At 46.4% G+C, this 285,598-nt stretch overlaps 1 protein-coding gene across 1 annotated transcript; it reads right to left on the bottom strand.

Moving 5' to 3' along the window:
* Positions 1 to 20,843: 20,843 nt before the first annotated feature.
* On the bottom strand, positions 20,844 to 147,793 carry MDGA1 (MAM domain containing glycosylphosphatidylinositol anchor 1). Its single transcript, XM_088524267.1, has 17 exons — positions 147,667 to 147,793; positions 109,170 to 109,309; positions 107,147 to 107,321; positions 102,636 to 102,832; positions 99,999 to 100,131; positions 94,388 to 94,657; positions 93,676 to 94,005; positions 90,190 to 90,483; positions 67,177 to 67,446; positions 63,572 to 63,723; positions 47,007 to 47,184; positions 45,952 to 45,975; positions 40,680 to 40,832; positions 39,259 to 39,393; positions 23,580 to 23,710; positions 22,263 to 22,371; positions 20,844 to 21,393 (listed from the first exon to the last, which is right to left on the bottom strand). Exons 1-17 carry the CDS (start codon positions 147,791 to 147,793, stop codon positions 21,302 to 21,304), a joined length of 2,910 nt encoding a protein of 969 aa, XP_088380393.1. The 3' UTR covers positions 20,844 to 21,301.
* Positions 147,794 to 285,598: the final 137,805 nt, after the last annotated feature.

Genomic DNA, 285,598 nt, shown 5'->3' on the forward strand with positions numbered 1-285,598 from the left:
AGTTGCTGTGAATATGCAAAATGCCCTACCAGACAAGATGAATGTCCCTTTAGGCCCTTAGCTCAGCCCTGACAGTGCCTGATATCTGATGTTTTGGAGAAGACAATGAAAACAAGCTCCACAACACACCTGGGCAATGGTGTGATAGGATCTCCAGAAGGACTGTTCCTGCAAGACCCCATTTGCTGATCAGCCTACACATGGAAATCAGAAGTCAGAGCTCCTGTCCTTTTGCTCTGGATGATGTTACAACCAGGACTTTCACTCACATAACACCCCAACCTGTCTCCTTCCCAGTTACAATACTGGGTGTAGCACACCCAGTTACGATATTCTGGGTGTGCTGCAAGATCCCCAACCCTTCTGGCAAGGATAGACCCATGAGTTATGGCTCTAATCCCTGCACTCTGAAGACAAGTGCAGCCCAAGCTGGGCAAGGCAGAACCCTCTCCAGCCACGTCTTGCTGTCGTGAATCAAGGGCTCTTGCACCACTTGTCATACATTTTCCATCACACGCTCCCTGCAGCTCTCAGTGTTCAGCTGTTCCTTTTCAAATGGCTTGCTCGAGGAAAGACACTGGCCTACTGGTTTGCTCTGAAGATAGATACCCTTCAACAATCCTTCAGCAGGTCAACGGCCAGATCAGCGTTTCACCATTCTCCCTCTGTGGGGAGCCATTTCTGGAAGATGTGTTAGCGGGAGTGTGAAGAACAGATCAGACTATGCCAGTGCTACAGGTAGCAGGACGAACAGTGCTACAGGGCCCAACTAGAGAGTCTACACCCAGCACTGGCAGGTGATTAAGACACTGAGTCTGCTGCCTCTGTTCTGCATTCAACAGGACTGATGGATAGATAAAATAAGGTAAGGTTCAGGAAGGATCCCAGGAGCAGAACAAAAACGCCTGGGAATGACCATCAGTTGCTGACTAAGCAGCGTCCAGTGTTACCCTGAGATCTTGACAGTCCTGAAGATACCAGAGTGTTATTTGTGGAGTTATTGTGCATAGTCTTCTATAGGAAAAGCCTGCCCTGTCTTCTCATTCTCCCAAAGGCAGAAGGAAAACAAACAAGGGAAAAATGAAAAGGAGTAAAAGAACTTTCAAAGGTTATTTTTGGTTTTAAATGGCAATCGCTCTGGGCTCCCTGCGCAGGATGCTTAGCAGGATGATTTCTCAGTGGCTTATGTATACCAAAACAGAGGTAGAGAAACTCTTGATCTGATGGATTTTCTGAGCAAATTCCCTATGGATCTGATGAGATGTGAGCCTGGCACTACCCTGAGGAAGACCGTCCTTCCACTCAGTGCTGTGTAGGAAGTGGCAGCGTAAACCTCTGGGATGTCCTGGCTCGTGGCTAGTTTAGTTGCTCTGATGGAGAATGAGGAACACACAAAGGGCTGCTGGGTTTTGCACAAGGTCCTCCCTCCCCCTGCCCCCTGACCATGCACACATACACACACCTGTGCATAAATGCCCAGTGTTTTCACAGAACTCCTTCTGTGACTTTACCATCATGGAAAATGCCTTAAAGAATTCTCCTTCTCATGCAGGACTAACCTCTTGGCCTGTGGTGTGAACCTACTGGCTTTCAGGAAAGTCAACAGGGACACTCAAAATCTATCATTCAGCCTCTGCCTCTTTTACAGTTTTAGGTTCATGCTGCCTATTTTTTTAAGGCTCTGAATTATTTGCTGCTGGGATACCAGGCTCATGCTCCAACAGCCACTTCAGTACCATCATGTGGGGCAGTGCTCATGCAAGAAAGTGCCCAGAGCGATGCCTTGGCAAGGTCCTGGCTCTCTGTCACTTGTTGCTGCCCTCCCCCTGGGCAGCCAGTGGTTGTGATGGCTTGGCACTTTCAGATGGTTAACATGGAGTCTGGCAGCCTGCAGAAATTTTGAGGGGGTGTCCTTTTTTTCCTTCACAACAGTTTCTTTAATAGATATTGTTTTCTTTTAGTAGCAATCACTCTTTCAAAGCTACTTCCAAAGCAACAAACATCCAGCATTACATAAGGTTTTACCAGGTCAGAAAAGCCAACAAATGAGGCAAAATCTGAACTAACACTCATACCCTGACATGGAACAGTACAATCATGGTCTTTTGAAATACATTGGTCTTTACTATCCCCACTCCAAGAGAAAAACTTATAGTTAATCCAGATCAAAAATTCTGGAGTTGCTTCTCAGGTGGTGAAAGCTGCCTTCCAATATGCTCTTTCCTTCACACACACTGTAAACTCCCCAGCATGGCAGTGTGGAGCTGGAGCAATCCTGCTGTCCATGTCATGCGGATCTGTGGCTAAAGGCTTACACCAGGCACCTTTACATTGCTACTCTCCAAAGCTTGCTGTGGGACGAGAGAGGGAGGGGAGTAAAGGTTATTCCTACGCAAAGAACTGGAAGCCAAACTTGTGTCCCATGAAGCTGGGATTAGGTGGTCTATTAGCTTTGTGGAGGCAGACTGCACAACACTGGATTTAGAGCTCTGAGACCTTGAAACTCATGGAAATGCGTGTGGGAGAGATGGAGAAGGGTGGGATGTGCCTCTGGCAATGCAACTGTGTAGATATCTGTTTAGCTGGATAAACTGAGTAGGATTGTCTCATTCTCACAGAACAAGTGTCTGTGTCATAAAAACTTGTCCTTGCTGTTGGTGACATACGTGCTGAGACGGAGGGCTGAATGGTGGGTTCTCAGCTCCCCACTTGCTCCCTGTACTGAGCTGTACAACCCCTCTTATCTCTTCTGTGCATAAACAAGGGGACTCATTCTCCAGAGGCTCTTAGTCTAGATTCTTTCATTAAGAATAAATTGAGTTTAAAAATACTGTAGGAGGAATTTTTTTAAGTGCTTTTTTTATTGGAATGCATTTATGTAAAGCTCTGACTGGAATAACCAGCATGTAGTGCAACATATTTCAGATAGATAGAAATAATGCCCTAAATATACCAGCCTAATTAGATGTATTTCTCTACAAAACCACAATTCTAATGTTCCTGTCTCACTATAATTAAAGAAGCATTTACCACGCACTGGAACTTTTAATTAGGTCTAACATCTAATAAACTTGGAGTAAACTAACAAATATTTTCTCTGCCAGTGGGTAGTTTTTAATCAGTGTTTGGAGGGGTGGGGGTTAAAAATTTAGACAGCAGACAGCAACACACACCTGAAGTTGAAGAGACATTTGAGAATAATTTGGTAACTGTTATGCTCCCCTTAGTAAGACCACATATAGGGAACCACTTTCTACTTCCCAGCCCTTTTCCCCTTTGGTGGTTTCCTTCTCCAGTGGGGAAATGCTTTGCCGGCTGTATTTCCACAAGGCTCACTGGGTCACGGAGCATGCTTAGGTGCCAAGTTTCTCCTTTCTCTTGCAGTAGCTCTTCTGAAGCTAGACCTCTTCCCTGGACTCCTGCTACAGTCAGTGTAGCAAAAGGTGATTTATTCTCTCTGAAATAAGCACTTAAGATAGATGAGAGAAATCTCCACCAAAGGTGCCTCTCTTTTCCATTAAGGCAGAGCACCATGATGACCATCCCAGATCAGATGTCTAAATTATAGATGGCCAAAATGAGGTGAGAGGTCTCTCCCCACCCTGCATCCTAGTAAAACTCTGCTAGCAAGAAATTAAGATCTGACTGTGTTTGCTGAGATGTCCCTACACACAAGGGCAGAACAGGGCCCACAGGAGAGCTATCAGGAAGGAGAATACATCTCATGGAGACGATGGGACTGCAGGAACCCGTTTGGGAGGGGGTCATGCTGTCTGGCCAGAGAACTGATGTACTCTCCTCAGGAAGGAGAGCTGGGATGTGGATCCTGAGCAGAATGGAGCAGCCACAGCTACTCTAACACTCTGCCAGTCCGTGTGGGATAGGAAAATGGACATGCCTCTTGGTGATGAGGGTCAGACTGCAAGTAGAAAAGCTGGTGGTCTGAGTTAGGCTATTTGATAAATCTGCATTGAACTCCTTATGGCAATAAGGCAACGAGGAGGAGATATCACAGTGGCCATATGCATGTACAGCAGAACAGCAAAAATTCACAAAAATTCATCTGCTCCCCTGGATTGTAGGGACATTATACCAGAGTAGCAAAGCATAATCCATACAGTGTGTGTCTATTTGCAGCACCTTCTCCAAGCATCTTAGCCTGCTTCCAGGAACCAGTCACACTGTTTTCACACAGTGTCCTGCCTTTTATTCCTCCTTGGCTGGCAGCCATTTGAAGTTAATGGTCCAGTTGATGGTCTTCTATTACAGCTCTAAAGTAACTCTATTTCTGTGCTAATAGGTCCTGATAGACATCCCTATCCCTGACACCTTTATGTGCCTTGCCTGCTGTCTTGGGAAAGAAATCTACCTCTTCATAGCCAGTGGGGTAGCAGGACAAAAGAGGTATAGCTAGCAGGTACCTGAATTTTTGGAACAGAAGGACATAGATATTGTGTGAAGTTTTCTGCATCCAGGGAATTACTTTAACGTAGCTTGAAGTGTCAACAAGTGGCTACTTTAAAATTAGTTGAGTGGGATCCTAAAAGTACCGATCTCTAACCTACATGGGAGGCCAAAAACACTATCTCTGGTTAGACACCTGCTTTGTGAAAACTGATATTTGTGCAGAAGATTCCCATGCTGATTGCCACAGTGCTTTCTGAAGTCTCAGAAGTGAGAAATGTGTCACACTGGAATGACTAGTGTGGAGAACAACTGGACCTGACTACCCCCATTTGACATCACATATCCACACTGGCTCTCATGATAGCAAGTCAAAGACTAAAGGGCGATGGTGGCAGTCAAAACAGATGTGGGTCTCAGTGCACACTGTATTCTATAGCACATGCAATAAATACAAGGTATACAGATTTCACTGAAAAGCTAAACACCCCAGTAGGGAACCCAGGAGATTAACCTTTACTAACTTTTCTAAGAAACTAACCTAGGGATTCACCTAAGCAGTATTAAACTAGCTGGCATCATGCAAATGGACATTTAGCCATGCTGCTGGAAACTTGTTTCCGGATGGACAGCAGAGGTTTAAATGCCTTCAGAGGGCAAGCACACAGACCATAAGCAGACAGGATACCCTTAAGCTGCATTCCTAAGGTCTTTGGGGAAGTCTTTGCCAGTGTCAGAAATGCCTCTTTCTTGTCTTCCTGCCATCTCCACCAACATGACTGTTTCCCTCCTTGCTGCCTTTTACAGACCTGATGGAGTACAGACACCCAGACCATGCACACTGAGCTCCTAAAGGTGTTGGTCTGCTGCAGACCAGCACTCTCAAGCTCATCTCAGAGGACAGAAGGTGGCTGACAGAAGGGGTTGGGAGCTATTGCTATGGCATTCGTAGAACATCTTGCTATGAATCAATATCTCCCCATAATGATCTCATTTGCTCGTGTTTTATATTAGATAACAAGGTTGAACATTTGACCCTCACCCTCATCCCTCATCCATTTACATTTCCTCCTTGCCTTGGCAGAGGAAGGGAGGCCCTCTCCCATTAATTAGTAGCCCTTGGAGCAGTGAGATCTCACCCTGAAATCTCACAGCTGCCCTGCTCTCATGTCTGGACATCTTTATCACAAGCTGGGAGGTCAAGCCAGTCTGCCTCCATGATGCCAGCTCCACAGGGATAGGGTGCTGGCTATCTGTCCCAGCCTGACTGCAGTGCCAAGATTGGAGGAGGAGGGGAATGAGCTCACCCTGTGTACACAGTGACATTTCCATGGGGCTGGACTCATTCATCATGATTAGGAGAGCTGTTTATGATTAGGAGGGTTTAGGAGAGCTGTTAACTGTTTCGAGCTGGTGGGCTGCCTGCCTTGCTGCAGCTAGAGCTTGGTCCCCCGGCAGCTCCCGCTGAGGGCTGTGCGTGGGGCTGGTCTGGGGGAATGCCCAGCTCCCCACATGATGTGGAGAGGATGGCGACCCTCTGACAGCTGATATCCAGTTCTCTGCCCTACCCACTTGATTTTTGTAGTACACATTCTCTTTGGCCCCCTTGACCAGCACTGGTGAGTGGTCTTTCCCTTTGTATCATCTCCGTATGAGTGACAGACTCCCTCCAACACACTTCCTGCCTGCATGGGTACCCACTGCGTTGCAGACTGACATGCTGCCACCTTTTCTCCAGGCTGGATCCATCACCTTCTCTACTGTGACTGGGGCTTTTTGATACCTGATGTTAGCAAATTAGGTGTGCTCATATATCTAGGTGACCACCTGGCTTTTATGTCAATGATCCTTGCTTCTTTCAGCTTAAATCACATGTAGCCTTACCGCTCTCGGTGCTGCTTCCTCAGGAGCTGACCTTTATGGCAATACCTATTATCAGGTATTACAAGCAAAGCAAATGCTTGTAGTCAGACAGCTCATTAGCTCCTGCTCCTCTGGGGATGCCCCAGCGCCTTTCCTCTGCTCCCTCTCTCTGCCCTGCGACCAACAAAGGCTGGTAACCACCACCACCACTCCGCACTATGCACACACACAAAACACCTTTGACAGCACTAGGTAAGGAACTATTAGAGAGTAATTAGTCTGCAGAAAGGAGGGCATAGGGGAAACCAGCTGCATGGCAGAAGCTTGGTGTGTAGTGGGCAGCGAGGACTGTAGCTTGAATCAGAGATGGGGAACGGTCTTGTGCCTCTCCCTTGCTGTTAATTAGTCTAAGGAGCCAGGAGACCTTAGAGCACTATTCAGAAAACCACAGCCAGACTCTCTGGAGATTAACTGGGGCCTTTCACCTCCTTCTTGCTGCTTTTCAGCAATTTGATCCAGAGTGCAAGCAGAAGAGGAGGCACTTAGTTTGCACTTAGTTTGCCAGATGCTGAGAGTCAGCAGGACTTTAGCAGGGCCCCAGAGTCCAAGAGGTAACAGGGAAAGAAAGCTGGGAAAAAATACCTCAGTGTGCTTTTTATTTTTTTCCTGGGAACAGACCCTTGTGTGCCAAGACAGTCCCTGCAAAGGCACTTGACATGGGGCTCCCTTCCTGACCCACCTCCCCACTCTGATACCCACCTACTCTTGCATCCTTCTGTGTTCTCAGGTCCTGAGAATAACTCTCGCTCATTCATTTCTTCCATCTGGCCCCAAAGTCCTGAAACCTGCTGCCTTTCCCCTCTGCCATGGCTCTACATTTGCCTATGGGGAGAGCTGGAACAGATTGGGACCACAAGTGGGAATATATCCCCCAGTGTACCCAAAGCTGGGGGCATCAGACAAAACTCCTCCCTGAGAGGAACAGCAGGTCTGGATCCCCAAAGCTGCTGCCTCCCGCTTCCTTCCATGATCCAAATGACAATGCACCTGCCCACCCCATAAGGAGGCTCTGTGCACGACCATAAAAGATTCCTGCCTTATTTCCTCTGGTGGGAACATGTGTGGGGAAGGATTGGTCCATGCAGAGGAGGAGCTGGTGCTTTGCCAGCGCATTGCAGGGAAGTCCGTGCACATGTCCATGCAGGGAAGAAGCAGCTTCCAGCAGCTGCTGCTGGAGGAGCACCGTGGTGACTTCCCTCCACATCCCATCAAAAGAAAAGGCCTGTCTAGGGATCTCCACCACAAACAGGTGGCTCCTTCCAAGGGAAGAAGCAAGGGAGAGGGTTGTTCTCAAAAGATGTTTTGGACATCACCTGAATGTGCAACACGACAAGCATGAATGGCAGCTGTTTATGAGCCCCCAGTGGCAGCTGTGTTCAGGCTCAGTTATTAAGATCATAAATCATGGAGACAGTCACGGGGAAGGCTGACAAGGCAGGCATGCGCAGCCAGTAATGCTGGCGGCAGCCATCAGAGGCACACGGCTTCATCGTGCTGCATGTTATTTTAAGAATTTTTCATTTTTATGCCTTTGCTGTCAGCGTTCTCAGAAAAGGGACTGAACGATTTCAGGCTGCCCAATTTCTTGAAGACCTGGGCATGAATTCCAAGGTGCTCTCAGTTGAGTGAGGGCTGGGGAGCGGAGGTGAGGCGCAGGGTGCAGGGCATGAGCTAGAGGCAGGGACGGGTCTGGAGCTGATGCGCTGGAATGGGAGAGGAAAGACCATGTAATGTGTAGAGAACCAGCAGGATTGGGGAAGGCGTTGTTTTTCCCTGTCAAAAGCAGGGGGCAGTTTTTGATGAAAGGAGAAATCAGTCTGCAATGCCGTCAGCCATGGGAGAAGGAGCTGTTTAAAGTGTTTGGGAGTGAGGCTGTGTAAAGGTCAGATGCACGTGAGGTGCAGTCCTTTCCCTTGGGCAAGCCACACAGTCACTGCTGGCCTCCGTGTTGCTGTGACTGGTCCCTGGTCCAAACGCGGCAGTTTGTAGCCAGCTCTGGTACCTCTCTGCTACACTGTAGATGTGGTGGTTGGATGCAGGATATGACAAGCAAATCCTTGCACACTCGTGGCTATCAGAGGCTCCTGCATCTCCTTACAAGTCTTCAGCCTTTTCTGGTCAGATACCAGCAACTCTGTGAAATCTCCCCTATGGCCTGGTAGAGGAGGGGAATTCACTCTGCCATTGCCTCAAAGTGTGTGAAGGACAATTCTCCAGCTGAACGTGCGAGAGCTCAGGACCTGGGACCTGATACCTGGGAGAGGAAAGCAGGAACACTTCCTTACCTTAGCGTCTCCGTTGGTGCTCTCACTTGTTTAGTGAGAGAAGAGCTGGTTAATCACTTTGGAGAGCCTGGGAAATAACACCATTTCCAGCAGGGCATATGTCACGCTATGCAAATCCCATAATACTTGGGCACCTGCGCTAATGATGTCAGCGAGTGGGACTGCTGGAAAAGGCTGGACTTGGCGTCTGAAGGCAGCCTACAACTCACCCACAAAGGAGGAGGGGAACCTGGGCTGGCTCTCCAAGTCCCCCCAGATCCCCTTGGCTCCAGCCATACTATCTGAGGGCTTTGATCAAGCCCATACATCCCAGCTCTTCTTGGCTGCTGGAGATAAATCATTTCATGACCAGAGCTGAGGGAAGTGGCTTTTGTATTGAATGCTCTGCTGGCCACATTGACTGTGATGTTCTGCCTGGGTAAGCTGTAAGTTTTCATAGGTGTCTTCTCACCCCAGATGCAATGTCTGTCTGTCTCATGACTGTAAATCTGTCCGAATGGAGGCCCCAGTGATTTCCCTCCACAGTCCACCTCATTTCATAGGCAGATGAAGCCGAGTACAGCCAGGGCTGGAATGTCATGACAGATATAATCCTAGGACCACAGACAAAGCACATGGTCAGACCCTGCGAGAAGTGCTATGGATGAAAGGGGCTGACACTGGGGAAACAGAAGGGAGCTATGGGGGCTGCATGTTCCTCTCCCATTGGAGAGGAAGTGCTGGTAGTCCCATCACTTGGCACAGAGAGACGCGGAAGAACTGAAGCCCATGAGGTTTCCTTCAGGCCAGAAAGCTGTGGAGCTGTCCCAAACTGGTGGTTAGGTGCAGTTCTCAGCATGGCTGTGTCCTCCTATCTGTTTGTGGCTTGCTCTGTCCCACTGCAATGTCTGCCTGAAGGCGTTTCATAGGGGTTTGTCATGGCTGCACTGGGGGCACCTTCATGCTGGCCAGCACAGTTAGGCCTTCATGTAGGCTCCCTCCCAGGCCCACCACCACGCCAGCAAGCCATGGCCTAACATAAATTTTAATGGCAGCCATGTGAGAAAGAGCAGCCTGGCTCCCCAGGAAATGTCAGCGCGTGCCCAAGCTGCGCGGCTTTCCTCGCTGACTCGATATGGCATTGCCCTGTGGAGGTTATAAATACACCCCAGCTCCAGCTAAATGATGAGGCCTAATCCATCCCTGTCGCCACAAGGAGCTGTGGGAATGGGGATGTGCTGGATGGAGGCTCTGGCTGTTGACACCTGCACCAGCGCGTGCAGCCCTCAGCCTGTCCTGCCACCCCTCTGCTGAGAGGTACCTGGGAGCTGGAGCTCCTGTCTCTCATCAAGGCGATGTACAGACATTAGCTAATTAATCTCTGCTCCTTGCTCTGTGGAGGTGGGGGGTTAACCTTCTCCATGCCCTATTTGAGGGACATGGGTGAGCGGTGGCTTCTTATGCCCTTGTGTGCAGTGAAGAAGTAGCAGAACTGCCCAGAAAACCCAGGCATCCTGTTTCTGTCTCCCTGGTGAGACGAAGCCAGGGACTCCCAAGGAGAGGGAAAGGAACGAAGGGATGCAGAGCACTCACCTGCCCCGGCTGGGGACAGCAGTGATGCTCTTGGAGATGATTTTCCCCTCCTACACAAACAGAGGCTCCCTGATCCGTCAGGAAAGAAGAGGTGTCAATCCCCAAAAGAGAGGAGGCGAGCCGCATCCATGCCCTCCACAGGGTCAGGCTTCCCTTGCTCTTCACACACTCCAACGCCTCCCTGGGCTGCCATGTGTCCATCCTGACATCTTGCCTGTGACCTGAGGCATCCTTGGTGGCTGGTCACTCTTGGGCTTGTCCCTGGGACTAACTGCAGGAAAGGAGAGTGAGTCACGGAGGGGCCCAAGAGACATGAAGGCAGGTGACAGGAGCTGACCCTGTTGGGTCAGGCTGCACCATCTACCTCTTCCAGTCAAGATTCCTCGGGTTGGCAAAGAGGGCTGAGATGCAGCTGTGCGAGGCTGAAGGAGCCAAGGTGGCTGGTCTCATGCAAGGTTGGACAGTTGTGGTGGTGGGGCATGGAGAGAGGAGGACCCTCACCTCGTGGATGATAGATTAGATGGGAACAAAAGGCCAGGAGTAGCTCTGCAGCTAGTGTTGGGACAGGGCTGTTACTGATAGAAAATCACTAGGGGAGGGAGTTAGGGAAGAGTCAGCGTCCTCATGTGAGTGTACAAACAGAGGATGCAAAGAGGCCATGAAATAGAAAAGCATAACTGTGTGGAGAGAGGGACCTAGAGGGAGGTGGCCCTTCCATCAAGGGGTCCCCAAGCATCTATTATGACCCAACGTGTCTTCCCTTTCCCCTGCATGCTGGGCTGATCGGAAGGGCTTTCCCAGACAGCCACAGAACCCTGCTCTGCTCTGGGGCTCACGTGGGCTGGCAGGATGTTACCAGAGCCCAGCTCCCCTTGGTGATAGTGGGCAGTAGCTACAGTCCATATCTCTAAATCTTTTCTGCTTTCTGGGTCACTGCATTCTGCTTAATAATCCTGGCTCTGTTGTGCAAGCCATAAATCTTCCTCCCCAGGCAGTATCATTTATTTTTTTCCTTTAGTCTTGTTAAATAAACAGGGTCAGAATGTTTAAAATCTCAACTGTTGGGTGTTTATTTGCAGTTTTGACTCATAAAAATTGCTTTCTTCCTCTCTGGGAAAGTGCCACAGACTCATGGCTGTTTGGGGGATTTGGAGGGAGAGAAGGATGGGGAGAGAGGAATCCCAAGGACCTGCTGAAATGACCTGCCGCTCACACAGCTCTCACACATAGGCTTTGGGGATTTGGAGGGAGAGAAGGATGGGGAGAGAGGAATCCCAAGGACCTGCTGAAATGACCTGCCGCTCACACAGCTCTCACACATAGGCATAATCCCACGTGTTGCCTACATGCACACAGCTTTGCCCTCTGAATTTTGACACAGCTACTGCCACCTCATACACACCTGAACCCAATTTGGCACAGTCCACAGCTGAGTCTGTGGTCTCCATCTCCTCCCCAGCTCCTCAGGTCCATCCCCAGATAGCTGGCAGGGAATCACCATGCAGTTCCTATCCTTCCTCTTGCCAAGCAGGGCTGGTCACCAAAACCTGGTATCCCAGCTCTCCACCTTCTCCCAGTGCCAGGATCAGCTTCCCAGGCGCATTGTTCCCTGACTCTGCTCCTCATCCCGTCCCACGAGGTGCACCTGGTTCCCCATGCAGGAGGAGCAGCCCCCTCTCCCCCGCCGAGTCAATGAGCTCTGCAGTTGGCATTAACACCACACCAGGAAACAGCCCCCACCACAGCCTGGGTGCCAGGACCGCCCTGCACAGGAACATGGTCTTTCCAAAAAGCCATATGTGAAAACACAAGTAGAAAACACGGTGCTCATTCCGTAACAGTGGGATTTGCCCCAGAGTAACTGGGCCTGTGCTGAAGACCTCAGGGTGGAGAGGAGTGCTGAGTAGAGAGGCTCCGGTTTCACGCTGAGGTCCCACAGCTGCTTGCTTCTTCGGCACCTACTAGTTTTGGAGCTGCTGTCCAGCCTCCTTTCCTCACAGGAGAGGCCAGGAGCAGGAGCCAGCAGGCCTGGGGTGGAAAGAAGAGATCTGGAACAGACAGAGTATCAGAGGAGGGCCGGGCCAGGCTCTATGCTGCCATCCCACAACTTTCGCACAGCTGCCCCAATGCTAAGTGTCCCAAACCTACCAGCACCATGTCCCATGACCAGCTGCCACGGAGCAAAACCGAGAAGCTGTCCCCAGGGACCTAACCAGGCCTCTTGGAGACACCCAAGGGTCAAACATGCACCTCAGCGTTCGGCAGTGCTACCAGCTCTCCCCTGCCCCTCACTGTAAGCACAAATAGTGAACTGCATCCAGGCTTCCCGGTTGCCATCCCAGCTAGCTCAGACAGACACACAGACACATGCTCTCAAGTACTGCAGCTTTATTTGAATGAAACAATCCACACCGAGAGTCTATAGGTTACGTGGCGGGTGCATCAGGGTCAGGGGGCGGATGACAAAACGTTTATAAAACATCTCACCCTGTTTCAAAGGTCCAGGTCAGTCCCTTTGTGTTTGTGCTTTTAACGCTGTGGACAGCTTGGTGTGGTGGTGCTGAGAGGGCCCTAGCTCCGCTCGATGACAGTGCTGGCACCCCATGAGAGGCAGAGCAGGGCAGGACGAGACACGGTGACAATGAGGGAAGTGGGTGGAGGAAGGGGCTCTGTCCCAGGACCACCACCCAGAATACTGATGGGAAAAGAAACAAGAGACATAAGAGGACCCCCCCATCCTCCTTATTATCCCCAAATACACAGAATCTGTGTTAGCTTACTTTTAGGGGGTGTTTATTGACGCTTCTGTCAGGTCAACATATTCTATCTACTGGCCTTGGCAACCTGGAAGCATAAGGGTGGCGTGGTCTCGCTGGGTCTGGATCCCACTGAAGTGGCTCACCATTGGGCCTGAGCTGGTGCTTCCTGCCACTCACAAAGCTGAGGACAGGATTTTGGTGTGATCCCCTTCTACGGGATCCAGCAACCAAGTCTTCTGCTAATCTCTCCAAATTGGAAATGAAATGCCTGGAAAGGATGAGTTCAAGGCAGGGGATGGAGTGAGGAAGAGTGTGGGAAACTGCCTGAAGCTCAACTCTTGCCAAGGATGGAAGATGCCACAGCTGCTGCCCATATGAGAGTTGCATGTTGCATGAAAATCCCTCCACTGGTGGCAGTTGCATGTCGGATGACATTCCCCTTCATATTGCAACACAGGCAGGATGGTTCTGGCAGGAAGAAGACCCAAGTGAAACCATGCTGGTATAAAATTTTCCATCCCATCTAGAGGCTAGAGATTGTCTCTATGCTGACAGAAAAAGCTGTGACCCAAACCACACACACACAGACACACACACACACACACACAAAGTCTCATATATCTGTAGTATCCACAACTTTTTGAATATGGCCTTAGAGATGAATGCATGCTGTTGAGTTCTCTATGGTGAGATGGTAAATCCAGAAGGTCTCAAGAACTGGGAATAGGTGCCAAGCTACTCTACTTGCAAGCACTGACACTAGGTCACTTTACCCAGAGTTCACGCCAGCAGTAACACCAGTGCGCTGGGAAGCTGGGGGGTGGGAAGCTGAGGAGGACAAACATCCAAGCTCAAGGAGAACAAGAGGTCACCTCCAGCAAACTGAGAGTCTTCTTGTCCCGGCATAGCACATACTCAGGGATCCTAGAAAATAACCAAATAAATGCCCAGGAAAGCGCCTGTGCTCCCCAGTGTGCGAACACTTTCACCCACTGGCACCTGCATTTCCCCAGGGAACTCTCCAGTGCTCGGACCTCCCTCACTGCTTCACCTCCATGCGATGCATGCTGCCATACTCGCAGCAGCAGACTTCAAATATTGTTCCTACTCAGTGATTGCAGCATTTTGAAGACAGAAAGAAATATATTTTCTCCTCTCACCACAATGCAGGCACTGTCTGAGCCTCATCCCTGGTGACCAAGCTGCTGTGGCCTCTTCCCACTGTCACTCTGTATTTATCGATACCAGTAACTGATTCCCGAGGACAAGGCCCAGTCAGACAAGACATACTCATATTATGGCATCTTGGAGGCTGCTCAGCACTTTGCCTGAGGTACTCAGCACAGGATCAGGCACTTGAAGGGAACATCTGCAGTCAGATCCCGGGATGGCTGAGGGATAGACTGGACCAGCAGGAGACTTGCAATGAGCTGGAGTGTGGACACTAGGAAAAAGGAAGGGTGGGAGCTGCTCAGTGATGCTGCTGCCTCCAAGTGGGGCTTTTATGTCCTGCCCCGCTGCATTGCTGGCAGCTGCTGGGCACCCACACCTCAATTTCCAGTCCCAAATCCTTTACATGCTGCTAATCTCAACCCCCTGACCTTGCCAGTGCTGAGTCACCCAGTACGAGCAGTCACCAGGACAAGCTGAGGCTGCCAGCTGTGAGGCTGAGGGCAAGGAGCTGCATGGCCCAGGAGGATGGTAGGAGCATGTTCCAGGTCCTACCAGCGCCTGGCGTTGCTGGCTGTCCGGGGCACACCGCAGTTATGCAAACTCTGCATGCCAGCGAGTAAACCTCCATTACAGCAGCTGGGCTTTACGCAGCTGAAAGCCACACCGCTGCCTAAATAACAGGCCAGAGCACGGCTCCTTGAGCCAAAGACGATGTCTTTGCTATTAGCAGCAGCAGCAGGCCGGCCTCTCACTTGGCTCAGTGCTTCAGCCAAGGACCTGGCCATTGTAACAGAGCCAGCAAAGCAAAGAGCTTTGAGTGTCTACAGTGCTGTGGGTACCGGCACTGTGTGAGAGCTGCCCAGCTGCCCCTACATCATGCTGTGTTGGCACCACCCTGGGGTAAAAAAAATCCCACTGTAAGTTGGCTCTCCTGAGCACGGGCAGAGCGGGCAGGGTGGCCTGTGGGCACCGCGTGGCTCCACGTGCTAAGAACAGAGGAACCTGCTATTTGCGGGGCAGCTGGTTAAGCCCAGGCTTGTCCAACCAGTTTGCACACACGTGCGCTGAGGAACCAGGGTTGGATGGGCACAAGTTATTGCTATGGGGCCCATCTGGGAAATCCAGTCTGAGGGTTTTGCTTTAGTATCCATTGCCTAGCAAGTGAGAACTTGCAGGCTAGAGCCCATAACAGCATTTAAAACCCACCACCAGTGAAACACAGCATACACCCTTGCCTTTTCAAGAATAAAAGCAGCCTGTTTTATTCCTTCCTTCCAAGTGCCCATGGGCACCTCTTTTGCCACCAAGGAACCCAAACCACTGCACCAGGCTGTAACCTGCATTAGGTCCCCGAGGGAGCAACATGCACCCTGAAATCCTCCTCTTTTCCAGCCCTACCGCTGCTGTTCAGGCAGCCCCAACAGCCCGTTCAGCTACGCCGGGGCTGCCAGCGGCAAGAAGAGCAGTGACCCAGACCACATCTCAGCGAGGCAGAGCAAGTGCCAGAGTAGCTGCGAGTGGGACCAAGCCCTGCAGTCCGCAGAGCCAGCCAGCTGGCCCAACAGCATGGGCACACAGCCCGGCTGGCCAGCCGGCTGCCTCCCAGCCCTTGAGGAAGGTGCTCGAGGGCAAAGCAGTGGAGCAGCCTGGCTGCACCCAGGCGCAGAGACCGGCCACGCTCACCCACCGGGAGCTGTGAAACAGTTTCTCATTTAGCAGGATTAAAGGGCCATTGAGTAGGGCTGACGGCCCTGTTACACCCAACCTGGGGCTATATCCAAGGCACATTCAAACAAAAAGGAGTGGGATGGTCTGTCTCACCATGACTGTGAGGTGCTCCTTGCAAACTGCATCTCCTGCCTCCCTCGAAAGGCCATGTGGGTGACAGTGGCCTAGAGCTGCCCCACAATGCTCCCTGGGCTGCGTATGGCCTCCAGAGCACATCTGGCTGTCTCTGGTTTGCTGTGAGCACACCAAGCTCTGTGCAGCCATAAGATGATCCTAGATCCCCCCCATAGCTGGCTAGGTGGTGGCAGTCGGTGATCCCAACAACGTGTGCCACAGCTGGACTGGCCATCTCCAAAGAGGGAGCTGGAAAGCACACGTACACCATAGCTGTCATTTGGGATGCTGAGGGTACCAGGGCTATTCTGCTCCCAGCAGGAAACCACCAGACGCTAGTTATTACCACAGAGTGTAAGTTCGGTCCTGTTAAAATGCAATTTCCAAAGCTTTACAGGACTTGTTTCTCTGCAAATGCCTCGTGTCTGCATTAAGTGCCTTCCCAGGCTAAGCGGGATGAACAGTTAGGAGCAGGGCCACAGTGCAATATAAAAGGAGGCGACATCTGGCTGCCCCAGCAGCCTATCCAAGTCTCCGGTGCCCTGGGCTTGGTAGCTACATGGTGGGAGGCACCCACGCTGGGGCAGCCTGGAAAGAACAAGCTCCCCAGGGCAGCGTGGTGGGAACAGAGAGAGGCCCCAAGGCTGCTTCCTGCTAACGCCGGCAGCGTCAGAGAGGGCCTGGTTTGCACTGGGCAGTGCGAAGGACCCGCGGTTATTCTCACAGATAAAACTCCCTGCCTCAACATTGCTGAGCATTTTAGGGGGCAGCAGGATTTGCTTTCCCTGGGGGCAATGTCTCCAGTCTCATGCTGGAGACAAGCAGCGATTATGCGAGGGACACTTCTCCCAGCAGCAGCAGTTCCTTCTCCCCAGGGACCACCCCTCTCACTAAGAGGTAAAGGACATCACCCCAAAACAGGACTGGGACCCCGCACCGGCTCCACCTCTGGCACTAATGCATCTTCGTGTCATTCTGGAGTAGGGCTCCCACAGGACTTCGTATACTAAGAAATTAAATTTCAGTACTTCGAACAGCAGCAGGGAGTAAAACACAATTTGTATGATGATTACTGCAGACACACATACACTCATTAATTATTTTTGCAAGACCATCCTGAAATCTACCACCTTAAACACCTGGAAAAAAGCTCTGATTTTCCCTGATTGCTGCCAGAAGAAAACCAATCCCAGCGGACGAGCTCCAGGTCACTTCCCCCGCAGCTGGCATCGGGCAGCATGCTGCGTGGTTGTGCAGAGGCGCATCTGCCCACACGCCAATCCCAACAGTTCCGAGTTGGGGAGGTTTTGAACCCTGTGCACACTAAGCAACGCACTGGAGTTTTTCATCCAGGTGAAACATCTTTTTACTCCCGTTTCCCTGGGGCAAGTGACACTCGGGCACTCCAGGTTACTTAACTTCACACCAAGTGAAACATATTAGCCCTGTTGCTTTCCAGGAGCTGATCTACATGGAAAAATAATGACTTATTACTATTACCAGCCAGGACATGCTTTTTAGAGCAAGGCGTGGGAATGTTCTTATTTTTAAAAGCCTTGGAATCAATGCCTGCTGGTGAGCTGTTACTGGGACTTTCACTGAACTGTGGAAAACTATAATAGAAAGTACTCTTTCAGAATTCAGTGAGCAACTGCAGAAAGAGGTTTCAAATGGAAGTTTCTTTGTCAACCCCACTTGTAACCACAGAGCAGCATTCACTACTAATATCTACAACTTGTACCCAGGAGCCTGTGCACACACATATTTTCTGTTTTATGTCCTGAAAAAGAAAGAAATTGAGTATATATCGGCTTACACCCACACAGCATTCTTCCTAATGTATTTCTACAACTACCAAGCAGAGGTCTCCTTGTAAATAAAAGCAGTCTCTTAAATTTATATTGCACTTTTCTTCTGCAGGGACTTTCATACTATGTACAGGAACACTCTCCACCATCATGGAAATGCAGCCACTTCTGGAGTGGAACATAGCGACTACTTAATAGGCACAGAGCAACATAAACCACCAGGAAAGATAACGTAGTACACCCAGTGGGGACTGCAACAGATATTTAAGAAGACAATCTGTAATTATGTCTAAGGACTGTAATTTAGCCAGAACACTGTAAAACTGAGAAGGGATCTTTAATTGCAAGGGATAAGGAGCATGGCTTTTTATCTCACCTGGGATGCATTACGTCTTCAAGGAGAACTGCCCCTCAGCAAGGGGCTGGGTTAGTAAAGCACTAAAGCTGCTTCTCCTGGAGAGGAGGGACGCTGCCCCCTCCACCGCAGCACACGCCGGCCGCCCTCCGCCCAGAGCTCCTTGTCCTTGTCCTTGCTGCTGAGTGCCCCCTTCCTCTGCTACGCGCTCCCTGCGCACCTCTGCCAGAGAAGGCAGTTCCTGCCCTACTTTCTCAGCACTTCTGACACGCTGAGGCACTCGGCTTCACGACCCGCCCCAGAACATCCCATCAGCTGCTCTCAAGCCAGAGGTAACAGGGCAGAGGTCTGAGCGAGGCCATCCCTGAGGTTTACGCCCCGACCGTGCAGCAGCGCACGTGAGCCCTGCGGCAGCGGGGGGCTTCCCCGCTAGGCCGGAGCGATCCGCTTGCTCTGGAGCCTGCGCCAGGCAGACTGCTGGGCTGTGTGCTCATAGCCTACAAGGTGGCATGGGTACCTGGGCTAACTCTTACAGGCAGGAAAACGCTCCTTTCTCCACCTTCTGTTCAATGAAAGCTCCCCCAGCATCAGCAAAATAACATGTATGTTGTGCAGCTGACAGATCGGGAGCCATCATGAACACTCACGGACCCCTGGAAAGGACCGTCTCTCTCTGGAAGCTGCCTCTTACTAGAAGGAGGATGACTCCATGCCTCCACCAAACCCCAAGGAAAGGAAAAACACCAGACTGAAAGAACTCAGCTGAAAGAGCAGCAGGGATGCTGGCTGCCTGTGAAAATAGCAATGGAGAGCAAGAATCACTCTGGGTGACCACTACATCCCACAGCATTGCCACAAGAGACAGCCCCAGGTCTCCTGCTCAAATATTCCATGTGATTGAGGTCTGGGCTCTGGAGAGAGGAATGGAAACGGAAAAGATGGACAGGACACATTCCTGATTCTTGGAAGTGCAGAAAATCAGCAAAACAATAGGAGCAAGGGGGACCCTTATTATCCCCTTTCATATCTTGCAAGACATTGTATGAGGGAGCTCCCCTTGTCCCTTGGAGCTCGTATGATTTCTTCTCTCTGATGTTGGCCTGGGAGTCTTAGTGCAGATGAACTCCCCTCCAGCAGCTGCAGAGAACTGGTTTGCAGGACTTTAGACTGAATCTTTTGGGATTAAATGAAAGCTTTCCCCTTCCATCAGTGGAGGAAAGGAGGCATTAACTATTTCAGGAAGTCGAGCAATACAAGAGGCAGTTAATACATTCAGGTGATTTTAGTCAAATGTTATTGTCTCAGTATATTCATCAGAAGTGGGGAAGGAATCACAGACACTGGGGGCTTCTTTAAGGACCTCTGCAATGCCCCTGCTGTGGAGTTCACATGGACTGTCCCTTAGAGGGAAAAGTCCTGCTTAACTGAACTTCCCAAACATGGGCTAGTAAACCCCAATCCACAGTAACTCTGCCCTGTGCAGGGAGGCAAGATATACCTGGAGCAGCTTCCAGTTGCAACAAGGCTATTACGGCTTGGACTTGGCCAGTGGAGGTTCATCTGGAGCAGCAAGTGACTCCACTAGACCAAGCCACAAGAATGGAGTGGAAAAACCTGGCTGCAACAGGTTGGGAGCAGGGACACATCAGATTTACCCTTTCATGATGCCAGGAGGAAGAAGATGAAATTCCAGTCACTGTGTCTGTTCCCCTTTCTTTACTGATCAAAAAAGTCCATAGTTCAAAGTAAATCTCTCTTTTGGGTCAAGCTTCCTGCCTTCATCCATCCTTGGGCATTTCTCTGCCTGCTCCACCTTCTGGCTTCTCTGCCCATTACTTTAATGATGAAAGTCGAGGAGCTGCAACACTGTCCACACTGACAAAATTCAGCAACCTCTCCCCTGAGCAAAAATTATGTTGCCACATTTCATTCTCTCTGAAGTTAATGGACTGCACGTGCTAAAAAGGCCTCAGGATGTGAGATGGCAATTTCAGAGCTGTCCGGTCTGGCTGTGGGAAGAGGACCTGCTGTTTGTGGTGCAGAAGGCTGAAATGTGTGACTTGAAGTGGGAGAAGTTAAGCAATTGAATTTTAAAAATATATAAATAAACAGTTAATGAAGGAGAGGCTCAGACGTGATCTGGGACTCAGGGATGAGGCGATCACAACATTCACAGAAGGAGGCCAGTGTGCAGTGGCTCCCCCCACTTCCTGTGCCACCCCACTCCACCCCATCCCACTGCATCACTCAGCCCCACAGAGAGACCTCCCTGCTTGCAGCTCAGCTCAGCTCTGTCTCCACAGGCTTTCGGCCCAGCAGGAGCTGCTGAGAGGGAAGGAGGCCTTCAGCAGCCAGTGCTGCAGCTGGGTTCAGCTGAGACTTCTCCACCTCTCAGCATGGTCCACACGACGGGTCCATTCCTCATCTGTCTTCTTTGGGCTAGAGGGTGGGAAGCACAGAGAGGTGGAGAAAGGAAGGCAGCGCCGGCCTAAGGAAATCACACACAGAGCACTTAACCACAGAGAGCCTGGAAGAGGTGGATGTGCAGAAGCACATGCGATGCGAGGCGAGACGCTCCAGCCAGCAGCGCGTGGGGTGGCCGCAGCCCTGCGCTGAGGCTGGCGGCGGGTTAATCCCGTGGGAGCGCTGGGATTGCCAAAGAAGGGGAGCACTGCGGCATACGTCCACCAGGCAGTGGACTCTGCAGTAAAGAGGGTAACTGTTCCAGTAGAAAGTTGTGCTTTAATATATTTTTGTTTGTTTAAAACAAGTCCCCACTTCCCTGAGGAAGCCCTGTCCAACGTTCCCAAGGAAACATGGGGGTGTTTATTCCTCCTTCATTTGCTCTTTACATTTCTTCATTCCTATTTTTGTCTTTCATTCCTTCTTTTCTGTGCGTCTCCTTCCTTCCTTCCTTCTGCTCTTTCTTTCTGTCGCTCTCTCACAGACACATGCTTTTTTGTTTTCATCTTTATTTTTTAACTTTGTTTTAGTCATTGACTTTCTCAAGGCGTCCTCCAGCTCTGAACCAGATCCCTTTCCATGACCATACCCATCAGTCTTTGGTAACATATGGACACTTTGGTGTGCCAGTGAGGAGGGGAGGAAGAGGAGCAGAGGTGGCTGAGTAGGAAAGGAGCAGGAATGTCTCGGTCCGAAGAGAGGAGCGCTTGCTTGCCATCATCTGAGCAGCACATAAAGGAAGAAAGTCAATGGACCACAAAGACAAAGCCTGTGCAGGACTGGGGCTCCACTTCCTGGAAGAGCAACCGCTACCAGCCAAAAAGAGAGAGAAAGAGAGGCAATTACTGAAGAGATACATCCAGATGTATCAAACAAGTCAATGCACGTTAGTGCCATCTCCTCCCCTCCCACCCTAAACCATGAAACACGTTACAGATGTAATGAAAGATCTTTCTACCCTTACCTGGGCTTTTTGAAGGCTTTCCCAATTTATTATTTTCCAGTTCAGGAAAAAAAGAGTTAAATCATAGTTACATCTGCAAACCAACCTCTCTTCTTCCCTAGAAGACTGAAGTTGAATAAAAAATAAAAAATCTTTTGGTATTTTGGCTAGAAGAGGCCTTAAAGCTTACTTGGAACTTTAAAAAATTAGGAAATTCTCACTATTTTGAGGTTTTGTTCCCCTCCCTTGGAGGGAAATGGGAGGAAACTTAGCTCTCTGGCTCCGGGTGCCAAGACACAGAATTTTGTTGCTGGAGAAGGACTGACTTAATGCTGCAGAAACACCCATAAAGCCTGAAGATCTCTCTCTTTCCAAACCTCTTGTGTCTAGGGTTTCTGGGAAGCAAGATATTTCAGAAGCCTTTGGCTACCTGCGATGTATGTCGGGGATGAGACCCCGGCCCTAAGATATTAATGCAGACTTCAGCCAGCTAACATTTGGCAGCACGGTCCCTAAAGGATCTGGTTATTTCTCTGAGAATTTGCTAACTTGCGACTACAAAGCACAACTTCAAGGGCCAGGCAGCCCCTCTGCTGACTGAGATAGTCTCAGACCACGTTGCAGGGTCCCATGCATTCGCGAAGGTGGTTCGAAATCAGCTCAACATCCCTGGCACACACATTAATCCGTGCACTGACGCTGACTCTCTCGTCTCTGAGGTAAGCGCACTCTCACCCTTGTTTGGGCCAATGGGCTTCCTCGGACAGTCCCCTTTTTTCAGAGTGACGTCATCGATGGCAATATCCCCCTCATAGCTCGTGCCACGGACGCCTTCGAAGATGATCTGCAAGCAGAGTGACAGGGTACAGAGTGAGGCTGAGGCTGCAGAGGAACCTCTCTGTTTGGAAGAACATCCTTACTGCGGGGCCCTGCAGGGATGAGTAGGGACAGGCCAGCTGTCATCAGGACCCAACAGCCCTCGAGGGAAAGTCCATCTTTCTTGAAGCCTTAGCCATTTCTCAGGAGGGTTCAAGCACTAGTAGCTGATTTTTACGGCAGTTCCTATTCCCTTCTTCCCTCTTTTCTCCCAGGGGCAATGCCTCCTCTCAGAGATTCCAAATCTCTTTCCTCAAAGAAAGCTAATGCTGCTCATGGCTGTCCCACTATGGTGTTCCCCCACCAAACAACACTCCTCATCGCTTCAAAGGCTCCTTCTGCCCATTGCTTTCCACCAGGAAGCCAAGGGGCTTGGTGCAAGCTGGAAAGCAACTTACATCCTCAGCCCGTGGGTTGAAAGGAAGGGGGGCCAGAGCCTTAACCTCTTCCTGAGATCCTCACAAGGCTTCAGTATTGGAGGTGGCTATCAGGCTTATTTCCTGTAGGCGCCCTACTCCTAGGCTGATTGCTGGGTCAACTCCTGGTCTCGCAAGTTCTCACAAGTTGCCGTGCAACAACCAACTAACATGTTGGGCACCAACATCAGGAACAAAACCTCCAGTAAAAAAGCACCACACTTCCCTGGTAGTCTTAAATTACTGTATGAGCAGCAGATAGAGGCTGCCCAGTTCATATTCACAAGCAGACCTACAGTTGTAAGCCAGAGAGACAGCGAGGGTGGGCTGATCACACACACATCTCCAGCATTCAGCGTCACCTAACGCCAAAAGGCTGGCATGGCAGGGCCAGCACCCTTCAGCTGCTCAGGAGAAAGAGACCTGCTGCACAGACCTGGTGCTTCGAAGAAGCTCTACAGGAAGCATTTTGCAGATCAACAATAACAAGAAAATTTATAGTACCAAACCACCGCTTGTGGACCAAAGAGTTGGATGGTTTCAGAGACAAGTGGATTTCATTTTCATGCTTCCAGTAAGTTCCTGATGGTGAATTTTCCAGGCAAGCACTCCCTGGTGACTGGGAAGGAGAGCTCCTACATGCCCTTCCTGTGCCTGATCAGCCCCTGCGCTACGGATGCAGACCTGTACTGGCAAAACTCTTTAAGGCACATGTACAGAGCAGGTGACAGTGGCCTCCTCGGCTGTGGACCTCACTTACCTGGAAGGGCCCTGGAGGGTTGATGGGAACATGTGCTTGTTGCCACATGTTCCCCCGGTTCCCACTGAGTGACCAGACCTGCGTGTCGATGGTCCTCTTGTTCCGCACGCGAACCAAGAGATTTAAGGAGCCTGTAAGACAGAAACCGGGTGCTGGCATCATAGGGCAGGCAGGTACAGCCAGAATATCTCTGGGGTGCAGCCTCCCACCACCACCATCACATTCACATGCCCCAGTGAGACCAAGGGCAGCCTGCAAGGCCCCAGGGCTGCAGTATCTTCTGCAAGGAGCCAGCTTTCTCCTGGGCTGACACAAATGTGGGTGTTGAAATGTCTCATCCACCTGGGTTATCCAAGTGAGGATATAGACCTAGATGAAGACAGAGCAGATGGGATGATGAGGAAGTGGTCTGTAGCATAGCTGGTGCAGCCCAGTACAAGAAGCAGATGACAAAAATGCTGCCTGCGAGGCACCTCTGAAGGTGCCCAATATAAGCTACTCTTTGGAGCTGTCTCCAGCTTTAGACCAGAGTAGAATGGCTTTACCTAGCTGTTCTGAAATCCTCTCAGGACATCAGCTTCCTCTTTGCCAGAGTACACCCAGCTCCCTCAACCTCTCTTCCCCAGGATTTCACCCAGGCATTAGGTACCATCCTGATAACCCTCCGCTGGAGCCTCACCCGCTTCACCACATCCCTCTTCAGCTGGGGAGCCCAGGACTCGGATTCCCCACCCCCAGTTCACCGCAAGCACGTGATGTATAATCTGTAGCCTAACGCCTTCTTTCTGTCCCTGGCCCTGGTCAGTAGCTACAGAAATACGACCTGTGTCCTCAGTAGCAGCTTGAGCTGGATGCAGACCTTGGAGCGAGCAGCAGTTCTTTGCTAGTGTTGGGCAACAGACCCTATACCGCACTGCCTTTCCCTCTTAGTTTTCAGAGTGACCCAACCATTCTGTGAATTAGCCACTGCATTCAAGTTTTTTCAATTAAAAGAATACCAAAAAGGCTTTGAATGCCATTAGAACAAAAAACAAACAAACAAAAAAGCCAACGAATCTCAAATTTTCATTTTTCAGTTTGAAAAAAAGCGTTGCCACACCCCGACTAACCTCAACTACAAATGAAACTACCTCAATTTGTCTTCCAACAGAATATCTTTTCAGCAACTGACTTTTCCTTCTGAAGCGCTTTTTTTTTCTTTTTTCCTACCATAACTCTAGTCACACTATTACTCATCAGTGTTTCTGATCTCTGAACACAGAAGAAGTACTATAGAGAACAGAGAGGCAATAATAATCCTTACTTATTTGCCCATGGCCAGACTGTGCTTTGGATACCACATTCCAGCCAGGGTCTGCCCTTCTGAGAGCTAGAAGATGTGGGAAGAGACTGAACAGTCCTTTCTTATGTAACTTCCTATATGATATCTTGAAATTCTTCCTTCTTGACATACCAGCCTTAAGGTCATCGTATTAAAGATATGGACCTGGAGGTACTTCTGTTGAGTAGCTGTCTATCAGAAAAGTGAGAGATAAATCATACAGAGTTCAGAGGTGTATAATAAAGATGATGTAATGTTTAGGATTTATAATAAAAGGTTAAAGGAATGAAATATAATATAATTTAGTGACCTGAAGGAAAAAAAGGGGCGGGGGGGCGGCATGGTTATTTCCTGGAAACATTTTCAAAAGCATTAGCACTGAGGTAAGAAGTCAGTTAGGCTATCTCAGAAAACTAGATGAAGGTCTGACTGAGGAGGGAGAGAGTAAGACTGTGAGTCCAAAAGGGAAGAAGTGTTTCCCTGATTTGTCTGAACTCCCTTTGGGATGCACTCAGACTGGGGAAAGAGACAACAGAGTTTACTGCTTTCCCATAAACCAATTCTGAATATGAGAAAAGAGGAAAATATCTTTCTGCCTGGAAACAGTTTTGTCAAATGCCCTTTCCCAGAGGTGCCCATCTTCCCACCTTGGATGCACAACATAACCCAAGATGAGGAGCAAAACAGTTTGCTTTTCTCTCTTGAGGTTGGCAGCCACTGCTTGACTCCAGAGCTGGTGAAGTGAAGGGTTGAAAGTGAATGAAGAATTAACACAAAGCTGCCAGCAAGCAATGATTAAAAGAAATAATCTGCTCCTCCAACCTCATTCAGGGACTGCAGTTAGGACTGTACACGCGCCTGGCTGAACAGACAGCACTTTGACAAATCAGGCAGCAAATGAACTTTGGTGCCCTAGGTAAAAAGGGAAGGCAAAATACAAAGGGACACAGAGAAGCATCTGGAATGCAAATCAGTGTCCTCTAAGCACTGTCTGTGAATGCCTGGCCTCAACCCAAACCATGCCTGAGCATTTCCTGGCTGACACCTTAGTGTCCTTACACCTTTTGGTCCCCAAATCCTCTAATAAAGCTATACTGCGTATAAACAGATGTTCTTCAGATTGTTTCCAATTATCAGAAAAGTAATCTCATCTCCCCGCAGCGTGCAATGCTTCACCATTACTGTCTACATATGGAAAACTGAAGACCATGGCAGCTGTGAAATGTGCTCCTGACAGACTTACAAACCAGTCAGAGCTGCAAAGGGAGGATAGATTTACTGCTCATAGCAGCAACCTGTAAATCCTGCTAACAGACATAGCCTTCCTGAGAATGGGTAAACACCACGAACCCCCCTTTTACCAGCAATGCTCTGTCACCAAGAATGTGCTTCTTGGAGACTCCAAGTCCTTGAACTAAACAGACCTTTGACATAACTGAACTGCACTCACGTAAGCATTAAAGACTGTGTAGGTCTTCTAGTTTATTCTCTTCTTCCATGTGTTAGCCTGTCACACTATGCCTATCCAGTTCAAGGGCATGTGTCCTGTGATGGAGGTTTGGAAATGAACCTTCAGATCTGAGCTCCTGACACAGTCCCATTATATGGCAATCCAATGCTAAAGAAAATCCTGAGTCACCTCTCTAATTGCTCAGAGCTGCTTAATCTCCACCTTTCAGCCTGGACCTGAAAGCCAGCTGTGTGATGAAAAAAGTGCTGCACGGCTTCATGTTTTCCAAGGGAAAACCTTGGGTTAAGCCTACAGCCCTAAAATCAAACCTTGTTCCAGATTCCCAGTTAGAGTCATCAAAATCCATATGTACAGGGTGGAGGAAGTCTCTGGCTCAACTGGAAAGAGCCACCTACACAGATACTAGTAGTGTGAGGACTGCGAGGACGTGAGCTGGTGCTCACAACTCCTGACTTTTGATTAACCCCCTCTGCAACCTGGTGACATCTTTCTCATGCATCATTAACTATCCTCACACCCTGTGTAGCTTTCAGCACAACACATGAGTTCAGACCAAAACAGACACCTGAGGCTTGTAACATCCCAGAGGTACCTCCCTCCTAAAGACTATATATCCAAACGCCACTTTGCAGGAAGCGGCCAATGCACGTGCCACTGATGTGTGGGGAATAAGGACTTCATTCCTTACTGTGACAGTGAATTGCCATATGATCCCGAGAAAATTGCCTTTACTTTCTGCACTTTACTCACCTCTTCTGCTGACATGATATGATGACGATGATGATCAAGATTATAACATTCATTAACTTGGAGGGGAACTCAGAAAGTACCAAACATTCTATGAGTGGTCTGAGATCTCAGAAAGTAGATGCTAGAGAGTGGGAGTGCCTCAACTCTTCTGCCTTTCCATTGGTGACAAACTAGAGAAAAAACAAAAGGGGATGTGCTCTCCAGGTGTCATACCTTCATCAGGGAGATGCAAAAGATCCATCTGGGTTGTTCTTGGGTGACAGCTGCCAGAGCCAACCCTTTAGCTTGGTTTTGTGGTGCAATCATGCCCAGCTTCCTATATCAGAATCCACATCCAGATGGCCTTTTTTGTTATCTCCTGTAGTCATTCCTCCCTTCACCATCTCCTCCATCAGATATTTCTAGGGTCTCCTAAGGGTACCCAGTAATGATGCACATACAAAGACAAGCCATCTATCTAGTGCTAAATCTCTCCAGCTGAACAGAGATAGAAGAACACAATGAAATCCCAGGACAGCAGAAAGCCTGTTGGTATCTCTCCACAAACAAGGCAGTCTCAACATTTGCCTTGTAATCTGTATTATTACTTCTTCCCCATCAAAAGGCAGAATAAAGGCTAGTGTGAGTGATGAGGAATCAATGCAGTGAGCAGGAGCTATGCCTTCTGCTGCCTCTCTTTAAGACCAAAGCTGGCATTTCAGGAGAGCGGCACTCACACAAAAGAGCACCAGCTGGGCTGCAAAATACAGTAACCCAAGGGATGCCTTTAAATGTTACCTTCTTACAGCACAAAAAGGTCTTCCCTCAGTTTCCACGGGACAGGGACTTGACAGTCATACTGCAAATTCACACTGAACCACAGAGTCAATTCAGAAGCGCTGGCACAGCCAGTGCCAGGAGGGAGGCAGGGTCTATAGGGCCAGGACGTGAGCACGGTTCACGTGGGATGGCAGAGAAAGCAGAGGTTTCTGTGAGAGTTTTCTGCAGTGCAGCTGGGAGGCTGCATGCTGGTCCGAGGTATGCGAAGTCTGACACACCACTCGGTGAACACAGTGTGCATGGAGGGAAGGCTAGGAAGCTAGGAAGGGAGGGGAGGCCTCAGGCTGGGCAATCTCATGAGATCAGCTATCCACAAGAAGTTTTGCCTGCAGCCACAGTTCAGGCTTTGCACACAGCTGAAACCAGACAGGCAGGGATATTCCCCTGAAGCCTCCATGGAAATTCCTACAGTATTTCAACTGTAGACAAAATAAATCGAAAAGAAAAGAAAAAGATTCAGTGCAGGAGATGTCCAGTGGATTGAAAAAGCCGCACACTGTGAAGACAACTCAGACCTTACAGAGTGTGGCAGAGACACTTGTAAACCGAATGTGGGGCCTAAAACCAGGCAAGGGAGAAAAGAACCCTTACCTTTCTAACAAGGACTTTGAGCATTTCCTCAAGTGTGGTTTCTTGCAACTGATCATAAAGCAAAAACCCAAAGCTTACGGCAGGCAAATCCCAGGAGCAAACTAAAGTTCCCGGAAGGAAGCTATTACTGTTTTTAATCCCCAGAACATATACAGGACTCTCTTTCTCTCTCTCTCCTTTAAATGGATATTAATGAAAAGCAATCAGCGTCAGACTGGTGTTTTCAGTTACGGTGTGATAGAAAGTTAATGCTCTGAGAGCTAGGAAAAGGAAGGGAAAAAAGAACAGTAGCATGAATACAGGCAATGCCCAGACCCTTTCCTGTATCCATTTCCTCTGTGGTTTCAAAGCAAGAAGGTTCAGAGATCTCATACAAACCAAGGAAACCAAGTCTCTGCCAAGGTTTGAAAAGCTCAGCTACCCCAGGTCTACCTGGGAGACACCACCTTCAGATTTATGGAGGTGCTGAGCATGGTCAGGGCTGCGTCACAGCCCGGCTCATTGTCTCTTCTAGTTTAATTACGGTGGGGGGACTACAGTGAAAGGGATCAACGGAATTTGTGCTTCCATTTCCCTGCTGTAGTGAGGGTTTCCTATGGATAAAAACATCAATGTGTTAAGTTTTAATTGGCAATATTTCTCCTACAGCAAACCGGAAAAACTGCTTGCTTACATCTGGCTATAGGGAATTTTCTTGGATTTTGTAGCAGATTTAAAAAAAAAAATCAAAGAAACAAACACATTTCAACCTTGACCTCCTAAACCATTATCAAATGAGGATAAGCTTGAAGCAATATCCCCTGACACAGCAAAGCCAACTGCACAGGTTGATCTCTGATCCATCACTATCCACCCTGCTCAGCGTGCATGTGAATGTTGGGATGGAGGGAATGGAATGGACCAGCACAGAAGCAACAACACAACACTCTTACAAGGCAAGGTGGGCATGTGGTAGACAACCTGAGGGGGATATATGCACAGGGGAGGGTACCTGGAGACTGCAGGTATTAATTCAGTTGTATGGCCATTAAGTGCCTCTTGTGATGAAGAATGTGAGTGCTAATGGGAGGCAAACCAGAGCCATAGCCCCTTCTCTCCAATGTATCCACACCTGCCTGTGTGCATGCAGAGCAGATGGTGATGTGGTAAGAACACACTTGCAATGCAGCTATGCTTGAGCTCCTTTGCTCATTTGATCCATGAACTAATTAGAGAAAGTGTTGGCATTGAAAGATGAATGATGAGATACATCCATCTTTGATGCTGTTTCTACAGAACAAAATCCTGCTACCCTTTTTTCATGCATAATTCCCTCAGAGGTTGTTCGCAATCAGTAACAGGTTTCCTTGTGCACGGGCAAGAGTTTTAAGGAGCTAAAAAAGGGAAAATAAAATATCTACACTCTGTAACACTAAACTGATGTTATGTCAGAAAAGCAAAGGCCCATCTAATATACAGCCAGAACACAGCAAAGGGAGGATATGAAGCCTGGTGCTCCAGGTTTGTGGAGCAAGGACAAAGATTGTGATGCCTTAGGAATTTCTCCAACTTCACTTCAAATTCATTATGCTATCTTGTTTAATCATATCCCTTTCCCATACTAATCTTTCTACAGGAGAATGGGGGACAATATGTATAGAATGTCCTTCCCTACAGGCCAGATGAGGCATCTGAGTCCCAGCTCCAATCCCAGCTGTGTTCTCACAAGCCCTAACAGCTCTGCTCCTGTGCGCCAGCTCATCCTGCTGCTGTGATGCATGATGCCTGCCCACATTAAACACACAAGTCTTCACAGAGATTCATAGCAGATCTAAGGAGCTGGCCTGCAACACCAGTGGCATCAGTCTGAGGGCAAGTTCCTTTTGCCTATCCACCACTGAGTCTGTGGCCTCTGCATTCACTCTGGATGGTGGTTTCCCTGTCCTCAGCCCCTCCATCCTTCTCAGGCCATCTGCAAGCAGAGGGAGGCAAGGAGGGAGGCTGCTGCATGCCACTCTCTCTCCTGGCCACTTGCTTATTTACAGCAGAGGAGCATCCTGAGCTGAGCGAACCTTCATATTCTGGCATTGCAGCAGGGCAGGTCTGGTGGCGAGAGTGTGTACCCACCAGTGGGGACAAGACGGTGCTCCAGCACGGGACAGGGACCCCACGGAGGGGTTCAGCCTGCCTCGCTACAGCTGCTTCCACAGGGGCATACACAGCACCTCATCAGAGGACACTGCTGGGCACAGAGAAGCTCCCGTTTGCTCCGTGTCCTTGGGAATGTGGAAATTCATGCTAATACTTGAGCTCCTTGAACATCCCCTCAACAAGCAGCAGGTATATTTTTTTCCTCTGTCCACACAAACCATCTCTCTACAAAAAGGGATTCTTTTTCATGGGATTGCTCATTCTTTAAGAAATACCATCAGCCTAGAAAGGCAGCATTCCCTTTCCTGGAAACCTCTATCCTCCACAGGCAGGAGGAAACTCCTGGGGAATTATTTAGTAAAAATCCTCAGTATAAAAAAACACACAGGATGAAGCCTATCTAGTGTCATAGAACTGGGAAAGCATACGCCCTGCATAGAACTGGGAAAGCATACAACCTGGTTGAAATGCAGCTATTCCTAGGAAAGGACTGGAGAAGACCTATCATCTTTTGGGAGCTCTCCAAACTGGCCTGTAACAACACAATATGTAAAGGTGGAGCAGGCAGAAACCAGCCCCTTCCCAGACAGCAGTGTTGCCTTCCTTGCTGAGTTCTAATAAATAAACTAAACAGCTGGATCAGATCCTTGTTTTTGTTTGTTTACAGTAAACTCCTCTTCAGTGAAATTCTGCTGGGAAAGAAGACACACTAAAGGTATTAAGTGATCAGGGAAGATTAGCTGTGGTAGCGAAATAAAACATTTGATTTCAACACAGTAAAGGGAAGGGATGATGAAGGATAAGTTCAGAACTAGGAGCTCAGCAGGACCACAGCAGTGGGTGGATTCAGCGCTGCCGCTGACTCAAACCCAGCCAGTGCAAAGGGAGCCCATTGACACAGCGTGGAGTAAAGCTGCTGCTGCTGCGGTTCCCAGCACACGGGCTGCCCCACACCAGCAGGAATTCACCACAGAGGCATTCAGTCCCTCAGAATAAGGTGGGCAGGCACCTAGGGCGGCAAAGCAGCCCTAGCCCTACACGTCTTTGGCCTTGATCTTGGCCTTAATATCCAGAAGTGCTGATAATGCTTTAGTGAGGAGAGGCTGGCCAAAGGGAAAATGGGAGCATGAGGAAGGTAGCAAGAAGACCATGCACAGGTAACTTTTCCCATCAGTTCTGCAGAGTCAATAAGCAAAGCGAAGCATGGCTTCTGTGAGGTCTGCCTGCAACTTACTCACTCTCTGTTTCATGACATGCCCAGGTACCTCCAGGCAAATGCTCTCTCTTCTCCCAGCTTTGATAACTGACCCTTTCATCTTTGCCACCAGAGGCAGCTGGGTAACTTTGTTCAACTCATGTTCCCAGACTGAAAGCACACGCTGCATTCATCTCCCTCTTGGCCCAGCTGAAACCAAAGTCTGCTTCATAGACACTGTCAGGTTTAAGAGAGCGCAACCACCAGGCAGGAGGAAGTCTGCCTGATTCCCATCTGTGCACGGTCTTTGCAAAGACTTCAGTCAGCCTCCTCTTGCCCCCAAAATACAAGTGGGTTTTGGGGGACAGGTGTCATAACAAAAGCCCTGCAGAAGTTGATGTATATATGATGAGGAAGCATTTGCACATCTCTCTTCAAACTCTATTGATAACGTATTTCCTTGTTGTCACCCAGTCTGTGGGGTCTCAGTCCATGAAGCCAAGTACTGCAGGCTTTGGAGCAGATGTGCTGTTTTAGTGCAATGGCCAAGTAGGTGAGACAGTAGGAATGAGCAGCCGAGATCACAAATTCTTCCTCCTGAACTGACGAAACTGCTCCAAATCTGCCTCCTCCTCTGCATGACTCAAAGGAGTCTATGAGATATCAGTGTTCCAGGTCTGGAAAGCATGGAGGCCAGGAGCCTCTTGGTTCACTTCAGGAAGGCTGTTAAAGCACGTTCTGTTCCCAGCTTTGAGGCACAAGGGATCATAGAAAGAGACTCCATTCCCATTTCATGTCTGGTTGCACTTTCCCCAAGCAACCTCCTGGTGACATGCCTTGCCAGTGAGACTTGCAGCCCGGATCTGCAAACTCCAGCACTTCAGATGTTGGGTTGCCTTTCAGACCTCTGGAGATATCTGTTTGGGACATGCATTCACTCCTAGAAGCCCTGGTGATGACTAATTCTTGCTGAGCATTTGAAGATTTTCTGGGAAGTGTTTTAATATATGTTACCTGGGGCTGTTGCATAAGCAGTGCAAAACAGTGCTGCCCCCTTTCTACACAGTTAGAACATCTGGGGGTCGGTCTCCAGAAGTGCACCTGGAACACTTCACACTAGTCTCCACTAATACGTTTACAGCACTGGGCACTTGTGAAACAGTTAATGTTCCATGGAGAGAAGAGAATAGTCACCTGGGAGTACTAGGATATGCACTTAGAGCTGCCATTTCCTCTTAAGTGTTTGTAAAGTTTTGCATCTAGCAATTCCAAGGTCTGAATAATTGATGGAGCACCTGACGTCCCAGGAGGCGACCAGGTTGCAATATATCATTACAGCTACTCAACCCTACACCCTACGCAATCCTACACAAACCCAACACAATTCTGCTGCTGTGAGCCAAGTCTGGATAGGAAGATTCTTGGCTAACTGCACAGAGGAAAGGGAGACTCACAGCAGCTTCACACAAGATGACTGACATGGTGACTCACAGCAGGTGAGCAAGACCACAGATGATCCTCAGGCATTCAGGGCATCTGTGAATGAATCTGTCAGCAACCTGTACCCATTGACATCCTTCCCAAGAAATTCTAAAAGTAATTAATAGAGCATCCACATCAATATAGACATCACAGAATAAACATAACATGCAGCCAACCTACAGTTGAATCTCTCTCTCTCTCTCTCTGTTCTCCATGATTTTTTTTTTTTGCCTTTATATGCCACACTCTGAGTTGGGGACAATTCAGACCCATGTCTGCAAACTGTGAAAAGCTGTTGCTGACTAAACATCCAGACAGACTGTAGATGCATACTGGGCTCTACTAAGTGTAACTGGAAGGAGTTCTCTGCCCTGTGTTATCTGGAAAGTTTGATTATATGATCTATTGGCCCCTTATGGTCTTAAAAATCCATAGATCTCTGGCTCTAATCCAAAGCCCACTAAAGAAAAATGATGACTTCAATAACCATCAATTCAGAGCTGCTGTAATCAAACCTACAGAGCCTGAATAACATTGTACAAATATGTAGTTATCTTGTCAGGTATTTGTAGTCCTGCTAAAGACCATGGTATTTGAGTAACTTATAACAAAGTTATAACAAAACAAACAAACAAATCGCAATCTGAGGGGTCCATACCAATACAGCTTGCTGAGGACAAAATATTCAACAATCTGAATTTATCAGTGGACAAATCCATAAAGCCAAGAACCTATCTGAACAACTGGGAAAAGAAGGGGTTAAGAAAGGCTGATTTTTTCTTCATTACAAATTGTTCACTTAGCTCTAACTGCAACATGTTTTCAAGAGTCTATAGGGAAGTGAATCACTCTCATTAGGAGAATCAGCCTTCCCTCTATCAGTCCAATGATGTCATCTCTAAAGAACAGCTGCACTGGAGACAACGGCATGGACTTCAGAATCTACATATTTAGACATCAGGAAAACTTTATACCTCTGGTAAAATGCAACTGACTCCAGGGAAGGGACTGACATCTGTATAACCACATGCATGGTGCCACATTTTTAAGCCAACAGAATGCATTTGTCCTTGAGGTTTGGGTGGGATTGAGGGAGCTAAGGTGTTGAATTTTACAAAAATAATCCCTTCGAGATTCAGATCATTTTTATATTGCCATAGCTGGTACATCTGTATGACCTGACAGCTCTTGGTAGCCTCACTTGTTATAAACAAGAGACAGACACATGACAAGCTCCTCCTCTAATCATCTATTGCGACCTCTCAGACACACCTTTCTGCCAGTTGCATTATTTAAGCTGAAGAAATAAAGCAGCAGTTCAGCTCGTTAGGTCATCCAGCTCTGTATTTCCTAGTCAGCAGGATGGGGTCAGTGGTGACATCAGTGTAAGCAGACTGCTTATGACCCAATTCCCTCCACTGAACATCTTGCTGTTATTTTGAACTTGCGGAAGCTGCGGAAATGGTCTGATCAGGACTCAATTCTAGTGACTCACACCTAAAATCCCTCTTACTCAATCCCCAGCACTGCCTCTCACAGTAGTTTTCTATTTCCTTGGAAGGTACCCATCTTGTTTATACATAGGTCAGACCCTACTTAGATATCATGATCAGATAAGATTTCTGTCAGCACTGAGCTGAAACAACAGCACCTTTAATTCTCCAGGAGCTTCACAGAACCTAGAATTCTATCAGAAAATTGGTTTGTTTCCTGACTTCGGGACGAAGTGGCTGAAGGAAGTCTGCAGCTCTGCCAGAGCTGAAAGCAAGCATGAAGTATAAATCTGTAAGCCAAGAACAAGGTCTTCAGCCATTGCATCCAACCACAGCCCCGCTCTTGAGCTCCAGGGCCTGCCAGTATCACTACAGGGAGCAGATGAACATTCCCAGCTTGGGAGATAACCCAGGGCTAGGAGGACTCTTTTTCTTCTCAACCCTGTCTGAGGTCATACTTCACTCTGAGCATGGGTATAGACTTGCCAAGACAGTGACTAGCTCTAATAAAAATACAGCAAAAGTAGTTTGGAAAGGGACTACCAGTGAGCATCTTAATCAGAAGGAAGCTAACAAAAAAGTCCTGTTTGGATGTATCCTATACCACTCTTTGGTTGTAGGTACTCCCATGAGTGAGTAAGCTCTTTTATCCAAGTGTTTTTCCCGTGAGCATGGTTAATGGCTCACAAGACAGGGAGCAATTGAGTTAGTGATCACTGAACCATGGAGACCACAATGGCAACATAAAAAAACATATTAAGAAGTTCATAGTGTCTGAAATTTCCTGCTCCCTCTCAGCAACCTTCCTCCTGGGGACCAACACTGAAAGCAGCTCTTTCCGCAGGGTGTGTGTGTGCATCCTGCAACGGGCTGGAGGCTGTTGGGATCACAACCTGACTGCCACTGAAGTAAGAGACATGACAGAGAGACGTCAGGGAACAGTGATGGGAGCAGTCCATCAGGGACACACCAGCAAGCTGTCTATTCAAATCATGTCCCTCCCAGGCAGCCTGCAGGAAGCGAGGAAGAGGAGGAGTGTGACGGCTGAAGCAGAGACTCTCAGGGTGTTCCCTAGACTCACCAGGGCAACTTGACAAAGAGGCTTTCCGGATTTGGCGATGGGTGACTGCCTGCTATGGCAAACCTTCCCTCCTGAAGGAGAAAAATGAAAAACAAGCAACTCCTCATTTGATATATCTGTGTCTGCCCCAGGCACCCTGGCTTTACATGTTTGGTGGAAAGTAAATTTCTTCCCTTTCCTTCACACTGATTTTTATGTTTAGGTTGGCAGGACCATAGGGCAATGTGAATGCTCACTCCAGAAGGGGCTGGAGAACAGAAAAATCAATGACCAAATAACTCCAGAAGAATGGGAATTGCCTCTGGGGAGCTCCCCTTTACCCTGCTTTCTCATCGGCTGAGAGATATTCAACATCACCATGCTCTGTTAGTCGCTGAATATTTTATGCCATGGCTACAAATGCTCCATTTGTATTCTGTTTCTCTCTTTCGTCATATCTATTATAAACGAGCAGTGTCTGGGAACTCTCCTAGGGAAGATTTGCCTGGATGGCTATGGATATTTTATAGTCAAATTGTGAGAGTAAACCAGCTTTCAAGTTCTGTAGAGAGAGGAAGAAAGGTAATAAAAGGGTTATTAAAAAAATAAATAAATGTCAGGTTTTTATAGGGCTTCTTTTCATAGTGACAGAGAGTTAGATGGCTCCATGATGGAGATAGAGCTGCTACAAAAGGCTTGGGCTAAGAGACATCCTATCGCTGGCTCTGCCTGCCAACAGGAGCTATGTGATAGAGATTCACTATACTCTGGCAAGTCTGGCTTGGTTGGCATCTGGCTTGGTCACACTAGGCTGACACGAGGTGAGCCAGGAGCTAGGACTGTGTCTGCAGGCAGCATGAACAGATGGCTATGTGGGAACCAATGCAAACAGGGCCAGGGGTTTTAGCCATCTTTGCTCCGCATTGTCACGTATGGGAGATAGCATGGAGGCCTGTATCCAATGGGGACTCTCTCCTCTCCCCAAAATGGGAGCTGAGAAACTTGCTTTGCCCTCAGCCAAGCTACCAGTTCTTTTGTGAACCTCTGCCAGGAATTCAGCCACCAAAGACATCAAGCTAGGCAGTATCCAAGCAGGCTGAAGCTTTCTGGCTGAATTCCACAACCTTCACACAAGCAAAACAGGCCAGAGAGTCAGGAACATGCACAGGAAATGCAGACTGATCCATTAGATCTGTTATTGGAAAGGAGCGTGCCCCAAATGCAGATTGGTTTGTGGAGATGTAGGAATGAAGAGAGCTCTGCTGGAGAGCTGTCAAAGGCAGAAATCCTCCAGGATTAGTAAGTAGCATAGTGGGAATTATGAAAACCAGGCAATTTTAGGATTAACAAACCATAGTTTCTTTTTCTTGAAAGGTCTCAGCTTCACCCCAGTGTTCTAATATATCAAAGGGAAGCCTGAACAATTAGAGATTATCATGACTGGCCCGGTAAGAAACTCCAGAGAAGAGAGCAAATACAAGGGACTGAATTTCAATTTGTGTGGATCTATTATGGGCTCATGGACGAAGCCACATTTTCAACAGGCCAAACTTTTTCTCATTTGTTTCTCTCTCATCCTCTAATTCTGTCTCATCAGTCTAATTTTAAAATAATTTATTTGCTCTCAGCTGAGCAACATCCACCCTGGGAAATAATCACACAACATAACATTAAACCATCTATCCACTTCACACAAATTTCGCAGCCCCTTTGTGCAACAAGAGGGGAAACAGGGAGCAAGCAGGGGACCACAAATCAACTGGAAGAAACCAACAGATATGAAAGGTGCTTGAAGCTGTTGAATGGAAAATGGTACTTAGTGGCTTTCCTAGATCTTTGGAGTCACTGTATCTTTTGCACTTGGTAATTTGTGGGTGGAACAAATGAATAAGAGTTAAAATGCTAAGAGCCAAATATCAGTACTCAATTTATTCCCGAGCATCAAGTCTCTGAACAAACCATCACGAGAGCTATCAAACAAAACTCTCTCCCTAAATTGAGCAAAAGCTGAGAAGGTTGTTTTACTTTCCCAGTGAAATATGCTATGTCTAAAGGAAACAGAACAGAGGCCTCCTCCACTTCATCATCTTTCCTTATCAATCTATTGTATCCCTTCCCTCCATTGGTCTGTGCCACTCTACATTGCAATGATAAAGAATGAAATCCCTTGTAGAGATGTTAGGAGAAGACATGCAGGCAGCAGAGCTCACTGACTACAGTGGAAAACTGCAGAGAACAAGGGAATATGTCAGGCAGCCTCAAATGCTGGACTCTGTCAGTTAAGCAAGTCCAAGAGGCCCAGAAAACCTGGTATGAACTGGGACTGACAAGGATCTTCCTAAACAACCTGCAACCACCAGCATGAAGACAGCTCTGGGCAGCTCACCTGCAGAGGAAATGCAGGTGTGCAGAAACACCACTGACCTAGCTGGACTCCAAATGTAGAAGGCAAATGTGAGTCCTCAATGCAAAGAGAGAGATGAAGACTTGCTCAATGAACCAAAGTCTGACCCTTTCCTCCCTGCAAGCTCACATGGTTTCAGACTGGCCCTCACTAAGACAAGAGAACACCAGATTTGGAGCTTAACCCCTCTGCTTGGCCACATGTGCACAAGGTTGTGATGACTAGCATCCAGAGCCTGATTTGTCCCAATGACATCAACAGTGCCAAGGTGGAGAGCTGTTAATTAACCCTCTTTTTGAAGGGCAGAGGCATTTCTTCCTGGGCCCTGATTTTTCAGTCAGGCTGCAGTCCAGCAGGTGATTAATAACCCAGCGTGCTTTGGGAACAGTGCATCTATTATTCAAATTAATGAAATTATAATCAAGAGGTGACGAATTAGCAACTGCTCCTTGACTGGCTATGGAAACTCATTAGTGTGCCAGGCACTTCTGCAGTGCTCACAGCATGTGTAGGCCAGCTGCTAGAGAGGAGCCAGGCAGAGCAGACAGCTCCCTCAGTCCAGCTCTGCCCTGGCCCGTGCACCCTGCCCACCACAAAACTGTTGCAGTCACCACAGCACGCTCTGGTCCCACAAACCCTCTGCCCCACATCCTCTCTGATGGACATTCCTCTCAGCTCTGCTATGCTGAAATATCCTCTGCTATGTAGATCAAGGTGGCTATAGGCAGGAGTGAGAGAAATACGAGCATATACATGTACGGTGCTCTTCTTGTTGAGGGTGGGAAGGCTTGTGCTAGAGGAAGCGCAATGTAGAGAGAAAGGGGTTGGTGACTGCAAGGCACAGGCCTGAGAACAGGCTGTCACAGCACCCAGTCCTGACACTGCTGGGACACTGCTGGCATGGAGCATTTCAAGGGATGAGCATTTCAAGACAGCACGGCCCCTTCCCCAGAGGGTACTCACCAATGTGCTTCCCATACATGTGGTAGTAGAAGGAAACACAGTAGTACTTTGCAGTAATGTTGTAAAGGGGGCTGATCAGCCGGGCTTTGTCTCCTGTCACCCGGGGCCGAGACGCCTCGATGAACATGTAATAACCTACAGAACGACAGGGAGAGGTGGAGAAAGGCAGCACACATGCAGTCCCCTTCCTTGATATTGATGGGATGTCAGCTGGTGGGAAACAACATCTCCTCTAAGAGATGTGGCCTTGTTCTTCTCACCAGTTCTGTATGGGAGCATGATCCTGGCCAGAAGCACTCACAGAATCTCCTTAGGTGCCTCACCTGCCTCTGAAGTATTTAGGAGAGAGCAGGAGAAATGGCTGTCAGCAGCTGCACTGTAAGCGCATGCAGCAAGTGAGTCCTGAACATGAGTGCACACATCTGCCTGGCTGCAAAATGAACCTTTTTCCTGCAGCATGAGGAGCCTCAGAGCTGATTGTTCTGTGCAAGAAGGAAGCCAGAATGTGAAAGGAACTAGAAGGAGGATAGTGAAGCCAATCCTGTTTCTAATTCATCTCCCTCAAGCAGAGGGAGAAAGGGTCCAGTATATCTGACCTAAACAATACTGTTTTCTAAAGAAAACAACACCAAAGTAGTTGTTAGCAACCCAGGGAGAAACAGATTAGCTATTTAATTTGTTCACACTGCTTTGCTTGACCAGACTGGTGTACTGAACACTAATAAGAAAAGAGATTTCTTTAGCTGGCCATTGGATGTTTTCCATTTGTTTAGAGTCCAGAGATTTGTGCCTGCACGCACATTTACTTTCCTCCTTGGATAAAGAGGAAAATAACACCCAGAAAGACTGAAGCATGTACTCCATGCCCAGCCACTGTGAGGAATAGGCAGCACCAACCCTGAGGAAGCCAGGATCCAAGTCCCTTCTAGTCATGGGTGGGTCACTCTCACTGTCACCCAAGTGATAGTGCTTGCTCTTTCATGCTGCTCTGATTTGGTACCAGATCTTGGTACTGAGATCTGGTTGTCCTGCTGAGCCCTTCTTTGAGCAAACAGCTGCACAAACCTGCAGGGCCATTTCTAGGTGCTAGAGATGTTTTCCTACTTGCTTATCCTTTTGTGACTCGAAACAAGCATCAAATGGCATGAGGGCTTTAGACAATTAGCTGGTAACTAATGCTTCTTGTTCCACTAAACAAAGTTGTGGGTATTTTAATTGTGTTTAATGCCAATCAGTAGCATACACTGCCTCTTCCCCGCACCTTTGGCGAGGAGCGGTAAGCCTACGGATCAGCACTCCCCAGCTCCAGAGGCACAGGACTCCTGCCAAATCTCTGGCAACACAAGTTGTGACTTGTATCTCGCCTCCATAAAGACACAGCAAGCCCAGCTGAGCCAAAAGAAACTCAGAAGTCTGCCTACCCTCTGGCGTACCACTGATGTCTGTGGGGGGCCCTGTGTTGACAGTTCGCTTGGGGTTCTGGGTCAGGGCATTCTGGCGGGTCCAGTCAAAGTTGTCCATCTTGTCTTGCATGAAGCCACATATCTTCTCGTCCTCAAAGCGGCAGGTGTTATCTGCAGGGTAGGAAAACAGGCTGGTTAACTGCTGGTCTTGGACCTGCTCCTCAAGATGACCTTGTTGCTTGGGGAGGACATGGAAGAGGGACAGGGCAGAGACCACACGCAGCACTGCTACATCATCACTGTGGCTGTGAGCCAAACCAGGGCAGCCTCTGACCTCAGGAAGATGCTGAAAGGGAATACATCCATGTAGCATGATTATGGAAGGGTTAATTGGGTACAGGGATGCGATGGTTTGCTACTGGAACCAAGCAGAAAGACAGATTCTAGTGGAAGGTCTAAGAGAGCAGGTGTCTAGGGGATCATTTACCTGTTTAGGGGAGGGTAAAATGAGAAAGAGCAACAACATCTTGCCAAAGCAGGAAGAAAGGCGGCAATTTCACCCCATGGGCGGGCAAAGGCCTTCACTGACACTGGTTGTGCACCATGCTGCAGGCAAGGGGCTGCCCATGCATCCAGGCGACTTGTTTTGCTCTAAGATCAGTGGGAAACGGTGGCTTCTGCCAGCAGAGTACAGCCAGAAGGAGCTCGACTGGGCTGGCCACTTAGCTGCTGATTAACCCTGGCTAAGTGCTACCCATTCAATCCGCTCATTTCTAATTAGCATCCTAATCCAAATTAGCCACTGCTCTGCAGTGCGGAGCATAGGGGGATGCAGCATCTGGAGCTGAAGGAGGAGAGGGAAGCGTGGAGTGGACAGGGAAGGATCTGAGGCAGAACAACCACAAGGACTGGGGGCTCCTTTCCTCCCCAGCACAAAGAGATGGAACGAGAAACAAGTGAGAATGGAACTTTTAGGGGTCGTTTCCTGGTCCTCATGACTGAGACGAGGGAGTGAACGGCTGGTATCCAATACCCACTGGTGCTCACATGAGAGGATGGAAGCCACAAGCTTTCTGATCTAACACTGTAGGCTTGTCACTGCTGGACCAAAGACAAACATGTGCCTGGCTCCAGGTCACAGGATGCAGTCCTGTGCCACCTGCTCTAGGTGACCCTGCGTGTGCATGGGGGTTGGACTAGATGACCTATAGAGTCCCTTCCAACGTTAAGCATTCTATGATTCTATGTTGCTTGCAGTTAGAAGAGGGTTTCCTCTGCCATGACACATTTGTAACAAGTCTCATGTCCACAGGATGAGGCCGTTTAGAAAACTGGACTGGAGAGCTCAGATGACTATAGGAAAGAGGCTGCTTGCACTGCTATACACAAGACATGGAGTGCCATGTGTGTGAAATACAGACCTATAGCTCTTTTAATGCCTAAACAGAGCCTTAACGTCCTTCCCTCTCATGCAGGGGCAGTCATGCTAAAAAGCTGCCAGGCCAGAGCATAAAATGGAGATGGAACCAGCACCTCTTGATACCCTACATGATTAGGCTTTGCATGCAACACCATTTGCTGTGCAGGAGGTAATTACTACAATGTGCTGCCCCTTAGTTTGGGATCACAAGGCACTCTGCAACAATTAATGAGCAAGTCTTTTTAGCCTCTCTGAGATAGCCCTGCCTCTCTGTCTCTATGTCTGCATTACCCAGAGGGAAAGAGATGCACAGAAGTACAGAGAGGCATGTTAAGGTCACAGCAGCTAGTGTCAAAGCGAGAAACAGAACCCAGGTATTCTGACTCCTGGTCCTTTGGTTTAAAGGAAACTACAGGAAGGAGGAAGCTCTGACTTTTATCCAAGCTGGAAGTGGAGGCAGAGCAGAATAACTCAGTTATGTTCAATATGGTGGGACACATAAGCAGACCATCATCTCTGGATGGTTATAAGCAAGGCTCACTGGGAGAAACCTGGCAGATTCAACTGGAAATAAAACTTTTTAATGACCTGCTGTGTCTCAGAGGCCACAACAGCAACCGAACTGTTGACCTTTGCTGCATGAAGCAAACCCTCTTTCAAACTTGCACCATCTGCCAGGGATCCTGGCTCAGCACAGCGGAGCAAAGGAACTTTCCTATTTAAAAATTAAATAACGGGTTTAAATATTGAACACAGAAGTTGTTCTCTAGATTGTTAGAGGCGAGGTGGAACTGGCAGGGGAGCTGGTTCCTCAAAAGCTAGAGTTAGTTTGCCTTCACCAAACAGATTTCCTTGGCAGGCTTTGCAGTGGCGGCAGCTCAAAGTGCGGAGCTGTTTGCTCCTGGTTACAGATAGCTCCATGCATTCCCATGGGAGAGACCCTCTGCCATGGCTATTAGCATTTCTTGTTGCTTCACCTTTTTGAGGAACAAAATGGAGGCTTTCATTTCATGTCCTTAGGGGGAAGCCATCCCTGGCCCTGAAATTCTGGCTGCCAAATGAATGCATGCAAAAAAAAAATAATAAACCAATTTTAGTTGCAGACTATGGATGAATGGCAGATGAAAGACTGAATAAAACTGCCTTCATCATTTAGTTGTGGTCTGATGGCTGAAACACTAGCTAGAAGCACTAGGGACCATGCTCCAAGTGTCAGGTCTGCTACAGACCTGCTGTGTGACCCATGGCCTGTCCTGTTCTCTCTGGGGCTCGGTCTCCCCATCTATAAGACGAAGACAAGAAAACAGGATTCTGAACTCCAGGTACTTTAGGATTTAAGCAGCATATGACAGCATTTCCAATGGTAGGTTTCTAAACATTTATGACCAGTAAAGGAAAAAATACAACAATACCATAGTTGCTGGGGTCATATAATCCCCATACTGTAAAGGGGAAATTAAAGCAGATACCTTAACTTCCCCATTGGGGAAGTTAATATGGGGACTATATGATGTAGACAAGATTTGCCATCACGGTACAAAGAATTGATGGCAATTATCTGTTCTAACCTCTGCTTTACACGTGCTTGCAAAGAACGGGCAGCTTTAAGGAATCCAGCTCTAAACTCTGGGTTCACATCTCTTCCCTACATAGTTGTATTGGAGCAACAAGTTCAGATTCAGCTGTACTATGAGGTATTATCAGAGACAGGACACACTGTGGACCATGAGCCATGAGGTTAACTTATAACAACCAGCATCTGGTATTGATCACCTCCCACTTCACTTGTCCATGATTCCAAAATGTTTAGCACTACACACGGCAAGACTGAAAAAAAAATATATATATATTCCTGCTCGGAAGAGCAAGACATGCCAGCCAGGAAATTAACAGCAATTACATGTGTTTTTTTGTGCCCTCATCACCAGAACCAGGGAAATCAAATGACCCTCTGCCAGTGAGCTGGAACACAGTGTGGGGCAGCACTGCAGGTTTTGGGTTAAAGTGAAGGTTATATCCAAAGAAGCTGCAGGGCAGATATAAGAGGGGCAGAATAGATTCTCCTGCACTGGAATTTATTTATGGCACTGAAATGACCATAGTTATTTTAACAGATTTTTCAGATAAGTTGCTTCCCTAAAACCAGACTGATTTTTAGGATTTACTGACAGTCATACTGCTCATTTGTAAGTGTTTGAAATTTCCAGTGTCTTTTGCTCCCTCTCTCTGCTTTTAGTTTGCATTCGCCTTATAAGCTCAGCACCTGGCTCTGTAACCGTGCCACATGCATGCCTGCCCCAATGTCATTAACATCTTATTAGTCTAGGAGAGAAAATGCATGAAGAAATAATTGTATTAAGTGACTCTCAGAGTTTGTAAATTAATCACCACTGTGCATGCCCTTGGATCTGGTTGCCAGAGGCATTAATCATCTAATCTTTGCCTTTCACTCAAGAGCTCTCAATGCTTGCTCCCAGAACTTGGCTGGGCAGCCTAGCATGAGGATGCCTTTGTAATTCTGTCCCAACACTTTCCCCTGGGGATGGGGGAAAGGCAGGAAGCCAGGACGTAACAGGTAAGAGCAGGGATTTCCATGCTACTGGGTTGAAAGGCTGGGAACTGAGCTGGGCCAAGAGACAGAGCTGAGAGTCTTGGGCCTCATATTCCACTGTTCAGTGGATCTGAAAGGAAGTGGCATCCCTTTAAAGGAAATGTGGTGGCTGCAACTCTAAGGCAATCGATCAGTCAATGTAAAGGTGCGAACTCAGACTGGATGATTCATGTCAAGAAGCCCTAAGCATTGGGCCTACTGTATAGAAACACAAGCGTGGCTGGGTTCTCCCTTGTCATAGGCAAAATTCGTCTAGTCATTTTGGTCTCACTCAAACTGTCAGAACAACCCTGGCTTAGCAGTCTGTTTGCAAAGACCCTAAGGAGATCAACGCAGTTAGGATCCAATCACCCTGGCATTACCACCTTTTTTTTTTTTTTTTTTTTTTGGTGGTGTAAAAGTAGGTGGCAAAAGGCCAGATTGTGCAACTTTGTTCCATGAACTGAGATGCTCCCCTTCTCCACCAAGTACCAAGGGACAGATCTTGAAATCGGGCCCCAGCAATATATTCAGTGATTCTCAGCAAGTCTTCTACAGAGAATGTTTAGAGAAGACAGAGAGATGGGAAAAAGTGAGGAAAAGGAAAGAGAATTACAGCCCCCAAGACCCTCTGACTCTGTAAGAGGAGAGGATGCTCTCAGACAGCATATAGGACATCGAACTCTCCTCAAAGTGCGAGTTTCTCATGGCATCTTACAAAGATAATCCCATACCCTGATTCCTAGCTGCTATTGCCCAATCCTGGCTTTTCCTTCTCTCTGCTATCCTGTATTTGCAATTTAGTACTTGCCTACACATACACAGAGTTCTCTCTGAAAGACTGAATGCCATTTCAGCTCCTTTTAATTTGACTCAGAAGCCAGAAACAGCGAGAAAGAATCAGCTAGGAACCAGTCTGCTCTCTGTGGTCTACTAGCAAGCTGTCTGCTCATCTCTGCCCAAGAGCTTTGTCTGGGCTCATGTCCAACAACCAAAGCAAAGGGACTTCGTTTCATCCCCTTGAGATCATTCCACCACTACTTACAAGACACTAGCAAACCTCTCTTTTGCTGATGTATGGGCACCATCATGTTTTTGTTAAAGACCTTTCTGAGATGTTGTGTTCTCTGTTCTAACTCAATGGGTACTCTGGATGCTCAGAAAAGATGGCTTTGCATCAAAATGTCAGCCTGCTTTGGCAGGAATTATTGGAAGATAACTAACATAGAAGGTTACTAATATGCATTAGAGGGAAAAAAAAATAAGATATTGTTGCTTACCTGTTGGGTTGGGGTAGTTGATTGCTGGAAAAGGAAATAGAAAAACAACAAGTCAGAACAGCTACTACTCCTTCAAATCACAAACAAAATCTGAAAATAAAACAAATACATCGAGAAAGGTCATAGATGCACCAATCTCCTAGCAGTATCCCTAAGAAAGAGCTGTGCATAAAGGCTCAATGTCTGTCTTGGTAATGGAACAAGATGTCGACTCTGATCAAAAAGAGACACATCTTAAGAAGAAAACCCCATGCAAGGGATGATGCCTAAACTGCACCAGGAGACCCTCCTGGCATCCTAAGCAGGTTCTTTCTGAAGTATCCATTGAGAATTACTACTTGGTATCTATAAAGGAAATAAAAGCAATTTGAAACCCTGTGGATGTCCGGGGGAACTAGTATCCCTAAGGACATGGTATCACACCACAGGACAAGAGGGTTGCATGAAATCATGCAAACCTAGTGGGAGAGGTCTGTCTGCTAAATGCCTGAGTGGAGTAAGGAAACAATAAGGTTGTGGTAACAGGGAGAGTCAAGAGTTGCTGGAATGCTAGGAAAGGAAGCACATTCAGTGTATTTTAAATGGGACAATCTGGGATCCAGGGTATTAGAGCTACAGGTATCTAAGTATTAAGGAAAGGAACTGTGTGTTCAGCTCTGGAAAGAGTCGAAACCCCCTGAAATCCTGTTCAATTTGGGGGCAGGTGACTTGTATTTAGTGCTCATTAGCTGTACCTTAACAGCCCAAGGTGGCATGGGAGACATCAGCATCACCTGAAAGGCGATTTGGGGGTTTCAGCAGACAATCTGAGCCAGACTGAAGCATGAGTTGGAGACTGATCCTCAGAAGTCAGTGTCTAGGGCTCTGCATTGATGGCAACAGCCAAAATTTGTCCAGAGGTGATAGTACCTGATCATAAAAACAATGGAGGACAGAGGGAATCCACCCAATAGTCACAGGAGACAACCTCTAACCACACCCATGTGCCTAGGCCTGACCCACGACAGGAGGCTGGGGCCTGCTCTCGTAGCCAGGACCGAGGAGGAGACACCTACGTTCCATGTACCGGATGATGCGGGCAGCCATATCTCCAGCCCCAAAGCTGGTAATGGGTGTCAAGCGAACTTCATAGCTTTGAGGAACTTTCAGGTTGGGTAAGATGTGCTCCAGCAACAGCCCCTTCTCCATTTTCTGCACAGGAATAAAGGTTTGGATGGTGCTCCTCTGAGCCAGCTGCAAGGAGAAAGAACCCACAGTGTTAAGGGAATCCTCAGACTGGCAACCTGAGAGGTCCTACCTACTATCTAACATCCTGTTTCTCCCTTATACTGATTCCTGACTGCTATTCCTTCTTCTGCCTGCCTCCAGCCCTAGCATACATGACCTCAAGTTCAAACTGAGAAGCAGAGGCTGCCACTGGAGAGTTTCCAATGCCAGAGACCTGTTCACTTCCAACATGCTCTGAACTTGTCTCTTCCCTTGAGTTCATCTCCACATGTTGGATAGTGTTCCCTAGTGAAGAAGCAGGACAGGACAAGATCCTGCTGTGTTACCATGTCTGGGACAGGGACTAGCCCCTGGAGACTCTTGGCTGCATGGGGTTCTCACAGTGAACAAAAAATCTGATTCTGTCTTAAACAGATCAGGGCTCAAGCTGCTCGAAGAGCAGCTTTCTGTACCCTCTTCTTTCCTAAGCAAAAGGAGTCAGAAGGCTGGGAACGGCTCCTGTAGCTTACTCCATCTCTGGGATTCCTCCACATGGGAGGAATCCCAGAGGGCAGGACCACAGCAGTATCTCCAGGAACCAAGCATGAACTTGGCACCAGGCTGTTGTCAGGATCCCTTCATAGCAACAACACCCCATCTGCACATACACAAGCTGGGTGCTGATCCAGCTGGCACCCCCTACCACTCAGTCCTTCCATCTGTCATCCTGTCATGAGGATGATCTGCCAAGCAAAAGCAGACTCGGCTCGCAATGGCAGCAACTTCACCTGTGCTCATGAGCAACAGACCAACAACAACCTGGGAGAAGAAGACAGGGTCAGAGGCCAGAAATAGGGGACTGGAGTGGTAGGATATGCAGCACAGGGTACTTTGGGTAGTGGAGCCTGACTAGGGAGCTGGCAAAAGCTTCTCCTTGCAGGCTGTCTCAGTGCCTGGGCACTGGGAAGAGAGCCAGCAAACAGGAGGTCAGGAGCCACCCATTTTCCTCATCTAGCCATAACCTTTAGAAGAAAAACAAAATGGGAAATCAGACAGAAGCCTGAGAGTGAGATTCAGTCAGTGCAAATTCCACCTCAGCTGTGAGTCATGTGGAATAAGGCCCCTGGGAGCAGCGTGAAATCTCTTATTCTCCCATATCATCCAACTGAGGAACACCTAGAAACCACCTTGCAGTCTGGAGTACAAAGCTTCAGAGGTCCCAGTCAGGTCTATGTTCACAGGCACACATTTAACCTAACACGTTTAACACGTTTAAACAGGAGGGTTTAACCAATAAACATCTGATTCTCACTGGGAAATGGACAAAGCACACCAGACACTTGGAATTTTGCTCCTGTTGAAGCACAGGAGAAAGGTTTTGCAAGGCTGAAGAGACAGAGAGAGAGAGAGAGAGAACAAGCTGGACCCAAGTCCAGCTCTAGCCCTGTAAGGATATAAACTGCATCCATGGTCACTTGGGGAAAATGCATGAGGAGAAGCAAGAAAGAAATCTTGGACTCTCCACTTCCCTTAGTACTTCCCTTCTTCTCAGGCTGCTTCTCACAGTAAGCTTAACTCTTATGTGCAAAACAAAATTCCTCCTCTTTGTAAGATCATCTGCTCCACATCCGAAGAAACTCATCCATCAGGCCATCAAGACACATCTTCATTCCTGCTGAGAAGGAACTGCAAAACATTTGTATAGGTCTGCTGTATAGAGAATGTCATCAACTTCATTTTACCGGCCTTAATAGAGACTACAGCCCTATGCCTGAGTCCGCATCAGCTCCCACCATGCAGATCATAGCTGTGCTCAAAGAACCTGTCAGCTAAATCAGTCTTACTGAGAGTCCAGTTACATGAACACAGGTGGCACCAGCCTGTCTGCTACCAGCAGCGATTCACAAACCTCCGTCCATCAAAAATGATGCCTTCATCTCCTGGGATAGCTGGTGAGTCTTTCTCTTTTGCAAAATTCTTTAGGACCAATTCTTTCCTTGGTTTGTATGCTGTCCATGTTCAAGTGGTAATCAGTTGACCCTGTGGCTACCAGTGAGACTGCCTTGCTCACATCCCTATCACAGCCTGTACAGTCCTGATATTCTGACAAAATTGGTCTGGGATGTTTTTGGAAGGACCGACCATTTTTGGCAAAGAGTGGAAGATGCCTCACCATGCTGTCAGGGTTCTTTGGAGAACATCTGGTCCAAACCTTTGCTTATCAGGATGAACCAAAGCACCAAACAGAACTTGACCATGTACAATTGGATTTTGAATATCTCCAAGGATGGAATTCCTTTTTTAACCCTCTGCTTCAATCCTGCTGCTGACTTCATTCTCCTGCTCAGTGTGCACTCTTCTCCCATACTACTCTAATGTCTTCTTTTGTCCACCTCACTGCAGCCTCCTTCCTCCTTCTGATCATACTGGCCTAGTGCTCCAGCTTAATATTGCTGTCAGGTAGTTAATAAAGCAGAGATGGGAGTGGAGGCTGGTGAAATGCTGGCCACGTTATTAGAGATGCTGAAGCCTTACTGGAGCATCTCATGCAGCACCCAGCACTGTGCTCATTCATCACCAGACCCAGGAGGCTGCCAGCAGGACCTGAGCAAGAGGACAGTGCACAGCCTCATTTCTGCCTTTGCCTCAGTCTTCTTTAAATAATGAGAGGGAGAGAGGGAATAGGAAGAGGGAAAACACAGCAGCAGCAGTAGCAAAAAAAAACACTCTGTTCCTATCAGCTGGTTGCAAATATCACAGAGGATGAAGAGGTGGGAGCATGCTTGTAGAATGGGTTTGCCAGAAAAGCCTCACAAAAGGCAAAAGCAGCTCCACAGGGCATGTATGCATTCACACGCACAGTATGCGGCCCTCCTGCTTCCCCTGGCCAATTATAAGCACCAAGGAGCATCAGCAGGTAGGTGAGGGCACGCACATGGACTCAAATATTTACAGCAGTCATCAAGCCATCAAGCTTCCAAACTAGGTCTCCTAATTCTTCACCATTACATTCTATTGGTAGGTCTTGTCTACCCAGCCTCCCTGTCCCATCATCTCTGGTGTCTCTTGGGCCATCGAGAGTGCTTCTCCCAGCATGGCCAGCATAGCAGATTCCTGGTTCAGGGACACACTGAGAACCTTCAAGAGAAAAGCAGGATGCCAAAACACTTCTGTCCCTCTGCTGCCTCCAAGGTCCAAGGTATAATACCACAATAGCTAGGATTTCTGTCTACACATTTTGTCAAAGGTTTAATACTCAGAGAAGGAAAGAAGAACACTGTTTTCAGACAGAATTATATTTAAGACAGGCATATACCAGCTAACTTATGTAATAAAGACAAAGTATACTAACAGTGCTTCTGTCAGTGGCTAATGTGGTTAATGATAAACCTGTCTGTGCAGGGACCTGGCATGACTTGGTCTTACAACCAGCTGCACATTTACCAGCCACATGCTTCTGTGAGGGACGAAGTGAAATCAGAAAGAAAAACTGTTTCAGCACTCAGTCCTGGATACTTGTAATGATCATCAGTGAGTACAATGAGCATTAAAATTGGGCAGAATCCCCCTCCAGAATATGATCCCCATAAATCTGATCAGAGCAATCAAATCATTTGATAAGCATCCCGCTTCCCAGTACTGTTACCCATTACTGCCATTCTCTCTCCTTATTCGTCCCACTTCTTCAGCAGGTTCTCAGCTCAGGGCATAAGCACTAGTTCTTCTCTCTGAATTCTTTCTACATTCAGTCACTCTCTCCCCTCCCCTCCTTTTTATTTAATCTCATTCAGATTCCCCAGCTGCTTCTTCATACAGCACAAACAAACAGGGGGCCGGCTGCCTGCACACAGATGCCGTCCGTGATCATCAGCTAACTGCCTGTGCAGGGCACCGGGAAAACTCCCATCCCCAGTCACACAGCCCTCTGAGCAGCAGCAGCAGCAATGAGAGGAGCTAGACACGTAACAGCAGCTGGTGTGACACCGCGATCTGGCACACGGATGCTCTGCTCTTCTTCTCCGTAGAGCTCCAAAGGGGAACTTGCTAGACAAATGTAGGTGAGGTTGTTAAGCTGAGTTCTCCTCTACATCTCTCTTCTCAGATTTGTGTCAGACAGCCTTTGTACTTGCTCTGCTGCAGTGATTCAGCCGCTGCTGAAGTTGCTAGTTGCCTTGGACAAGAGATATGCAGAGGGACTGGAGCTGCGAGGAGCTTGGCAGGGTTAGAGGCCTCTTAAAAAGATCTGAAAGGAGAACTGGTCAATAACAGGGACAAAATATTCACCAACATCCGTGTAGCTATAAGGATACATTTTTCAAACAATTAAGGAGCTCTCTGTAACTCAGAGCTCCGGCAGCAGTAGTTGCGAGAGCGTCTGTCTCTCTCACATGCCCAGGAACACATACAGTGCCAGCCTGGTGGCCCCTTTCTCATCAGGGATAGATAGGCCCTGGTTTGGATGCTCCAAGGGCTAAGGAAGGGCGACCATGGCAGAAGGACACTTTTCCTCTGTCAGGCAACACTAAACAGGATGAGGAGGATCTTCTCACGTTTACCACTTCCCAGCCTGCTTGCCAGGAAGCTTGGACACATTACATTGGCTCTGACATGGCTAAATATCCAAGGTTCAGATCTCCCAGGAGTAAGTGTGGTACCCCTTTCTCCTTCACATGAATGGATGTTGGGCTGGGAAACAGAGCAGAGCTGTCCCCACGCAGCATTTACACCTCCGGTTCTCCTGGTTGCAGGCCCCCAGTGCCAGGATTGTGCTGTTAACACTGCAAGCAGTTTTTGCTAAGGCTTCTTCCACCAGGGTATTTAACCTTCCAGTGGCCCGTGGTGGAGAATGACTTAAAGCAGCTCAGAGACAGCGGGAAGCTGAGACAGGGAATTTTGGGGACCTCTCCTGAAAGTGACATTTCAAAATTTTCCACATTGATGGGAAAAAACAACAACAAAACAAAACAAAACAAAAAACAACATATAAATATGAGCCTTCTCTCCTACTTCACCCCATGCTCTCTCTGACACACAGTAGCGACAACTGAGATTCTGGCTCTGGATGTCACCTTTGTAGCACAGGACAGAGTAGGAGAAGAGGGCTTGTCCATTACAATGCATTTGGACATTAAAGTTTTGATTCTCACTCTCTGTATTTTGACAGTGATAAACATTCTCCCCCCAGCAGCCACCTCCTGCCCTCCAGGATTTTAGGAAAGAGAAAAGCACGGCCAACTTCAGGGACAGAGTAGGGGAAGGCTCACAGGGTCCACACCCCTATCACCATAGGTGCTATCTTGGTGCATCTGTTTCATGAACATATCACAACCCATGTGAATATCCCCTCCAGTCTGGCCTGCTTCTCTCACTGGGTAGCTGTTCCAGAACATGGCTGCCCTAATGTTCTTATTTCCAGCCTGAAATTATTCACACGCAGCTTGTACCCATTTGATCTTGTGCCAGTATTGTCCTTTAGCTTAAATGGTTCCTTTCCCTCCCTGCTGCTTGACCTCCTGATGCTTTTACAGACAGCAATCACTCCCGCCCCAGCTTTTGCTTTGCCAGGCTAAACAAAGTAAGGACTTTGCATCCTTTCTAATAACATAGGCTCTTGCTTCCCTGGATCACTTCTACAATCCTTTTCTGCATGATCCCATTTGCCGGAGCTGGTATCCCAGCCCTGGATGTAAGATGCACTAGCACGTCTCCACTTCCCCTGGAAATACCTCAGGCTTCACTTAGGAGTGCATTCACCCTTTTTCATGCCTGCATCCCACCAGCAGCTCACAGTCACCCTGGCGTCAATCCATTCCTCCACCTCAACCTCTGCTGACTGATGAGCTCCCAGCCTGAAGCAGAATCCTCTCCTACTGCTCTTCACATGCACGACCTTGCATTTGTATTGCAGAATTTCATCCTACTTAAAACATTCAAGTAGTTTCCAGTCCTCTAGATCTTTCTGTTTGATATTGTGATCCTCCACTACAGTGGCATTGCCTCCAAGCCTGGCGTCAGATTCCAGCAGCACGCTCCTAGAAGGGGATTCTGATTTGACTGACTGGTAGCGGCCGCAGTGAAATGCCTTCCCCCAGGTAGCTTTGTTCAGAGTTGCCCCACTGCCCAGCTGCCAACTGGAAAAGCCATCTGGGTTAAGTTCTGGGTAGAGGAGAAATTTGGTCTGGGTATGAAGACAATAGCTGTGATGTTTCTCTAAAACCTCTCTTCAAAACCTCCTTTGCCTGTCGGATTGGATTAAAACACGTTCCTGCTTAGTTCCTCCTCACTGCCTTGAATGAAAATGATGTCAAGCATTAATAGCATCAATTATAGGGTGGAGTAAGTTTCAACATGCTTTTATTTCCTTTTCCTTGCTTGATGACCAGCACTCATTAGGGGTTTCTAGAGCAAATAATCACACTTGCAAACATAAAATTGGCATTTGCCAGACAAGCACACCAGTGAACTGAAATTCATGCCTCAATTATTCATCCGCCAAGTGCACAGGTTCCAATCCCAGGGTTAAACAAGCATGAGTGACTGAAGCAAGTTCATTAGTCAGCCTAAATGAGGAGTCCTCAAAGGTACGAAATGTCCTTAGGAGAAGGCTCCCATTTCGAATTGAGATCTCCCCAGCTTCAAAGGAAGAAGCAATTATGACCTTCAGTAGGTACAGAGGATACTAAGCACAGAGCTGGAGTCATCTAAACCAGGAGACAGTCTCTCTCTGCCTTTGTGTCACACACACAGTCAGCTGCCCATCCTCATTAGAAGCTGAGAGCAGCAGTTTACTGCTTCCCAGAGACACCAAATTGGTGCTGTCATGAATTACTGTAAGTGCTTGTTCCACACTCCTCAATAATGTCTTTCATTAGGTGCTGATCAGGAAGCAATATGTATGTTATTACAATATGCTCCCTGGTCAAAGAAGAACAGACCTGATATTCACTCTATGAGGAAGATAGTCATGTAAAAGCCTTAGCCAAGGTGCAGTATGGCTGGTGAGTTCTTGAGCCATAGGCTGAGCAGAGCATCACAACGTCCTGGGGAAGGAGAGCTCAGAGTTGGAAAAGAACTGAACTTGGAGATGTGTGGAAAGGGAGGGAGCACCGTGTGTTCCCAGTGCACTCAAGGAATCTGCTTGAGCTGCTGTCACTGTAACTGGTACCTGGACTAAACAGGTAACATGCATATTCATCCATGCTTTTTATCTCTCTCCTAATGTCTGCCAGCCATATCTTCGATCCTGAAAGCACAAGGAGTCTTTCTGTTCAGTTTGGGAGCTCTGCACTGCTGCTACAAGATCCCAGTTGTGCCTGGTTACACTGCAGAGTGTGAATGGACTTCCTTGTTTCCATCAGTCATAAGCTGGGCAAGGGACAAGGTGCCTCAGGTTGCTCCACAGCCACTACCTGTCTAAAGCAATGTCTCTCATCTTTTTAGGGGCTCATATCTGAAAAATGGGACTGCTCGATGCCTTGTAGGATCCAACTCTACGTTCCTCCAAATTTCAAAGCATGGACTCCTCTTCCATTCATTTTCTCTGACTGGACCCAGCTAGCCCTATCCAGACCCACTTGGGTGTCCACATACCAAATTGTGAGCACTTCTAGTTCCAAGAAGCAGCCAGCTGACTCTGCATAGCCCATATTTGCCCAATTTTGGTTAGGTTGAGCTCTGAGCCATTTTACCTATAAGATTCAGCTCTGCAGAGAAAGACCTGGGTGTCACGGTGGACAAGGTGACCATGAGGCAGCAGTGTGCCCTTGCGGCCCAGAAGGCCAATGGGATCCTGGGGTGCGTTAAGAAGAGCGTCTCCAGCAGGTCGAGGGAGGTGATCCTGCCCCTCTACTCAGCCCTAGTGAGGCCACATCTGGAGTATTGTGTCCAGTTCTGGGCTCCACAGTACAAGAGGGATGGGGAGCTGCTGGAGAGAGTCCAGCGCAGGGCCACAAGGATGATCAGGGGCCTGGAACATCTGCCCTATGAGGAGAGGCTGAGGGAGCTGGGCCTGTTCAGCCTGGAGAAGAGAAGGCTGAGAGGGGACCTGATCAGTGTCTATAAGTACCTCAAGGGAGGCAGTGAGGAGGATGGTGCGGGCCTCTCTTCACTGGTGGCCAGCGACAGAACTAGAGGTAATGGCCACAAACTGAAGCACCAAAAGTTCCACAGGAACTTAAGGAAAAATTTTTTAACAGTGAGGGTGACAGAGCACTGGAACAGGCTGCCCAGAGAGGTTGTGGAGTCTCCTTCTCTGGAGATCTTCAAAACCCGCTTGGACGCAGTCCTGTGCCACGTGCTTTAGGTGACCCTGCGTGTGCAGGGGGGTTGGACTAGATGACCTCTAGAGGTCCCTTCCAACCTTAAGCATTCTATGATTCTATGATTCTATACTTAGGCCTTGTCAAGCAAGACCTGCTGAGCCACCAGAAAATGTCATCTCCCAGGGCCATTTTCTCAGGCTCCTTGCAGAAATGGGCAGAGCTCTCCATTAGGGCACCTTCATACTTAAAAGCAACCATTAATAAAGGCAGAATTACTGCTTACTAGAGCAAGAATGGCTTTTCTGTGGGATTCCCTGAACTTCTCCACTTGGTACACACAATGGAGATACATGGGCAAGCACAATCCCAGATAATAATGGGCAACTTCTAGGCTCTTGTAAGACAGTACTTGTCCTATCTCTAGTACAGGAGGGACAGACAGCACAGAATACAGAATGAGAGCCACACAATCCTTCATGTTATTCGATGCTGCCTGCACTCACAGCAGGACTGCAGAAGTTTCATTTCCTTATGAAATATGGTCAAAACATGTCCTCAGTGCCTGCTCCTGGCCTGTTTGTCACTATCTACAAGAGAGACTGCATCTTCACTACCTACAAGAGAAACTGCATCTGTCTCCCAAACCCTTCCCTCCTATCTCTAACATATTTTAGGAAGGAAGAGATATTGGCAGAAAAAAAAAGAAACAAAAGAAAGGTAAAAAAATAAAGGGAGCAGGAAAGGAGGAAAAGGTGCACAAAGAAACAACTGCAAGGAGTGGGAGGAATGTGGATTAACACTACAAACAACAGATGAACAGAATAAATGGGAGGAAGCTGCATCATAGCCTTCTGACAGGGACTCTTGGAAAGACTCAATAACTAACATGTGCCCTTTAAGCCAGCAAAGCAGTATGGATAAGAGATGCAGAAAAAAAGACACTCAGTTTTATCTTTGGTACCTAACTAGCATTTTCATCTTGAGCCCAGCTTTGTAAAACACAAGCCAGCAGCCTGCTAGATAGGAACAGACACAATGGTGTGAAAACAACATCTCAAGCCTGCCAAGACTGATATGAAGAGTATATTGGATGGGGAATGTGATTATCTCTTCTCTCACACTCTCCTTACCTTGAGCGAGCACTGAACAGTGGTGCTAGGAGCTAGAGATGAGATTCACTACAAGATGTGTTTTAAGAACACGTGAGCCTTCCTAGTAAAAATATGTGCACTGTCTTCCCCAGACTCTGTAACTCTTCCAAACAGAGCTAAGAGTTGGAAAACTGTTCATAATTATTGCCTTGCACTAGAAAGTTAAATGATATGCTGTTCTCTTGCACAGTCGAGTGCCTGAATTACATGAGTGCTAAGATGAAATCTCAGCTGACAAACATCTTCTGAATGGCAAACTGGGTCGTAAAACTCACATTAACCCTGTTCTGGGCAGGATACTTTGCTTACTTCAGATAAGCATGGAAGAAAAATGGTAGCATGAGACTGAGACATAACTAACCTGCTACCAGTCATATTGCCCATTTTCCCAATTAGCTGATTGCAAATGATCTGTGGACCAAAGATAACCAGCTGAGGAAAGCCATGTATCACACTGAGGAGCAACTTGTGAATGCAAAAAGAATTAGTCAGAGTAATTCATTTGTTAGGGATCGTTTGCTAAGCTCTTGAGGGAAGGAGGAAGTTTCAATAGCAGACCTGAAAAACATTATGCAGACCTACATGGGAAACCTCATGCCATGGTTCCCTTCCAAGCCCTGGGCTGCCAACAACTGGACTCACCTGGCCAAACTGTGCTAGTCAGAGCTGTACCTAGCACCTCAGTACGAGTCCTGTGCCTCCCTGGCCAGCCTTGCAGGAAGAAGCACTCTGAGGCTCTGGCCAAGAGGGCTAGGAACAACCTGGCCTGGGAGATACCTCCATCTGCCGTGAACAGCAGCCGGGCTGGAAACTCACTCCCGTTGCATTGAGGGGAAGCTCTGCATTTGCTAATTTAGGCTGTAAAGAATACACAAATGAAGCACAGAAAAAGCTCCTTGTTCCCTCCCGCACCAAATAGCTGGCCGGTCTGAAGTCCAGCACATGTTGCAAGAACCACATCTACCAGCTGATACCGTAGGCACATCCCCCACAACAGATTGCAAGGGAGGAAAAGAGACATGGCTCCACACAGTTAGTTGCCATGACTGACACTGCGCTCCATTTTCAGGCAGCAGAGCCCACAGCAGAGGCAGGAACCTGCCCTCCCCACAGAGGCCCACACAGGAGTCTCATCAAGCTTCAGGCTCCTCTCTCAAGCACTACTGATCAGCCAGTTCCCCGTGCACCAGTCCCACCACGCACCCCAAACCTCTCTGCTCATAGCCTCGAAAGGCAGCACACCTCCTCGTCTGCATTGCCATGACTGTTTGAACCGCCCGCCCCACACAGCTCCTGCTGATGCCCTGGCTTCTTTTTGCACATCCTTTCCCACTTCCTCGGGGCTGGGTTCTGCGCAGCATCGGCTACTCCACTAGCATAACAGAAAGTGATTGACTTAAGAGCACGAATGTCATCTGCCTCTTCTCACTACCTGAACAAAAGTTAAAATAAAATAAAATCATCAGTCAGGAATAGAGGAGAGTTAGAGCTGAAAAACCTTCTTTTGAAGTTGCACTTTCCCACTACAGAGGACAGCTCTGCAGGAAGACATGATTGCGTTGATCTAACATTGTCCCATTACAACAGCAGCCTGTGATCGCACATTGAAGAGGCAGCCAAGGAAGGAAAACAGGACTACAGAAGCAGTGGTTCCAGCAGAAACCACTTACAAGCCATCCTACAGTGGAAGGTCTGCTCTGATATTTGGTTTTGGGCAAACACAGTGAGGCCAAGTCACTGCAGTCCCTGTGCCCAACGCCAGTGACCAACACTGCGAAGGCTGAGCCATTTCTCACACCCCACAGGTCTTTTGATCTGCACAGCATCCTAAGTGCAGCCAGGACCACCAGTGCAGGCAGCTGGGACCACTGTCCCCTTCCTGAAAATCCTGCGGTCGCAGGGGAGCACAGGAGGGGACCCGCCAGGAGCTCGGCAAGGCGCCTCAGTGTGTGGACACAGGCCTCTCCCTCAGCACAGCCCGGCCTTGAGTGGTTACCTTGGTGATAGCTGCGTTTCCCAGAGCAAAATCCCTGGGAACCAGCAAAGCGTTAGCCCATTTGTTAGCAAAACAGGTTCAGTCACCCCAGCCGTCTTAGGTGAGCTCTTGTCCTTCCGTAGCCCTGAGGCAAACCCCTGGAGGCACCGGCTGCACGTTTCCCAAACACTCTTGCCTGGAGCCATGACCGTGCCTGAGAAGGAGAAAGATTCCATTCGCCTCCCAGGGCATGGGGCTGGGCTGCAGCAAGGAACACCACCCACATGAACACGTATTCATAACCGCTCCTGACCCAGGACCCAGTAAATAAGCAGCTTTACAGTTTCCAAAGGCAGAGAGAGCATTTTAGGCAAGCAATACTAGTATGTTCCTGCCCCGGTTTTACTCTCCTTGCCAGGCGCTGGCTGCTGGAGAAGGAAGGAGACAACCCTTTGATGTGGCCCTGCACAGATGCCCTTGCCACTCATGACTATGCAGCCGGGTGGATGCTTTCGCTCTGGTGGCTTGTACCACCCCGGCTGCACAAACTAGGCAGATAATTTTATCACAGCTATTAAATTAAATTTTTAATTGTGTAAGCACCAGAAGATGTACTCATATTCGTGAAGCTGGGTTCCTCATGAGTCACAGGCCGTGCACACGGGTTCATCAAACTAAGGCTGTGCATGAATGCAGCAGTCACAGTGGTGCAAGTTAGAAGTGTTCTGCACTAAATATATAAAAGAATAGGGCCTGGTGCACTTTTTACTTTCAAGGAGTACCAGCCCTGCTTCAGTGAGGCAGCAGGTACATGGAGAGGAAGAGCAAGAGAAGAGACATCCCTGCCCTGTCCGTCAGCCCTCATAGGGGCTTTTGGTTTTGGGGGCTAAGGAAACCAAAGACATAAAGCAGTTGACAGTCACTGATGAAAGGGGCTCAGAGGACAGCAAAAGAGCAATTCAGAGGCAGAAATGAAGAGATATAGTTTTGCAGCCCATAGGCCTCAGCATAAAAACTCTCCCACTGACTTGCAATGGCCATCACCTTTCTGCTCTAATCACAGTCATTAAATTCCCGCTAATGCCCCGTCCTACATATGCCCAAACAGCTCTGTTTTCTGTCACCTCCCGACGCGGTGAGCCTGGCTCCCCATCGCCACGACCCTCGTTAATGCTGCTCTGGCTGCCTGATGAGGCAAGCGGCAGCCGGCCCTAGAGCCCAGATGAGTTTTGTAGTCAGCAGGAGATGTTTATCCAACACGAAAGGGACGAAAGTACAAACAGAGAGAGTCTTGCTCCGCTTACAATTACTCCAGCATCATATGGGGCCAGTCTCATTAAAGAGAGTCTCCCTGACAGGAATTAATCTGAAGTGACAATCCAGCGAGCTAATTTAACAAATGGGTCCAGTGCTTGGCCCAGTGCGAATTACATGGGGTCCGTCTGCCAGCAAAACCTGAGCCTTTTCCAAGGACGTGAAGGGTAGGAATGTGTTAAGCTGGCTCTGTTTTGGCCTGAGTCTGTGTATCAGAAGGTATGGAGGAAATGGCAGCCTCGGGTCTCCTTGAGGGGCACAATGAAGATTAAACTTTCCTTCTGCACCAATACCTTCTTCTTTTTTCTCCCTCAGCCTCAGGTCACGGATGGGTTCCAGCTCATTAAGTGCACAGTAATTCTGCCACTATCCCCTGTAACTGTAACCACCAGCCCAGCTCAGATCTTTCCTCCAGGATGCAACCTGCTTGCAATATTAGATGGCTTTTCATTTCTCTCTAATGTTACAGCAGAGCTCTGGGAGGGGAAAAAAATACACAGATAGAAACAAGCAACTTAAAAGTCTTTTTTATTTTTTAAGCAAATATCTGGTTTGGGGAGGCTGCTTTGAATCCCTGAGCAGAGAAAAAGGGTTTCAGTTGGCGTGCAGAGTTTCAGTGCCTTTCTGTGCTGGAAGAACACAGGGAAGAAAATACCCCAAGGCCTCTCAGTCTGCCCACAATCAGACCACCACAGGCTGCAAACTCATTAGATTCACTTGCTAAGGTGAAGCATTAAGGTGGTCAGCATTTGGACCAGTTGGCTTGGAGGAAGAAAAAGAAAGAAAAAAAACCTTTCAGACCATCAGAACAGACTTCTGTGGGGATCCTGCAGTTCCTCCCCACCGAATTGCTATTCGGTACAACGCCACTGCCTAGCCCACCTCATTGAGGCTCTCCAGGAAATCCAGCCTATTTGCTGAAACACAAAGCAGAGGCTTTACAGAAGGCTTGCTCCATGCTGCTATTGTATGCGCTCTGCCTGAGTCAGTGGCTCCAAGCTGTCAGACTGCTTGGTTTTAATCTAAGGTTAATTCTTCCGCTCCTGCAACAGGCATGTCTGTGGTGCCAGCCAGCCTGCGCAGCACTGCTGGGAACCATCAGCTTCTTTGGAAATGCACGTGCCTTGCTAGTAAACCCCCTGCATTTCTTGGGAACCCCAAATCTCCCAGACTGGTCGCAATCCCCCCAGGAATGCCCAAACAGTCCTCTAAAGCCATTGAACAGGAAGAGAGAGAAGAGCCACAGCACCAACCAATTAATAAGCAGCACTTTTACCCTCATCCAGACTCACTTTCAGCAGCTGCAGCAAAGAAATTTAATTTGAGGGTTCCCAGGTGCCTTGCAAAGCATCTCACTACTTAAGGACCTTCACGTTACATATGCCAAGAGCTCTTCATGCAAACTGAGGAGAGTGAAACGAAACCCAGCAAAGCATTTCACAATCAGCGGGGGTCCCAGCTGGCTATCCATTCGACTCCATCTTGGCAACAGCCTCAGTGGTGAGGCTGGGCAGAGGGTGGTGGCCTGAGCGGCTAGCTAGGCTTTCATCAGCTTGGTGCTGGCAATAGAGTAGTTGTGAAATGCCCTGTGTAAGGCCCGTTTTATCTGAGGAGATTATCCCACTTTGATCCTTAGGAGGATTTTTGTGCCAACGCAGTTAGTACCTTGTAGCCAATGTATCCAGTGAGGGGGCTTCACAAACAGTGACAGTTCATCCAGTCAGATAAACCCTTCTTAAGGGTTCTCCAGACAGCAACACTTCCAAGTTTTTGAGCTTTTTCACACTTATATTCAGTCATGTCACTATGTCCCGCACTCCAATGCCGGAGCATCGGGCCACAAAGCTCAGCCCAGGCACTCTAGCATGGAGGGGATGGCATGACAAAACAGGAAAGCCTGTAGGGCAGGGAAGAGGGTGGTGGAGCAGGGAAAACATGAAAAGTCTGGAGCTCTCCCGTGGCTGTTTGGAGCACAACTGAGACATTTCAGGGAAAGAGGCAGGGCAGCAGAACAGAGGGAAAGGGACAGCTCTGGGAATGAGCAGGCTGGAGACAAGAAGGGGATGTGATCTGCTGTGGTCAATTAGGAAGGACGAGAAAAGGGCTCTGTGAAACCCCAGTACGTCACTTGGAGGCAGAGATCTCCCCACAAGACAACACTGGCTTTGTAGGAGGAGAACCAGGAGGCAATACTGTGTAAGCCTTTCCCAGCTTGCTCCCTACCTGTGCTTGACTTCAGTGGGAAACAAGTCTCCTCTGCTGCTACTTCTCTCTGCCATCCCTTACTCAGACTCACCCACCACCACGACACTCAAACTTTGGGTTTTTTTTTTTTTTTTTTTGGAGACCCTGCCTGTATGTGAGACAGCAGGGCCACAGTACAGCATTTCTCCAAAACAAGCCACCCAATAATCAATATTATGCAGCAACGCCAAAAAAGAAACATCAATAACAGTATCTGATGGGTGTGAACAAAATCAGAAGGTTAAACTCTCAGCCTTCTCTAGGTCACAACTTAAAGCAAAAATGTGATTTTTCCTTCTCTTAAACCCTTTCACTAGGAGCTCAATGAGAAACAGATAGAAAATTACTTCTAAGCACTGTGCAAAAGGAAAAAAACACAGTATCACTAGAGAAGGATAAAAATCACAAATTAGTTTGTTGACTTGCAGTGCTGATAACAGCAAAACTCAGCTAACAGGGAAGTGGTATTGTGACAAACTGCCTTCATTATTAGAGGCTCCCCTGTGTCCTGAATTATTATTAAGCACTGACAACGTGCTCCGCGCTGTACAAGTTACAAACAAAGACTATCCCACCCCAGAGAGCTCACAATCAAACAGAGACATAAAATTGAAGCCTACTGTGCAGACCTAGAGCACAGAGACAGGCTTGGATCTTTTTTAATTATTTTGTTTTCTATCTACAGTAAACAAGCTTTTCCTTGCAAAATGCATGTGCTTCCAAGCGATCATTGAGCAGCAGGATCCACTAATTTTAATTTTCCCTATTTTTATAAAATGCTGGGAGAATGTAGGCACTTTGCTGAGCCTGGATAAAATTATCCTGTGAGGTTAATGTGTTCTTTAAAAATATCAAACATTTTCTCCTAACCTTCTCCAGCAAGAAATGCCTTCAGATTTCCATCAGTTCCTACCCCCCACATCTCACTCTAGTATAATCTCTCTTCAGAGTCAGAAAACCCTAAAATCCACTTCTCTTTCCATGTAGAATTTATACAATCCCTCTAGCTTCATTAGTGTGATGGCACAAAAGCCCTTCTGCAATAGAAAATAGCCAATGACTTTTTCCTGTAGTTTCTGCCTGAGAGCTTTTCAGCTTATTCCCTTTATTTCATGAGTGAGGAGGCTGGCATTCTACTTGCTTGAGTCTTTGGCCTAGAAAATCTCTAACATGTACTAAAGACAGTAGGGTTGTAAACCCCATTCAGAACACAGAGTATGAAGAGTCCAGTTCAAGGCAGCAGGGCTTTGAAAGCTCTTGATCGTTCTCAACATCAGGCTAAAAAATGGACACTGAGCTGCATAATCAGCCTGTCTCTCCCACTCAGTAGGGAAGGTGCAAGGTCACTGGGACTTGGCTATTTCAGTAACTTCAACTCTTTACTAGCAAGCAGACGCGGATATAACAACTTGCTGAGAGCTCCTCTTCCCAAAGACATGCACTGAATCTGCAGAAGAGCTGGACCTTACCTGCCTGACTTCCAGACGGTACTTGAGGATAGGATCCACTGCATCAGGCTCCTTCTGAGTCCACTGCAAGATGTAGGAGTAATTCTTGGATTGCTTCTGGCTCAAGGTAGGATTAGGAGTGTCATAGTAAAATTCTGGGCTGTAAGCTTTTGCTGGAGAGAAAAAAAAAAAAAAAAAAGAGAGAGGAGAGTAAAAGGGTGGGCTGGAAGAAGGACATCAACTACAAGAATATGTGGTGAAAGTAGTACAGCTCTGCTCCCCTAACTCATCAGTTCACTTTTTGATGTTACAGGCAGTTATTACACTAGTTGGTGTTGCACTGGGCACTACACTGGCATGCTAAAACTGTTCACACCATCGTTTTCTGAGAACCACTACTGCTTTCACAGGCCAACCTACTGGGAGAGTAATAACACTGCAGTGCCAGTGGGGCATGACCAACACCAGAAAAGGTGAAAACAGCTTCAGTTCTCCATCTGGAGCCAGCTCTAATCTTTCCTCTCTCAGCTTTGTAGTTTAGATTAAGGTAACAGCTTTAAAATGACATATTTTTTTCCTTTTTCATCTGCCATTTTACAGAGTCTCCAGCTAAGAATCCCTGAAGAAAGATCATTTGGCCAGTAGGTCATAGGAAAAATGTTATTTAGAATGCAGGGACTGTGGCATTAAAAAGAAGACCTTGCTCCTTCAGCATCTCCCCTGCCTAGGCACACAGTGCTCCAGCTTCTCTGCAACACGGCAGCTATCCAGAAAAGGAGATGCTGACCTAGGCCACGGTGGAAACAAGAGTGGCTTTTGCATGGGTGAAGATGTCTTTTCTCAGCCAGGGTCTCCCCTTGAAAACAGAGGGCAGCAGCAGGAAGGGAAGCACAAAGGAGACGATGTGCTAGAGACAAACAGGATGGCTGAGCGGGCTTTCCCATGCTTTCCCCAGCAGCTGCGGAGCCAAACCCTGGGCAAACAGGGCTCAGAGGCTACTGCTGTACGCCCTGCAGACACAGTGCATGCCCTTGGCCCAAGGTGAGTGTCCCTAGGAGCTGAAAGGGGGTGCTGACAGCTTGGCAGCCTACAAACCCCAGCCCACTTTGTTAGAGGTGCTAAAGCAGCCCTGGAAACACTGTCACAGCTGGCACAGGATACAGCCTGGAAGGGCAGCAGGCATGCTTGGACCATGGCTTGTCATGCTAGAAAAAGAACAAGTTCAGGTCTGTACTCAGAAGCGCTACAGGCTGAAGTAGTCTTCCTTCCCATTATGTGTGAAAATTGTCCCCAAACGCCTCTACGTCCAAGCAGATGAACTTTGGGCAGGTGTTGCGCAAAACTCCTCAGAGCAAGACAGAAGTGACTCAAGGTCTCACCCATAAATGTCTCTGACCTGTTTGAAATTACTTTCTTTTCTCCCTGTGCACTTTGGTTTCTGGCAGGTCCTGAGCAAGGCAAGAACAGAGCCACAACCAAAACTCTCCCTGCTGAGTTCAGGTCCTGTTAGGACCTGCACAGACCAGAAACATGTCTGGACAAGGAGGGCTGCTGGAGAGCGCAATGGACATAATGACTAACACTCCGATCAGTCCTCTGCACACACTGCTACCTTTCCACTTGAATCATGGGCCCTGCCACTCTATATGGCTATAATTAGGCTTGAAAGGATTCAATGTTTATTTTTTATGAACTCAGATGGATAATATTGATGTTTATTTCCAAGTCCTTTTTTTCTTATTATTTTTATCGACTTAAATTTTTGCACAAGCGAGAAGTTCAGAACCACCTCAGAGACTAATTGCTGCTTATTCAACTTGTATTGACTGTGGAAGTCAAGGTTCTTAATGGATTCAGAAATAAAAACAGAACTGATGATGAGCACCATCTTGTATAATATTAATTACTTATTAATTGAGATAGAAATGGAAGCTTAAAAAAAAGCCCTTCTGTCAGAAATGCAGCACATATACTTTTGGAACTTCCTTTCCGGAAAGTTTTACTGTTGATGGAAACCTTTTCTCTTGCTTTCAACTGATGGGAAAAGTTCAAGGCGATGCAGTCAATCTTTCAGGGCTTGCTTGTAGCTTGTGGGAGGACATGTGGTGACTGGTAAGGGTGACCCTGACAACCTGCTCAAGGAATGCAGGCTGGATGTCTCACCATCCTTCCAAAGTAACATAAGAAGCCCCATCTGTAGAAGAAATTAATCCCACTCTGGGCAGGTTTATGTACTCTGCTACCTGTATATCTGAACACCTCGCAGTCACTAACGAACCGCTGCCTCCCCTGTTAAATAGGAAGGTTTATGGTCCGGTTTCATAGAAAAGAAACAGATATAAAAAGGGACTAAGCTTTTCCTGCGCTCACACAAGAAGGCACAGCAGACTAGAGAATTAAAACTCCAGCAAGTGCAGAAGTCTAACTGGATTATTTCTCAAGTTGCTGCACAGGCTAAAAGGTCTAATTTTTTTGGTAGCTGTCTAGGACAAAGGCAGAGATATTTGAAGGTAAAAAGCCAACATCCAATACCAATACTTTCAAAGTACAGAAGAGAGGCAGCAAAACACATGCTCCTTGTGTTTCTGATGAATGCTTTGAGCATTGCTTTCTGTTGCACAAATCTTACCTCATGGGGCACAAGGCTCTTGTGATAGCATCAGACATTTACTGCATGGCACATCAGATAGCATTAGACATTTGTCTTCAGTTCCAGCAAGAAAGGCAGATCCTAGGAGCGCTCCGAAGCTTGCTAGGAACAAAGTTTGATGTGGTGGCTCACACTGGGGTATCTTTTGCCATTATTTAGCTAGTGATATCAGAGTTGCAAGAACATAAAGACAGAGCAGAGAAGGCCAAAGCTTTGAAGCAAAAGCAACTACCAGACAAATACTAAGAGATTTAAAGGTGTGACAGCAAAATTTTGAGAATGGACCAAAATGGCTTCCCCATTCCCAAAACCACCTCAGAGTTACAGCACACAATAAACCACAGGGTCAGAGCAGAGGAAGTACTGGTACATGACCTTTTCTGACCTCTGGAAAGACATGCTTCAAAACCTGGTCTCTTTGCATACTACCCGTTCTTATTTGCTCAGCCCTATCTTGAAATGTATAAATTGGCCCTGGACTGAAAACCCAGTATTTTGGCTGAACTAACTTCTTATCAAGGCAATTTCTTCTGAGAGACTGTCTAGAAATTGGTGCCCAAATCAATTGTGGGGTCATGGGAAAAGCAGATTTAATGACCAGCTGAAGTGACTAGGTCAGGTGTGTGGTTCTAAGATGCTATAACTCTGCCATTCCTTCTAGTATTTGCTGAAGAGGAGCCTGGATGTGATGCTTGCTAGATCCACAGAAAACTCAGCAGCAGAACCAGTGAATATTAGTGTCCATCCTCATCTCATTTTTCTCCTAACAGATACCATGATATATGTGGGAACATCTCCATGCCTCTGCCTAACATACCCCAGGACCCCCCAAAGCCTTTAAGGTCACTGTGAGGAAGCCACCAGCAAACAGAACAAGCAGCAACACACACTGGATACGCACATCCCAATCCATCCTGCACATCCTAGGTGTAACTACCTTTCCTTATCTCCCACCAGTGTGTGCCCTGCGACTTACCAGACACTTGGAAGAGGCAGGTGGAGACTCCCACATCATTGGAAATGCTGCACTCGTAGCTACCGCTGGTCTCGCGGCTCACACTGTCCACCTTCAGCTCCGAGTAGTCCTGCTGCTCTGCGAGGGGCTGGGCCAGAAGGGTCCCGTTGAAGTGCCACACGGAGGTGGCCACCTTCATGGGGCTCCCCTTGAGCATGGTGCAGCGCAGGGTGACGCTGCGTCCCATGCCCTGGCGCACGTCCTGGAACGCCGGCTCCACCACGGGCGGGACTGGGGACCCAACAAGAGCAAGAGACACGGATGCCATCAGCAAACGGCCTCTCGGCCAGCACGCTGGTGCCTCTGAGGAGAGAGGCACCTATTATGTATATGTAAATTCTTAATTAAAACATTTAGCATGAGGATAAGCAGAAGCTCTCTTTCTAAAATGAGAAAGACTGCCTGAACACAAACCAGCTGCCATCCTGAGTGGGAAGGGAAGAGATGGAAGAGTTTTTCAGCAGTTCCATTGCGACCCACCTTCCCTGGGTGAGCATCTGCTCTCCTATAGACAACTTCTGTGCACTACAGATCTATAGAGCACCTACTTCCTCCAAAGGTCCACAGAGCTGCTCCACAGCACAGCCCAACCTGAGAACCTACAACAGGCAGCATCTGCTGTGCCACAGACGCAGCTGCGCCAAGAAATGTAGGTCACGCTGCTGTGAGTGCTGCCATGCCTTGGGGGCTCTGGTACACTAGTTTCTGCTCTCCATAGCTTGACCCAAGCAGAGTCCACTTAGAGACTTCTTCATCTTTACCTTAGCCACCCTCATCTTGCATAGTGTCCTCTCTCCTGCAGAGGCAGCCAAACCCATGGGTTTATAGCATACAAGCAGCCTCTCCCCTCAGCAGCCCCTAATGACAGTGACTGATTGTTTTCCAGGTATCCATTCTCAAATCTCAACCTCTAGGTCCTTTATTGCACTTAAATGGATTAAAACCGGCCCTTGTCTGAGCTCACACTGGCGTGATGAGTGGCATGGCCAGCTCATTACAGATGACTTTGCTAGCAATTTTGTCTCAGCAGGTGCTCCAAGCGCTGACTTGCCCTTAGCTTGCATGTCTCCCACCTCACAGTGAGAATAATGTGAGTTGTTTGATTAGACCTAGTGACATAAATGTGCCATCTCCATTCCTAGCTGCTATCCCATTTCTTAGGTCACATCTGCTCCTTAATTGAAGCCGGTAGGGCCTCACAGTCTAATCAAGCCCAGCTGGTGAGGTGTGTTGGGGAGGGGGAGGGAAGAGAGAGAGAACAAAAAAAAAAGAGAAAAAAAATGGAAAGCTTCAAAAATGACACAGCTACTCCAAAAGTACTCCAAGCAATTCACCTCATGCAAGGGGGAGAGAGGTAGGGAAGCAGCTTTGCTCACTCCATGGAGGAGCATCCTTGCATGGAGCTGGAAGAGAGGAAGATGAAAGAGCTGAAAGAGGATGAAGCGCTTTGTCTCCCCAGCAAGGACATACTGTGTCTCTCTCTGGGGAAAGGTCTGAGGACAGAAAAAGATGACAGAAGAAAGGGGCTGAGCCCATCCAGTTGCTTCTTTAGGACACAGAAATAGTGAGGGAACCAAGGATGCTGAAAATATTTCATCTTTTTCAGATGGGGAATGGGATTTACTTGCTTTGCACAGGGACAAGCTATGGGCTTATGTTATCGCCTTGTGACGGGAATGTCTGACAGTACCTATGCAGTAAAAATTGATTACATTTTTATTCTGGTACTAGAAAATGCCCAACAAGCCTTAAACCTACACATGGTTGTGGAGTTCCTGGGTTTTCTGGAGTTCTGGAGAGGGAAACAGGTCATCCCATCACTGCAGAGGATGCAGCACTATGGCAAGGGGCAGCTGCTGCTGAAGGCTGCCAGTGGATGGACAGGGCAGCAGCAATACAGAGCCAAACCTCACTTCTGCCCTCTCATGCCTTTATATATGTATGTATGTATAAAGACTCACCGACAGTGCGGGGATTCAGACTGCAAATCCTAACAGATAACTGCACAGCCTTTAATCCCCAGCTTAAACACAAAAGCAAGCTTGTTGGAATGAGCCAGTCGTGTGGCTCCGCAGAACTGGGAACAGAACAAGGTAAAGTCCGGGATGGGGACTGCTGTGAAGAGCAACGCGCTGCCCCCCTCACCCCTTTTTTAGCAGGTACTCAGCCTCCTTCTAAGTCCCCCACGATTTCCAGCACACCCAGCGAGGTGCCCCGTTAAACAGCCGCCACGTTCCAGGCAGCAGGATGCCACGCTCCAAGACGGAGGAAAAATCCTGTGCACAGGCAGGGCTCCGGCACCCCCTGCCCAAGAACGCCGCATACACGTGCAGCCCACGGCCCTTTCCCTCAGCGCACAGGCTCGCTGCAGCAGAGCTAGCGTGGCACTACAGGCCAGGAAAAGGACAAGAAGGGTGACACGTCCCTGCTTCAGGAGTCAGGCTCCTCCCGCAACATCTACGAGTCCAACAGAGTTGGACAGAGGAGTGTCAAGTGCCAAGGGGTGCTGGTGTCTGCCCCGATAACCTCTCCTCCTCTTGGTTTTGCTGGCGGTGCCTAGGACTGAAAGGCACTGTACTAACAGGTGAGTGAGAAATACTCTGGCTACGGGCTATGGCCAAGCTTGCAAATATTTCAGTCTGTTTTTGCTTTAGCCTTAGGGAAGGGAGGAATGTTCTTCCTCACAAGAGCCAAAGCACTTGCTGGAGAGACCACAGGCTCCTCAGTGCGTTACCTTGTAGTCCTGCTCCGGCACAGCTCAGAGGGGGTATTCAGTGATCTCTGCAATGCTGTCTGGTCTCTGAAGATTCCTGTCAAATTTAAAAGCCTCCAGAAGGTATCCACCAGTGTCAGGGATGCTTCCTTCACCAAGGATGAACTCAGAACATCCCAGCATGGCAGAAATACACTGTGAAAAGTTTTCCTTTTGTGGGGTAAAATCAAAGAGAGCTTCCCCCCACCCTTTTTTTTTTTTTTTTTTTTCTTTTTAGAGGTTGAATATATCTGACTTATCACGCTTACTGCAACTCTTACCCATTCCTGGGTAGTTGATTTCTCCATTTCTCCTTTGGATCCAGGGAGAAGAATGATGATGGTGCCATGAGGGTCCTGCTGCTAGTAAGGGTGAAAGGCAAAAATAAAAAGGCAATGATTGCCCTGCTGCCAAGCGCATCAAAGCACTGTCCAGAGCAGAGTTGCTACAGGTGTTTTGAATCCTGGAGCCAACAAAATACCTGGGCCTCACACTCTGCCCTCGCAAGAAGGCCCCTGGTCACCCTACCGTGTTTTCCCTGCCCCGGTCCTCTGTGCTCAGTGGGGAGCTGTCAGAGCTGCACCCTTGAGTTCACAGCAAGAAGAAAACTGCACAGTTTAAGCTCCAGGAGAGATCATAGCTCCTCATCCGAGCTAAAAGCTCCTTTATTAGCACAAGGATAGGAAATCACAGCTGAGCAATTCTATTTCCCTCCAGTGGCACCCACAATCCACATTCCAAGGACCAGGCACATCAGGCACCAGCCGCAGCAGGAGTCCCTGTGGAAACAAATATCCAACTACTATTCACAAACCCAGCCTCCACTGCTTGTTTCTGAGAGATGATATATTCAAGTAGTTAGAAGAGGGGCATGGAGAAAGGCTGGCTCAACGCATCTCAGCTACAACCCAGAATCACTTTCTTTCATCTATGCCTTCTGCCTCTGCACTTCAGCCTCCTCACGTACGAAGAGATAAAACATTTATATTTGCTAAGTGCTTGAAAAACAAGTTGCAACTATTATTATTTCTATTAAAATGTACTCAAACTAATTTGTTTTCTGCTAGAGAAGTGTGCAGAGAAACTAGAGAAGCACGGCTGGGAGCACAGAAGGCTTAGCTCTGTGGTAGTTGACTACTTTTTCAAAGAAGAGTGAATGAAATATATGCATTACCAGATTTTCTGCTTTCCTCTCCTCTGAACTTTCGAAGCCAATTAGCTCAGCCAGTCTTTTCTTGCTTTAATAAAGAGAGTTTTGCTTAAGAACTTCCTCTTTTGCATGACAAGCTCCAGTGATTAATATGTGAGACTCCAGCTCACTTCAAGGTGCTTTGGAAAGAGTCTATCCTGGATGCGAATTTCCAGATCTTTTTCCTCACAGAGATGCCTTCTCAAAAAAACAATAACAAAAAAAAGTCCCACACATGCTCAAACTCCACCAAGACTCACTACCCAATTAGTTCATGCTAACAAGACACTACAAGGGCAAGTATTCCCCTGCGGTGTAAAGCCACCTCATTCCCATGTCTCATGTACCTTCAAGGTCCTGGCTTCAAAACAGTATGCCTCCCAAATTGAAAAATATAAGTAGGAGGAGATGGTACGTGTACAGCAGACGCATATACATTTTTATGTGAAATACATGCTGATTATCCTCCTCCCCTCACCCACACATCACCTAATTAGGTAAGTTAAGCACAAGAGAAAAAAGAGGGTGAGAAGGGGCATGCTCATTTCAGGGCTGATGTCTTCAACTACTGCCCTGCCAAAGGCATAACCCAAACCCAGATTTTACCACAGACCTGTAGAAAAATGCTGCCTCTGATTGATTTGCTAGTCACAGTCCAGCAAAGCAGGACAACAGCTGGGATAGATGTGGGATTCTCTTACTGACCTACATTACCCACAAGAGGAAGGTCCTTCCACCCCCAGTGGTGCCAGACCACCACCACTCATCTCAGTTCTGCCACTGGCTTTTAGAAGACGACAAGATGTAGTCTCATACACACACATCCATTTTAACATATTTCTGTTTAACATATTAGACCAGCAGTGCCATGCCACTCCCACCAGCACATAAATAGTTTAGATCTAAACATTCACTAACCGTCAGCCAGTGATCTTCTTTCCCCAAAAGCAACCCATATGCATTAACTTTTGGCAGAGAACCAGTTATCTTACTGCTCAATAATTCATAGGAGAGCTACTTAACTGGGTAGTTCTGGGAATAAAGCAACTCAATGTCAGTGCAAACTGAGGAAAAAGGAGAAAAAAAGTCAAATTAAATTCTTCTCCCCACATGGAGAGTGCACATCTTTCCTCTTACTCCAGGGATACCACTACTTTTTCATACCATCCTATTCTACTTCCATGCTGCAGCTTAAGCCTACTGCAAGTCTTTCCATATCTGGTGTGCTGTGTTCCTACTGATCAACCCTGTCACACCCCAGCAGCACCCAGCGTTAATACTAGGAAAAACTTGCCCCTATTTTCCTTTTCCTACCATTTGCCTCCAGAGGGCAAATGGCAGGAATCTCCATTTGGCATTGCTTTCCTCCATCCACTGCCTGTAGAGGGAAGCTAACATGATCCTAGGCCCCACACCTCTGCTAGTGGGATAAATTCAGGCTAAAGAGCTGAATTGTGGAGCTGCTGGAGAGAGTCCAGCGCAGGGCTACGAGGATGATCAGGGGCCTGGAACATCTGCCCTATGAGGAGAGGCTGAGGGAGCTGGGCCTGTTCAGCCTGGAGAAGAGAAGGCTGAGAGGAGACCTGAGCAGTGTCTATAAGTACCTCAAGGGAGGCAGTGAGGAGGATGGTGCTGGCCTCTTTTCACTGGTGGCCACTGACAGAACTAGAGGAAATGGCCAGAAACTAAAGCATCAAAAGTTCCACAGGAACTTAAGGAAAAATTTTTTAACAGTGAGGGTGACAGAGCACTGGAACAGGTTGCCCAGAGAGGTTGTGGAGTCTCCTTCTCTGGAGATCTTCAAAACCCACTTGGATGCAGTCCTGTGCCACGTGCTCTAGGTGACCCTGCGTGTGCAGGGGGGTTGGACTAGATGACCTCTAGAGGTCCCTTCCAACCTTAAGCATTCTATGATTCTAAAGTAAATGTCTGTGGGACACCTGAACAAATGTGACCAGCACCGCTCCTCCCTATGGACCTCTACCTTCAGCACCTTCTTTAACAAGGTCGTCAGTAAGCTCAGACAGAAAACACATATGAAATAGGCAGCATGTCCTACTGTTGGAAAGAAGCCACCTCCTGCATTCAAGCTGCTTCCTGCCACAGTGGAGCTACGCTGGAAAGAAAACACCAGCCAGTAGCACGTTCCCCACAGCAAATCTACTGATAAATCTTTGGACCCCAGACAGCATCCAATTAGTGCCACTGCTATGGCTCACATCCAGGATATGCAGTTGCCTGCAAGGAATCAGTCGAGTTTCCCCTCATCTCCCCTGGAGGATCTCACCCATACTCCAGAATAGCTACCAAGTAGAGGTAACTGCTAATTCAAAGATGCAATCTGATAGCAGCAGGCTTCTATTCCATCACCAGACCAAACAATTCAATTGCCTCCGTATGTCTGGATCTTTTTAATAATAGAACTGAAAGCTAAGAGCAGGGAGGCTGCAGGATAAAGTACCTCTTAGAGTAAAAATCCCATCAAAAGTGAGAGTCCCTGCTTTTTGAAATGCAATGATTGTCAGAGCCACAGGTGGTCAGAGCCTTCTGCTCACAGCTGGCTACAGCATTTCCTCACCTTCTGTTTGCTGTTTCAAAGCTAAATTGGGAGCACTAGATGATCCCTCCACAGCTGCTTTCAAAACAGATGTGGAAAGCAAGAGGCAGCATAGCCAGAGGCAGAAATGTTGATTAAAAATCAGACCTCTTTTAATGCAAAGATGGAGTTGGAGCTCTAAGTGGGAGATCCAAGCCAGAAAGAGCCTGGGAGGTGAAGGAGCACAGTCTGAGGCCACTGGGGTAACCAGAAGTTAATCAGCACTCTTGGTATATTTGACCTCTTTGCCTATACTATCAATCAAAAACTTCATACAGAGTAAAGCTAGTCTGGGAAGAGTCAATGCAATGGTTCTCCACTTATCTACAGAGTGGAAGGACGACAAGTTTCCCAAGCAAACCTGCCTCTTCCCAGACTCTCCTTTGGGCCTCATAGAGATTTTGGACCAATGAGGAGATTTTAGCACTATCAGTGAGGTTCTCCCAGAAAAAAAGTCAATAGATGGGGTGTTTTCCAGAAGTCTTCCTGCAGGAAGACTGAGCAATTTCTCATCAAATATTAGCCAACTCCCACATGCTCCTTAGATGGAAAGAATTCACCATAGATGAACATGCTGTTTGCCACCACTTCTCTATCTGCTACTTCAGATTTCTGCTACCAACCATTTAATACCCTGCTCTGTTAACTGTCATCGTTACCCCATTTTTCGATCCTTCATCCTTGATTGATGTTGATTCATCTGAGGAAGACGACAACAATGAAGATGTAACCAGAGAGGGGCTGAAATAAATGCTCACGCTGAAAGATTTATGTCAGACATTCAGTCTCATAGATGAAACAGCTGAGGTCAACAGATATCAAAGCAATTTTTCCCATAAGAATTAATGTAACAAGGGGGCTGATGCATTCAGGAACTTAAGAAACGTGCATAATTTAAACACACAGAATCAGTAGATTGGGCACAGAGAATGGAGAGCCAGAAATATATTTAAGCATAAGCATTTTTGCCTCTCTTTCTGAATGGTTACCTTTTCATCACTGTCATCATCATCTTCGGATGACTCAAGATAGATCAAATCAATCACGGGCTAAGGATGGAAAAGGGGGTTACATTCAGGTGGTCAGTCCAACAGATGAAATGACTGAGGTCTTTCAGAATGGTGACCTGCTCCAAAATGTCACCTGCCAAATAGCCACCATCTCTTTCATCTGACAGTTCTGGCCTCTCTCTCCATCCTTCTCACTATTGTCAGTGTGTGAATTCAAGTCCCTGCATGCAACTGCTCCTCAATTAGTTAGTTATTACGGAAAAAATTGCTTTCCTGTCATTTCAACCACCTGTCATTTCGACCACCATTGACTTTTCATGAACACATCTTCAGCACCTACAGCTACGTACAACTGTATCAGATCAGAAGAGAACCATTTTCCTACACCTTACTCCCCAAATTGCTGATCATCTAGATCCTTAGAGAGACAATTTTCTGAATCTACCAATGGCCTGAAAGATTCTAGGCCTCAATGAGGTTTCAGCCATAAACAGATTAAGAGAAACTAGTTGTAAGCCATTTAAGTCATTTAAGAGAATTTCTCAGTTGTTTCCAATAATAAAGCCTCATAGCTTTCACATACTCTGATGGATATACTTAAACTCACGCCTTTAACAGCAACATACAGCCTACTATGAAGAGTTTACATGACATTTACACTGTCAGACTATTGCACAAAGAATACAAAACTAGATGCAATTAGTTAATACAGAAGTTCTTTACTTATCCACATAATAGGAAGAGCTTCCCATACAAACCTGTCTCTTTCAAACAGTGCCAAAAAGCACTGGCAAGATCTGGAGCAATACCCAGGAAAGCTGCCTGCCAGCTTCCAGGTCAGAGCAGTGCTCTCCATTCTCCCGACTCTCAGCAAGAAGAGGTGTCACTGATGAGAATACTATCTCCTCCAATAAAAACCCAGTGTGTCACTGCTCTATTGCTGCTCAAATACCATGTTTTCCACAGTATAGCACACCAACCTCACCGCTGAAGCACACACACAGCTCTTGTCTTTGACTGCATGAGGAAGAACACTGTCACTTCTGTCAGCTATAGGTGCTGTGGGGCTCCCAGACATTCCTCTCCAGGGTTTAGCAACCATTCTGCAGCACAGGGCACAGGAAAGAGGCCAAAAACAAAACTGGCAGATACTCAAGGACAGCAGCTTGTTCCCTCAGCCTCCCCATCTGGCCATCATTTTGTCCCATCTCCTCTGGACTTGGCCCAGGAGGGAGAAATTTATTAACAAGCCTGCTCACTGGATAAATCTGCCCTGACATTTGATTTTCCAAGCTGCTTCCATGGCTCAAATCAAACTGTGCAGGCAACAAAGGAACCACTTTGGGGAACACAGTCCACTCAAGGCAGGCACATGCCTATCTCAGACATCATCTTTTTCATGCTGAATGAAGACGACTTAGTTTACAGTCAAGGCAATCTGCAGGACAACTGGGAGCAGTACATGCTGCCTTTCTTCTCTTGATGCCCTCAAGTCAGAATGGATTTGGGTCCATTATGGTCCACAGATATATGGCTGAAACCAGTTCTATAAAGTTTCCATCATTCTTATTCTTACCTCTTCTGGAACACAAAACATAAGGTCTTTACCTCCACCGATCTCATCCATTGCATCAAGCTCTGGAACTGGAGGAAGACCTGAGCCAGTCAATAGTGGTTTTCAGCCTGAGGGTTTGCTGAGATAAACACTAATGTGACATCTTGCTTCTTCGTGCCTCTCTGTGATACACAAGAACACATCTCACAGTAAAAAAGACATCCCAAATACCCCCAAGTAAAGAGGACTTTTAAAACAAATGTTAACAATGTTTACTGACCCATCCTGCAGTGGCGGGGATACAAATCTCTACAGCTCTGGAAATGACCCACCCCGACTCAAATCTGGAAATATCTGTGACCTAATTCCAGAGCTAAATCTGTGTCTAAAGTCACAGCAGAAAGGAAGAGAGGCATATCTACAGTCTGCTTGTGAGACTCTAGCTGGCATGGTATACCCTGAGCTGAACCTGTCATCGCAAGAATGGTAGAAAGACAGATTAACAACAGATCAGAAAATCTCAAAAATACTGTAGGAAGTAGTAAAAGACTAGTAAAACTGCAATAAGCTAGGTCTTGCAAAGTGGGCAGCCTCCTGAAAACACCAAATAAGATGCAATTATTCATTATCTTCTATACTTTTGTCTTTTATGGGCATATACATATGAACAAAGGGAATCAGTGTAAGCGGAGGAGACCACAGGCCAAATAACAAGCAAACTTTATATTCTTCATGGATTTCAGAAAAAAATCTTATGGAGGATGGATATGAGATGGAACTTGACAAAATTAAAAAAAAGAATGGTGATTAGTATAGTTTTATGGGTCGTTGGCAAACAAACTGCCTTCAGGAAGGCAACAGATAGTTGCTTATCTTGTTAGAAAATCTCAGCCATTGGAAAGATCCTGGCTTGCTTCCACATGCCAGACTAACTGAAGATGTAATACTATTCAAGCAGAGCCCAAGTTAAACAGACTTAAAAGGCGAGATCAAAAATAAATTTGAAACGTGTGCGTATGTCACTGAGATCTTACCAGCAAGATGATCTTTCCAAGGCAGACCTCTCTAGTGAGATCCCACATGAGACTCTTAATATTATTTGACATCTTCATCAAGGTCAAAGACCCAGCCAGCAAGCCGGCATAGTTAAGGCATGCTAATTTCATAGTCCCCAGTTTAGGCTGTATAGGCAGTATCACTCATAACTACCTTTGGTACCTCAATGGCTTTACATCCATTTGTAGTTGGGATGTCTGGGTATAGCCTTTGGCAGGACTCTGAGATGCAGCTTATGCTTTGTTTCCTTCCCTCCTGTTAAAAAAGGCATTTTTTAACATTCAGTAACTGAGATCTACCATCCTTAATGCCTTTGTTAAGATATTAATTTTTACAGAGGACACCCAAAATATGCAACGCTAAATAACAATCTGAATAGATACATCACAAAGGACAACCTAGATTGCTTGATGGAACGGATTTATGGTGTCAGCATTCAATTTACCTCAGGTAATTCAAGGACCTGGAAGGAAAACCAGCAAGGAAAGACAGTAAAGAACAGTAAGGAAAGATTGCCTCATACTTGTCAGAAAAGAGATAATGACTCCAAGAAGCCCCAAGATGTCCAAATTCTTGATGATTAAATAAAGGATAACTAATATACATCTCATAATAAGTGTTTACCTCTGTATCATCAATGAAATCTTTTTTGAAAAATCTGTTCAATTCAGGTAGCCACACTGTCAGAATGATGCTGAAAAAAAAACTCAAAAGAGGACTAGAAAAATGATTGAAGGCTTTGAAAACATGCCTTGCAATAAGCAGTTATAGAGACTCCATCTAGACTGTATAATGAAGAAAGGCTCAAAGATTACTTGTTCCTGGTATTTCAGGCTACATAAGGAAGAGACTTCAGACAACAACTAGCTCTTAAAGACTAAAGTATAAACAGAGCTTGTAGCTGGAAACTGCAACGAGACTTAGATTAAGTGAAGACAACCGAACCACGAGAGTGAAAAACAAAACAAAAACAACAACGACCACCACACTAGGACAGCTTACTGAGGGACACGGCGAGTTCTGGCATTTCACTCTATGAGTGGATGCTGCATCAAAATGCACGAATCATCCAAATGTAGCTCCTCAGAGATAAATTTACCTTTTCCTCAGCTGTAAATAGGGAACGAGACTATGCCTGGCACATAACTGATTTTCTTACCCAAACAGATAGCACAAAATGTTATCAAAGAGAGTCAAAGAGCTTTGGTTTTCTCTCAATGATTGGGAAGCTAGAATTCCACCCCATGTTTGAGTCACAGGAGTATTTTCTGAGGAAAGTGAGGATTTGGAACACGTAAGGTTCTCCAAACGTATCTGCAAATAAAATCCCATCTTTCCTCCTCCTTTTAAAAATGGCAGGTTTATTTGCATCTTTTCATTTACATGTGCAAGCTGGTTCCTTAGAAAGCTCATGGAAAACTTGCCCATTTTCACAGATAAACTTGAACTTTTGCATGTGCAAACAGCTGCAAGGCAAATATACAGGGAGCCTCATTACAGGCAGCCCCAGGGGAACCAGGAGCAAAAAGAAAAGAAGTTCCCACCATCTTCTCACCTCTTCAGACTCTTTGTGCTCTTTCTAGCAAATCACCATCCTTGCAGCGCAGCTCCCTTTACCTTGTATCCTAAAGCCAGAATCCTGCATTTTACAGCATAGCAAGGTATCAGCTAAAGGGACTGTATTACACATATGCTGTGAAGTGCTAAGAAAACCCCAGCAGGGCTGGCACTATTAAGCATTAAATTGTAGCTACTGCCTTCTAGCTCATGATTAGGACAGTAAAATATCTCTTTGCAATCAGCACTTGGTAAGACAACTCTCTGCTCTGTGCAAATGTCATTTTTATTTATTATTCTCTTGACTTCGGTCTCAGCCATTACCTGGAACCCCTGTTAGTTTTGGCACTGCAACCACTTCCTCTCACCAAACGTGTGGCTAAGTTGGGTCCAGAGCTGCAGCCCAATTGCCATGTGTGAGAGTTACAGTACTTACTTAATCAGATGTGAGAGCAGGCAACCACAGACCAAGAGCCTATAAAGGGTTGCTGAGAACAACCTGCAATTGCCCTTCTTTCTTTAACCAGTGGGGAATTACTCCAGATTCTTCTTACATACAAGCATGGAGTAATTTCCAGTCTCTTCTACACTCCATTCTTCCCCAGCAGCCCAGCAAAAAATAAACCTGGCTCAGAAGTCAGCTTCCAGTCAATGGTAATGAAAAATCTCCACGGTTCCCCACAATCACACTTGACCCTAGAAAAAATGACTCCAAAATCATATGAAAAAGCAATGGGTCTGTGTACAAATAGGAAATTTAGCCATGGCTGTCGATTCCTGGGACCAGTTAAGATTTTGCAGGTTTCTCACCAGGCATAGAAAAGCTGTTGGTTTATTTTCCTCAGTCCTGCAGACCAATTAAATTCAAATCAGAAGCAAAAGCTGAGATAAGGTTGGAGTATGTGCGCACACACATTTCTTTGTGTTTCTAATAGAGACTTTCCATTCCTTCTTCCTAAAAGAGGAATAGAAATCAGAGGTCATGCAAAGTAAAAATAGGACGAGAGGCATATGTTGGAAATGTGATCTCTGTATATGCAGAAAATATTGTCTCCTTGCTCTGAAGGAAAAGCAATTTCTTCTTCAGAGACTGCCTCAGTGGACAAGCACAAACCAGTATCTTCCTACAGAGTTCCAAAAAGCTCCTGTGCTGTGCCAAAAAAAAAAAAAAAAAAAAAAAAAAAAAGAGTTCTCAGCCTTCCAGCACAGGTTCCTGACATGGAGTCAGCAGCAAGAAGACTAGCTAGGCTGCAGAAGCAGCCTGAGGACCACTGGAATTTAATTCACATGCAAAAGATTTCCCTAGGGGACTGAAAGTAATTGGTGCTGTTTCAGAGCTCCAGGTCAGGATGGTCACAGCTAATTGAATTACAGAAATCCCCTCGGGATGCTCAGCTTCCTATTAGGGCTTCCGTTCACACTGGGAGCGTCTCAGGGGCTCTTTCCCTGCATAATCCCCTTCCTCAGGGGCAGCATTGCTATTCTGCTCACTGCTCTTAGGCACCCCCAGGAGTCCTCCAGCGGGGCTGAAGGAAACGCTTTGCTCCCGTGCCGGGAGGCGGGAAGCGGGTGAGGGATGGCATGGGAGCTCTGCTCCGGCTTGCTCTCGCAGACCTTGCGTGCCACAGTTCACAGGCTGAACGCTACAGCAGAAAAGCAGAACCACGGGCATAATGTCACAGCTCCACACATCTTCTGTCAGCATAAACGCCCAGGCAGGAACAGAGCCCCAGCTCCCCCCACACGCCCTGAGTGAGGGCTGCTGTCTTGGGCTCCCCCATGAGCAGGGGCAACTCTCCCTCCTCCCTGCACCTGAGGCTTTTCTGCAGAGATTGAGAGCTATAAGAAAACTACTTTTGCCCCCCACCTCCATCTCCTCCTAGGTCCCCCAGTGAGTCCTGGACTATGGCATCTCTCTCCCCTTAACAGCACACTCAGCATGCTGCTTTACCAGTCCCCAAGAAGAATTTCATGGGGACAGGGCTTTCCCTCCATCCTATGATCCCAGACCTAAACAAGAGAGCTGAGAGCAGCCTTTTAATTCCCATTATCCACCACCTCCCTCACCTCGTATCTTCTGATGCCAGTGATATATCTCAGCTGTCACTATAGCACAGGCCGTCCCAAATCTGCCTTGCTCAGGTGCCAGCTGCAGCTTTATTTGCTCAACCATATAAACAAACTTTCCTGTCCCAGCTTCCCATATCCCCAATCTAGGATCCCAAACTCAAGGCCTTTCTCTTTCAAACAGATTTATTTCGCCCAACCTATACCAGCAGCTACCATCTCTTCCTCTCCCTGCAAACTTGGACCCCAGCCCAGATACCTATGGGGGCAGTGCAGCCCAAGAGAGAAAGCTTGGAAACTGCTACTGTGCAAAGCAAGGGGGTAAGTGCCTGGCAGAAACATGCCAGCATTTAGAGAGGAACCTAAGTTAGACCTCCCTGCAAACAGAAGCAGAACCTGAACAAGCTCTCCCTCCAGCCACACTGCTTTGATGTAGATGTTACTACCAGTTATACCCGTACTACAGTTGACAGATCTTTTATCCAGGTGGTTTCGCCTATAGCCCGAACCCAGACAATAACCATAGGCCTCAAAAAAACAGTGGCTGCTTCAGATTTGAGGAAGTACAGGGGAGGATTGACAGTCCTCAGGCCACAGTGCACCCCTGTGGTTTAAGGACAGGTATACATTTGAACCAGACCTGGACATTCACTTCTTTGGAGGAGGCCCAACACAAAATGTTTGAGAAGATTCTGGAGTTGTTTTATCTTCACAAGTTAACATATAGAGGTAGGTCCTGACAGGAGAATAGCTGCCTGGGCAGCAAGATCTTAAAATGAGTGTCTGAATTAGAAGAGTACTAGGTGTGGTGTTCAGCCCCGAGGGGGCCACAGAGGCTGAGTAATTGTCCAAAGAGAGAGGATGACCAAGACCGTCTGTCATCCACGGTGCTCACAGGGCTCCTCCCTCTCCCTTCCTGTCAAGATGCACAGCTTCTTTTCATAACGTTAAGGTGCTCTTCCTGGAGAGTCTGCCAAAAAAAAGAGGATCCAGGCAGCTTTGTACCTGGAAAGTGTATTTGTTTCTCTCAGCAATAGACAAGAAATAGACTAACCAATTTAAACCAGCTCTCTTTTGGAAACAAATTAATGTCTCTAGACTAGGCACTCTCACTCAGGTGGTCTTTACAGCCACAGAGGCATTTACAGACAAGCAACGAGACGCACAAAGGCCGAGGAGCAGCTCAGGCGGGCGGCTACCAGACACAGCCGACCTCGGTCCTGTCTCTGAAGAGGGTTCCTCAGCGCCACCCTCCTGAGGCGCACACCTGGGTACCCAGCGCAGAGCTCAGCGAGAAGAGGCAGTGCCAGGCCTCCCAGCACTGTGTGTCTCACCTGGGCAGTGCCAGGCCCCCCAGCACTGTGTGTCTCACCCGGGCAGCGCCACACACCAAACGCGCCAGCTCTGCCCCATCAGCTCCCAGTCTCTGCTGCTCCAGAGAATTCACTCTGCCATCTGGAACCGTTTTTTTTCTGTCTCAAGTCTCGTATATCTCTTGGCCGCCACAGCACACAGACATGCTCTGTCAAACCAATTTTCATCAAAGAGGTAAACCGGAAAAGCTCTCAGGGCATAAGGGAGACTTCCCAGGAACATCCCAGTGAGCAGCAGCATGTGGGAACATTCCCAATGCAGCGGCAAGCATAGGGAAGAGACCAGGGCCCAGTGGAGAAAGGGAAAAAAAATCATCCAACCTCTTTACACTAAGACTTCTTTACTCCAAAGCTGTGCACACCAAATGCTACAAAAAAGCCGCATGGGGAATCCTGGTGCTTTAATTGCAAGCATAGAGACTGCAAATATGGTCACGAAGAGAGATGCTTCCACTGAGCAAAGGACCAAAGCTCCTTAAAGCATCAGCTAACTGCCCCTCAGAGCCAGGAGGCTAGCAGCAGAGTAGGGCCAAAAGGTCCTAAACAAACAGGAGTCATCCTCATTTCAGCTACATTTGATAGGACCTCATCTCAAGAGTCAATCTGAATAGCAGCGTAAGCGCTGTCATGTTCTCTCTGCCAGCCAAACCCCAGCACCAATAGAAAGTAATTGTAAAAACAAATCCAAGGCTAACTAAGCCCTTGTGGTTGTTACTGTGCTCTGAACCATGGCCATTTGGGTTTACAGCCATGATGGGGTAAACCTGATTACTGCTTCAGCCTGTCCTTCGAGTGACAGCTCTAATTAGCTGTTAGCACCAGGCGCTAGGAGATGGCATGAGCAATCCTACCACTGCACAGCTGAGGACAGGGCTGTATGCACAAACACAGACACTAAGCAACATAATCCTAGATGCATTACTATTTAAATGAAAGCATGCTGACAAACAGGAGTGAAACTGTGCTCTTAAAAAGGCCCTTTTTTGTGTGTTTTGGTAGAAACACATAGAAAGATACTTTTAGCGTGATCAGAGAGACAAATTAGGGAATAAACAGGGGGAATATTTGTCAAAATGGGACAAGATTGCAAGTTCAGGCTTTGTCTATTCAGGCCGATGGCTTAAGGTCATGAAAATGGCTGCATTTTTTTCCAGTAACAAAACTTTCCTGCTTGGTAAAAAATGAACTTGAAGATAGCGTGGTTTCCCCTGGCTTTAAATACAGACCTACCCTCTCAGAAATTTCACTGATCCTTAAGCCTTTGATGTTTTAAATTCAACCAGAGGATCACAAAGCTCTGGAGGCTATGAAAGACTGGGGAACAAGAACAAGAATGACCAGTAGTATGTTAAATGGAGATCCTGGAGCGTGAATGGAAGGTCAGGAAAGCTCCAGCCCCTGCAAGGGTAAAGAAGTTGCCTTCTGCCTCTAAGGCAGCTTCTGAAACGCAGATGTCAGCCTGGAATGGGGCATCAGGATGGGCTTTCCTGACAAAAATAATAATTCAAAAAAAAATGAAACAGACACTATTAATAATTACACTCACAAATGAAACCAGCCAGGTTTAAAATTCTTAGCAGATGGCTCCATACTCCAGCTCACATGGTCAAATCTAGCAAGTGGAAGAAACCAGCTAGGCCAGAGACACGGGTCAGCTAGCGCTGGCCACATATCGTCTCATTTCTCCTAGATCTTCACATAAGCAGCAACAAGGACTGCAGGGAGAACCCCAGAGCCAAAAGTCCTGCTCACTCTGAAAAATGATCTCCATGCCAGGGGAATGTCTCAAGAGCGCTTTTAATGGAGCAGTTAATATCCAAGCTTATGTTTCAGAGGGGGGAGGGCACCAGCCAAAGCACTGACATTGAGCGATGGCTTCAACAGCTGATCGAAACAGTGTTTAATGCATTCCCATTTCCAGTTGTGTAGCTCCAACGATGCTTCTTACTTATTTACAGTATCACTCCCCCCACTCCTGCCCTTCTGTTTGCTACACAGATAGCAGGGAAAATTGATGCTGACTATCACCGGTCTGACATACAGCACTGCCAATGGGTTCAGCAGGATTTTAGAGAGGAATGAGTCAACGGCGTGTGACCAGGAATAACATTTGCCAGCCTGTAAGCTTGGATAGCAATACGTATCTGTGTGCACCAGAACACTTCTTCAAGTGACAAGGACAACAGATCTCGCAGTGATTATTCTGGCTGCCTTCCAGGTGGGGGTAGAGTCAAACCTGATGGTCATTGGCCTAAGGCAATGCCCGTGTCTAGGACTAAGCAATGTCTCCTGAAATCCTATTAATTACAGTAATTGTCCCAGTGAAGAGAATGTCAAACTACTTTCCTACTTACACCAAATATTCAATATACTTTGCGGATAAAATACAATAATCCACCAGCTGCTCCATGTGTCAAAACTCTACCTAAGAGCGATAGGATGAACTCTTTGGAGATCAATCCCAGATTACTCGTGGGCTATTATTTTGGATTCAGACAGGGTCAAATTTGCACAGCAGGTTATTCCAGGAAAGAAAGCATTCAGATTAACATGGATCCATTTTCTGGTTTTCCCTGCTGCTAAGATCTCACTTGCAGCATGACCCAACAGGAAGAAAGAGGATCAACTTTCAATTCAGACTGCTGAAAACAAAGTCAACTCTAAATGTCTCTTCCTCTCCTTCTGGGCACTTATATATTGTCCTGCCAAGGACAAGAATGGCATCTGCAATATTCCAATAATCAGAACTTGGTGAACTAGTTGCATCTCTCAATAGATTAGACAGGACTGCTGTGCCGTAAGACTATCACTTTTCCTTATACATGGGGCTTTGGCATCCAGCCGAGAGGGACAAGCTATTCGGGTAATCAATAGTCTCCAAAGGTATAAAGTCCTCATCTGCAACACCAGCACATTCCTCCTCCTCATTAGGGAGGAATTCTGACTTCAGATAACAGTGGAGGCAAGGAGCCACAGAGAGGGCAGTCCCCAGTGTTCTGGTTAGAGGCGAGCATTTCCCACTGGCAGAGCAATGCAGGCAGTAAGAGCAGACGGGGCAGTAGGAGGGCTCAGGGCTGAGGGGCTGCAGACCCTCTTCTGCAGCCATAACCACAGTGGACTGTGGCCGCTCAAGACTCCACTTCCCTGGTTAGCTTAGCCTGGTTAGTGTGAAGGCTGCCACTGCCAATACACTGTTGAACTGCTTTTCACTCACATCTCCATTTCCATTTCAGTCTTTTTCCCTGCTTAAGGGGGGGAAAAAAAAAGGAGTCAAGGCAAAACTGCCCAGCACAGTCAGCTGCTCCAGTCTCACCTGGCCCCTCTCCTGCCTACAAAGTCAGCGAGTGGGCATGAGATCCCACAAGCCATGGGATGGTGGGTAGTGAGTATGAAGCTCAACCCCTTTACTCCTGCTCATCTTTTCAGCTTGGCTGTCCTCTACAAGTCTGCAGGGGACAACCAGCTGCTGCAAGGCCCATCAAATGGAAAGACAACCTGAAGGGATAGATATGCCCCACAAAATTCCTGTCTTCATCACATCCCATTCATGTACAACACTCTACATCCTGGGATCTGATGCCATGGGTATGGGTACATTCCTCCATCTTCTGACAACAGCCAAGCTGCCCAGCCTCTTCCTGCCCCCTATACTGAGGCCAGGTCCACTGCTGGAGGGAAAAATGAAATTAAGCATTTCCTTCAGAGAAGCATGGCAGATGGAGGTCTGGATGCACTGCAAGTCACTGAGGCACCAGAACAAAAAATTGAGAGACTACAGGAGATGGAGACTTCCACTGCTGCCCATGACTTCCACTGCTGCCCATGACTGAGTCCCCATAATGCCACCAACCCACAGGCAGCACAGTATGGAGAATTGTGGCCCCAGTTCTATGCCTCGGTAATTGAGAAGGGAGTCCATCAAGCAAGGTCTTCTTGACCTGAAACAGCAAGTAGTGAAGGGCACAAGAAAGGATAAATGGATCAGTAAGGACATACTTGAGTAGATGCATCAAGGATGGGGTGGGATGAGGAAGCAAGATAGAGGTGGACTATAGCAGAGCTGTCTGGTACTTATGAAATGGTGTTCAGGCTTGACAAAGTGTCAGGGCTGACACAAATATCATCCAAGCAGGATAACGCACTTGGGTTGCTATTTACACCACACTGTTACATGAGCCTCTAACAAAGCAAATGTCACATCACCATGATAAAACAGTGGTCTCAAGGGCTGATTCTTGCAAAGCCTGGACTTTAGAGTCACTTCTATTATCTGTAAACCATGGAATAGCTATTTTGGCCAGACTTCTAGCACACAGGGCTGAAATATTTTTGCAATTAATTGTCATGTCCGTGCTAGATTTGCATCTAGGTATCATCATTTCCACTGATGCACAGGCATGCAAGCTTTCTCTTTTTTGCCTTTCACACATGCTAGTTAAAATGCCATTCTGTGTTCCAAAATCTAGAGGACTACGCATTTTCAAGCCCACAATATGTTTTACAGCTCTACATTGATTTCATCTGCACAGGGTGACCCAGCCTGATTTTAAACCCACATCTGCAGAGGATTCATTTTTCTGCTGGGGTTTTCTTGAGAGAATACCTAGCTCTGAAAAAAGCCTGGACAATAGCATTAGCAATAAGATTGATATTATTAATAAAAATACTCTGCTCTTCTATGACTACTTTTATTTAAAGATTTCAAACTGCTATCTTTATTACTTCTCACAAATCCTCCAAAAGACAGGTCAGTTTTATTCCTGTCTTAAAGAAACAGGAAAAGACAAGAAATTGTCACTCCAATTGGTAACTAGATTCCCAGAAGCTCTGACAAGCTCAGTCTCTGGCTCTAGCTAGTATATAACATTTCTTCATCCTGATCATAGAGCTATGAGGCTGCAAGAACTTTTATGAACTTATTAATCTTCCAAAGCTCTCCAGTTCGGATTGAGAAGTCCAGGGAACAGAGGATCCAGCCTATCACAAAGCCTATGATAGACAATTACACCTTGTAAGATAAGAGCAGCTTTTTCTACTCTTAAAAACAATAAAAATAAAAATAAAAATACCAAACATTTCTTTTTGACAACTGACCTGTTCTTTTTGTCTTCTTATTCTCCCCTTTCCCATACTGCAGTGCAGTTGGCAAAGCCTATTTCTGGGATGGTTTTTTACGATACAGAACTATATGCATGAGGGTGAGGGGAGAAAAAGAAAAGAGAAACACAGAAACAGGTTCTGACATCTAATCAGATCTGCCGTATTGATTTTGCAACTAGCTTTGGAGCAAATCAGAGAAACCACCACTTTACCAGCCCGGCTTCGCTCTTCCCTTGCGCGAGCCGGTTCGAAAGGCGCTCGCAGGGACACGGACGGCAAGGCCCGGCCGCCTGCACGCGCGTGGCCACGGGCACCCGCAGCCTGTGCGCACACACACACAGACACACACACCACCCGTGTGGGCACTCGGATGGAGGGGAAGCACGGGCTGGGAGGAGGTGGGCGAAGCACTTATCACAGAGGCTGCAGGAGCCTCACGATTCCCATTTCTGACAAGATTAGAATTCCAGAGCAAGCGACCGAACTAATGAGCTGCCCCAGCTGGAGAGCAGTGTTTCAATTAACCACAGCAGGCCCCTGCCAGGGCACCCACCCCCTTCCAACCGCATGAAGAAGATGGAAAGGCGTAAACAGGGAGTATATTTTTCTCTTTTTTCCTTTGAGGCGGTAGGGTCTACAAAGGAGATGGGGGCGATGCTTGCTGTATTTACTTGCTTTGCAGTTTGCTTTTCATGCTGAGGGAAGTAGCAAATTGGCAGTCCCAAAACCAAAGCTACCTGCTCAGGCACAGAACAGACTGTGCCCCTGTAAGCTCCTTCCACAGTTTCTAGGCAGGAGGAGGCAGCTCAGTCTGCTGGAAGCTCAGTACATAACCCAGAGCCAACTAAGGAACTTACTGAGAAGGGAAGAGGGTAGTTTGGGTGGGCTACCACATGGACTACCATTACTTAGGTTACTACTATTACTTGGGTAAAATCACCACGAAGCATTCTTATTAGCCAGAGGGAGAACTGTCAGAAGAGCGTGCTGAATGGCTCTTTAAACTGTACTGAAGTCAATTGTATCTCTGCCTTCCCAGGGGTCACAGTCAAGGGGTCAGCCCTACAACAGCTCCTGGCTCCTACCTACCATCTCTCTTGCATGAGGAGTGGGTACTCTCCCTCCTGGTCAAGAGGGTGGGCTGTGATTTCCCTCCAGACCATCTAATAAACCCACATCAATCACAGGCTCAGCAGGTCCATTCTCTCTCCAAGGGCAGTGGCAGTCTGTAGGGACCACACAGCTTCCGCCATACACCAACAATGAACGGGGGACCTGGCAGGTCAGATGGGGCAAAAATTTGCTGTGGAGTAAAGAGCCATCTCACATGAGTTCCTGCAGTGAGCAACAGTGTCCTTCTTTCCTGTGTGCCAGTGGGCACTTTTATACTTGTCCCAGCCTAAGCTTCCAGACACGCTTAAACCAAGAGCTGCAACTCCAACCTATCTAGGGGAAACTTCTCCACACACACTTACCTAGCTTAAAATCTACATAAATTGCCCTGTCTGCATCCTGTAATTCCTTACATGCTCTTAAACGGACAAACAGATTGTTTCAAAGGGGTCTCTTTGAATATTCAAAGTTCCTGCAGGGTTTGGTTCGTCTCTGTTAGTTACTGCTGTGCTCCCAACAGCTCACATCTGTCACCGGTGTGTGTCTGGTTGGCTTCAGACAGGTTATCAGCTGAGGTTTCACTTCACTTCTCCCAGGGTGATCGGCCTAGGAGGAGGGTGGCAGCTGTGCCTAATGAGCACTGCTGTGCTGGGCTGTGCATGGAGGCTCTTCACTCACAGCCTTGAGACAGCACATCCGGGTGCAAATTAACCCGCTCCCTACCATTCCCATGTCTGCCGGGGTCCCGGGAAGATTCCACAGGAATCCTGCAATCATGCCCTCCCGATGCGATGGGCTCTGCATGAAAGGATGCTCCTCTCCTGTCAAAACACCTCAACAGCCAGCAGCTGAGTGGATGCACTTCTGTGGAGGGAGGGAGGAACTGCTACAGGGAAAGGATTGAGACAGTCACGCAGCGCAGACATCCTTCCCTCCACCTTCCCCTTTATGTGCAGGTATCACCTGCAAGTGGGGCTGGCAGCACCACTCATTACTGAAATTACCCAGCACACCACATGCTATGAATCAGTTTTCTGTTAATTGCAGCTTTACTGCATGGAAACCATTTGGGATTATGTATTCCTGCTAGGGTCTGCTTAGTGCTGATTTTGTTGTGATTGTGGTTACCCCTCACAGGGGAATATTCAGGCAAAATGGTTCAGGCACATACAAAAATGACAGCTGGGAGAACAAAGTTGCACAAGGGGTGATGGGGTGGAAACGGTCTAATTAACACCCATTTGACGCAATCTGATACAAAATGCTTAACTTTACAGTCATACTAACACGTCCTGAATGTATTTTGTATGTAGGCAATGCACACGAACACCTGGCACAGCTGTTGTACAGAGAACTAACTACCCAGAGGGGAAAGGAGAGCAGTGTGTATGAACACACACAACACCCTCCTCCCTGCCACTCATCACACGCTGACCCTTAGGCCACTTAAATATATGCTGTTCAGTGGGCACCCCAAATGAAAGCGATGTCTCTGCTAACCCTGGTAAGAAAGGACAACCTGTCCAAAAGCAGCAATGAGCACGTGAACGCCTAGCCCACAGGCTTTGCGCACACGAGCGCTCCAGCACCACTCGGTAATACTCACACTGCACGTTGAGCTGCACCAACGCTTCCCGGGGCCTGATGTTAAAGCCGTTGTACCTGGCTGTCTGACACTTATAGGTGCCGCTCATTTCTCGGTTCACGCTCTCCAGGCGCAGCTTCCCGTCGTACGTCTCCACCGTCATCGTCCCTGAAGGCATGGGTGTTTCCTTGTCTACCCGCGACCACAGGATGGGTGGCTTGGGCTTCCCTCGAACGTCGCACTGCAGCTCGGCCCTGGAGCCCTCCCGGACAGTGATGGTGGACTGGCCTTTGGGGACACTGATGGTTGGCGGCACTAAAGTGAAGATAAGAAGGGACTGCTTTTACTCCTGGTTTCCAGCCAGCGAGGAACACTGAGAGATGCTTGTATCCAAGCCACCCTGCAAGTCCTAAACTCCCAAAGCTCTCTACTCAAAGTGGTACAGGCAGGACCAATGCCATCTTTACAGGGACACGTGTCCTATAAGTAATGCACAGATTTGAAGCTGTAAAGCACCAAAGGAGACCCCTGCCAATGCCAACAACAAGGGCCAGCTGTACTGGGACATTCCTCAGCTCCGACTTCATCAGATGCAAAATGCTGTTAAACAGCAGGGCTAGCACTAATGAACCCCAAGGCAAAAGCCTCTTTGATCCATTTTTTTTTTTTTTGCATTTCTGGCCAGTGAATTTCCCTGAATGGAACTTCAAACTTTTCTGGCCAGGAAAGAAAATTCACATCTGCCAAAGCACTAATTACCTCACATGCATTAGTGTGGAGCCAAGGCCCATAGGGTTAACACTTTGTACATCTGATCTCCAGCCTTGTCAGACATCCAGGACCCCTTTCCTCTCCCAAGCCGCAGCAAGGAGCCAGTTCTTTTAAAATGCCTGCTTACTTTTACGTGTAGATTTACAGCACATTGGTTTTCTCTGACTCACTCAAGGGAGAGATAGGTCCCAACAAAGACTACTCCTGTGTATCCCTTCCAGGCTTGGCTGAGAACAACTCAAACAGCAGAACTGCTGCCTGGCTGGGGCCAGAGAGCTAAAGTCACAGGCCCTTTATTCATTGACAAACAAAAGTGATCAAAGAAGCCCAAAGAAATCTAAAGGGCTGCAACTAAAAGGAGCAGAGATTTCAGGGGGAACTGATTTGTTGTTCATGCCCTCAGTTTCACCAAGAACCCAGGAAATGGATGTTCATGTTGAAACTCATGTAATATTGACATAGTATTTGTATTAGGCTTCAGTAAACACAGCCGTAATCTTTTTGTGGAAAGCTCCTGTCTCAAGTGTTTTAGCTGGTGATAATGGCACTTGGATTGATGATTCCAAAATTGCCAAATACTTGACTTCCTTTTAAAACAAAGTTCAGAACTACAGAAGCAGTAACAGTCTGATCTGACCAATATTAACTCAATTCAGCTCCAGCAACAGAGAAAATAATTGTACACGTTAGAGCCCACAACTGTTTTAATAGCAAATTTAGGATGGCTCAAGTCCAACCTCCCTCAGTAGTGACTCCCCTGTGAAATTGAGAGGCCACATATTCAATCTGCAGGTCTGCCATGGACTAGGAAGTTTTATCATAACCTGTTCCACATGATGCGAAGGGACAACAGTGCTCTCACTGCCTGGCATTGCGAGTGGCTGCTCACCTGGCGAGAGGCAATTTTCTTCATGGGAAAGTTGCAAACTGCATTCAAACACCTTTCTTAATTAAAGCCATCTCCTCCAAGCTGCTCAGCGGAGGGATCCACCTTGGTGAGCTCAGACCTCATAGCTGTGTGGAAGCAGGGCTGCTTCGATCCTGCTTCGATTTGGCCCCTGGGGAAAACCCAGTGAGTTTTCACATGGCACCCCCACACCAGAGGCTCCTTGCTCCCCAGGGGGATAAGGAGGCTGCATGGACCTTTTCTGCTGATCAAGCTGCATGTGGGGCCGCTCTGATGGGAGCGGCAGCTTTTATTCCCCAGGAGGTCTGCTGGCCCATGCTGATGAAGAGGAGCTTCAAAATGCCTCACACTGCCCTCCAGCCCTTCCTCGGCAGGGACATCCTCACAGGGCTCACCCTTGACTGGCAGGGCCAGATGAGGGGCAACCCTGACGGTAGCGTCCCCTTGGTGCCTCTGCCAACAGACTGCCCAGCCTGGCGGTGGAGACATCCAGGATCTCCAGTCCTGCCACCTCCCACCCTTGCAGTCTTATAGACAACTGCACTCTGCCATCTAGTGATCTCGGGCAGAAAGGATTGCTCCTGGCCACAGCAGCCACGCGACGACTGGGAGCCCCATGTTTCTGCTGACCACCAGGTACCAGGGTTGGGCTCCCATCCTGGTTCCCAGCAGGTCAGTGGGGCAGTCTTCATTGGCACAGACACGGCCCCACCTGCCACGGCTGTTAGCAGGAAGGGGACACTGGCCACCAGCATTTCACAGGTCTATGGCATGGTCAGGGCTTGGTCTTGGGGTTTGCTAACAAGTGCTCACAGCAGACCTTTGAATGGGACTGACCCAAGCACTTCTGCCAAGAGCCACAGCATTCCCAACACAACAAAAGCCAGTCCCGATGCTTTATCTAAGCAAGTAAATAAGGTCCAGAGACCATTAGAGATTAAGTTGAAAAATTCTGTGACAGTTCAGGACAGACTCTTGAGGCAGCTAGGTTCCCTCAGGAGCTCTAAAATTATTAGCTCAAGGCCACTCTATCATCCCCTTGAGGTCCAAGGAAGGCTGCAAGATGAGAAGGAAATAACAGAGAGCAAAGCTGGATCCCCTGCTTCACCAGAAGCTCAGAGGCAGGCCTGAGACCAGGTATTACAGTCATTAGAGGTGACCGACACACCTGAGACTGAGTCCTGTTCTCACCAAGCCACAGGAAGAGGGAGCAGTGGATATTGATCTTGATTTTAAGGAGGGGAGGCATTTCTAGTGTTTGGACTCCTGCAGAGAAAACCCAACACAGATTACAATTGCTCCACAAAATGTGAAGGCTCTTCACAATCTGTTGCAACAGGTGACACCATTCTCCCAGACACAGCTCTGAGAAAGGGACATTCCTCATAAGCAAAGCCAAAGTGAGTGAAGAGCAGCATCTTTTATCTTATAGACTCCCCTCAACCAAAGAGGTTTGGGAAATCTGGTGAAATTCCACTCCTTCTTTCTTCTTTGGCAATATATCCTCATTTGGTGGCTTCTTCAAACAATCATACCCTAAAGCTGTCTCTGTGGCTCTGGCTAGATTGTGCTTTAGACTTTTCACTGGGAGAAAGCACAAAGGAACATCTTGTCGAGGAACAGCACATCTGGAAGAGGAGCTGTAACTACTACCCATCTCCAGCCACAGCCCAATGCTTGCATGAGGATATAGTAGTTTTCCCCACTGTGGTCCAAGAGGTTTGTGTAAGGTCCCTCAAAAGAACAGAGGGACTGGGTAGAGGACAGATAGCAACATCAACCATGACACTTGCTCCCCAAGACCCTCAGCCACCACCAAGAGAGCTCACCTGTCTCTGAGGAGATGTTCACCTCCACACTGAGGTCTGGGATGGGTGCTCCCTGGAAGGTAGCCACGCACAGGTAGGTGCCATAGTCACTGAACCTCAGGTCAATTATTTCCAGGCTGCAGGTCACAGGTGGGAGCTCGGGGTCGTTCCTGGTGATAAGCAACCGGTCTGAGAACCTGGCTGGTTTCCCGTTCTTATACCAGGAGTAGACAACCTTCTCCTGGGGGACAGCATCCACGTGACATGAGAGCTTCAAGTCTTGCCCTAACTGGATACTCTCGCTCTCTTTAATCACATCAGGGGTGATTTGGAACGTGGCATTCTTCATGGCTGGGAGGAACACAAGTGCAAAACCAGTTAGGAACAGCAAAATGTCCTGCAAGGGACAGGACACCAGCCCTTTGTTCCTCAGGAAGGCGCATCTGCACAAAATCTGTCCCAAGATCTCGTCCCACTGTGATTTCACAACAGATCCCTAAAGCCTTACATCAGTCAGGCTGGGATCATTCTCCTAGAACAGTGCTATGGCCCCAGTAGCCCTGGAGCAGTTGCAGGTCTGAGAGCAAAGGAACTTGCACAACATCTTCTCCAGAACAATGATCTCTGCTAAATATCACATTCACCCTAGGCTGTACAAGAACAATCAGAAGAAATGCAAATGTAGCCTCTCCATTCCAGAAATCCATCCACTGAAAAAAAGAGAGCAACTTACATCGCACCAGAAGGTTCACTGTCTTCTTTGCTGGGTTCCCCACATTGTTGATAGCAGTGCAGTTGTAGTAGCCCGAGTCCTCCACGCGGATCTTCCAGATGCTGAGGTTGCCTCCTCGCACAAGGCTGTTGGGAGGCATCGGGCTAGGTGAGTGAGACCAAACGACTTCTGGCTGCGGGTCACCACCTACCAGAGAGCACTGCATGGTGATGTTGTCACCAGGATTGACCACCAGTGTCTCATTGACTGACAGCTTCAAAGCAGGTGGGGCTGGAAGAGAACAAAGAGGGACGATTTGAAGTGTGAGGAAGACCCACTCACCTGCCCATGCAAAGCTTCATACTTTCTAGGATTTGTTCTTAAAGAAATCTGATTTGAGCAGGAAGAACCGGAGGGATCCATGAATTCATTACACATACAAAGTGACTGTGAACCTAAAACATCATCATTACTATGGTTTTGAGTCAGAGCACACTGCTCTGTTATGGTTAGGAAACAGCAAAGGCAGAACCTCACACAGAGCCAGAATGGAGATGATACCCGAAATATTCCATGATTAGTGGCAGTAAGGTAGAAGGGTATGGAGGGCAACAGCGGCTCAGCATTACTTTCCTGTAGTGCACCCCAGCCCACTCCTCTGCAGATACCACAGTGCCTTCTGCTCATTCTGTATTTAACATTCCTGGCTCTAAGCAGGGCCTCCAGAAGCAGGACTGAAGTAAAAGGTCAACTGGTTGCTGCTACTGGAGCACCTGTATTCCCCTCCTATAATGCTGTTGCATGAATCAAAAGCCAGTCTGCCTGTACCTTGGGCAGGAACATCACACTGGACTGAGCCCTCGGGAAGGGAAAAAATATATATATATCAAGAGATTCATTGTGACCAAGCACAGGAAGCTGCAGCCATGCACTGAGCTTAGCATTTGGGTCCTGATCTAAAGCCTGTTGGGAAGTCTCTGGAATTTCAGTGTACAGCAGACAATTGCCATCCTCCCAAGAGAGGTGAGGGCAAGCACTGGCTCCTCCTGCCTGACCATCTGGCACTGTGGGGATGTACCCCTGCTAGTAGAAGCCAACCTGGCAGAGCGGTATTCCTAATTGGATGCCCAGATTGAAAAATCACATCCGATTTGCACGCAGCTCTCAAACTCATGTTCGTCTTTCATCTGTACATAGACAGACCAGGTACCTCACAGGACTAATTTACCCAATGCTACTTCCAATAGCTCTAGGATTTCAGACACCAACGGGGTCAGAGAATGACAAGGCAGAACAGCAGCACAGTATATAGGCACATTTAAACCTAGAGAAAAGAGCCCTGAGCCTCAGGGAGTCACGGTGAAGAGGAATGGGCCTCCTTCAGCTGGAGAGGAGAAAGAGAAGCAAAGAGGGTCTATTTCGCCCCAGTGGAAAGAAAAGTCTCAGAGGAGCCTGGTCAATGTCAGCATCCACTCAGACTCAGAATCAGACCGCTCTTCTCATCCAAAAAAGGCGTCATCCAAAAAAGCAGCTTTGAGGAAGGTCTTTCATTCAAAAAGGGATTCAGATAATCGAACATGATGCTCTGCTCCATCTCTCATATCTGAACATGAGAGGCAGTGTCATCTGAAGGCCCTCTAAGTTCAGAAATTGACCTGGAAGAACAGAACTTGTCTGCCCCACAACACACCACGAACAGGAGCTCAGCACCCACTCATTAGCACTCACTTCTACAGCCATCACATACACTTTTCTGTAGAACTGGGGACCCTCTTTTATGATACTGCTTCAATGATTGGGATTGATTCAAAGTATCTGAACAACCTCTCCTTCTTTGAATACCTTAGTTCCTGGGTTTACTTTATTTTATTTCTGCATGCTTCTCACTGTATTTCTTCCCCGCCAGGCTCTTCCAGAACTCACCCCAAAAGCTTCCCTTTGTGTTCTCCATTTCACTTCCTGAAAAGCTCTTTAAAGCCACTGGCTCCATCCAGCCAGAGCTGAGAAAGTAACAGTCCTCCGCACAAAGGTGGGGAAGTGTGTTTCAAGTAACAGCCATAATAATGCAAAATCAGACATTCTTCCATATTCATGAAGCCTGATTTAACAGCATCATTATTTCTGCCTTTCCTCTGCTCGAACCCTGTGTTAATGAGCTGTGCTGGGCTTCTGTTGGATCTCTGATTTACAGTCCCTATAAACAAGTTGAGTAGTGCCGACTACTGCTATGCTGGCATCCTGCTTTGGCAAACCAAACCAAGTGTCCTCCTGCTCATCATGGCACACGTCCTACTCGTGCCAGATGTGGCCAGCTGTGCCAAAGGAAGAAGGCAACACTCTTCTGACAGTTGTACTGGCCATTTTGAGGACTGTGGTTGGAGCCCTTAAATTTTGAAGGGCCACAGCCTTTACTCAGCACCTTTGACAAGCCTCATGGCTGGAGTTTTGAAACAGTGTCCAAGAGCTGGCGCACAGTAAGCAGTCACAGAAGGATTTGTATGTCCCCCTTGAGCTCTGAGTGATTTCCCATGACTCAGTGAAACACAGCGGCTCCTCCTGCTATAAGTGGGCAGGATGTCTTCCTGCTGTTAAAAAGCTGTCACGTGGGTCCCACTGATACTGAGGAGCTGCTCCTGCCATCTAATGCTGAACTGTTCTCAGCTAAGAGCATAGGCAAGGTAGTAGATGCAGTGTCTTGCCTGAGAATCTTCCCCCATCCCCGTCAGAGCTAGAGAAGGACTGAGATCAGTCTACATCCAGATGGAAGACATCACATTTAGAGAGCATGAGTCAGGTCCTGGTTAATATGTAGGGCTCTTGCAATGTTTGAGCTGAACATATCTGACCAGCACTCATCCTTCTGAGCAGTGACATGTTCTAGATTAGGCAACATGAAGTGACATGCCAGGGCCAGCATTGCCTCAGGGCAGGCTGGGCATGTGTTGAGGGACAGGGAACCAGCAAAGCAAGCTCCTATAGTGTGCCACACACAGTGTGCCACAACCAGAGCCCTGGCATGGTCTCCTATTCCCACTCCTGTCAGTGGATAGAGGTTAACAGTACACAGACATTGTTATGCAGGAGATTAATCTCATTTGTTTGTAACCCGTGGCAAATCCTTTTGTTCTTGTCGAAGAAACCTGCTGGCGGAGACTGCCGAGCAGCAAGGGGACCATTAAAAACAAAGAGTCACTTTCAATTCCCTTTGAAGTCCAATTTGCTGCAGTAAAACTGCAGAAGAATTAACCAGCCAAGCTGCTTAACTTCACAGAAATCAAGGGAGTGGAAAACATCAGCCAAACCCCATGAGAGCAAGCAATGGTAACCCAGCTCTGAGGTCGGTGCTGGTCTTGCCACACAGTACCTGCTGCTCTGGAGCCACGGAACAGCAGCAGAGCAGAAGAGAAGGTAAAACCTCCTTCACTTTAAGGCTGCACATCGGGAACCGACTCCCAGCTGCACAGACCAACCTGCCGACGCAGAGCAGGGGAGCACACTGGGCCAAAGCAAAGACCATGGCTAAGGAACAGCAAACAAACTGGGAAGAAAAGATTCCCTTGGCCCAACCTGACCAGATCCATCAGTTCCCCTCAAGGTCTAGAATAGTTGAGGGGCATAAATATTTAAAAGATTGATTTCCATGCACCTCAGGGCCCTTTGGACCTTCCTTAGTGGCAAAAGTAAAGACATCATGAGTGAAGCTGCTCAGAATTCTGGACACGGCCACAGTTAAGGAAGTTGCTAAGGCACAAGGCATAAGAGGGAAAGAGAAGACCTATGTGAAAGGAGGAGAGAATTAAACATTTTTCCTTAAATATTTTCTCATCTACCCACAATGCTAGCTACAGGGTAAGCCTCATAACACAAGCATATTTAACACGAAATGCTATTTAACACAAACCATCCTTACAGCCAACTTCATATTCACCAACAGCTTTGAATAAAATCAGCTATGAACACGAACATTTTTCATAGTTGCTTTGAGCTTGTGGTATTAAGTTGTACTGTAAGTGTGTGTAAATATGCATTTAAACCTTAAAATAAAAAAGGCACCAAATGCATGTGGACCAAGTTCAGAACTTATTAGGTACCAAAGAAGCTGCCGTAAATTCAGTTATATACTCTGATCTCACTTCAGCCTCAAAATACATTTTCCCAGTTTGCTCAGTGAAGGGGTTAGACTGAAATGAAGGATAGTTTCCCTGTGTTTGGGCTAGTAGGGACAGAATGGCCAGAAAAAAATATATTGATTTTCTAATTCTTCAGACAGGAAAACACAGCTGTGTGAGATTCCTTTCTTCTTCAACAGTACAAGGTAAGTTTTTAAAGGGAATATTCCAGCATTCCCTACAGTCTCATTTGGAGATAAACTCAAGCAGCAATAGAAGTTACTTAAGAAATGTTCACAGAGATCTTACTACAAGGAGAATAGTTTTTGTAGAGTCTCCTTCTCTGGAGATCTTCAAAACCCGCTTGGACGCAGTCCTGTGCCACGTGCTCTAGGTGACCCTGCGTGTGCAGGGGGGTTGGACTAGATGACCTCTAGAGGTCCCTTCCAACCTTAAGCATTCTATGATTCTATGACTAACTATAGCTAACTTTTTCTTAAACTCGTTATTTTTTTCTTTCTACATGAAGAGATGCAACCACTGCCAGGTGCCCTGGGCTCAGTCAGATCAATCAACATAACTTATACAGTATTAACAATATCCCATCAACAGTTTGCGACATCAAAAGTGTTCTGTTTCTACTGCACAAAGATGACACCAGGGATACAAACTGCTTTGTGTTACATTAGAGAGGTGAATAATTCAAACAACTACATTGCTTCTCTTTCTGATCATGGAATACCCCAGAGCCAGAAGCAATTTTCTGACATTTATTCATTACTTGAAAATATTCAACATATTTGAGAGATTGTTTTTCTGTTTTGCTTTTTTTTTTTTTTAATGGACAGGTTGCAATCAGGTCCTTGCAAGTATTTGGTATGTGATATTCGATTATCAACTGGTCATGGCAGGTCAAGCAAGAGGCACCACATAGATTTTGTTCAAGACTAGAGGCACACTAGCGCACTGCCAGGACGAATATCAGTATGTAGCTGTAAAAATCTTTATTTTTCTTTTATTGGGAAGATGCTGGAGATATTTGTTTTCCAAAAACATTGGCACCAGCAGAACCAGTTAACTGGGAAGTTCCAGAGTGCAGTCTTGCAAACCAGGCCAGAGTCCCTCATAAATGAAACATTTGTAAGAATTTCAGCAGCATCTGCTCTGCTCTACACTGTATCAAATCTATTTTTAAAGTCACTTAAAATGATAAATAAATAAAAGTGTCTGGATTAAAATCTATGTAGTACCTCAACACCTACTTGTGGTCTGCTTTAATGATCTCCTGACAGACCTGGCCGGGACACCAGCTATAAACAGTGTTAACAGAAATTGAAGTACCCCTGGCCAAAAATATTCTCAATTAAGCGTTTTTTTTTTCTTAACAACATATGTAAGCATGAGGTGATCCGTTAATTGCTGTAGCCCTAGACAGGGTGCAATATTACCTTGTTGAAGAGGTAATAACTGTTTGGCAGGCAAAGCATCAGAGGGCTGTGAGGCTCCTTCATGGTTGCTCTTACCTGTAGTGTTAGTGAGCTTGAAGGTGATCGACTTGTCAGGGATGCTGCAGACGTTACGTACGGACACCTGACACGTGTAGCTGGCATAATCCTGAGGCCGCAAGTTCTTCAACTTCAGGACTTTTGTTTCACCCTGGGAGTTGAGAAAGAAGGAAGCACACAGGGGTGTAAAAGGCACAGCTCTCCACTGCAAGTTCATCTTGCAGAAGTTGAAAACCTTCAAAGTCCAAGACTAGAGCCTGATCTCACACCAGGATAACAGCAGGAGCCCAAATTAAATCAGTGGGATCACAACATGGCAAACCCAGAGCAGATTCAGGTATTAATGTTGGTCAAAATATTCAACCATTACACTGTAAAAATTTACATTAGAGACAAAAAAAACAATTCAGAGAAATATTCAAAGAAACCTTCAAACCTTTCCAATCTAATTTCTCCAGATTTTAATATGATTCATGTTAGCAAAAATCCAGAGTGACTGCACTGACTTTGACAGACTTTTCTCATACTATGGGTAACAAAAATAAAACAAAACAACAACAAAATCGCACTCTGGCAGTCTATTAGTTACTGCTATATCGTAGAAACAGAACAAAGCTGTTAATTTAACAATAAATGTGTTCTGCAAGTTTATATTTATGGGATATGGAAAGTTCTGAGATGCTTCCTGGGGTTTGCACCCCCTGCAACTCATATGTCTTCTCTGACAGCTCGTTGCTATTCTTCTGCCTGTGCTCATCTAAATTTCTTTTAGAGAAACCATTCCATAAAAGTCTGACAACATGAGAAGGTGTCAGCTTGACAAATCCGCTTGAGACAACCTCAAGGGACAGAACAAGAAGCTCATGCTAATATTCAGAGAACAATGATCCGAACTGGGTAAATTAAAAAGACAAATACTTAGCAGACCAGTATCCCTATGAAAGTCTCATCCCCTGAGACTGGTTGCTATGCCACAAAAATGATGGCATTTATAATGTGCCACGTCAACTAGTGATTTGTACAGGGTCGTATGTATGCAGTTTATTGATTAGCAAATGTTTGGCAAACATGCATAAGCCTATATTGTAAATCACTTTTTAAAAGCCCATACAGCAAAGTTGTCATCTCCTTTCCAATTCTACTCTCCCAACAGTGCTGTGTAAGTGTAGTTTTGTTAACTGCAACTCTTCTCAACCCAAACTCACAGGTTTGCACTGGGATTAGAGAACCACCAGGGCATTCCTCCATGAGCACGGCAGTCCTACCACCCTCTTTCAGAGATGAGAATGACCCATCGTGGCACGAATGTTGCCTGACAGGAACCTCAGGACACTGGGTCATTTATATGTTAATGCTCCACCACAATGTATTTCTGCCAGATGCCTCATTTAGCTGATGACAATATCTCAAGTCCTAAAACAACCCCCCATTAAGCAATATCTCCTGGTAACCTGAGCTTAATGAAAGCTGGAAGAGTGCACAGTGGCTTCCTTGAAGGCAAGGAACATCCTGGTCAGATGCTACCCAGCACCCTACTAGATAAAGCCGTCCTCAGGGCCAAATAGCAGCGCTGGCCTACAGCACTCCTGCAATTCTGCTGCTAACCTGCAGCTCTCTCTCCTCTCTCCTCACCCTCCCGAATCTTTCCATCTGACTGCGCATTTCCATGACTTACGGCGTTGGCGTATTTCAATAAAATATGAACATGACTACATTAACTGAAAGGTTGCCCAGGGCATCACTCAGAAATCAAACTCAGCCAGACTGTGCTCATGGCCAGCTTTGGGAGTATGGAGAGGTGCGTGGGATGAAACGGGTGTCCCCAGGAGCTGCCTTTTCAGCCCTCCTTTCAGGGTCACCATTGCCTCATGTGATCTAAAGGTCTTGCTGAAAGCCCTAGGACTGTTTAGCAGCTGAAGGGCACTCAAAGCTGCAGCAGAGCCCAGGATAACGTGGCCAAAATGCCTCAGCAAAAACAAACAAAAACCCAAAAGCCCTCTCCCCCAATTCTCCCACTCCATTGGCAGACCTGCTACTGTGAAGGCACAGGCATTCACAGCGGCAACATGGCTATGCAGGAACAAACCCAGCCACAGGCAAGCAGGAAAAGCAGAAAGGACTTGGAATAACATCTTATCACAGGGAGATGCTAAGGAAAGGACTCATGTAACTAGGCTGTTTACACTACTTGTGGCCATTAGGAAGAGCTCTTCATTATTCGCCTCTTGAAATCCACAATAATTCCTACCATTTGCTCATATTGCTAAACAGGAAGCTCTTATCCCTATTTATGGAGCTTGGTGCTCAGTTAAGAAAAATGTTAGTGCTGGGAGACAGAGGAGACCCAGTCCAGACAGAGGAAACCCAGTCCCAGGTATAGCTTGGTGAATAGTCTCTGTCATCCAACCAGCTCCAAGTAAACTGCTTTGAGGGAGGGCGGCTGGCAAGGCAGGGACTTCCTGGCTGCCACATTTTTTCCTGCAGCTCTGTGTTTTGGAGATCCGCATACTCTAAGTACGCACTGCTAGCCCTCTGCAGCCAGCATTCCTTGCAGTGACTACCATGCCAACCCAGCCAGGGAGAGACACACAACCCCAAACAGAGGACCTGCATCGCTGAGGTGCTCAACACAAGCTATAGGGAGGCTTTTTTCACCTGTGTGTAGAGGGGTTCATAGATGTCCACTCCATTGTCCTGACTGTGGGAAAGTGTCTCAGCTCCCCGTTTCCAGATGAAGCGTGCAGGTGGGTTAGAGTTGACAGTACAGCGGAGGAAGACAGTCTTCTCCTGATAGAAACTGCCACGGACGTCACTGATGGTCTGGTGAACGGTGAGAACAGGTTCATCTAGATCTGGAGGGAAGGTAAGGAGGTTCGCAGCAACTGTTAGTGAAGACGATCAACACGCAGGACCTGTGGAGCAGATGGCACTCCAGGGACTATGGGGAGAGGTAAAGCTCCCACACATCTGGCAATGACAACTGCTGAATTAAGAGTTGTCTGAGGCCAGATAACACAAATGTTATCTAAAGGGAACGGACAGAAGAAGCCAGAATTCTCCCGCTCACCACACAACATTCAGGGAATAGAAAGCACCGGGCCCTTCCAGAAATCATGGGTCTAAGCCTATAGCTTTGAGATGCCCCCACAAAAGACATGACAAACCTTCAAGTCAAGGGATGGGGTGTAGAAATCAGGACAAGATCAAGGAGCTGAAGTGCAGTCATTTCCTATACAGGAACAAGTCTGGTGGGGTGTCTGCCATGGGAACATGAGATGCAAAATATGGTGATATCTGGGCCCAGCTTCTCTCTTTTTCCCTATTAAAATGGCCTCTGGGTACTTCTTCCTTTTCATGGTCTGCACTGATTCTGCCGCTTTTTACCAGTTTCTGCACATACTGTGTTCCCATCACTCACCCCTAAAGTGACAAGATTCTTTTCTTTTTTCTCCCTTCACAAAAACAAACCAAAAAAAAAACACCCCACTCTTCTCAAAACCTCCCTTATCATCAGGGATATTATTATCACATACAGCTACCATGACCTGCTCAACAGTTATCTCTTTGCAAGCACACAAGGCAATAGCCCTGCAGAGAGTATGCTTCCTACATGCAGCCAGCAGCCCGAGTCCAAGGTACACCACTCCTGAAGGACTGTTTTTCTATTGAAATAGGGTCCTTCTCTTTGCACCATATAAGCGAGTTTGAAAGTCGTAAAAACATGAGGAAAACCTCAGAAGCCTTTCTCCTCCCAGAATCACCCTGGGATTGACTGGGATTAAACATAAAGATCCCATTTGACAAGACTAGGCAAAATAGCTCCTTAAAACGGCAATCTGTCCCCAGGCCCTAAAGCACATCTTGCAAGGTGCCTGTTGAGATTAGTGGAGCAATTCTATTTATCAGCCTTGCAATCCCATCTTCAATTGCAAGGAAAACATGAAGAACACACATCCAATCTGCCCTCATGTTGCCAGCATTGTCCTCTGCATGTGATGAAAGAGAGAACATGCACTCATCATCTCTCACTGTCTTACGACACTTAATTTTCAAGATATTGAAAACATGAGTATTTTTGTTTTGTTTTAAGAGATTTTCAAGTTTGGAAGCTGGTTCGCAGGAAAAAAAAAGGGGGAAGTAGAAGGGTAAGGATGAGTTTCTGTTAACATATCATCCAAATAATGTCGCACGTTCCCTGCTGAATCACAGGCATGGACTGGTGGATTTACATATTTTAACAAGTTGTATGCTTGGAAGACAGGACTTGTAATGGGACCTGAGAATTGTTGTCTTGACCACACCACAAATCAGCGATATGAGTAGAGCTGTTAGCTGAACACCGACAAGGCAGAGAAAAAAAAAAAAAAGGACTGAAGAAAAAATTTTGTGGGTGGAGAAATGGAGAAAAAAGACCCCCCTCCACATAGTGCTGTCTCCATTCAGCCCTAAGATGATTGAATTTTAAATCAAACTCTCTTGGACCAGGACCTTGTACACAGCCTCTCCTCTTCCCCACTTTCTTCTTGCTGCATCTTTATTTGCTCATCCTTACACAGGCTACTGCAGCTACCATCTCTCTGAGTCCCCATTTCTCAGCAGGATGCAAAGTGAAACATATCCCCTGCCCTGCAAAGAAGAGGCCTGTCATCCAGGAGACCCCTCTGCACCATCTCCCTCCCATCCATTCCCCATAAGGGAAACAATATCTTCCTTCTGTTGCTAAACCTTTCCTCCATCAAATCTTTCAGTCTTTTTTAATACCAGCCTAAGCCTAACTCTCCCGAGAAAAGCTAAAATAAGACCTAGGATGATATACATGTCCTTGATGTAGAAGGAATGGCACTGATGCCAGTGAGCTGCACAAATGATAAATTTGGCCCAAGGCTGCTCATGGAGACAATCACATGGGATGTTTCATGTGCAGTATAGGCTTGTTAACATCCATTCTTTCTTTCCCGTTACTTTCCTCCCTCTCACATGGAGATACTACAAACAGCAACTGCCTCTGTGTCAGTGTCTAACCAGTGCTTACAAACCTCACTTGATGCACACTAGGAGCAAGGGAGTAACTTGCTACATGGGTTAGTGCTTCCAGTTTAATATCCTCTTTGCACCAAATGGTGCTCTCCACATAATCCTGCTGCCTAATACTGAAAATATGAGTGAGCACTAGCACTGGTTGACAAGAACACCAAGGTTCACAGGAGAGTGATTACTTACCTCTAACTATGAATCTGGGTGCAGGGGAAGAAGGGATTTGTGTTCAAATTCTGGTTCATTCTGCTGAAGGTTGCCTGGGTGAGCGTTCAACAAAAACTGTGGCTTTTCCTATATGTTCCCTTGTACCTACAGCAAACGCTAGCAGAAAACAGACTCTCCTCCCCAAAAACCAAATGAGCAGAACAGAGGTGTATTACCAAGTCCATCTGCAGAGTAGATGTTAGTATGAGAAAGCCCTTGGCCACCCCATAGTTCTACAGATCAGAGCTGCACAAGGACCATGGGATGCTACATCGCTCTAGCTCCAGTCCAGTCAGTCCCTTGAAGGAATTGCCCACAACAGATAGGGAGAGATTGAGGTCACGGTCCTGTTCCTACAGACACAGGCCTTGGCAAAGTGTCATACTGAGGAGTAAGTAAAGTAAGTTCCCTTTGCAGCAAAGAGCAATCAAATGCTTTCACCAACAGCCAGGAGGAGGAATGGGTAGAAAATCCAGGTAAATCTAGGTGAGTGTCAGGACTCCTCAGAACAAGCCTACTCAATGTCCATGAAGAAATATTCATCCTATCTAATTTTGCATGAGCTTCAGTTGAAGCAATTCGGTATTTTTGGATGTTAGGATTGCATTCATACTAGACTACCTCCAACACAGGGGAGGAAAAGAGATGGGCACAGTACAAAGAGCAGCAGGCAAAGCTCACTTAAAACAGGAGTCTCCCCAACCTGCATAATACAACTGTGCATCATGAGCCTACCAAAGCCAGAGGATGTTCAAGTCTATGGGGCACTTTGGGAGGTTCTAAATTGAAGGCAGAAGTTTTCCTGAAGGTGCTATCTCACATCCCTGGGCTAGACAGTGGGCCCAGGAGGAACCCTGGCAGGTTCCTTTGCCAGCTTGCAGCCAGCAAAACTCTGCTCAGACTCCAGACACCTACCTCAACTGTGAAATCTGGAGGTTGATCTGCTGAAGGAAGCACAGAGCACCTCAGTACAAGACAGTCTTGCTAGAAGGATTTTGAGGAACAGGGCAGGTAGGGGTGAGAGTTCCCGTTTCTTTATAATATTTTGCCTTTTTTATTATCAACCTCTTGATGACAAAGCCCTTGCAGTACAGTGAGCAGGTGCATTAGTGCTGCCAGGGTTGTACGAAATGGCAGTAACTGATAGCCACAATGAGCATCTTGGTAATCTTCCTCATGTTTCCTCAAAAGTGGCCTAGACATTAGACCTTTGATTCTTTCTATATGAAGGGTAGTGGACAAGCTTATTTTTCCTCCCTTTTACCCAAAACAGCCCAAGAATAAGCATTAATCTAGCATGAGAGGCTTTCAAAACATGGGATTCATGACAAGACGAAGATCCACCAAGGGCACCCCCGGAACACAAGAGAGAGGCAGCACAAACAGCGAAAGAAACATTGGGTCACTACTGAATAAAAAGGTCCTCAGAGTTTCTCCTCTTTCATGTTTATTTATTCACAACTCGGCATCCTCAGGTGCATCCCAGAATCTTTTACTCTAATTACACTATCCTGCAGAGGTGACATTACTGGGAGCAGGACACTGGTTTCAGGAGCGCTCCCAGGCATTCAAAGTGCTGCTGCTGCTTTCGAAGAGAAGAAAAAGCCAGTTTCAAACTGGCTGATAAAGAAAGCAGAAGCCATCTACAACACTATGCACCAGACAAGTGGTAGGAAACCCTCTAGCAGTGACAGGGGTTATGGTATATAGGTAAGCATGGTTTACAAGGACAGCCAAAGTCATCTTTCTTTTTCGACAGACCTAACCTCCTGGGGAGATAGACCCTGAAGATATCTCACTGGTGCCTGTGCTCCTGACTTGGGTTTGCATGGTGCTAGGGCAATGCAGCTCCCTGCCAGCCCTGCAGCAGGACAGGACACGCAGTAGAACTGTGGGAAGGTCTGGGTTGCCACTTAACGACTTACACTGCACATCTACTCGAATGGACTTGATGGCAGGGACCCCAACCCCATTTTCTGCTTTACAGTAATAGCGGCCCCCCTGCAGCCTTTGGATCTTCTCAATCCGAAGGGTCTCGTTAAGCACCGATGTCTCTTGGAATTTGTCCGAGGCACTGCCGGCGGTTTTGGTCCACCTCACCTGCAGGAAGAGAATGGGAGATTTGATGCAAGCTATCAGTGGCACAAATCAGAGATCGCAGGTGACAGCAGCACTCCCTTTTCTCCTTCTCCCTTCCCCAGAACTCCCAGCGAACAAATGGACCCTATAGTCCATTACTGCCAGAGCTTACCCAAGTTCAACTGCTGATCTCCATGTGTCTCAATACCCCAGCTGTCACTTCTCACCCATCACCAATACCCAACTCTTCACAGCCATTATAATCCCTGATTCAACCAGACACACACTGTGTATTTACTACTTCTGTCCTGGTGCTGGAAAACCAGCAGTTTAGTTTAATACCACCACCTGCACAGCTCAGCAGTTTCAGTATTAAGCCTTGGTATCCCGTATGGTCCATAAGCCACGAATCTACAACAGATACCAGCTGAGAGCTGCAGAACTTTTACTGCACTTCATGTAGCCTCTCCAAGTAAGAGGTGCGACTGCAGTTGCTATTACTCTTACCTCTTCCCTCAAGGAACCCCTTTGTATATTATTTTTATAAGTCATCCTCTTGAAGTGCACAAACTTTTACTTTTTTTTTCTTTTTTTTTCTTTTTTTTTTCTTTAAAGATATAGAAAAAGAAAAAAAAAAACTTTCAGACTGTTTTGCATTTTTTTGTCCTTATGTCACATGTTTTAGTCTTTAGATCCTGGCTTGTGGGGCCAGAGTCAGAGTATTTCAAGGTGAATGGTGGCAAGAGGACAATATGAAGACTTGTAATGAAGACCCCAAGTCTTCTTGTATGAAGACCCCAAGTCTTTCAGACTCTCCTGCTCACAAGGGCACACCAGTTAGCTCTTTAATCTTTTCTATTTCAACTTCACTTAAGTATTTTGGCCACATTTTCAAGCTTTAATGACTGGCCAATAGACGGGAGAAGAAAAGATTAAAAGAAGGTTAGAATAAAAGTTTAGATGGAGAAGAAATCTGTCCATGAAGACGGGCAGCAGAGATAGGACACATGCTATGTTTTAGGCAAAGTGGCTCCAGCCTCCACGGTCACATGTGGTTCCACACTGTGGTCTCCCCATGCATGTCTGGGCAATGACAAACCACAGCATCACTCACTAGCTTGTTGTCTACATCAGGCTCTGCTCCAGCAAAAGCAGGAGCTCTGTTGCTTCTGGCTCGAATCCCCATGACTTGCCCACACCCTCAGCATGCTCAGGAAGGACCAGCCTTGCTGTCTTTCCTGCTCGCGCCAGCCAGCCACTGCTCACCACTGTAACAGGCCCGAGCTGATCATCCTGACTAGCCTGGCTCAGATCATTTCCCTTTTACTGCTTCTAGGATATGTTTTGATGGATAGTCTGTTCCCAGTTCTGCTGACTGGGTTTCTCTCCCTCTCCTTTGTCACCTCTTCTCAGCCAAGTAGCTTCTCACAAGCAAGTCCATGGAGGGGGTGATTGGCACGCACAGATGGATGACTTCTCACCACAAATGTCTCTGCCTAGTTGGGTTGGGGAAGGGGGCCAAGAAGGCACATGTATTGTGGCTGGCTCCCTTGTGTGTGTTCTGGCACATCCAACCTTACAGTATGTGCTAGTCGCTGCTCCTATCGCACACTATCCCAGAGCAGGCAGACACACGTTCTGATCCAGCATCTCTACAGACGTACCCACACCAGCACTGAACCAGGTTGCTTAAATATCTGAAGAGAGGAGAGGTGGCTGCAGATGTGAGACTGTGCAACCTGCGGGGGTGCCTGGGGAAGGGCTAGAGCAGGGAGCCTCGCTCAGCTCCATACATCTCCAATGAGCTCTAACTCTGACCACAGAGTAGACATATGGGGAGCGCGGTGAGCGGTGAGACTAAAAGCTTACCTGTGGCCGGGGATGTCCTGTGATCAGACACTGCAGGACCAGCGTGTCCCCCTCCCGAATTGTGTAAACACGTTCGCTGATGTTGTCCTCCTTCACCACGCACGCCTGCCCGGCGTGGATGATTTGGGCCTGAGCAGGAGCTGCGCAAAGGAAAGGGGAGGTAAAGAGGGAAATGAGCAGCAACCGCAGCCTGTTGCCCACTGACTGAGGTGGCTGCTCTCCCAGGGGGGTGTAAAAGCAGCCTCCTGAGGCACAGCGGGGAAAAACAGCACTGCCAGGCACGAGACACAAAAAGGTGCCACAGGATGGAAACTGGAGCGATTCTCCCCATCTGCTGAGCAGTTGGTATCAACTGCTGTTTTAAAACCTTTAGTCCTATTGGGATTAGCAACTCTAGGGACTGATGAAGAGAATATGGAGCTTGAACGGGAGATCATCCTGTAAGGAACCAAAGACCCCCCTGCTCTCTCGTCCCTTCCAGGAAGAGAATGTAAGCAAGTGCTTGAAGCAGAAACTTCATAAAAATCACACAGCTACGCTGTGCCTGTCTAAGCAAATCTGATGACTGTGATTTACATAGTGGGGGGCCAGGATAACTACTGAGCAGTGTCAGAAAGGGCCTTGAAGCTTTGCATGGCTCTTAGCATGCTTCCCTAGAACAGACACTGCACACTCAGCAGGAAACACAAGTCTTCCCCAAATACAAAGCAATGTGTCTCAATCCTGACCCGTTGGGAAGAGCCCCTGAGGCAGCAGGGGAACTGTATCCTCCAGGGCTCTTTGCTCCTGATCGGGCTCTAAGCAGAGTGCAGGTATTGCCAATTTAGCCAGAAAAATGAGCAGAGATCAGCAAAATGGAAAATATATGAAAAGGAAGTCCCCAGAGCAAAGCTGAAAAGCTTCCTGCCCCAAAACACCAGCTAGGCCCCACTGCAGCCCTGCCCACAACAGGGAAAGACAATCTCTCGGAGAACAGGCTCTTATAAACAGAAAAAAAAAAGCCTCAGCTCTAGAGACCAGCATGGCCAGCCCTGGCTCCTTACTGCACAGGCATTTGTGCGGTCACCAGAGCAGCTGTGACATATCGAAGGTGATGGGGCCGCCCAGTGGGACACCTGTGCTTGTTCAAGGGGAAAACTCTGGTCACACTTCAAGGACCAGAGAAACCCACAAACACATCCAAGAACTGGTACCTTGGCGAGAGCCCCCGGAGGTAAACTTCCCCATTTTGCTACAATGCTTCCAGGTGATGCCAGTGTCACAGATCTAGTTCCCATTAGTGAAATATGACGCAACCCAAACAAGCCACAGAGGAGAGGATCAAAGCACAGCACCTGAGCAAGCCTTCTGAACCAAGCACAGGTTTTATGCCACCTGCTAAAGCTGAACCAAGCACCCATTTTTCCCCCCGAGTGCTCTAAGCACAGTCACCCGGGAAATAGAAGTGCTCAGATTCACACTGGTGTAAGATGTGTGAATGGATGGAGCAGCGCAGGAGATGGGCCCTCGAGGTGAGGCCATAGGAAACGGTGTCGCTCCGAGGCACCGATGCAGAGCGGCCGCAGGGCAAGGCAGCAACCTGCTCTCACTGCCCGGGCTCCCTCTTTCCACACCCCTCCTGTCCTTCCAGCTTGGTAGAGCCTCCCCGGCAAAAGCCACCGTGGGCATTTTAGCACCCAAGTGGCTGACTGACAGAAACAGCGTGGTTATGGGAGCAACGTGATCGCACAGACACAAGGGACATCCTCGGCCGCTCCTGCCTTCGCCGGCTGAGGGGCTTCTAGGAACACGCCTGCCTCGCTTGATCACCACCAAATACTGAGGCCAACAGCCAAAGCTCCTCCAAGACGGCCGAGCAGATGAGAGACCGTCCCCTTGTTGAACGCACAAGAAGAAAGCAGCAAATTGAAACCTATATATGTGCATGCATATGTGGGCGCATGTGTAAATATATTTGCACGTATCTGTAGGAGTGTGTGTATATAATATACCGTATGTTTATACATTTTAACTGAAGTGAAACGGTAACTTATCAGGAGAAACCCACACGAAAGCTCTTCAAACAAGCTGGGCAGAGGGACAAGTCATATGCCCATATAACCTTTGCCAACATCCCTTGGACCCAGACGACAGGCCCTCATCGTGCTGTCTCTACTCTCCCTTTGCAAACAGGCCTTTGCTGCAAAAGCTAATTTCCAGCTACCCCATGGAGAATCAAGATTTTTATCTGCTGTTCTTGCTCCTGTTTAAATATTTCCCTAAGTTGTTCTGCTACCCAGCACAATCTCTCTAGCCTAAAGTCTTCCAATCTGCTTCCTTTTTTCACTGTGGCCATCCCACACCCATACGTTCACCTATCTCTTTCCTGTCACTTGCCTAAAGGTACTTCTATATAGGTGAGCATAAAAATCACTATTAAGGGAGATGAAGGTTTTCTGCTACAATTCCAGTGCCAAAAATATTTCTTTATCATTATATCCTCCCCGGGTTTGGTAGAAGCACGTTTCAAACTAACCCTTGTTTTGCAGTATGAACTATTATAAGTAACTATTCAATAGCAAAATCTGTGTCATAATTTTGTATTATATCACTGCACCTTCCCATAACTTGCTTTTGTTACCTTGAGTAGGACCCTCAGCTATATTCAAAGCAGACATGACTGTAAATGAATTCCCACTCCTCATCAAGCTCATCTCTCTTGCAATCACAGCAGTGGGCCTCCAGCAAGAACAAGACTCTTTCTGTCTGTGCCTTAAACCTATGTGTCTCAAAATGGAGCTCAGGACACCTGTAGTTGTCTTGGAGAAAAGAAAATGCTTAGGTAGACGGAATAGGAGTCTGAGGAAACTCTGCCTTTGGTTACAACTTGACAGGAGTGAGGCGGGATGGGCTAAGCAGAGGACCAACCTGTCTCCTTAGGGATCATGCTAAGACAAAGTGTGACCACAAGGCAAGACAAGACAAAACTCCCTCCAGGAGGTCTTAGCTCCTAGGTCAGCCTGCAAAAGCATACAGAGAGACTGGGAAAGTCACCTCATTGTAAGTTACAGATGGGCAGGGAGATCATGAGAATTGACTGCACTTGACACATGCTGAACAAAAAGAATACTTTACTGCCTGACATTATCCCAGGTCTCCTGGAAGATTTCCACACACAGATAGATTGTGTGTTACCAGCACAACAGAATGGCAGGACTACGCTTGTCAGGGCAAACAGAGTTTCACAGAAGTCCCTTAGGAATGGCAAAGAAAGGTTGGAGCACGAGGCCAAGCAGCTGAAATGGGAGCAGCAATCCTAGCTGTTCTCAACAGTGCTCCACTGAGAAAGAGCCTTGCACGGATAAATCCAGCCCTGCTAAGTTTTGCTGAACCAAGACCCCTCTCAGACCGACCCTTGGGTCAGTAAAAACACATAAATCCCCTCCACCCCCCAGAAGACGCATGATGACCTCTGGGAAGAAAAGCATTAGGTCTCCTCAGCAAGCTTGCAGCACCCTTGTCTCTACACCAAGACTGCCAACTATGTTGTTACATAATATATTTACACATTAAAACAGAAGAAAATTGGAAAGGATAAAATAACTATTCCCAGAGCAATGTATTGTACAATGTTATTATTGTCGTAATCTGGAAAGTTTATGAGACTCCTCTACTTGGAGGTTGCTAATATCATCAAAATGCAGAAAAGGAGAAACCATCTTCTAGAATGGATTGGCAACATCTGTATTTGGTTTACAGTCTACTCAATTCATTTTTTGAGCCTGAGATCCCATCTCTACCACGGTAATGATGAGAACTCCCTTACAGAGATGTTTACAAGACAAATAAGAGAATGACAGACATCAAAAAACTCCAGAAATCCAGTGTGGAGCAGGTTACTCACACCTACACAAACAATAACCTGCTACTGCCCCCTGCACACACCGCACCAGAGCCTGGGCTACCCTCGGGCTCTGGGTTCCAGAGCACCAATGGGGCCAACCTGTAAGAGGCAATTCAGACCAAGGCACAAGTCACCTGCCCGATGGACATCTCCTGCTCTCTTCACCTTTGCAGGTCAAGAAGTTCAGCAGACAACAGCCCCATGACCTAATAGCCTTGCTAAGCAAGCACGCTCTGCTCAAGTGGTCGCAAGGGTTTTGCCTCTCTGCTCTCTTCCTTGGACTCAAAATCAACTCATTCCCTAAGTCACTGTCAGTACTGCTTGTTCCGTTTCCTTCCCCTTTTTCTATTTTAAGCCACTTTGGTACAGCAGTGACTTTTCAACAAAGTGGCCTGAGCGCATAGATCTTGAGAACCACACACTTTGAAACTCAGCTGTTGTTTTATTGCTGGACCATTTAACACAGGAAATGAGAGAACAACACAGACTCTTCACTCCTTCAAAAGGAAAAAAAATGTCAATTTGCTAATGATCTGTCAACTAGATTAGCCACAAAGGTGCCTAAACTCCAGTCAAGGGATAACTACAGGCTTCTTTTCATATCAAAAGGGGAAAAAATGCATGAGGCAGCAGCTGCAGCTTCTGAATCACTGAAAGTGAGAAGGGCAGACAGCCGTTTCAAACATGGTTCTCGGCTAGCAGGACGCGCAGAGAATGCTCCAGACTTGGCTAAGGACCAAATGAGGACACTGCCCATGTCTCACCCATGTGCTAAAACCATGTCTGGAATCAGAGGAAGGCAGAGAGAGACTCAGGCATTGAGTGGATTAAAAACAACAGACATTGAGGATAAAGAGGGGCAAATCAGGGTAGAATAACTCAGACTGCAAAGGACTAGGAGGAGCTCCAGGAAGAGCCAGCTCATGCCAGCTAACAGAGTCCAAACCTTAAGGTTTTGCCTAAGTGCTTAAATGAAAACTGGGGTCGGGCAAATGTTTGGAAGAGTGGAAGAGCTGCCCAAGCAGAGGGCTTTTCTATACAGAGGTCCAACAGGAGCATTACATGTTCAGTGCAGCTGCCTGAGGGTAGAGCAGAGGCACAGGGGAAGCAGAGCCCTTTGCGCTTTGACCAGCCTCGGCTCTCCTGCAGACCTCCCTGTTTGCGTGGCCAAACCAGCTCCACCCTTGCCAGAAGATCTCATGTCGAGGCTGAGCTTCGTGCAGACCACAAAGCCCATCTGAGAAACTGGGTAAATATTCAAGGCACTTAACCTGTGCTAAATTCTCATCTGTCACGGCTCTGCTGCTCCCAGGGCCTATCTAGCTCATTCAAAGCCAGCTTAGGGATGTGTGGGCAATCACACTCTGATGGCAGGGCAAACATTTCCTCCACACGGGAGGAACATTCGACAAATGGCCATGTTTACCTGCTGCTATACCCAGCCTCTGTGCAAAGTGAAAGGCTATTTCAATCATGAAATCAAGGGAGGTGGTGATTGCTGTGTGAATGAGAGGGCGAGAAGAGCAGCAGGAAAGATAAAATACCGAATGCTGAAAATCTCCATTTTGTTCTTGACATAGTTGGGAAGAACTGGAAGCACAAATGTTGCCTTTAATTCACGGAACTGGAAATCTAATTTTGCTACTGAAAACTGGCAGGCGGCAGGGAGAGCGCACTTCTCGCTGTTCAAAGCTCTGAGCACAGTGGCAGCCAGGCCCAAAGGCACCCCAGGTCAGGAGCAAGCAAAGCTGCCTCCTCACAGGTGAAAGCAGAGCCGCGACGCGAGGTCACAGCTCAGGCTCCAGCTGCGTCATGGGGACAGGCAACCACAGCACAGACCCGAGCAGAGCCACTCACTGACAGCCCAAGGCCCAGGGTGTCATGACAAGGTGGGCACCGTTTGGTGGGCGCTTACCTGCTCCCTGCAAGGGCAGGCTGGCAGATGGGGGGGTGCTGCTCACTCTGTAGCACCTCTGCAGCATCGTTGTGCTCATCGTGTTTGCCTCCCCCTCACCAACCACTGATACTTTTACCCCCAAGCAGCACTATCAGGAGGGGAAATGTGCTCCCACACACTGCCAGCTGGGAAAGCCAGAGAAGCAAAATGGCACATCCACAGCCAGACTGCAGGGCTGAAGCACAGCCAGGGATCCATCCCTCACCTCCTAATTGTGGTCTAGTGCCTTAAAATGCAAAGCCCATCCACCAGCCCCCAAGGCTGCCTGGTACAGCACTAAATTCACGCTCACAAGGAGTGGATGAAGGAAAATTGTTGTGCAGGTCAGAAGGATTTATTAAAGGAAAACTGATATCCGCTGGATTTTCTCCCATCTTGTTTTTCTCCAGCACAGGCAACCCAAGCCCAAAGACTAATGGCAGCAAACAAAATGGCTTACAGAGCAAAAAGTCAATATGACAGCTCAACTCCACCACAAAGGAAGAGCGAGCACAGCAAGGAAATACCTGCAACGAGCCAGCAAAGCTGAGGCAACTGGGGCTGTGCAACACCTGCGGAAATCCAGCCAAACAGTGTTTCATCTGACAGCATCCTTTACCTCCCCGCAACGGCTTTGGTGCGAAGAACCCTTAAAAGTTGCCGGCTCTTTCCCTCTCGGGTACCAATAATTACTAACCGCAACCTGACAGCCAAGTGAGCGATTCTCTCCGGTTCCGATAAGAGGAGCTGACATCTCCCTAACCCCCGCCGCCTCCATTGTTTCATTCTCTTTGTTTATTGATCCTTTTATGCACATAATGCAAATTGACATTTAATAATTCAGCCAAGTTAATGGTGCTTAAATAGTAAAAAGCTTTTCTCTTTTAATTAGCTGTAGCAAAATATGCAACAAAGGAGTGCTAGATAGATGCCATTTGAAACATCCTTGTGTAAGTTCTTTGGCATTTTTCTAAGCAGGGGAAGGAAGAGTTCGAGGGAAATTTTGTACAAAACTCCCACTCCTGCTAGGAAGGTAACTAACCGACGGAAGCATTTCCAAGGGCTTTGATGCAGAGAGCGTATTTATCTGTGTCAGTTCTTTGCTTTCTCTCCCTTCTGCTAATAAAGACAGAGGGGAAGCAAAGGAAGGACAGAGGAAAAAAAAAAATCTTTACTTGCAGGAAGCACCACCAATGGCAGCCAGCACCCAGGGTTTACACCACTCAGATGGGGATGTAGAGAGATTCTCATTGCAGGACGTACAACCAGGTATAAATAGGGTTAAGAGAGACAAGTACATGTAACTAACCTAAGAGCTACAAAAGACAAGAATCTCCCTATTTTTCCCTGGGGCAAGAATAACTAACCCAGAAAATACAGTTAAGCTTACATGGAAAAAAAGAATTGCAGACATATCAGGGTAAGAGAACACGGACTTACTCCTCACTATGCTGCAGGTAGAAGAGGACAGGGAACATGCATGACAGCCTTGAAGAGCCCAGTACCATCCAATCTGGAGCTACGAGAGGTAATATGTTTTAGTTGTAATATTGCTGCCGTATGGCATCACGGCCACGGAGAGCTGTCATTTTGGAGGTGTTTTAACTGTGCATATCTCCGATATTAATTAGTTCTCATGGTAACTCCTGCATGTGTTTGAATTTAGGATGATGATCAGCCTGACCCCAAGTAGAACTATGTAGTCAAAATAATTAGATATAGTAACTGTTAATAACTTAGTTTAATTACAACCTATTTTCTTCAAATTTCTCCTGGACATAAGACTTCAATGAATTTTAATTACATGCCATCTTTGAAGAGCCTGTGTCATTAAGTTAATTCCAGACAAAGGAAAAAAAAAGACTGACAGATGCTAAATTCCTTACTGAGGATGCTTGGAAAAAAAAAATCTTAATTCAAGCCAAATAATGGATTGACTTGTAAATTCTCTGCAAATTTGCTCTTTGAGTGAAGAGCAAAGGCTGTAGTTCTGTGGAGGGAAGCTGCATTTTCGCATACAACAGAGATCAAATCCCAAGTGCAAAGTTAAGCTCATCGTTAAGAGCAGAGCTGCCACTTGCACCTCCACAGAACAGCAAGTCACTGCAAAGCTGCCAGGCAGGATTTCCTGGCAATGGGTGTCCCCACATGCAATGGGCATGCAGGGACGCCAGGATCATGGATGGAGGCAGAGCGCAGGTCTCTCTGTCCGGCCAGAAGTGACCAGTGTGTTTATCACTCACCCCTGTTCACCTCTGGCACACGCAGGACGGGGCAGTGGTGCATGTGTCAGGCCATTTTATTTTTATGACTGATTTTAAGCATGTGGCTTGGGGAGAAAGTCCTGATGTGAAAACTCCCACTTTACCCGCCTCTGCTCCCCTGCTAGTGCAGGGTCTTTTACAGCCCCTCACAGCTGGTCCTGAAATGGTAAGAAAGGTTTTGGACCACTCTGTTACAAAGAGCCCTCTTAAAAGAGGCAGCTACTAGTCTCAGGAATATTCCCCAGCCCTTACAAAAGGAAAGTTTTTCTGGCATTGCTATGTCAGCAGGAAGCTGCTGGAGTTCACCCTGACAAACATTTGCATCAACAGAAACAATTTATCTACCTACAGAGGAGAAAAAAAAAAAAGGGGGTGGGTGAGAGGAAAAAAAGAAAATAAACTAGTAGAGTTTTGCAGGAAAGGGAAAAAAAAAAAAAAAACACCACATTTCACACCTGAAAAATGGACAGGGGAACTTTGGAGCAAAAGTAGCACAAAGAAAGGTTATAAATTTGTTACTCAGCATCACTGCAGAGTTGAAAGATCATCTGAAACATCAGGGAATTGTAGAGAAAATTGGGGAAGTACTAATGCATATGAGACAGTGTTTAAAACAGTTTCTCAGCTGGCGGCCTGCCCAGGGGACAGGGACAGAGATTAGTTCTCTGCCTGGGATCATGCACTTGCGCAGCCGTTGTTGTTGAGATGTCTGCACAACAGGGAATTCCGGATTAATGTGGCCACATTAAAGTAGCCAGGGTCTGCCTGACAGGTTTGCAAAGGAAGTAAGATGATCTTTGACACTGAGGAAATGAAGCCCTGAGAGACCGAAACGCTGACAGGCACTAGCCTTCAAGAGGAGCTTGTCTGAAGAGACAAGCTCTTTAAAGACTTTTGTTCGCAGACTCTCTTCTGCAAGTGAAAAGGCTTTGGCCTACTTTGGCAAGGCCAAGGGCAGGCTAAGACCTCAGCATATTTTAAAATCACTTATCCTCAGGTTCATTTGATGTTCGCTTGATTTTACTAAGAAATATGGTTTTATTTAAAACACTTCTGGGCCTTTGGCTGCTTGTGGAAGGATACAGAGAGCAGCCCACCCTGCTAGAGAACAAGGCAGTCCACTTGGTCTCTGAAGGAAGACAGAAGGAAAGTCAATTCCCAAGAGAACAAAATCCTGAACCAGACTGTTTTAAATCCTAAGACAACCCAGCCTGCTTCAGAACAACCTCAGATAGAAATTAACACAAAATTAGAGAGCTGACTTCCCACTGAAAAGAATTACTGGAAAAAGGGAAAGAGGCACAGGCTACCAAAGCACATGCTTACTCAAACCTCCAGTGTGTTAAATCAAACTCCATCCCCTAGAGAGCAAGTCTCTTGAGCAACAGGTTGTCCATCAGAAATACTCCAGCATGATTTGGAAAACACAATAATTTTCTTACCTTCTAAAGTTGTGTTTTACCTCCTGAAAAGCTAGTTTAGCACAGAGTTTCAGCATTCTCCGATTATGCCATAACCACTACCCCCTAAGAACAGATCCATCACAGCAACTTTCCCTGCGCACAGGGACCTGGGCTGTAGTTACTGAAAGGGACATACTGCACCTCCCAGGCCAACCTCCCTCTCACAGCAAGCAGTCACACTGTATTCTTGCTTTCGTTACTAATGATTTCATCCTGCTGCTTCAGCCCTGGCCACCTCCACCCACAGGGGAAAGGCTGCACATGTGCTCATGCCCATGAGGATCATCGGTCCCTGGAAGCCCACCTGGCTGAGAAGGATCACGGAACTATTTCCTGATGTTTGTCCCCAAAACCATCAGCTTGACTTGTCGAGATGGGCAGCGCGTTTACCCTGGGGTATTCCAGAGCCCCGTGTGCCAAAAGCTCGCTGCTGTTGTAAACTGCATGGCTGGAACAACCACAAATCAGCTGAAGCTGGGAAAACACATTTGCTACTCTTCATGTGGAGAGGTGTGAGCCGGCCTGGACATGCCTGTGAAATCGAGTGGGAAGAAAACGCTCCCGTCTTCTTCCAACAACAGGTAGGCCAAGGGCTGCTCCTCCTCCCCAGGCAAACGAGCGTGAGCACTGCTGAGCACCCAGCAAGAGGCCGCTGAATCACGTATCGCAGCCACGAAGCTTTCCAGCTTCTGTCCTGATTTCATTGCATCCCCAAACAACCAGGCTGTTGGTTCACCACGTGTCAGCCATGCTTTTCGTGTTCTTGCCTGCCAATGACTGGGGCAGGGAGCTAACTGAAGTATCAGGAAAACTAGTTGTTAAACATATATGGAATCCATTTGCAGTAGCAGCTATATTCCCAACCACCAGTCACTGTCTAGCACTGGTAACACAGAGATCTAAATTTGCAAACCACAAAGTTACTTTGCCCAACCATCCCAACGCCACTAGAGAGACACGGGATTTTAACTGAATCTTAATTCTGTTAGATGAGCCTTCCATTCTTCAGTTCGTGGCACTCACCCTCTACATCTCTCATATTTCATTGCTCAACTATGATGAAAAGGAAAAGGGCAGCTTGGGAGACAGACTCAGAATCCGAGAATAACCTTCAATGAGTGTGAGTCAGTAATTGACTCGGATTTGTGATCCTAGGCCAACCTTTTCTCCTCTTGGTGCACCGTTGTCTCCCCATGTGCCATTTGAATAATCACACTACCTTGCTGCATGAGTTATTTTAAAGCTTATAGTTTACACAGCATTTTGAAGATGTAAAGCACGGTGATATAATTATTATTGTGGTTATTACCTTCCTCACAGGGGGGTTATGAAGCTTCATAATTAATATTCGCAAAACAATCTTCCATCAATGGATAAAATGTGTTGGAGAAGTGCAAAGGATTAATATCCTTGGTAATCTGATGTGGGCTTTACTGCTCTGTGCAACACTTAATAAAAATAATTAAAAACAAATCTAAGATGCTTCTGCTAGGAAGGATGAGGAGGTGGATGTGGGACACAGCCTGCTCTCCTTTAATTAAGCCTGATATCATCAGTCTGCAAGATAGCGCCAAATATTTTCTTGCTCTGGGCAATAAATGTGCATTAACCTTAAAGTTGATATTGGGTAACTAGAACTCTTTGGTTCCCCAGACACACTCACACTGCAATTAAGAACAGCAAACAAGGCAGCAGCAACCTAAAATCCCCATTAAACAGCAACCATTGCCCATCCACTTGGGAGCAATTGGGCACAGGACCCTGTTCCAGTGAGGACAGCACCAGAGAAAAGCTAGAAATGCACCCACTGGGCTCCGCTCCCATATTCCCAAGTCCCTGGTCTCCAGTCTCTAGCCTGGAGGAGTAAAGAAATCTCACTCGTTTGGCAGCACAGGCTGCAAGCTCCCCAGAGCATGGGCAGCTTAGCAGCCACACACAGCAACAGGCTGCACAGCTCGGGGGCTCCGCAAAACGAGCAGCAGCAGCTTTGCAAGGCTCATCAGTACAAGAACGATGGAGACCACTGCACACCAGACCACCTCTTGGTTTGCTTGTGCTCCCGTATCTCCAAAGCATCCACTCATGCTTCTTCTCTTTCCATAAACTCTTCAAGTTTCCTTGTTCTATGTTGATGTAGGCGCAACAGGCTTCCAGCCCAGGCAGGATCACTTAGCTGCTGCCATCAAGCAACTAAAAAGCTATAAAGCTAATGGCAAAGACCGAGTGGTTTGAAAATTCAGAACTAGTTATTTTCTTTCCATCTCTGCCCCAGATTACATGCTGCCTTGAGGACTGAGATAAGGCATCTCATCTCCAAGGGCTGGAATTCAGACATCACCCAGGCCAACAGCCACCAAGCCCATGGCTCTCTAAGAGCCATTCAGGGCCACAGCCTATGCAAAGCAAGCTGAAGAACGTGGTATCCATCACAACAGGATGACTAGTGCTTTGCTTAAGGATAGACTGAATGGAGAGAGGGAGCTGAATGAGCAGTGCTCGTGTTTTCAGGTAAGCTGAAGGATAAAGAGTGAAAGCAGAGTTAAGAGCGGGGCTGCAAGGACAGAGTGCAATCAGAAAGCATCTGCAACAAGAAGCCCCCAGACAGCAATGTACACCCGCCCAAGCCAGGCCAGCTTCCCACTACTGTAGAATTGGTTGTACTGCAAAGGCAGCCGCTTCCATGTGCAACAGAGATGCAGAAGCCTCTGGAAAGTCTCGTGGAGAACAGTTCTCAGCAGAGAAGAACTATTAGCAATTGCTTTAGCTACTTGCATACCAGCTTTCTGCCCTGCACGGGAGACGCTGAGAGACCAAGTACCCCCTCAATATTTCCCATATGTGCATTGAACAAAACAGCACTCTAGATGCCCAAACCATTCAGATTTTTTCATAACTCTTGAAAAGGCTATGTTCTGATTTTCTGCATTTGTTCACATTGCTTCTCTTAGCACCAATACTTTCTGGCCCCCACCAAAAAGACAAAAAATGATACAAGTATTATTCTGCACATGTGTGTACAGATATGCACACACTTTGCATGAGTAAAGGGACAAACTGCAACAGTCAGAGGAGCTACAGAAGCGGTTTGAGTAACCACACGCATTACAGAATCCCACAGTCCTGCCAGGGATGACAAGTCTTCCTCCTAGCCTGATCCACAGCAACAGGGCTGAGGAAGCAGCTCCGCAGCTACTTTGATCTTCACATCAGGGAGCTTTCCCTGACACTCAGCCCAAATTGTCCCCTGCAGGCACAGAGTTTATGAAATAATATAAAACAGCACCCAAAAGCATCTGTCTTGTATTTTTTTTTTTTTCAAAATGACCTGAAATCCTAAGGAGATCTGAACTTACAGCAGGTATTACAATACCAGGCATGATTATCAAGAGTCTTGATTGGGCTTCATATGTGACCAGAGCAGGCAAGAGACTTGTCCTCTCAGCACAGGTGTCTGAGTAACAGTGGGAAGCACAAGAAAGGCAACAGACATTGAAGGAGTCGACATGAGTTTGAAGGGTAAGCAGCTAAACAACTACCTTTCCTACACGTAAAAGGCCCACATACTACTCATTTTTTCAGTCCCAAGAAACCACTTGCCTCTGGACTGCCTCCTTCAAGAATCAAAGGGAATATAGAGCCCATGGGGCTTCAGTCTTCATCCGTTTTCTTCTTTCTGCCCAGTGTATATGATCAACCCAAATGCCCCCTCTTCTTTCGTAGTCTTACGGGGTGGAGGGGGGAAGTTAGGGTGTTTTTTCTCTTGAAGATGCTCTGCTACTCTTTGCTACACAAGACTGATAAAGCTAAGAGATTGGCATCACCAGCTGCTCCGCAGAGAAGCGCAGCACAGAAAACTGGATGCATATATGCAGTGTGGAGCCATTAGGAAGACCTGTCTCAAACACCTCCACCTCCCCATATTGCAGCTGATAATTCCCTGTGTCATGTTTGCCACACTCCACTTCCACAGTCTTTATCTTGTCTCTTTTGCAGCCTGTTATTCCAACTGGCATTTGCACCACTGAAATACAAGCAGCGGCCCTTCCCCATCTGCACTCCTGTAGAGCATGAAAATCATCTAAGGCAGCTGGCACATGTTGCGGAACAAGGAAGAATTCAGCACCTTCTGCAACTTGCCTTTAGCAGAGTAGAGATGTCAGGCACCCTGGCTGTGAGAAATTACCTTATCTCACATTTCTAGAGCATTTGTCATACCAAAAGCATGTTAAAAGTACACAGGCTGGGGGAGAGGAGCGACTTCTATCAGCAGTAAAATGCAGCTTCCTCTGATGTGGAACACAGCTAGTTAACAGGGCACAGGAACATTACCTAATTCCTTAGGCTAGAAGGGGAAAAAGCAGTCTAAACCCACTCAATGTTTCCGAGGGAATTAGGGAAGCAGGATATAATTATCCAAGTTAGAATTTGGCTAGAACTCCTCGGGGGGCAAGGGTGGGAAACCACACACACTCACACAGAGCTTCTGGTCTTTAATGACCACAAATAGCAAGCAACTGAGTTTGCCATCCCCTTCCCGAGTGGCACAGGCCAGCATCTGCTCTCACTCACACTCACATGGCTCTTGCAGCAGCAGTCCTCAAGTAGAGGAAGGTGTATTGAATTTACACCAAGGTAACTGCCAACCACACTGCATCACAACGCTGAAGAAATGGTCATAAGGTAGAGCGGTATCTCACTAACACCACTCAAAGTGACCTCAGATTTGAGAATTTGCAGATTTTCAGTCCATGAATTTCACAATTTTTAGGAAATCCTCTAGTAAAGCCTATTTCAATAAAATAAATGCTAACATCCAACTACGAACAGACAACTGGTTTTCAGAATATTCTGTTTCTGTCAGCTTGGTCATCCAGCTGCTGTCCTGCACCTCTCCCAAAGGACTAGCTGCACAAATCACTCTTGCCTCCTTCTCAGCTCCACTCTAGATGCTGGCTAGACCCTTACATGGCCAAAACACCCAAACTGAGAAGAGACCAGGAGAACATGGCTTACTGAGGCAGTAAAAGCATTTCATGTCATTAGCCCTGGCATCCATTACTTTGATGTATATTCTGACATATATTATATAACATATATACTTCCCTGGTATATCACAAGCTGTGAGAAGCAGCCAAGCCAAGTCTGATTTGTTTTTAATGTCAGCCAGATCCCCAGCTCAAGTCTAAAGGATTATTAGGTGTCTGCAGCTCACAAAGTTGCTGCTCTAGCTATGGGGTAGCTTGTGACTAAAACTTTGCCCATAAAAAGTTGCCAACAATACCAGACTGGGCCCTTTACATCTTCCTCTTCGCTAGCACCTGTGAACAAGTAAAGACAAGGCTGGACCTACAGCACTTCCCTGTGTGACCAATTTGGAAGAGCTGAGGCACTTCTGTGACTCTCGCTGTCCTTCTGCTCCAGCCTTACCGCCAGAGAGGAAAACTCAAGTCTGACACTCAGGGCTGAGGCTTGGTAGTCACTGCCTTAAGATGTGACAGGCCAAATTGCACAGAGGAACCCAGAGAGCAAAGACTGCTCCTCCTGTTCTCCAGGGAGCATGAGGTTGCCCCACAGCAGCCACCATCAACCCTAACTGATGGCTTTGGCATGCATGAAGCAATCAGTAAAGCCATAGCCCCTGTCCTCCCTGCTGTTCCTCACCAAGTGCCCATCTCACCTGCCCTGACAGCCAGCCTTGCCTCACTGTAGCAGAGCAAGGACAGAACTAAGGACTCTGGACAGCACTGGGAATGATCTGATCCCACCGAAATTACTGCCTGTGCTTTGCTTCAGCAAGGTGCATCCTCACAGATAAGCTAGTGCAGGTGCTTACACTCACGGAAGGAGGGAGATATATTAAAGGTGACACCCACTGTTTAGTTCTGTGCTGGATGTGTGCTTGAGGGAGCCCTTTCTGAGACACAACGGGTGGGCAGAGAGGCCAACAGCATCTCTGCTATTTAATACCAGGCACATGGCTTTGACAACATTGCTGCCCTCTGCTGAAGTGGAAGATGGAGCAGTGAGACTGAAGCCAGCTTAGTGGGGCTGGCAAGATCTGACAGGAGGAATTCATTTAGGTATTTACAGTACTTAAAGTAATCCAGCAAACAAGACCCCCAAGCATACACAAAAAAAAGTCACGGCCTAAAACACTTAATAGCATGCACAGAAACCCGAATTATTGCAGATAGGCTCTGCTCTCCAACTTTTGTCACACTTCAGTTCCTGATGGTAAAGCAAAGCAGCAAGAAACACGGACATCTCTAGTTTACTCTTTCTGATCACAAATACTTGGAAACGGTATCGCACTGACCTTGGAGAAACGTCCAGAGGAAACCCACGATGGGTTTTCTGTCTCTAATACATATGGATCCAATTCCACCTTCCATTGCAAAATTGTAACTTTCACTGCAGTCGATGGGAATTACACCTATTTAATAGATGGCAGAATTGATTTTGTGATCTCATGTGTCTGGTCCTGCAAGATTTCCAGCCCACATAACTTTAGATAAAGATCTGGCAGACCCCAAGATAATGAAGTCTTTGAGATCCCACAAACACTCCCTTGTAGGGCAAACTGCAGAGGTGGTCAGAGCACTGCACCATCACCAGCTTTCGCTAAATTACATTGGGCCAGAAATATTGCAAATTCGGACATTTCTAGCCATGCTAGAGCCCAATGTCACAAGGACTGCTACCTAAGGGATATTTTTAATGCCAGCATTATTGCTCCTGGGCAAATGAGAAGGGAATGATGTGTACACAGGGCTACAATTCAAGCCTGAGTCTCACATCAGGCTTTTTGACTTTATTCTTGCTTGTCACAGTGGAAATGCAGGGATGTGTTTAAGGAGATCCTGTTACTAGAGAAAGAGTGAGAAACACAGCAGGAGCAGCTGTCACTCGCGGAGACACAGCTTTGAAACTTAGTCAGTGTCACGCTGAGGCCTGTGAAGTGCCTGACAGGAGCAACAAAAGGTCACATATCTATCTCACTAGAAAGTCTTGGCACCTTCATCTTAGCACCTCTGGGACATGGCAACACTCCAGCCTTCCCTCTGCTCTGCTCTTCTTCGTGCCCTGTTAACTGTGTTTTTGAGCACGAGTCAGGGGAAGGAGGACAACATTAGAGTCAGCAGGAGCCCGGCAGGAGGAAAGCTCACTGGAAAGGGCAGGACAAAGATCTGAGACACAAGGATGAACATCTACGCCCTTTCTCCCCAGACTCGACATCTTTGCTGCAGCCTCGGAAACCTCACATGTTTGGAAGGGCACGCGAGATGCCACCTCCCCTCCCAAGCAGCGGGGAGGAGAAGCGGGAGCGCCGCTGAGGAGATGGCGCAAGCCTCACCTCAGTGCCATCCCACAGCAAGGCCTGCTGCGAGCACGGGGCCGCCTTGCGCTCCTACAGATGAATTAAGAGCATTTGAGCAAGATCTCAGCATGTAATCCCCATTCTCCTCACAGGATGCAGCTTCTGCTCTCCCTCAGGAACACTCAGTGAACGTTGCTGCATTCAATTCAGCATCCCTTCTCCATTAGCAGTAACTCAATAGCAGAGGGCCCTACGGACCGGCGTGATGCACTGTTCTTGTTGCGCAGAGATTACATTGTTTAGTGGGCACACAGGCCACAAGCTGCATAATTTTGTTGGCTCCTAGCCATGACCATGGTGGCTCAATAGGACTGGGCGCAGAGGCAGCTCCCAAGGAGCAAGCTCTGCTGAGAGCCTGTTGCTCAGCTCCAGAGTGACAGGAGGGAGTGCAGAAAGAGGAGCTGTGACACCCCAAGAAACCCTGCTCCATACCCAGAGAAAGGCAGTCAGCAGGGAAATGGGAAACACAGATACATTATCTCTGTGCCACAGTGGGAAAAGCTGTGTTGGACACCTAACCATAAATCAAATGGCTGAGGTAAGCACTTGGACTGGGGATATGTGTTTCCCTGCTTCTCAGTTGAGCCTTATACAGGCCTTTCATCCACAAAGAGACTGTTCAGAAAAGGAGAGATGCTCATGCTGTCCTGCCAGGGTGGTCAGTAGCTGGGCAGATACAGGAACTAGCCACAGAGAGATTAAGGAACATGCCCAGGGTCCACAGGCAGCTGGGGTTTCAGCCCAGCAGTAAACTCCTCCCATTTCCCATAGCTGCAGCAGTCTCCAGCAATGCACAACAGTCTCCTTGGTGCTCATATGTGCAATTTACAGCCCAACAGCCAAGTTGCATGTCTATCGTGGGTACACATGGGGACACATGGGACACAAAGGGAATCACAGTACAGAAGACATCATCATCCTGAATGCCTTTTTCCATATAGTATCCAGGACATGTTAGCAGAGGCTGCCTGGTGTCTCCACTCTGCTCACACCAGCAGTAAAGGCTCATTGTAGTGGCTCGTGAGCCTAGAAAAGCAGACAGAATGCCCAGCAAAAGAGGTGCTAGAAAATGGATGCCTTTACTCTGCTTGTGAACAACCCAGTTCACTGAGAGGACAACAGACAGAAGTAACAAGCAAGCGGTAAAAGATGGAGACAGAAAGCCTTCTTTGTGCAACTAAAACAGATTATCTTAGTTGCCTCCTTGGCAGCCTTGTAGAATTTAGGCTGTAAAGCAGTGTCTTGAGACAGAAGCCAGCACTTCTGGAGCAGCACCAGTACCTGTCTGAAGTGCATGCACAACGTGCAAAAATTTGCAAAGGTGTAGAATCCTGCTCCTCTGCACAGCAAGCTGCACGCATGCCCTTGCCAGCCACCAGCTCAGCTGCAGCCCTTTCACTTCCAAACCAGCTGGACACAAGGAGAACATCGTCCTCCTGAAGCCTGCAGTGGGCCTTTCCCTTCCATCCGAACTGCGCAGGCCATGCTCTCACTGGGAAGGGCTGCAAGTTTGCATCGTGTGAAACAACCAGGCAAGGGAAGGGAGGAGACACAGCGAAGGGGCAGGACAGACACTGCTCAGCAGAGCAAATCCTCACTGCCAGTCTTGCATCTGGCATGGCCACAAAAACTAGCTGGGAAGGTTGTGCCCCCTGCAACTGCCAGCACTGCCCTCCCTCTATCCCAGTGATGGAGACTGCACAAGCCTAGAATTCATGACAGGAGAGGAACAAAGCCTCCCACTTCACTCCTTCAGCAACAGGTTTCTGGATACTAAGGGCAGTACCCACAGTATACAAGAGGAAATGACAAACTCCCACTTGTCACTTGAGCCAGAAGCCTTAAAGTGGAGGCTGATTCTCACGTGTTACCATTTAGCAGCCTCCCTTCACATGGTCCCTCCTTCCTTGTAAAACAAAGTACTCATGGGCTGTTTCACAGCCTGTCTCACCTGAATCAGTCTGCTCACTACAGAAACACATCCATGTGGGGGCAGAGCAGTTTAATGGTGCAGCAGCAGCCTGCACCAAACAACACTGGAGTAGAGTAGCAAACGTGGAAATATTACATATAAGCTCATACCAAACATTACATTATTTATGTAGCCATTAAAAAAAAAAGAAAAGAAAAAGGAACAATAAGTCCACAGTGCTTTTTTTTTTTTTTCCAGAAAACCCCAGGTAGCCAGCCACACCAGAGCAACTTCACGCTAAACATTCCCACCAGCACAACAAGCAAGATGGCGCTTCGCCATCCAGCCTGACCCAGCACTGCCCAAACGCTAGGAGATGCCCCCGCGCCCCATGCAGCTGAGGGCAGTCAGGGGCAACTCACAGTCCCCAGGCAGTGCCATCCTGTTTCGGGAAGACACCTGAACTTAGCTGCAAATAGCTTGTCCAGAGCACTGTGACAAGAAACGTCAGGTTCAGCTGCCTGGAAACACCACGCACAGCTTTTTCTTCCCCCCGTGCTCTCCTGCTGGGCCCGAGTGAGCCAGGAAAAGAAAGGGAGTTGTTTTGATGATGAAGGGTAGAAAAAATTGTTTGCAGTGAAGTAAGGTTACAGTAGAGGAAGAAACATCAGGCAGCAGCAGACCGGCCTGGGGCAAAAGGACTCTCTTGCTCCCCGAGGGAAAGGTCTTTTGTTCATAAAAAGAAAAGTGGCCAGAGAAGACAGGAAGGGACCCAGTATGAGAAGTTTCAGCCTAATGCATGAGAATTGTCTTGGCTTTCCTTGGATTACATTTCTCAAGCATCTTAACCCCGTTTCCAGGTCAGCTCTAGAACTGAATCTCATCTCTTCCACACAGGTGCAGACCCAGAGAACAAACGTGGACCCAAGAACTTCAGCTCTTTGCAATACACAGTGGCCAGTCAGCATTGGAAGGCCCTTGTTTGCCTGGGCTAGGGCTGTTCTGCCACTGTCTCTGCCCATACCTCCCTGGGAGAAGACAAGAATTTCCTGCCATTTACCCTTTCCTGGCTTGTGGAAAACAAGGATTTTTGCCACAACCAAAACAGATGACTGCAGTACAAACATCCCCGTGCTGACTCCAATTCATTCCTGCCCTGGACAGGGATTTGAGGCCCCAGGCCCAAACTGCACCCTGCTGTTACCATCATGGAGCACTGCCCAGGCCAGCAGAGCGAGCTGCCATCTTCTGGTTAGGAAGCGCCACCCCAAAGAGAGAGGAGATGCAGTCCCAGGCCACGCACACAGGCCTGCAAAGCGGAGACTGGGCACTGGGAGAGTGTCCGAGTCGCCGAGCGCCTCCGCTCCCAAGTCACTGTGAGCCTCGGCGGCGCGAGCAGGAACAGGCGGCACGCGGTGCTGAAGGGAACACCACGACGCAGGTCTGCGCAGACCCTGCATGGAAGCAGGTGCTGTTTTCTGCAGTCCTCAGCCAGGCAGAAGCCTGGTGCGATCTCTGGCAGAAATTGAGTGAATCAGTCTCACACTACAGCAGGGACACCGAGAGGGTACTGTTCCAGGGCCAGGCACAGGCACTATCACACATCCCACAGACACCGGGCTTCTCTAAATGTGTCATGCATTTTCCTGGTAGCCTTTTCCAAGACACTCTCCACAATATACTCCACAAAACTTAAAACAGCAGTTGCAGGAAACAGCTTACCTCCGATAGCCTGAGAATACTCTGCATCCCTTCCTACCCTTCCTTCCTGGGGGCCATCCACGACCCCTGACATCATCCCGCTACAGCTAGTTCCAGGTAGAGCAGCCCCGGCAGACTTCCTGCTAGCTGCTGCCCCAGCAATCTCCTGTCAAGGAGATATTAAGGCCAGACACAACTTCCCCCAGGGGATCAAGCCCACTGCTTGCTACCAGCTCAGCTCCATCTCCTCAGCACAACAGCTTGCTCTCTTGCTGCAGGACCCAATACTGCAGAAGGCAGCCAAAATGTTAAAGACAAAACAGAAAGAATTCTGTTCTTTTTTATGGCCAGTCTAATAAAATCACAGAGAATCACAGAATCACAGAATAGTTAAGGTTGGAAGGGACCTCTAGAGATCATCTAGTCCAACCTCCCTGCTCCAGCAGGGACACCTAGAGCACGTGACACAGGGTGGCATCCAGGCAGGTTTTGAAGATCTCCAGAGCAGGAGACTCCAGAGCAGGCAGACACTGGAATGAAAGGGCAATACATTTGCACCAGAGAGAAGGACCCACAATTTGACATCTTTCTCTGCTTCCTAAGGCATTCCTCTTTCCGCTAAAGCCCTGGAAATTCATCACGCTTAGGGCAGGAATGATTGCACCAATTAGCCAGCACGAAAGGCTTAAACTCCTGCTCCTGATGGGAGCCAATCAATGGTGCATATCAAGCAAGTGGCACCTTGGATTTTAATTGCCCCCCTCTAGCATGCTTTGCTGTGAAGCGCGGCACAGCACTCGCTCTGCCTGCTGTCCACAGGCAACACTATAAGCTGGAGGAACGAGGCTCTCCTTCCTCAGCACAAGGCTGGGAAGAAGCAGGGGACAGCTCCGCAGCAGCAGCCTGCACCAGCCGGCAGGGAGCCTGCACCTTAACGAGCCTCCTGCTACCTATAAAGCGGCAACAGCACAACCCACAGCCCTGACACCGTCAAATACCCTGCTAAATACTACAAAACACCACCGCCTCCTGCACACTCCCCTTACGCCGCCTACTTCGGGGACCTCCACTTGACTGCTTTAAAAACCTCATAAACTTTCACATTCTGTCTCAAAGCTGGAGTTACAGCTCTCCCAGGGATTCAGGCCAGTTCCCTGAAAGTTACGGCCAAGTCAGGAATAAATTTGTGGTTTAAAATTGAACAGACCTAAGATTTAAGATGCTTATTTATTTCTGCCATTCTATCTCCTCCCTCCCGCTGCGTAAGTGTTTCTACGACCACCACTAAATTAAAGCAAGTATAACAAGGCTGAGAAGAACACCAGTCAATTGTAAAGGCTGAAAATGGCATTAGAAGAATCAAGCCGTTACTCCCCTAACCTCACCATTTACTGTAATACAGTATATATTGCTGCCCTCTTTACACAGAGGGTTTTTCCACATTCAGGTAGCATACTTGGGCAAGTAATGGAAAACGTGCAGCTGGAGCAGGCTAAGTGGTATCACTAGTTAATATGGAAGCCCTATGTCTTCCTGAGGAGCAGGACCTTGGTCAGCTGTAATTTTAGAGGCCCCTACTAGTCCTTATGTATTCCAGGTGGATGTGCAAGATAACACTTGCTTATTTTGGCCTTCTCAGAGAGAAAGCACAAGCACCTATGTGCAAACAAGGACTTTCCAAGCTACCTCTCACCACCCCAACCACAGCTTTACAACTGCCTAATTTCCAAAGCATATGGGACCAAACCTAGAGGTCTCGAAAGCAGTATGGGGACCAGCAGGAAGCAGTTGGTATTAGGCCCGCTGGTAACTCCCCAACATGCATTGGAAACCCAAATGTGACCAACCTTGTCACTATTTCTGCTATCACTGAGGATCTTAGTAAGCACAAGAACAACTGCAAGGCTGGCTAAGACAGTTTCCTCATCCAGACTACTCTGACAGCAAGAATTCAACAGGCAGTCAACTGGAAGAAGAAAGAAGGGGAGCTCTACATCCCTACGACATCCCCTGTACACCTCCAAATAGAAGCCAGGATCTGAAGCTTGTCGTTATCAGGTGACTTCTGGTATCCAAGACCCAGCAGCTCCCGCACTGGGACACTCAGCTCGAAGGCAGCGCCACACTCGGCCTCGCCAGGGGAGGCGGTCAGGGTCGAAGAGCTTGTGAGCCCAGCCAGCCTCCTTCAAAGGAAGCTTCTTCCTCAGCTGGAACCGCTGCTGCACAGAAGACAGACGGGCAGCAGGCAGAGGCTGCCTTTGGCACTGCCCTCTATCCCAGCTCTTTAAAGAGTTGCAGGGAGGGAAGTGATTCAACTCGCTCCTTGCAGAACTTGCCCTTCAGGGCAGGCAGATTTAAGTGGCTTAAGTTGCAGGAAAAAAAAAATTCAAAAGACAGCTCCAGACTCCAGTACTGCTTCCAGGCTGGTACTTTATATCTCAGCACTAAAATTCAGTGAGATATAGGGGAGCCCGTGTGGGCACCCATGCACGTGCCCTAATGGCACAACAACAGCTCTTTAGGCGGGGTGGCCCTGCTCTCCTCGGGCCAGCTTTGACACAATGCTGCTGTGTTTCCTCCCCAGCAAAGGGCTCTCACACTCGCCTTGCACACAAGCCTTCCACGGGGCCAGATGCAGGGTGCCCAGCTCCAAGACAAGGCTTTTTTTTTTTTCAGCCAATTACTTGACTCCCACTTGACAAGCACCACCGTGCAAACATCCACAAAGGCCCTCCCCGCACACTGTGCAAATTGGAATACAAATCAGAGGAAAAAGCTTTCTTCTGTTTGAACAAATTGCTATAGATTCACCCCGTCTCAGGTCAGAGCCCCCGATGGGAAATATTTTCACTGGCTGACTGCTAATAGACTCTGGAGCAGCCACTGGATCAATACCTGAATAAGAAAATTAGCCAAAGCACACAATCTGATTTTGCCTCGTTTTGAATTACAGCAGGTTTGCGTTTATTTCACTCCCTCTTCCCTCCTCCTCTCTCTAGCACACTTCTCCATCCTTACTCCCTGGTTACCTATCTATCAAATCTGTAGTCAGGTTTGTGGGAATATAATAAAGTACGTGGAGAAAGACATAACACCCTTTGAAAAATGTTTATATGCATTAATATTTCCTAGTGAAACTGCAGTGCTGCCACTCCCTTGGAAGGGTCAGTTCAGAAACAGTAGTGAGATTTTCACACGGACACATGCATACATGTACACACACACAGCTTACAAAGAAAGAACAAAACAAAAAACAACAACAAAAAAAATAAAACCACAAAACAAGCCAAAAGTCATACGCAAGTACCTGCATAGCAGGAGTGAGGACAGGCTGAACGCTCCCCCTGAGAAAACTCAAGGGGTCACAATGAGAAGGTTTCTATGCTGTGAATAAGAGTGGCAGCCCCTCTAGTCACACTGATAGCAATGGAGATGTGCAACTACATTTGGGCTAGATTTCAGATACAGAGTGCAAGACACAAACCAGAAGTCATCCATCCTTTAAAAGACTTCACCAGTAAAGAAACAAGCAAAGTTGATGACTTACGGAGTACTTCCGTGATGTTTTTTTGGAAAATGAACACAGGGACCTTCCCATTTTCCCACCCCCTTCTTGCTAGTTACGGCCATATGCCATTTTAGTCTAGAACTGACCCTATAAGAGGAGCAGAGAGAAAAAGCACAGAGACATGAAGCACGTTTAAAGGAAAAAAAAAAATGCTACCAAACCAACTGTTCAGATAGGGCATGTTGCCCAGAGGATATTTAGTGGGAGTAAATATCCTCTCTCTACTTCCTATCCCAGCATCCCACTCTGACACCTACACTTGTGTTGAATAAAGAGAGAAAGACTCAGTCTTCATCCTCCTTCTCCAATAATACTTCATGCTGTGAAGCAAAACCACCAACTGGGTGCATATGGAGAACTCAAAATGCAAAGAAAGCCCAGAGCATCTAACGTGAGCCTAAGTCCCCCTGGTACATTAGCACACTGCAAGTGGCTGAAAGCTAAGCAGTCTAAGCAGGACCTAACGTTGCCTTTACAAAGCCTCCCTGAGAAAGCATATATCCTTCTTCTGACAAGACGTGGCCCTGTAACTCAGGTGCACATTGTGGAGCATCTACTGCACACTCCTTGACTTCTAGTCAAGCAAACTGCACCCAGCTATCCCAAGAGAGAACCTGCAAAATACATGTGTGTGTGTGCACATACATGTGCATGCACAGGATTTTACTCCCTGTAGTATGTTATCAATGGGTTTACTCTCAGGTGCACCATCTCTGATTTTTTTTTAATCTTTATGTCATGCTCATATAAAAATACTAAGTAAAGCCATTACGAGAGATTATGCAGCATATAATGGAAGAGACATGGACTTATCTTCAATTTCTCCACTTGTCTTTGCTGCAGGCCAAGACAGCAGTGTGCTAATTACAGTAGTGTTAACCACAGAACTTTAAAGAGGAAGAGGATAAGCCATAAAGCAATCATTTCTTAAACACCTCATAGCCAGAACCATCTCGCTGGAGCAAACAAGGAAGGACATCCCTTCAGAAGGCAAGAACTGAGATCCTAGACCACATTCAGTGAAGGTCCAGCAAGATGGTCTGCATTTTAACGCTCGTTACTCGTGACTTCCTTGAGAATAGCAAAACACTGACCCAACAGCAATACACATTATGAACAGGCTTGAGCAATAGGAGGGGATTCTTGCTCCCTCTGTCAGGGGAAGTTGGGCGTCTGGAAGCTGCTCTGTCCTGGAACATGCAGAAGTCGAGTCTGGGCTGTGTTTAAGCACATGGACTACTTGCCAGTTGACATAATCTGGCTGGTTCCCAAAATAGGAAAGGTAGCACTCCAGGAGACCTCAAGAACTACTCAGGAATGAACATACCTATAGCCAGTGATTCTTCTAGAGGGTGACATGAAGATGGAGAAATAATTTGGAAATAGTTCTCCCCAAGAAAGGGGATAAAAGAAGAAAGGCAGCAGAGAGATCAAGAATGCCTGTGACTGATTCTTCAATATTCTCTGGTTCCCCCTGGGTAGAGCTGATGAATATGTACTGTAACCATAGCCTTGGCTAACTAGAGCTTGCTGCAAGCATGGCTTTATCAGAACAGGTATGTGCAGTATCAAATTGCCCAGGAAACGCAAGAGGTTTAAGGATATAACAGGACAAGTACATACTACATCGCACCTACGAAAGACCAGGACATTCTGCACCAGCCTTCCACTACCCAGCACAAGCACCCATCTACTTGAAGCACATTTCTTTCATTTATTCAGACAGGAGTTGGGAGCAACAATATTGCACGGGAAGGCAGCACAGCCACCTAGGCCAACAGCGTTTCCGTGACCATAGTGCCCACCAACATCAGGGAACCCGTGGAAGGGCTGAGAGGCAGATTCAAGACGCACATTAAGGGTAAGTGTGCTCAAGAGAATATGAATGGAATAGGAAGAAAGGCCAGTTCCTCAACCACTATTTTGAGGCAGTTATGGATATTGTGCACAAAATTCTGTGTGTGAATCTACACACCTGTTTGGCTAAAGGCAGAGGGTGAGAACAGCAAGATGTCAATAAACAGAAAGGAAAGCAAAGTGAGGGAGCAGTGGAAATCTAAAAAGCTACTGAAAAGGAAAACACACAACAGCTTTAAATAAGTTCACTCTCTGAAGCATGTGCTAAAAATGAAGTGGTTAAACCATTTACTGCAGTCCAGCAGAGCAAACTCTGCTGGAGTTTGCTTCACAAAGAGCCAGCCCTAGAGTATCGAAGCCAGCACAGCTAGCCATAAAACCAGGAGGTGGAAAATTGTTGCCCAAGGCATTACCTGAGGGAACATCCCTTGCTGTCTAGCGAAGCTCCCCACTCGCTTCCATGTGCTGCCAATCTGTAACTAACCCATTAGAAGTCAATCATTAAGAATAAAAGCAAAAAGATCAAATTATGAGTATTAACTAAGCTTGCTGGGCCACCCTTCCTTCAGCAGGAGCTGAAGATACTCCACAGTTCTCCAAAACTGCTCAAAAGCTTTGTGGAAGGGGCTCACGTAAATACCCTTCACCAGCACCACTCCTGCTACTTTTATTCCAAGAGCAAAACAGGCTTCCATCTGCTGCTTGCTTTGGAGCTGCACTCAGTGCAGAGGGATCACTGGCATAGTAATAACTGAGGCCACTTGACTTTGCTCATCTCCAAAGCTGAGTGAGATCACGGACATTTGTTCTACTTATATCCCTTGCTTCTAGCTCTGTCATTTAAAACCACCAGTAAACTTGGGAAAGAAACATAGAAATCTTTTTCTCTTGCCTGTGCCATCTAAGTGCACTGTAATAAAGCAGTGAAAAGGAAAAATTCCCGCTACCCCAGTACAGCAATCCTGCAAGAAAGTGGGGGCTGGAAAATACAACTCCTGCCCACTACCTCCAATTCACCTCTGGAAAAGGATACATAAGGACTATCAGGTACCAGAAAAAACAGCTGAAGACTTTTTTTTGCGTGCAGCACGATGGATCATAGAGCTGAGAAGAACAGTTTTGTAATACATTCAGGGCTTAAGCTTCTAAAACATTGCTACTCAGTTTGCCTCAAGAGGGGACTTTTCTCTAGCTAATTAAAGGTGGTCAGGAAGAAAAAAGGAAAAAAAAAAAGGTCTATCTGAAAGTCTTGGCTCAAAAATTAATAGAGACTGGAAAAACAAATGCAGATGATAAATATTAAAGAAAAAAAAAATACATATTTCTTTGGAGTCTTAAAAAAACACAACACACCATACCATAGCCAGGATAGTCACACCCAGTAGTTCCTCTAATTTCCCCCTCCCCTCCAAATTCTGCTTTCCCAGAGGATCTGACAAATCGCTGGGATCCCTCCTGGCCAAACAGCATGGGAGGCTGGAGCCAGAGCCCGAGCGGCAGTTTTGCCGTGGATTCGCAGGCTTCATGCCGCGAGCTGCATCGCTTCCTTCGGGGATAACGAGAAAAATGTTATTGTCTATATCAGCAAGGCGGGCAGATGTGACAACACACACGCAAGAAATAAGACCGTATCAACAAAAATCCAATCAGCCAAATGCACCTTGAAAACTAATTACAGTGACTTTAATTGATTCAGGAGGAAAAAAAAAAAAAAAAAAAAGGAAAAGGGAGACAAGGAAAACCAGAAGAGTTAGTACAAGCAAGTCCCTTAATTACAAGCTATCATCACATAGCTACACTGTTCAGAGATTTGGGCTCCAGGCTCAGGCTGCTTCCCAGCAGACAACGTCAGATGGTCCACGAGGAGCTTTTCAGATCCTTTAAAAGTCTATATGAACGTCTATGCAACAGCAGCACTGCGCGCTCCTGATTCCTGCGACCGGGAGGCAAAGACCAGCCCCTTTCCTGTGACCCCGGAGTTACAGCCATCGTCCCGCGGGATTTCTGTAATCCTGTTTGGGCAAGACTTTGCCCGTCAGGCTCGGCTGTTTTCACTTGCTCGTCCAATCCCTCATTTTCAACAGCAACAATGTCATGGGTATTACCATGAGGCCAATGAAAGAGAGAAATATTCTCACTCCAAGAATTTACACAGCATCAACATCATCAGTTTATTCTCTCCCTTCCTCCACGCCCCCCTCCTTTTTTTTTTTTTTTTAAATCTAGCAATAGCTAAACATATTTCTTTCATTTCCCTACCTCTCCAAGTGTGTCGCAGATCTAGGTACTTTTTAGCACCCTCCCTTGTTTCCTTCTTCTGCAAAGCTTTTATTTTGGCATAACAAACAAACAAACCCTTCATACTTCTCCATTATCCTTACTTATTTTTCTACATTTGTTTTGAGACAACCAAATGCAATTCTTAAACTAAAACCTGTTTATTATTTATGAGCCCTGCTGGAGTTTTCTTGCGTACTGTTCTTTAATGCTGCCCTATGCAATAAAGTTTGCGATCCCACCTTGCAGGACGTTCTCCTCATTTCTCTTTACCACTCTTTTCAGTGTCTGTACAAAATGCCCTGCTGGCCCCTCCAAAGCTGAGTGATAAACAGCTCATCTAGTGTGTTTTACTGAATACCTCTTATCTAAAATGGTATCTTTAAGCAAGCCATATGCTGCAAACACACTTTGAAATGTCTCCATAACAATCAGAGAAGCAGAAGTGTTTGCCAAGCAGCACACACACCACTGCTGGCCACTTGGACCAACCATCGGCCACAAGGAGATGCACGTGCTTGTGTCGAGCGGCAATAAACAGCCTGTCATCTCTGCCAAGGCTCTGCAACTGCCACAGAGCGGTCCCTAGCTTCAGTAACTGCCCTTGACTTTGGGCAATTTCTCCTTTTACATCATGTTTCAAGTGTGATTACCAAACATGAACGCGTAGCAAACTGCTCCTTTCAATTTGTTGTGGTGATACTCATGCATTTCACTCGGCATCCCAACATGGAAGATTTATGATATTAATCACGCACATCATAGTAAGCAATCATTCTACACTATCAATTTCATTTTTCTACAGGAATAAGGATGAAAATCCTCATCCAATGCATCATTTGGCCAACCAGACAGCAAACTGTTATTGTGCCATTTTAATGAAAGCAGGAGCTTAGTTTCTATGGGTGACATCTTCAGACACAGCTACATGGTTCAGGAGCCTCACTATTCCATTTTGAGAAAACAATTTAGAAACTTAATCACAGTTAAACGCAGAGTTTGTCTACGCAGGGAGTTATTCAAGAATAGCTTTTCCATTAAAAAATATCAAAATTAAAGACTATTTCACTTTCAGAGCCTGATGTCTAGAGGCTTATTTTTATTTTTCCACAACGCCGAGCTGCATTTAGCCAACTTGGATTCCCACACTGCTAGCTCCTTTAGCTTGACAGACACTGCAGAGCAAGAACAGCTCTGTCATTTGCCTCAAATTGGGTTAGCAGTCATCAGGCTGTGCTGGCCAAGCTGCTGCACAGCCAAGCTTCACACTGTACCCCACAGCAAGGCAGCTAGCTGGGTTTAGGGGATCACTGCCCGCGTGCACAGCCCGAAGCTGAGTCTATGTTTGCACCACAATCCAAGAGCGAGAATGAAGCTGGTGCAGGACCCTCAACTTAGCTATGAGCTAGCTCCTAGGTGACCTTGAGGCTCATGAAAAGGTACAAAACCCTCTCAGGGTGTTGCCTAAACAGTTGGATCGTGGACTAGGCTGAGCTTTGTGCTGCCACAGCTCCATTGTGAGCAGTAACTGAAACAACTAACCTAAAGCTAGCTCAAGAGCGCACCCACAAGTTACTTGCCTAATTTCAGGCACAGCGTTCATGCACCTTGTTTCCAAGAACACTCCCCTACTCACGCTCACTGCATAAGAATATAGGATCTTTCCCATGCTACTTCCAAGTATCTCTCTTCTCTAGAGGGCCACCATGAACAACACTTTTTTTTCCAGTATACCTTAAAATGGGAATCTTCGCAAGTGCAACTCATGCCATTGCCCACTTCTGGTTCCCTATTTCCACCAGAGACAAGAAGGCCATCCTATTCAGAATTTTTTTGATCACGTATCAAGATAATCCTCTTTTCAAATACACACTCGTGAATTTCAATTGCTCTAAATATAAAAGAAAAATGTCTTAAAAATATCACTGACAAAATCTTTTCAGTCTTTGTTAGTGTTTGGAAAATAAACATTACAGATTTCTTCCTATCTTTATACTTGTAAGAAAAACAGAATACAGGCTTAGCGCATACTTAAAATAACTAGCGTTCGAATATTCAGAGTTTCTTGCTTCCTCAAAAGCTGTGCTTTGTGCTGGCATCTAGTCCCATTTTAACACCACAGCTCCAGTCACATTACCAAAACTGTCCCCAGTGCAAAAATCTGTGATATGGTCCCCTGCTCCCTCCGCCCCCCAACACAAAATCTCTGCTTCTTCCCAGCAAACAGATATTTTTTGGTCCTTCTCTCAGGAGTCATTTAATTCTTTTCATTCATGAAATCAGCTTTGCATAGTAAAAGTCTCCTTGATGCTTTGATGCGGAGCAAGATAATTTAAATAATTGCTGAAAGAGCCAACAGGTTTCAGAACTACCCCTATACACAGCTCACAGAACAATTTTTCTAGCCACCTGCACACTCGGGCAGAGAAGACCCATATACCCATGTTTGAACAATTTCTCTTTCTTCTTTCTTTCCCCTCTGTGCTGCACAGTAAAGCCCAGCTTCTGGAACTCCTCCAGAAGGCCCTCTGAAGTAAATCCTCATCTGTGAGCAAAGAGGAACGAACGTCATACTGAGAGGGGAAAAAAGTTTTATTTTGCATTGAAAGTTTAATTCTGAGATATCTGGATACAAACATGTTCCCGGTGGCCTGTTCCTCATTCCCAAGGACGTATGCCTGTCAACCACAGGGGTCACAGGTAATACCAGCTGCATTTTTAGGCACCCTTTTCTCTCTGGAAAACTTTGCGGATGTTCAACTCTCCATTTTGCCATGGACAAACACTAAAACTTGGCCTTATTCCCCCACATGCAGACTGAAACCACTGTAAACAATGGGCACATTGTACAGGTGAAGGCTCATAGAGCACTCAGGTTTTGCAGTGATGTGAAAGCGCTCAAACATGACAGTGATGAGAAACACACACCCCCGAGAAACATACACCCCCAAGAAACACTGCCCGTGTTCCCTGAGAGGATTTGGAGGGTCTAACAATTGCTGCAGAAATGCTCCGGAGCAGTTAGGTTTTCCTAACGCCCTAGAAGAATTCACTTGACTGGTAGAGGAGTTGAGTCTCCTGTCCCCAGATGCCTCCAGCTTAAGTCACATTAGTTTTAGCTCTCAATTTCTCACATCCCCACTGTTTGGAGGGATGCTCAAAGTCCGAATAATGCATTCATTGAGTTTGGCAAGAGACAATCAGGCTTCACCCTGAATTTCTACAGATGCCTTTTTCCACAAGTCAAGGCACAGAACAAGCATCACACGGTGAAACGGCATTTGTAGACAAAAGCTATTTTGCCATGTTTCTCAAGCATCTGTCTAAAGAACATCTTTTGGGTTTTTTCCCCCTATTTATTTCATCACCGAGACACACGGGATGTGAAAGACTCCAATCCACATTTATCTTAAAACAATTTATGCCATTTATTGAAGGACCATTTCCTTTTGAAAGAGCAAGCAACAACGACAAGCCGCTATTCTTGTATTAAATGTTCACCTGCAGACATCCAAAAATCTTTTTTCACAGCTTGACTTTAGCTTTCCATCTTATGCCAGTCCTCCTTTATGCAAGATTTGCTAATTTTCCCTCAGAAATTGCAGGCCTCGGAGCACCTTTGTCAGCCGCCGTCCTCACTCTGCCATCAGGCCCGTTAGCGCCCACGCCGCAGAAGCGCCTACAAACCAGTTCTCCCACACTACAGTTCACCGCGGAGACAAACCACGAGCCACACGGATTTTCTTGTTACTCCAAGATCTGCCTTATGCGAGGTAAAACGCCAGGGCAGCAGCCAACAGCACTTCCATGACCAGTTTGCAGCACGAGGGGAAGGAGCACCAGGAAAGCGAGAAAGCGGCAGATTGGTAGAGGCTGCTCAAAAGGCTGCTCGCTTCTCCCCTCACTACCCTCCGAGTAACCCCCGCTACGCGGCAGCACCACGGAGGTCCCTGGCAGGCTGCCTTTCCTTGCTGGCACCCCCTGGAACGTGTCACTGTGTCTGCTCTGCCTTTCACGGCCAGCACCATGCTAGGAGCACACGCGGCGCGGGAGCGCACCGCTGTCCTCGGAGGAGCTTAGGCTTTGCTAGAACACAAAGCCCTCTGCACACCTGGGGAATCTCTGCTGGAATAACCAGGCTGCATAGCCTAGAAAAACAAGCAGAACATTCAAAGAAATAAGCTTGTCTATTCAGCCCTCTCCCATTCCCTGTTCAGCTTCAGGCATCTCCCTTCACCACCCTCAGTCTGCGGTATTTAGGTGTTGAAACACAAGGCGGCAGCGGTCAGGAGCTGACTGGGATGCTGTGGGGATCCCTCTTCCCTTTCAGATTCCTTTAACATACTTCTTAACAAAAAAAAAGGACAGAAAAACACCACCACACACACAAACATGAACCACCAAGTCTGTGATTGAGCTACTTATCCAGAGATTAGGAGACCCATACTCACTTCATTATAAGATCTGCATGGAAAACATGATGCTCCTGGACAGAAACAGCAGCACTTTCTCTACTCCATGGGAGTATTAAGAAAGCAGAAAAGGAAACATATAGGACCCTAAGCTGCTCAGATACTATGCCACAGAGGTTCACACCTCAAAACAAAACAGAGAGGCACGCTTGGAGAAAAAAGCAAGCAACTAACGCTGCAAAAGATGGAAGTGACAGCTCAGCCTCAGGTGTTCTTCTTGCTAACTCTGTCAGGACCCAAACTCAACTTGAAGGTGTTAGGAAGCCCTCTGGGTGGAGCTTCCAAAGTGCCCCACGGTGGCAACAGGGAAGAAGAACTGCTCCAGGGCGGCATCCTGTACGTGGCCGTCACCCTACACGTCCAAGCAGGGGCAGCGAGTGGGACTCCAAGGAAACCCTGCTGAAATCACCGCCACCTCCTCCACAAGGATCGCATGGGAGCGACCAGGGTCATCATTTCCACTGCTCCACAGCAGGGTGAAGGACGGGTCCCCGTGCACCCCACCGCAGGGACAGCCTCCCTCAGCACCGCTACCCCAGGGCAGAAGCCAAGAAAGCATCGGAGAACCGAGGTCTCGGCTCCACTAAATGCTCATTCCCGAACACAAAAAGGTCTCTGCCTCCAAACAAGCGCCGTCCTAGCCAACCTGCTGGTAAAAGCTATTCTCCAGCTCGACTTTCACTGAGCCAAGATAGCTGCTGCTGGGATTTCCCTTCCCTACTCAAGTTATCCTTTTTTTTTTTTTTTTTCCTATTTTTTCATTCCTTTTTTCCTTAATGCAGTGCTTTTGATTGTCAGCTTCATGGGATATCGCACATTTAATTTCTTCCTTTAAACACTAAGCAAATGCTGGGCTATAAAAATAAACCTTTGTTCTCCCTCCATAAGGGACAGACGAAAGCTTTGCTCTTTTCAAAGCAAAGTGCCTTGGATCCTAACAGAGCAGCGATCTCACCAGCTAAACACGGGCACGGAGACGAGGAACGCGCAGGTCCCCCCCGGCCGCGCGTCGCTCCTCGGGGATCCGGCGTGTTCTTCTGCGTGGCAGCGTGCGCGTCCTCCCTCCTTCCTCCCGCAGCCGCCCAAGGGGTTTTGCATCTCCAAATTAAAGCGGGTGCAGAAGGGGACTGGCCCCAGGGGACTGGATCTGGGCACCTGGGGTGCTTGAGGACCACGCACGGTCTCAAAGTTTTCTTAATAGTTTCCATCTACCTTCAGACCTTGCCGGCCAAGCGCATCCTAGGGCCTCCCCCCATAACACATGACCAGAGGCACTCACTGCATTTCGGAGAGCGACATTTCTGCTGTTTTGTCCAGCAGGAGCCTCAGGCGCAGAGCGTGGCCCCCTCTGGCGACACAACACAGCAGCGCCCGCCCCAAAACGCCACCACTCGCCCTCTCCGAGCTGCCCCACTCTGCCGCTCTGTGACCTGGCAAAAGAAACAAACCCTTTGCAGGAAGGGCTCACAACATCTCCACGAGCACGGTAAGAAATATCCGCACAAGCAGGCTGCCCCTGGTAGAAAAGCATCGTTCCCTGTTGCTTTTGCCCACACATTGACACTGGCCAGAACACCTTTTTCTTCCCCCCAGCCCAGTTCTGCTCCCTCCTTGCCCTAAGGAGCCAGAGTGCTGCAAGCAATGCACTTATGCACAGACCATTTGTTACTTAAAATTAATAATAAAAAAACAGCAGCACAGCATTCCTTATTGCCAACGCTTAATTGCTGTCTCACTAGTGGACCTACATGGCCACTTTCTGCTGCACCTTCTGCTTCTTGGGAGTCACAGCGGCTCCCTCTCCTACCTCTTCAAATCATCTGACCTGCCCCCCTCCCTCCCCCCCCCCCCAAAAAAAAATCCAATGCAATCCTGACACGGTGATAATTTTATAAGCTATGCTGCTCTTGTCAAATTATTCAACATCTGTCTTCATGTTCCCACAAAAATTAGCATAGGATAGTGGTTTCTGATGACACCTATGGTGAAATATTTTGACTTCTACCAGTAAGTTGCAAACAAGCTGTCAGGAGGATAATGTCACTTTTCTAGTACTGCATATTAAAGTCAGCTGAGGGCTCACCTTGCGCGTGGAGCTGCCGAGCTAACACAGAGGTTCTGGTGACACACAAGGCTGCATGTGACACACTCTGGGTGTGTGGGAAGCAAACAAGGCATGCTGGAAGCAAGTCCACATGGACAGACTTAATACCCTGACATTAAACGGCTGCTCAAGCACACAAGTCTTGGGCCAAGCCAGCCCTTAGACAAAACTATTTCTGTAGTCCTCAAGCTACAAAACCCTGCGCATTCCCATGATGGAAAGGCAATAGCCTAAGAGGTGACCGATTTAAGACCTGGACAACAAGGAGGAAGCACAAAGGGAAGGATGCACATACATACACACACATGTATTTAAGGCGTGAAGGACCACTGTGCTCCTATATCCCAGTTTCCTAACTTAACCATCCAAAAAACAACTCACAGGAGCCAGCTTCACTGCTACTTTAGTCAACAATCTGCTCGCCCGTCTCAAAGGCCATAGGATTAGGCACCCAGAGCACAGGTACAAGAGCAGCAAGACAGCAAGAGCTGTCCATGCTCCTGCCCTGGCTGGCAAAACAGCTATTTGGAGGCAGAGGAGAGGGACTGCTCCAAGACACCAAGCTCAAGGTTGAGATGTGCATTTGCACCCCCAGAACCAGACAGTGAAGAGCTGCACACACAGGTTGCAAGAGGGCACGAGGCATCCTGCTTGGATGATGCCACATTGGAAACTCTGGGAACAAAGCTTGTACTTTATAGGTAAAAGGAGCAGGAAACAATTCATGCTATGTGTGCATGAAATGTAAGTGCCAGTGTTTAGAGCCTAACCCCAGGATATGTTTTACCATGACATTCCCCCAGTGCAGATGCAAGAAAGCATTCTCCCCCTAGTTTTTTTGGCTGCCTGCAGTGGTATGTCACAGCTGATTCACTGTTTTGGCTTCTCTTTAAAGAACAAGCTTCACTGGGTCATTTATTCCCAACCTCAGAGGCCAGAGCAGGGCTGTTCAGTACTACAAGTGCTTCACCCTCACCAGTTTTAAGTGTCTTAAATCACGTGGTCCATTCAATACTGCCTCAAAATCACACTGTCACACAGTTTCCCTGTTGTCCAGCCCGAACCTTCCTTTTCTTCCCCTCGCGCCGCATCCCATACTATGGTGACCATTCCTAGAGGGCTTCCCAGCCGCCTTTTCCCGCAGGTGAACTATGGGAGACAGGGAACACAACACCCCACTCTTTTAGGCAACCTGAAAGGCTGCTGCCCGCCAGCTGGGCAGTGCTAGGTGCAAGACACCCCAGAAATGTTTATTAATGCTTGTTTAATGCTATGGCATGGAGCAAGCAAAGCAGCAGCTCTGCGCGTGCTCTGAACCGGAGCTACTCAAGTCCACAAGGCTGACAAGGAAGCAAGGGACATGCTCTTCCCTTTGGCAACCCTTCCCTAAGCTCCCCTCCCATCTAATTTACTGCCTTTCAGCACAGATAGCGAAGCCTGAAAGGGCAAGTCTCCTTTCCCCTTACCTCCCCTCTCCCGGCCACCTGAAGTCTGGCTCTGTTACCTAGTTAGCAATTGCATTTCTTTTAAATACATTACCACTCGCCCCTCACCTTGACCAGGGCATCGAGGTTCTGGGGTTTGTAAAGCACACGGTTTGGGGAGAGAGGCACCACGAAAGGAGAACACAGAAGCCAATTGAACTGACTGTCAAAAGGCCACGTTCATCTGTCCAGCCTTGCCTTATTTCTGCAAACGAGGTTGAACGGATGGGATCAGCTAATGAGAAGCGGGTTTCAGACCCTCTTCAGTCAACTACAACAAATGCCAATTTATATAATAAGCTCTCCAGGTAACAACCTAAAAGTACCTTGACTCCTAATTAAATTGCACCTCCATCGCGAATGCTCCTTTCACAACAACCACCTTACACACATTTTATTTATATCATTCATCTCAATAAACCTCTCCAACAACTCTGCTCTCTAGACTGGTCTTTTGTGTGCATCCATGTGGGTGTATTATTTAAAGGGTACATCACATGGATGCTTTATCTAGTTTAATCTGATTTAATCTCAGCAGATTTACCAGAGTAAAATATATTTATAGACTCAAATAGATGCCTCTCCCCACTTCCATCACGAAGAATACATATTCAAAAACAAAAACAGGCACCTGAAACATGATACAAGTTCCCAAATCTCTACATTAAGTGCCACAAACGTTCACAATGGGGAATACTCCCAGTATATGCATCCTGAAGCCATGGCTTGAGACTAACATTTGGGAGAAGTGGAAACAGAGGGGCAGCAGAACTGGTGGCTAATCCTGCTTTGGTTATCCTTGCAAATAAAACAGTTTAATTCCAGCTTTGCATGAACCATCAATAACAGCAATTTCACCTCCAAACAGTGCTGCCTGCACAGAGCATGAAATCAGTAAAGGGTAGTAGGCTGAAGGCAAAATTGGGAAATACAGTGCAAAAACTCTTAATCACCATAAAAGTTTGTGGTGCGCTGATTCCACAGCAGCTGTGTATTAAAACTCCTGACGGTTTCAACAGATAGTTTGAAGAGGTAGGGGAGGAGAGAGGTGGGAAGAGGCAGGATTTCTCCTTTGTTTGTGCAGTGGGAGCGAGGGAACAGGCAGAAGCTGTTGTACCATCCTGGCTTACAAGGATGCCTTCATCCTAGCGCACGTCTATCTAGCTCTGCTTTCTTTTGTGTGCAGCCTCTCCAACTCCTCTCCGGGAGGAAAGCACAAAATAAAACATCACAAAATTATTCTGTAGATCTAATTTAGCAGCAGCTCTATCAAACGAGAGCTCACTGAAGCGGAGAAAAAAGAAAAATACAACAAGCGACCTTCATTTCAGCAAAAGCAGTTTTCAGCCCTGTCCCTCCTGCCTTGCTGCTGAGGGAGGAGGCTTTTCCGCCGCAAGGGACAGGTACACGGTGGCAAGAGCCTTAAAAGAAAATCATAAAAGTTTTGCTCCAAGGGGATTACCTGTTCTAATGGATTGAGTAACCCGCCCTCAGTAAGTTTGTGCCACTTAACTGCTGCCTGTCTCTCTGACCCTAGGAGGACTTTCCTGAAATTCTCCTCTGGACACTCAAACAGGGGGAGTATACTAGGAGGAGAAAAATAAATAAACGAATAAGATAAAACCACAAAACACTGTTTAGGCGGGAAGAAATGAAAAGAACGCCACAAAACACTATTTAAAACGGTTATTTTGCAAAACGCGCTAAACGCAATTTCACAGCCCAGCCCCCGGAGGAAGGAGGGACCGTTTGCACCACAGAAACGCACCACGAGGCAGAGGGGCCCGCGAGGAGCCCCCCGGGCCGCGCAGGGGCCGGGCTCCCCGGGCTCCCTCGGGCTGGTCGCGTTAGCCCTTCCTTGCAGCAGGACTTCACCGCAGCGCACAGCCGAGTGGCGAGCCAAGATAAAGCCGGCTGGTCGTGCGAGGCGAGTCCCGGGGCTTGCTTGCGTTTGTTCCACACACACTCCCCGCCCGGGGTGTTGCAAACGCGCATCTCGTAAAGCGAGAATTAAGAGAGGGCTGCCAAGGGGGACTGCAAGTAGATGCCCCCTCCCTGCCCTCGGGCTGCCACAACGATAACGAGTGAACGATGAACGACACCAGCAGCAGCAGCGGGCGCCGCTGCCCGTCTCCTGCGGGCGCTTTTTTAACTTCGCTGCCGCCCCCCGCGCTCTCGCCGCCCCGCCCGGCTCTTACCGTAGACCCCCTGCGCCCTGCTGGACGCGGGGAGCAGGGACAGCAGCAACAGACAGATCCTCTCCATCGTCAAGGCAGAGCCCTCATCGCCGGCGAAGAGGAGCAGCCGGGAGAGCGCGGGCAGCATCAGGCGGGCGAGCGGGGGGCAGCCGAGCAGCTCCCGAAGCGCCGCCCCATGCGCCCCGCAGGCGCCTCCTTGAGACCCCGCCAGCCGCGGGGCCGGGCGGGGAGCGGGGTTAAAAACGCAATAAAATAAAACAAAGCAAAGAGGGAGGCAGTGAGGGTCCGCAGCTCCTTGGGGGATGCCCAGGGAAACAGGCAGCGCGGGGCGACGAGCCGGGCAGGGAGCGCGGGAGGGACCGGGGGCCCCTCTTACACCGCGGGAGGGACCGGGGGCCCCTCTTACACCGCGGGAGGCGGCGAGCGCTGCCCCCAGCCCGGGCCGCCCCGAGCGCTGCAAGCGGAGCCAAGCGGCGGAGTCCGGCCCTGCTCCTGCCGCGGCCCCGGCAGCGCGCGGGGAAGCGGGAGGAGATGGGCGAATGGGCGGGGGGCAGCCGCGGGAAGGCGGAGGGAGGGTTAGGTGTTTCCCTCTTCTCGAGACCTTCTGGGCGGAGGGAATGCTGTAATTAATCACGTCCAGAGAGGATTCTGCTCCCCCCCCTCCTTAAAGCAGCTTCCAGGAGCGCCCGCAGCTGCCCTGCATCGCCCGGGCAGCCCGAGGGAGCCGCTCAGCACAGCGCGGTTCCGCTCCGCTTGCCGCCTCCCCAGCCTGATGCCTCCTTCTCCCGTCAAAACTTTCCCTGTGGGGCCGGGCTGGGCTCCGGGGGCTGCTTCGCCTCCGCTCTCTGCCCACTCCGCGCCCTCCGCCGGTGGTTCCCAGTCGCGGGGAGGTCCCCGCCGCTCTCCCTCGATGGCCGCCGGGGCTCCTGGGGGCTGCCGCGGGAGGGGAGCCCCAGGAGGGCGAAGGAGCAACGCAAAGTTGGGTTATTCCAGCCGGGCGCCGGCTGGAAGCCGCTCGGCTGCTCCCAGCGCCGTCGCTTTCCCCCGGAGTAGGAAGAAAAACCTCCCACGAAAGTTGCCGGCGCGTCGCGGCTCCGCGGCCGGCGCTGGCGTGGCCCAAGGGCGCCCGCTCTGCCGCCCTGGCGGGATCTGCCGCCTCCTCCGCTGGATCTGCCGCCGCCGCTTCGCCTTTCCAGGGTTGTCTCTCTCTCTTTTTTTTTTTTTCCTTCCCTCCCCTCTTCAACATTTCATTCCCCTCCGGTTTAAAAAATAAATAAATAATAAAACAAAGGAGAGAGCCAATTAAAGCGGCCGTGCTGGGAAGAGCCCTGCCCAATCCTCTCAGCATCTGCCCCCCTCCCCGCCCCAAGCCCCCATTAGAGCCACCGCCGCCGTGGGGCTGGGGACGAAAGGGACCTGCTTCGGGCTGAGAAATCGGCCACCAGCCCCGGCTCCCTCCGCGCTCAGGACACTCCGGGCAAGGTCGGCTTCGCCTCGGGGGCACCCGAGCAGCGAAGCCGGGGCGCGGAGGAGGCAGGATCTGCGGGGAGGGCTTTGCACGGGCAGCGCAGGTTGCCTGGTGGGGGTGGAAATGCCGGGGCGGGGGTCAGGGGGCGGCTCGCGTTTTTCGCCCTCCGCGTGGGTTGCGGGTGCGCGGCCTGGGGCAGGGGCGCCAGGGCCCCCCCCGCCCTGTGCGGGTCCCGCCGCGGCCGCGCGTGGGCTGCGCCCCCCGTGGCGGGTGTCGCCCGCGGGCGGCGGGGCCGCGACGGGCGCTGGCAGCGGAGGAGCGCCCCGAGGGGACAAGGAGCGAGGGACCCGCCCGCGGCCGATCCAGCTCCCGCCTAATTATTATTATTTTTTTAGGGCTTTAAAAATAATATAGCGAATGTGCAGAGATACGGCCCACAGAGTGTTGGACAGCTAATTCACGTCCTATCCGATAAGCAGACAGGAGATATAGGCGTTAATTTATAAGCAGTTATCCCTACCCCCTTGCCAGTCGCGTGCAGCGGGGAGGGCAGCGGTGCTGAGGGGCTACCTGCAGCCCAGGGAGCAGCCTCCCTGAGGGCCAGGGCAAAGGCCCTCCGGCCCTTATTCCCCCTGCTGTCAGGGTGTCACCAGACTAGTTCGTTTGGTCATCTTCTTTCATTTTTATTTCTCATATAAGCGACTGAAGCGAGCGCTTGCCAAGAAACCGTGGGTTTCAAGCTCTACAGTGTCCTTTCCAAAGATGATGGCGTGGAGCAAGGAGCTTACAAAAGCTGATGTGAGCAACTGTGTTTCTTTCTTTTCTTTCTTCTTTTTTAAATTTTTCATTTAATTCAATAAGCTATAAAAGGGATTTAATCCTTCCCTTCAGTGGGTGGTGATGCCATTAATAAAGGACATATAGGTAGAAAGAAAGAGGCAGCCCCTTTGCCAGGGTATGGGAAGAAGCAGGCAGCGACAGTGCTGAGGCAAAGTAGAATTGCCCACGTCTGCACAAAGCACACTGAAAACAGCACAAGGAAACAAGGCAAAGGGATGTTTGCAGACTTGGGAAACTTACTAGCAACAAGAAGCATGGAGAAATCCGTCTCGTTTTTTTCTACTCATAATTTTCAGATAAGAATATTTATGTGGATACCTTGTAGCTTTCCTGTTTTTGTTTTCTTTCCTTTGGAGGATGCTCATTTGATTGTAAAATAATGCCTCGGACTTTGCTGGCTGCGAGTTACAAATCTGGATAATGAGTAAAAAAAAAAAATCCTCCAAATGTGTGCTTCATACTCTCTCTTTTTTTTTTCTGTGCTAACGTTCAGTGCACATGTTCAAGTTTCACTGGAACAAATGTTCATGGAAAACGACTTTCAAAATAAACTGCCAACGTACATGAAAGCACCCAGCTTTCTCTTAGCGAGTAGAAGTATTTGTGCCAAAAGTACCTTTAAACTCTTCCAAGTAGAGAAGAGCACAAAAGCGAGATTGATTTGTGAGTAGTCCTTTGAATTAAAGGGAAAGTTAATTGGATAATAAATAATTAGAAGGAGCTGTCATCTGCCTATGGATATTCTGTAAGTTGTCATCTGTCTATTCTGAGTTGAAAAAAAGAAAAAGCTACCAAAACCCAAGTATGTAGCTACCTTTGCTAAATAAGATAATTATTAATTTTTTTTTCAGGCCCAGTAAGTCGTAGCACTCAGACCTATAGTGTTTCTGGTGGGTAACGGTACACCACTGCTCCCAAGAGCACTTGCTGTGCAATTTACTTGTCGTAGAGAAACTACTACCCTGTAGTGATTCTCCTTGTCGAAAGGTAAAGATAAGGGATGTGTTTCCTTCCCTCTGGGCTGTTTCTGCAGAACGCATTTGTCCCATCCTTCAGGCTGGGAATAAGTGTCTCCAGTTCCTTCTCAAGCCCCCACTTGTCAAATGAGCCCTGTCTCTTTGAAATATTTATACGTACTACATCACCTATATTTCATGGCTACATTAAGAGGCAGACAGTCTCGGGGACAGATGCGATGTTCAAAGAGGGGAAATCATATACAGCACAATGTCACCAGGCAGGAGATGACTGAAGAACTGCGTGAGGCCAAGGTCCAGTTACAACAACATTAATTCTCTTTGTGTCAGTGTTTTTGTGCTATGATATGGTGCAGGCTGTCAATTATTTATTTTGAGGGGGGATGATGCAGCTATCTGTGTTCCCCAGTGGTCTCTCGAGCTTGTGGCCTGAGATTTCTGTTGCCTCGCCCCTACCTACACCCTCAGGGGTGCCGTATCCAACAGCATCTCCTGGATCACTGAGGTTGGCCTCTCCCTCGCGACATGCGCGCGTGGCAGCAAGCGCAGCCCAGCTGGAAGCTTTTCTGCAGCCTCTCCCTTGATACGGCTTACCAAAAGGGAGAAGAAATAAAAAATAGTGCGGAAAGAAGAAGGTCTTAGCAGGGAGAGGAGGGGGAAGGGCAGTGCAGCCACAGCAAGGGCCTCCTCAGGGAGCTGAGAGGGCAGCGCTGCTCCTGCTGCTGAGGGAGCCGCCGCGCAGGCCTGAGGCCAGGCCGCCCCGAGGGGCAGTGAGGTGGCACCGGCCACGGAGGGACAGGGAAGCTGGGAAGGCGAGGAGGATCCAGGGTGCACGTGGGGTGCTGCAAGAGCGCCAAAACCAGCCTGGGGAAAACAGCACCTCGTGCCCAGCAAAGCAAGAGGGGCAGGAAGGTGGCAACGCGTGAGCTGAGCCACAATGACGGGATTGAGGCAAATTTCCACTGTTCTCTTTCTGTTTAATTGGTCTTCACAGGAAAGCTGCAAAATAAAATACTACTTGTCATTCTGAAGTGCAAGAATCAGCATCTCTTTGGGGGGACAGGGGAAATTCCTTAAGTTTGGAGTGGTGCTTTCCAGTCTCCTTAACACGAGACCTGGCTCTGCTTCTGGCCCAGATCCTCCTGCGGATCTGCTCTTGCCAGGCAGGACTCAGCTTCATTATCCTCACTCCCTCTCCAGAGAACACACAAGGCTGCCTTCGCTTCCCAGTTACACCCTGCAGCATTAGGAGTCCCCTGGGCCCCTTTGCTCTGCTTTTCTGATCAGCTGCCCTCACCACAGAGAGCTGTGAGGAGATGGTTACCCTCCTCCTGCCCCGCACGCCTGCGATACAGCCATGCTGAGCTTTCTGGAAGTTCGTTCGTATTCTACTTTTTTTTCTTTCTTTCTTTCTTTCTCCTCCTGCCTTCACCCAATTATAGTTTGAGGCATTTCAGTTTCCTGGTTAAGGCTTGTGTGAAACCCATTGCAATCCTTTGCATCTCTGATCTCAATATGTGGCCACTCTTCTCTACTCACCTCAAGTGCAGACACACACACACACCATCCCACTTCTTGTTCACTAAAACCACAGCCCTTTAACTGAATGCATTTTTTTTAAAACCAATCTTTAAACTTTTTAGCCTATATATATAGTTTGCCAGGGACCCTGCTGTTTTTTTTTTTTTTTCTTTTTTCTCATGCTCTCACAGAACAGGGTTGGTGTAGGGGTGCAGAGAGGTGTCTGAGCATTACTGGGAGGGCATCCTTTTTTTCTGTTTTTCCCTTTGATTTTTTTTCCTCTTTCTGCCTTCTACTCCTCCTTCTACATTCATGCTTTTCCCCTCTTTCCCTCCTTCCCTTTCATGTGTAAGAAAAAAACGAGTTGAAGAAGTGTCAAGCTGTTACTGGTCAAAGGCACTCATTCTCCCTCTCTTTCCCCCACTTTCAGCCCCCATCTCCCAGCACTTGTCCCAGGATGTGGTGGCGAGGGATGTTCTTGCAGAGAGCAGATACAAAGGTTTCAGGATCTGTCTCTCCCCGTATCCTGCTCTCTGCTGCTGTCAGCAGAGGGTGTATTAACTGCAGATCTCTCCAGGGCCACACAGCAGATCTGAAATGTGGGATCTCTGCCCTGCAAAGGAGGCTGTGGTACTGGGAATACTGTGGTATTGCAGAAAACAAAAAGTCTAATTCAAAGCCTGAAGCAGCTTTCTGGGCAACCAGGCAGGGTTCATCAGTGGGGTAGATCTCCACTTTCTTCTCACTGTAACAAGGGAATAAAAAGAGATTGAAACCTGAGGCTGGCAAGTGCCTATGTGCATGGCCATCAGCCGAACTACCATGGCAGACAGACCCTTTCACTGGGTTCATTTTACCAGGAAAACAGACACTAGGTCCCCCAGCCTACCTGGGCATCGCGTGCTGCTTTGGCTCAACACATCACACACAGCCCACATCCCAGTGAAGGCCTCCCTGTGGCACCTATCCAACCGTTCATTATCTCCCTGGCACTATCACAAATCCACGCCAGCCACCTGACCCATCTTGCCGCTGTGTCCATCAACTCCTTTCTTCCATGTGAACTGTAAATAAACACAGCTTCTGTCCAGAGTTTGGAAATCCTGTGGCCAGAGCTGGTGTTGGAAATGCAGTCACCCCACAGCACATACCTTCTCCAGGTGTTCCCAAAGATGGTTGTGGGCACTGAAGTTTTAATTCAAAATAACTTTTATGGCTTGGTTCCCTGTAGTAGCTTGCTCTGCTTGTACTTATAGCCCAGAGCGGCAGGGAATAGGCATAGGGAAGGCAAGGCAAGGATTTGCCTCCATGAGCAATACATGTCTCCATGCTCCTAAACTTCCCTGCTTGGTGTCTGTAATGCTGATGAAGTCTAAAGGAATAATAAAAGTACTGCAAGCCTTACCCCCTCAAAGGAAGTCTGTCTGAGTCCAGCTGCAAGGAGAGTGTGTTTCTCAGCCCTTCCTTACATTCCCCAGCAGTCTCTGCACACTCTTTCATCTAGATCTGCTCCCCTGTGTTACTGAGAGGTAGCCTGGATGCCTAAAGTCAAAATGTCAAGACAAATGTGGAACACACAAAACCAGGGCAGCTGGCCTCTCTCCCTTAATCCAGAAGTCACTGTTTTCTTGTGTCCTGAACCCAGCCATGAAGCAAAACTGGCCCACAAGGCTGAGCTCCTTAGGGTGGTCTTGAGAGTGAACTTTGAAGTTAACGTGTACAAAAAGATCTTGGCTAGATACTATGCATGGGCCATGACCTACCCTTACAACTGAGTTTTGCCTATTAATTTTCCAATACTGCTGAAGTGCTTTTCACTCATGGACACAGATTTTCTGCCTTTGTATGCAGTATGAGCACGCTGTCACATTTATCCTTTCCCCTCCTGTCCAGTGACAGACTACAGGTACATTTTTAACACACCATCTTTTCAAGTCCAAGTATTTTAAGATATTCTTTGTGCAAATCCAGAAGATGAAAAAGAAATGTGGAAAGAAAACGTCTGAAACTGTGCCTGCTAAGAAAAACTGTGTCTTAAAACAAACACCCTCTTTTAACAGGTTGCTGCTCCCTCCTCACCTCCTCTAAACTGCAATTCAGTGTTTGCATCTATGCTTACATATACTCAAATTCTTGAGGCACAGCAGCATCTCTGTTTTTCCTTCGTAACTCTGATAGACTACTCTATTTTAGAAAACTCATAGTGAATACTTTCAATTTGCCACTACTATTTATAACATGGTTCTCTGGCAAACCATAGTAAACAGGAATGGAAGTGCCATTACTGTAAAACCAAGCATCATGAGACGGTACATACAAGGAATTAACAGAAAAGCCCTATTGGGAGGAAATTACAGAATCACCAACCTCATTTACCCACCAGTTTTTCATCTAATCATCATAGGAAAACCAGGGCTGGAGCTATGCAAGGGCACAGGTGTGCTGCAGTGCTGGCAGACGCAGACGTTACTGGCACGGCTCTTCGCACCAGTGTCACCCATGCTCCCCTTCCCCTCGCGCCACTGCCCCAAGCAAAGCAACACCTGAATCTGCAGCCATGCAAGAGCTTTGGGCTGGCACTGCTCTTATCAGTCACGAATTGCACCTCTGACCACAAGCGAGTATCGTGGAGTGTTCCCCAGCGTGTGGGGGAAGTCAAGCACAGCAGCAAGATGTGACTCACCCAAATTGGGAGGGCAAGGCAGAAGCGACTGCAGAGCTGGAACACTATTTTCTTCCCTCACTTTTAAATACAGCTGCAGAGAGACAGCATTGCCACTGGACCATGTATTCCTGTGTAGCATTACTTGCTTATTAACTGGGTAGTTCATTATTCCAAGAAAGTTAGTGGAAATGCAAAGCAGAGATATTTCTCCTCTTCCTGTCTCTCTGACCAGAGAAGAAATGACAGACTATACAACCTGTATACAACCTGCTGGGAACTTCCACCTTCTCCAGCCTTTGTAGCCTGGCAGAGGTTGGAGTTTGATTTCATAGTTACATCTAGTCTCCAGAAGAAAACGATCCAATCATGCTAGCCTGACGCTAGAGCCAGGAACTCTGATGACTGTGGCTATTGTGTCTCTTCTGTGGCAATTGCCACCTCCAGAGTGAAGCACTGGGCACATCTCCTGATGGGTCACCTAGCACTGAGCCCTGAAGATAGGGAAACAACCAGCCAGTCTACCATGCACCATTTCTCAGTACTTCAGAACACAGTGAAGTGGTGGGAGAGTTAAAACATAGAACATCAACCTGAGATGATTCCACTGCCCCTGGATTTGGCTTCAAGATAGGGCTTAGTTTATTCATTAAGCAGAAGGCACTTTTTTAAGCATGAACAGGTAATATCCTCCTTGCAGTCTCCCACTAGAGGATCACCAGATGGTGGGGTATTTTCATGGGCCTCCCCGTATGTCTCATGTGTTGCACGCTCACCCTGCGGGTTTCCCAAGACGTGTCTCCTGCGCTGCTCCACAGGAGCCTGCGCGCCAGTGAAGGACCAAGCAATTCTTGTTGTTAAACCAGGCCCTGCATCTAAACTTGCTTAGAAAAAAAACAGATAAGGTTTCTGAGTAATTGCAGCAGGCTTCAGTCCTACCAGAGTCCAGCAAGAAATTTAATCAAAAGGAGTGTAATTTTTACATGGACCAAATCATCCGCAGATTATAGATTGCAGAGATAGAAGGAAACACTGCTGGCCTGGCCTTTGGTGCACCACAGATCACGGAGCTGCCCTGGATTAATTCCTGCTCTAATAAGCGTGCACTGCTAACTACAACATCCAGTCCCAGTTTCCAATAAACCACGCGCTTGTGTTTCACACAGAGGAGTGCTGTATTTCATCAGAATGCACAAACCTGTGGTTCGAAGGAATGGGGGCCATCTGGGGTCGGGTTTAAGGCATAACCCCCAAATTTGTTGGTAAACTGTAATATGTGACATGCTGGGAGGTTTTGCGAGCGTGGAGGCATGGAGGAAAAATGACCTCTGCTTTTTCCCCTCCAACTTTTCCCGGGGCTGGGCTGAGAAGGGAACCCGGGGGTAGCAGGGGCAGCAAGGGGTGAGGGTGCCCTCAGTGTCCCGATAGTTCTGCCTCCACCTCTTTTGTGTGTTTGTTTTTGACAGCTCTACCTTTATTTTTTTCTGTGCCCCTTTTGGCACTCCCTGCCTTGAGTCATGCCCTGCCAGAGCTCCCTTAAGTCTCACGTGTAGGTAGGTTTAGAGGGGCTGCCGGGAGGGTGGGAAGGACAAGGCTGAAACGCAGCTGCCTCCACAGCAGGAGGCCGCCCAGCTGGGCTTGCCTGATGCGGGAGGACAACCCGCGTTTTGGCCAACGCAGATGGCAGGGAGAGGAGCTCACCTCTGCTCTGAACATCCTGTGTGATGTGTCTCATGTTACACATTTTTCTCCATTTACCGTGCCCGGAAAACGGACTTCTGAGTCCCTGAAACCAGCAGACATTTTGATGGAAGATGCTTGAGAAAGAACATTTTACTGGAACCAAGAGCTGCTTGTATGTTTGGGAAAGGAGCACTGGCTGATCAAGAAATTGCCAGCAGAATTTTCCCCTATTGGCACTTTTTTTTCTCCTTTTCTGTTGGATCACATTTCATCTCCAAACAGCAGCTCTACACTTATCATCCCTGATTTGGTAAATTGCCTCTTGCAGAAGCAGTGTCCAACCTACCTATATTTAAAATTGTAGGGTATAATGTGTTTATGGTAGATCCAGAGAGGGCCACAGAGAAGCAGCACACGCAACATACGTACTACAATGGAGGCAATGTAAGCAATTTTAACTTCAAAATGTTCTTCCTCAAGCTACTTGACACTTTCAGAAAATAAGCTATTGCCAATGAGACTTAAATCTAAGATCTTGAAAGCATGAGGAGCTTCACTGCCTTCCTCCCCATGCTTTTTTTTTTCTCTTAATGGGATCAAAAACAACCTTTCCAAAAGCCTTTCCTTGTAGTCAAAACAGGAGGAGGTGAAGATACCTCTATAACCAGAGTGGGCTTGAGGCTTATCAGCGGGGTAGGCAAAATTTTATTTTGCAGGCCAAGGGTTTTCCCTTCATCCTTGGGCAGCAAAACGCAGTGGAGCAGCAGCAGCGGAGTGGGTCCCCCCACAGGACCCACTGCTCCTTTCACTGCCCCGGCCCCATGGAGGCAGCAAAGGGACCGTAACCGCCGGGTCAGGCAGCCCCATCCCTGCAGCACAGGACAAGTCCAGCCCTGCCTGCCACGAGCTGCAGAAAGTCACATCTGCAAAGCCGAACCCAGGATTGTTACCTTAGAGCCGCAAATGGGACCTACCACTTAAATTAAGGATGCACATAATTGGGTTCGTCTCATATAAAACAAACTCGATAAACTGTAAACGGTACCAAAGATGCAGGTGCCCTGCGCCAGCCTGGGAAGCGGCTGCTGGGAAGAGCAAAAGGAGGGAGAAGTTGTCCTATGCCCTTTACTTCCCTGCCCAGCCTTCGGCAATTGCCACCCCTACCCGTACGCCCCCCGGTTGTGCCCCATGAGATTACTGTCAAACCAAGGAGTTCCAGTGAAATCAGTAAGAAAGATAGTGGACATCAACAAAATCATTAATAATTTTTCTCAATTATAATCCAGTTTTCTTCAAACACAGCTGTTGCTGCAGCCTCCAGCCAGAGTTAATGATATGGAAAATCTGCAGGACAATAAGCAGTGTATTTGTGAGCTGGAGGAGCTGAGCAAACAGTAAACAAAAAGGGAAATGTCAAAGGGGTTAAATCTTTAATAAACCACAGCTCCAGAACCTTTTGATAAGCTCTCCTTCAGATGTTCCACAAATATTCTCCTTTGCTTTCAGTGACAGCCCCTTCTTTCTCAAGCCAAACACATTTTACGAGACAAAATTGTAGAGGAACCAGCATGTGCCCTTAACAGAGAAATAGATTGTAACCTTATTCTTACATTTTAAAAGCAATAATATGAATGCAAGATAATACATTCCTCCTAGCTAGTACCCAGTCTATCTGGTGTTCTGCACGGAGCATATTGGTATTCAATAATTTCTGGGGTAAAAGTGAAGCAAGCAGGTACATTTTGCAATTGTTAAAACTAAGGGTAATAACATACACACACACACGCATCCACCCACGTAAGCACAGAGAGGTTAATACTGATCTAAAAATATTTTGCATGGCACAGAGAACACAAAAATACTGTCAGCAGAGCAGTTGGAAGACAGTAAAGTTTAATGGAAGGTTTGTGGCCTCAGGCATGTGAGTGCGGAATTTAATCTGTGTTAATCTGTGCAGCCTGGGCAAACACTGTGTGCTGTATTTACCTCTTTTAAAGCAGTTCATCGTGCACTTGGGGATGGAAAAAGGCTACAATTTCGCTATGACTTAAATAAGCAGCTAATAAGAAATGTGAAAAGGGCACATTTATGTAGCCAGGAAGGAAATGATGCCTTTCAAAAGCTTTCTTGGGCCTGATTTTATATCACAGGTGTATTTATTTTTTGTTACTTTTGGACTTGCAATGAATGAATCAAAATGCAGAATTCTAATCCCCCCACAACTCAAAGACAATCAATCACTGATGAAGGGGAAAAGCTGAATTCCCAGGACCTTGCCTTCTGCAAGAAAGCCTGTCTGCTGCGCAGTGCAAACTAATCTGTTCCAAGCATCAGCTTTATTTTTTTTGTTTCTTGCCTTGGTTCGCATTTATATACACGTTTAGTTGGTGTGGGGAAGAGAAAGAGAGAAGCCACATCCACACATATCAATGATTCCTTGAAGAAAACAACTAATATATGGAGCTGGGGAAAGGTCTGCGGGTCTGGGGTACTGCAAATGAAATTGGTCCAAACTATCAGAAGCAAAACAATGCACACAGAGTACATTTTGACTAACTGGGAAGAATATATATATATATATATATGTACAGCTATAAACAGTGTTTGGGAGAAGCAGATGGTAGGGTATTAGCAGGACAGGGCACTGCTGCTGTTGCAGCCGCGGCTGCAACTGCCACAACTCAGCTCCTTTCCCGCTGACAGAAGGGCCTCTGGGCAGCCAGAGATGAGTCAGACTCGTGTGTGTGGCACAGGAGGCATCTCCGGAGAGCCCCAGCCCTTCCCTTTCATTTTTGTCGCTCTGCCTCGGGGCTCGAATCGAGCTGTGCGCCCCTCACATCCTACGGGCACCCTCTCCCTGCACCTCCGATAGCCGCTGAGCCCACCAGCACGGAGCGGCCGGGCAGCAGCACGCAGGATGTGGTCTCCGGCCACTCGCTGCCATTAGCACCAAAAATCTGGCTCTGGAAAAGATGACAAAGTTGCACCAAAATCTGGAGCTAATATCATCCTTGGAAAGACCTGCAGGCTCCCTGAGCAGGTCCTTAGCAAACGCAGGCACGCGCTGCAGCTCCGTTGCAAAGCCTTGGGATTCAGTCAACCCCATTAAAGCTCCGTGTTACTCATTAGCACTGTTGAACGGTCTCTCTTGGCTGCAGGAGACACCTCAATCCTGCCTGACGCTGGGTGCAGCCCGAACAGACGGGGGAAGCCGCACAGCAGTTGGAGCTGCAGATGAGCAGGGAGGCCAGAGCACATACCCAGTGCACTCTGCTGCATGAGAAACTGCCAGCTGCTTGCAAAAGGAAAAAAAAAAAAAAAGACTGATCCAGGAATGGCACCCTGGATCGCTCTCTTTTGCACAAGATTCCGCTGCTGGCTTGAAGCGGGCGAGCAGCCTCCTGTTCTCAAAAGGGGTATTTTAAGCTTCACAGAGAACAAGTGTAACAAGCTCTGTTGGTACAGAGGAGCAGCAGCAAACGCATTCCTGTTCCTAGCTAATGGTCTCCCCTCCTGGAAAAGGGATTGCTGAGGAGGCACCCAAGGCCAGTGTGAGGCTCCTGCAGGAGCTGCCCCGGCGGAACAAGCGGCAGCAGAAGGGGCCCCAGGCTGGGCGCACGCAGGGCTGTGGGCTAAGGGGTGCCCAGGAGGCCGCAGGTGCCTGGGGAGTTACTGCCCTGTGGCCTTTGGTACCTGCTGGGAAGAGAAGGAGGGATACTTAGCCGCTGTACAGCAAACGTTTTATGCAAATCTTATCATTGTTTCCTGCATATTGGTACATAATTTGCATCTGATTATAGTTTTTGAGTCTATTTTTTTTTCCCAAGCAGAATTCCTGCTGCTGGAAGACACTGGATTGACAGCCTGGGCAAATAAAGTCATCTTCTCACAGGGGGTTGCGGAAGAGCAGCTTCTCATTGCGCCCGTGTTCCTCAGCGTGGACAGCAGTGAGCATCGAGCCCTCAGCCTCTCCTGAGTGTGCCACCTGATGCAAAAATAGGCTTGTGAAGCTGGATACACATGGATTTTCTACAAAGACAACCCAAATTCCTTAAAATAGGAACAGCTCCAGTCTGTTGGATTGGATTCCAATTCATGATGTGCACCCAGAGGATTCCAGTACTTAACTGGTTCTGAAGTCAGACTCATGGACTGTGAGTTTGCACCCTCTGCACCTTCTTGACCTAGAGGAACGAAGGACTTTGGTCGCTCTGACGCACACAGAGATCTGGATAGAGCCCTCACTCAAGTGGCAGCAGTACGTGAGCCATCAGCTTTTTGGTCCTTTTCCTGACTGCAGAAAGGTTCCTTGCCCTGCGTCCAAAGATTTCCTTGGGTGTAAAGTGGCTTAACTCCACAGCAGTCAATGCTTGACGTCAGTTTACCCTGGCTGAGGAGTTGGCTTGCAAGCATTTAGCTACAGCACTTTAGCAGACCCTTTCCAGGAAGCCCTCTGTAGAAACCGGTGAGACCAGAAATCACGGCTTTAGTTCTGCAACCTGCAGATGTGATCAGTTACCACCTGTGCAGCTGGAAAGACACTTTGCTTCCCCTTCAACAGGGGCACAGGGCCGGGGTACGCGTGGGAGGAAGCACCCAGCGCTGCTGTCAGCAGATAGAGGAGGAGATGAGGACTGAACTACAGAGAATTCAGCCTGCAACACAAGGCTGCTTCAGCCAAACCGAGGGATAAAGACAACTGGGTGTCAATCTTGATCCTTAGACTTCAGCAGTCACAGTGCTGCGCGATATGAGCCTGTCCACCAGAATTTGGGCTGGACGGCTATCCTAGCTGTGTTTGTCCTGTCGATGAGGTACTCAGCCTCAGTCACAGCTGCTTTGGTAGGAGCTCCAGATGAGGACAACTAATGCAGACCTAGTGCTGGTCACAGGATTGCACGGGCTGGCCCAGCGACAACGCGCACAGCCCCAGGTCTTCTCAGCTCATCACCTCATTGAACACGGCAGCTCCTCGGTAAGCACCGGGGCAGGATGATACCGCTGCAGCATTTGAACATGAGAGGCTGTGTCAGAGCTGGACGTAGCTGACTGATTGCTCTGGGTCTGATGTGGCAGGAATATTTGCACCCTTGGTGGTGAGACCATTGGCTCTGTGGAGGAGGGACCATAGTTTTCCTATGATCCAGCCATCCCTCCCTGTTTCTACATGTGTTCTTTGCTCACACCCCCTCAGTATTTCATTTGCCTCCTTCTCCGCACACCCATTTCTCGGTTGACAAGGTAGAAGTGTGCATTGTGTAAATAAAGTTTGCTTTTTTTCTTTGAAGTATGCGGGAAAGCTTTGAAAACCTGACAGTAGCTGTTCCAAATGATCTCAACTTTCTGCTCTATTTCTCTGGTTAACCTTGCTGACTCAAAACAACAGAAAACATAGCCTGGAGGAAATAGTGCTCACTGCTGTCTTAACTTTCCAATGGCATTTTACTGGAGATACTTTCTTTTTCTTAAGATCTTTGAAGTCCATTCCTCTCTTTCCGTACGGATTCCCACTGAGACAGAACAGCTCTTACCAGCCCCTTCCCCAGGCATGGGGTAGGAACCATCACTGCCTTCCCTAGGTCATAGCGAGAGGGAGGGGGCAGCGAGCAGGTTGCTGAGATGCCAGCAGCAAACAAGGCAGTGCAAAGACGTGCTTGATTTTCTTCCCAGAGGATAATGGGAGTGAGATCCCCTTTCACATGCCTGTCCCAGATACAGAACCACAACATACCCTACCAGGCCACCTCTCTGCCAGACTCATAAGACTGAACTCATATCCCTTTTACTGACCTTTCACATTGCTTGGCCATCAGCCCAAGAAGTCACTCTTGAATCAAGCAAGGATGTTTCCCCTGCAGATACCTGCTTCCCCCTGCCCCTGGCTGTGTTGACAAATTAATTGGCTGGAAAAGGAAGCAAGAGGGACTGCAGACAAGCCAGGCTCCTGCCAGGCTTTCCTAAGATACGTGTTTGTCTGGAGAGGATGAAATCTGATGATAAGATCGCTTGAGGGAAAGCAGACATCCTTCCTTACTCCCTCCTGGTCTCAGTATTCCAGGCAAGAGGCCTCTCCTCCCTGGCGTGGGCATGAAGGACCAGGGTGTGCTCGCCTGCCTCACAGCCTGCTTTTTTTTTTGCAAGATTTTTCCACATAGGGGCGCATGGCTGGCAGGACCTCCCTCCACATCTGCCAAGATTAGATATTGCTTCTGCTACAAACCCTAAACTTGAAAACCATCACGGAGAAGGACTGTCACACATGCACTAAAGCACCAGCTCACATACAAGGATAGAAATGGGAAACCCACAGCTGGGACACGTCCCTGCCAGGGTTTTGTTGAAATCCTGTCCCTCAGAGCAATAAGGTTCATCCTGACATAGTGCGCAGGATGCAGCTATCAGCCACATACAAGAATTTAACATCATCTCTCTCTTGCACACTCCCCAAGTCTAAAGAAATTTCTTCTTCAGGGGAAGATGAAGAAAAACACATGTTCTGCCTCCATATACCCCAGCTGCTCCATCATGGACCTGCCATATAAAGGGAATGAGAAGGAACCGTGTAACCAGGCCCCTCAGATATAATGGAAAAAATAGACTCATTTGGCTTGTCTTTACAACAGGCCAGAGCTGGGCACTAGACTTACCCACAACAAATAAAGATGAGTAACTACATAATGAGGTTAAAATATTCATTAAGCTAATTGCATGTTAATTAAGTAAAGGATGCTATTAGGAATCCATTGAGCTCCATCTGTGTATGCAAACAGGAGTGAGAATAATCACACCAGAAAGCAGGGGGAAAAGGCAGTGACAGCTCCAGCTCTGTGCACAGGGAGCCGTGAGCGCAAGGGGCAACTCGCACCCCGCGCAGGCAGCTCTGGGTCCTGGGGGCACTGGAAGCTCTAGAAAGAAGTGCAGGAGAAGGAGCTGCTCCTCAGAAACCTGCCTCCATTTCCACATGTGTAAACCCAGAATTACAATCACCTGCCAGGTGAGAAAATTCTTAAGACAACTCAGAAAAGGTTTGCTACTGTATCTGTTGATTTTATCAGAATTGCTTGTGGGGATAGAGATTTATCACCCCTGAAAAAACCTGTTGGATTCAAGCCCCTAAGCCATAAAGGACTGGAAAGCTCCATTTTTGAAAATGGCCCACAAAAGGGATAAAAATAAGGAGGCATAAATTACTCTTCCATTTAAACATCCTCTGTCAGCACCACAGAGGACAGTTGCTAATAAATACTTCTTCAAAAAAGAAGAAAAAAAAATCTATCTGACATAATTATGGCCAGTGCTCCACAAGGCAGAATAGGGGAAATGCCTACATATTTCATGTTAGAATTCATCAATAATGGAAGACAAAGATTAAATTATATAACTGCCACCTTTAATTTAAATAATATTTTCAGCTGAAGGAAAGGGAGATGGGATGAGTCCATAACCAACACGTTTATTTCAGCACATGAATAATTTAGGCAAATAATACAACAGCTTTTTAAAGGGGAGCAGATTTGAGGAGGAGGATGGGCTAGAAGGGACTTGCACTGCATTTGATGATTTGAAGGACTAGGGAATTATTCATACTCGATCATTCATTTGATTAATTTCACCTTTCTTTCAAGCCTTTAATGGGCAGATTGTTCTTTTCACAAATGCACTTACAGTTTGAAGTTCCTGGAATAAATCTCTTGTGCAATTCTCCTTCCATGCCCAGGTTCTTGCAAATAGTTACCTCGCAATATGGAAGCAGATTTCCACGGGTATTCAGCTCCTAGAGGATTTTTTGATTTCAAACGGGTTCCTTAAATACTTCTTGCCGTGGATCTAAATTTAACTTCTCATTCTACTGCAGTAATTGCTTAAGATCTCTGGTTCCACAAGCAGACCTGTGAGCTCGCCCAGCTCATCCTGCACGGACAGAAAGAAGAGAGTAAAGCCAGGGTTAACGTGGACAAAGCAGAATCATTAAAAAATTCAGACCGCTATTCAAGAAAAATTGGTTTATTGTGTTAGTCTGTCTTTAGCGGTGCTGGCACTGCTCCAGACTATCCTTGTGAGGAGTGGGAAGAACTGCCTAATCCATTCATATTCCTGCAATGAAACAAGACAGATGAACTTTTAACTCAGGGCTGGTTACTGTCATGGGTAAAAGAAAATATCCCTGTAGATTCTGCTAAGGGTCCGAACATATGTGTCCTTCTCCACAGTTCGACTCATGACAGATGTCCAGAAGAATTGAAATAGTTTTTCCCAAAGGCTCCTAGATAAAACCAGATGCAAAAGTTAACGAGATCTCTACAAGCTGCTGGAGCTGCTGGATGCAGGCATGTTGGTCCCTCCCTAACAGCAGAGCTCTGGCGCCCAGAAACCATCCCCATTCTGCCAACCTAGCAGGAACTCCTAATCCTGGTCATTTTATAGCTTAGAGGCCTGTGCCTAATGATCTTGGCCAAGGTGCCTGCCCATTTCCAGGTAGTTAAATGTCAACATAGTGAAAGCAAAAGCCACTTTGGGCACCACAGTGTCTGCCAAGCCAAGGATCTCAGCAGCAGCCTCGGTGGCCCAGCCGCCTCGAGCCCCTGCAGGCGGCTGTTTCGCAGCCAAAGAGCGGGAGAGCGAAGGCAACGCAACGCGGCAACCGACGAACAACCACCTCCAAGGAGGCCAACTGCACCGCACTCCCTCCACTCAAAGAAAAACTAGAAAGAACAAACACTTCTGAAAACATTTGCTGTGAGTCTGAGATGCAAGTGAGAGATGGAGGGAGCTTGTCCATGAGGGAGAGTGAGCAAGAACTGAGAGAGGGGATGTAAAGGAGTGGGAGATACAGTGTTATTTTATCTGAGCTACATTATGGGCTAGATGACCTAATAAGTCTTTTCCAGCTCTAATTTCTCTGCTTCACCTATCCCTAGTTTATCATTAAGGAATCACTTATGCAAATTCAATTAAGTATTTAACATTTTCCTTCCTGTAGCTCCCTGCCTCAGTGGCTCTTCATTCCATTTCAAATCCCAGCTGAAACCCTCTCCTCTCCCTGGCTTTTATATTTTTGCCCTTACCCCGTTAACTCAGTAACTGTATAATTTAATCTATTATTTTGTATGTTTTTTTTTTTTTTTTAAGGAGACAAAATGAAGCGGTAGCATTTTGCAGGAGCAAAACTCTTCTCCTGGCTTCTGGGTGCACAACCATACATTGTCAGAACGTAGCACACTGCTCTGGAAGCTCTGGTGACCCTGACCCAAAACCACATCAGATCAGCAGTGAAAATGAGGTTTTTCCTTTCTATTATTTGTGCTCACCTACTACACAGGACACATAGTGCTGAGTTTAGCACAGCAGAGCCATGACTTTTAGGATGGGAAGGAGCAGGCTATGGCAGGAGCAGAGGAGCAGAGATGACTATGAGGAGTCCAAGGCTGGAAGAGCAACGCACAGAAGGCTGCAGGTCAGGAGCAGAGGGTACAACAGACATGTGCAAGTAAGTAGTGCACAGTATCAGCCTGTAGTTACAGCAGTTCTGCACTTTGACAAGGAAATTTCAACTGTTAGCATCTCGGGGTTTAGCCTCTTTTTCCTGCTATTAATCTTCTGTTCTTTTCTCTTTAATTATTACGATTCTCCAGCATATGCGCCCCTTCCCTCCCATGTACATGCGAGTGCAATTGTATGTAAACTTGCTGCAGCTGAAAAGCAAAAGCAATGTTCTAGAAAAGCTTGGGAGCAAGTCGCAGTTAAGTGCATAATTATATGGTGCTTGGAGTAATTTTCCTTTTCCTCTGAAAATGCATTCGCTCTGATTTTCCTGTCTGCAGATTGTAAGCTCATAATTAGCAGTAAATTACTCACACAAGTGACAAATTTTGTGCTTTCAAGTAAACAGACAAAATATCCACAGTTTACAAATTGCCTCTTGGTGCTGCAGACACCTGGCTTTCCTTAGTCCCATCCCCCTTGCTCGCGAGAGGGATAGATGGATCAGAAAATGTCTCTTCGAGGAGCTCAGATGACGGCATCCAGGACCGAGTTACCACAAAAAGCTATAAAAGGAAAGTGCTGAGCTAATGCTAGCGAGCCCTTAGGACTCTGCTCCTCGGCTCCGTGCGAGCAGGAGGGCACCCGGCAGAGCCTCGCGGGAGCGGAGGGGCTCTGCGCGGCCCCGCTCTCCGCCGCCTCCCAGGGCACCTGCACCATCAGCAAACCCTCCAGTCTGCTTGAGGAGCAAAGCAAGGGAAGGAGCTCCTGGAAGAAACGTCCCGTTCCAGCAGCAATACTGTATGTTGAAGCAATGCTGATGATAGGTTTTGCTAATTCCAGTTAATGTAAGAACTGCATTGATAGCCAGATGTCCCGCTGGGGGAATAGTCCAGGCAGAGTGGGTGGCAAGTGAGCTTATGATTTTCCGATTTTAAGAGCCATCAGCTGAGAAATGGCTCCTGGATGGAGCCCCAGAGATGGGTGGCGCTGGATGGGAAAATCATCTATTCCGACTGGGCATCTGTCTGAGCTCGGAGAACGGCAACAGGCCCATTCATCTGGTTAACGAGCAATATCTGCTCAGGGAGATGACCTGACAACCATCCATATCTCTACTATATAGTAAGAAGTTATAGGAGAAAAAAAGAAAAGCTACAGCAATTATCAGAGAGGAGGAGATGACAACAGGAAAGAAATGACTCCTTGGGTCAGAAGGCAGCTGTCTGGCAATGCATTAATATAAAGGAGGGGTGAATGAGACGTGTGGTTATGAGCAGAGGAACTAAAGGATGGTGTGAGCTGGTGATGGTAGTGGGGAAGAACGTGAAGGTGGCGGGAAAGGAGGCGGTGGTGGTGGGGAAGGAGGCTGTCTGGCTCTGCCATAATTTGTGTGGGAGAACTGGTGTGTGCTGGCAAGCCCTGTTCCCAGAGCCAGGGCACAGCCAGGCAGCCTGCTGTGAAAACACAAGTATCAACAAAAGCAAAATCCTGCCCCAGTTTCAACTTGATCAGAAATTTTGAGGAGGGGGGAGATGAGGGAGCACAACCTACGCAGCAAGCTGAAAAGGCCAAAAGAGGAAAGGAAAAGCATAAAATATGAGATTTTAGAAAAGGGGAGACTACAAGAAAAAAGATCGAAACCGAAGGTTGCAGTTGGCCTGGTATCATACTCCTTTCATTATTACCTATTAATATGTAAGGGATGTTTGCAGAGAAAAGATAGGATAAAGTAATTAATCTAGAGCATCCATCCAAAGAAAGGCAATTCTTCCCTGTGCGTAGCATCACGCGAATACATTAGAAACAGGGCTGATGGCAGAGGCTTGTCATACAGAACTCAGTCACATTTTTAAGGTAAATTGTCATTCTCCCAAATACCTATATCTAGAAACACTGTTTTAAGTTCCTCAGTAATAACGTTTTGCACTTTCATAGCAGCTTCCCTTTGAGGGACTCAGAGGACATCACAAATTCGAACGAATGAGGCTGCTCCAGCCCCCGGCGAGGGCATCTCTATGATTACCTCTTCGCACCAAGGGGAGCAGGGGAAACAGCTACACAGTTAAGCAGCTTGACGGGAGCCACACAGTGTACGTGTGACAGGGACCAAGCGTGGCGGCCTGCAGGAGTGTAAGAACAAAGCTCCTGACACCAGCCCTGAGCTGGAGGAGCAGAGGGCAGCAAACCCTGGAGCACCTTCTGAAACAGGGGCAGCTTGGGGGAGCAGAGCGGGGCGCGTCGCTTTCCTGCAGCGAAACCAAGACTGGAGTGACAACATACCTGGAAGCTGCACATAGAAGGGAGACTTGGGAAGGGCATTTGCAAAACCACTTCAGCCTGCTAGCAATCTTGGAGCGTGTCAGCAGATATGAGAAAAGTGAAAATCGTTCACTTTTTTTCACTTTGTTTCCCAACATATTCTCGACGGGACACAAACTAGAGGGTGGGCAAAGACAGAAATGAGAACCTTCTGCCACGTCAAACAGACAGAAACTGGCTAAAAGACTGAAAAAAATGCAATTTAACATTAACTGTGCCATTTCCAACAGGGCAAAATACTAGTGGCAGCATGCTTCTGGTTCCTAGAAAGAGATCTATGTTGATGTATAGATTAATGATAAGCCCAACACAGGTGAGCAGTCAGTGAGGTGGCAGTATTTGCACATGGTGAAGTATCTTTATGTCACGGCTAGAAAAAATTGTGAGGGATCAACCATGCGGGAGGAACAGGCAGAAAACATTGTAGAGCTTCTTGCTAAAACACAAGTTGGAAGGATTCATTTGAACTACTCATATGTGTAGCCACGCTCGAAGCGTGCTTCCCCATGGCAAGGAGGATTTGATGTCCTCCCAGCTGCACCGTCTGTCCTTGTAGCACCCATGGTGCTTCCCGGCAGTGAGCAGTGCTCTTGACTGCGGTGCACGCAGGGCTGTGCTGGGAATCCTCACTAAAAGTTGTGCAAAATCAGGATGCAAGCACGTTGCATCTGGAATGCTGTGCTCAGTTCTGTGTCCAAAGAAAATTATAGCAGACATGGGGGGAGTCCAGGAATAGTCAGCAGGATTATTTCAAGGCATAGCTTGCCTTCCATGCATGAAGGGAATTAAACAGCAGGTGTATTTATTTTAGAAATCATATGGCTAAAATAGGCATGAAAAATAGTTAGTAAAATGCATATTAAAAAGTAGATTGAATGTTCCTACTTACCTTGTCTTCCATATTCCAAGACCAAAGGGGCATCTCCTCAAACTGAGAGACAACACGTACACAAACACATGAAAGGGGATATTTTTCCTCACTCATTATCATTCATCAGCAGAACTCATTGCTACACGATATCTTTGAGGCTTAGTGTATGGAAGGATTCAAAAAAAAATAAAAGGGAGATACTTGTGCATATTATATAGAAATTCTCCACGTTTACAATAGAAACAGTTAAGATACGAATGATGAATATAAAAGCTTCACATAAGAACCACTAATGAGGGTGCTAGAAAAGGTATTTCCCTAAGAAATGGTTATTCCAAACAGTTCAATTTCAGATCCCGCATGCCTTCCTCTGTAGCTTCTGATACTCCCCAGTAGTAAAGACAAAATACTGAACAAATGGATAACTGGCCATAGCAGGCATGGCATTTTCTGTATTCTTGAACCTTATTCTCTTCCTTTGCTTCCTACCCACAAGGTTACCTGTACTGTCATCCAACGTATGCAGAGGTACCACTGAATGATTTAACATTTCTATCAGGATTTTCTTACCTTTTTTAAACAATTGAACTCATGGTGCCTAGTGTGAGGTCACTGCCAATTTTGGCTTAACCTGGTCACAATTCTGCAAGCACTATAAATGCCAAAAAGACAGCTGAAATGGAAATTTTAATGATGTTAATGAATAAAAGCCTAAGCTGTGCTTCCTGCACCTGGGCAGCTAAAAGTGCATTCATAATTATTTGCCAAGAAAGCCTCCTGGCTGCATTCTGTTTGCCCCAGGCAAGCAGCTAACTGAGCTTCTTTCCTTTCATAAAGATTATTTTTGAGTGAATACTTCTGCCAGTGAAAAGTGTCGGACTGACAGCTCTGGAGACTGAAGGCCCCTATTATGTGACAGATGTGGAAAAATCTTTAACAACAGTTTTTATTAGGTCACCTAGCTCATCCCTCTGTCGACACAAGAGTGTTCTCTATAATACATTTTTGAGTGATTTTTTCCCCTCTGCTCTTAAATACAAATCTCTAGGTCCTTCCCATTTTGCTGCTTGGTTCTGATCCTTGCATATTCTTCCTTGCTGACGTGGTGGAAAAACCTGGGTGTATGTGGAAATATGTGCATGTGTCTTCCACGCTCCAAGACTTCATTAGAGAAGGGATGATAGGAGAATTTGGAATCAGCAAGGAAGGTATTGAGAAAATGTCAGGAAGTAATTTTTGTGGGACAATCCTTTTCCTCATAAATGCCTCCTGGAAGGAGACTCCAGATCAGATGATTCTCTTTTCCCAGTTTTAATGCTACTACACTATTGGCATTGTTTGGGCACTTTTCAATGACTGTCACTTTTTACCAGCTAGACACACTGAGTCTTCATCAGAGCAATGTTGCCTTTTTTTTTTTAAAGAAAGATAACCGAGGTTGAGCAATTACGTCACTTGTCCAAGATCACAGTAGGTGAGAGCAGTCAATCGATGAGTCTTTGTCCAAGTAATAGGGTGGGATCTTATACCAATGAAGCAGGCCAAGAAGAACCCTGTACTTCTAGAGCTGATCCCAAGGAAATAAAATTTCTAAATAAATTCTCCTTTGCATGGATTTCTTGGAATTTAGATCTCCTTTTAGCCTCTTCTGCCCATGCATGCTGCCAGAACAACAGATTCTTTTTCTCAGTATTGTTATACAGTGATATAATTTTCTAGTATAAGTTCACTTCTTCTGTCAAAGTTAAATCAACAAACAGAAGAAAACTGGAGCTGGTTATGCCTCGTGAGAGAAATGCTCGATGGCTGTTGATATTTAGTATGGGAATGAGAATGGGAACAGAAACTACACTTGGGTTGGCCAGCGTACAAGGATGCATTTTATCTTCATTATGAAATCTTGTATTTATAAGTAGGAAGCAGCTATTACCAGACACCCTTTCTTATCCGACTTCCTTCCTGTTACTACTTTACAAGTACTACGTACTAGTATAGACCTAAGCTAAACAGATTCCCCCAAAGAGGCATTCAGAAATCCCTTAGCTTCCGAGGATTATCGTATCATTACATAAAATGGCCAAGACAACTCTCCCAGGCATGATCCAGTAAGAATTTTCATTAGCAGTCCTGCCATTGCATTTATAAAAGGGCCTTGGCTGGCCAGTGATTAACCAAGGGTGCTTGGAAGGGCAATTCTAGTTGAGTTACTCATTGCTCTGACAATGCACATGGCCAGGCCCCAGGCATCATGCTCAAGAACACAGCTCATGTTCTGCTCCCACTTGCACTAGAGAGCACATCTACATCACGCAGTGCAGCTAATGCAGGAATCTGCAGACTTGCACCGCATGCCTCGGCTCTGGTGTTGAAGGCATGGGAGCTGCACTGGGCCGGCTCCAGGGGAACTGCTCTGCTGGGAGCACCACGCCAGCTCTGCTACACAACTTCCAAGACCTCAGCTCATATTTCCACAGAGCACCCCACTGCTGGGCTCACCCAGCTCTCCGGCAGAGCTGAGTGCCGTGCAGTGTATATGTGCCCCTGCAGTCACTTGCCAAAGTCACTGTGCCCCTGAGGTCACTTTGCCAAAGTCACTGAATTCCACCCAATTCACACTGTGACAACTGTGCAGCATCCAGCTGCTCTTACTGAAAGAGAGGGCAATTACAAGAGGATGAGACTGAGTCTCTAGGAGTCTGAAGGAGAGAAGGGCTGGTTTGAGAAAGTCAGAGCATGAAGAGGGCTTAGAAAGGTCTCTTGACACTGGAGACTCCCTCTGTGGGGACTTCAATACGCAGCAGAAAGGCAAATGTGTGGTCAGATTCTGCAAGGAAAAAGAGGAGACACTAACTGCACCCATGCTGAAAAAAGAATTAGTAAGGCACTTACAAGAAGGATGAGACTATGGGTAATAAATACAGGTTGTGTCAGATGTCTGGATCAAGCCTGGCCACCTGGCCTCCTTCTGTCTGGTGTCGTTACTTTGCGCTTAGCAGGGCGAGGGTTGGTGGCTACGCAGCGTCACTGGGAGCCTGCCCTGGCCTGGCGCAGACACTGCTGCCTCCCAGCCGCCCTCACGCACCGCAGAGCAGCCATGGGCAGGGGCTGCGAGGCCCCCTGGGGCCTTAGGGCCTTATCCACGCCGGGGCCTTAGGGCCTTACCCAAGCCAGGCCCTCAGCGCTCATTCGGGAGCACACAGTGTTGTGTCCTGGCACATCTCCTGCCCTCTCTAAGTGAACAATTTCCAAGGAAGTAACATGAGTGATTCATTCTGCCTAACAGTCTTTCACATGTAAATATTTTATATTCCTATTGAATATTTTTGGATGATTATGAATTCTTGATGTGATGAGGACCTTGCTATGTATGAGATGCAGGCAACAGCAAGGACTTGGCAAGGAGGAAAAGCATCCAGGAATAAGAAATAAGATATCACTACAAATTACAGATTAGAAAGAGTTGGGATGAAAACAAAGGCACCTATCATTCTTCCTTCTCCCTTTGTCTTCACAGTCTGGTCTGGATGCTTTCAGAAACTGCCTGGAGCCTATTTGGATAAATATGAGGCTGACTGACTCTCTTTCTCTCTCTTTTTCAGACTTTGTTTTAGATTCTTTACTCCTGATGAAAGTTTTAACACCAAAAGCCAAGACCAAAGTCACTCAAGAGTTAATTTGCAGTCACACTCCCTGTCTACCCTCAGCTTGAATCTCTCTTTGGTGACATACCACAACCCAGGCCTGCATCTCAGATTCCACACAGTGAGTCCAGACTGATCTCTATAAAGTGTGAAATCACTTACACAAGACAGTGATTTATTTTGTACCTCTTCTATTGAGAATGGCAGTGCAAGCTTCTCGTACAAGTACTGAAATGGCTCAGAGTTGACAGAAGGGAACTTCACCAGATTGTAAGAAGTGACCTCTGTCTCAATGATACATTTAGTCATAAGCACTTAGGCACACACAGACCTAAAAGGGTAAAAATGATCAGTATCTCTCAAACTACAACAGAGTCGGCAGCAGTAGCATATACTCTTGATTTGGTCTGAAATCACTAAAGGAATGAATCAGAATTAATGTTGTCCATATATGTTCGCAGATGAATTTTATTTCTCTTCTAAAAGTCCTCTCTGCCCATTAAGAAAGGGTCTGAGGTGGCCAATCCTCTTCACAGCACACTGACTGGCAATGCAATGTCAGCATCTGTGGGTCACCATAAGCTGGGAAAGATGCCACTACCTGGTCTACACCTCTGTGTGGCCCCAAGGCCAGACCCCAGGGCACACCATTTTTGTCATTGGTATATCTAGCAAGACTAGGGATAATACCCTTTCTAAGGTTTCTCTTGGACTCTAGAGGTTGTCCCTTGTCCTTGGGCACAGGACCTGCATCACCATAGAAGTTAGATGACAAAGAGCACTACTGCTGTCTGGTGATGGACAATCCCCTGGAGGTCTCTGGAGATTAACAAGGGTTTCTTTGCCTTATTGGTGTGGTGGTAGAAGAAAAGCAAAGTATTGTCTTTGCAAGAGTGGAAGCTAATGTAGACAGGCCTAAATGAAGAAGTTGACACAGCAAATGCTTTGCTGCCTCTAGACCCATCTAGATCCACCACTGCTCAGGCATTCCTGCTTAGTTGTCTGAAGAACAGCACCCGCCTGACTGCTTAGTATGCGAAGACAAATTATCCCACTGTTTCCCCAGAAAACCCAGGATACCAGGACAGAGAGGGGCATTCTCAGCTGAAATCCCAGAAAAGGATTGCACAAAGGGACATGGTCATGAGCTTTCTGTAATGCTGGCATCAAAGTCCTGCACAGAGCATCAGGGTTTCCATGTGTCTCAAGGGTGCAGCACACTGACTTTGCTGGAAGTACAATTTAAGATTGATGAATTCACAGGTTTAAAATCAGCTGCAAGCATCTGGGCTGGCCCCTTGATGGAAGCTATTAACTTAATGAAACTGAAAGACTGTGAAGTCAGATAACAGACCTTAGGGTCTTTATTTACCTAGAAATTAAGGAGACAGCTTCCTCTCTGAACAGCATAAGCTACCTCCTAGCAGCGCTTCCCAGACCTGTACAGAGGCAAGCACAACTTACTCCAGGAAAATGCTGTGTGCTCATAAGTGCTCTTCCCCATCATGCTGGCTGACAAGCAGTGTGTGGTAGCATAAGGAAACCAGCTTATTTTAAAAGCAAAGTTTTTGTTAGCAAGACTATTCAGTGCCAAAACAACCAGGGAACATTAAGAGCCCACACAGCTAGTCCGAAAAGTCACTTGGCTAGTCCAAAGCCAAATGATTAGCAGATCCTCTTGAACACATGTACACAGAGACACTCAGCTAGTCAGTGCAGACACAGCCCAGGTCTCTCAACTGCTGCCTATATGGGTTAAACACCAGACAAGCCAGCTTTTCATAACACTCTTCAAAAGGATGAACTAGAGCAGCTCTCCTGTTGAGTGATTTTTTTATTAGTTAGGATCTCACTACTCCCTACCTCATAGTGTAGTGCTTGCGTGAAGGCTCTGTGCACAAATGTTGTCCATTTCCACTAGTATCTGCAGGAGTTTCTCCCATAAGCTCACACCGTATGTTTTCTGCCTTTTCCCTGCTTAAATGCCCAGTGAAAGTGAGAGGCTGTACTGTCTCAACGCGTCACCGGCTGCGCACAAGGCAGGAAGGGACTGGCCATCTGGCTGCCTGCTTGCAGGGGCCAGCAGGGAAGCACAGAGCAAGACGCACAGCAGTGGCCAGGCCCTCTCTTGTGCACAGGCTGCAGCCCCAGTGCTCAGTGTCTCGGCATCACTGGCAGCACCAGAGAAGGAGCAGAGAGGAGAAGAGGAAGAGCAAGAGCTGGAGTAACGATGGATGTTGAACAGAGCTAGAAGCTCCTCGTCTCCTCAGCGGCCTGCTCATGGAGGAGAGTGTTTGGAAACAAAAAAAGCATCAGCTCAAAGTCCCTACCCTCACCATTGTCAGCCCTTACACAGGGCTGAAATCCCTTGGGACTTCATGGACCACAGAGGTTTGCAGCTGTACTGAGAGTTGTCATGCAAGGGTCATGCAGTAGCCTCTGACAGGGTAGTTAAGATGTCCTGTGGCTTAGGTCAGTTAGAAGAGCAATCTGAAGGGAATCACTGAGGGCTGGGTGTCTTTGTACTTGTTCCTACTTCGCACAAAAACTCCCACTCACTCTCAGGTAGAGCATAAGGTGTAATGGAGCAGGGTTTTATAGCTCACTTTTCCCTGGAAATCCTATTGCAGAGCCTGGCAGGTCCTGGTCAGAGGCACTTGGACTCCTCCCAGCACCAAACAGCAAGACTCTCAGAAACATGTGAACAGGGGATTTTAGTGTCAACATAAGTAAGGAGTATTAGGGAATTTGTTTCAGCTAAATGACATATGTTTGCTCTTATGCAGATATTTTTTGCTCCACTTCACCTCGATATAACCTTTTTTGTTCAGTGATAGTGCGGAGTGGGGGTCACTTCCTGAAACAGTCTTTCTATTCAGTTTCTTGGGGAAAAAAAAAAGAGCAGTTAAGGTTCACCTTGTTAAAATCTTTTCCCAGTATTCTTCTTTAAAGGAAGAGTGGTGGTGGTTGGGAGAGGGTGGGTTATGACAAGTCATTAGCATCTGGAGATCCTTCACTAGGAGTAATATGATGTTAACATTGATAGTTCCTTCTTTGTCACTCTATGGTTCATCTGGGGTCATTTTATACTTGCTAACACTCTTTTGCACCTTACTCTTTCTTCATTGATCTGCAAATCCACAATACATCCAGATGTACTATATATGGTGCGTTTTAACGTAGGTTAGATACTTGTTCTTTGTTCTTTTTGTTGCCCATGAAAACAGATGTGGTCCAGCTCCAGGTCTACATTTCTTTAACAGACCTTGGTGAGTTGTTTATAGATGTCCAGCCTCCAGTGCCAAGCCTGTGTCCCATTAAGGGGCTGTGTCCCTGGGTCTCTTACCATCCCATGTGTACACTCTTCCAAACCTAATTCTGTGTCCTTGCTTCTCAAGGTCTCTGTTATCAAACCAGGCCTGTACCTCCTTATACAACATCATGATGTTAAGAGTCAGAAATACAGTTGCACCCAACAAAGATAAACAAAAGCAAAACAAACAAGCCATAGCCTCCTAGTCAATTAGTAAATTTGTTGTTATGGCTAAATCAAATAAAACAAAGCTGCAGAAAGTCACGAAAAGTTCAAGGAGAGGAAGTCTGACAAAACTCAGCCCTGAGGACTTGCATACTCAGTACGAAGCCTGTGGCCTGTTGCTCACAATAGCAGTGCTGTATTACAGGGCTATAGGTTTAACAAACTCTTTCTGCAATTTTATATAAATAACTGGGCTTTCAACCAGAAGTCCACAGATTCACCACTGCATAGCCGATTTAATGTCACCTGTGCATTTTTTACCTTAGAATTGTTCTTCACTGCTACAAAAATCTTGAAGACCAAACACACAGAGTTCTTTCTTTTAAATCCCTGTGGCTCTCATCTCTTGTTCACTCTCTTCTACCTGCTGTCTGTCACTTCTAATTAAATAAGTGGTGCAAAGACAACATCACACGGACTGTTAAGTGGTAGCACCACTGCAAAGTTTGTTTCCTAGCCCTGCCATCAACCTACTGACTGATCTCAGGCAAAACATGTAGTCCATATCCTTTGTTTTCCACTTTGTAAAGAGAGGATGACATTGCTTACATATCTTTGCAGAACATTTGGAGGAAAGGCAGATAATATATTGACCCAGATTTGCTGATGTGTCAGAGATCTGCTCTGACAATTTAGAAAATGGTTAAACCAGATTACTTCTCTGGCAGTTTTTCATTGGGCATGGGTCTGGTGTAAAGAAGAGAAACCCTGGGGTTTCACCAAATTGCAAGTTTAGATAGTCTCCAAGAGAGTTTAGATAGTCCCCACCTACCAAGCCAAGGATGGGCTGGGGCCTGGTGTTGGACCTAACCCCACTGGTCCAGTGACAGCCGAGCGCGAGAACCTCTGCAGAAGTCTGGTATCGTCTGACTGGACAACATACTGGAAAAGGCCTGTGAGCTCCAAGAATAAGTAATAGTAGCAGTAAGAAGAGACGCCTCTCCCACAGTCTGCCTCCTTGAGTGAACTCCTGCTGAGGCCCTTACCTAATTCACCGCTGCATCCCCCTGCACTGGACAGCAGAACCATGGCACTGTGCTCAGAAACACTTCTAGCCCACAGCTGCTGACTTTGTTATCAGAAAATTGTACATTACCCACTGGTGAGTGACTTGTATGTTAAAATTCCCCCACAGGGCCCCATCTCAAGTCACAGAGGTTAGTGCACCCTATAGTTACTGAGGTCCAGAACATCCTTTCAAGCTGTGCAGGGTATGTTTCCTCTCCATCATTATGTCACACTGCCTACCACAATCTAGCCATAACTCCATGTATCCTGTGGTTACTTCTGCCTTTGGCTGTGCTGATTTGAATGGGTGGTGGTCTTGCTGAGGGCTGATGGATGCAATCCATCAGCCGAGAAAGCAGAATCAGCCTGCTCATTCTCAAACACATCTCCTGCAGCAAGTGCAAAAACATATGGCAGGGTAAGTAATCTCCTACATCCTACGCTTCAGTGAGAAGCACAGTTTGGGACCTCAGTGTAGTCCGTATTGTAAAGTGGCATTGCAACATGGAAAACCCACTGCAAAATGATAACCATTTCTGCCATCACTCCCTGCCAGAGGGACCCTGACCTTGCAGGTATCACAGAGACAGAGAAACAGTACACATCTTTTCTTTGGCAACTGACCTTCTGAAGGAAGTGCTCTATCCCCTTTCCCTTCTGTGGTGGGAAATAGTTCCTCTCCACATGTCCATCGGAGGCTTTGAGCCTGCTTGGTGGAAGTGCCCAACCAATTCCCTGTGTGGGTCCATCTACCTGCACTAGTATATTCACTGGGTGGGGAAACAGGACCTGACTGAACTGAAGGCACCTCAGGGAACTGAGGGACAACTCAGTAAAAGATGACAACCAGCACAAAAAAATATCATTTGCCTGTTAATTGTTAAATGCATGGTGAACTACTCTAATCCACATTTCCTGCCCCCAGGCAGCCTGGTCGTGTTAGGGGCAGAAATGCAGGGTCTGTAGTCACCCACAATTTGAGATGAGCTGGGTGCTAGGAGCGGGGTCCCCCTGACCTCTCAGCACGTGCCATGTCAGTAGGAGCAGCTGGGGGAATAGCTCAGCACACGCACAGCCCTCCTGGGACTAAGTCCTGCTACCACAGAGAGTTCAACATCTCTGACAGCTGTCAGCTGCCCGGCTACCTTAGGCAAACTTAGCATTAATCCTGTAATATCTGAGGCAGATTTCACAAGGCATCACTCATGTTTTGTTTAAGGACAGCTCCTGACAGCAAACTAGATATAGACGAGCCCAGACGATGACTGTCCTTTTCAGGTGGCTTTTCTCAGCTCTTGCAGCTGTTTTGGCTGCTCCCTGTGTAGTCACATATTTCGGCTGATGGATAGCAGAGGAAGCACCCAAACTTCTGGACTTTTGAGCCATTTTCAGCTCTGCCTGAGCCCAGGTGAGGACCTGCCTTCACCACAGTGAGAGCAGAGCTAGATGGCGTTTCCAGCCAAGCTGGCCTTGTCATGTGTTTAGTCTTTTCACTTTGCCATAGCCGGATTAACCCTGCTGCTCAGCTGGACAAGCTGATTAGTTAAAGAACTTGTTTCATCCCTCTCTAGGGGTTTACTTTTCATCTGTCATTTTCCTCTTTATTACTGCAGTAAGCCTCTTCCTCTCCAGCCCTTCCGCATTCCCCACTCTCACGAACCCCTCCTTTCCCCCGTCTCAGCCCTTCCCAGCCTTTCCCAAATGGGGGATGAGAAGGGGAATATGGCCTTCCCATTTCCCCCTCGCCTGGCATTTCCCCATGTCCTTTCTTCTCCCTTCAGGAAGTATAAAAACCATGTACATCCCTGCTCTTTCATGGTCACCAGCTCCCTTGAGCCACAAACTGGAGGCTCTCAGGCCTTTTAGTCAATCAGGATGAGAGGGGCCGACCCTAGCAGCCATGCCTGGCCTTTTCCACGGGTACCAACACCCTTGGCTTCCTTATGCAGCCCAGCAGCTTGAGCACAGTTTTATTTCTCCCTTCTGGCTCTGCAAGCACTGACTGCCAAAGCATATGGTTCTTGTTCACTCTATCCTTACCACTGCTGCCTCCTCCACATTGCTTCTCTCTGCCCTTCTCCCCTCAGGTGTTTCTCCCCATCCTTCCCTGCTCCTGAGGGACACAAATGAACCCTACAAAGGATGGTTGAGTCAAATGTATCTCCAGGAATAAAGCAAAAAAGCACATAATTATGCTGCCCATGCAGCAGCTGATAGCAACCCTGATCACTTTGACTGTACGTTGTGACCTCCTGTGCCCTGCTCCATCTGTTTGCTTTTACAGCCTGTGAATTTTTGCGGCAGCCAAAGGAACATGTCTTTGCTTTGGATCTGTGGGATTCCCTGGGCAGGCAGCCCCTGTCCTAAGCAGGGCCTTGCTCTACAGAAGAGATAAGTAAGTCAGAAAGATAATGAAGAGGGGGAGCTGCAGCCAACAGCACAGCCGCACAACAGAAGCAGAACGAGACAATTAAAGAAAGGATTTTCAAATAATCCAAATGAAGAATACAAGGGAATAAATATTTAATACTCGGTCACGCAGCTTCATCCTCTAATAATCCCTAATGTTTCTGCAGTGCGTTTCAGAAGGGAGAAGTGCACAGAGGGCAGATGCAAAATGTGCCTCTGACAGGCGAGAGGAGATCCCCTCCGTCCCGCCGATGGGACGGCGGGTGCACAACTGTGTGTGAGATGCCAGGAGCCCTTTATGAAGGCAGCCATCGCCACAAGCCCAGGGATGCCTGTCAAAATCATGCGTTCTGCTTAAGAAGTAGCTATTACCACAGTTCCTATTCTTACTCCCCTTGATTTCACTGGTAGGATCATGCAGAGATTACAGGTCGCTAATGCAGCAATATTTTGTTTGAAACAAAATGAAGCTTCTTGGGAGGGTTGAGGTTACAACATGGCCCACATGCCCCTTCTTCCAGGGGACTCACAAGAAGCTATCCTGCATTTACAGAGCAGGTCGGCTGCCCATAGCTCTCCTGCAAAACACCCTGCATTTCCCAGGCAATCGCTCTGCCTTCCTCACTCCCCAAGACTTTTGTATGCCAGGAATTCCCACGCAGGAATTCTCAGCACAGCCCAGCCCAGTGCCAATAGGTGAGCACCGGTGACCAGGTTGGGTAAGGGGTGCTCAGGACAGTCGGCAGGGACAGACCAATTGCCTGAGCGTCGGACTGGCCAGAGAGGGGGAAGAGAGGAAGAGAAGGGATGTTTGCCCGTGCAAGAAACAGGAGACACGCGCTGGATGGGTGCAGGTGGGTCTGTTTTGTCTCTGTGTGTGTGGAGAAAGGGAGCGATTACAATAGTTCATTTTTTAGCCTCTTCTTCCCCATTTGATTATCAGTTGCAATTACAAACCAAAATTAGCAAGCTATGCTCCTGCTGGGCAGATTATTTTGCTAATATTTGGGCAGAAAATGACACTCAAATATCCAGTAGAGAATGAGATAGCTGCAGCGTGTCTACAGCCCTCTCCTCTCTCTAAGCACAGGTTTGGTCAGGATTTCTTCTTAGTCTGGTGCTGATTGCAAGGAAACAGATGGAGACAGGAGAGCTTCTACCATCCCTGTATCTGAGGGTCCACGGACGTGCCTGGGTGACAATAAGCTCCAATGGCAAAGGAGGATGAATCCAGACAAAATCTGACTCTGGGACCAATAACATCAACTGCGGGAGTTGCTAGTTTTCTGAAGCGTGGAGGAAGGAGCTGCCCTATCATATTCCCTTCAGAACCTTTCTAGATTATATTACTGCTTGCTATTTTCTGCAAAAATCTAATGTGTGTACGAAGAAACTCTTGCTTTATGAGGTATTTCTAAGGTGATCTCTTGTCCCGTCACCACTGGGAAAAGGATCTTCACTACCAACCCTTTTAGGTAGTGGAAAACAACAACTAGACCTCCTCTATTCCTTCTCTTCCGAAGGCTAAACAAATGCAGCTCCCTCAGCCTCTCCCTCCTCACCAAGTACTTCAGCCCCCAGCTACCTTGGTGGCCCTACGCTGGACTTTCTCTAGTTTGCCAATCACTTTTTTTCTACTGGGAAACCCCAAAATGGACAACAGAGGAGAATAATCACCCCCCTCAGGGCAGGGGTCAGTTCAGCTTTCCAAAGCTACCCCTAATAAATCTGCAGTTGCCTTGCACTTACTGTCAAAAAATGGGAGAGTTTAGTGGTGGATGGCAGGCAGAATTTCTTTTTGTACTAAAAAAAATGAATACGTTTCAAATAATTAATAATTGAAAATTACCAAGAGGAAAGAAATGTTAAATGTTCAGTAACATTTAATGGCAAATCTTGTGAGTGCACGCGGGATGTGAGTTGAGTTGGTGGCTGAGTGGGTGTCAGTGCCACTAGAAAGGAATTTTGAAGATTTTTTAAAAAGGCATTAAGGAACTAAGAGTAAGAAATAGCAATTATTATGAAGCGTGATCTCATTTCTGAATCTAGTGTGAATTTCAGGCTCTGTAGTTATTACATTTTGAATAAATAGCAATTAACATCTAAGGCTTTTCTATTCTTTTTCCTTTTTTTTTTTTTTTTTTTTTTGGAAACTCCAGGCTAACAGAAAATCTCTAACCACTTTAAAATTCACATTTCTCAGAAGAGAATATTAAAATCCCATAGCACTATTAATGGCCAAAAAATCCAACTGTGTTGTCCAACTTTGGGATTGTGCCGCAGCTCCGTGGGCTGGCATGTACTCACCACTTGCAGGTTATGACTTATTTTGCTGCAAAACACCTGAGAATCTCTCATAGAATCATAGAATCATTAAGGTTGGAAGGGACCTCTAGAGATCATCTAGTCCAACCCCCCTGCACACGCAGGGTCACCTAGAGCACGTGGCACAGGACTGCATCCAAGCGGGTTTTGAAGATCTCCAGAGAAGGAGACTCCACAACTTCTCTGGGAACCTGTTCCAGTGCTCTGTCACCCTCACTGTTAAGACATTTTTCCTTAAGTTCCTGTGGAACTTTTGGTGCTTCAGTTTATGGCCATTACCTCTAGTTCTGTCGGTGGCCACCACAGAAAAGAGACCAGCACCATGCTCCTCACTGCCTCCCTTGAGGTACACTGATTAGATCCCCTCTCAGCCTTCTCTTCTCCAGGCTGAACAGGCCCAGCTCCCTCAGCCTCTCCTCATAGGACAGATGTTCCAGGCCCCTGATCATCCTTGTAGCCCTGCGCTGGACTCTCTCCAGCAGCTCCACATCCCTCTTGTACTGTGGAGCCCAGAACTGGACACAATACTCCAGATGCGGCCTCACCAGGGCTGAGTAGAGGGGCAGGATCACCTCCCTCGATCTGCTGGAGACGCTCTTCTTAATGCACCCCAGGATCCCATTGGCCTTCTTGGCCACAAGAGCACACTGCTGCCTCATGGTCAACTTGTCACCCACCATGACACCCAGGTCTCTCTCTGCAGAGCTGCTCTCCAGAAGGTCAGTCCCCAGCCTGTACTGGTGTCTGGGGTTATTCCTCCCCAGGTGCAGGACCTTGCACTTGGCCTTGTTGAATTGCATGAGGTTTTTCACTGCCCAGTTGTCCAGTCTGTCCAGATCCCTCTGGATGGCAGCGCAGCCCTCTGGGGTATCGGCTACTCCTCCCAGTTTGGTATCATCAGCAAACTTGCTGAGGGAGCACTCTGTGCCTTCATCCAGGTCATTGATGAATAAATTGAACAGGACTGGACCAAGGACTGACCCCTGGGGGACCCCGCTACCTACAGGCCTCCAACTAGACTCTGCACCACTGATCACCACCCTCTGGGCCCTGCCATCCAGTCAGTTCCTAATCCACCTCACTGTGCACTCATCTATCCCACACTTCCGGAGCTTGTCCAGGAGGATGTTGTGAGGGACGGTGTCAAAAGCCTTGGTGAAGTCGAGATAGACGACATCCACCGCTCTCCCCTCGTCTATCCAGCCGGTCATTTCATCATAGAAGGCTATCAGGTTAGTCAAGCAAGATTTCCCCTTGGTGAATCCATGCTCACTACTCTTGAGCACCTTCTTGTCCTCCATGTGCCCAGAGACAATGGCCAATATGAGCCGTTCCATCACTTTTCCAGGGACAGACGTGAGGCTCACTGGCCTCTCACCAACTTGCAGTTGCTTGTATTTCAGCCTCTTGTTCTACCGTCTTACTGCCAAGCTAAGATTTCTCCTGTTTTTGTGCAGTAGCATTTTTCACGTTTTGTAGAGCATCTTCTACTTCTCAGTGGTATCTGAGCAAAATTGTGGTTACCAAAGAAACCAAATCTAATGGTGGTGCCATTAGATGGAAGCAAGAGCAAAACACGTTTGACACTGAAGGTCAGGGACAAAAGAAGTCTGCTATCCATGCAATGTTTTAAGAAACTGCTTGTTAACACCTGCTAAGACCACAACTCTTTGGAATTAAGTAAATCCTTGCCCAGTGACCAACATGACCAGTAGGGATGGTATAGACCAAACTTTCTGAATTGCAAGGCACGAATCAGCTCACCCAAACAGCCTTGGAAGCAGGTCCACCAGCAGCTGCACTACGGAGGCCCTCGTGCTTCTGGGTGCAGCACAGGGACTCCATCATCCTGATGCAGGAGGAAGGACCATCACTCTCACCATCAGTTAGGGAACCATTTTGCCCACAAGCACGTGGAATAAACAAATTATCAAGTTAACGAATCAGCAAACTAGCGAATTAAGTTACCAGAGAATAAACAATTTAGGCTACTTTACAGCAATGGGATTAAATACTTGTTTGCTTGCTGAATTGTTTTCTTTATCTTCCTTAATGAGCTCCTAAAGGTAGTTTTTTCCACACAGTACGTTAAGCTGCAATCTGAAAGATCATAAAGAACTGTGACACCTGCAGGAGCATCTCTGGGCCTCTAGGAACCTGCAGAGCCCAAAATGAAAATCACTGCAGTGCTGCACGTGGAAGAGGTACGCTGGCACCAGGGCAGCACTCAGACTGCTATTCAGCCAGTTAGAGAAGTTCCCAAATAGACAAAATATGTCAGCATTAATTTCTATTTAATAGAAAGTGCTGTTGCTGGAGGACTGATAGGAGTTTCAGTTTTGAAGACAGAGCAGTGCCACAGGCCACCTGATCCTGAAGCACATTAACTTCATTAAGAAAGCGGTGTGCATTGACTGAGACTGTCTGGCCTGTTTTAAAGTAAGCACAAAGGATCCTCCAGCGCTTTCCTTGGGAGATCATCCCACAGCCAGATAGACTGTGCTCAGTCAACATTTTGCTTGTAAGATTGAATAATGCATTTTTTCTGTTATTTTATCCTCCCTGCTTTATCTGTTGCCTCTGTTTATTTGTTGAAGTCTCTCTGTTTGAAACCAGCAGGAATACATGGATGGCTCTCAGGCTCCAGTCGCCCCTTGCCCAGGGCTCCCGACAGGCTCTGCACCACTCTCCAGCCATCGTGGCTCTGCAAGGAGCACTTTTCCATGAAAGTTTCCTCTCTGCCTGTGAAAGATTTCCCTCTGGAAGCTTTTTGGGGGACACAGACTCTGTCACGGTTTCCAGAGGGCCCACAGGTCAGGGGAAGGCTGGCAGGCCAGTCCCAGAAAGGCAGAGCTAAGGGGTATTACTGAAGCTCTAACTCACTGCCATTAACAAGGGTCACTTTCAAGCGCTTAATGAAGCTCTGGCTGGTCTTTCCTGGCGTTTCAATAAATTCAAATAAAAATAAATTTGTGGGCTGCAGCAAGCAAACAGGCACCAGGGGGATAACAGGGATAAAAGCTGGAGCCCTCGGACACCTCAGCCCCATTGCAGCTGGAGCCCTCCCCCAGCTCACAAAGGATTAAAGTAACTATTTTTTGTTTTGAGGGTTTTTTGTTGTTGTTGTTGTCACCTTTTCCCAGTGCCGTGCCCATCGTTCCAAAGACAGGAGTGAATATTTGATTGCGGTAATTAGTTAATCAGTAACTGGCATAATTTTCCCCTGATTAATGCTTTGAATAATCATTACAGCCCTATCTGTAGGCAGTCTTATTATCAGAGTCACTTTGAAAACAGCTTTGAAAAGATAGATCTGAGCCCTCACTGATAAAATTAGAGAGGTCAGATGCTCCACCCTCCAGCAAACTGCTCCTGGATTTCTATTGGTAGAGGGAAAAAAAAGAAGTCAAAAATACATGGCCTTCTCCCAACTCACTGATCTGCAGTTCCCTCTAAGTAAGTGTTGTTCTGGAAGGACCTGAGAAAGGAGCCCAGGAGGAGGATTTCCAGCCTGCAGGAGAGAGGCAGGCGCAGGAGTGGGCCTTCCTGAAAATGAGGACCAGGAAAAACATTTATGCAAAGCCTAATCTATCTCCTTCCCTGAGGTTTTTCTCATTGCCCCAGGGGGATGCTGAAATAGAGGGACCACATGCTGATCTCAGGGAAGGATAAACTCTGTGGATTCTGGGTGTTTATATATTTAAATATATATCTATAAATACATATATGCACAAGAAAACACTGAAACGGGAGCTTTGAAGCAAGGAAAGAATGAGGCATCCTCTTTCCTGCAGGACTAAGTCCAATTCCTTCAGCAGTGTTGAAGGTCAGCCTTACCTTGGAGGGATGAACAGCACTCACAGGGGATCACTATAACTAGGTCTGGTGGGAATTTTTCTATTCACCTTTTTTCTTTTTTTTTCTTTTTTTTTGTCACAAATTATCAGTTCTGAAAATGAAATTCTCCCCAGAAAAACCTCAATGCAAAGTATCTCAGGAAAGGTCTTTTCAGCTCCTAGATGGGATTTCTGAGAGAAATGCAAGAGAGGCAGCTGAGACAACACGCGCAAAGCTCAGGACACTCAGAAAGACAGACTCAATGGGAAAGGCCCAACTTGCAAAACTATGGCCTTTCCAATTCAGAATGACAACCTGAATCCAATTCTCCTTGTTCTGGGTCAGCATTGAAGGCTCTTGGACACAATCTATTCTGAGGCCTGTTCCCAGTCTCTCATCAAAAAACATGGACTGGAAGTTCTTGCTTTTCTCCCGCTGAGACGTGGAGATACTTTTGAAATCCTGAAAGCACTGGGAGGATGGGATACCATTTCCTGACTGCTCCACCTGACCTCAGAAGCTGTAACATCTGCAATGGGTGGGCCAGCAGTTGCCCAAGATGTAGGTCACAGATGCAGGAGGTATTTCCCCAGGGTACATTTTGGTTTATGTGACAAAATGCTACCATTTTTTATCAGACACTATAAGCTGTCAACAACAGCAATGGGAGACCAGTGATCCCTGCTGTGCTCCATACCAGTAACTAGGTATGGTGTTGAGGGGCTTACGGTTGGACTCGATGGTCTCAAAGGTCTTTTCCAAACATAATGATTCTATGATTTTAGGTAAACGGATTATGATCTGCTGACATTTTTGGTAGAATAAAGAGTGAGAAGATGTATACAGCACATGGAGAAATCATCCCCTCTGTAACTTGGACTACCTCCACGAGGGTGAGCTGATGAGGAAAAACTAGAGAGCTACCCAAGTGTCCTCTCCTGAGCACAAGCTGAATCCCCTCCTTGAGCCAGTTCTTATAAAACCATTACTGAGAAAGGTTGTGGAAATCAAAGGGATTTTTAGATTAAAGAAGAAGTGAGAGAAGCATCAGACTCTTGTGTCTGGATATATGCTGCATGATCCAGCCAGCTACACCATGCTACACCGCAGACATTAGCTGGGAAACGATTGAAGGAACATGCTCTGATGAGAGTAGGATTTCCTATAATATATTCAAATAATTATATATAGCAAACTAATGTAATACCACAAGTACATTTGAAATAGTACAATATTGTTATGTCCAGACCATCTTATATTAACCTAAGCTATGCTTTAGATTATTTTGTAATTTAAGTAAAAAACTAATTCTACTCACTTCTTGGCAATGAGACTTTTTGCTTGAGGAGCAAGTCATGCTCCTCACACCTCTAATATTTCCTGGACATTTATCTTGCACTTAGCCTACCTAATGCTGAGCTGCCAAAAGCTGTCTTGGTAATGGGCACTCATACGTGCTAAACTACTACCTATACTCCTATCCTATTCTATCTCTAATGATTATCGTATAATATTTCCTATTTTATCTTATGCTTAATACTATACTTAGACCTACTAAAGAGTCAGGATTAAATGACATGTGGACGGCTATCAAAATGGGTAATACTATTCCCTCTGTGTCAGAAAGACTCCCAGAGTGATACAGTCTGCCCCTGTAGTCATCAAAAACCAAACACAGAGACACCTTCTTACCTCTAGCACTGGAGAAAGGAGCTGGCTGACCAGCACTAAATGATCAGCTATATTGGATAATAAAAAAGTACCCAGGCACCAAGGACAGAGAGTTGTGTACACCTTTGTCCACGAATTTAACTAGGGGAAATTATGCCTGCAGCTGTCCAGGGCTTGCAGGATGGGGAGATTTGGGGTTGCTATCCCATCATTGCTGGTGGTAACTCTGCACATGCAGACTTGGACCTCAGTGGAAACACAAGCAGTGGGAGCAGTGTTAAATTTACATCACATTCTCCTGTCAGAGGGAAGAGGTAAGCAGCTGCATGTGTCCTACCTCTGCTCTGTCTCTCCCTTGGATGCTTGGGCATGATTAAAGTCTAGGAAAGGACTAGGGCTGAGAGAAGTAGCAGGAAGGCTGGAGGACCTCTGTCCATGCTGATCTCCAGGTAGAACATGCCCAGGCTTGGACTGTTCCCACATTCCAAGCTAGAAGAGTTATACTCTGCCCTCAATTTATCCTACAGTTACAGATGGCCAAAGGTACCTCTTTTCTTCATATTCTTAACTGATGTGTAAGTTATGAACTGGAAAGCAGCTGCTATAGTCTCTAGCATAGCTAACTGAATTTTAGTGCTAGGCAGAGAGATAAATACCAGAGTGCATGAGGTGTAATGAGTCGGAGAAGTTTGTTAGACATCTTGGGTGGAAGACACTCATCACTTATCTAAGTATAACACCTTGTGTAATCAGTTCAGGATGCCAGACATGCTCCATTGCATAGTGCCAGTGCCTAATAGCTCACAAGGAGCTAACAACCTCTCTAATGTACCTGCTTGCTTGGCCAGTGCTCTTCATGATGAATGTTTATGGGGATTCCCTGATAACCTCTAAGGCATGTTGCATAGTCACCTGATGCTTGAGGGTCGGGTCTTTGTTCAGAGCCCCAGTAGATGGTAACTACCCCATCCAGAAGGACATGTGGAGCAGAGGTGCCAAATGACCCTGCCATGTCCTTAGAGGTGCCAACATGCATAATTCAGCATCCTCAGATAACCTGCAGTCATTCCACCCTTATGGTGACTGTATCAGCATTTAAAATGCAGAGCGCTTCTTTAATTTTATTTATTGAGGGACTGATTTGCACAGCAGGGCATCGCTTTGTTTATTCTCTGCTATCGCTGCTACCTTTAATGAAGACAATGAAGAACTTAAAATAATAATTATAAAATATATGCCTCTCAGTTACCATGGCAACAAGCTGGAGCTTTTTAACATTGCCACATATTCCATCTGTTTCTCTCTTTCAAATGACAAAACAGTTTCCTCCTATATCAGCGCTGCATCGAGGAGAGGAGGTTCTTGGGCAAGGGGAAACAGAAATTCCTGGCAACAAACAACTCCCATGACTAACCTGAAGGAAAAACCCTTTCTAGTCAGCAGTGGTTCCCTACCACCAATGCTTTCTGACAATGATTTCTCTAGATGAAAAAATGGCCCAAGTTTCTTAGCAGCCAAGCCTCTGGCAGTTCTCTAACTCCTCCATGACTCAATGTGCTGAATGTCTCCCTCCCTTATCTGCACCTTGAACTAAATCAATCTCTGCAGCTGAACGTCCTTGAGCTTGACATGAGGCTAGACCTGGATGTTGCATAGCCCCGTTTGGAAGGCAAAGGGCATCCTTGTGACACTGATACATGCCACAACAAACTGCCTTCCAGTAGATTTGGGTAGTGGAAAGCCAGGGGTCTCTTTCACATCCTACAAGGCTGCCAAAGCATCTTTTCTTAGTACTCTAATATGGATTCTGGTCTCCTTTCTTCTCTTGGGCTATTCATTTTCTTGGCAGAAAACCCCTCTGTCCCCAAAGGCTGGCTGGCTGCCACTGTTCATATGTATGTCACACCTGCCTCTTGCTGAGCATCTGACTCACATTTAATCTGGAAGCATTTGTGATATGATAGGAAGTTGACATCTGAAAGATTTTGCTTTTACTTGTACAGATATAAAGCGAAAGCAGCCCTACTGGATTCACTGGGGATATTCTTCCTCTTATGCTTGTCTTACCAAACCCAGGACTATATACAAAATGTTCTCCTTAGTCTTACAACTGATGGTCCACTGAGGAACACCCGTGGACAAAAACGAATGTTTGGAAATATGCTGTGCACAGAGGAGCGTCAGAAGGAGGAACAAGGGCAGGACCATTTTTTTCTTGGTATAATGAAAATGCACCCCAAATTTCCAGTGGATCTTTCTGTCTCATCAAGGATACTTCCCTAAACCTTCTACTCTCTATCATTCACAGTTCATGGCAAAAGTGAGAAGTGAATGCTATGGTTGACACTACCCAGTGTCCCCTTAACCTGACTGAAATCTGTGCAATAATATTTCCTTTCTGCATAAAGTGAGCCTGGACCCTGTGTCAGCCAGGAAGTCACTTTATATGCACAGCAAAAGCAGGTTCACTAGGTATCCTAAGAGTCAAAGAGATCCTGGCCTCTCTACTTTTCTCTCCGGCTTTCACGTATTTATTCCTGTTATCTAAATGTCTCCTGCAGTTTTCTACGTTCATTGGCAGTAGATTTTGCTTTTTCCTTGTTCTCCCCCAGTGTTCCTCCTATATTCCAGTTCCAGCCACCTGGAATTTTAGTTCTAGGCAGTCTGTATAACATTTTGGTCTTTTGCCTGTCATTGCATATGCATTTATTGGTTCCTTCTACTCTCCCAGTTAAACAGCACATTGCAGTTGGGGAAAAAAAAAAAAATCTGTTGGCTGTTTCTCTCTGGGAAGCAGTCTGAGAATCCATCCAGTAATGGAATTGCAAGGCTAACCAAGCCTGAAATAAGAGGTTTAACCCAGCCATGACAGTTTATTGCACCAGCCTTTCACATCTGCAGACAAGGCTTCATATCCCAGATGATAATGAAATGAGCTTGGTGAATTCCCATACGTCCATTATTAATGGACACCATCATGGAATGCCCTCATGATGACAATCTCTGTTTTGGAAAGATCCAGGACTGAACAACAGAAAAAGGAGTGGTCAGTGGCAGGGATATTTCTCCAGAATAGCCTGGAGATCACATACCGAAGCAGAAAAAGATGTAACACTGCCTGAGGTTGCCCCAGGACTAGAATAGCAGGACAGACACCTCGTGGGGTTGAAGGAAGGAGCCCATTAGTTGCAGTGTGAAGCGCTGTAGCAGAAACAGTAAGATTGGTCTGAGTGGAGGATGAACAGGACAGTCTGTGCACACATGATGGGGAACAGCAGGAGGAGAGCTGTACAAACAACAGATGTTGATGGCACTAGGCTGAGAGGTCACCAAGGTCACAGCACATCTACATGCAGCTTCTCAGGTCACCCAGAAAACACTGGAAAAATGAAGGACAGCCTAAAACAAGGGATGAGATTTTTTGTAGTGATCAGCTCTGGTGTTCTGGCCCTGAAGACTGTTACTGCAGAAACAGCAATACAGTTCCTGCCATGCAGGGACTAGGGTGCTCTTTCCCTCCCTCCTCTCCCCTCATCTCTAGCATTCCTATTGGAGCATCTTAGAGAAGACAGGAAGTTAGGAGAGCAGCAGGCATGTCTGTCTGTAACTTCGATGAGCACAGAGCCAGGACCAGAAATCTTGGAACAGGCAAAAGAGAAACAGAGTGGTTGGTTTGCTGATGCTCTTCAATTCAGAGACGCAAAAAACGGAGATGAGCTGAAGATCGGGGGGAGAGTGGTGAAACTTGTCAGCTGACCAGCCTGGCATGGGAGGAGTGGAAGAGCATTCCTCAGTGAAACAAGAATTGGACACTGTTGGAGGAGAATCAGAAGGACTGAGTGGTGGTTAACAAGGCCAGGGTGGAGGAGGCACTCAAAGAATAGTAGAAGACAGGAAAACAGGGCTAGTTTTGTGATCACCTTGTCCTGGGGCTTCTAACAGCAATGCGCACTCTCTGAGTGATAAAATCCCAGTGGCAGGTCTGTTACCAGCCTTAAGAAACACTGGTGAGATCCTTGAAGGGCAGAAGGGGAAAAACAGATCAGCAGCATCTACTGAAATAGACGTGTGTGAGCCAAAAGTGCTCGGGGTAGAAAGGCTATCCTCTTTTCTTGGGTTTGTTACTTTACATTTGTCTGTTATGGGGGATTTTATCCCTCATCCTGAGGTGTCCTTGTGTATCCACCACAAGAAACAGGCCAGATGGTCCCATGAGCAGTCCTGATGCTGGCAAGGCACGGGTGTTGCTGCAGGACACTTGGTGCTTTATTACCATCTCCTTTACATTGTGTATAACTGATGGTTGGGCTGTTAAAGAAGGACAAATATGATAAATAGCCACGGGAAAGAAATCTGTAGAAATGGATATTCTACTGTAAACCATATGTCTCTGTCTAGTGCCACTGCACAGTCTTTACTGAAAATAGCAGGGTAATAAAAATCAAGGCTTCCTATATTTTCAGTAATGTTTTCTGACCACCTAAAATATTAAATGCTGAGAGACCAGGCAAAATTTCAGCCCTCAAGGCCAGAAAAAACCTCCGTGCGTCAAGGCCTCTGAGACCTCTTGCCAAGGGGTGGGAATTGTCACTGTCAGCCAGCTCTTCCCTGGCAGCAGACCCTCTTCCTTCTGCTTGTGGCAATTCTGCACTCCAGAAAAAGGCCAGTTTTCATTGCAACCCTGGTGACCGTAAACCTGAATGTACTGGCCCGTGGCATTAGCTGTACAAGGAAGGAAAACATACTCAGAAGAAGAACACTGGCATAAACTGGTAAAAATACAGAATACCACTGCCAGCAACGAGTTAAATCCCCAGTTCCCTAGGAGCCCTGATGATGGAGTCAACCTGTCAGATTTCTTTCACACTTACTCATGAGGTTGGCCTAGGCTGGACAGCTCCTGGATACCAAACCCATGTGGTTTGGCTACCACATGGTACCATGAGGGCATGGCTAGGCATATCAGTGCAGGTATTTCTTTGCAGATCTGTCCCTACCCCCCTGCTCTTGGACTTTTTATCCATTTTATTATTTACTTCAATTAACATCTATATAGCGATATAGGGAAGACTTACCACAGGCCTTTCTGCTCTAGTAATGCCCTGACCATCATCTTTTGCCCCAAAATCTTCGAGAACAGCTGTCACCACCAAGATTTTAATGTATATAATCTCTCTGAATTCCTTGATTTGTATCTTCTACAGCCAGTCTTTACAGGAAGAAAACTAAAAGTGTTTAGCAAAGCAAGGACTGAGCTCAATAAAATCAGGAGTTTGGTGTTCCCAGGCGGGCAGCAAGACATGAGTACACAAAATATTCCCCACGTTAGAAGCAATTCTATCCTGCTTCTAGGGAGACCTAGTGAGAAGGGAGTTAATTGTTGACCAAAACCAAAATCAAAATAAAAGATTTCGACTCTCATAGACATTCAGGCCAAGAACATACTGTTTTGGTGACTATTGTCCTGTCACACAAGGTACTATGGGTAGGTAACGCAGGCAGATGGAGAGAGCCAAGAAGTCATTTCCTCTTCTACTTGAATAGATGGAAAAAAAATGGAGTCCTTCCTGCCTTGGAGCTCTGTTTCTTGAGCCTTGGAAAACTGGGAGGATTACATTTTTGCTAGCAAATATAGGATTACATTTTTGCTAGCAAATATAGATGTAAGTGGGTTTTCAATTGGTTTTCTGCCCACCAGGTTCATAAAAGTGAAACATGGCAGCAGGCCTCTGCATCCTCGTTTTTATGCCTATCATCTCCTTCTAGCTGCTAAGAAAAGCAGAAGGTTTTGTTCTTCTACCATCTTCCCTGAGACATTTTTCACAAGGGACAGAGAGGGGCTTAAATGTTGCAGAAGACTGAAAATCTTGTGGTAACAGCATGAGTGGTTGTTACTGTTCACACTAATAGGCCAGAATGAACAGCAGTAGCAGCAACATGCCACTGCGAGGCTCAGTCTGGTCCCTTTAGTGTCAATAAGCTGAAAAAAATGAACCAAAATATCTAATGTCAAATAGAGTCTGAGGCCTTTTTGGCCCAAAGTCCCTGCTGTTACTAAGACCGATTTGGCTCCCTAAGTGGTAGCAGTGGAAAGTGAGAAGGCTCATCAAGACAGTTGCCAACACTGTTAATGTGTTGTTCAGCAAAGCTAGAGCTAGGCAGCTCTACAGGACATTGCTGTGTTACACATAGCAAGGGAACTTTCTGTGTTTTAGACCCATTTGCTATCAGGTCCCATTAACTCAGCCCTCTGCAAGAGTTGGGAGCACACAGGTCACTGCTCTACAGCCTTGTCTTCTCTGCAGGGTTCTGGAGCAGCATTAAAGGCGACTAGTGCCCGGCCACGTAGCTGCTTTCTGTCTGCTAACCGTTGACAGTAAATGAATGTGCAGCATCCTGTGCACGTGGCCTTTTGGTTGGAAGGTCTCTCAGTCTGGCCTTATATTAGTCTTTGCACGTATTCACTCTCCTCAGGCCCTACCTACTTTTATCTTATTGTTTCTTTTTGTTATAGACAAAATGTATTGGCATGTGACCACAATACAGGGTATAAAGTGTCTGGTAGAATAAGAAACCAGCTATACTATATGTCTGCACTGCAAGTGGATGCTTTCCATTCTCACATCAAGTACCAGCAGGGAACACAGACGCTTGGTGCACAGAGGAACTGAAACCCACCTCTAGACTCACGGAGTCCTCCACTCCCCATGGTCTGTGGTATCTGCCAGCATTCACTTGGAGGCACATGATTCATCTCTACAGCCCTCTCTGTAACTAAGTGTGCAGAGAAGTGTTCAGATAAGCATGTGTTTGCATTGTTCGCCTTGCAATATAAAGTGATCCTTCTTAAAATACAAATAGTTATATTAATATTTCAAGAGACCAGTTCGTTGGGGACAGATACCTGGGCTTGGAAAGCTTAAGCAACAGTGCTTGAAACTCACTTTCCATGTTTTTCTACAGATATGTTTTTAATACCAGAGCCTTGGATTGGTATCATAGGAAAGCAGATGGGTTTTCCTGGCATCTGGTTTCCTGGGCTTTGGGCTGTTGGAAGTTACAGCATGCTGCTGTGGGGGGAGTGTGTTTTCCAGTGCCCTGATGGGATTCTATCTATTTCCAAATATAATGGCTCCTTCCTAATTCTCAGGCGTGAGGCAATGCCAGACATGGCCAGTCTGACACCATTTTACTACAATGCACATGTGAAAATAGCCTGATTTCTGCACAGACTTTCCAAGGCAGGAGTTAACTGAGCCAAGAACAAATAAATAATTCCTTGTTTATTCCTCAGTTAAGCTTTGCTGCTGTTGTCAGGCTACAACAGGTCAGGGAAGAGAATTGCTCTCTGTGTCCAATAGAAAATATTACTCACTGTTACAGAAAATTAATAAATGGCAACAGTCCAGAGAAGGGAAAAGACTTCTCATCTCTCTAATTTATACTAATCTTTAGTAATCTCCACTCCCTAACTGCAAGTGGTTGGACTATCCTTCCCCTTCCAAATAGGAAAGAACTTGAAGTCAGAAATGGCAGAAATGCGGGCATGCAGCCCTGCCTCAGCGTTTCCTCCCACCTGGCTCCCACTGAGGTTCCCCCCACAAATCTCTAGGGTTGATGCTCTCCTTGGCCTCCCAGCAGGTCCAGGGATGACCCGCTGAGAAGCACTGAGCTGGTGAGCTGAACCACATGAACATGCCCAGGTTTTAACATTCTGCAGAGCATCTCTGCCTCATTAAGGCCTTGGGGCCTGCACCCCGACCTCCTTCTGAAACTCTTGCCCCACCACATGATGGCAGGAGGCAGCAGGGATTGCTGGCACCCGCAGCCTGCCATGCTTGCTGCCTTTGCAGGTGCTTTTGAAAAGCTTGTCGGGTTGTCATTTGGTTTCCGATCACCAGGAAATTTACTTTTGCCTTCCATCTCAGGTGAGTGGGGCCGAGGAGTGGGGAATTCCCTAGCAATACGAGCACTGCTCCTACCTGGTGAGCCTTGAGGAGAGCCCTGAGCAGCAAGCAGCGGCGGCCAGGCCGCAGCCTGCTCCCGCCTGCCCGAGCCGGCCCCATTGCAGGGGCTGAGCAGGCGCCTCCCTGGCTAAGGCGGCCTTTGCCAACAAGCGAGGCTGAGCTGTGGGGCTCGTCAGGAGGACGCGCATCAGTCTTTTGTTAAAAGAAAAGCACAAACCCTCAGTCCCTGCGAAGGAGGCCCTCAGCTCGCAGAGGCCTCAGTGAAGATAACCTTGCAACCACAGGTGCTGGGCAGCAGGGGCCAGGTTCAGACACCAGACCCAAGGCTCCACCTCCCTCTCCCTGCACCCACACTTTGAAACGGAGATGAGACCCTCCCGTGGAGGGGACCCCGAGAGCCACCTCGCTGGCCATTCCTGCAGGAGTGCAGGAGTGTGAGATCCTGCTCATGCAGAACCAGTGAAAAGGAGGGAAAGCTGCAGGCGCCTCGAAATCTGGCTGCATCAAGGGATGTTCCCAGGCTGTTTTTTTTTTTTTTTTTTCCTGGAAGAAGCCAGCTGGGGTGCTCATTCCATCCCGGAGACAAGAGTCTGGCTCCAGAAGCTGCTCCACCTCTGCAAGCCCTCTGCAGCCATGGCATGTGACTACTGCTATGGGAGGGCTTTCACCTTCACATTTTACACTTCCCTCCTGCTTTTAGTTTTAAAAGCACTTGACAAGGCATGAGTCCTTTCCAGAGAGGTGCTAAGCACATGCTGTCACCGTTGAAATAATTCACAACTGCAAAAGTCTCCCATCTTTACGTAGCAAGTAATTCCCCCCCAGCATTAAGATGGATAACCTGTGGAGAGGAACAAAGCAGCTGTTTAGTGGTGTCCAGCAAAAATATACGAGAATATAGAACATATAACCTGCACTCACCAGAAGTATTAAGGAGCTTTAAAGAGGAAGCAGGAATCTGGTTAAGGAAACCTGCTTAGTGTCTCCCTTTCTTTAGGGAAGAGCCTGAGTTTTTCTGCATGCCTGAGTTTTTGCAGAAAAAAAGGTGGGGGAGCAAGATTTGCCAGAGTATTTACAATACTCCCATTCCTATGGGATGGAGCATCCTTGGTGCAGGTAGCAGGAATTGTTTGCTGCCCGAGGTCCATTGCCCTGGTTACTGAAAGACCCTAAGCACTTGCATTTTGCCAGCCATTTGGAATATATATACTGGCTATAAAATGATACTTAAAGAGTTCCTGCACTTTGTACAAATGGCTATTTATGACCTGCCATCAATGTTGTTCTACAGAGAGGCATGAGGGGGAGGGGGATTGATGGAGCACTGAGCCCAATACATCAGTCACTTTGCTACAAACTCTAAACAGATTTTAATTGTGAGGCCAGATTTACTCCAGCCATCTGTATAGCAAACATGTCTCCCTGCTGAAATGGTGAAATACTTCATTCTGAATGCTCTTTTGCAATGTATATGTTGTAGCAATGTCAATAAAATATTTGTCACAGCAAAAATGTAAGCCTGTCTGCTGCATAAGAGAAAGCCTTGATGAAAGGCAACACTCCCAGGTTTAATGCTGACTAAACTTCTCAGTTTCATTGGAAATTAATGGGGTTGGTGAAGAGCCTTGCAATTAGAGGAGCAGGGCTACAAATTCTTGCCCTGCTGTTTGTTTTCTGTATTGGAAAGATCTCAGTTCTCTGAGCGTGACCAGGCTGATGGGTGGAATGGCTGGGAGTTTTTATTTCTCCTCAGAGAAAGGCAAATAAAGCCATTAGCGCCAAGCTTGCCTATGCCTCCGTTCCTGCTCCTCCGCTGCACCCCAGGCTACCCTGCACCCCAAGTGCTGGGTCTAGTCCCCACAACGCCTGCTCGAGACCCAGCACCAGCCCTCTCAGCGAGGCCATTACCACAGGCAGCCTGCATAGCCCCCAGGTCTGTTTTAACCCAGTTAGAGCAGTTTTGCCTAAGGCACCTCCTAATAACACTTAGCTCAGGCTAAAGGTGCCCCGTACCGCCTGAGAGCTTGTTTGTATGGGAGAGGTTGGTGCCTGGGGCTCCCAGCAGCAGCGTGCGGGTGAGAAACACCCCCTCTTCCCTGAGCTGTCTGGTGCACGTGCGGCGTCATCCTCGCAAGCGGGGAAGGTGCAAATCCCAGCAGTCCCATTACATCCACACGTGCATTTTCCCCTTGTGACACTGTGGGCAGCACTCCTGCATCTGGTAAGATCTCCCCTTATTCACAGAGCCGATGGTGCAAGACTTCAGTCTAATGGTCATTAGTAATTGGCCCAATGGGTGCTGGCATGCTGAGCATATAGAGGATAGCTCAAGTGCAAACCCTTGCAAGGCTTTTCAAAGTCTGATTTTTCATTTTTCTGCTTGTTGCTTGGTCCTTGGCATTTCTCTTCGATGGACAGTGAAAGCAGATGGATGGCTTTCGCTTCACTTTCTAGCCAGGTTTGCTTTTTGAATTTCATACACTAACAGAACAACATTAACAATGGAAGTCCCAAAAGGGAGTTTTGTTTATTTTTAAATACTGTCATCATATTTTTAAAAATATTTTTATTGGCTCAAGGTATTTTGTAGACAGGCTTATGTACAGCAGAGTCTGTAGTGGGAGTTAAGCCTTGGCCTTGGTACCTCCCTTAAAATAGTGGCTCCTGGGTAACAGCTTTATGGATCTATAACATTCAGCACAGATACCCACGTGCAGGAAGGGAAGAGCAGATATCGACAGTTTCTTACCTCTATTTCTGGCCAATATTCCTTGGTATCAGGGCTGTTAATTCTTGAATCACCAGATGAACCAAGATTTCTGCTCTGTGTGATTCAGAGAGGTCTGCCAGAAGAAGAAAATAGCAGATCAGTGTTGATCGTTGTGTATCAACCTGGTGATGTTCACTACACAGGCAAGAGCGTTGTCTCCTGGGTGGCAGGAGCCCAGGAATGACTCCAAACTCTTCAGGCTTTGCTCTTGCTGGGCTGGCAGTGCATTCCTCCCTTCTCCCATTAGTGGTGAAGTGAGACAAGAAGTATATGAATGTGAAAATGAGAAGGATCCCAGTGAGGCAAGCAATAGTTTGGCAGTTAAATTTACCATCAAAAACACCCTAATGTATTCTCGAGGCACTTTAACTGCACTGCATTAAACACAACTGAAGATACAGAAACAGAGCAGAAATATTCCTTGGATTTCCTTGCCTGTGTTTTATTGCTCTAGTGTGTGCTCTGTAAATCATGTGGGCAAATGCATCCAGGATGAGGCATTAGGTGACAGTGCAATTCAGTGGGCAATGTTCCTGCCTCGAGGCAGGAAGGTTGGAGGTTTCTCTTTTCCTTCTGGCTAATACCTGCCGGTAGCGCAGCAGCTAGGGGCTAAGGGGATGTGTTGATTTTTGGATTAAGTATTAAATACAGGAACATTGTGAGATGCAACAGAGTGAAAATGAGGATGCACATCACTCATTTTAGGAATGCTGAAGCAGAGCAGGTACATCTGACACACTATAGAACTTATTAAAATGACAGTACAAAGCACTGTCAAGCAGTCAAGCACTGAAAAATTAGGAAAAGGCAGGAATCTTCAGGCAAACATTATTTTGCTTCACTATGCACTAGCTGCACAGTGTTTTCCCCTGATTTATTCACTGCACAAAGTGGGCAGCGCAAAGCTAATGGGCAGCGATTCAGTGTTCCTTTCTCCTCAGAGTTTGCTCTACTGTCCGCCCAGCTGGGTTCTTCATCTCTCTACCCCTCTTCCCTTTCCAGGTTCCTCTGCTCCCTGCCCTTGCTGCTGTCCTGTGCTAGCTTTGCTCCTCAGAGTCACAGCTTAGTCCCACTGCTCCTTCCCACTAGCTCCCACCAGCTCCCGCAGGACTCCCTGACCCCTGCAGCTCCCCTGCATCCATCTTGGCCACTCTGCTCCAGTCATCCCGCTCATCTCCCTACTCCTTGACTCGCATCCAAGGATTGCCAGTGTCCCTACCAGTTCCTGCTGCTATCCTTCCCACTGAGTCCCACTCACTGAACCCCAGCCAGTCCAGGGGAGGAGATGGAAGGGAGGACCAAGGAACCTGCAGAGTGTCCAGAGGCTGCACTGTGACATGGAAAGAAGCTCTGTGGAGGGTTTGCATGCCAGCACGTGCCAGGGGCTCTGCAGTCGGACAGTTCGCCATTCTCATGAGCCTCTGCAGGCTCAGGACACGCGGGAGAGGCAGCGCTGACTTCCCTGAGCAGGCGGGGACGCTGCGCTGCCCCTCACCAAACGCAGAGGTGCCCGTCCGAGCCAGCCGTCCCGTGAGCCTTTTGCAGCAGAGATCAGCAGTCCTGGGGCATGATTCATCCCCAGCACCTGAAATAGCCCAGATGAACTGCTCCTTGCAAACACCACTGGCTGTAAATGGAAACAGAGTGACTGAACCGAGGCAAGATGAATACTGCACTGGTGGCCAGGAGAGGGAGATCACACCATCACTTCAACAAAACCATTTTAATTCCTCAGTCACAGTCCTACTTGGACTCCCTGGTCTCACTTCCCTCATGCAGACCACTTCCAGCCTCACATTGTTTGATCGACCTGTCCCCGTCTTTTCACCCTTCTCCAGATCCCACCGTCAGTTTTCTTCTCTCTCTTGCTCTCACCAGCTCCCAGATTCAGCCTCTAACCCCCTAGCAGGCTCCCAGCTCCAAACTGCTCCCCAGGCAGGCGCTGAAAATTGCTTCCACATGGCTACAGACTGCAGTGACAAATGTAGGGAAAATTCTGCATAGCCTTGGGCATCAAACATGCCTAAGACAGATGGACTCTTGGGGAATATTGCTTTTAAAATCCAGGAAATTTCTAACAAGCATGTGTCAACTGCAATTTTTGGAGCCAGATTTGGGCCAGGTTCACAGAGGCAAATGGTGCATTCCCAACACAGAGAACATCCAAGTGCTCCATTTTGAGTCCTATTTCAACAGCATACAGGATACACAACATTTGCAGAAAAAGGTCACCTTCATTTTTTAGTATGGACAAAGGCATACATCTTTATCTGGCTTCATTGTCGAAAACTGCTTGTTATTTTGAGTGAAATATTCAAAAATATGTGTACTGCCCAAATAAAGGGTGATTTACCTTGCAAAATCCCTGCCCAAATAAATAAACTAGGAAAAGTCTGACATAACTGAAAACAAGGTCTTTTGATGGGAAATGCTGAACAACTTTAATTCTAGGTGAGGTGAACAACCTGCATGGAGAGATGAGACCCAGTCAAGAACTGGTGTGTGAAAAGGATAGATGCCAGAATAAAAGGATTATGCTAAGGAGTAGATCACTAGGCTCTCATGGTCCACTTTAAAAAAATACAGAAGGTGCCTAATTTTGAGGAAAATATATAACCTCTCAGTAAAATTAGTTAGAGAGCTGGAAGATAGCAAATATTGAGTCTACCATTTTCAGAAGTGCAGGGGTTAGTCATCCCAGGAAATAGAAATCAATACATCCTACTCTGATAAACACAATTTGTAACAAAAATTTTAACTATAATTACAGAAAAACTAGTTGAGATATGTTAAATCTAACAAGAGTATTTTCAGCACAGGAAAATCAGGTTTCATTCATCTATTGGTCTTCTTCGGATAAAGAGCGAAGGAGAATTGGTTGATACGGCCTATTGGATTCCTATAGAACTTTTGACAAAGTCTTTCTTAAAACTGAATTGCATAAAATAAGTAGCCACAGGCAAAGCAACTTCATAAATTAAAGCCAGGCTAGAAAGTAAAAGAAAATGAAGAAGAATAAATGGCCAATTTTCATGATGGCAAAAGATCATCAGTGAGGTATGATAAGGTTTTCATACTAGAGGGTCATATTATTTGATATAGCCAAAGGCAATCTTAAAATGGGAACAAGCAGTGTTGTAGCAAAATTATCTCATAGGGTCCCCCTATTTGTGTTGTAAGAGATTGTGGGGCCTGATATGGGTGCTTGGGCTACTCACACGTCCAGCAGGGCCACCAAGAGCAGATCAGAATTTGAGGATACAGGCATAGCTTAGAGCAGTATCTGCCTACACTGCTTTCCTGAACCTGCAGCTGCTGTGGGCTCATGTCCCTGCTCCTGAACCCTTTGCTTCAAGTTCCTGGGATGGGGGCATCTCTAATCGGTGCCCGGCAGGCACCCCCTGATTACAGCACCGTCTTGGCAGCCCCGACCCTACCACTAGCTGTGTGCTTCGTGGGTGCCAAACTTGCCCAGAGCTCCCAGGAATGTGTCACTGCTGGCTGTGGGGAGCCCATGGGAAATGCTGTTTGCCTTGGCTTCAGAAACGTTCCTCCATAGGATTTTCCTCTCTGCTCTGGCACACAGGAATCACAACACCCAGCAGCTCTCAAGAGCTCTGCATCCATAGCAGAGCTCTGCTAGGAGGGCCATGGGAAAGACTACAGGAGGTGACATAAATTCATTCATCAGCAGAGCTAGAAACGGGGAAATGTTTCCATGCACTGAATCTGAAATGCGATACTCGAAGTGCCCAGGCTGGTAAGAGGCCGCAGTTCTGCGGTAGGGTTGGAGGGTGCCCTGCAAAGAGACAGTGGGTCCCCAGCTTGGTGCCAGTGCGACGTGACAACAGCAGGAGCTCCTGCTGTTCAGCTCCCGGCAGCGCCCGCCACCGGCCTGGACACTGTCCCCGCTCTGGAATGGGGCTGCATGTCTCACAGGTGCTGCCTTCTCCTCTCTGCCCTGTCCTACCCTTCTTTGCACAGTGTCCCAAGAGGCTCAAACGGAGATCCAGCGGAGAATGGTGATCCGTCTGCTCAAAATTATTAACATGCCATGAAACCACTTCCACCGCCTTCTAACTTTTCCTTTGCTGTATAAACCATCTGTATTTCCTCCTGTCTGTCCACTCTGATGTTTGAGCTCAGATTCCCATATGGAAATTCATATTTTCCCTGTTGTACCTCCGCAGAGGCTTCCCCGAAAACAAGCATCCTCAGAACAGAATATCAAATCAAGATCTCTTTACCTTTTACCAGAAACCAGAAGAAAAAATACTCCAGCTATTTATAAAAGATGTCCACCTGCCGGTAAACACGGGACGTGGTGAACACCATAGTTCAGGGCTCCTAAAGAAGAGCACATCCACAGAGTGGCCGGGCCAGCAGCTCCCCCGCTCCTCTCTGCCCCCTCTTCACTGAGTGACCCTCTTTGCAGTCCCCAGCTGAGCAGGAGAGGGGCAGCAGATGGGCAAAGGCCAAGTGCTCGTGCTGGTTGCTGGCTTTAGGAAGGCTGCTGCTGACTTGCTGATGCCGAGTTGCTTTCTCTAGTGCCCGAGGCAGTGTGATGGGCTGTTTTGAGGATGACACATCAGAAGCAAATAGATATTTAGGGTCTGAGTTAGATGACAGCTGTCTAACTGTCTAAGGTTGAAAAGCTGTACAAAAGGACAACCACGTGGGCCTAGCAGCACAGGACAGCCCCCTGATGAATCCTTTCACATGCAGGGTAGGAAGAGAGCCCTCCTCTCTCGTCCCTTCATTCAAATGTCTCTCAGTCCAGGAGAAGCAGTTCCTGAACAACATCCCGCCCAGCAGGGCAATGATGGCCAAGAGCAGAGCAGCTCTGAGGCACAAGTACACACAAGTCTCCCTGGAGCGACGTGCAGAAGGGACCAGTCCAAACATGCACAGTGGGAAACTCAGCTGCTTGGAAGCAGGACAAGGCATAGGAGATAATGAGGTGGGTGTATTTGTGCCTCCAGTTTTGTGTAAGAGGGTCTATATTCTGAACCACAAGTGTCCATGATTTTGTATTTGCAGAAAACAGTGGAGGTTCGGGGGCTGAGGAAGAGGCCGCCTTCCTCCACGCCAGCCAGACTCGGCTGCGAGCGGCAGGCAAGGGCAGGCGGCAGGGAGAGGCGCCTGTGTCTTGCTCGAGCAGCTCCCAGAGCGCGTCGGGACGGCCGCAGCCCCCACGCCGAGCGGAGCAGGGCGTCTGCGCTCTCCTGCATGCAGAGCCATGCCACAACTTTGCCCAACCACCAGCACACGCCTGCAAGCCTTTCCATTTTACGGATAAAACATCCCTGGGGGAAGGCAAACTCACCGGCTTCTCCCACAGTGTCCCGAGCTTGAGTGTGCAGCGTGCCCCGATGGGCAATGAGAGCACCCAAAGAGAAGGAGACAAATCCAGGATGAACTCAGGATGAACAGGAGAGAGATCCCTGCCCACAGGGGCTAAATATGTGATTTGGGTCCCTTCACCTGGGGTTATTTTTTTGCAGGGAGGACTTTTAAATTAATGCATCTGGTAATTAGAGTAGCGGAGCCTGTTACAAATGAGGTTTATTCCAACTGATCTTTTAAATCTATTTTTATTTTTTTAAAAAGAACCTTTTGGGGGCATTTTTTTAAATCTGATTTTCTGAGATAAGCTCACGTGTGTGGTGAAACCCAACAGCTAAGGCAAAACTCCTCAGGTGCTGTGACAGAAAGTGCATGGGCTCCCCATGTGGTCAAGTATAGATCAGGAGCCGAAATTGTGTGATTTTCTTGACAGTTTGATGAGTCCAGAGCAGCACAAAACCTCAGGCATCTTTATAAAGCCATGTTGCATCATTTTATTACAGGGGGCAGCCTATAACCTTCATCTTTCCTCTCCTACCATAAATAAGCTCCTTGGATATGCGGGGGCCCGTTCTAAATGATATCCCAGAGGAACCAGAATAAAGTGCAAGACAGGAACTGTCAAGCTGCCTCCCCTTCAGCTAAGCTGCCCTGGCCTTTCATGCCCCCACAAAGTTGGGGAAGATTTACCAAATGAGAAACTGGAAGAAAGTTTATCCCTTTTTTGCATTATTTTGTAAAGGGTTTTCTCTGCTGGACTTATTCTTCAATAGGCATTGTTTCAATTTAGACCCTTAGGGATAGTCCGCCTGTAATTTTTCATACTGACATTAACTATATTAGTTTCAAAGTCAGTGTAATTAAAGTCGTATTCCCTCCTCCACCACGGTCACACTTTAACTGGTATAAAGGGACCTAAAATGGTACCACTTACATGAAAATGAACTATATGAGTTCCTCCTCCTCTGCACACTTGTATGACCATGTGGGCAGCTGCAATATCACCAGGGGATGGACCAGGAATAAAACACTGAGGACCTTCTGACAAAGTTAAACTGGTCCAAGTATAGACAGGAAACACCAGCAAAGTAGACTATCATCATGCACATACCTACTTAGTGTTACAGCTACTGGGACAAACTGAGTATCAGTGTCCATGGATTTGAACAGAAGGAATCTATCAAAGTTTGATTTGGGACACTGTGTCCAGAAAGCACTGAAAGAAAGCAGGAGTTAGAGCTGCTGCTCCCACAGCAGCATGAAGACCTCACAGCGGACACTGTGCTCTTTTCAGCTACCGCCCTTGACTGTCTCCCCCTGCAAACCCCTCTCAAGTCTCACAACTCCCTGTATGGATGCTGAATTCGCAGTCTTCCCTCTGCCCTCCCTGCCCATCTTCCCAGACTTCAGGCATCCATCTGAAGGAGCTAACTGCACCCCAGATCCAGAGAGCACAGTCATCTTCCCTGCACAAACGCCAAACACAGTGCAACATAATTTCACATTTGTCACTTCCCAGGCTCCTTCCCAGTCACCCTGATTTGTGATTGCTATTTCAGCAGCACTGCAAAGGAGCTCCACTGATTAATTCTCCCTCTAGGAACTAAAAGTAGCTGTAATCCCAGGGCATGGGGGAGGGACCCTTAAACATCACAGTGGGAAAAGGCAGTATTAATTCTGGCATGGGAACAGCACTTAGCCTGCTTGCAGAATGACTTAATTTGTTTCTTAATGGACACAATGCTTAGATGATAAAAGCCCTAAAGTGCCTTTAAAAAAAAATCAAGAAAGTGATTGTTCGTTCTTTGCCCATTGGAGATTTCATTTGTAATGTTTATGCTTCAGCCTGAAGAGCGGAAGGGCTACACTGGGATGGGAGGTTAACACATCTGCAGGCTCAGGTAGCTTGTTAACTTCAAAGGGGAAGCAAATAATTCACAGCTGAAGAGCACAGTGAGCAACAATCCCTAGTACTTGCTGTCCAGCAAGTGCTCCAGGTCAGGGCAAGAGAGATGCTCTGAAGTCCAGGAAGGTTTTTATTGATGTGCTTGTGTGCTATAGGAAGTAAGGTGGGTTTACATTAAATGCTGCTTCTTAATTTCTATAAATTAAAAGTGGGGTAAAGTCAGATCCACATTCAAACCCCACCATGAGTCATGTTTCCAAAAGCTGGAGCCAGCCACGGCTCCTTGGATGTGCAATGCTACTGGCCACTCAGATCTTCCTTCTGATGGAAGCTCTCAGGTAAGGAACATGCCTGGGGCCGACGGGGCATATAACTGCTATATCTCAGAGTAATGGAGAAGGTTAGGGACTAGAGATGGGGATAAGGAAGGTTTTTGAGATGTTACATGACATCAGAATATCAACCAAATATTCAGAAACCGAGCACTGCGGGGACTGCTCAGCTCTGAGTCCTGGCGCTCTGCTTGGGCTGTTCCTGCAGACTGAATGTGTGCTCCTGACCAGGGCCAGGGACACAGCACTGAGCAAGACGGAACACTGGCTTAATCTGATATGACAGCTCCTGTGCTCCGTAACACACGATGACTATTAAGATCGTAGTGACCCCAGGCTTTCAGAGGTTCATTATTCAGAGCACAGTCTCCGGGTCAGAAAAGGAAGGCTTGGACGTCAGATTCCCCCCACAGCAGACAGCTGTCTTCTTATCAGGGAGATGAGTGCTGAAGAGCTTGGCTTTTAGGAGCAGGAAGTAAAGGAGATGAGCAACTGATGTAAAACATTTGGTCTCACAGAGAAAATCTGATGACCCAAAGTATCAGCAGGATGATGGAAGATTCTGTAGAGATCAGAGCTATATTGGGCAATAAAGCAAAAGAGCATGATGAGTTACTAAAAATAAAGGTTCCTGAGTCATACTGTATTAGTCCATTGACTTCAGCCAGAGCAATACAAGTCATATGCAGAGTAGTTAAATACAGAAATCTGGTAGTGGGACCAAAGACGAACGAGACAGCAGATGCGTGGGATTCTCTGCTTTAGCATCACCCTGTCCTGAGCACTCAGGAGAGTGTTCAGATCCTGGTGAGAACCACGTGCCCTCCTGCCCCAGAAAGCAAAAAGGACATTCCTGGGTCTGCAGAGGAGCGAGGACAAGTGCGAGAGCGGTGCTGGGGTGCAGCAGACGGCCGGGCTGAAATCAGTGCAGGAAGCCCCTTGCTTTCTTCGGCTTCCCTTCCTCCAGCCTAGCGGGACTCCAAGAGACTGTTATTACTCATGAAGGAGAAACAAGGGAAAATCCCACTTCTGAAATGCACTGTTCTCGGCACGGAGCATCCAGCTCAAATCCTCACCTTTCATAGGCATTAAAGCAGCATTAACTTCACTTGAGCTATTTCCAAACTAGAGTGGTGTCAGAATTACAGCGGTCAGAATTTGGCCTCAGTCATTCCTGGTATTACACTAATTTTCCCTCATCTTCTTCCTCCCTTTATTTTCTGCAGTCTGTAACGCTGCTTGCTAAAAATATTACAATGTGTTGTTTACTTCTGGCTGCCTCTTCAAGATCTCCCTGTGCCCTCACCTGGTCTCCACCCTGCTCTGTGGGAATTTCACAAATCACTGCAGGTTCAGCTCCCCTAACCTGGGAACATACACCACCTAAATGCCCTTGTCACAAGCTGCTTTTCACCTCAAGGACAATACAAAAGGAGATGCTCCTGCAGGCTGGTCTGCTCCTTGCCTCGCAGAGGATGTGTGAGGGAAAACTCCAGACGCAGCAGTATATTGATCTAAATTACACACACACACAAAATCTAATTGAACTGACAGGAAGCTGGTGTTTAAAGGCAGAAAATTAAGGCTGTTAATATAATAATGAACAGTTGTGCTTACTGTCTGTGTCTCTGACATTTCATATTGTCATCTCACCAGTTAATCACCGCCTCTCCCCCTTTTGTGGGAGTTAATGTGTTTTCATCCGTTCACCCAACGAGGTAGCTCTCCGATGGCTTGACAGTTACTAATACATTCTACCTGCTAATGAGCGGGGGCTGCTCAGCTGAGTGAATAACAAGGACGCGGGCGGCCATGCCGGGCGCCGCTGCGGCCCTCGGCCCTGCCGTGGGGCCGTGCCGAGGCCCTTGGCCCCGTCGTGGGGCCGCAGCCATGGATCGAGAGCAGCTCTGCCCGGCGGCCCCGGTGGGCAACACGGGAGGAGAAGCCTGGGCTCTTGGCCCCAGGCTTCGCAGGGTGCTGGTGGGCACTGGGCAAGTGCTGCTAACGTGCCCGTGATGACCTGCCTGCTAACCAAGAGGTGGCATCCCAGACTCGTAATCATGGGCACTGAGGCTGGATGGCATTTTTCACTCAGAGAACTGGAAAGCGCTCGCAGGTGAGTAAATATCTCTGCTTCGCTGGTGGGGAATTCGAAGCAAGGAGATGAGAACAGACTTGCTCACGAGTCTCTGGCAGGGCTGGCAAAAATACCCTTCTTCTACAGGGCCCTAGCTTTGGCAGTTCCCATTTCTAAGGGGAAACTGCGGAGAGGGACAGGAATGAGAACTCACCCACCTCTCAAGTGACCGCAAGCAGATTTCCTCTGTGGGTTTTCTAATAAACTTGGTTGGCTCGCTCGGGTAGATTCTTGACTGCCTCAATATAACACAAAGGGTGCCCATAGGTTAGCCCCCATGAGGGCTACACAACTCAAGGCCTTTGGAATAAACGTTACATTACCCAGGGCAAATCCTGCTTTGCGCTGCCCACCAGTCATGTCCTCGGCGACGTGTAAGGAGGACCGAGGAGTGAGCTCAGAGGCACCAAAGCTAATGCACCGATGGCAGACAGCCATGGGGATCTGAAGACATCCTTTTCTGCCTGCACAACCAGAGTGTGCTGCATCCCCTGACAAACACGGGGAAAGGAGGAAATGCAAACGAAGGAAAATAAATTGTTCTCTTGATTCACCACTATGGAGCAAAAGGACTGTGTGGAGCTAAAAATGGGCTGTGGAGACTCTCAGACTTAGGCTTGAAACACGGGGATAAGCAGGACCTTGAATTATTCCTGTGGTGGCATCCTTACTAAGACATTCCAGAGGACGAATGGGAAAAAAAACCTCTGCAATGTATATTTATAAAACCACATGTCCCTTGAGGAAATTCCTTCCACCTCCCATCTCATAGAAACTGGCATCTGCCACAAAGAATGAGGATTTATAACCCATCTCATATAATTAAGGGTATTTCCATTATCCATATTCATGCTTAACTTTTTACTCTAATCCCATGGACACGTTCATTTCTAACAGGAAGGGATTCCACAGACCTGGAACTATATTGCACAAAAACAATTTCTCAGGTTTTTACATGCTTTTCTTTTTTTCTCAATTTAATGAGTCATCTCTGTGAAACAGAGTAGTTAGGAGTATCCAGTATACCTTCTCTAACCCATTTGTTGTTTTTACACTGTCTGCCATGTCCTTTATTTGTCTCCTCTGTTTAGCAATATTTTCCACCCCTTCCCAAGTCTGATTATGAGACTCTGATCCACCTTTTCTTTTCCTGCACCTTTTCTCCAGGACTCAGTACAGTATTTCAGGTAAGAGCAAACCACTTGGCAAAATTATATCATTACCACATATTTGTTTTCTATCACATTTCCCGCTGTTCTTTGCTTTGATTCACCATCCTCCCATGTTCTAGAGTGGCTTCGTGGAGGTCTCTGCACTGGCAACCTCACTTTTTTCTTAAGACCCAGCAATGTGATTGAACGGTTGAAATCATTACTCTGCTCCTTGCTCATAATTGCACCAGCTTCCTTAAGAGACAGTTAGCCCTAACAATCTAGGTCTGCCCTAAATCCTCCACCAAAAGCTGGAGCAGCTGAAAACGGTTCTCCAAGCTCAGCCCTTCCACCAGCAGGGCTGAGAACAGAACAGAACTGTCCCCCCAGGAGAGGAGCCGTGTTCGTGGGTGACACCCAGGCTCCCTCAAGGAGCACAGAGGCACTCAGACAAATGTCGCTGCCTTGCGGTTTTCCCGCTGCTCCAGCTGGTCCAGTTTACTTCAGTGACTTGAGCTGATAAAATCCAGAGGACAGTCAGCAAGCAGGAACAGCAGAAATCCGGTTTTAGAGGGAAAGAGAGCACAGTGAACCCAAGTGGAGCGGGCAAGGGGGACCACAGCCAGGAGCCATGCTGACCCCGTGGCCACACACCACAGGGCACCAGCACCCTGGTCCTGGGGGCAGCTGCTGGTGAGGGAGACACTGCCCAGATGTTCCCCTCCCTGCCGCTGGCACCATGTGCCTGGTGGATGTCAGTGCAGATGGGAGCTGGGGGTGATGGAGAACCACAAAGCCCGAGGCCTGAAGAGCTGTAGCAGGGAACTGGCTCTCCTCCTCGTCCAGCCCGTCCTTGTCTGCACGGGTTGGCCGGTGAGCAGCGGGGCAAATCTCAGGACAAGCCTCATCTTTTCTGGGGTGCTTTGCTCCCTTACCCAGAGCAAGAGGGAAGGGCACAGTGTGGGTTACCCCAGGAAAGGCGGTAATTTCCCATCATGCAGGCAATAAAACTCTCTCTCCTAGTTTTACAGACACCCGCTGACAGGCTTTAAAAATAGGGGACCCAATTTCCATTTTCATGGTGTTCCCTTATATAATATAAAGGAGCTTTTAAACTGGAGTGATCTATATTCATCTCATGGTTTCTTTCCACTGCCAAAGCATTGTAAAATCTGTTGTAGTGTAAATGAGAAGCAGGACCAAAACACTTCTCTACTTCAGAGAATAGTGCTGGCCCATCCAGGGCTTTGTGCAAGGCACCTGGAGGGGAAATAGTAGGAGAAATTCCATCTTTGAGGAGGTAGGGAAGCATGGGGAGCAAAGCGTTATCTTAACAGATGCATTTGAAAAATAACACTCTACCAGCTTATGGCCATGCGATAGTTCATAGGTATTTACATTCTCAAAAAGGTCACGGGTAGATGAACTGGTGCTAGCATAGGTTTGTGTGAGAAATAGATATCATGTGAGTGTCACTTCCAGCTATACAATATATATGTATATGTGTACATCCCTGAGCTTTAGTAAATCTCTTCAAAATTGTATGAAGTAGTGCAGAGATCCACTGGATTACTGATAATATAGAGTCACCCCTCCTGCACAAAATAAGGAGTTTCATATGCGCTGTAAGCAAATATGTCAAACAATTTCTTGGTTCACCCATCTGTAGCTGCCAGTCATGTTAGGATTTATGTATTAACTCTGTTGGATCAAATGTTGGCTCAAATGTTGGATAATTTGTGAAGGGAAGCCAGTGTTTTTCCAAGTGAAAAGAGAATGTGCTGAAAGATAACAAGACTGTAAGCAGCGATGTAGTTTTACCCTGTAACTTCAGGCAAATGCTGCAGACAACACGTAAACCCCTTTCATGTTAGCGGGGAAGATGGCTGCGGTGCTGGCGCACACCCGGCCTACAGCGAGGCACCCGCTGCCACGGGCACTGCTCCTCGCTCCCTCCAGCCCCCTCCCTGACAGCTACAGGTACAAAGTCACAGTTGGGACTCAGGGCCTTGGGAGAGGGAGTTGCCAAGAACCAGAGAACAGCAGCTGCTCAGGAAGAGGCTTCTGCAACGACTGGCAAGCCCCACAAATTACAAACCACATCGTTTTCTTTCAAGCTGTCTACTCTGCCGTTTCTGTCACCACTAGACCAGCGCAGGGAAGCATTTTGTTTCTCAGGCCAAGATCCACAAAGGCTCTTAAGTCACTCCGTGCATTCCAATGAAATCAGTAGCAGAGAAGGGAGGCCTGCGACACCATGTCCCTCGCAACAGCACTGAGCTCCATCAACACCTTCTGGTTCGAACAAGCTGTGCTGACTGAAACGGGCGCCCCTCAGCCGGCTGCCTGAAGGCTGCCCTGTCCCAAGATCCCTCCAGAGGTGCCCTGGGGACCGGAGCGGGGATAACCTCCCCGACCAGCCTTCCTCAGCTCTGGCTGCAGTACCTCCAGCCTGCCCAGTTCCTTAGGAAACTCCAAAATTCCTGGTAAAACCAGGAAGTGGGCAAAACAGAATATACTTTAGCCTGATTGCCTCTCCCTTAGTGCACTATGAGAAAGCCAGGTTAGGTTTCAGGAATGCTGAAAGAGGAAGGGAGGGAAAAGGGAGCTTCCCAACCCAGAAAGAGTAGAAGGACATAAAATTTTCAGAAGACAACTTCCAGAAAACACCAGTCCATCTCGGCTCCTGCCTGTCCTGTGGGACAAGTGAGAAGAGTGGATGAGCAAAGTCGAGAGTGACTCTCCCTGAGCTCCCACGCCAGGATCTGCTTGTGGCAGGATGCTCTTCCCAGAAGAATTCTCTGGTTGGGAATGTTGCTCCAAGGCTCACTTTGCTTTTGTACATTATATCTGGCTGGCTGAAAGTTTTATCAGCCAGAGCCATAAATTACCATGACAGCTTCTAGAGAAACTCGGCCTTTTTGTCTCCTGCTCATTTCCTCTCTGTCCCTCACCATTTGATCAAACTTGCAGAGTTTTAGACTTTTCAAAAACAGAAACAGAAAGAACTCCAGCTCTGTCTAATTGAGATGTGGATAATGGTAAAAAGCAGCCACCACAAATGTAATTGTCACAATTAAATTGATTTTTTGATATTTCTGATAATTCCTTTTTCTTGTTTCCTCTTTTTTTAAAAGCAATCTTACGATTAATGGCCCCTGTGATGTGCTGACATTTCAGTTTTTCGCATATCCCACGCCCCTCCTAAATGGCAAGGGCTCAAGCTCCTATTTGCAAGGAGTGAGATGACCACAAGTTGTACTATTAATCAATGGGGTAATTCAGACAGACGGTGGAGGGAGAGCTCAGAGCTTGGCTTCTGGAAAACACAATATCCCCCCCTGGACCCTTGTAAATGTCTGTATCATATGCACTTTGTACCTGAGAGCAGAGCAGATTGGCTGAGCAGGGGGCTCAAGATGGTATCACTGTTCTGTTTGAAGGTCATTAATTTGTGCCTGATGAGGAAGAAAAAAAGCAGCGAAAGCCAATGCCTTTTCCAATGTGTGGATTGAGGGCTCTAACAGGCCCTGAAGAGCTGATGCTGGAGAGCAGGGCTTGTGTTTCAACTCATTAAGCCCTGGACTGACTTCCAATGTCAAAGAGGAGATGGATGATGGTGCTGAGAGCACAGTTTCCTTGTGCTGGAGTTTGGAGGCCATACAGCAAACTTTGAACTGGAAGAAGTGTGAGGAATATTGGAAATATTGGACTCTGCTAGAGGCTGCCTCAGTAATAACAAGAGTTTCAGATGTTATAACTGTCTTGGATCCCAGCAGGACTTTATCAAAGGAATCGATAGCTGTGTTGAAAAAGGAAGGGCCGCTCTTCCTGAGGGAAGCCCTCACAGTGGCAGAGGGGAGCATAGCATGCTAGGGAAGCCTGGTACCAGAAAGTGGAACTGATCTTTTCATTTAAAGAAAATGTAGGGCATCAGAAAGCAATGAATTACATTTAATCACTTCTCTAAGAGTACCCCATAAGTTGCATGAGCACTGCCTATACTTGCTGAAGAACCTCACATTTCTAGATTTCTTTCCCGTATCTATACTAGGTCAGTCATTCTGTAGTTCATGAGATTAGATAAGTCATACTCAGAGATTGTCAAGGGACCCACTTTTGTGCAGAAGTGGGGATGGCAAGGCACAGGCATGGCAGCAGTTCAAGGTCCTCCCCTTCTACTCCTCTCCTGGCTCAGCAATTCTGAACTAGGGTGCCAGCCCAGCATCCAGCATCTGAAGAGATGTCTATCTTCTGTAAAGCACTGAACAGGAGCAGAATCCAGTCCTGTGCAGCTGAAGGGGTTGTTACACAGTACAGTGTGTTTAGCAACAAAAAGACCCAGGTTGATAAAATAATCCTCTGAGAAAAGGGCCAGAGAAGCTAACCTGGATCCTCTTAAGGACTCAGAGCACAGCCCTACAATCGCTTGTATCAGGGCAACTGAGGGGACTGTATATCGTGGCACAAGGGCAGGAACTCCTTAAGGCAGCTATGCGAGCAAAGGAACCTCATGTAATTACACCTTGCCAGCAAGCACAGCAGTAGCAGACCCTTGCTGTCTCTCGATGTCTGTTCCTCCCTAGATGGGGGTAGTAACAGTAAAATAAAAGCTGTGAAAAAACAGCTGAAAGCTTTCGTGCTGTGGCAATGCAGGGCTTGCAAATGATGTTCCCAGCCCCGGGAATATAAAAGCACTTTCTGGGAGATCGGGACACCTACAACTACTGTGTTGCCTAACTAACGTGCAGAGGGAAAAAAAAAGTTGTGATTAGTCTTTTGGGGAACTGTAGGGCAGCAGCCCCTGGTGAAGGCAGCAGCACTGGCAATTAGCTCTTCTGGAGACTGCTCTAGCTTGACAGCACAACAGTAACTACCTCACACTGCTGGTGAGGGCAGCACAAGGCAGGAAGGCAAAGAGCAGAGCCCCCACTCCATGCCACACGTAGCCCCTCTTCCCAGCACACCAGTAGAAATATTCACAGAAGACCAGGGAGAGCCCCTCCCCGCGCATGGGGTGTCCAAACCGCTGCCAAACGCAACAGCTCCCAGACATGCGGAGCGAGCGGCCTCCGGGCTAACTGAAGGGATGAGCAAGGGGCGTTCTCCCTGAAGCAGAGCTGCTCCCAGAATGGCAGCGTTTGGGAGGCCCTAGAGAAAGGATTTAATTAGACTTCCACAGGGGTCCAGATCCCCCGGACTCAGCAGCAGAGTCACCAGACGGTCACGTCAGCGCAACCCGCCTGGCCTGGGGTATCTGCTGGGAGGGCTGGAAGAAGAGGCTGGGACATGTCTGCCCAGGGAGACATCCCGCAACAAGCCCTGCCGCGGCAGCAGGATGGACCAGCGGATCTCGCAGGGTCCTTTTAACCCCCATTTTCTGTGGCTGCTACAAAAGAGGCTTCTTTCAAACTAAAATGAATCACCCTCATAAGTCTTCTCCAACCAGAAACCAAGCTTAGGCCCTGCAAAGAGGTTTCGATACAAAAGCCAAGGGACAGGCAGTTCAATTAGAGGCCATGGTTTCATCAAGTAACATCAGCCACAGCACTCTGAGCACCCTGCCCCCCTCCTGCTGAATAATTCAGAGCTTCATTTTCTTATCTGCTCTAATCTGGGTTTGTACAAACCAGCCGTGCTGTTAAGTAACACGAGAGAGATAAAGAACAACAAGGAATCCTTGTGCCACAGGGAGAGCCACAGCAGGCAACAAGCACCAACATCCTTCCTACCAGACAAGGATTCAGTATGTGCCGCTCTACCTGGAGCGGGGAAAGCCAAGCAGTGCTGGGAAAAAAAAAAGCCCCAGGCTCTATAATAGACTTTTCATGACATTTACTAAATCTTTTAGAAGTTTTCCCTCTTTCTGCACTAAATATCAGTTTCTTAAGATAATCTGTGAACCTGTAGAATGGCCATTAGGAGCTCCCTGGTGACTAGGTTAATTCACAGTAAATTACAGTCACTGCCAAGGAGATTGCAGGGAGGTTAGGAGGAGATTGGAAGTGGCAGCCAGAAAAGCACTGTAGCATTTACCAAAAAAAGAAAAAAAAAAGAAAAAAGAAAACAGAAGAATAATCAAAACTCTCCCCTGCAAGGAACAAGGGGAGAGTTCATGCTTTGAATGAATGTCACAGCACAGGCTGAGAGATGCTGGTAAATACCTGGCCACTCCCTGAGTGACAGGCCAGCAGTAGCCAGTGTTCCCACGTCCTGGCCAGTGTGAAGACAGCCACAGAGATGGCTGCTCCTTCCCAGGCTCTGTTTTAATGTGGTAGCACTTTGGGGTACCAGGCAAGAGCCAGGAGCTACACTGCACCAGGCACTGGGCAAATGAAAGGTGTTTTTCAGAAGCCAGCAACCTTCCATCTCCCCATCTTTCCAACCCTTCCCTTTTCACAGATAACGATGCTACCGGCCTTGTCTCCAGCCCCATCACTGCTGTCACCTGGAATACCTGAGCTCTCTAACACCCACAGCGTTTCCCAGTGGACTGCGAGCACCGCAGCTCAGAGACAAGACCGTCTCTGAGGTAGATGCATAATCCTGACCCTGGAGATAACCAGGCATTTTTAAGCATAAAACAGGGTCAGGTCCTGTACAAACTGCATTTCTCAGAGCACACTTCACCTTTCTTCTGACACAGTTCAGAGTCCACTGAGCCATGTGCAAGGGTTAACCTCTAGGATAAAACAGTTCCTGGAATACTCTTTGTAGGAGGTCAGACAGAGGCCGACACTGCTTACAGAAGCCCAGTCTTCAGCGAAGACCCAACACTTTAGCAGCCGATCATCTTCCAAAGTGCTGTGGCTCCCTGAGCGGGTCAGCTGAACTCACACCTCCGCCACCTCCCCTGGAGGCTGCACCAGGCAGCGAGTTTATAAAGACGATGTCCTGATCCCCAACACCTGTCCTTTCTCTGAGATGCACGTCAGGCAACAAGATATAGGGGCTCCTGGAAAGCAGGATATCCATTCTTCACTCCCTGCCTCCCCAGTAGCCTCCAGGCTGCCAGTTGTTTTAAATGTGAATTCTCATTTCTGCTGCTAGTAAAATTTAACTGCACCAAAAACTAATTTGCTCCTCTTTGTCTCCTTACTGAAAATACACATATTAACCTATTGGAAAGGCTTCCGTTTTGCTGCCAATCAGTATCAACAGTCAATCAGAATCTGTCAACATAGCGATTTTATCATCTCAAACTCTGGTAGCACTGCAGTCGTCATGGGAACCAAAACAGTAACTATGGAATAGCTGCCTTAGTAACGACAACAACAAAAAAAAAATGTGTTGACATAAAATCACATTTGTAGTAAATTTCAGTTAACACTTTAGAAATTAATCAGTCTCTGTGTGAATCCTGGAGTTTATAAATCCAAAGGAGCTCTCCAGAGATATGGCATTTTTTTTTAAGATCTGTGAGATCTAATCTTGTCACCAGCCCATTGTGCTTCAAGTTAAAAGGGAAGGAACAGAGGAAACAGGCCTTTGTTTTCCTGTGGGCATCAGTGTAATGGGAGATTAAGGGTACAACAGTTTTATCCTGCCTGAAGAAGCCGCCTGTATCTCCTAGGTACAGAGTTAAATTTGTGATGCTGGGGAGAGCTCCCAACTACAGAGACTTCAAAGGCAACCTGCTTTACTCTGTGCGAAGATACAAAAGAACAGGACCATGCACAAAGAGCACAAAGGGAAACACAGAAATTCCTGTACCAAAGCAGACCTGTGGCCCAGGACTTTGTGGTGTGTGGAAAGGAAAAAGCATGTTCTGAAAATGCCATTGGGTGGATATGCAGATATTCAGTTTTTCAGGACAGTGGGTCATCCCCTTAATCCATTTGGTGCTCGCACTATATTCCCAAGAGTGAAAGAGCGGAAAGGCAACGTATGTCTAAGAACAGCACATGATTGATTTTAGGTTTCAGAGCACACCCTTAAAACATGCGTTGCTTTTAACCCTTCCAGACCTCTAGTTTTTGTCCTGTATCACTTTCAGAAATGGTAAAAGTTAATCCTAGCTTTACTTAGTACATGTGGCCTCTAAAGGCTCTGTTGGATCTCCTTCCATTGCATAGACAAACACAACGCTCTCACCAGTGAAGATGAGCAGGTAATTTCCAGGACTGCTTTTTAAATTGTATATCAAGGAGAAGAACTGTGCAGCAGAACATCAAGACTACCCAGAGCAGCAGGTTCAAACCCCAGCATTTTGGCCCTCTGCCTATGGTCAATAAATTGTGTTTTCCACAGCTGAAGTCAAAGAGGCATTTGGGATGTTTCAGGATAAATAAATAAATAAATAAATGTTTTAACTGTCCCAAAAAGAGTCATAACGTTCCTTATGAAGGGTCTAGGCTCTTTTTGATATGACAACAACATTTATTGCAATCTGCCACCACTGTCAAATATATAGAAACTGCATTTGGCACAGGAAATGATGAGCCACAAGAGGTTGGAGGAGACTGGAAAAGGCGCAGGAAAGATGCCATTTACACTAATCTTATACTCTTCTCAAAAGGTGCATTTTTGGCTGTTGACACAGAAAATATACTGTGGTATATGGGCCTTTGGGCAGGCACAGTATGGGTATTTTCATATTCTTACGTACAAATGCCCAGTTTGTTATTGGCTTCCATCTGAGAACAGCTGCATTTTGTTTTATTTTTTAATTCATGCTGTATTAGGATTGTGTAGTCTTTCCAGTACAAAAGAGACTGCGCATGTAGTTAATGTTTCTGTCTGTCTAGAATAAGATGTAAATTAGGAGTCTGTACAACTGATATGTCACAAAATTACAGTCAAATTGCTCTAGCACCAAGACATCCTTTCCTAGAAACAAATTTGTGACAAAAGCCCAGTCACTAGCCTCCAGGTCTAGTGCATGATGTCCCCAGGTAAAATAAACACTTAGAAAGGTAGAAGCGGGATACACAACTTAAGTGACCTCTCCTGATGAGCTTGTCCTAGTGAGTAGTTATCTAGAGAGAGCACATTCAGGAGAAAGGAATGGTCAGAAAGGGTGAGAAAACTTGGCACTCATCACCATTTTGAACTCTTTTTGTAAGCCTGAAGATATAAGGATGCCATGAGATGCTCCAGAGAAATCAATAACAAAACCTGAAAGGGAGTAACAAAATCCATGTCATGTAAAGTGAATTTAGACTTAGGATTTAGTGTAATTGTCTTAAAAGGTCATCTCTCTACCTTCTTCTCAACACTGTGATAGTACAGTGCAGAATGGTCCGAAAAGGTGTTTCTCAAGAAAAGATGTCAGTGCCGGAGGATTTAGAAATTTAACCTTTTGTTTCTGGAGATCAGGGTTCAAACATAGACTTTGGCATTAGAGAGGCAGCTATGAGTAAGTGAAGGCTGTAACACTGCCAGCATGGACAAAGCTGGCAAGGTTATAAAGTAGTTTGTGTGATTAGACAGGAGACACAGCAGAATCAGTGACATAAGTGAAAACAGATTAGAGATCCTGCAACTTCAAAGAGAGAAATCAGGACACTGGTTAGAGAATAATGCTAGTTTGCTCAGAGCTGCTACTGCAGCAAATAAACAGGAGGCAGGGGGTGGGAAGGGCTCTAAAGCTGATCCTGAAAGCAGAGCTGAAAGTCAGAGGAGGATTGGCCTTGTGCACACTAGCTGCTCTAGGCTGCCCCCATGCAAAAGAAGGTTATAGTTATTATTATCTTACCCCATGCGTTTACCAGCCCGTGCCCCTCGCCCCTTCTCCCTTTCACCCTCTCACGATGATGAGTGCAGGGTGAGACCTTTGCAGGGCAGCCGAACACCCTGACCAGGGTGTTCACAGGAAACTCTACAGGACTAGTTCCCTTCAGTGGCTGCTTGCCGTGCTTCTCATGTCTCCCCGTGTAACCAAATCACTTCAGCTCCTCACACATCTTCCGCCATCCTCACTTTGAAAACACACAAGGGAACTAAGACTCCCTTGTGTCAGGGAGTTATGGGTTAACCCTCATGTAAATGTGTCCAGCCACTAACGATGATGTTCTCATCTAAGCCTCAGAAAGTTTCTGTACTGCACACAAGCCACAGATAAAATGTTTTATAGAAAGACTTAAGCCACAAAAAAAAAGAAACATGGAGAGAGGTGGAAGTATTCCTTAATCCCACCAAATCCCACTGAACTGAGGAAGGTTTCAGGAAGTGTGAAGGGAAAAAACCCAGCTATTTCAGGAGTCAGACGGTGCACAGTGTGGTATGTGCAAGAGAAACAGTTTGTCACTGTTCTCCAATACCAGCTCTAGTACAGAAGGTCCCACAGTTACGGGGAGAAAGCACCCAGGAGGTATGACCACATAGTTGCTTTGTTTTTATCGTTTTCGCCAGGCATCAGCAGCTGCTGGATACTCCAAGTGGATTTTGTGTCTCACCCAGAGGAGCAGCTCTGATGGTCTCACCCTGCCTTCCTGGAAGGCAGCACTGGTACATGAGCTGGACAGGAAAGATCTTGTTCCAGGATGAAGCAATGTGAACAGCTCGCAGTGGGTGCACTCTCTCACCTATTTGCCTTTGACACCTTTAAGAAAATATTGTTGAAATCAGGTCTGCAACTGCTTGTTCATTTTTTCATCATGGTAGCACATGATTTTTAAGCAAAAAGTGACCAAAAGTGACCACTTAGTGCTAATTTTTCCTTCTCCTAAATTAAGGACCAAAATTGGGAAGACAACCCCAGCATGCTCCGTGCGCCTATGAGCATTATTTCAATTCCTCCTTATTCCTTCTAACGCAGAAGTGCTCAGATGGGAGCGTAGCTGTGGAGCCCCATCACAGCCATGTGAGCCCTGCCACAGCTGTGGAGCCCTGTCACACACCGCAGCGAAGGCAACAGGCCCAGCTCCGCTCGGCTGAGAAGCTGCCTGAATGCCTTAACCAGAGGAAACCCGGTCTCCAAATGGTCTCCCTGCCTAGCTTTGCGCAGCACCGTACTTATCATTTCATGCAATTATGTCATTAACTAATTTGCAAATTTGCATAGAACCATTAATTTAATCTTTAAATAAATAGTATGGATTTAGTGCTGGTGAAAACACTCCAGATTAACTGCTTGGTGAATGAAGCCTAATGCTTATCTATGAGACAGCAGCAGGACAGCTTTATTTGCACTGCCCTGCCAGCACCCTTCAAGCTAGATTGGACAGATACGTGCACAGCTTCATCTGCAGAGTCACGGCATAGCTCCGTGGCTCAGGCACCTCATACTCTCTCTTGGGCCAATTCGGGCACATAAGGGCAAGAAGTTTGCAAGAAAGGCAGCTGGAGCTGAGAACCACGACCATTGTCATGCTGGAATTTCAAAATCCTTGGAAATAAGGTGACTAGCAAGTTGTCACTGAGTGCCAAAAATGCCCCCTCTACAAAATGAACTGGGAACAGCCACAGTTGAATAACATTTCCACGTGTTCTCCCCTCTCTTGCTGTCCTATGACACTGTCCTCACTTAAGATGTCTATACCATGCTCTACAGAAGATGCTGGAATCTCCTTAGAGACCAGGGAGAGAGGCAACACATTTGATAGATGTAATAAGATAGCTCAGTTGATTAGATTACCTTGACTGCTTGGAAACAGCTTCCACAACTGCTTCTCTCTTGCAAGTTGCACAGAGTAGTTCATTAAGAAAGGGTAGTACAGCTGCATGTACCTGCTTTACAGTGGACGGAACTGGATCCCTCATCGACACGTAACAACAGTGTGGACCGAGAGCTCATGGTGTTTCGCTCTTCAGCTGGAAAGAAAACAGGGCCCTCCACTGTTAGAGGAGGAATATCAGGCCCCTGCTCCGCTGCGTTCACAAGATGCCAGAGCAGCAACATAACCATGACAACTCTGTCTTTGCAGTCGCTGGAGTACTGAAAGACAGTTGCAGCCAGGCATGAGGAATGGCAGATTAAATCAGTGGTAGAAAATTAACAGGGAGGGAGGGAATGAATTCACAGCCTATGGTTTGAAACTAGAGCCTGCTTCCTCGCAGTGCTGACAGGGACGTGCACTCAATGGCAGGCACACCTGCACCAGCCAGTTGGCTCTCGCCACCTCTTGTTATTCCCTGCAACCTTCCAACATGACTCTTGACAGAAAAATTACCAAATGCAATGCACTTGTGACTTAGCTAATTTGCACCTGTATCTAATTTCAGACTTGCTAGAATAACAGAGCAGTTCTGTAATCAAAACAGGAGGGAGAAAGTCAGATCTGCCAGTCATCAACAGCTGCAGAGAAAACTGCTCTTTGTTACACAGAGACCTGCTCCAGGAGGCTGGTCAAGGCTGCCACACGAAGGAGCTTCCTTGGGACAAGAGAAGCGAGGCTGGGCCTGTGGCACTCAGGAAGGAGACGGCCTCTGGCAGTAGTAGCTGGCAATGCCACGCTGCTCACATCCAGTTTCCAAAGCAGAAATTGCTTTAGCTGCCTAAGTGTTTGTGTGTTTTCATTCGAGGAGACTGTTCTGAGCAGTTTCCAACTGCTAGCCCACAGCTGGTGACTACTACTTTCTACTTGCCAGAGGGTGCCACAGTTCAGCAGCAGGAGAGGCACTAATATGAGGCAGTCTCTGGGCCCACGGTAGCGGCTACTGGGGTACTAGTCACTGCCTCAGCTTCCCATTCCTGTCTTCGGGGGCCACGGCAGCCGTAGCACATTTGTCATTTCCTAACTCTCTGCCTCAGTCTCCCTAACGGTCCAGCTCCTCAGGGGCGCTCAAGTTCTGACACAAGAGATGTAAGTAAGTCAAAAACAGTTTTCTTGGTTCTCCCAGTAATTCTGGGAGTGCCATTAGTGCCAGGGCATTCAGCCGGGCCTGCTTGGCACCTGGCTGCCTTCCATGTTGCCGGTTTTCCCTGAGATTTGTTCTGCCCTGGCCCCCACAGGACCTTCAGAGGGCTTCAGGCCCCCCGGCCAGAGTAAACAGTAGTCCTTTTTCCAGCACTTGGGGCAGACTGTGATGGCAAAAATGTTCTTTCTGAGGGAGATCAGCACAGGATGATCTTTAATTTCCTTTGAGCCAACTTCTCCATCCAGCTCTCTTCAAAGAAGGTTCATTTGCACCGCCTTCCAAAGAGTCTTCCCCCTTGCATGGCTCCCAGTGCAGCGTGTCTGATATCCCTTGTCTCCTGATTTCCCTTAACAACCGTTTGGTCCAGTTCAACCCTGCCCTGAGCTTGTCACGAGAACCTCTGTCACACTAAATCTTCTCAGCCCATGCCCAGCCGCCCTCCTGCAGCCCACCTCCCCTCCATGGCTTCTGCCATTCCTTCAGCAAAATCTCCCAGCTCCTTCCCCACTGAGAGGGCAGCGATCTCCCAGCCATCCCAACCCAGGCCCAAGCTGGAGGCAATCCAACTGTATGCACAGCATGTCAAAGGCTGTGCTTACCTATTTTGAAAGGCCCTCAGCCTGTGATAGAGCTGCCTAGAGAAAGTGAATCAGGACATAAAACGTTTTGAGATCTTCAGATAACAGGGGTTAGCATGTCATTAACATCACTTTCCTTGATTGATTTGGACATATATTAAGCTTAGGACTAGGAATGAATAAGTCTGATGTTTTAACCTTGACCCTCTCGTTGACCCCACAGCTCTAACCTTAGTCATTCATTTTAATATCTTTGCCTCAAATTCTTATCTAAAAGGCTTATCCAACTGTCCTACCTTGCAAGGCGGCTGTGATTCTGTAATTACATATAGCTGCATATAGATCACTTTAAAAGTAAAGAGCACTACATCGGCGTTATCTGCTAGGCATACATAGGTGTTATAAGGCAGTATAACATTGCATGCAGCAATGTGCTCCCTGAGGGAATCTGGTCTTCCATCTCATGGCCTTGCTGTTCTCCATTGAAGATACCCCTTCAGCAATTTGTGGTGGGCATATTCACCCATTACAACTCAAGTTAAAGGTTAAGCCAAAAGAAAGGAATTTCAGATGCTAGCTCAGGATGTCCTTGCACCACAGAGGTACTTTTTTATCATGCTGCTCTCTGAAGGTTTGTCTCTGCACTAGAATACAATCCCAGAAGGCGGTTGTCCACTAACTGTGGGAGAACTGTGCAAAGTACAACCACTGATCCAGGCGGATCTTCCCAGCACTGCTGAAATTTTGTTCCAGGGATACCCTGCAGTGACAGAGCTTGCAGAAAAGATAGAGCAAAGGTTAGACTCTCCAGTGTGCAAAGGGACTGCTGAAGCAACAGTTCTTGGCCTGCCGCAGGAGAGCAAAGGCAGGCAGACCAGGAGAGCATTTACCACGAGAGACAAAGACTAAGGGGAACATGGCAAACTTAGGACCCAACATGGTAATGGAAGAGTTTCTTCATATTTCAATTGCCTCCAACAAACCCTCCACTTTGGTCAGCTGAAGAACTGCTTTGTGTTCATCATACCTGTGCAGGTATTATTTCTTTTTGTCCATTTTCAATGCCAAATAGTCTTTATGTGACATACTCTTCACATTTCTAGGAAAACCACTTGCGCAAATATACCAGAGTCCTGTTAAGCCACTGTGACTCATGACTAGGTAGTTATCTACAGCTCTGTTCCCGTGAGACGTGCAGGGCTGGCATTCACTGCTCCTCTTGCTTCTAGTCTTATCAGAGAGGCCAAGCCCTGACTATGTGAGGGAGACCAAACATCCTCTAATCCCTGGAGGTCACGCCTGCAGGGTGAGGTTGAAGGTATATTCGTGACACGCTGTGGGAGAGCTTTATTTTATCTCAGGATCCAGAGCTATCAATCCAGGGCTGTCGTCGTGGCATGCAAAGTCTCCAATTAGTTTTTGTGGCACTAGCTACTAGCACTGGCGGAGGCGGATGTGATTGTTGCTCACGGTAGGACTCTCCCCTCCCCTTGTTTTTGAATCCCCTAGCAATTAGCGCTCATTATAGAGCAACATAAATATATTCCTTGGATCTGGAAGGTTTGGTTGGGTTTGGTTACATTTGGGACGGATCTGCACTCCTACCTGTTCTATCACATACCAAGAAATTCATGGACCACTTTGCATGCAGTTGCACCACCTTTTGCATCTTAAGTGACAACCTGCATGCTTTTTTAATTAAAATTTTATTGGCTTTTCCACAAGTGATATACCTACTGTAAGTGAGCACGGTGAACAGATAACATGTGGTTTGTTTAGCTATCTTTGCAAGAGATTACGTCTGTTATCATTATAAGTTGATTATTGTAATTATTGAAAGAGAGAGGGCTGAGAGAGAGAGAACATGAGGAAAGAAAATGGGAGGGGGAATTAAAAGATAATAATAAAAGATAATAATAGTTTCCTTTGTTCTTATTTCTTTCACTTGACAACCCACTGTACATGCTAGACTCCAGTTTAATGTTAAAGTCAATCCCTCCTGTTGCTAACACACCCCAATCAATAAAACAAGGTCTTTAAACCCGAGATGACTGCAATTAACTTCAGTACCAAAGAATGCCAAGAATTGTCTCTCCTTTTAGCATTACAACCCTGTGAATATCACAGAATGGTTCTTTTCACCTCTTTATTCAGAACTCACTTGACGTTTTTAAAGCTCTTTAGAGAGCGTATGACTCTAGACAAAGGGACAGAAACATGTACTTGTGTTTGTGTGTATGTGTGTACAAGAAGAGGAGGAGAGAACGATTATATGCTACCCCCATCATGCTATTCTGCCATCACATTGAGGCCTCCACCATTCAGGAACCAATGTGTAGGACAGGAAAGCAGACACCCTCGAAAGCCAGTCCCGACCCTCTGGTGAATCACTGTGAAACCTTGCTTTAGTCCTAAGGGAGCTATTTTCCAGGGGCAGGGAATATCCGCTGCTCTTGAGAAGCTAGAGGAAACGCACAGCTGTTCCTAAGTGAGAGTTTTTGCTGCATTTCAGAGAGACACTGAGCAACGCTTACAACACTGGAGGAGGATATCAGCAAGCCAACTTTTTTCCACATGATCTTCTACTGTAGTGGGAAATGGAGATGCCCTCTTGTAATGTAGGTGGTGCTGAGTAGGAAATATTCTTAGATATTTTGGATCCAAGCTGCCAAGTCTTTAAAAGATCAAGACTTTGAACTTGACTATGTATTTGCTTAAAATTTAGGAGGCAGGTATGGCTCAACGAGCTTGTGTTCTTGAAGCGGTCTGTACTTCAGCAGAGCTTCCCAAAGCTTACTGGCTTTGTGTCCAACTGGGGCAGCAGAAAATAAACCTCTTTGGATGGTACCACAGCCAAAAGTTAGCAAGGGGGCTGCAATTTCACAGCACTGCTAACGGAGCATGTCCCACCAAACTGCTCCAGCTGGACCGCAACGCTCTCCTCAGCAGGGACCACCAGGACTTCATGGCTAACAGAGTCAAGTGCCGCAGAGAGATACACTGGGATGTCTGTCCTCTGGCCATCAGGAGCAGAAGTGCCACAAAAGCAGTTTCATCTAATGTCCTGGCCTGACTCCAGGCAGAGCCTGTGTGTCATTCCAGGAATACCAGCGAGCAGGAAACATTACTTGGATCACAGGGTCAGTGCCGAAGCATCCAGCTATTCAAATGCTTCTCCAGAAATCACTCCCACAGACCAAACCACATGAAACTGACCTCAGAAAGAAAAATCAAGAAATCAATGCTGTGCTCTTTACAGTTTCTCTGCGCTAAATAAATACTGCATTACCTACACTGTGCTCACATTAAAGGATTTTCCTCACTGTGGGTAGTTACTCACTTCAGAATATTCTTCCCCTCTTTGCCAAAGGATGATGTTGGAACTTGTGATGTTGCATGAAACTTCAGAACGAGCTACAGCTCTCTCATTTCCTCGCACAGAAAAGGAGACTAACAAGCCGGACACCCCTGCCCACCTCTAATACAGAGGGAGAGCTACAGCCTGTGCTATTGCTGTATAATGACCAGGCTATTTACGATTGCAAAAGTTCTTGCCAGGGTTCCTACACAGAAGAGGAGAAAGGCAGGACTTGACACGCTGAAGGTCAAAATAAAATGGTCGGACCAAAAGGGTATTTTCGCAGGGAGACTATAGGACACTTGAGGTCATCTGTGCACATAACGAAACAGTACGGACCAAAACAGACTTTTTTCTTTTGAGGAGTAGAAATTCAGAAATCAGACTGAAGCTGCTGTGCAAATGAACCAATTTTGCCCTGTCTTCATTATACATCAGTGCCCACCCTGACCTACATGCAAGAAGCAGAGGAATGAAAAAAATGGGAGAGACAAATACTTTTAAATTAAACCAACTTTCTCAAACCACTGTCACTAGACAAACAAACCAATAAAGAAGCCTGAATCTTCATTCACTTTTTGGATGCAAGCTCATGTCAGCTTTTATTTTTCTGAATTGATTTCGTTGTGTGAATTTCTTGCCAGTTTTAGTTTTTTGTCCCTGAAAATACTGTAAAAAACAGCTAATAGGGGCACAAAATAGTATGTTTTATGTACATCGCAGAAACTTTTATATGATGCAGTTTGTTAAGATCCTTGTCATCCCCACAGCGGCACGTCAGGTTTGTCTAACACTCAGTCAACGAAGCACAGTTTTACGGGTGCCAATTTATAGCGTTGTAAGTTTAATATAGTGGTGCCTTGTAAAATGTGGTGCCTTAAGGTAATTTTAATTAATATTTTAGGCCCCGGCAAAACACCCCAAGGGCACATGGCAGAAGCACTGCTGTAATTCATAGAGCGCTTGCAGCAGCCTAGAGGAGCAAGTCCCCCCTGGGGATGGTCCAGAAAGGGCCACCCTGCCCCTGCCAGCCCGGCCCAGCTCAGTGTCGCTGCTCCCTGCTCCGGTGGCAGCCGCCGGGATCCCCCCTTCTCTCCCCAGCCAGGAAGAGCCTTGCCCAGGTCCGCGCATGAGCTGGTGGCTCTGCGGTCGCGGGGAGCTCTAACGCGAGCTGCAGCATGCGACACCGCGACCACAAGCCCTCAGGGTACTGAGCAACGTCATTTAAAAATAAAAAATAAAAACACGCTCTCATTAGTTAAAAACAGATAATAATCCCCCAATAACACGGCAACCAAAAAAGTCATAAAAATCAATGGATACAGCCCTTTAATTCTCTTTCATTACTAATGGGTGTATCAAAATGTAAATAACTAAGGAGGCCAAAAGTTAAAAAGTACCAGCTTTTGTACGTTGCAAGTAACACATCAGTCTGAGGCTCCCCAGTTCTCTCCTGCATGGCTCTGATGCTCCAGGAACGTCCTTGCATGAGCTTGTTCCTTGCGCCAGGGCCACATCACCTCTCTGGAGCTCACCTTCAACCAAGAGCAAGCAGGCTCTTTTGGGTCTCCTCCAAAACACTTGGAAGCATCTGGGCAACTCCAGGAAAAGAGCAGCATTGCCACTGCTTTTTTAGCCTTTTTGTTTGCCATCCTCTAGTGAGTCTTTCTATAACAGATTAGTAGGATCTAATAATATTGCCACAAAACTAAGCTGCATTTGTTTACAACGGAGGTGGCACCGCAGAAACAAATTGCCAAAAGAACATGTGTTAGGGATGGAGGGAAGAAGACAAGTTTGGGGCAGTGCCACAGTCCCTTTGATCCATCTCCCTGCTGCTGGAGGGGAGGGCTATGGATAAACCCATCCGAGAGCCAGGGAAAGGGAGTATTTTCTCTAGCAGAGCTGTTGGGTTGCAGCGCTGGATGCGGGGAGCCTCAGAGGTAACCAGATGTGCGGGACATGAGTGTGGGCACCGAGCTCGATGAGGCCAGCGCAGGACGCGAGTTTGTCCAGTGCCTTTGAAGAAAGTCTTAGCTCTCCAACAAAATGCAGCGACTTCCCCAAGTGAAGAGATTTGTCTTACATGAAGCAGTGCAGCTGGATGCCCCAGCTCCCGGGGATCCTCCCACTGCTCTGTGGGAGGCTGGGAAGCGGGTGCTCCCCATCCCATTCCCTAACGGGACCAGAAGCCCTGGCTGTACAGCACACACTGAACTCTGCAGCAGCAAACTCCAAGCTCAGGGTGATTCCTCAGTAACTGTGTGGAACGGGTTGAAGAAAGCCAGCTCTGCCTTCTCTCGCAGCTGCCTCTTTCTAGATAAATTGTCATCGGAAAACCTTTCAAGAAACTGTCTTGCTGTGCAATATATTTATTGCTTGAAATAAAGGACATGGGCAAATGCTAGAGCTGATATTATAAAGTGCCCACTCAGTCCTGTGTCAACACAGATCATTTTTACACACAGTAATAGACAACATAGAGTGTTGAGTAGAAGCTTGAGCAGAAGAAAGGTACACGTGGTGAATATAAACCCTGGAGGACAAAATGCTGGGAGAAGGGTTTTAGTGAGATTTTTTTTCTTCCTTGGCTATGTAAAAAAGAATAACTGGTCAAGTAGAATGACAAAAAAATGTCCAGTTGTACATGCAAAACTGTCTCCAAACTCAGACTTCAGAGTATCTCGCACTTTCCGTCACTCCTGTGAGCAGAGACTCACAGAGCCTGGGATTGATTGTCCAAGGGGAAGGGAAAAGCGAAAGGGTAGAGAGGAAGGTAGAGGTTTTCAGGGAGAATAGCTTCTGTTTGTATCTAAAAGCATATCAGATTTAAAGAAAAGAGGTTTTCCATTTAAAAATGAACCCTGTAGCCAGAAGGACGATTAACTCCTACACTACTGAACTTATACCATCATGGGCACGACCAAGGCTTGTTCCTTGGGCATGAACAGATGAGGCAACACAGCTGTTTTTGCTATAAAGGAGAGACCTTCTCCCTCTACTCTTGGCTTTACCTCTCTTCTTCTCCTGTGTCTGTGGTCCTACCTCTTCCCTTGTGACAGGCCTTGTTGCCACCACATGCTCCAGTGAAAAATGCTAATCATTATCCTAGCAGGTTACGATCCTCTTTTCCAGGATGGTTTTCTGCTGTGTTAGTGAGTTAAAGCCAATCGGCGTGTGAGATACACAAGGTAACAAGAGGAACTGGAAGTTAAAAAAAAAAAAAAAAGAAAATCTCTGAAGGGAAAGAAACAGAATGCCAAAGCCTGGCAGGAAATTCAATATTCTGTAAGAAAGAGACCTTGAGCAAATCCCAACCTTGACCTCTGTTTGGGTGACAGTCTTGCTTCCCAATGAAAATCAGCAGTTCAGAATTGGGTTAAAATAAAGAAGAAAAAAAGTAATTGAACTCTTTGATTTTTGAAGAAAGGCTCAGGACAGCCCAGCTGTGAATGTAATGAGCATCTTTTGTTCCCTCCATAGGAAACCTGCAGTGATACAGCTCCTGCAAAGACACAGGCTTAACAAACAGATAAGGCATGATTACAGAAACTGTGCCACACTTTTAAAGCAAAGCACACTTTGGGACACGCATATAACATTTTCTCTGAAAAAAAAAAGTGGAGCTAATTGCAAATTTGCTTTCACTGAAGTCGGCTTCTCAGCTTTCTTTCAGAAAGCCTGAGCCAAGGAAACCTGAACAGCTGGGACACCAGAGGCAGGACAGAAAGGGACAGAAATTCTGTGCAGGAGAAAATGCAAAAATCCAAACGGAATGAGGCTTAATACATCAGGGATGAACACTACTTTGACATTTTTTTAATAATATCCCACAGCCTCAAGACATGGTGCTAGATGCAGTAGGAAAATAGCTTTCCTCTGAAGTCTGATGTTTCAAAAGCAACAAGACTTAAAATCCTACTAGATCTCTGTTTATGAGCTAACACATTTAGCAGCTGTACAGCCTAACTATAACGTCCATTTGTCCACTAAATCACATTACACTCCAGCAGTGGGATGAATACTTCACTTTGCCATGCTGCTTGCCCTTCTCAAAACTAGGGTTTCCTTGCTGAATGTGCCACTAGCTTTATACAGTACTTATCCTAGACCTAGTATTTAGGGCTGGTCAAGAGGGATCTGAGAGACATCTCTGAAAGCTCTGACCTTCTGCCAGGCAGCCCAGGAATAAAAAGGCAAGATGTGAGCTGAGGTAGTTTGGGAAAAGGGAACATTTTTTTCTTTTAGGATTTGAGATGCAAAAAGTGACTCCTGAATTTCAGAGCCACAGGACACCCCGTGATTGCAGTGACACAGACCTGTGGCATTAGAGCACTGCGAGCTGTACCGGGCTACGATGTACGGGCACAAGGAAAGAAAGTGGGATCTCCCTGTTTCATTTACAGACTCACAGGTATTTTAGTCTCTTGAATCCAGCACGGTTTGTTTCCTGCATCCTTCCCAATAAAGACTAACTGCAAGTATCATCACTGCTCAGATGTTCTTGGGTTGACAGGCAATCACAGCACTCTGCATCAGGCTCCTAAAATGTGCCTGATGCCTCAAATCTTCAGATTAAGCTCCTCATTTACCCCACTCAGAGGATTTCATCCTGTCCAGAAATCTCTTTTCCATGCCTGGAAAGTCATCTTTACAGCCCAATCTTTAGCCTCTGTGCTGAGCTTGGCAGCCCAGTAGCAGTTTTATAGCTCTCTCCCCTGCTGTGCATGTGCCAGACCCAGAACCAGCAATCCTCATTATTCAAATCAATGAATGACCCCCAGAGTTGTGGGTTTTTTTCCAAAAGTAGTAAGCTCAAGTAGATTACTTAGGGACAATTCCAGTTTGCCTTAGTCCATATTTCCCTATGGCTTGCTGGCTGGAGATTTGCTGTTTTAGAAAGAAGAAAAGAAGAGAAGCATTAATTCCTTGTAATCACTTGGCTCCAGGAGACAGACCTGCAAGACATCAGAGATTCATTAAAATCCTGAGCTGGCAACATCCCAGCTTCGGGACCTCTAAAGAACCACTCGGTGAAACCAGGTTCCAAGGCTCATCAGCATAGAGCAAACACAAACTTTATTATGTAATCATTGTCAGTGGAAGAATTACCTACCCTTTATCTCAGAGAGCAAGACAGAGGGGAAGACAGAGAGACAGAGAGAGAGAGACACTACGTTTGGAGGCCTATTAGCCACCGCTGAAACGCCGTTGTTAACCTCATCCAGCGCTACTGCACTTAAACAGAGCAGCTGATATTTGGGTTACAAACTGAAGTCAGCCAAGCAGAAGGGAGGAATAAACGGCCCATGGCCAGCGCATGGGGCTGGCATCTTCTGCTCACGCAGCTTCTGATTCAAATAAACACCCAAGCAGCAGTGGGGAACTCCTGGAAGATTCTTCCAGAGCCCTAAGGGATTGCAGCTGGGTTTGACAGCACGTACAAATGGCATGGGTAAGTTATCAGGAAGGCTCCCTCCCACGAAACATCCAAACCTAAACTAACAGACACATTTAGGAAGCCAGCTCCTGGCCAGGGAAAATGGTTCCTAGGGTTTTTTTTTGGGAAGTCCTGCCTGGCAGCTGTTGATGGATGGAGTTGAATTGCAATCAGAATGTTAATGAGTCTATTATGAACAGCACTTTATCTTGTGACAAAGGTGAATTTAATGGTGCTGAAAGGTTTCCCAGAGTAAATCTCAAAACGTCCTAATCCTGCAATGAAGACTCCATTAGTGTATTTATTAATTACAATCCAGCCACATTTCATCAAAGTTGCTTCAGCCACCCAGGAACTGAAGTCCCCAGGAGAGGAAGTTTACAAAGAAGTGTTCTGCAACCCAAAGGTGAGAATGTGAGGGTGGCTGTGCCACAGCAGAAAGGAGCTCCTTGCTGCTCTAGGCCAAGCAGGGGGACTGTTGTAGCAAAACACCATCTCCAACTTTACTTTGAAGTATTTTGTTGGAGCACAGTAAAGTAGAGAGTGGAAAAACTTTCTCTACCCTACAAAGATATGTTGAATCTGAGGTCAGAGGAGACCATTAAGTGATGCAGTCTGACCTTGCAGAAGCCCTTAGCATAACATTTTTTATTTCATCTTCCACCTTTACTTCCACTCTGTTTTCTTTTGTGATAACTCTAGCTTTGATGTCTATCACGAGCTCTAGTTTCCTGTCATTCAAATGCTTCAAAACATCTGCTCACTGATTCAATGAGTCCCTGCCTCATGTAGTTTTGTAGGTTAGGTCCAAACCTCCCGGCCCTCTAGCCACCCTCCATAGACTTTGGGCTTTTTTGTGAGGTCCTTGCCCGTACCATGAATGCTCCAGCAAAAGTGACAGTCAAGTCAGCATCTCTCAGTATGACCCGTATCAATTCTTATTCTTAACATGCCTTACCTCAGATACTTTAAAGTTCAGATCAACCTCATGGATAAGATGAATCCTTGTGTCTCAAGACTGATGCTGTCATTTTGACCCTGCTAGTCGTTGGCCTCTTCTATCTTAGCTGCTCTTGCCTGGTTTCCAAAAACATTGTCTAGAGAAGATAGGAGGAACTTGATCACTGCTTCACAGCGCTGTCAGAGGACATCTTTCTTTGTCTTTCAGCTTATGGTTTGGGTTAAGAGTTAACTGTGAATGAATGCAGTCTTTCATGGGCCTGCTGGAGTCAAGACTTTGAATTCTTTCTTTCCCTAGGAACTAGCACACACAGAGGTGAGGAAAACAAGGTGTGCAATTAACAAAAAACTCTGGCATAATATAATGACACCTTTCACAGCCTCATATAGGTTTTCTCTTCTATGATCATCACTCCTGTCCTATGTGCACAGAAGATATCTATGCTGTCATGCTGTAATCTGCATCTCATTCAGCAATCAAAGGTCCCTGAAATACCCCTCTGCAAAAAACAAAAGAAAACTTCACTTCACAGCTTTTCATTGACAACTTTTTATTTCTTATCTTCTTTGAATTCTACAGCTGAACAACCCCCTCTCACTCCAAAGGAAGCTGCACTTGTCTATAGACGATGTTCTTCATGTCAACTGGCTCATCAGTCATTTTCAAGGAGGGGTTCAGAAGTCTATTCCCATGGGAAAAGAGGACCCAGTCATTAGTTTCACTCCAACCTCTTAAACGCATTGCAATTACCTTTACCGCCTTCAGCAATCAAAGAACAACTTTGCTCAAAATAAGAAATAATACTTCTTCTCTAGTGCTTCCTTTCCAAGACTGCTAATATCCCTGACTTATTTCTCAGACCATCCTAGGACCTATCATCTTCCTTCTGCAGTTGGAGGAGCTGATCCAAGGTACCGTGAAGCAGTTTGTCTCTACTGACAGGGAGCACTGGTAGGACAGAGAGGTTTCATCTCTCTAGCCCTGACTCACTTTGCTGTTTCTATACACTTCCACTTGCTGGCTCATTTGAAGACACCATGAAAGAAGCCACACTGTGTGAGCCCTATTTTGCGGTGGACAAGTCTTGCTGAGTAACTCCAGATCACATCAGAATTCTTGTGGGTATTAACACTGTATCTAGAAGAAAGAAAGGTTGCATTTTGGTTTTCCAACAGGGGGAAAGATAGAATCCCTCCATCCTTTCTTTAGGGTAAAAAAGAAATTGCTCTGAACATGGAAAGGGTCCTGTTCAGATCACCTGGCCCATCAACTGGCTTATGTGCCATCACATAGTCATTTAAGAGTGAATTTCAACATCTTTATGAAAAGATATCATTACAGAAAGAGGTCCTGGTTAATGCAACTATCTACACACCTCTGGCAAATAACAGGTCTATGACAGATCTAGAATTTCTGTTTCATACACTGTGCCTAGTGTAAATCACAAGAAACTTGCAGATTTAATGGGGAAAACGATAAGCTTCCTGAGGTTCATCATGAATGACCAGAGAAGCAAATAAAACCAAAAATAAAGCCATTTATATTGCTAAATGAATCCTGAACATGGCATTTTTTCTTGAAAATGCAAATAATAGGAATTAATTTGTCAGCCCGTGTTCAGGCCCTAGCCTGTTTCAAAGCAAATCATTGAGAAAAGCTGGTTGAAATAATTATTCTTAACTTATGCAATCATTCTTTTTATTTCTGAAGGCTAATGGAGTGAAAACATGGCTTTCCAGACCTTTGCTAATGACAGAGTCAGAAATAATGATCGGGGACCCTCATGTTCCTCTCATAATGAGGAAAGCAACACAAAATGGCAGGATGTGAGCCCTGAACAATCACTCGTTCTTTATTTAAAAGGCAAATGGAGCATTCAGATGCGTTCTTTAGGTTAATGGAGCCAAAAATAAGATTTCAGGGAAAAAAAAAATTCTTAGATAGTGCAGCACAGGCAGTATCTTCTCTGGAGGACAGCAGTATTTACAGATGTTGCAATTTCATTGACGGAGAGTCAACACCATAGCAAGTGCTGTGGCGGTAAGCCAAATCCACGCTAGCAATACAAAAGAGACTTCCCTTTCCACACTCAGGGGACTGCAGGGCGCAGAGACACAGCCCACCCGGCCTGGGCGTTAAGCAGGGAGGGGTACAGGAAGGTCATGGACTAGAGGAGGCCCTGAGCAGATTCAGAGGAGGGGCCACCACAAGTTTGAAGACTGCTGCTCACATGCCTGGCCCCCTAACCTCACACCCTTGCGAGATACACGCAGACACCCACTTTCCTACCCTCGGCTTCCTACCCTATCCTGATGCACAGATTCCCAAGGCACTAAGGCCTGGCCCTGCACAATCCCCACTCTGACACCAAATGACTCCGTGACTCCCGCTCCGCTGCCGCTTGCCGAGGGCTGGCAGGCTTGGACAGGCGCAGGCCAGGCTGGTCCAGAAGGGCCTCAAAGCCAAGGCCCCAAGCAGGCCTTCAGCTCTAGCCAGAGCCGTGTCCACAGAAACTGCACAGGGACAGACGGACTCGCCTGTGAGACGTCTGGGGCAGGTGCGGGAAGCCTCCATGTACGTTGCTAATGATCACACGTGACTTGTTTGATATCTTCTACAAACAAGCCGAAAGAGAAACGAGTGCCTGGGAAGTCTTCTGTCCTCCAAGGTCCTTTTCACTAGAGGAGACTTGTACCTCTTGCCTTCCCACAGGCTACTGAAGGCAGTGGAGTTTCCCTAACCTTGGGGCAGCAGTTCAGTCCCAGGTCTCCAGAGGGATCTATTTTTTCACCACATCACTACATGAGGAAGGTTCATGTTTCCTTCCTAGTTCTTTTCATACTCATCAGTTCCCCTGTAAATAGACCTTACACCAGAGCCATGGGCTGAGGGTTTTTAGAGAAAGGGACCTTAACTCCTTCATCACTAGCACTATGTACGTTAATTTTACAACTCTGCTTTCATTCCTGGCACAGCAGGAGGAGAGCCTGGTTTAGGCACAATCTCTGTCACACAGTCCTGATTCACGCTCTATAGAAACACAGGACAAAGCCTCTCTTCCATCTTAACAAAGCCTACCCTGCAATGGAGAAATCGCTACAATTCTTCCCAGGATGCTGCCTGAGGCCATTAAAAATACAAATATGGATACGCCCGTATCACTGATGAATCAAAAGCAGGAGGCAGTAAATAATCCACCGAAGGAACTGAGGAAGATGCGTATTTAGTATAATTAACAGTCTCTCATTTCTTTCAACATGAGACCATCGCAAGTGAAAAGAGAATCTTCTAACAGTCACTACAACATTTACAACTCATTATGTATCATGAGGCAATCTCTTGGGAAGAAACACATCATAGTTCATAGATACAGGTTGTTTTTATCAAAGCCTGTTCAGTGTTTATACATTAGAAGGGGAAATTTAAACCTATTGATCAGTGAGGGTTAATGCCAGAAGGCACAGATTTGAAAAACTGGTTCAATTCTCAATCCCTATTTTAATAAAGCTAACAGCTTTCCTACGCTGTGATCATCAACCTTCGCCAGTTCAGTGGCAGGAGCTCTGTCAATGTGCCCAATGGGAAACCACTAACGTGCTGAAAAGAACCATGTGGTGATGGCATAAAGTTGCTTCCTGCTGCAAATCAGGACTTGAACCCAGCGCCCTGGGTGACATTTGCCTCGTACAGTCAACTGTGAAGAGTGATGGGAGAATGTCATCCTAAATATCAGTGATCACAAAGGATTCTCCAAAATTTTGTGGATTTATGTGTGGTAAGTGCTGTTTGTTTGGTACTAGAAAAATAGCTACACAAAATAAGTCAGTTATCAAGGGATCCATCTTTATATATGCATTTTCTAACCCTTACCGGGTTTTTTTGACTTTCACCTGAGATCCTGAGTCAACATATTCGTGTATCCGACTGGAGACAGATTCCCCTTCTGTTGACTCTACATTGCACAATAGAAACATGAATCTTTGATGCTGCAAATCAAGCACAAGCTGGAGAAATTCTGCTACTGTGACTTTTTGTCCTTACTCTGACCAAGATGGTGTAGAATGCTGATCACCCTTCAAACCCTGCAGCACGAAGACTGACTCACGAGACTCTATTAATGAAGGCCCAGTAGCAGTAGGCTGGGCTTGTGGTTTGGACAGATGGTACAAGAGTACCCAAATAATGAAGTGTAAAGGCAGTTGTCCAAGAAACCACTACAAGTAATTTTAAATGCACATTTAACTATGTGCAATTTATCAGCCAATACATGAATCCCTAGTCACAAGCACAACACAAAGCTTAGGGAAGACATAAGCCCCTTTGATCAGTTTGCCCTAGGCAGAAAAAAACATATAAGGAAAAGGATAACACCAGGAGCAGGATAACATGTGCCAAGTGTGTTTGAGGTCTCAACAGTGACCCACACTCCCACCCAATATGATTCACTCATAGCTGGTAAGACAGTGTCATCCTCACCTGTAAGACACTAACACTAACATATGCAATGAGCTAAAAACAGCCTGTGCTGGCAAAGATCACTGGCAAAACAACCAGATCCAAATGTGCTACGGGTAACAGATATTTCAAAGAGGAAAAAATCCATTAGAATGATCATGAATAAGTGTAGACCAGAACAGTAAAGGTCCTTGGTCCTAGAGTCTAGGTGAATGACTTGGCATTTGGAAAACATTAAAAAGTGTTTTATTGGAATGGGTACAGTGTACTACACAATCCTATTGCTCTTTGTAACCGTTCTGTCCCCATCTTTATTGACTACTCCATCAGTCTGTGTCATCCTCAGATTTTATCAGCGGCATTTTTTTAATATTTATTTTCAGATCACCAACAGACAAATTGAATAATCCTGGACACAGCAACTGTTTTACTAAAACCTTACTCCCATCAGCCAGCATGCTCTGCTTCTTTTGACTCATTAAGTGAAAAATTTGTGTTGTGATATGTCAAACATATTGCGAAAACATATTATTTCTCTGCAGTCATTGTTAACAACTATATTCGTAATCACATAAAAAATGAAAGCTATTCTGTTAGCAGCCCCTACCTTCTTGAAAGGTACATTGACTGATGTTAATTTTATTTCTAGCTGGCAACAGAATCTCACAATGCCCCGTGCACTACTGTGCCAGGTATTGATATCAGGTTGATTGGCTTATAATCATCTTAAACATTCCTCCCACACCTCTCAAGCACTGGCAAGACCTTAGGATATTTGCAATCTTCTGGAATAGTCATAGCACCTCTAGCTTCATTAAATGCATTCATTATATCAGACATTTCTTAATCCAGCTGTCTTAAAACTCTTTGGTATATGTTATCCTAATACATGGTGTATAAGAGCCTCCTTGGTTATTTCTCCTTACAAGTAATCATCCTTATGCAGGTCCATATGCTGCTGCTTTTGAAATACAGAGTGCAAATCATTACCTAATGCCTTTAGCTCTCTAGCCTCATTATAACACCTTTAGTCATCTCTGCCTGATAATGTGAGAGTTCCTACTATTCCCAAACATAGAGAAAGTCCTTGTTGCCTCTACATCCCTTGGCCAAACAGGAGCACTTATGTGATGTGTTTCGCTGCCTTCCTTTCCGGCAATGCCCTTTTCTGCTGCCCTTCTCCACTCTCTGAGGCTGGAGGAGCTTGGCAGGACCAATCCTTCTGGCTCTTTGGAAAATGAATCCCTCCCAGCAGCTCAGGGCAGCACCAAACTGGGAGAGTCACGGGTGAGGATCAAGAAGGTCTCCCAATAGCTGCCTAGTGATTCAGAGATTTTCTGTAATTCTCAAATCACCCAAAGGTTAATAGGGCCAAAAGACCTGCTTGCAATTAGAGGAAAACTGCATGAGGGGAAAAATTTGCTCCCATCCTCAGGGTGTGGAGATTGTTGTACAGGGCTTGTCTGCTTCAGCACACAAAGAGCAGAACAGAAGTCACTTCTCTAAACTACTAATTTGTCTTTTCCCACACCTGAACTCTTCTTTCCAGGTTACCTGCCCTACCTTGTCTTCACTGCCACATGCACACCTGAACTAAAAGCTTTGTACTCAGAATAAATATCAGCAATGAGGAGAAGCTTGTTATAGTAATATAACACATTCATGGCATGCACTCTGCATTCTAATAACCCAATTCGTATTGAGAAATACCACAAGGAGTAATGAGAATGTTCAACAAAACTCTCTGAAGCAAACAGAGAAGTAGAAAGATTGTTTGCCATTTTAATACTGTAAATATATCTAGAGTGCCCAAGGAATGGTTGCATCCCACAGTTTCCCGAACAAATACCTCACACCCCTAATAACACCATTTTCCTGCATGTCCCTCTGTACTAGCCCCATGGCTCTTCTTAGCATCAAGACAGTAAAGCTGGGATTACCCAGAACATCATTTCCCAGTCTTTTTCAGTGGAACTGCATTCACTGAGTAGGTTAAGTTGTCAGTGGCAGCTTTCAAATCTCTGAGTCTTCCTGCCCAGCTGCCTGCAGAGGACAAGCTGCTCCACAGCCAAAGCTGTGGTCTGTGCTGAGGTGGAATGTGGATCAACAGGGTTAGGCAGCAACAGGATATTGGGAATTAGCCTGTTCTGCCCAACATTGCTTCACTGCTCACAGCAGTCTGTAAAAAAATGCATGTCCCACTGGACAAACTACACTTCACTGGGGGAAGCACAGTTAATGGCCTGATCTTAGACAACTCGCATTCTTGGACAGGACAGAAGCCATAAGTATCAAGGAGGAATTGTGACAGCTGCCTGGGGCAATGGCATCCAACACTCTTCCTCGGTATTTCTTTGACTGACATGGGAAGCAGCCTTCATAGGCTTTGGGGTTTAGGCTGTGAGGCTAGGGTTATAGGAAGAAGGTTCTTCATTGTGTAAGACTGAGGGCAAGCCCATACTCTTTCCAAAGCACTTCCTATGAGCTTCCAGATGGAAGCAATGAGCACAGAGCACAGTCTTGTCTGCTTCATGCAAACGTGCATGGGACAAAGATCATAAAACTGACTCTACTTCAACTAGCTCCCAAACTGGATGAGGAAAATCTATGAAGCTGCTTTGCTCTACAGTAGAGCTAATTTGCCAGGCACTAAAAGATCTGTAGGATGTCTGGGAACTGAGCTGCTATCTTCAGGGAGCAGCACTATGCCATGAAGACTCACCAGCTAGTTAAGACATGTCACTGCACAGCCCAGTGTCAGATTTCTGAAACACTTCAGTTTCTACTGTGTTAGATCTGTGAAAATCTAGTCACAGGTATGAGTACTGCTGTGTTTGGAAAATCAAGCCTGAGGCTCTTGAAATTTGCCCTTTCTCATGTTGCTCCAGGTACTACTGCTCTCCTCATTTAAAGACTTGGTAGTGCTGAGGGGTGCTGTGGTCAACACTATAATAAGAACCAAGATTTGTAGTCTACAGATCTACCTCTGGTCATTGCAAAAGATCTTTCTGAAAAGGCTCAGAATGTATCAGCCATTCTTCTCTGAAAGCAGCATTAAGAATGGGGAGAAAATAGTAACAGGGGATTTACCATGGTACCCAGAAAAAGGCAAACTGTTTCAGTAGTATCTTGCAATTCTCTGACCATCTCAAAGGCAAACCACGACTTAATCAGATTTCCAAAATGCTTTTGAGCAAACACTGCAAAAAGAGTGACCACAGAAATTAAGATATCATAGAGGAAGATGTAAAATATATTTTGTATGAAGCTCTAATGAAAAGAAGCAAAGATTTGAATGGCCTATTTTAACCCTGACTAACATTGCATGTGGCTCCAACACAATTTAATTTATTTATTAATGATCTAGAAAGGGATTGAACTGAAATTGCAAAAATGACAACAGCCATTTTGCAGTCATGTGTTGGGGAGACGACAAGACCTCCAGCTGGAGTGGGACTGGAAGGCAGTTGCCAAAAGAAAGGCAAAGATTGCCTGCAAACATACGTCTCCATTGCAAGCTCATTCATTTAGACTCTGCCTGGAGGTCTTGAGCTAAATATCCGACCAGGCACACATTAGAGCTGAGATTACGATGGGGATAGAGACGAAGTCTAGCGTTCCAACTGGAGGAGTGCTGGAAAGGAGCTGCAAAGGGAAAGCTTGTCTGAAAATTAACTCTTCTGTGAGACTGCACATCTGAGCCATACCTAGCAGTCCTGGGGAAAGGGATGGCCAAAGCGGGCAATTAGGTTTAGGACAAAACTTAGCATTCCAGTTGGCATGGGGTTGGAAAGAGGCTGCCAAGGCGAAAACTGTCTGCAAAAATGAGTCTTCCCTGAGACCTTGCTCATCTGGGCCATGTCTGATGTTCTTGCACTAAAGGTCAGGCAACACTTAAGAGTGGGGTTAGTTGTTAAGGTTTTGGTTGTGAGTGAGAGAAAACCTAGCACTGCAGTTAAAGTGGAGCTGGGAAGGAGTTGCCAGAAAAAGAATTGTCCCCCAAAATATTTCTCCTCAGAGCTTTTTCACCTTAGAGGAACCTTGGGATCTTCAATAAAGAATCATCCAAGGCCTCTGGGTAGAGCATATTCTGAGTGGAGATAGAAAGGAGTTATGAAACTAATGCTTAGTTTCATAAGAACTAATGAAAAAAGTTCTAAAAGAACTAATCACTGAGACCTTTCTAATAATGGGATAAAATAATGTGTCCTTCGACACAGTTTCAGAGTAGTTTTAGAGTAGACTCAGTTTATTCCTACTCTTTAGTTCTTAATGTCAGTAAAAAGCACACACAGAAAAAAAAATCTGAGGAAACCACTAGAGATCAAAAGAAATACTTTTTTTTCAAATAGGTATTTAGACTATTTGACCCTGGCTATAAACGACCAAGGACACAGAAGGATTCAAGATGAAAATTTATTTGTCCATAGGTAATGCTACTTTCAGGGAGTTATGGGAGTTAATGAAAACAAGAATTTTTAGAGTATATTAAATGCCATACTCCAAGGCTTGATCTAATCTTTAGCTACCTAGAGTTCAGGATGATATGTAATGAGGCTGGAGAACTACGTTGAAGGGACTGATCATCTCACATCTGCCTGCTGTGAGGTTCTTACATCTACCTCTGAATCATGCAGTGCTACCCACAGTCAGAGATAGGATGGACTAAAAGTCACCCTGGATGAGCTTGTTTGCACTCCCTCTGCTCTGCCTTGGCTGCAAGCTATGTGAAGGTTTTATGTCCATAATCCACAGCTCTCCTTGAGGAACACAGAGGGTCTCTGAAATGCTAAACAAGCCAGGGAAAGCAGCTTACCTGAAGCCATAAGTAAACCCAGCAGTTGCACCTCTGGCATGGATTTTGGCTTCCTCCGCTTCTAAATGGCCCAAGGTTTGGATGTCTTTGTTTTCACTCCTGTATCTGAAAGATAAAAGAATTAACAGGAGTCCTTTAATCTTTGTGTTCTCCTAGATAAGTGTATTAGACACATTTTGTAGGTTACGGAAATATTTATTTTGAATTAAAATTAAAGCTGCACCACACTGCGTACTATTATATCCTAGTATAGGACATGGCTGAGTTGCAACATCTCCATATCCTGACTGCCGTAACATCACTCCTTTTGCTCACACCTGGATAAATGAAACAAAGAAGTTCTCTTCCCTGTAAAACCCATTTTTTATCGGTTACAACATAGAATACATGGGGTCCAAAACATTTAGCTAAATCTGTGCTTTTTTTTTTCACAATTCAGTTGGGAAATTGCTTTGGCTTTCAAAATGCAAAGAACTAGAACTGTAACCTAGGGCATAACAGAATCAGTGTGCCCAGTCATTGATAGAAGAGCCCAATAATTATATAACTTTGAAAACTTTTTCTAGTGCATACAAGAATATCTCAGCTGGCTTCACCTAAGCTATCTCCAGCCCCAGTTTCCTCTGATTTAACTGGAGGAAGGTTGCTATTACATTCTATCTAAGATAAAGAAGAAAACAGAAAAAGGGATAGTTTCGAATTCAATTAAGAGGCAGATGTGCACCCCCACTATTAGCAGGGTTGTGTCTGGGGAATTTCCCTCTCTTCTCCGAAGAAGATGTAGTCTCCAGAAGCAATCAAGGCCAGAATACTCTCTGAGTCTCAGAGGCAGAGATGGATGAAGAAAAGTTAACAAAATGAACATATTTCTCAGGCACAGGGCTCCTCTACCTGGACAGACACAGTGAAAGGCAGGAGCAGAGTGAGCATCTTCCCTGACTCAGCAGCTCTGGGCCTCTCTGTTTTCTCCTCCTCATCGTAAAGCCCTCCCAGGACACAAGAGCCCACAGAAAGCCTAACCCCAGCACCAGCCAGACCATTTGCCTCGCTACATCTCAACAGGCCCAGCGTTGCCTGCGGGAAACCTCTCGCTCAGCCCAGACAGCACTTAGGGAAATGCAGTTTCATCAAACCTTTCTCACAGGGAATCCATTCAATCCCAGTGTATTGAGAAATCCTCGTGTTGGCTTAGGTCCTATTGCAGAATACCTCTATGCCTCAGTTTCTCCTGCTTTTTTTTAGCCTTTTTTTTTCCCCCCCCTCTATCTTTGACAAACTCTTTGGACACAAGCACTAACCTCTGGCCAATTTTTTATTTCAAAGCTGGATTACTGCATTAACTCCCTATGTCTATTTCTCTAACACTTATCTCAGTGCTCTCTGACTGAGAGGATGTAGCACAGCCACAATAGACCGGGAAAGCAGACAAGGGATTACAGTATAAATGGATCTATAAGCTTAATAGCTGAAAGAAAGAAAAGTGTGACCCACAATAATCAGAGGCAAAATAACAGCAATAGGCTTCAGCTGGTTGGTACCTTGGGGGGTTCTGAGAGGCAGGGAAGAAGGGGTTGAGGCCATTTAGTAAGAAAACATGTTTGAAAATGCTACTTTCAACATGTGGAGTTTCATAATTTTTCTATACTTTGTAAGCAATTAGACAGTATCTGAGGAAAAAAAAAATAGAATTTGGTTACCACCTTTAGGAGAGCAAAACTGCAAACAAGAAAGAGCCAGGAGTTCCAGATCGAACTCTTCTGTGTGTAAATCACTGAGATTTCTCTTTAATTTCACCAAGATGATCTCAGCTGCTGGTTCTTGCAACTTTCCCACACATCCTTCAAACAGGGTCTTAAAGTCATAGGCCCTGGAGTCAAGAGATGATATAAGAATCTCTGTTTCTATTAAAAACAAAACTGAAGTCTGACCTGTGTGACTGTGAAGAGAACGTTGAACATAAACAAGGCTCAGAAATCACAAAAACCTCTTTTCTCTTTTTTGCACCCACAGTTTTGGGGTAAACTCACAAGTTGGGCCTATCAACTTGTCTTCTCAGTTGCTGGGGTGAGCAACACTATAAAGGTGGAGCTGCTGTAAATATCAAGATCCTTAAAAGGTGTTGGTCTCATCCTCTCGCTTTTCTTGGAGGAGAAGACGGGAGAGGCAAACGGCCAGCAGAGAGACGGGGGGCGGTGAATGCGCCCCCGCGGCACAGCCGCGCGCTGGGAGGGAGACCCGCTCTGCTGGGGCTGCCCAGCCAGCCCCAAGCAGCATCCCCCGGGGCCTCGGGCCTGGGGACAGCTGCGAGCGGTGCATGAACAGCTTCAACCAGCCCATGACCTATCTGCTGGCCTCCTTTCCAGCACTGGGGCTGGACTCTTTGCACTCCTGCCCCAGCAGCCTCTTGCGCTCTGGGCTGGATTGGGTTTCCTTTAACAAATCAGCCCTCAAGCCTCCATTTTAACATTAATTGATTGGAGATGCTTTTAACTGTTCCTTCTGGGTGCATTAATTTTTTACAGATTGAATTTGGTTTGATGAAGCAGGAAACCTGAGACTTTTCCTGGCATCCTGGCATCCCTTGTATACTCAGAATAACTGCTCTAATACAGTTGGAGATACTCACAACAGCAGGGGTGGTGAAGGGGTAAGCTGAGCAAGGGGGAAGGGGAAACCTAGGTGGTCACCTATCCATTTCCAAAAAGACATCGGTAAGTGATTGCTTACTTGTATCATCTATATTAAACATTTTTCCCAGCAACGCAGGTATTTCGATCAGGCTGTGACTGCTGACATTAACAGATATTAAATACACTCAGGAGAAATATGATCAAATGTTTGAAGTGTCTAGTAAATGTGCTGTTAGCCGCCCTCCCAGGGAGGTTTATTGCAAGCTATTGTGTTTTGCTGAGCGAGAGAAAGACTGGAATATTAGACAACGAATCCAAAGGCAATTTTATCAGCAGTGTTATGCAGCTCTGAAACACATTGCTAAAGGATTGCAAGCTTTTCTATTACAGCCATCAAATTACTTGCTATTCTTAAACATTGAAATGCCATTTTATATTTTAAACTTTTTTGGTAGGCACCCATGAAGGATTGCCAAAATCAGGAGCAAAACCTTATTTTGATAGTGTGGCAAGGTTCTGTGCAAGACCTGGCTTTCACTCCCTGTGCAAACAGGCACAGGCTTCGTGCTCCCTGCTAACACAGAAAGAAGAAGATACACTCGGACAAACTCCTCCATCATGTAACTCTGCTCAACTCAGCACATTTAACCCATGGATGAGGTTGACTGAATCCTTTCTTAGAGAAATGAATGGATCATCCAATAGGCCTTTCCCGCCTCTTCCTTCAAGAAGATTTACTCTCTGTTCAGTTCTAGAAGGGATGGGCCAGCAAGACTCATCATCGCAGCTCAACTGCTTTGCTCATGGACTACAGGAAATAACAGACAGGAGGACAGTCAGCAGAGCAAAAAGGAATTTAGATGACAGAATGTCAGGAAAAAAAGACAAGATCCTCTCTGAAATTCTCTCTCCATCCTATGGCTATTTCAAGTTCCTTGAACTTGAGTCTGCTCCTTCCTTCTGGCACATCAAGGAGGCTGTCTCTGACTGAGTGAATTCCTCGTTTGGCTGGGAAATGCAAACTTTCCCTCTCAGAGGTATTTTTATCCTTAAGACATCAGGACCGTTCCACAGGCTCATAAAAAAAAACAAACCAACCAAAATTGAAAGGGTTCTTTTTGGTAAAAGGCCAAGTTCCTCTGAGGGAAAATGGTTGTAGCTATCAGAAGAGGTTCCGTTTATTAATCATAATTAATTTGCATAGGTTAGTAACATACACAGTATTTTTCCGCCCTAGAAGCATCCTCAGTCCTTTAAAACTCTTCAGTACACAGGAACTAATTCACCCCAATGCGGCACCCTTCACACTTGGTGCAGCACCTCAACATACTCCTCTGCAGCCAGCAGGGGCTTTCAGTTCAGTTCAGCCCGGCCCCCGGTGCTTTTCATCAAAGAATCGAATGTCGTGTTTCTGGGATACATCAACACCTCCCCTTAGGCAGCCTGTCCCAGGAACCATCTGAAGTTTAGGGCTCTCCTGTGACCCAGCGCTCCACACCTACAGCAGCCTTGTAGGCGACTCCAGTTGGTTCAGCCTGAACTCCTGCTACACACACGTCCAACCTCCCCTTCTTGCCCTGCTGGGAACGACCTGGACCATCTCATTTGTTATGTGATGCTGCCTCAGGGCAAATGAGCTACCTGTGGGCAGCAGGATGATGTATAAATGCTGGCTTCTCCAGGTAGGTTGGCCCCTTAGCACTCGTATGTGCCATACTCCTTTTCTCCCTCTTCTTCACCGCCTGGGGCTGAAGAGCTGGATGACTCCAGAACTACTCTGAGACAGCGATTCAGTAGGCCAGACAGTCAGTGAATTTGGCTTTGGTCTGGGCGTTGAGAATAGTCATCGATTGGTCATGTGGTCAAAAATGATTGGTCAGCGCAATGCAGAGGATTATACCCTTCCACTCAAGCACTGGGTACCAACCAGTGCCCACTGGTGGTCTCATTTGACCAAGTAAGCCCTAGTCCCCCTCACGTTTGTCAGAGTATCACAGTTATTTTAAGTTCAAACCTTCTGTCTTTTTCCACCCTTCTTTTTCTGTTGCTGAAATGGTTTTATGACAGATCTTGATAGAATTGAATTGTCTGCCATATGTTGTTTCCTTTCCTGGCTGTTATCTCCATATGTCAAATGTACTTGGATCTGATGATCTCCATACAAATGATAACAAAACAGACAGACAAGGAGAGGCCAGACTGCAGGAGAAACACAATCCCGATCAAAGAACTGAAATACCAGAATACAGCCTTTCTACAGGAGACTGTGCAGTGCACAAGTGCACATGCTGTCACTCAAAACAGTGACTAGCTACTCCTTCCAGGCACTCGCACACATTCGTTGCTCTCTGGCTGCCAGCAAAGGATGTAAATGGGAGGAATCCTGCAGGGCCACACCACCCTGGCTAGGACACATGGAGCCTAGCGAAAGACCTTGTGAGTCAGGGTTATTTTGCTTCCAGCATAACCACTGCCAGGATTTTTATGCCTTATTTTTCCTGGTTATCTGGGTGGATTATCACAAATGCCTAACTGACTACAGCCTACAAGAGATTTGGTCTCCTACATCGCTTAGGCATTTAAGAAAATTTGATTTATTGTCTCTTATGGAGACAATCTCCTTATGTATATGTATAGAGAGAATCTTTTTCTTTTCCCTTTTCTTTTCTCTTTCATTTTCTGCTTTCTACATTCACACTTTTCTCTGCAACTCTGAAGCTTCTCCCACACTCCAGGAGATCCAGCAAGGAGGAGTTAGAAAGCAGAGGACCATAAATATCTGGGAAATGAGAGCCGCGTCGTGCAGCCATCACAACTGTATCACTGGAAAGAAACCAACTTTCAGACTAGAAGTAATCGACAGCCAGTCACCTTATTCTGATTCCTTCCTTCCAAGAGCAAGTTGTGGCTCCTTTGGCCCCAACTGAATCCACTAGGAATCGAATTCATTCTCACAGGCCAAGGTAAATCAGTGCAGCTCCTGAGAAGGAAAGCAAGCATGCTAAAAGCTCAACAACACATTTTCGATAGGATGGTTTCTGGCTTCCTCAAGTTCTCCTTCTCTGATCCTTTCCTTCTTCTCTCCTTTGGCCAAGAAAAGCAATATTCTTCCTTTGTGTGCCTTTCCTTCACTGTCGTTGCCCAGCTGAACAGCTAAAGAAACAAAATAGTGTTAGATCTGAGATTCTCACAAGGTTAAAGAAGACACCTTTCACTTTAACAAATGATGGTGTCCATCTGTTCAGCATCGCTCTCATGTGTCTGTAACAGATACAGGCAGAATTGATTAGCTTTACTTCAGAGCTACTAATTAAAGGCCTCCTCTGATGTAAAGCTACTACTAAAATTTCCGCTTGGCCTATCTGTGTTTTTCTGTGGATCCTACCTCATGCTACCTTTTTTTTTTTTTTTTTTTTTCAGGACAAAGAAGTTAACGTTTAAGGGGACAAATATTTTAAGGGAAACTAGAGAGAGAAGAAATAAAAGCAGCTGATGAGTCAAAACAATCAGTATGAAGAAACGAAATTCTAATGATCTAGAATAACTTGGGTTGGAAGAGATTTCAGAGACCCATCAAACACAACCTTGTAGGAAGGCCAGCTTCAAAAGTAAATCAGTACGTCATTTGCACAGGGCCTTGTGAAGAACAATTTTGAAAAGCAGCAAGGATGGACATCTCACCACTTCTTTGGACAATTGTTCCAATGTTTGACTACTCAATTTACAGGCAAATATGATAGTCTGAGAGAAAGCTTTATGACTTCCATCTGTCTTGAGTTATCCTCTCAAGGAAAAGCCTGCAAAGCAGACCTGGATGTGGTCAGCCTGTGACGGGGGGGCAGCTTCCCCCTTCCCCCTCCCCTCTCCCACCAAGAAAGCCCTCCAGCCCCCAAGCAGAACTGCTGACCTGATATTTCAGGCTCTTGTTCAGCCACAAAACCCTTCACGGATGCTAACGCCTAGGGAAATGTAAGTCAGCATGTACAGCCTTTTGGTGAGCAGTGCTGGAGCACAAAGGGCTGTAGCGTGATTGCCTGTGGAAAATTCACAGCTGTGAGTGTGGATGCCTCCCAGAGCATCCCTCCTCAGGGGAATGGCTGCACCACACCTCATGAACAAGATGATTTAGGCATTGCCTTGTTACCCAGGACCTTGATGCTGACAATGTTTCTATTAACCTTACAGTTAACACACACACATTCCTAGAAAACGCATCTGAAGTAGATTCCCTATCATCTCCCCAACATCTTTTTGGACCTTACTGAGTGGTCCAGCCCTACCAAAGAGAGCTGCCAGCTCTGACACAGAGACAGAAATGAACAGCTCAGGTTAGAGAACACCAGATCATGTTAAGCCATCTTCAGTGCTAAGGTTGGCGATTGCTAAAAATGCAGCCTAATTGCTGAGCCTCTGCTGGAAGAGATTTGATGGAATAAATAGTGATGCAGTGATGATGGTGATGATTGAGCAGCTAGACACAGAGGAGGGATCTCCCTGCCTTGAGGGATCTCCCTGTCTTGAGGGATCTCCCTTCAAGAGACTCCTCTTTCTGGAAGGCAGGAAAATCAACTTCCCTGAGTTTAGCTAAGCAGGTCATGGGTTCCCTGAAATTCCCAGGCTTAGTCTCTGGCTTCATGAACCCTGTGGCCCTTTTGCTGGTTCTTGTGGCTCTGGTGGTCCCTTGAAGGATGCTGCCCCCGCAATGCACATTTTGTCCTGTCGGAAAGGAGAAAGGGCACAGGTTGCAGCAGACCTTTGAATGCATGGGGACAGCTGAGATTTAAAAATATATATATATATGTACAAAGGTTATTTGTTAAACTAATAATGCTTGAGACAACAAAAAGCTTCCAGCTTCTCCAGTAAATTCAAATTTTAGCTTTTGGCTCAGGCTATTACTATATTAGACTGGCTGGGTTGCCATCCTTTTAGCTGATGGTTGTTACTTAAAATGTATTTTGAATATTTATTTAAAAATAGTGTGATTCATTGCTTTGAGCTAACTGGAACAATGAGTTGAGCCACACACAGTGGTTAGACAGAATAACTCTCTGGCACACACTGGAGCTCTTTCTTTACCCAAGTAATTCTAGCACTAAGCAAGATGAAGATTTGAATATACTTAGCAGTAAAGTTCACAGTCTTTTAAATTCAAATCTTCTGGGTCACTTGCTCATTAGCCACGAAAGTGCTCAGCTCAAAAGTGCAATATAAATAAATAAAAGCTAATGTAAGTAATTCAATTTCAATTCAGGAAAAATGAACCCGAAAGAAGAGAGTTTTACTTGTTAAAATCACTCAGCTTTCCAGGATTCCAGTCTTCTGAATGTGCTTTAACAACTGCTGTTACAGAAACAAGCACTTCAGCAAGAGGGACGCAGGAAAGGTTGAGGGCCAGGTAGGGAACAATTTGGAGAAATTACAGCCATTCTAGCATCAGAACTGAAAGAAAAAGCAACAATTTCAGACCTTCCCTCATCATAGCTCTAGTTACCAGAAGTCTGTCTGTAATGCTCAACATAGTGGATACTCCTAGTTTTGTCTCTGGTACTCCCTGACCATTAAGTACTAGTGTTATTGCCCTTGGGGATCACTTAATGTCTCAATTTATTTTAATTTCGTCTCATTTTGCACTGGTTCTTTAGAAATACAATTGCATGCAGTGCTTTGTTTCAGTCAATACCCCCTAGACAGCTTGTAGTCAGTACACAAACTCCTTAAAGATGATAATGTACTGAAATGAAAAGAAAATATTTTGCTGTTTTATAGGCTTGAATAGGAAGATATTGAAAGGACCACGACCAACACCAGACAAGCTCATCATTTAATTTTGCATTTTAATAGTCTGATTCTATTTTGTTGTCAAACTTTTTCAGTTCCATTCAGTACCATTTTTTTTTCCCAGAAAAAGGAACATTTCAAAACTGCTAGTGCAATTGTTTCTATTCAGATAGTGTCCTTTAATCAACAAAAGGTCTAGCATTACAGACATTGCATATGTAGAACTCACAGCAAGCTTAGCCAAACTGGAGCTCATGAACCTTCACAAGCTCCAAAAATCAAGCCTATTTGTGACAAATAATAGAAATCCTGAAGCCTTCCTCATTAGTGCATTCACTTTTGGTGCCACCTAAAGACTGAAGCACGTAAGTCTCCTGGTTTAAAATTAATTCTGTGAGATGGAGAGAAATCATAGTAATGCACACAGCAGAAGCAGGGAGGGTGACAGAAGAACAAATGGCAAAATTAACGCAAGACTAATGGTAAGGGCTAATGATAAGAGGTTGAAAGGGCTAAACTGTCCAGAGTGAGTGAGCGTGTGTGGCAGTGGGTTGCAGGGCATGCAGGGCTAGAAACAAAAAGGTGAACAGATAACATTAAGTACAGTTGAACAAGTTCTTTAAAACAAATATCTCTGAGAGAAGTTTATCTGTTTGTCTGTTTACTCTTTTACAACTCTGTTTTCTCTGATTTGATTTTTTTTCCTGAAATTAACTCATCATATGAAACAGCAACAGGAAAGCTTCTGATTTAACTCAAATGACACAGAGTTCGTTCACAAGGTTTTTCTTGGAGAAATTTTATATCTGAAATGTTACCGGTTTTGCTTATATTTCTAGACAACTTAATAAGCTTGCCTGTCCCTAACAGATGTCCCTCATTAATTGCTAATACTGGCTTTGAAAGGCAAATTCTGTTACAAATTCAAAATTCACCTTCTGAAAAAAGATCACACACCAGCTAAAATTCCTGGTTAAATATATGCAGGTAAAACTATTTCTTTTCTCAAATTCCTGTCTGCACCTGTGCTCTGTGGGAGTCCCTTTTCTAGCCTGCCTTGGGAGAATAAGAGGGGAACAGAGACAACAGAGACCCACAACAGGGGTGGCTCATACATGTCACAGCAAAGACTAGACAAATCAGAAAGAAAGACACACTTGAGAGTATCAGTTTGAGCTTATAGTGAGTGACATCTCTTAAAGTGGGAAACATTTCAGAGAGATGTTTGGATAGTCTGGAGAGACAACCTAAGCAAAGACAGTCCCAGTAAATTCAATTCAAATTACAAATATTGATAGCAAACTGATGAAAGGAATGACAGTAATGACTGGAAGTATCTTGAGTTTAAGTGATACAACTCTCTCGTACAAGTGAAGAACAGTCAGACCCCATCCCACTAGTGCAATAAATCCCTAAATGTCACAGTATTTAGGATAATAATAAAAACATGTAGTAAGTGGTCACAGGTCTCCTGAAGCTGAATTTTGTAAATTGACACCTGAGTAGGACAAGATAGCTGCCTATATGTATTTGAAGATTGTATATGGCACAGATGATGATACCTAAATATAGCAACATATTGTGCTAAGGCAAAACCAAATGAGTGAATCCAGTTGTAACACAGTTAGGACTCATCTACCTTACACATTCCAGTTACATTATAAGTGAATTCTCTGCCTCAGCTGCTCTGATGGACTGAAAAAGCAAAGCCCAGGGATCTCACAAAGGATACATAAATGAGATTATCAGGAACAAAAGAGCTGGTAATAATGAGATCTGCCAAGTCAGAGGACATAAGCTCCAGAGTAGGGGCATGAACCTTATTTTTGGGAGGATACAGACATCAGCTTGATAGCTACTCTGCACAGAAGTAGCTAGAGGGATGCTGAGTTGGTCTTTTCTTTGTATAGCTAATATTTTGTTTCTGGCAGCTGGTGTGATTGCAAAAGAGAGTTTTGTTTTCTCTTAGGTGAAACTATCTACGACTTCAAGCTCATTTTCTATGGTGCCATTAGTAGCTACCACTGAACTGGAGGGAACGTTTCCCATTCCTAGCAGTGTCTCATCCTCACACAACCCTTTCCATGCTGGGTATCTTGTTTTGGTGCCTACTGCTCCCTTGTCAATGATAACACTCCATCCATCACTGCTGCTGTAACTGGCCAGATTATGGCATCAGCCTGGACTCTCAACATGGCAGCAAACCCATGGAGGCATCAATGACAGCAGACGAACATTTAAATTAATTGAGATTTCCCTCCTCATTTAAAAACAACTCAGGGAAAACATAAACCTTGTCATATCTGAAGGACGGCTTAATACTACCCTCCTAAATGAGACATGACTGAGTCTTAATCCCACTGAGTGAAACTTGACTAGTTCCTATTAAAAGTTTATTATTATCTCTGATAGCTTTCCCAGTTCCAAATCCTTTGTGCATCATTTACATGGGTTTTTTAAGTGGCAAAGCAAAACCCATTTGGAGAGACATTTCCCCATTTTAATAACATTTTCACACACATTAGTTAAGTCAGTCACTGCTGCACAACCAGTCTCCCCTCTCTGCAGTGATCAAAATTAAATGCTGGTTGATCTCCAGGGAGGCTACGGACTGAGCCACGCGCGGCAGCTCCTTGTGGCAGACAGTGATATTCTCAGTGAATCCCATCACCACTTAATTAAGAGGTTTAGCAGCAATTTGATGTTGTGCTTTTACCGAAATCACAGGCTCCCAGTTGCTGGGGGAGTTTCTCTGCACCCAGAGACCTGTCCTCAAGCAGCCTCACTGCATCCTCCTCGCTTCTCCGTGCCAAGTTAGAGCCAGCACCTTCCTCCTCACCGGATCAGGTGAAGAAGCGGCCCTAGAGCTGACATGCTGAGCTCAGGGCTACAGACTGGGAGCTCTTTCAGATCAGGAGCCTAAGAAACTGGCAAAACTCAGTTTTTGCTGCTGCATGGACAAACTCAGTTAGAAAGCGTTCAAGAAGCAGCAGAATATTACTACTTTGTTAACATGGATTTCGGCTTGCTGTGGAAGAGCTGAGGAAGTAGCAGTTTCCCCTTAGTGGCTTTCTGCATTTATGCCAGTTTCGCAGCGTGAGGATTATGCTCCGCTTTAGCGATCTCGTTTCCACACAAGAGGCAGAAGACTTAAGGAAATGTGCTCCCCTGCTTCAGCATTTGCTGCTGTAACACTCTCTGGTTGCGCCTACTGCAGCACCGGCCGGAGCCCTGCTTTGCACCTTGCACAGGCATTCAGGCCCCAACAAAGAACATATAAAACGCTGCTCTTTGGACTTGGCAGCGTGATGTGAGCGCTTGGCACAAGCAGCTTTCAGTGTTAAGTGCAAGGCAACAAAGAATCTGATCCCATTCACTTGAAAAAGCATATTTTGCACTTAAATAATGACAAAATTTGCCAGGTCTGAAGAGTTTATTATTTTACTGTTCCCACAGCCCCTCTTTTAAAATAGGAAGAATGGTAGCTGAGAGCAACTTATAGCTTACAGGGTCAATCTCAGCATAAAGATTTGAATGAGGAGATGAAAGAAGTCTGAAGGGAATGAAAATCCCTGGACACAGGACTAGGATCCTCTTGCGAATTGTTCCCGTGGGGCCACTTAGCAACAGGCCACCATCCAAGCACAGCACCCCCGAGAGCGGGAGAAATACTTTGTTCTTTGTATTTTGCCCTCTCTGTTGAAAACGCTGTTTTCAGCTTGTTCCCTGGGTAGCCAGCGTCTCATCAGGAGGAAATAAAGCTGGACAGTCTGAAAGTGATTATGTCTCGTGTGCTGCAAGGGCATACATTTCTCTTATCCCCAGAAGAAAATTGCCTCATTCTATATTCAGAATGAAATGTACTGAAATTATAAGCAGTGGAATAATTGCGTTCAACATGACACACTAGATCTGACCTTAATAAGACTGCCTGGTGGCCTTAATGTTTACGGGACTGCATCTTTCCACTTGTAGGCCTGGGGATCATTTCTATGGTTTCTCTCCAGTAAAAATAAGTTATGTGCTTGTTGTCTCATGTCCATGTGCTCTCTGTGACCCTGGGGTCTAAAGCAATAACTCACTTAGTTTTGTCTTGTCTGAGTGTTGACTTGGCCAGTGTCAGAGGCATAGAAACAAAGAAAGTAAACATTTGCTTAGAGAGAGGAAGAGACACAGCCGGGGAGTTATTTTTAACCTGTAGTTGTTTGATACTGAATTTGAGCAATGCTAATAGAAATTGTAGCACCTCTGACTCAATGAGTTTGCCTTGAGTGTTGATGTCCCCAGTGCAGCCAGCACATGCCTCCTTCCATAAAGGTATTTGGCTACCAAGATCTATTGCATACCAAAATTTGCCAGCACCCTCACTTCTGACCTTCAGGCCACCCTGCTACTCCAGAGCCACAGGTGCTGTGACTTAGACTCCCTGCTCATCCAGCACCAAGCACTCCATGACCAGGCATGTTCTCCTGATGGGGTAAGCGTATCACAAAACGATAGCACAAGTTGGAACCATTTGCCCTTGCTCAGAAAACTACCTGCACTTAGGACATAGGATGCTGTTGGATGGGGGTGGGAAAAGCCATAGCCCTCTCTAGGACATATCCTTGAGAGCCTGCAGCTGTGGTTTTAAATCCCTTTCTTCCTTGGGGGTCACTTAATCAAAAGCATAGGAGAGATGAAAATCAACACCCAAGCTTTCTGCTGCATAATAGCTGCAGCCAGAGAAAAATGTGCAGATGTAACTGAGAACTTACAAACTACGTGCAAATTCTGCCCTCCACAGAGGTGCAAATCTGACAGCTTGGATGAGAGTTTGCCTCCCTCCCCTGGCAGAGGAACTATTAAGGTTTCTGCAGCTGAACACCCAAAGTCAGGGCACTGCAGTGCTTTCTTTTGGAAATTGTGCAAGCATCATTTAGACCCGTCCAGCTTGCTACATAATCTTGGATTTTTCCAAAACACAGGCAATGAGACAACCCCCTGCATTCCTTAGCTGTAAAAGAGGCACTCCAGGACTTCCCTCTCAGGGATGCTGGAATGACAACACTGCAAAAGTTTGGAAGGTGCTCAGATGTTGTGGGTGTAGATGTTGCACATTTTCAGGACAGGGACAAAAAAACTGACTTGTGTCTTTATTGGGAAATAACAAATCTAGGAATTAGACCAGGCGACTGAGAGAAAGGATATCTGTGTTTTCTTCCCAAACCTGCCCTTGATCTTTCAGAGGATTGTGGAAAAAGCACTTTCCTTCTCAGCACCTCAATTTCCTCAGCCATAGTACAAGAGCCGTAATACTGACCTCACACCTCAGGAGAGGAGGAAAGCTGAATTCACTCAAGTGCAGAATGCGTTCTGATTTCCATTGCAGGGAATTGCTAAGAATTAATAATATTGTTGTTCTGGTGCAAGCCCAGCGCAGCTGCTTCTGAGCCTTCCACGTTCCAAAGGAACGAAAGCAAAAAACTCCGTGCCTTAGCCAGCCTTGAGCAAACCCTGCCTGCACTTTCTGACACGTGTCTTGGGAAGCGATACCAGGGCAGCCAGCAGCCCATGCACCAAGGACAAAAGCCCCACATCCCCGTGCTGCGGTGCCAAGCCCCAGCAGCTGGTGCACGGAGCCCATCAGCATCCAGTGCGCTGTGCAGGGCGAACAGCAAGCGAAAACAGAGTGTGTAAGAGAAGCCCAAACCTGCGTTGTGCCTTTGTGCTCCAGCACCTCCCTGGCTCACGTGGCAGAAGTCGCCGCTCGGTGCCCATCACCTGCCTCAGGACGCCAGGCTGGACAGCAGACATCATCTCATGGCAGCTTGTCCCTCAGCGCGCCCTCTCTTGCAGAAAGCCTCTGGCAGGAATTTCCCAAGCCTCAGTGTATCCTTTGTCTCCGGGGAAGATCCATAATCTGCAGTCAGAAAGGGTCCCCCACATGGCAGGGACTGATCACTGCCCTGCTGCTTCTTGGTGACAGGGTTTTTGCTCCATATGTTATTTTGCATGCCCTTGGCGTTTATGATCTGTAGCCTTCCATACACCCTGCTCTTTGCAGTGTCACCACGGAAATGTCTGTGTAAATGTGAATTTCAATAGCCATTATATTCCCAGCAGCAGCAATCTGTGTTCAGTACCTCAGAGCCTGTTAATCTGTAGTAGTCATGAGGCTACTTATCTCCTGCTCTTTTCAAGCAGCTCGGCAGTGGGTACAAAGTGAAATGGCAGGAGCTATTCTTCTCTGGAGTTTGAGCATTTTTTTTCTCTTTTCCTTTTTTTTTTTTTTCTTTTTGCTGTCCTGTTGCACCATTACCAAATGTCACATTTAAAACCAATGGCAAAGTTTGGAAGAGACGTAAGAGATGACCATCTCCGGAGTTTCTGCCAAGGTGAGAGTCTGGGCCTAAGAAAAAAACTAGTTACAGCATGAGGTACCAATGGCCTTGAGTGTTTCCCTGTCTGTTAACTAATTAATGGACTATGACTGCAAAGCTTTGAGAGATTTAGTTTAGACCATCCTTGGGCTCATTTTTAACTCTGTGGGCTATTTGCTGGTGAATCCTCAGTTCTATCTTACAGGTGCTGAGTTGCAAAAGGATATTCGGAGCCAGAGCTTGTAGTCACAGACATGGACATTGTTATAAGACAGAGAGCAGTTGTAAGATTGAGAGCATTACTATGAGACAAGGAGCTGAGGGATAGAAAGCTGCTTTTCCAGAGGGAATTCTAATAAGGATAATGAGAGCTAAAAATGTGCAAGGGAAATAAATTATGAAAGAAAATTATCATCTGGATTGGATTTGGGCTGCTGCCTGTAAGGGTCATTTGGTGGAAAATCTGTGAGCTGATACATTTAACCTCTCTCATGCTGGAGATCCAAACTTGAAGCCATTGCAGCAGCCAAAACTTGATAACAACTCTCCTTGAGAGTCAACCATCATCCCTTTTTATCCTCCAGGGTGGAAAGCGACTAAGTAATAGAAGACATTGCACAGCTCCAGGACACTTTGCTGCAGGGTCTGTTGTTTCCAGGTCAAAATAAGGCCACGGAAAGGCACTAATGGCCATGTTCCATGATTAGTTAGATAAGTTAGACACTCTGTATTTATCTAGAACAGCGAAAAGAAGACCTGTCCCTGATGCTAATTAGGGACTTGCAGCTGCAGGGCAGGGTTTACAGAGGTGCTGCAGTTCAATGTCCAAGCAGAACTGACTGCAAAGGAAAGAGGATAGAAGCAGAGCTGGGTATTGCAAATAAAGAGCAATTGCACCAACTAAGGCAGGACGTGGAGTATTCCAGACACAAGGAAATGAAGATGATGCTTCAGACACATAGCAAAGAGCCCAAAAATTCAGGGGTTCTTCTGCTGAAATGCTAACAATATTATTTTACCTTTTACATATAGCAACTAAGACACCTTTTCAGCTTGTGTGATTCAATTTTTAAGCATTTTTCTCCAAGCTTTGTCTCAAAAGGACTAAAAACTCATTTGGCTTACCAGATTTCCCATATGCCTGTCATTGTAGGTACAACCTATGCAAACTAGAAATGAAAAATATTTTCTTAGTGGACCACACAAAAGCAAGAAAAGCTTTTATACAAAACAGGAGATGCAATGAATGAGCTCAGATCTGCACTAAAGCTTAGCTGCAAATAAAGAAAAATCCGAGGTCATCTTTTCAACGTGTTTCCTTGATGTCTGCTGGCAGTTGAAGTGCATGAGCACAATTTCCTGGTGTATGTAGGGGCATGTATATACCTGCTGATTACTTATGTGAACTCTGGTATGTGTGTTTATACCTATATTCAGAACTTGTCTCGTATCCATTTAGCAATACCAGTAAATCCATTTTCCAGTGTTTGTCTAAGCAAAGTAATAATCCAGTTATATGTACAGCATTCTGCAGCCAGGACACTTGGGGCACTGCAGAACAACAATAGAAGCAATTCAGAGCACATCAAAAACAAAGAATTAAAATCATCTTGTAATTCAAACAAATAAGACGTGCTGAGTTCCTGAGAAATAGAGCAAAGAATTGTCAGAAAGCAATGAATGTGTGGCTATAATGACTTAGTTTCAAAACATGCCTTTAAAGAAGAATATTTTGGCTAGTTTAATACTGAAGCGACAGTAGGGTGAGTTCATTGAGCTGGAGACATTTCTGAAAAGACTTGCTCCAAAGGCTGATCTCATATACTAGTGAGGATTGAGTAAGTGACCTGCTAGCTCATGTAGGGACGACATGAAGGTACTTGAGACCCTGGAGATGAGTGTTGCTCCAACAAACAGTTACAGTAACGAACAGTCTCCCTGCTTATGCCAAAGCGGGCTGTGGTTCATGGTATGTACAACACTGAAGATCCCCTTTTTGTTACATTTAGCCCTTGATTTCCCATAGATTATCCTAGAGAAACCCAGGGCAGCTCCCTCGCATGCCAGCTCTCCAACTTGCCTGCTATAGAGGAGGGAGTCGCTAGCAAATGCAGCCCAGGCTGTTGATCCTGCTCAGGGGCTCTGAGCACAGCACTGAGATACAGCTAGGAAGACAGCAGGATCCTCACAGGCGGGATCATCAGGATTTGCTGAAAGCCTCCTCCAAGGTTATTGCTATCTAAAGGAAGCTGCACCTGGTAATAAACATCTAGCTCCATGGCTGCTGAAAGCCAAATAAACCTACATTTATTTGTTGGGTAACAAGGCAGAGCTCTAACCCAGTCTCCCAATGGATGTTGCCAGGTGCCTTCCCCATGTAAGTCAGGGAGTTGCTGAAGGCTAGAGCTGCCTTTGAGTGCCAGACATTGATTTCAATGGGATGCAATTGTCGGAGCTTGGTTTTCCCTGAACCAAATGGAAGACCGAAGCAAATGCCAGCATGGTGGAGGTGGGTTCGGTGTAGCAAGAGGGAGCTTGGACACTGCCCTCTGCCTTTTCAGATCTATGCAACAGGCATTTTTCACCTCCCGAACAGGCCCCAGCACTGTCTGCAGCAGTACAGCAGGAAAAATGCCAGGGCTCCCCAAGGAGCTGAGCCCAGAGAATATAGTGGGAGGGAGGTATCCAAGGAAGCACTGAGAACGGGGCAGCTCTGTATGGGCTGCTCTGTGACACACCAGCCGGCTGTGGATGGTGGTGTCTGTCCTGCCAGGGCCCCGGGGCCTTCCCAGCAAAGCACCCTACAGCAACCTGGCAGGTTGGTCTCAGCAATGTGTGGCAGAATCCCATTGAGTGTGACAGCTCACGGCAAAAATAAGCCCAGTATTTTAATAAAATTCCACTGACATGATCGTAATGATGAGGTTTGCATGCTAATGCAACAATCACAATTTTCCCTCTAATTTAAAGAACATCTAATGGTCTTGGGCCAAATTTGACCATCTTTAAATTAATATAACCAGGCTGGGAAAGAGCTTTCAGTGCATGAATAGAATGATTTGTTTGCTTTATCAGAATAGCATGGAACACAAAACAGTTATCAGTATTTGTACAGTTCTAGCCGATGACTCAACACTTGGCTCAAGGTCTGCTTGGAGTATCCACCCTAGAAAAGGAGGTGAAAGTAGCTATTCTGCCCTCTTTCCACGCCCTCCAGCAGCTATCCCGGGGTGATGGCCGGGAAGCAGGTCTGGCTGGCCGTGACTGTAGTGACTTTTTTTCTCATCCACAGCTCTGCCCTCACAAGGTTAAATGCTTGAAATGATATAATACATCAAAGGAGGTGAAATATCAGGATAAATTGGGCCAATAGGTGTAATTAACTCCCAAGGGAGGACTGAAATCCACCTATCTAGAATCCCTTAAGCGTCGCTTTTGCCTCCAAAGACCTCCCATTACACTGTCGCATGTATTATTAGACCTTTATCTATGGCTTCTCTCCTAGTTAGAGTCCCTGCACATCACACTCTGACATTGTCCTTTTATAAATGATGACATTTTTGACATCACCTCGTGAGCAAAAAGTAAAGAAGCAGAAGCAGCGAAGCAGCCAACTATTCCAGGATGAAAACACACAGATCCAACCAGATCTGAGAGTTTAGCAAACAGGCAATGTCTCCTGTAGGTTTCTGCGGCAAATGGAAGGGAAAATGGGGTGTACGGAGCAGAGAGTCTCTAGCAGTGCACGGCACCTGGTGAGAGAGTGATGGTGAGTGTTTAGTAACTTCAAAGCTTATTCATTCTCTTTGGGCTTGCTTGCATTTTGGGGGGGGGTGTTTGAATTAAATCGCCTCCTGGGGCTTCCTTGATAGGCTTGAAAAACTCCTCTCTTCGTTGAAACACTTGGACACACAGACATGAAGAAAGTTAGAACATGTGCAACCTGGTAGCAAAAGAGCAGCAGGTAGCAAAAGAGCAGGCCCAGTAAGGTTTGCTCTTCTGGAGAGAAGGAAGAAGATATTGATTGCTTAGGTTTCACACTGGACACTTCTGTCTCTCTGTTCTTTATTTCTCCCTCTCTTCCATGGTGATATCTGAAAATGAACCTAAGAACAATGCTCAGCAATAATAAAAGTAGCACAAAATGTCAGATAGAAACTAATAAAGGAAAATTCTCCCAGGACTGGTCCAGGAGTCCAAAACAATGTTGGGAGTCACTGCAGAACCTCACTGCTTCATTGCTCAAGTCAGTTGGTGTCAGTTTCTGAGTGTATTTTTCCTTGGTGTCAGCACTATACTCCTAGGTCAGTGTTATGTCTAAATGAATAAACAAAGCATTAAGGGCTTCCCAAATTTATGAGGTTGTAATCCAGTTTTGAGTCGGCCTTTCCTCAGGCTGCTTCTGGAAGAGAACTGAATTATGATTAAGTAAGGATTACGTAAATAGGAAATGGCTAAAGAGTATGAAATGATTCCCTTAGAACTTGGTTCAGTCTCCACTTATGCACAAACAGATGAAAAGAGAGATACAAAAGTGTCCAAAGCTAGATGAAGTAAAATTGATGTAGACTACATATGTCAGAGAAAACATGATCTCTGGGGGGTCAGAAAAAGCCTCCCTGGCATATCCACTCAATATGTCAAGTGTGCTCAGGGAACTTTGCTGAGGGCCAAAGCAGAACAAAGCTCAAGTGGGTAATGTTTGTCTGGATCCCGAAGGTTTAGGTCCAAAGAGACACCTCTCATACCATCAAAAACTGGGCAAGTGATGCAGCATGTTAAAATGACAAGACGAGTATTTTGTAGTACTGTGGTTTAATGATGCTTATCTCTCATAACTGCAGTAGGTGAGGCAGTATTAAGTTAACACGTCTATAGCTACCTTAGTAGCATGGCTAGAGATATAAAAGCACACTCACAAAGACAGACTTCTGTACATTTAGAGCAGAATAAACTGTTGTATTCCACAGTGGTTCTGCAGACCTGTGTTGATATCACCATATACATTGTGCTCGTTTCATTTGGAAAGAGGAAGCTACAGGTCACTGGAGTCAGCATCGCCCACCACCTCCCTCCTGCACTATCGTTCTGACAGTGCCCAAGATGCCTCCCCTCATGGTACTGAGGCATACTGATACCTCCAGGCATAGGAGCACCTTACATTTCTGTGGCATCTTTCCTACCAAAGGAGCTAGTGAGGGACCCAATTTAGAGGTTTAGGTGGAACTCCGCTGCACATAAGTTTTTTAATGAAAGATCTTTCCAAAACCATCTCTTGTAGCCCTGTTCTGTCTGCCATTGCTGTGGAGCACCCCCCTGGAGCCTACATACCTCAGGCTGAGGCTCTGCACTGCAGCTGACTGGACCCCCAAAAGGAGGGTGCTTTGCTGAACAGGGCTGGTGTCCTGGACTAGGAAGGAGAGGCGACACATGACACCTCAAACTGACCTTCTGAGGTGGCTGGGCCTCCTCAATTCATCACTGAAGATAAAAAGGTGATTCAAAACACCAAGCCATACTCAAGGACCTCTTCACCCAACAACACTGCAAAACTGCTTTATGGCAGCAGCCAGGGCAACAACATCCCCAGCTGACCAGTACCGAACACCTGCAAGTGACACTGCACCACAGCCTGCCAGGGAAAGACCAGTCCAGCTGCTTGAGGAACATCAGGTGTGAGGATATCTTATATGTATAAGAGGGATCATAAATCTCAAAACAATGGATAAATGGCCTGACCTATCAAATACACAATTGGAAGAAGCATATTCAGAGACCTGGTGTAAGAGAGATTCTAGCCTTGAAAGGAGATAGGCAAAAACTGCATTTTCATCATGTTGCATTCTCAGATTACGCTGTGTTTATCTAACAGGGAAAGGAAAATCTTCCATGCAGGACCTAACTCTCCTCTGCCTCCATTTTTGGTAATAGTTGTCATGGCAGTGAAAGCAGAACAGCTCTGAAGTGAATTTGATACCTAACCCTGGAAATAAGGCAATTTGAGCCATTAGTAAATCTTTTCACCTCACAACCTAGACAAACAGGATCAAATTGCTATCTGGTGTAATCTAATTGAATTCCATGGACTTACAACCAGAGAGAAATTTAGCCAATAAAAAGAAGAGCATAAATGTTTTATTCTGACATTTGTGACATCATAAAGTTAATATAGCTGAGCAGTGGAGGGGAGATTTTCTAAGCGCATTAGTCTAATTTAAGTCTCATTTATAATAGAAAGTAATTAAATACATTCCGTGAAATTGGAGAGAGCAGAAAAAAATGCTGGAGTTTGTCACTTCATTCTTGGGACAGAGATGTTCTTTGTTGCTTCCTGCTGTTTCTCTTTCCCTTTGCAAGCAGGAGTTCCCATTTATGTTAAGCTATCAGCTGCCAACCTAAAACCAGCTGGAAGATGCATGTCATTTCCAGAAGGATCTTAATAAACAACACCAGCAGAGAGGCATTTCACACTTGGCATTTCATATGTCACAGCAAGAAATAACTTCAAATTATTGAACCATTGAACCATAACCATTTAACACATATTTGTGGAAAGAAACTAACACTGGGGAGATAATATTTATGGAAGATACAAGTTTGGGAGAACTCACTGGCTTCAGTAGGAAAGAGCAGAGTTCAGGGATCTCAGGGAGGACACTCATTTTACCATTGACTTGCTACACCAATTTCACCAGGCCAAATGACAGCACTTCCTTGCAATGCACAGCACAGCACTATTAATGCTGCCCCACAGCTCTGGGGTATCCCCATGAAGTCCTCCTTTAACAGGGAGCTGGAGTCACCTCACACAGGGCTGAGTATCTGCAGGGGGCATACGACCCAGAGGAGTGTTTGTATTCTGCAGAAAAGTGAAGAGACCCTCTGTTAGTCTCCGTAGGATTATGTCCCCACAGCAGCATCAGGGAGACACTCTTCCTCCATCTCTCTGCGCTTTGGGAAGCTATTGCAGATGCGACAGCTTAAGAGCAAGGCCACAGAGCATGTACAAACCAAGCAGGGCAATGTGGCAGCACTCACTCGAGCACTGCCTGTGGCCCTTTGCAATATATCCCGCTGCACTGTGTCTGGCAATGGTCCCTTCTCCCCTTATTCAGGCCTCTAGCACCTTCCTCCACTTCTTGGATAAAAGGGATCATGAGATGAAATGAGTGGGGAAAATGGAAAAATAGGCTGCCTGAATCAGAAGCAGGAAGCAGAAACTGTCCTGCAACCCCTTCTTGGCCGTGGAGGCAAACAAGCTGTGCATCTAAGTAGTGTGCACATGGCAAGGTGTGCATGTGGGCACTGTGTCCAGGCAAGGTAAGCTGGGAGGCTCCTTCTCTTAAAGCCACCTGGCAGAAGCTCCAAGCAGCTTTTCCCGCAGCCCAGCACGGCTGCAGCTTTCCCCCCAGCCTGGCAGTGCAGCCTGCCCCAGGTCGGGGGTAGCAGTGAAGCAGCTGCCCTAGCTCAGGAACCTGCACTGCAGCCTCAGGCAGCTGCTCTGAATTTTTCAAGCACTGGCTCTGGTGAGAGCAGGGAGAGGAGGAGCAGAGCACGAACCCAGCCTGAGTTCTCTCCCACAGTAGATTTAATCCTTGCCTGCGTTTTTTGCACTTGGGTTTGTTTGCACATCTCCATGTGCAAACAGAGCTGAGCATCAGCGCATCTAAGAGTATTGCTCTGGTTTTAGCTAAAACCAGCAAGTTGGTTCTGTCTGATAGAGATTTCTCTTTACTTATGAGCACGCTCTTCTGGTTGAGAAGAAGGGAGTGTGGTCTGATGCCCAGGCACTCCAGGAACACTTGGACAGCAAAGGTGTTGTGACTTTTCTTTGTTCTAAGAAACTGATTTTCCTATCAGCTCTCCCAGCTCATAAGCTTTTTTTCTGGATGCAAATAAGATTTGTTCCATGCTACTCTGAGCAATGTGGAAGAAATATGAAGTATTTATTTGGAAGACTGACAAAAAGATGATAAAGCAGGAGGCTACTGAGCAATATAGATGCTCCTGAAAAATGTGAACCTACTCAATTTTTTCTCCCCATATCAAGCCCTACCCCTGAGCTTAACTGACAGGTGGAAATGAGGAGCACAGAGTCTTTCAACATGCTCAGGTCAGCAAACAGCAGCATATCATGACTATGGGAAGAGGGTGGTTTTGTGTTCCTTCTTTAAAGCTAGGTACCAAAGATGTTGAAATGCAACATTATTATGTAGCATTGCAAGATTTCAGTGATTTTATTGAGAGGGCATTTTGTTATGTTTATTAGATTTGTCAAAAGGGCATTTTTTGATGTTTATGAGATAATATATAAATTTATTATGAAACTTTTGTCAAAAATAACCTTTACTGAAAATCAAATACTGCAAACAGTAAAACATCGCATCAGATAAATCCAGGCAGAATTTGCCTTTGAACAAGTCACAGACCCACCCACAGAACAATCTGTGAAATGCTGTCAAGAAAACCTTTACCATAATAGAGTCATAGCTGCTGAGAAAACAGGAATAGCTGCTGAGTGCACGCAGTAAGGCTGCAAAGCCCCCAGGTGGGCATAGATGCGGCAAACCTGTCTGATATTCTTGCCTGAACACAAAAGCAGAAGTTCCAGGGAATTTGCTGGAAATCCTCTATCTTAGCCTATTTGCAAGAAAAAAAATGCCTTGCATTTCTGCTCAGAGAGCCCCCCTCTTCTCCTCTTTTTTTTCCCTTGGTTCATCCTCTACAATACCATCAAGAGCACAGGCATGAAACCCTTCGGCTTTTGCCTTTCCAGTTGTATTTTAGGGGTCTAGTCCGGCCCTCTGCAATCAATACTTGACCCCTCCTTGGGGAGTGTGATGTGACAGCATCAAAGGCCGAGGAACTCAGTGCAGTGTCAGCTGTCATCTCTGTAGTGGTCCTGACAATATTTCCAAAATGGTAAGTCTGGAACGCCATTCCCAACTCTCTTCCCAGGGACAGGGAAAGGCTTGAGGACAATAAAATGCTTTCCACCTTGCTTCCCATTTGCAACGAAGTCCTAAACAACTGCAAAGGCAGAGGGGGCAGGAGAGTTTAGGAGATTAGGCAGGAGAAATGGTGAAGGAAAGAGCTGGGAGTGGGAGGAACTGCAACCATTCACCTATCTCCTGCTTGTATACCCAGGAAGGCTGTCCTTACATTGGAGGAGTTCACCCTGGTGTGAGGCTCCAAAGCAGGGGCTGCCTGAAAGGCAGAGGACAACCTAGAGGAAGTGGGGACATTATTTAGCAGCGCTGTCCTCTTGTGGGTGCAGCAGGACTGGAAGGCAGGTACTGCCTGATGAGCCTTCCTGGACCCTCTATGGCTTACAGTGCTCAGGAGAAGCTGCAGCTCTGCTTGTCTTTCTGCTTTATCTCACCAGGAAGAACAAGGAAAGCCCACAACCAAAGAAGGTCCTGCAATAACTGAACTGGACCCAAACTCTAACAGTACTAAGAGTGTGACTGTGGCCAGCCTTCCTTTTTCTGCACAACTTGCTTTGAGAAACACAGCTCTTAAAATGCCACAGGAACATGATAAAAAATGATAGGGCCTATCAAATAGCAAAGTGCTTTGTTTATTCTCCAAACTCTCCATAGCTGGAATATCAGGAGACTTGGCTGCCTCACTTGAGTATTTATCTACTGGTAAGTGCTGCAGTGTTGTTAGTTTGACTGGGATGGAGGCAGGTGCTGTAGTGCTTGACTTGCTGGTGTGAGAAAGCAAAAGGCAGGGAGAGCAGGGATGGTTATGTGATGGTGTGCAATTACTAAACAATTTTCAGGGGAATAATCACCACCAAATGAAAATTCCCTGGTGTGGAGGTTGTTTTCAGCAAATATAGCATCAAAACAGGGGTTACAAGCCAAACAAACTGAGAAAACAGCATCAACCACTGGGCATGCAGGACACATTCTGCACTCAACTGTAGTGAGAAGACATTCTCACCACAACTCCAGGATATAATTAGATATTACATTATAATCAGATTATATTGTATATCTGAGGTTATATCTTTTATATATGTAAGATTATATATTTCTCTATATATCTTGGATAGATGATATAATCTGACACAAAGTCTGCCATCCCCTCACTGAGAAGCCAGTGGTACAGCAAGTTTATCCTCTGTTTATGAAGCATCTCTTAATCTGGGTCTGTCCTGGCTTCTGTCCAGGGAAAAGAACCTGAGTTTCTAGGGAATTTCCCTCTCTATGGCACTGGCCATGTTAGGCCTAGTCTCTTTGCCACCGGAATAGACCACGACATGCACACCAGCATCAAACCAAACATCAAACCAAAGGCTTGAGGAAAGAATTGGCACTTGGAGCATTTCCAGAGACTCTGATTATGGACTTATGGTTTGTTTGTTTGTTTGTCCTAGTTTTGCCAGAGCTTCTTTCCTTCACTGTTACAATGAGCTATATCCCAAGAGGATCCCTCTCCAGTCACTCACTTCAGTACAGGCTAATATGTGTTCAAATCACAGTAGCCAAGATCAAGGCAAGTGTGAAAAGCCTGTTCAGACACATGATTCCCTGTAATCTCTGGATGACTCCTTGTGTTTGCAGGGCAGGGAGGTGGCAGGGCACAATGCAGCACACGAGGTTTTGGGAGTATATATGCACATGATACTTTTGGGTACACTTAACGCTAACTGAATCCTATTAGCTTGACCCTTGGTTGGCTGAGGGCCTGCAGAGGAATCAGCCCTGACATGAAGCAGTATCGTATGGGCATCAGCGAGAGGGCAGACAGAAAGGTTCAAAGTATGGATGTGTCCACACAAACCTCAATACACTGTAGTCCATCCAAGAATTTTAATGTAAGCCATTTTCAAAGTGAATTATCTAGACTATGAAAAATGAACAGCTGGCTTGCTGGTTCCCTGGGTGAATTCAAAGTGCTTTAGGGTTTTTTTTTTCCTTATTCTGTTTGTGCTTTTGTATTATCCCCCTCTTATTTTTTTTCTTAAAGGAAAAAAAAAGGGGTGGGGGGATAATATAAAAGCACAAACAGAATAAACCAGCCATTTGCTAGCATTTGGCATGTGGTTGTGAGTAATAGAGGAAAGCATGTGAACAGCAAATACCTGAGAGACACAAAACTAGGCATTTGGGAGAGAAGAGGAGCAGAACAAATGTTAAAGATTCTATTCTCTTAAGAATTTGTTTAACCCACTAACTGCTTGTTTGTTTAAGGCAAAATAAAAGATTGCCTGAAGTACTGAAATCATGCCATGGTTCTTGGATGATATTCTCAGAATTCCTCCCCTAGCACTTTTGGCTGGGAACATTTGGGCCCAATGTAGGCTTGGCATAATCCCAGTGCCTTCCACCAAAATGCACCGTAGTGCTCATTTTGCTCTCTCTTGCTGAGCCCAAGTTCCTGCCCTCAGCAGGCTTATAGGGGTAGAAGCATGTTGTGTACTTTTTAGACCACAGATTTAACAGGTAAATAGAACAGAAGATGCGACTGCAGCTTCGTTAATTTTACTCCAGTCTGGATGATTTGGAACACTTTCTAGGCGTGGTTTTGAAGTAGGGGAATACTAAAGCTGCAATGTTTTTTTAATCTGTCAACACTGACACTGATATTTTCCATGTCACTTCAAACACTGGGATTCACAGTCAATCCAATAGGCCTTTCAGAGGAGGCTGTCCAAGCACTTTGAGGCCTTGGAAATGAGATGTCCTTAATATCTGAATATTGCTATTCTTTTAGAAGAATTTCTCATCTGCTGGCAACATCACCTTGTCCATGGTCTCCAGAACATCAATTACTTCCCCAAAGACAATATGCTTCTTACTTAGGGTGGCTATGACCTTCAGAGAAAAGGAGGACTCTTAAGGGCGTTGATCAGCCCTCTCCAGTGCAGCCTGTGAACTTCATAATGGGATAGGAGCAACTGTGGGTCCTGTTTCCTCCCCCTTATGCTGCCCAGGTAGTTTTGCATCCCTACACGAAGGCTGTTCAATCCTCTGTTCCACAAAGCCACTGATGCTCCTGCAGAATATGCAGAACAAGTATGTGAGAGACTGGACAGGCTCCCTAGCTATTTGCTGGGATGGCAGCTTGAAACTGTGCAGCTTGCAACAGACAACAATGTTCAAAACACCTGGGCTCCCCTAAGTCAGAGGTCTAAATCCCAGCAGAGCCAATTCAGCTAGCTATTCCCAGTTGTTTAACTGCATTCCCCGTATCTTCCTGTCTCAAATGATCTAGGTAAGACCTTCCAACTCTGAGACAGTACCTTGTTAGTATGTCTGCAAAAAGTTCTGTAGCACTCTTGCTGAAAGCTGGGTTTTCCACAGTGTTTTGGGGTAACATTTCCACTAGGAATGATCCAAATATCTAATTGGCAGTGATCCTAGACCTCATGGGAAATGAATTTCTGGAGGAGATATCCAACAGACAAATATTTCACCTGGTATATATCAATATTTACAAGCTTTAGGACCCAAACTGGAGTCTCTTACTGAATAACTGGAAGAACTCACATGTATTTTGATAGTGATAAGCAAGCACTTTGGGGCTTGACTATAATTATAACGTGCTTTGGGATTAAAGGAGCTCTATCAGTGTAAGATTATTATTAATAACAATATCATTGCAAGTCTCAAAACAGTGAACTAGGCACAGAGAGAGAGCATTTTATATGCTTGTTAAATCATAAATAAACCACTACAGGAGGCTGTGTTATTCTTACTTTTTATTAGAATAAAGTAGAGAAGCAGTATGAATAAATATGATTAAAAAGATCCTCTGGATTAAATGTACCTCTGATTGCTCTTACAAGACAGACTGAATTTTGTGCTGTTTTCTGGAGGTTGATTTTTACTCTATAATCTTCATCTATACTCACCATTGCTTCAAGGCTATTACATTTGTAACAGGATACAAATACAGTACCATTAATGTGATTTTATTTACATTCCAGAATCATTCAGATGGAATCAATTGAATAGAGGTTGATTGAAGCTGTCCTGCAGGACTGACTTTAAGCACATTCGATAAGAGTACTTATTATAAATAACAGCAGCATTTAGAACACAGAAGATACCCTCTTGGACTGGAGGATTTGCAGAAGTCATTAGAAGATGTGAGAAAAAAAAATGTATTGCCAAGAGCAGAGCTCAGCTGAACACTTTTGCTCTCAAGACTGATTTTCCCTGCAGGCACCTTCAGAAAAGACCTCTCCCGCAGAGTATGACGAACTTCCACATACATTTCTGTCTGTCACCTATAGAAAGCAGTTACAGAGCCTTTGCTAAGCTGGATGTTTCACTAGAACAGCAGCATCAGGACTCAGGTAAACTGTTTGAGTGAACCTCGGTATAAAGGTTCAGTTTGTCTTGCAGTGGCCCTTAGAAGTCCCAGTCAATAATGGGGGAGCTGCTGCATCGACCCTTTGCAGGAGCAGAAGACAATGCCCACCTTCTAGATGTGAGTATCGGAAAAGCAAGGGCTGTACCTGGACAGACAGAAGACAGAAGGGATGAACGGACTCCTCTTTGTCAGCATGACTGGAAGTGGCCAAACCACTGTCAAGCTTTCCATAGCCAGTGTAGCAACAGAGGGTTTTCAGAAAACATTTGGAAAAGATAATGAGAGGGCTTCTCTGCTCTTTACAAAGATTCTTCCTAAAAAAAAAAAAAAAAGCAAAGAACTAAAAACAGCAGTGTTTCTATAAAAATGTGAGAAATAGAGACTGATGAGGAGGGAAACGACATTGTCATAGCAAAGGAGAGCTCCTTGACAGGGTGGGAAGGGCCTTAAGAGCAAAGAGAAATAGTTTGTAAAAATGAGGAATGCAGCTGAGAGGAGAAAAGAATGTGTAAAATCCTCAAGTTGGTGGATTAGGAGGAGGATCTTTGCAGCAGTATGTTGCAGGAATGTGCACAGGCTAAAATTACATTTGGCAAGACCAACAAGAAGGATGTTTCAGTAATCAAAATGCAAGATGAGTTTTAGCTGGGTCAAATAAAGCCCTTGGACGCTTTTAAGTGGGTAGGCCAGGCTACTACTGTAATCTTTTCTATCCTCCTGGAAGTGAAAGGCAGAGTTTTGATGCATTTTTCTTTCTGATTATAATTGCTTCATTTTCATTGCTCTGACTTTGACCACTCTGTAGCATATTGAAATAATCTCTTTCACACATGAGATGAGAAAGGAAATATTGTAGGCCGGGGAGTTTTTGGTGACTTACCACTTCACTAACAAATCTCAGGTAAGCCTGCAGGTGAGACTGAATGTGTCACTGTTGGTAAGCACCACAGGTAAGTGAGACTTGTAGATGATTATTTGGTAATGCTTAATAGACAGACATTGAAGGTAAGCTCATGAACCTATCACAACTAAAGAGACTGTTTCACCCTGATGGGATTTTTGTGATCTGTCACAGAGAGATGTGTGATTATGAAGAAAAGGATTTGCCATGCCATAACAAACAAACAGTCCATATAGTTTAATAATCTCTCTATAATAGTGCCTGGTGAAATACTTCAGATAAAATGTAGGAAGCCTAGCAAGAGACAAGTTGCTAACAGGGGAAGTTTCTTTTTAAATCTAATCAGTTAGCAATTGGCTTAGGCTGTAAAGCCAAAGGACTAAATCGCTTCATAACAAAGGAAATATGTATTCTATTTAATGAGAACATCCATAATTACATTATTCATATAAATGTCTGATTTTTTTTTTCTGAATCCTAAGCCTAATCTCTTAGGCTTCATGTTATCTTACGGGAATGAGTTAATTATGCATTGTATAAAAAGTATTTCCTTTTAACAGTTTTAACTCGATGTCTTTCATTTCCACTGAAGATTCTTTTGTCCCTATATTCTGGGAGGGTAAATAAGAGTGCCCATATTTCCATCTTTCTACCATCCACATTTGGGTTCCCCAGTTGGGAACCTCTTACTCAGCTCCTGATGTGCAACCTTCAGTGTTTTCACACCTTCCCCATTCACATACCTGATGCATGTGCTTTAGCCAGTTTTGCCACTTGGGTCAGTATCTTTGCTGAAACAGGGAACCACAGCAGAGAGATAAACTTGTGCCACTGACTTATACAACGGCCCTACCAGGATTCCAGAGTATTTGTCCCATGTTCTCGGTAGATTGACACTACTTGATTATCCGATTGCATGGCTACACTCTGGGTAAGGGAATCCCCTGAGCTCTCCTCAGCAGCACCTCATTTTCCTTCCCAAGCTGCTACTGCTCAAGCAAAATGTAGCAACACAACAGAGTATTTTAAATGACCCGTTCAGGATGTGTCGACTTGCACCTGCCAGGGCTGGAATTCACCCTCCGCGGCTCTTCCCTTGGGTTGGTCTCAGCAGTTCCTCAGTGTCCTCTAGCTTTGAGGAGATTCCATGGCTATTTCAGTTCAACATGCCTTTTCCAAACAGCTAAGTAGTGGCCATAGCAGGGAATATGAAGGTGCCTGGCTGCTAATCTTTATCATGTTAAAAACTGATCTCAGTTTTGTTTCCAGCCCTTCCGTAGGCATTTGATGACTTTTTCTCACCTTACATCTTTAACAGTGTCTTGGTAGGGAGGGTTGATATATGCTTTTAAAAGTCAAAATAAAACTTGACAATTTATTCACATGCTATAACCCTGCTGTGATGCTACAGTTGTAATAGTAAAGTTTAATTCTTACCAGAATATAAAGAATCAGTATGGAGCAGAATATAGAAATCATGAAAGATTTCTGTATTCTGGATTCAGCACAGCCATTCTGGCTCCCACTCAAGCTTCTTGACATTGGCTTCCTATATAAGCTCTGAAAAAAAATCAAAGTATCTCTTCATTGAAACCAGAAGTAAACTGATCACAAGCCAAGGATGAGTTCCCACTTTGCAGCCATGCCACTACAGCGGCATTTATTGACCATGCCTTTATTTTTCTGGTTTTAATCTGCAGTATGCTGACAGCCCCAGAAAGATCCTACTTAATGGACTTCAGTAGCAATGAAGCACTAAACTTATATAGCACCTGCCACACCAAGACATCCCAGTAGACTTTCCACATAATAGAGTTTAAAGCTTCTGTTTTCACAAGCCAAAGGCAAGGCTCAAGAGGACAAAATTAAGTTTGGGTTTTAAAATATTGACAAGCTTGGCATTATTAAGTTTGAGAAGAGAATTCATCATTGCTGGAATGGATTGCAGGGGAGAAACCAGGGGAGGATTAGCAAAGACAGCACTGATCAGCCTGTAAACACGCAACTGGGTGGGACCTTTTCAAACCCCAGGAACAAAAGCTTGTGTTCAAAATGCAACAATTGCATGTTTATAAATGGCTTACTGCACTGTAATTAAGATATACCACGCAGAAAAGCAGCAGGAAGTCTGAGGTCTCACTGTAAGTAACTTCTAGCCTTTGTGCACTGCCTTCTGCACAATGGTCTCAGAGCATCCTACAATTACTAATGGGTTAAGCCTGCCCAGTAGCAAAAGCATTAGAGCCACTGCAAACCAAGACACAGAAAGATCAAATGATTTGCGCAAAGGAATTCAAAGTATTACTGAAAGCAGAAGCCCAGGAGTTCTTGTTCTCAGTTCCCTCAGCTACCCATTAGATAACAAAGCTTTGTGAAACTCTGACAGGTGGGTATCACGTGCTTTCCCTTTTGCTTTGGTCCTAATTCTATGAATGGTCATGTGTGTGCTATTAAGAGCTATTATAATATAAATGGCTCTAGCTTTAAACTGGTGTAAAGCAGGAATCATTTCCTCTCAGTCAATAGAATCTCATGCTATTAAAGCCAAAGAGGCAGGAAAAGAATCAAAAAACTCATGTTTCCTGAGCCGCCTTTCAGCAAAACATAAAACAAGCTCGGAACATCCTGCAAGCCATCTGAATAGAGAATACGAGGAGATGCTGAAATGTTAGAATATTTATGAACAGTTTAACAACACATCCTGGTACAAGATTTTACCCTTGTCAATAGAAGAAGTCTACTTTTTAGCTATCCACATGAGCTGATGAAAGCTGCTTCTGAACTATGACTGCAAAATTCAAGACAAGTCACATTTTTCAATAGGAAATCAGGCACATACTTTCAAAACGTTACAAGCAATATATAACTTTTTGTTTCATTCTTTAAATGATCAAATGAGGACAGTTATCTTTTTACGACATTTAAGAAATTCGTAAGGACCAATCAGTGCATCATGCTGTAAGCTGCCCTTTGCAACTTCTATTTTTTTTTAATGGCAGTAAATTATTTTGATTCATGCAGCATAAGTAACTGCAATTACAGATATTATGATGACTTGAAAACAAAGCATTTTTTATTTTTCTACTGTAAAATTGACCTCCTTGATTTCAAATCATTCGTAGAAATTTTGTTGCCAGGCAAAAGGCAGCATGTAAAATAAGTTGTTGGAAGAAAAAGATGGGCTGAAGATAAAGTATGCACAGAAAAGGCAAAAGTGCTTTTCTTCCCAAAAGAAAACTTAAAACAAAATTCAACTGGTTCAAAAAACTGGTCTGAAGATTCTAATTATTCCAATATACGAATTCCGCTCTTTCCCCAGCTCATTCTCTTCTGTTTCCTAAGAAGCCCCTTTACAGCCCTTTCTTGAACAGGTCTTGAGGAGGTGAGGAGAGACTAAGCTCCAACTGAGCTCTTTTTGCTCCAACAGCTCTGTTTTGCTACAGACAAATTAGTGCTCTGTGGAAACCAAAATGCTAAACTGCTTTCTCTAAGTTCTGCTGGGATTGTCTGGTGGTCAGGAGAATCCAACTGGATAAAACAGACAGTAGTTACTGAAGACCTGGTTCTGTTATCCTCATTTAAGAGGATGTAGGAGCACTGTCGGTACTTGCCATTGAAAAATAAAAGTACATCTTTGGACAAAGCAGACTCAGACTAGGAAATATTAGTGTTAATTCCTTCCAGCATTCAGAAAGGAAGATGATGAGGGAGCATGTGCTGTTCTAAATGTCCAGGCACCAGAGAGGCCCAGTGTAAAAAGCTGAGTCACATCACACAGCAGAGCTTCCCTCACTTTGCACAGCAGCCTGCACAGAGCTGGGTCACAGGCAGCAATAGAAGCCACCTGCTCTCTTTTCTGCCATCACATCCAAAGCAGGTGCAGACAGTTACCCAGAACAGCTGATGCTGATAATTGGTAAAGGCATAAGACAGGTCCTGGGCATCTAAAAGGATGAGACAGCAAAAGGAACAAAAGGCAAATCATGGGTATTTTGTATAGGGTTGGCATGCCTAATGGGTGGCTCCTCCTGAGAGATGCTGCTATCTGGGCAGGCAGCTTGGGTAGGGGGCTGGGAAGCAGTTTTACACCTTGCAGCTTGAAAGAGAACAAATGCTCGCAGGTTGTCGGTGGAAGAGCTAGGCCTTTTTTTGCCAGGCCTGACTCAGAGATGGCATTGTATGGCATGGGAGGGGAAGAGAGGGGACAGGGAGTATAAGTGGATGTTCCTGCTGTTTTAGTGTGTTCATACATGGAGAGTATTATGCATGTGTTTCATTGGGAAATCCAGGACTGCTGGGTACTGTCAAAAGGTAAAACAAAAGGGCAAATCTGTGCTGAGAAAAGTTGCCAGTCAGAAAAAGGGAACACAAAAAGACACGAATATAACATGGGAGTCATCAGCAAACCACTGCTTAAGCTTTATCTACCAACATGTCTCTGGAAATAAGACTATATGGGACAAGACAGATGTAACAGATTTTGCATTAAATAACTATGGAATAACCTACAACTAGCTATAGATGGTTTGTCTCCCTCCATCCTTGTATCACCTCACCTATGGTTGTAGTCATCATGTGTTTTACTTTAAATTTTATTTTCATCTTTATGAAAATGAGGGCCATGGACATCTTGCAGGGAGTATATATTGCAGCCTAGTTTTCAGTGTAGGCTGGACCAAAATCAGAGACTATGCAATCTGGACTCAGATGAAACCCGGACAGCAATGTTTAATTTTAGTAGTTTTTCAATGCCTTCTCAGAATCTCTTACGCCTGTATTTTCTAGCTTCTCTATTGGTTTTCCTTTTCCTTCAGCATACTAAGAAGCCACCTGCTAGTTTCTAGCAAAGCTTAAACTGAAAATACCACACAACATGCTCTGTTTCTTTGCTGCTCAACTCACTTGGACAGCCTAAAAGGATGGTGTGTAAATGGGCTTCTCGCTAGGGTGAGATTTTCTGTGCCCTCCAGTGAGAAAACAGTTTGGGGAGGTGCATTGACACGTGCATGAAAACAAGGGTGGGAGGTGGGCAAAGGAAGAGCTTGGGCTGATGGGTGTCCTTACCTGCTTAATGAGGCAAAGTATTCCACCAGCAAGAATGCTATGGGACTCCCACAGCAAGGAGGTTACCCAGGCTCCTGGTCAAGCATTTGTACAGGGTCAAAGAAAAACAGACTATCTTGGGAGATATTGGCAACAGGATGACCAAAAAAGCAGGATCAGACATTGGGACAGATTGTGTGATTAAGTGGAGTTGGAGATAATTGTATTTTAAAGATCTCCTGGGGAATGGGCTGAAAATAGAAGCAGCAGCAGAGCTAGATCTGTAGCTGCATAAATAGCTCTAACTGGTTTTGTTAGCATGGAGAAGGAAATGGAGAACTGTGGTCTGAATGGGTTTCTTCAGTGTACAGTTAGGCAGATCTGCTAATACTAGTAGAGCATCATTGTCCCGTACAGTTATAATATATCAAGGCTATACCAAGCATAATTTTTAACAGAAATGCCAGTCTCTAGAGGTTATTTGTTCACAGCCTGCTGCGTGAGAATGATGCAGAAAGCTGGAGAAAAGGTAACTTTTAAAATCATCTTCTGGTGTCTCAATTCAGCACCATCTGGATGTTCACTCCAGTTTTTCCTTATTTTTCACTGAGTGCTTCAGATTTTTTACAAAGGAGAGACCTGCTGCATGCTGTGGTATTCCTAAAGAGCATAAATTTCCAACAGCTGTCAGCAAATGCTCTCTATTCATTCATATGCTGATCAGTCAACAGGTGCTGAAATCTCTCCCCTGAATAAGTAGATGCTTTTCTATCAAAATACCAGAAAGTTTATTCCCTCTCTTCCTTAGGGATTTCCAGGAAAGTTGCATCTTGTAGAGTCCCCCTAGACTGAAGCAGCATTAAAACAGCAATGGTAATAGGCACTATATCTGATTGCACCCCCCCCCTTTTTTTTTCTAAATTTATTTAATGAAGCCATTTGAAACTATGACAATAGTATCTCTCTGGCTGGTGCCAGGAACTATGCTAGTAATACCTTTTAAACACATTAAGCAATTAAATGAAGGGATACCATATAGGCAGAAATCCTTACTTGTGTTCATGTTGTGCTGTGGGATGCAAAATGAGACTTTCATCTTTTGGACAAAAAAAAAATGTTTTGGTAGGACTTGCCACCTCAAGACTGGCAAAGGGAGCCACTCTGACCTGTCAGTGAGAGAGATGTTATGCAGGAAGAGAAATGTAAAAAAAATCAGAGATAATATTGCACAACAAAAGCCCAGTGACTTTGCACATCTGCCTCAGTACAGAGAGGGCAGAGAGAAGGATGACAAGACATGAGCCGGGGAGTGGGGGCTGAAGGTTCACAGTACCTCAGAACAGACATCAAGGGGCAGGACAAATAGCAACAGCAGGAGCTGTCTAAGTGGCTAATCATTTAAATGGCCATCAAGTGGAAAAAGAAAAAAAGAAAGAAAAAGCAGCCACACCACTTGTGACAGCACCATCTCTCACCATAGCACCTGAGCAATCTCCGCAACCTATAAAGCTTTAGCTATTGAATGATGAGGTGGTAAATTCCCTTCAAATGGGTAGATATCCCCAATTATTCCTCCAACACCCTCTGTCACCAGGGTACCCTGTCCCCTGCAAGCCCAATAAAACATCCCTTGGTGTTACCGATCCTGTCACACCATACTCACTCTTAGGTTTACTGTTGGTTACACACACTGCCTACTGGCAGCTATAACAATTTTCCATATCACATTTGTTAGTTTAACACTTCGCTATTTCTTCATAAATCTGTTTGATCGTACAGTAGATCTGTACCTATATGCTGAAGGAATAAGCAGGAACTTGCCTCCAAAGCTTGTGGTGAAATACCAAATTCTTATAAATACAAAAGAGCAAGAGCAGAGGCTTCTTCTGTATTTGACAGCCATACTCAGCATGGCATCCCTTCATCACAGCGCTGCATTTGCGCCTCTGTGAGGTGGATGCACAGGTCCTGTGTGAGGATACAGGTCTCCAAATAGAAAGGTTTAGAACGTCTTCTTCGCTGGATAAGTCTCCTAATCCTGCACGTGTCACACAGATGTACTACAGCACAGTAAACATGAGCTGCATCCAGCAGGGTTTGCAGGCAGCAGGACTATGCCTTCAGTGCACCAGATGTGTGCTCCAGCACCAGCTCATCTTATATAAAACCCCTTCTCCCAGGTGCTTTTATATCAGCATTTGATTTTCAGAACAAGACAGTGCAATCTGTTTTTTTCCTACAGAATGTATTTTCATCTTGCAATATATGCAGCACATAGCCTCTTGCTTGATTTCTATAGCCTGCCGCTTTTTTTTTTCTTCCTGGAGCAGACAAGGTCAGGTGAAACACTCTGAGTGCAACAGAAGCCATCTCACCCTGTACCGGTGCAATAAATCAGTATATCCAGAAAGGGCAGGGGTAAAAGGGAGAGGGTCACAGTGTGTGGCCTTCCTTCAGGGTGCAAACAAGGAAGCTGATGTGCCCACGGCAGAAACCAGTGCTGTGAATGAGTAATGGCTTCCTCACCTACTCAAAACCATGCCTGTCTGGAAGGATTATGTGCCTTCCTGATAACATGAAGCTGATGTGAAGACCACCCTCCTACTATTTGCAAAAACAACAATGCTTCACTAATCAGCAAAATCAGCTCACAGATCAATTTTCTATAAGTTGGCTTCAAAAGCAGCTGGAAATTCTGGGCAGCTTTTCAAGCTTTTCTTTAAAACCAGGAAAACTTTTTTTTCAATGGAGAGTTGATTAGAAATAGACATATACTGACACAGTCTTAATCCAGTTTTGACTATAAATGACAGAACAAGAAAACGAACCAGTCTATCCTAGATCCTGTAACAGGATGTTAAAGAGGACACATCATATTTACGCTACTCTTCTGACCAAACATAAGGCCAGGCTCCCATTTCACTCCCATTATCATTTGTCCTATGAATCCACACACTTGTTGCTCATATAAGTCACAATGCTGAAGTCGAAGAAGGGTTTGGGAAGATGAAGGAATATCTGCACATTGAGGCACTGAGGTTAAGAAGCTGCAAGGAGTTAGTTTCTCCCTCTCCTCCCTGTTTCAGGACCTTTATACTTGCCACTCAAACACAAACACAGCAACTTCACTCCCACTTCTCATTATAAGTCTTCCCTTCCTCTCACAGAAGCTCAATTCCACTCCAGGAGTATCAGGGCATGTATTAGGCAATCTGAGACTGAAATCCCAAAGATCCTCTGGGAGCCAAACTTGCTACACTTGCTGCTATGAGAGGGCAAAGGGGCACTATCTCTTATGCTAGAGGGAAGCAGCAGCCCCATCAGCAGTAGTCCTGTGATTCCTTCTCTCAGCAGTGGTGGTAGCATCAGCAGAGCAGTGCAGGAATGAAGCAGTAGCTTGAGCAGCGCAAGCAGCTCACCCAGAGGACTTCAAGGCACAATACAGGCCACCTTCTCTGCAGGCAGTGGTTTAGGCAGAAGAAGTAACTGGTTAAATAATCCAGTATTTCAACCATATGCTCACTTTTGGAAAGATACAATTTACAACATTTGCATGGCTTTTGTCTTAACATCTTCCTCCCTCTCCTAGATTGAGGCTGTATTCAAATCCTCTTCAGCAACTCAGAATTTATCCTGCCCCATCCACCACTACAGTCAACTCTCCTGACCCTACTTCTACTCATCCAACTCGGTCATTGCAGCTTCTCTGCCTTCCAGTCTGCTCTCTACTTTCCATGTCATCAACAACTACAATATTGTTGGGCAACTGAAATTCTTTCACATGCAGCTTAGCCAAGACGATACCTTGTCAGAAGCTTCTTCCTCTCTGCTCCTTCACTTCCTGATTCCTGGTCCTAGCCCTCCCTCTCCAGCTCCTGCCCCAGCCTGCCAGTGCAGCTTCAGCTCTGATGGTTGCCTGCTGCTGCCCTGGGTGTGGGGTGAAAGTCAGCAGTTGAGAAGCACTACCCCCTCCAACCCCTTCCGCTTGCATCCTGCCTTCCCCTCGACACCCAGGGCACAGCAGAAAGCATTGCTGCTCCCTGGCAACCTGGGTGGGATGCTGGCCCAGCATTAGACCACCCTGACCTAGATTCCTAGATTACAAATTTGGGGGTGAAAGATAACAGTGAATGAGGAAAATATACAAGCAGGCACAGTTCTAAAGGCGGTGGGCAGCAGGTTTTAGTACCCCTGAGAGCATTGATCAACACAGCAGATGCTCCTATGTGAAGTGTCTGTTGTGGCTGTGTGACTGCAGAGCAGCCTGCCTGCCAGGCTGCAAGTCAGAGCAACAGAGTCCATCCAGGCAGCAGCTGGGTAAACGTTTCTCTGGGAAGTTGTTCCAAAAGGCAAGTGGACTGAGCACAAATGCTGCCGCTCAATCGTCTGGCAGAAAAGAAAGCTACAAGTGTGGACACAGCAGGGGAAACTTTGCCATGGGTACAACTGTTAACACTTTAAACTTGTTTTATAACAGCGTCAGACAAATCTGAAACAGCTGCTCTGTATGCTCTTCATTTCCAGCGGCAGTCTTTTTCTTTTTTTTACTTGCTATAAAAGAAATTGGTGCTGCTGCTGTTTACAAAATCACCCAGGCTGCACTTATGACTTCTTCTGACTTTTGATCTCGCTGTGATCACATGGATACCATAAATGGCAAGATCAGGATTTTCTCAGCTGATGTTAGTGTCACAGCCCTGAAAAAGTTAAAGTTTGAATACATTATGGAGGGGAGCAGAGGGGTCAGAAACAGAGAACTGCAGGCTCCCATTTTTTATCTTTGTAAGACATTATGTCCCTGAACTACAGAACACTTTCTCATGCAGCTAAGCAATTAAATCTCACTGACACTCTACAACTTATGAGGGAATTACTGCTCATCTCAGTCATGCTCACAAACACCAGGTCAGAAGTCAGAGAATGAAAAATCCATTGAGGGGTCTGAAAACATGCTCAGTTGCATATTCCCTGATCTGACCTGGAAACATGTTCAGCTGCAGATTCCCTCATCTGACATCTTCAAAGAAGCTGAAAGAGCAAAATAACTAATACTCAAACAAAACGCTAAGAGCAATCATTTTTCAATCTAAAGAAGAATGAATTGGTTTATATTCACACAAGACCAGGATTTTATTATGCTTGTTGTATATCTGTGCTACAGTAGGCCCCAGAAGACCTAGAGGCAGACAAGGACCCTTTGCATTATGAAATGCTCAAGAGAAGACAGATACAGAAAAAAAAAAAAGCAAACAAATATAAGCTACCTTCTTCCTTTTCATGTAACAATATTCTTTTCTGAGTAGAAGGACATTTGTAGTGCTTTATGTATTTTTCGCCATTTAATTCATAAACCAAGTAGTTGCATCAAAGATGACTTGGGAGCCCATTGTGGGTTCATGCAATCTGAACAATGGGCAGGAAGAGGCAGGTCTTGGAGGTTACTCAGGGAGCTTCAAGATAAGAGCTTTGAAAGTGGGCCCAGACTGCACAGGTTACTACACTGGAAGTTCAGCAACACAAATGCTATTAGTAGATGCACAGGTGACTTTTTCTGTGATGGTAGGCAGCTTGTTTCATTATCTGTGGCCACTTTCCTCTCAGTAAGATTGCTGTGACAATGCTTACCTTTTTTTTTTTCTTTTTAATGTTTGGTGATCATCTGCTACGAAGAGCTTTCAAAGGCAAAGAATGATCTTTGCTGAGTCTGCTATCCACCTCCAGGAAATGCCGAGCACAATGTGATCATCATTACACATTTATAAGTCTCATAGTTTAGAATAATAATAAAAGTCTCAGTTTATTCAGAACATCTGCACGTTTATTTTTCTATGAACAATTCAGTATTAGTCACTGCCACATCTGTGTTAGGTCACTATCCACATCTTTTTTGGAATAGGCATCGCCCTTCCCTTCATTAAATCATGCCTGATGTTTTGATTTTTTTAAAAAAAGTATCTTTTAGATTAGCCTAGATTTTTTTTTAATTGCACTGTATATTTTTTTGTTGTGCTTTTTGGGCTCTCCTCAAGTTGCCCTGAATTAAGTAAAAGGCAAAAGGGGGAAGTAGTACATGTGTGAAAGAAATAAAAGGATTAATAATAATAGTTGCCTCTGTGCTAGTCATTTCTTTGCAAACAGCAAATGTCCATGTTAAGAGTTTTCCGTTTCACCCTGGACCCTCCAGTCAAACGTTATTTACCAAGAAATGCCACTCCGTTATTCACAGTAATAATAGCAACAGGAATTTCTCATCTCTAAAATGGTGTCCAACAAAGATTTTGTTTCCAGGCTGCCCATGAGACGTCAGTATTACTGTTTCCAGAACTAGGGAAACTGAGGCAGAAGAAGACTTAAAATAACCAGGAAGACAATGTTGAAGTCCTGACTCCAAAGTCTGGGCTATAACTAACTACATTTTTCCTTTTCAGTTCGAATGTACATCTATGTTTTAAAAAAGCGTGAAGAGCACCTATTCTGCATGACTCTTAAGGTAAGGTAGTTAATGGCTGATTCTGTTGGTTTGCTTCATTGGCCCATCCAACAGCAAGGGCCCAGATGAATTTCGTTTGCCTTCTTCAATCTAGACGTTTTCTCCAGGCAGCAAAGAAAACTGTAGCCAGACTCATTTAGAGCCAAGCCAGAGGCTAAAGAGCACTCCTGTCTTTCCATTTCTTGCACTGACACCTAACTTGGGCTAAATGAATAAGAAAGTCCGAAGACATTCAAGTGGATCACACCCCATTGTGTGAGGTGTGTGCATGGAGCCAGGCTGTGCTCTTCACATGTAGAAAATGAGGTGAGCTGCACCTTGAATAGGCGGCACTGGAAGCTTGACAGACTTGGTCCTGGCTCAACCAGAGGAGCACTTTCCAGTCTTGGACTGGATTCCGTTCCTTTTTTGGGTCCACATCTATGATGTTAACTTGTGCACTTTAACATATTGATGGTCTATAATCTGTGCCTCCCAGGCTGCAGCAAATCATCATAATCGCTCACCTTTATAGTTAGCTGTAACTACAGCTCAGACATATCCTCTTTATTGCCCTTTCCCACATACTTATTTTATTTTTCATCCTCAATAGAGAGCTTAACAAGAATGATCTTCCAAAAGAAATGATTTCACTAAAAAAATACCACCTACCTGGAAAGGAATAAAAAGCAGTGATTATTTCAATCATTTTGAGAGTCTCTCCAACAGATTGGCACCACATGAGTCACTTTTATCATTTTATGCTAATTTAGATCTCAAGATGAGAAGGAAGATGTGCAATACTTGTGACATTCTCCACCTGCTCCACTTTACAGTTGTGCACACGTATCTCAATCAGGCAATCATGTTTATACCAAAATAGACCTCCCCAAAATGTTCTGATTATATGCAGGTCTGACCTTGGTGAGTATATTTGAAAAGGGGAGCACTTGAGAAACGCTGGTCTTTAATTGTTGCTTCCAGACCAGGTAGAGTTTTACTTTCTGATCATGAGTGGCCTTTCACTTAATCTAATCCTGCAATACAACCCCTTTGAGAACCAGGCCAAATACCTTAAAGAGAAGTGAAAAACAGACATCAGTGGGAAGGTATTTTTCTCATTTTACTTAAGTGTTTTTTCCTCTTAGAAATATCTCCTTTACTCCTTTTACTAAACATTGTGTCATGCTGGTAAATATCTTCTGTTCTTGTTTATAATTTCAAATATGTACATATGGTTATGAAGTCATTCACAGACCACACTGTAACCATTAACATAAAAACAAAAATCCGTATTTCAGTTCCTGCAGACTGTATCTTGATTGGTCTACTATGTATTCTCTCCAATACGTCTGCACAAAGGGCTCAGAGCAGAGCTGTTCATTCTAACTGTAGGGTCACTAGAGTCTCATTATGAAGAATTATCACCATCCGTGTCTATTTCATGCATTTGAATATATAGCAGTAAGATCACATCAGCTGGTTTTGTTGTCATATAATTTAATGTCATTTGCTAGCCCTCTTTTAGTACTACTGCTTTTTAAGCTACTTTCCTACCACTAAGTAGACTTTTCCTATTTTCCTATTTTGCTTTTCCTAATGCTGCTTATAATACATATTTGCTTGCCAAGGTTGAATCACGTTATATCTGGACCGCTTGATGACTGTCCACATATGAATATTCCCAACTATATCCTACTAACACCCTGCATTAAGTTTCCTAAGTGCTATTTATCCATTTGTCTATGCTGGTCATGCACTGGTTTACAAAGCATGTAGAGCTTCAACTGTTTGGATGAAAAACGCTAGAGAAAAAGCCAGTTAGTAATGGAATTGCTCAGGAGTTCTGGCTCAATAGGAATAGGAAATGCCCGCACACCAGGCACAGGCTGGATGTGCCATTTGCAATTGTAGGGATTTTTGATCAACTGAACGTGCTTTCTCCCTGCTACAGCTCTAAAGAAGCATCTTAAACGAGTACTTCTCCTTGCTGCAATGTTGCACTACAAAAGCATTTTTCTGGTAGTTCTAAAAGGACTGTTATGGCTAGCAGAAACAAGACACAATCCAAAAAGCTCTGCAGCTTAAGGTCCACAGATTGAAAGCAGTGTGTTAAAATTTCAGGAAACAGTATTGTAGGTATGTGTCAGTAGTTTAAATCTTGTGTTGTTTAAACAGAGTTGGAAGTATCACAACAACCCAAAAACATTGCAAAAGTCATACTTAGGAAAATTCCAAACATACAGTATTGGAGGATCAAAGCACATATGTTCCCTCTGCTATGTCCTATAGTAAGTGTACTATAAACCTAAAGCTTTTTTTTTTTTTTTTTTTTGGGGGTCTCCTCTCCAGCTTATTCCTGCATGGGGCATTGGTAGAGTTTAGTTTGTTCAGATGTCTTCACCATTATCATGCTTAATTTTTATCCACTTCTATTAATAATGTTAGCCCTAAACTCGTGTTTCTACATTTAATTTTGGAGGGAATTACCACAATTTCGTAGGCTTTTAAAAAATTCTCAGTTCCTCCCAAATCAGAATTTTGGCATTATATCCGATGTCATCTTACAAAATGAAGGTTTATTTGAAATGCTACAGAAGAGGACTGAGCAAGAAAGCCGCAGAGAATGCTTCTCTGTAACATTTGTAACATCTTGAGGTTAAATCCCCAGTAACTCCTTTCAACAGCTAGTAAGGGCAAACTAACCCATTCTCAAAACAGATAAACGAAAATGGGGGGGGAAAGTATACATTAAAATAATAATAATATTATACTGCTCATTTGTGGAGAGTTTGCAGCCTCTTGTAGTGCAGGTAGCCAGAATATGAAAGTGAATTTCCGCTTCCAGGTGACTTACTGCTCCCGAAGGCCTGCGCGGATGAGGCTGCGGGCGGCCCCGGCCCCGCTCCCCGTTCCAGCCCGTCGCGAGGCACCGGCCACGGCCCCGGCCCCGGCTCGGCCCTCAGGGCGGGGCTCCCCCCCCCGGGGCCCTAACGGTCACAGCGCGAGCGCGTGGCCGCGGGGTAAGAGCTGCTGACGTCACAAGGGCCCCAACGGTCACGGCGAGCGGCCGTTAACGGCCAGGGCGCAGGGTGGCGACGCTCTTCAAAACAGCCCACCACCGTGACTCCTGTTTGGTTCAA

The sequence above is a fragment of the Tinamus guttatus genome, unplaced genomic scaffold, assembly GCF_059628265.1.
Source record: "Tinamus guttatus ecotype Peru unplaced genomic scaffold, ASM5962826v1 Tinamus_guttatus_pri_ptg000208l, whole genome shotgun sequence".
NCBI lineage: Eukaryota > Metazoa > Chordata > Aves > Tinamiformes > Tinamidae > Tinamus > Tinamus guttatus.

What these genes read in the sequence shown, in the direction of transcription:
- MDGA1 (XM_088524267.1), bottom strand. Translation starts at nt 147,793, where the DNA reads ATGCTGCCCGCGCTCTCCCGGCTGCTCCTCTTCGCCGGCGATGAGGGC. An exon ending in ATGAACCCCTCTACACACAG is followed by an intron (nt 100,132 to 102,635) that starts GTGAAAAAAGCC and finishes CTCAACTCCCAG; the next exon opens with GGTGAAACAAAAGTCCTGAA. An exon ending in CAAGCTCACTAACACTACAG is followed by an intron (nt 94,658 to 99,998) that starts GTAAGAGCAACC and finishes GTTCTCTTCCAG; the next exon opens with CCCCACCTGCTTTGAAGCTG.